Below are 243,793 nucleotides of genomic sequence, written 5' to 3' on the forward strand. Positions count from 1 at the left end.
ATCCTCTCTTCTTTCCTGTTGAATAAATTAAAATCGAAGTTCGCGCAGCTGTTTCTTCTATCCATGAGCGGATTAATTAGGATCACGTAAATAGGATCGACTGATGCTTGGAACGTCATTAGTACGATACTTATTTCGGAGAATCGATCAGTATAAAAATGTTAGACATTAATAGTAAGCACTTTTTTATTTATCTATTTACTGCTTTATATACTTGTTTACTAATTAAAAAAGTAAAATGGATAGCTTAAAAGCTGTTTAATTTGGAACTTTATTAAATTACCTTTTTCATTGTTTAATTATCTAAGGCAAAATTAATTATTTCTGCCAACAAAACTATGATTTTTTTTATTTGAATTAAACTGACATACAAATTGGCAAAAATTTCAAGTTAATTATGCAATTAATTATACAAAGATATTACAAAGATAAAACGAGTACAATTTTTGTATTATTTACACTGGGAAGAGGCAATCAAGGATCGGTATCATTAGTCTTAATTTCCGTTTCACCCTTCTCCTGTCTCGCTCTCGGGCAAACGTACGGAATTAAGCGAATTTATATTCCGAATTATTCATAATTGAGGCCGCCACTTTGTGCGGGTTTCGCGGGCGCAGGCTGACGAGATGGATCAAACGGTTCTTTTGTCAGCTAATTCGATTGCAGTGAAATTTGAATTTGAAATCCGACGAGCATTCGCGGTGCCGATTGGACAGAACAATTTTTCGGTAGATCAATCATCCGACTGATATTTTCGAAATTTGGTAGTAAAATTTGTGCAGGAAAAATATTATTACGTTGCGTCAATGTAAAAGTATAACTCTACGCATCTCACGGGCAGTATCGCAAATGGCGTTACATTAGGTAAATTCGAAAATCAAACGATTATCAATTTAGCCCCTTTAGTTAGTTTTAAAAAGCGGCTGAAATTGGGAACTCTAAAGTTACTGCGCCCGGCCAGTGTTAGTATTGCAAACGATGTTATCATATGAAATATATTTTCAAATTATATATAACATTATAATAACGCTATTGAAAAAAACATCGAAAATATGAAAGTAAAATTAGAACAAAGACAGTACCCTGAGAGAAAAATAGTTGCAATTACCATAATTAAACTATAATTTATAATAATTTTTCGTTGATAATAATTATATATTTTTAATCGAACTATAAATATAATAATTATTATTAACATTCTAGCAGAATATCGAATATAAAAAAAGAAGCTCGTAATCTTACTACCCTACTAATCGCATGACTACTTATAATTATTTTTCCATACAGTCGTAGCCACAAATACCAACCATTTCTTTCTAGTTCTATATTCTTCAATAAATATATAAAAATTAATTTTCTCACTTTATAAGCAAAGTAAAAAAAAAGAGAAAAAAGAAATTTTTATAGCCATAGTGTCGGTCATACTTCCCTTCCATTTCTATTAAGTTTCGCCACTTTTCAACGTCGTCGTTCCTTCATGCCGCTGAAACGGCTTTAGCGCGCGGAGACAGAGCCTAGTTATTCACCTGTATAAATATGCAGAAGTAACTTGCGTCGCGGACGTGAAATACTGCGTAATAAAAAGTGCCGTAAGTATCTCTAGCAAGAGGCACCGTTGTGGGGCGGACGGATCGGCGGGGGGGGGTGTGAGGTGGCTCGGGAATGGAGGTAGTCGGGCGACGCGAGGGTGCGCTTGCTTTTAAAAATGAACTCGGTAACTTTATAACTTTTTAGAGGATTACATCATTAGCCGGGCGGATGGGGAAAGGGAGACCTCCAGGGTTTTAATAAATTAAACAAAATTACCTTTCCGTTCCGGCGCTCGGTTAAATTAAGCTGTGGAGAAACAAGCGCGGACTCGTCCGCTTTTTCGTTTCGGTAAGCTCACAGAAATCTCCGCTTTTACGCTAAAATCACGACGATTTTATTATTGCGGTCTTGTCATAATAGCCCTTATAAATTAAAATTCTATGTATAACTCTGATAGATATTTAATACCGGAAAGTAGTAACTGCTTACATATTTACAACTTAATATTTTAACATTGATTACTTAATTACAACTTTTAATACTTAAAATAAGTAATCGCTATCTTTCAGTATTAAATCAGTATTGAATTGGATTTCTGTAAAGCCGAATGGCCTTTACGAAAAAATACTATTAGATTTGCGAAAACACTATTGGAAATAGTTGTAAACTGTTTGAATTAAATATTGTACACTATTTGTTCCAATGGTTTTTCCACTAATCCAATAGTACTTTTTTTATAAAAAAAATTTTTTCAAAGAATGCGATTCATATTTCCTTTTAACAAGAAATTAATTAGATTGTAAAAGTTAGGCTAATGCTAGTTTAAGTTCAGCTGTAATTGTACAGAAAACAAAGTCTATATACATTTTAATAAATATGACGTGGGATGTAGGTAAATAAGCTGAAACACCTTGGCATTCTTCCATTCGCCTTGCAGCGGATTGAAATATAAATTTTCAAAATCCGGAGCTATAAATCAACGACAAACGAAGCCGTGAAATTGACAGGGCGGTTCTATGAAAATAAAAGTACGATGCGTCGTTGTCGGGACGATCCACTCTGTAAACTTCGGTTTGTTCGCGAAAATCCGTTTTCACTGAGCGTCCCTGAGGAGTTGCCTAGCTCCGGGCTTAGATCAGAAATTAATCTCACCCGGAGTTTCGTGAAACACGTATATTTACAGGAACGGAGACAAGTGAACGCGCGGGAGGTTTACGGGAAGGGTAAAGATCGAGGGTGTTCGAAATATGAAATATGAAGGCCGCGACGACGGCCGGAGCAAGTTTGTTCGGCTCCTTTCGTTTTGTAGCGGACGATGGAAAGGGCGAACGTCAACAGGGTCGTTCGTCAACTGCCCTGTAGAACCCTGTCGGCTTGACAAGGGAGAAACGGATTATGCCGGTTATTAGAAAAAAAAAAATAAGACGACTGCGGATAAGATGTGACACATTATCAAATGGGTTTGATTATAGAAAAAAAAACCTTTATTATTATTTACCTTCGTTATTATATTTAGTAGTGATCTTTTTATATACTTTTATATGCTACTTTTTCAAAAATTCTTTATTTTGCAGAGGTAACTTTTATTTATTTTCTTTTTTCATTTTGTCTTATTATTTATTTTATTTTTCATAAGCCATTGTTTTATTATATAAAATCACTTATACACTTCGATCATTTTTGTTAAAAATTAACAAACAACAATTCTTTGAGTATCTTTAATTTTGAAATCAAATTTAATCATGATTAATGCAGCAATTTGCAAGTGGACTGACATACATTATTACATTATCTTTATTAATAAAATTGCGAAGAAAAACGATGAAGGATGGAGATGCAGTAATCATATTACTAGTCAATCGTCGTGCGTAATGAAATTCATCTAACTTATTACATGTCGCGCCACGCTTGACTTTTTCGAAATTACTAGCACCGCGGGGACACTCGCGCCACAACAGTACCTCGTCAATACACATTCGTCTCGTGGGATTGGATTTAATTAAGGATAAAATTAAAGCTGGGTAGAGTAATTGCGTGATTAGCCGTTGCGCTCGGCAATCCAATCTACGGACTTGCCGAGTGGCCAATCGAGCCCTCTCGAAGGCGCATTCGAGCAATTTGCATCGAATCTACATCCCGATTTGTCCATGACAAAGGAGACGGCAGAACCGAGACATCGACAGGGACACAGTGGCAAATTTTCAACTCCGAACTATTTTTCGCGTGAAATTTAGTTGCCTGTTCAGAAAGCCTTAGTGAACTGCGCGAGAGAAATAAATGTAACATGTGAATAGTAACTCGTAAACAATAAATCAATTAGCATATGGAAAGAATGTTGCATGGAATTTTGTTAAAATATTTTAAAATTTATGAAATTAAAAATATATTTTTAAATTTGCATATATACAAATATTATTAAACGCTAAAAAAAAAGGATTTTTTTTTACTTGATTTATTCTTATTAATCTAATTTTTATCTATAATTGTTTAAAAAATTTATCTAGGTACAGATCTGTAAAGAATTTTTTTGATCACCAAAATAATTTTTTAATCAATACGTAGAAATCTCAAGCATGATGAGCAACGCTGCAAAAAGTTTTGACAGTTTAGCAAACAGTTTGGACATTCCACATAATTATTTTGATGAACCAACAATTTAATTCAAATATTTTAAATCAATATCTAGCTAAATATTTAGATACTTTAACAAAATTATTCTTTCTGTGTAACATGCTCAAATTGGTTACTAGAATTTCAAAACATTTTCCATTGTTTACGCTTGAGCGTCCTAGGTAATTACATTGATAATCTAACAAAATTATTTTCGGATCCGATCTAAATTCCTGAATGTTTCAGCAAAACTTTTTTTTCATACAGAATTAGTACAAAACTATTAAATATAGATCGATATTATTTATCATCGTACATATAATCTGTATTTATAATCGTTGTTCCCCTTGGGATGCTTTTAGTTGAAACGCGACTTATCATCAAATTCTGCTCGTGAAATAACGGGAAACTAATGTCTTTTGCTATATACGGACGCAATTACATGGTAATTGGTCCGCAACGAACGGAGCAGTTTCTAGATAGCAAGCGCGCTATCAGGGAATGACAATTCGCGGCAGCGTAATGAGACGCGGCCATTCGCTGATTTTGCTGAATCCCCGAGCAAAAACTTCCCTTGCGGACGCTTCCCTTAATTGGGTTTATAATTGTTCCGCGCGGCCCGCCCATTGGAAGTACGCGGAACGTCTCCGCCGTCCACTCACGCTTTTCACGGAGACGCCGAGAGCGGACGGAGCCAACCCTCGTCGCGCGATACCTCCAATCGGGCTGTTCTCTGCGTTCTCTGCTCTTCTAATTAACATTCCTCCCCCCTCGCGAGAAGAGAAAGAGACCGCGGCTCCCCGAAAGCGGCGTGATATCATTTGTTGGTGGGCGTCTTAATTAATCCCGTGGTATCCGCCTTTAGTGGCGCGAAAGGGGCAGGGCGTGGCTGCTCGCCGGCAGAAACAACTGAGCGAATGTGCAGTGTTGCTCCCTTTACCCCACCGATCCCGAGCCCAAACCCCAGCCCGAGCCCGATCCGCCGCCGCCGCCGCCGCCGCCGCCGCTGCTGCCGCTGCCGCTGTCTGTCCCTCTTCGCCCCCGACCGACCGACCGACAACCCCCTTCTCCGGCTCGACCCCCAGTCGTCCACTCCGGAGAACGTACCGCCGTCGTGGATGTCACGTGACCGGCCAGCAGCCAATCGACGCCCGCTAATGAGCGGCCGTGCGCCGTGCCGACGTTTAATTAATCGCCTGGAGCTGCATCGACAGCGGCCGGTGCAGCTGCGCGAACCGCATCCGGGACAGACTCGTGGTAATGGTGCGTTTTTCCAACCATCAAAGTCGTGCCGAGATTATTTTGAATTTTCGTAATTATGTCTATCAATTGTTTCGCAAAACTCAATCAACTTCATTAACTCTGTTCAATAAACGGAAAGGCTGTCTTTCCTTTTTTTAATTATAAATCTGATTTATAATGTATAGGAATGAGAAAATAATATTTGATCTAGCTTGCATTAATTTACGCTTTTATTTTCCTAAATTTCTATTAGTATGTATTTATAACTAAGGCTTTCAAAGAAACTTTTACGAAATCTAACTCTGGCGACCACTGTAAGTGATGTACACTCTAATTATATTAATTAGTGTTAATTATATTTAATATATATAATTACAAATAATTTTAATATTTTGTAAATTGTCCGTTGTAATTATTATTAATTGACATAATTAGGATATAATTACTAATAATTATTTATAATAGTTATTCTCCCAGAATTATCTTGAATAGGATTCTTCCTTTAGAGAGAGCTTTATAATTGTAAATAAATATTAGTAGAGATTTAACAAAATACAAAGTAAATTAATGCAAACTAACATCAAACAAGTGTCATTTTTCTGTTGACATTATGTAAATTTTTAATATTTTAATTAATTAATAACGATGTATACCGTATGTTAATTAAGGAAATAAGTATTTAAAGGTGTTGATAAACGAGTTTCAAACAAGAAATATTTCTCCTTTTATCTGCAAGGGCAATAAACATCACATCGAGAAACATGATCGATATCTTATAAGTCGAATATAACCGCGCTCTCGCGATTCTATCCTGTCTTAGCTTGTCAATGATCGGAACACCCACGTTGGTGACATCGATGCGATGATGACCGGCATCGATTACAATGTATCGCAGCGGCGCGAATAAATCGTTCGCGTTCCCATTTCGTTTCGGGAAATACATCCCGGAGGATTCAGACGGGCGCCGATATATACGATCAGCCGCATAACCACGTTTTGATGAATCACATTGTGTATGTATAATGCGCCTGCACAACGTGACGCCCAGGACGTCGCGTATATCGTCGCGAGCCGGGCGTCTCGTGATTCTCGCGAAAGAATTCTATCCGCAGCGAGAAATTCCAATTCGCCGGGTAAAGAGGAACGGCTGTAGGGTACCGCGCGTCGCTCCTCCACGAGTACACACGTATCTACATCCTTCCATCCCCTGTTGAAATGCGAGCAAACGAACAAGCGTACGCGCGCGCTCGTGTATTCCTCCAGACGTATTTCTAAGTGCGCGCTGGTGTGCGTTTCAGGTCGACGTGTATAAAGACGCACAGGACCGGTAAGAGCTACTTTCTCGCATTGGGCCGACTGAAAATTGATCCACTACACGTCTGGGACCGTTGATGGCGGTAAAGGTAACATTCCAAGTTATCGTTTATGACGAGATGCTGCATTTCCAGCATCATATCTTTCGATGAAAGCATGAATATTTATAATTATAAGATATTTTATAGTTCGTAATAATGTGAATGGTATTCGACAAATAAAATTTGAATGCCGTAATAATAAATGAATAAATAATTATATGATAGAAGGTTTTCCAACGGAAAGACTAATTTTGTTGACGTATCTGAAAATGTAGGTTGATACAGAAATTTGAAAATAATTTTGCTGTATCATCAAAATAATTACGTACTCAAGCATAATAAGAGATATTGCAAAATGTTTCGACATACCAGTAATTATTGCAGCGTTCTACGTAATTATCTTAATAGCCCAAGAAAATTATTTACAGATGTATATCTATAGCTATTTTTAAATACTTCAGCAATCATTGAATTTTAGATAGTTTCGCCAAAATGAAAATATGAGGGCATAATGAAACTCGAACAAAGACGGAAATGAAAAGCTTCGTATGCAATTATTTAATAAATTTTGAGGAATACTCTAAGAAAGATTCCAAAATCGGATAATATAAAATTACATAAAGTTTCCATGTTGGTTCGCGCGATTGAATTATATACGATTATTATTTCGCTATAATTAAATCACTTATACGTGATGTAATTTGGTCGAGCTGTGCACGCGAAGTCAATGTACTTTCGGGGTTGTTATCCGCATTGAATCTCGTCGCCTCGAGATATTTCGCTTTCGGTCGCTGTCGCCGGCCCTGTAACGCCCACATACGCGACCACCAACACCGATGCATTACTATACAGCGACGGTATGCATCGAGTGTCCTTCTATTTCCTTAAAATTCCGATGGATCGTATGCCCCTGCCCCCAAGCGTCCTACGTACACACACGCACACACTGACGTTCATGCGCGTATATATACGTCTTCGAAAGCGTGCTTGTAACACACATAACACCGAGAAGAAGAGAAGGCTCGTGCGAGAGGAGGAGAAGGTGGAGGAAGCGGAGAGAAGACGACGGTGAAACGAGAGTGAAAGAGAGAGAAAGAGAGAAAGAGAAGTCGCGGGGAGGGCGGCGGTGGAGAAGCAGGAGAGTCGTCGGAGGTGGAGAAGAAGACGAAGAAGTAGTAGAGGGTTGCGAGAAGACGGGGGATGGCGGAGGGCGACGCCGCCGCCGGCGGTGGTAATGGTGATGGCGAATGGCGATGGTGGTGGCAGGACGCTTTGGCGTGCCGTCGTCTACGTGCGTGTACATGCACGGGCACGCATACGTGCGCGTGAGTATAGGGATTCCAGTTTAAAAATACAAATGGAGTATCGAGCTTTCGAAGAACGCGAGGTTCCCGCGAGGGGTCCGGGGAGGTGGCCTTCGGGATCCAAGGGGTGAAGAGGATGACGGTAGGCGACGGACGCGGGGAGGATAGCACCGGCACAGGAGGATGAGGGAGATATTTCAAAAATCGAATATTGATCAGAGCTGCCAATCCTACCCTCTGTAATCCGTACGTGTGCGCTGGTTGGCTCTTACGTATCCCTTAGGTGCAGTGTCTGCGTCCGCTCGTCCTCGAACCTTCGGCTCATACGTCTCCGTCGTTCCTATGCACTTATGCACAGGAACGCGAGAAAGATCTCCTGAACGTTCAATGAGATGCCAAGAAGAATGGCTCAAGTATTTTCGAGAATAATTACAATATAATAATCGAAATAGCAATTAGAGAATGTGACGAATATATAAATCTAAAAAATTGTACAAAATATTAATTATTATACGTCACAATTTATGATTACGAGCAGCACTGTGTAAATTATTAATTGTATTCGCATTCGATGCGTTGTTTAGGTTCTATTCTAATCGTATGTCCAACTACTTTCTTTATAAAGACATCAAAGTATACACTAAGGAGCTAATACAAATTGTGCACACATACTCATTCTTACGTCCCATTTTTTTTCACAGCCACTAGTTCTCTTTCACGCGAGAACGAATGCAAACGCGCGAAAAGCGAGAAAAGGGAAGACGTAAAATAAGAAAGGAGGGATGGCTCTCAGATTACTCACCCTTATATATGGGTGCCGCGGGCGAGCCGGATGGGGCAGGGTGGATGAAGCGGGGGCAGAGAGGGATGGATGAAATCTTTTAATGGCAGCCATCCAACCGTCGTCTCTCCTGCTTCCTTCGCCGCGCGACCTTCCTTTGCCATCCACGTATTAGCTATTCTTATGTCCATCGACACACAGGCACCGCTCTTACATAGGACATCCCTCCCAGTAATCGCATTTTAAATTACTCACGTAGGTACATAACGTACGTACATACAGGTATAGGTGTAGTTGGATAGGATGGAAACGGTCGACGGAAGATCGAATGTCAGTACTCGCGGATCGATAGATAGGAATGGGGCGGTGTTGGGAGAATGATGATACTTCATGTGGAAATGAAAATGAGAGGTCGAAATAAACGAAACGACTGCATCTTCGTCTCCTTGCATCCTCACGATAAGGCCTCACGTATTTCCTGCATTTTACGTGAGACTATGATTTACGTACCGAGATAAACATCTGTAATTAATCTTTTTAATTGTCATTTTAAAAATAAGGAATATTTCAATTTGTGAATATTGAATTGAGAGAGAAACGTGAGATTTTCAATTACCATCTTTCAAATTAGATGTAATTGATCAACACTTTTTAATGTAAGTAAACAGATTTTTAGATAATAATTGTCAGATATGTTTCGAAAATAATCGAATGTATTATAAATAATTCAACAAAATTATTTATAAGTAACCTGCTCTCACGCATTATTAGCTAATGGCAATGATGTATTAAAAGGATTATGAAGTTGAATTACAATATAATAATAATAATCCAAATAACGGATCAACCGTTTATAAATATTCATCGAATGAACAAGGAAACATTATTTTGATGTTTAATTTTGAATAGTTATAACGTTGTATTTCTGCTAATCATCATCTTCCCAAAATTCAAGAATATGCCGAATGCGAAAATAGATGTATGTAAAAAGAAAAAAATACGCACCAACGATCCACCTTGCAGCAACGATTTATTCTCAGCGAAATGTCGCAAGAACCAAATTGACGGAATCGTTTAAAGGTGCAAGAAAGCCCACCATTCCGGCTCTTCGCGCTTAACCGAAGCATTTCCCGTTTTCTATCTTCGCCTTATTCCTCTCGCGCACCCTGCCCTCTCCGCCCTCCCCCTTCTCCCCCATCTTCGTCGCCTCTTTCCTCGCACGGAGACAAAACACTGTCGTCTCGTGTGACGGTGCAAAGAAAACACTAACAAAACACCCCCTGGTTCTCCGAGTCCCGTCTAACAAACGAGCCATGACACCCCATCCCCCCGCGCAGCCTCTCTTCACCTACCATCCCATAATGGTGTTGGTAGGGCCGCATATGACGTCACACGCGCCCAGAGATACACGTACATGGAGATAGAGCCCGAAGGAAAAGCCGCGGCCCTGGAGGAGAAGTAAATCCATATTTTACACCACCACCGCCGCCGCCACCACCACCATCGCCGTCGTTCTCATCTCGACCCCACCACTATCACCACCACCATCATCACTACCACCACCACGGCAGACACTGTTAGGACGCCTTCGCTTGTTTCGCCTTCGCTTTTCGCTCCTACCTCGTCCCTTCGCGACGCCTCCACCGACCACTGCTTACATACATCCCCTTAAAGATCACGCATCGGCCGGTGAGGGGTAAATCCGACAGCGTAAGAGGGGTGTCTTCGACGGACACTCGTCACCGAATCGCTCCTCTTTTTCTCTCTCGCTAAAAATAATAGACACGCATGATGGAGAGCGAAGGGACATGTAATTTATGGAATTTCATATATGAGGATTTATCCGAGAAGTTTTGTAAACGCGGCCTGGAGGACAGTCGACAGCATTGCGTGCCAAAATTTACGAATAATTGACAATGGAGCGTTCTAATAGTTGCAACATGCTATACATTTCATATATTATACATTTCAATATTAAATTGCTTGTCAATTTAATTTGTGATATTACTATTTCAGTTTCAGTTTAGGACCGTGTTTCAAGATCGACAAATAATTGGCGCACAGTTAGCTTGAACTGAATATTGTATAAGTTCACATTCAAAGCACGAAGAACCGCCTTCATTGAAAATAATGTTTTTCACTCATGTGCTCATACATTTTAGTATTTTACATTATACAACACTGAACATTTTGCATGAGTCTTGATTTTAATGTGCTTGCGATGCTTCGTCATTTGAGATATTGCTTTAAATTACGATAAATTAAAAATTAATATTTGCATAACTAGTTAGTCATGAATTAATTTTATTCAGTAGACTGATGATATGAATAAATATTCCATCTTTTAATCGAAGTTTCCAACGCAGGAGAATGATATAAATTACATATGATTAATCAGCAATGAAAGTCATTTCTTCGAAACGTCAACGGTATCGTCGAGATGACATCATTCCTTAATCCTTTACATCAACACACCTATTATAGCTGCCGACAGTTAGTTCGCTTTAATCCGCAGTTAAAACAGAACTGGACATTGACCGATCGTTGTCGGACAGGTCAGACATCTGGTTAGCTAGATCTCACGATTCGCGCGGAGCTAGATTAATTATTTGCTTACCGTGTCTCTTGACCACTCGCGATAAATCGCGAACTAAGCCTTTTCGTGATTCTCTGACAAAGCAAACTATAGTCAACAATATATATTCAACAATTAAATATTTCTTATAAAATATATGTATAGGTTTGTATAAGCTATATACACAGGGTAATTCATAAATGCCTGTCAATATTTTAAAGATGAATGTACGCATTAAAATAAATAAAAAAGCGTTACATGAACATATATGTTCCTGCTTTAGTTTTCGAGTTATAGATAATTAAAAAATGTGTACTTTTTGAAATTTATATTATGTATAAGATCATTTTATATGTCAATTTGAAACATGAAGGAATACTAGCAATACAGTTTTTGGCTTTTTTTTTTTTAAATAAATATCTCTAAATTTCTTTATCAATATAAAAAAGAATAACGAAAAAATTGAATGTAAAATTTGTTAGAGATTTAACAAAATTTCTTGATAGATTTTTTTCATTTTTTTCTAGAAAATGTATTAAATATTTACATTTGTATAGACATTGTATTATAAATAGAGTAATGAGAATTCTGTCTCACGAAAATAGAATTTTCTCAGGACATAAGATACATGCCGCACAATAAAATTCTTATGTTGATCTTGCATATTTTAACACTGTATTTATAAATATATCTTTGATGTGTGCTGTTTTTGAAATAGTTTTGGCCGCATGCCAGTAACACCGACTCCGCTTCAGCCCGAAGGAAATAGAGGCGATACATTTTGGAGTTTGCAGTTCGTTAAAACCGTAAAATTGACACGTGGGGTCGAAGCAATCGGTTGCTGGCAAGGATCAATAATTCGATCTCGATATAAATTCGGTGGGGACAGGGGGATCGTTTCTCATCCGCTGGGGTCGCAAACATACCTCGTGGATGGGGTTGAAACCGATCGCCCTTTTTTTTTCATCGATCACTTCCCCTCCCTGTCCCGATGCATCGCTTGCTACTCGCGTCTCCGGAATCTAATTTCATCGGTACGCCGGCACGTTGAAAGTATTATACCGAGGAAATGTGACGTAACGTCGATATTTCGCGTTTAGCCGTTTCTCGTTTCTGGGGAAACTCGACAGCTTGCGCGATTTTTAGATGGTTCTTAAGAAAGTTGACAAATTACATTTTTCTTAATAATTTATTTTATAAAGATAGAAAATATTGAGGAAGAGCAAGGCACAAACACGATATTTATGGGTTTTATTAAATAAAAATTCGAAACTTATATAGAATATCGTGTACTCGTAGTTACCATTTCGATACTATTTCTCGTGCCGATTACTGCGCGGGATCCCGTTGATTCAGCGATTCCGACAAACCAGTAACAGTTTGGCACTAAAACCGATACTTTTTTCCACGCACGTCCACGGTTCGTGGCGTTTCGAAAGTTTTCATCGAGCTGTCGCGCGGCATCGCGACGGGAATACCGGGAAAATCGGGGGGTGGAAACGACGTGAATCCGCCGATTCCCGTGCGGCACAATGGCAGCTCGATAAAAATTGGCACGGCTTTATTATGCAACCCGGGTGTTAAGGCTAGGGTCGTCTGATGAGTCGACTCCAAGTTCCTCCTCTGGGAAATACTCATCGCCGCCAACCTCGTCGCGCAACCCCGTGATCTTATGGCGGGAATCTTTCGCAGGAAATAGCTTGTCGTTTTTTTCTTACGCTTACTTGCCTTTTTCCTCGAATAAGTATTGAATGTGCTTATTATTCCACGTGTATTATACTGTTACACGGAAAGAAAAAAAAAACGATTTTACCAAAGTATTAAATAATTTAGTTAGATATCTAAAAATTATTTTGTTTGACTATTAAAATAATTATGTCAGACGCCCAAAATAGTTGCTAAAATATTAAAATTTTTGCAGCATTACTCATTATACTTGAACATCCGACATAATTATTTTAATCGTTCAAAAGTTGAACGTACAAATGTATTACACATTCAAAAAAAAAGTTGAAATATATTGGTAAGAAAATGTTATATGTAATGTTTTCTTTGATATTTGTTGATTATAAAAAATTTGAATGTGATAATGAAATATATATTTCTGTGAAATATATCTTATTAATCGTAAAAATAATTAAATAGATGGTTTATTTGCTAGGAGTACAATTCAACTTGCTGTATTTAAGTTATTTCAGTAAAATGAATGTTACTCTATAAATAAATTTTTTTTTAATTATTTTTTTTCTCAATGCGAATCTGTAACTAAATTTTTAGATACTTCTGACAAAATCGTTCTAGAAAAATAATTGATGCGGATTTTAAACTTACATTCATTGGTTCAAAAATGATGTTCAACTTAAATCAAATATTTATAAGCTGTATATCTATCGTTGCAGTTGAACATTTTATATATATATATATATTTATTTATTTACAATAATCACAATAGTAACTATAACAAAGTAAAAGAGCAAATAATTAATGAAACAAGATCAGAACTTACCTAATTTTAATTATTAGGCATTGTCTACATATATGCGAAATTATACTTGAAATTAATATTTAATTTCTCAAATTTGCACATCTGCAAGTGCAGTTCTGTATAGTTAATCATTGCGAGACAGGTAGATTATCTCTTATAAGAGTTGGTAGGAGAAAAAGAAGAGAAATTTTGTGAGAGAGATGAAGAAGACGGGAGAGAAGCAGCAAAACATAGGTGAAGCGTGCATCGCTTACGTTATTTCTCAGTATAATTCTGTTAGCCTTATACTCGATTGTGATGTTCCATCTTATGCAATCCTTTCCTGCGAAGAGAATATATAAATATTGCAATACGTAGTTTTGTTTCTTCAATGCTTTTTTATCTGTACAGTTTCCTCCCATATTGTGCTTTATTATTATTTTATTAAGTTTATTTTAGTTACATAACAATATATTAAAGAATAGCGCGTGATAACAAAAGTTTGTAACTGAGGTATACAATTGCTCGACACGTTTCGCGAATTAGACACAACGGCATTATAGAGATCGTTCCACGGAAAGTGTCGTCGTGTCGAGACACGTAAGGGGACCATGGTCATCCATAAAATCCGAAGGGTACGAACGACTACCACCCCTTTTCCCGTTTCCCCGCGTTATCCCCGAATAAACTCGGCACGAAGCTAATCATATTTTCTAATCCGAAGCTGGAGGGAAAAGAACAGAACAGAGTCTAGGGAGAAAAAACTCGCGCGTTCCTGGCTATCATATAATTTTTCCGACAAGAAGCACTTACGCCTCCTCGTCCCCTGCTAGCCTATCCACCCTCTCACACGGAAACATGTTTTGCGCTGCACGAAGAAGGCGGAGGGCACGGAAGTGGATTTATATCGAGTTTCGTAGGAAATTTCGTAAGTTTCATATAGGAGAATTAATTTCACTCTTGCACGACAGAAATAAAATAATATCTACGATCAATCAAGTTACGTGCATATTAATCAGCGTAACGATTAGCGTATATTTTGTGTTTTGATCAGTTTGCGAGATGCTATTTCTCTTTCAATTATTATATAGTTTCAGCCAACTTAATGCGACTAAATCTTAATTATACATTTGTCAGTTTGTGATTAATTTATGATGATAAAATAATTTTTGAATAATAAGATAAAATATTAATCAACTTAATGATTAACATATTTTTCGTACTTACTTGTTTTACTCATATTTCCTTTTCAATTATTAGATTTGATCAAATTTATGCTGAGTTTTAATTATATATTTGGTCTGTTTATAATTAATTAACATAAGATTTGACAAACTTACGCGACTGACTCTTAATTATCTATATATTTTGTTGATCTGTGATTAATTAATATGATTATATTGATAGAATATTTTTAGCAGTAAAGAAAGAACCATATATAAAATAATACAAAGAAAAATGTATTGCAAAGAAAGCAAGTATTTTCTCTTAAGTTGATATCCGTGTAAAATGTCTAAAATTGGAATTAAATTTGTAACAGTTGAGAACTAACGAACAATGATTAATAGATGTAAATTCAATTTTGGCTTGTAAAAATGAAATAAAAATTTTTAATAAAAATAGTACGAATAGATGACCAGACTCAAGTATAGAAAAACTGCAGAGATTCTGTCTTTGATATACATATATATTTAAATAAATTAATAAGAAAATATAAATTTATGAAAATTTATTAATTTATATATATGAATACAATATTTTATAATGAATTATTAAGTACACAATGCGAATGGTGTATGGGTGTCGCCATCTGTGATCAAGAACGTCGCGTATAGTTGAGAATTCTCATTCTATATAACGATTCTCTCTTCTGGATATCTTCTGCAATTTCTGCGTTTGCCTTTATTTATTGATTTATTAGATTGATATCTATAAATATGTCTAATAATTATTATGTTATCATTTTGTTATACATGTAGCTACAATAATTACATTTGTGATAAATATTAAATCCAAAAATAAATACAGTAATAAAGGAAAAACTATTATTTAAGAAAATTTTGTAATCTAGAGAAATCGGATATTAAAAGCATTTTGAATTTGTTTTTCTTTCTTTATCAACTTGAACATTACAGAATATATTTATTTTATTATATTTATTCCGTTTAACGCGAAAAGTAGTCAAATTGAACTAATCTAAATTAAAATTGCAGAAACTTAATAGGAAATATAGTCGTCTGTGCCGTGAGAATGCGAGCGAATGTTTATATAAGATCCCGTTAAAGCAGGTTGTGCGTTATCTTCCCTCCGGATCGTGTCGCGGCGAAAAAGTTGGAAGGTCTCTTGCCGGAGACTCTCGCGATAAGGATTATATCGAGCAAAAACTTGCCTTCGAGGAGTCTTCGAAAAATCGGCACCGACGTTCCAACGAGAAAAGTTACACCGTGGTTCGAGGCGTGTAACGAGTGAACTCTCCGCGGGGCACGGCGGGGCGAGGGGGCGCACAAGGAGGCGAAACATGTCGGAAAGGGGGTTGGTAGAAATTAAGTCGCTTCCCCAGTCCCGACGTTCCTCGAAACGACACCTCTTCTTTCACCGTCTTCCTCTCGCTGCACGCTGGATTCCGGAATAAGCTCGACCATCCCTTCCTCATGCCAACCCTCCTCCGCGCAATCCCTCTGCTCTCCTCGCTTTTACCTTCCCCTCTGCTGTGACTTCGAGCACCTTTCCGCGCGACGGCGCGTGTATGCTTGTGTGTGCACACGCGCATATGTATACGTGGAACCCCACCAGAAGGGTAGAGGACCTGCGCGTGAGGGGTAGGTGGTACCAAAATGGCCGAAGCCGCACCCACGACTGATGAAAGTGGGAGCGAATGAGGGGAATGAGAGAGCGGGTGGGAGGATTACACACGGCGATGCATTTGTGTAGGAAACACGCATGAGTGTAACTGTATGCGTGCGATACATACGTCTGGAGTTCTCTGTAACTCTCGCCGGAGGGATGGTAGAATACACGGTCCTGGCCATACCTATGCACTATTCGGAAGGTGTGGCTCGATACTTGAAGTAATTAAATCCGGTAATTAGAATAATTAATTAATTAATTTACCTGCTAATTAAAATTGTGAAAATTGAGAAATACTTAGACCAAGTTTTTTCCACTTGCTGAGTAAATTTCTTATTATCTTAAACTGTTATACATTACAATTTAAAAAGATTATTGTCTTTTATTAGGGGATTTTTTAATTAACAGCATAATAATTAATATTATAACATTATGAAATATTGTATTTGATAATTGTGACAAAATTAATATTGTTCGTGTTACAGAATTATTAATAGTTTTAGTGCTATTACAAACAGACATTTAATTAATTAAAATACAACTCCGTAATGTAATCATTATCAAATCTGATGTTCTCACTAAAGAAATATCTATATAATTTAATAATTTACGTGCCTCTCTCACAAAATTTCTCTGTAAAAATTCGAAATTAGGATATTAATAGAAATCTATTATTCAACGTAAATTTTATTGCTTTTTTGTCATTTTCATTGCTAATTTGTACAGTTAGGCTTCTCAAATATCTAGAAAGTCTATTTCTTTCTTTTCTTCTTTCTAATAATCTAACAACAATTATTAAATTTTTCTAGTGATAGCAATTATACAGAAAAGTATATTTACTTTATTGTTAGTTATTTATAATTAACAATTTCATGAATAAGGTTCAGTAGGTAATGTTTTATCAACTTTAAATTGTATAGAATCAATCATAAAGTAATTAAAAGAATTAACAAAGACTATTAAAAAATGCGCACAGTAATCGCTTCAGCGATTGCGCAAAGAACAATATCGCTTTTTTCAAGGTAGAAAAACATGCAGATTCGATCAATGGCGAGGACGAAATTCCAGCGTGTTCTTGGGGGCTTCCTGCGGGAGACAGAGTGTCCTTTTTTGTCGCCCTAAATGTCCACCCTCCTGCTAGCAAAAAAAAGAACACGGGAAACACGCATGGATCTTGATGCGTGTGGGAATACTTGCGCACTTGTGTGTGTGTGTGTGTGTGTGTGTGTGTGTGTGTGTGTGTGTGTGTATGTGTATGCGTGTGTGCGCGTGTTATTTTTTCCGAGGCATTAAGCTTGCTTTCCTGAGGGTAGGGATTCGTCGATAGGGATGAGGTATAGTTTAGTTTAGGGATTCCACGCGAAACACAGTCAAGGATTTTCGCTCGTTCAGTAATCTTTGAAAATTCTCATATAATTCAATAGTATAACTCTGCAGACATTAAATTTTTACCAATGAGCTAAATTAAATTTAGCAATATACGGAGTATTGACACACAGCATATTTCTTGATGCTGCATATGTAATTTGATTATTCTAACCCCTGAAGTCTATATTTATTCTTAAAGACGACGTAATTTAATACATTTTACGAAGCGAATTTTTATTCGTGGTGTCAAACATTTTAGCCGCTTCTTAAATTTCTCATTTATTTTTTTATTCAATCGTTAAACATCTATATCGAAAATTCGTGATTATCACTAGTCCGCGTTTTAATGTCCGCTATGTGAAAAGCCGCTACCTGAATTTCGAAAATGACTATAAACCCAAGGATATCTACATAACGATTATAAATCTCCTGATCGCCGCTTCATATCAGTGACTTCGCTATCATTCCTTCCAAGGCGTGTCCACAATAATGCAACAGAATCGTCCAGGAAAACAGCAGAGGCTTTTTACAATCACAAATGTAACTCGAGTTAACTCAGCAATCCGTTCTTATTGCTCGTGCAAACGACGTAGGACGATTCATCGACTGCACCGAGCCGCCATTCGCCAAGGCTCGTTCACCAGCTCGGCCGACTGTACCCGGGGCATCTCACCATGGCATGGAAGACAGACTCGATTTCCATTCATTTATTTTCACTGCCATTTCACTGATTGCCAAGCCTCCTCCATCCTTCCTCCCACCCCCTCTCCTCGCGCTCGGCCACTTTGGAGGACGCTTTCGCGATTCCGCCTGGCTCTAAAAATTCCGGCTTCACTTTAATCACCAGAAGTGCAACCTGTTCCTCACCCGGTTTCTCCTGAGAGTCAAGCACCCTATAACCTGTCCCTGAACGGCCTCGAACTTCAACCTTTCTGTTTCTTGTGTCGCTTGCGAAGCACTCCGTTTGCGAGGTGCTTCATTCAGAATCTGCGTCGTATCGCGAACGCGTCTCGTCTTCAAACTTTACTCTTTCGTTTCATTTGTAATATTAAATTTATTTTATTAAATAAATGAACGCGCTCGACGTTATCGCTTTGTGCCTTGAGACACCAATATCGTAATGACCAATCCATCGATCCCCGCTGATGTCGATTGCCAATATTTCTGAAACAGAAAAAAAGGTCTCGAAAGAGGAACAAGAAAGATCGAATCTCGCGGGTATGGTCGTTCATTAATAACTAGCCGGGATAAAATGTGTTTTTGGCAACGAAAGTCACGTATCCTAAATAAATGGTCGTGGAATGAGAGGGGAAAGAAGGGGAAGTGTAAGGGGAGTGGAATCGGGCTCGTGACATTAATGGCAGAAGTGGGACGCATAAAGCACGGGAAATCCACGGAAAAAAGGGCAATTTATGAATGCCGGCAAAAAATAATGGTATGATAATGAAACGAATCGTAGCGAGCGCCGACCAAGCGTGCACTAACATACTTTCTCGAAACTAGCGACGAAGGGAAAATAGGAAAAGATGAAGAAGGGATAGGGAGAAATAGACAGAGCGAGAAAAAGATAGAGAAAAATGCAATAAACAGAGAGAGAGAGAGAGAGAGAGAGAGAGAGAGAGAGAGAGAGAGAGAGAGAGAGAAGTGGAGGAAAAAGGAAAGAGAGAGGAGACACACAACCTTTCTCGCTTCGAGCGAAGAACGTGGGGAGTTGACTTCGGGGGTGGTCGAGCGTGGACTGGAGAATGACGTGTGCGGGAGCGAGAGGGTAGATAAGGAAGAAAGAGAGATAGAGAGAGAGAGAGGGAAGAGAGGAGAGGAGAAGAAGCTACGGTAAGGATAAGGGCAAATCCACGCTTATGAGGCGCGCCAAGACAAAAGCCTCCATTCCGAGAGAGCCAATATACGACCGAGCTGCAATTCGATATAAATGCATCTGCGCTACTCCTAACCCCTATGAGCTTCGCGGATTCGGGGAGGCGGAAGGGAGCCAGGATAAGAGAGATAGGGCGAGATGGCCGACCGAGGATTAGGGAGCAGGTCGATGGATGTCTCTGCTTGAGCGGAAAGCCGTCTTATCCGTCCGTTGCGTGGATTAATTAGGAGATCGAGGGTTATTCAGGATCCCATATAAACAATGGCGCCTTTTGGATGGAAACACGAGTCGTTTCGATAGAAATTGGGATAGATAGGATCGTCCTTTGACGATGGAGATTAAAATCTGGGAGTTCCAGGTATATAGAACATGAAAGAGGGATGAAAGCAACAGCGTTTCATTGGATATGTCTATAAGAACTGCTACATTTAAAAACCCGCGAATTCGTAGATTCTTTTTTATATATTAATAAATAAAAAATGGATCGATAGATACATAACATAAATAAGAAAAAGAATTCTATATTTGATCAAAGCGGATTTTGATGCTTAATAATATTCATACGTGTAAACTTTTAGATATATTTTCAGGTCTATAAAAATTTCCCGCTTATTTTTCTTTCATAAATTTTTTACACAATGTTTATATAAACGCATTTTATATAATAGAAAAATATTAATTATTAAAACTTAACTAGTATTAAATTTTATATATAATAAACGTAATAAAATGTAAGATGTGAGATAAAAGAATCATTTCAGAAGTAAATTCTTGAATTTACAATCTTTTTAGCGAAAATATGTGACATCGAACTTTTGAGTTACAAATGAAGAAATTTTTTAGCAATTAAATTTTATTGTTAAATAATAACTTTAGAATACCTCTTAACATTTTTTTCTCTAAAATTTCTCTAAAAATTTGTGCACAAAAAGCATATTAAATCATTGTTAAATGAAATTAACCAAAGATATATCTTGTGTTTATGAGATTGAATTATAGATATTTATTATCACAATAACAATCATCTCTTTAATTTTGAGTTAAAATAATATTATTATTAAGCAATCACGAAAGTGTGAAATTATTTAGAAAACAATGTAGTGTTGGTGAATCAAATCTAGATGGTGATCAGTCGCGACATAAATAATCGACGTAAATATCCCCGGAAATTGCAGCTACATCCCGCCATAAATCCGCGACGTTCGCTGCGAGGGCGTTCGCGCTGGTGAAAAATTCCGGGCGATCTCGCGGCGCTTTTCGGTAGAAGAGCCATTTTTGTTTGCCGCTCATTCGACCCGCGGATATAAGCCTTTGAGACGAAGCCACTGGAAGCTAATCTAATCCTCGAGTGTATAGCTGGCTCAGCGGTGGACACATGCGCGCAGCATGCATACACATACACGCGCACACGTGACGTACATATACAGAAGGATGAGAGAAAGACAGAGATGTTTGTGTAATACCTGAAAGTAGCATTCGTATATACGCGTATGTGTGTCACCGGCGTGTGTGCGCGATGAGAGAGGGCGGCAGAAAGAGAAGGCACAAGGGGTCGGGCGAGGGGGTGGCGGAGCCAGCAATGGCGCTCCGCGTGCGGGCGTTTATTATTATGATTATACTTGATATCCCCTGCCCGAAGCAGGGCCAGCCAGCCAGCCAGCCAGCCAGCCAGCCATCCAGCCAGCCAGCCAGCCTGCGAAACTTTCCCTCCTTTCCTTTCCGATATTAATATTATTTTTGCCCGGGCGTAGCGGCCGCCATATATCTCGCTCTGGGCATAAAATCCATTCCCCGTTCCAGTCCCCCCTTCTACCCCCTAGACCGCCCCACCCCCTTCCTGTTCAAGGGAAGAGAGACGGAAATCGCGGAGAGAACTACCCTTGTTCGCGCGTCTCTCTTCATCGTCTCTAGTCCTTCTATTTTATATCTCGTTCTCTCTTTCCCTTTCTCCCTACTCCCCCTCGCTACAAGTCGAGAGCAACTCCGCTGGGTTCTATTATTAATTAATGGCGGACCGGCCATTTTCCTTCTCTGTGCTCAGAGTCCTTTGCCTCCGCCGAGGATACAGCGAGTACCTTCGGCTGATTAACGTGTCTGCCGCACGCCTTCCCCGTAATGGCGAGTCACCGAGATCAGGTGCGCCGGGTAATGAAAAGAGGACGTTGATGAACACTGATTCGCGGGATGAACATTCGTAAACAAGCTTTTCGTCGTAGCTCGACGAACATTACGAAGGACCGTAGTTGAAAATTGAACGCGCGTAGTCTTGAAAATTGGATCGAAAATAAAAATTAAAATAGGAGCCACCTTTTCGACGATTAATACGATATGCGAATATGAACTTGTACGTTTGATGACTCATCATGACTTGATGAGGAAAGTTGACGTTATTTGTCACCATTTTGTAATCATTTTGATGTTTTTCATATTATTTTGACATCAAAATAACGATAAATAACGTCAGCTTACTTGAAGACTTCTTGAAATGGTCGAATCAAACTGCTTTCTTAAAAAATTCCTCACGGATGATGACATCACTTTAATATAGCAAGAGAGTGTATAATATTAAGAATCAAATCTCTTTTGCAACATTGAGATTTTATTTCTGACTTGACATTTTCTAGCAAAGCTCGCGAGCATCGCCCATGTATTCATTGTGCTATAAAACACTTGAGAGGGATGCGATGCGTTTCTTTTCGTTGCGTTTATCCCGATTTTTGAAAGAACATCCCAAGCTAGAAGCTGCACAGCTCTCACCGATGCATCAGTCATGCTTGTATAATCGATGAGTTATAGCACGATGCGCCAGTGGGTGTTGCAACGTCAATCTAATGCAACGCATCCACCGGCGAGATTGCGAGGCCGGAACTTGCGAAAAATAATTCGTCAGCATTCGTGGCAGCTGAGAGTCACGAGTGCTCGGCGGGACGTATGGGTAGATGGGTGATTGTCGTCGACGTAGGACTGGAAGGGGCTGAATGGAGGCAGGATGGAGGAGGAGGAGAAAGAGGCGAAGGAAGCGCGGGTGGTTTCCGAGCTCCGTGTGAGAAATTTTAAACTACGATCACCTCGGGGGTAGCCCCGACGTTAGTACATAGAAGGCGGAAGAAGATCGAAGACGGCGCGCGGCGGGGAGGAAGAGTGCCGGGGGAAAGGGGGACCTATATGGCTCGAGATCGACCCAGAAGACGCCCATCGCCAGGTCCTACGTGCAGGACATCATAGGACACGGGGGTTGAGAGAATTGCTCATTTGTTCGCCGTAGTGACGGGGCCGGAGGATGCCCTGTAATGTCCTACAGCCTCCTTCTACTCTCCCCCTTCCTCCCGTCCTCCCATCTTCATCTCTCCCTTTCCCTCCGCGCTGCCACTCTCCTGGTCCCCCTCCTCCTGTGCTACCGCCACCCCGCTTTAGCCACCCCTCCGACTCTCTCCCGTCGTGGCGGTGTTCGATCGAAATTCAATTTCCACCGACCCACCCCTCTCACCTACCTACCTTAGACCCCCTTTCTCTCCACCTCCTTCTCTACATCTCCTACAAAATCCCCTCCTCACCGGTCGGGAGACCCTCAGCACCCGGGAAAGGAAGCCACCGGCTGCATTCCGCGCGATAAATTACGTGGCTCAATTATTCACAGGAATCTCCAGGCGCCACTGTTTAAGCGACTACCAGCACCGCCTGTCCGCCGCCGGTATCCCGCCAGGCGTGATGTAAACACGAAAACAGGTGATTTTAAGTGGCCGGCATGACGCAGCAGCTACGACCGACGATGGAATCGCGGTCTCGATGCCGGAAAGCATGAATTTTAAAATAGCTCGGGTGAATTTGGTTCAATAATCGCGTACTATCTATAATTAGCTAAAATGTGATTGATATCATCAAATCGAAACGTATTAGATTGATAATCGAAATGAAATTAAACTTTTCCATTCTAAAAAGAGATATATTAAGACATAAATAAGAGTTATTGCTTCTTGGTGAACAGCTGAATAAAATATATCAGTATGAATGAGGACAGAAATTAAATACTATACGTATTTTATACTTAAATATTGTATATTTATTCCGTATTCTTACATCCTTCGTCTGCAATATTCGCATAACAGTTTTATAAAATTTATTGTAACTCTTAACACACACAGAGAATTATTATATTTTTTTTTTTACTATCGTCTAAATTTGTATCTTTCTCTTTATAGAAAATTTAACAATCCGAGTGTGATTTAAAGATGATATTCTTTTGTTTATACAATAAAATTTATCGAATATTGATGATTATTTTGTAAACTCGAGGATACATAATGAAGAGTACTTTTAGTACTTTGCAGTAAAATCGATACTAAAGAATCGGAATAAGTTGCATTTGTTATGTAAATTTGCGATTTGTTTATGACATCTCTTCTTCCTAGAATTTTCTGATATCGTAGCCATGTTATGTATTCCTATGGCCGGTTGCCTCCCGTCAGAATGAAGCAATGGAGAACCAACCCACCATCAAACCAACCCCACCCACGGATCGTACCTATTTAAATAGCTTTTTTCCAAGGGGAACTCGAAACCAACCCCACCCCTTCGTTTCTCAGTACCGCGCTAGTTACTGCGAATTCCGAGATCCTTTTCAGGGCCTGAATAATTCAAAGCGAGAATATCGCTATTTTCGTTCTATATTCCATCGTAACATTACTAATATTCTTAGAACAAATTAAAAAATTCTTTTAATAATTGAATCTACATAAACATAAAATACATATCATTCCTAATTTGATAAACTCAGATTAAATTTTATGAAAGTTTTATTAAAGAAATATTAACAATTTGTGAGAGAGAGTTATAAATTAGTTGTGAAAACAAAAGCTAACGTTAAATTAATGTTTAATAATACAAATAAACAATGAAACTTTATTTTAATTATTTACAAATAAATTTTAATACTTTAATATATTATCTCAGTTTGTGTTTAATAAAAATACATATTTAGTAATAAAAGCTTTAAAATTATAGTAATTGTAATAATTATAATAATTACGATAAAGTCCAAGAGAATATTTCTTAAGAAAAGATTGACGATAAAATGACCAAAGCATGTCTCTTTCACTAAGCGTTTCTAAGTGTATCTCGTTACGCAGAATTTCACAACGTTATGTCGCTAACGTGCGCCATGAATTTCACATCAGATTCATAAATCCGCAATTTTACCGACTCTATAAAATGGCAAACAGCTACAACGTTAGATATCATTAAAAAAAATTAGATATTCCATGTGTCTCGTCAAGTCGACTGATTCAGTTATCTTTTTTGTTTTAAAATGGCGAGTTTAATTTGCGACCTAAGTTGAATCGCAGCGACACATAGAAGGGCGCGATATAGGCGCACATACGGGCCTCGAAGAAACGACTAGCGCAAAGGAACGGCAGGGTGGAAGCGGGTGGCGATGGAAGAGAAGGAGGAGGTGGAGGAGGAAGGGGATGGAAACAGACGTCCTTTGCACACAAAAGCAATAACGCTGGGCTGATATTCTACGTGGAGCCAGGCCACGTCGTCTCGGTCATCCGCCTCGCCGTGAGACCTTCTCGCGAGAGCGGCGAGCCTTCTCTCGCCCAGGAGCATATGAGGGTGGCCGCAGAACAAATACATTAATTTCACCCTCTCCCTACCCTCTCCGCCACTCACCGTCTCTCCGTATAAACACACGCCTGGTCTCCGACACGCGCACGAATTCGCCCTCATCTTTCCGTTCTTTTCGTCTCATCCCCTCACCCTCTCTCGTCGTTTCTCTTTCTTACTCTCTCTTCGCTGGAGATACACGTGCGCTCACGCTCGGAGACACGGCGCGCGAATACACACACACACACACACACACACACACACGCGCACACACACACACGCTGACACGCATATGCACACGCACAGAGACACAAGAGCTACCATCACTAGCTATTCGCGCGCGCGTAGCCATGCACATACGCGACGTGTGTGAATATGTGTGCGTGTGTGCCGAAGCGCGTCCTCCGGCATATAAGTAAACGGGGTGCAGAGTGTATGAGGGGGTGTATATGGGTTGGGGAAAGGGGAAGAGGCCGGCGGGGGAGGGGGGGTGAGAAGAGGGTGGTGTGTAGTTGCCATGGAAACGCCCAGTCCCTCTCTTATAATTATATGGGGAAAAATGGCTCGCGGACTTTTACCCCGCGTTACACCCTCACCGCCCTTTCTCCTGACTCCGCTTTCCCTCTCCCTCCCCTACCCTTGCCATCGCGGTGGCAGCTCCGCTTCTTCTTCTGCTTCCACCTCGCCTTCTTTCTACGTACTCCACTACGTTTTCTTCTCTTCCGCCACCATCTCCTCTCCTCCTCCTCTCGTCCACCTCTTGCCTCACCTCCTCTACAGCGACTGCTTCTTCTATGCCTTCTACTTCTCATCCGGCTTCACCTCGCCGTCTCATCGCACCGCGGCACCTACTTTGCCCGCCTCGGGAATATTATGCTTGCACCTTACCGGGGCGACTGTGTAACCATCCTTAACTCGCTTTAAGGCTGACTGCTCGACGCGTCTTGGATTTCACGTTACTTTCCTGACACCGTCGTTCCTACAGTTAAATTCAAAATTGCCCCTTGTAGACTTGACTAAAGTAGTATTGTCATCTAAAATATTATAATCCCTTTGACATTATTATATATCCGTCATTCAGGATGTTCAATTTCCGGCGAACGTCACACATCTTTCTGTCTCCATGATTGTTTTGCACACAATGTATGATTGTATATTTCATATATTTTTCAAAAATTCTTGAATTTCGTGCAAAATATCAGTAGTTTACATGCATCTTACGTTCGGATCTTCTTTATTTGTATACATGTAATACATATATGTATCTTTTGGTAGTTGGCCTGCAAATGAGAAATGTAACGCTACTTCCTCCGTATTTCGAAATGATTGATAACGTAACCGAATTTTTCAATCTTCTTAGCAAAATGAGGAATTTCTTCTCTTTGTTATTCTTATAATATGCACCGAGCAAACATCACGCTCGTGACTTGCCAAGTCGACTAGGTTCTTAAAACTTCCCTTAACATCGTTCGGTGTCTCATAAACGCACTATGTAGCTTGCTCTATTTTCGGTGTTTCTGCTTCAGCGTTTCAATATGTATTCATTGATCCAGTCAGCAATATTTTTTCAATTTCAATTTAATCTTTAATTTATATTATAATACAAATGAGAAAAAGAATTTTATAGTCGGTCGAAGCGAATCTTGGTACTTAATGATATCCGTATGTAAATTTTTCGAATATATTTTTAGTTCTATAAACTGTTCTCCGATTTGGTTTGTTGGACGTGAAACGCAAGAAAATTGAAGCTGAAATGATATCACAAATTAAATTCAGATTCAAACTCTAGCTGATGATTTTACGTAATAAATTCTTCGCAGTAATTAAATGCTTATTGACATCATTATTAAAAATTGAAGTTTAATTTATGAAATTATTGTTTCGACTTCAGTTTGATTGCACTTCAAGTCTGACAAACTAAATCGGCGCACAGTTTATAGAACTATAACATTTAAAAGATTTACATATGAATACTATTAAATTAAGATCCACTTCGACCGAATATAGGTTTCTTTTTCTCATTTGTATTATTCACTTATTTTGTTTATTTTCTACTAATTACTGTTTAATGCTCTTAATATAATGTATCAAATTATTCAAGGGATGGTTTAGTTTAAAAAATTTAGGAATGGCTATTATAACGAAATTTTGATCAAGAAAGATAATCGAGAATCAAGAATGCTCTTGAAGCACCGTGATGGGATTGAAAGGGAAAGAAAGAGAGAGAGAGAGAGAGTGACGGAAGTGCGAGGGAAGGACGGGGTAAAACGAAGATTCGTCGGCAGATAGCTAATAGTCTTTGGTCAGCATTTAATGGCATGCTGTAACGTTCAACCTCTGCAGCAGCAAAACATCCGGCAAATTCTCATTTCAGGTCGCTTAGTAACGGCGATTGCGCGCAAGATACAAAACCTACATATATATTTGTGTGTTGTCTATACAGATGCACATTGTGCTCGCGAACGTATTAGGATCTTTTGTACATATATATAAAAGAAGTTTCATAATGTTTGCATAAAAATTTATGGAAAAAATTTAGAGTCTGCTTAGCAAAATACATAACAAGTGACATAATTATGAAAGTTTTTAATATTAAAAGTAAAAGTATTAGTAATTAATTCGTGTCTTTTGGGGAAATAGATTTTTAGCTATATTAAATTATGAATTTCTGTCAATGTAGGATAACTGTCCTTATTATTTATTCGTCTTAGAATGCCTTTGTATTTAAATAAGTCATAAAGAAAACAAGATAGCACAAATAAGAAAAAGTATTATTTTTATTAAGTTAATTATGTATACACACAATACTACTATATTGTGTATACAATATACAAAGATAATATTTTATTTCTTTAACTATTAAAGTATAGTAAACACTTCTCGAAAGTTATGAGGAATTTATGTAAATTCAGGAATATCGCAAAGTTTTAATTCATACTAATAGAGACAGTTACTTTATACATATGTACATATTTTTTACATTAAAACGCACTTGCGTAAATAAGCGGGTGAAGAGGCACTCCAAAGAAGATGGAAAAATTTAACGAAAGTATAACGGCGATTCCTTTCCTCGGCATTTAGCGGCAAATCTAAGCGACCAGTTGGCGATTTCAGCGCACACACACGGCGGATTCTTATTTCAGGCTGCTTCCCCAGATAACGGCCATTGCCCGCGAGATAGGGTAGCACGTGTGTATATATTTCGCGTACGGTGGTGTCTTCGGTGAGATGTGCGGGGCAGCGGGCAGATCAAGAGTGGTGGAGAAAAAGAGGCGGCCGAAAGAGAGAGGGAGCATATTGCTCCGAAGTAATCCTACTTGATCGCGGTTTTCGGTTTCCCCGTTGTGTGCGTGCGCGTTACGCCGACGCAAGTGTGGGCGTATAAGATGAACGTGTATGTGTTCATCTTATACGCGAGACTAATACTCGTACGTGAGAGCTCGAAGGATTACTGCCTTAGGAGCCGCCCCGACTTTCCCGCTTCTTTTCCCACCCTTTCCACCCTTCCCTCCGCGGCTTTCGTCCCGTCGAACGACGGAGAGTCTTTAAATACCCTCGGGATGCGAGTGTCCTGGACACTGAGAACGTGTTCGGACGACAAAAAATATAATTTCGAATCGAACCTGCCGCCCCATCGTCTGCGGCCTTTACCCTCGTTCGATGATGGTCTTATGGATTAACGCATTTCAAGAAATTTAATACGGAAAAATTGTAATTAAATTGAAACTGACAATGAAACTGAAAAAGCATGTTTCTGTATAATAAGTATTACTAATTAGTGATATCTTTTATACATATTTATTCTCCCCAGTCATAGTTGTATGAGACACATCTGAGCATTCGTTCATTAAAACTTTTCCTTTTTAAAAAATTGTATTGACTCAAATTCTCTTAATTTTTAATTAATAATTTAACATTTATCTTTAAATTTTTTTTAGGTTACAATTAGATTCATGTTCAGTGTATTGATATACATGATCAGTTATATATTTATATCTTCCAATTTTTATTTGTATTATTCTTTGAGAATAAATAACATTATTTAATTTCTTCGCGTTTATTACATGTGTAATGTTTTTAATTTCTAATTAATGACTTTTCATATTTATTATTAGTTCAAAATTGTTCTTCTTGAAATATAATTGAGTTCAAGTTGATTGATATTTACATCTCTCAATTTTTATTTGTATTATTCTTTGAGAAATATATAATATTATTAAATTCATTTGCGCTTATTTTGATATGATTAACAAGTGTACGACAATTAGTCGCATATTAACGTGTATTTAATCAAATGCTTGTTAATGCTACAAATGAAGTCACAAGTCGTTTTCTCGTTACAATTTATCAGAGACCGAACAAAGCGGATGCATGATTAGTCGATTTAATGAAATAATCCCCTTTGATCGGCCTTCTTCCCCGGCCTCGTCCGCTCCTCCCTGACCTTCCTTCGGGATTCCCTGGCATCCTCAAAGGGAAACACTTGAACCAGAACGTTTTAATTGCGAGGCCCGTAGCGATCTCATTGTTTCCGCTCGGTCTGCAAGTGCTGCCGCCGCGATAGCGATCATAGAAAAAGCAAGAAAATGCTTCTTAAAAAGTCGCAGAAAAATCTGAGGGGACATGCCCTTTGATTCTAAAAAAAGGATCGCATACTCCTCGAAACTCTCCCTTTACCTTTCTTTTTATCCCGTTGACGTTTCTTTAAATCTTCGTCCCTTTTCATTTCTCAGTATTCTACGGTGGTTAAATTTATTATAATCGATATGTTTAATGCAGGCGCCTTTCAAACGTAGATTATCACAAAAGATTGACGCGTCAAAAATTAAATTTTACAAGTTTACTTATTTGAACATTTCCGATCTTTAGAATAATTCGAGTGTTTTTATACTTCTTTTATTTGATTCAAGTGTCATCTTTTTATAAGATGGTTACATAGAATATCTACATAAGAAATTTATGCACCGCAGTGACGTAATCACGGGCGATCGTAAATGCGCGAGAGGACTTAGTGCTGAAGGAAGATCGATAATGTCGGAGCTTCAGCTTCCTCTCTTTCTCTCTCTCTCTCTCTCTCTCTCTCTCTCTCTCTCTCACATCACTCACTCTTTTACTCTCTCCCTCAAGAAATCTTGGGAAACGCAAGGAAATCTTCGTGCACAATGACAGGGGAACAACGGATCATTGGCTAAGCCGCGGATCGTTAGGATTAATGAAACGTTTCAGCCGCACTGCGGCGACAGAGCGGAGCTCACAGGGTGAGTGGTAAGAAATGAGGAAAAATGGATAAAAACAGCGGCACAGATCGGTCAGCGAGGACACGAGCAGAAATTCAAGGTAGAAACAAGTGGATATGGACAGCTAGAGAAAAAGCAAATGATGCAAACAGACAGATTGAAAATCTGAATGAAGCGAAACTCTGGTAAATTAATTTTATATTAATTAGCCTTTATCTCATCCGCGAGGGAACAAATGGGGGATGTAAAATGAGATTAAAATGAGTGAAAGATATTATAGCTGGGGTTAAGAAATTAGACATTATGGGATAATAATTATGTAATAATGTCTTTAGTTTAAATATAGGACAAATTTTTATTTTTTATCTGTATGAAGAAATAACATTCACGGCCAGGGAATATTTCTTTTATGTAAGCCTTCAAAGAAAATAATTTCGCAAATATTTTTACAAGAAGCAATTCTAAGTGGAAAAATTAAACAAAATAGAAATGATATAATTTTACATTTCATGAATAGCAGGCAATGTGCGAATAATGGCGGTAATACTGTGCCACTCGACGACAAAGGAAACTGAAAGAAAGAGGGACGAGAACCACGAAAATATTAATAATTATGTTAATGTCGTAATATAAGACTCAGTAGAGGGACATGAACAGGGATGGTCGGAGAGAAAGAGAGACAGAGAGAGAGAGAGAGAGAGAGAGAGAGAGAGAACGCAGAGGTGGCTCTCTCAACGTCAGAATATCTCCTTAGTTCCCTACGATGGGGCTGGCTCGTCGGGGGTGTGGGTGGGGGTGGACCTTATTTTTATCAATATCTCGCGAGTTGCGCACGCGCAGCGCGCAGCATCCCTTCCGACGAACCTTCGAGGTCCACACGTAGAAACAGACAGAGGGAGCGAAAAAAGAAACGAGTGGAAGGAAGAAAGAGTGAGACGATAGGGGGTGGAGAGGTGAGAAGAAGGAGGGCGAAAGGCGCACACTCGTGTGTGTATGCGCGTACGGTTCTAATGAGTGTGTGCATCGAATACAGGTGGTGGTAAGAGAGTAAGGAAAGAGAAAGAGAGAAAGCGATGGAAGGGGGCCGCCTAAGGACCCCCCTAGGACAAAATGGAGCCCGCTTATACTCCGCTGCTACTGCAAAGTGCATCCTTCTCCTGAATCCTCCCCTCCTCTTTTCTTACCATTTCTTTCACATTCTATCTCTCTTACATTCATCTTTTTCCCTTCTCTCTCTTCCTCTCTTCCTCTCTCTCCTTTACCTTGTCTCCTTCCACCGGTCCAGGTATTCCCTCATGCGAATGCAAAATCGACGGAGCTTCTCGGGATAATTGCTGCTCCGGGACTCGATTCCAGACGCGAGTACATCTCGAGTACACTTGGAGGAAAGCTTTACCCATAGTCGGGGGAGGAAAAAGACGGAGAGAGGAAAAGAGGGCGCATAGCGATTTCTCGTTTGTGAAACGTTTCTTTGGACACGATACGGTTTGTTATCGTTCGCCAATATATAGCTTCGCGCGCTCGCGGATACGGCGAGTCCTTCAGGAAATCTCGCGAATATGTCAGGAATGTTTCTCCCGATGGACTATAGATAGATGTTGGCCTGCTTGAAATACGTTATAGCTTGCGCAGGTTCTCGAAACGCGATTTTACTATGAATCTTTTAATGACACTAGAAAGCCGAATTTTTAATTCCTCAGCAATTGAATTTATAATTTGTGTATACAGCGATTTAAAAAATATATACATATATATGATATGTGTATAACCGAAACGAGCGATTTAAAGCTTGTACGGTTTTGTAAATTAATGCTGTATATTTAATAGAATAAGTGACAAATGTACAAAAAGAAATACAATTGTATTGTTATAAATTTAAATTAAAAAATCAGAACACACACACACACACACACAAAGTATAATTATATGTACAGAATTATTATATAGTTGCATTTTACACACAAAAGGAATCAAGATTGCACATTAAATTATGAGTAGGATTTAAAAAATAAATGAAGTATTTTCATTTATTTTACGTACATTAAGTGATTTTGTTACGTCAATTATTTGCTCACCCGAGATATAAAAAAATCATCCATAATTTATTTAATATATTTATTTGGTATGTTAATTTTTATGTATTTGACAGATGTAATATAAAATCACAGAAATCTTATAAGTCTTATAAATCAGAATGTAAAATTAAAAAGCTCGCTTGAAATATAAAGTAATCTATAATTTTTGAAATATATTTATTGGGTGTATTTTTTTTATGACAGATATTAATATGATTAAAATCATAAATATTATAAATATTATGAGTCAGATTGTAAAATTAGAGTTATGATCAAAGTTTTAACTTTCGTGCACAACTATTTAAGCGTTAGCTTAAGGGATATATCGCGATATATTGCTTTCTGGCGTGCAAAAGGGTCTTTCTGCCTCTTCCTTTGTCACAATTTCTCCAACACATGCTAGCTCTTCTTTTTTCACTACCGGACAGTCGCGGTCGCCTTGTCGCGACTCCGATCCCCGGCTCCTTAATTATGAATCACCACCGTCATTTACCTTTATTTATCGTTGTGCGACTCCACTTGATTTACCGCCACGATTCTCGCGCCTATTATTCCCGTTTTTTGTTCCACCGCCTTCGAATTTATTATTCCGCCGCGAGATTCCGTTTCGTCTTTTATCGGCTGGCGTTCGTTTCGTTCCGTAAGCCGATCGATAAAATCCACATTGTTACATTATAGTGAATCAAATCGCGTTCCTGCAAAGCGCATATTGACCATTTTGATGATAAACGAACCGTAATCGTATATATACATCAATATCAATTTCTTCACAATATTAATATCGTTAGTATTAATTATCATTAAGCAAGTGAAATGATCTCGATTTCAAACGTAAGGATTCTCTGGAAATTGCGTCTCCTCCTGGATGACACAACGCGGATATCAGCGACGACTGTCTCTGTCTCTCTTTCCTCAACTCGTTCCCCGTTCTCATCCTTTTTCCTCACGCTGGCGAGAGATAGATATTATTTTCAGGCGGCGTGGCGGGGATTACTAAAGGCGCGAGGGCGGGTGGAGACGTTGGCACAGGGGTGGATCGGGTGTTTTGCAGCGCGAAATACCCTCCATTACACCGTAGGCGTCGTATATATAAGAGATTATTTTTCTTTTCTCTCACCTTCTTTTTTTCTCTCTGTCTCTCACTTTATCTCACTTTTTTCGCCCTCATCGCCCTTTTCTGGCGCGCTTCTCGCTTTCCGGCGACGTCGGGAGTGAGTTTTAAGAGGTGATGTGGGAGAGGTTTCGCCTCTCAGCGTTCCTTCCTTCTTTTTTTTTTTTTTTTTTGAGAAATTGCGGAAAATTAGCTGCACGACGCTCGACGCTTCATTACGTGACTCGTCGCGAGAAATGAGGAGAGAAAAGGATCGTTTGTCGGCGTGGATAGAGAACGAAGGGATGGAGGCGCACATAAACGACAAACGAGTTCACGAGTCGCTCGCGAATGTTTTAATCTCGGGGGATCGTAGGGCGCGGGAGAAAGCGTTTTCTTTTTAATGGAAGGCCACGAAGGCGAAGGATAAAAAGCAACCTGCCCGAATCTGTGTCCCTCGTGTCTCGAATTTTTCATACCGCTTTTGTCCTTTCTTTATACATCGAGAACATTCAATCGTCAATGTGAATTGTGGACGTTCTTTAAAACTTTTTTTAGGAATTTATATACGTGCGTCTTGTGCGGTTTAGCCACTATTACAGTACGCACAACGTGTATAATTTAAAAGTATTAGAATTGTTAAATACATCTTTCTAAATCATTAGAGAACAAAATTATTTATCATTACTTAAATTTATTATTTTTAATTTTTGCTCGTCCTTGGCCATTATTCTTTTTATATTTGCAACTAATGAACTTTACATTTAATTTATTTATTAAATACTTCTTTTACAATGCTAAATTCCGCTTTTTTATTTTCGTAATATATATACTTCACCTCGATAATTTTGTATTTGTACGTTCACGCTTGAGGCTAAGAATTCTTCTCGATACGGCGTATAAGGTGCATGCATGTGTTTATGTATGACACATTCTCACTATTTATGTGTATACAAATCACTAAATTCACTCCGTAATCTTGGAATATATTTTCATTATTTATTTATGTATATAAATAGCTAAATCAACTGAACTTTATAACCTTCACGAATTATCAACTAGATGTTCTTATTACATTTGTAATACACGTAATTTTCCGTTGTGCAATTTGATGGAGTCGAAACGTTCACAGGTTGCACTCGGAATATACGAAACTTGTGATGCTAGACGAGACACGAAATTTTCCGGGTTCACCGTCCCGAAGTAGGCCAGGTGAGTGACTGGCTGACTGAAAAATTTTTCTCTTCTAGCCGCGAGGGTACAGATGCTGGTCTATAAAAAAAAGGACTCCACCCCACAGGCACGGGTGCCCCTTAGAGTAAAAAAAAAGTCTCCCCTCAGGAAAACCCTTCACAAAAACCGAAGGGGGTCACTCACCTACCTACCGGTAGCGAGGGATAGAAAATGATTGCGAAGCGTTCACACGTGGAACATTCATGAAATTTATAATACACCATTATCTCAGAGAAATATATTTTTTATAAAACTTGTTTTTCTCTCGGTTTAAAGCCATAATTATTCATTTTTATTATCCAACATTTAATCATTTGAAAGACTTGCATTTTTCACATATTTAACACAAAAGTATTAAGATTATTAATGTAGGAAGAATGTAATCGGATGATTATTTAATGTTTACTTCAGATTTATTAGCATAATAAATACTATAAAATGGGCGGGGGGGGGGGGGACAATGATGAATAAATTAGTTACGATAAAAGTTATGATAATATGAAATAATAAGTTACAGCGTAATGGTACTTTTTAAACATCCGTACAACACTGATACAAAACACTATATCTCGAGGAGCTCGTGCCCCAACTTTTTTTTATTCTCACGTTACCACCCTTATCCTCCCTCTCCCCCTGAACATTACTACCCACTGGGTGGTTTTGAAGCCCCACAGTGCCTGTAATCAAACACTCGTTATTCCTGTCCATCCAGGATTACGGGGTTTCTAGGATTTTTTTTCCAGGAAAAATCCCGAATCCACGTGTATCACAACGGGATTACACGGCTATCGCCCCGGGAGATGACCAACCGTTATAATCTCCATGAAAAAAAGTAAACGGCCACCTAAGTTGCGTTCTGTACCTCTGCGAGATGTAGTTTTGAAAATAGAATTTCGTTACGAAATCGCTGATGTTAATGCTAAGTCAAAAATTTTGTATTTATTTTATTACAACAAATATATGCGTAAAGAAAAATTTAAAGTTCTATAAGGTGAGAATAGAAAAACTTAATATCTTATTTATTCTATGTGACATCTATTTTTATTTCTTTTTCTATTTATTTTAAAATAGAACATAGTTGTTGCTCATTTATACACGATATACAATACACGCAACGCGATGACTTATAACTGAACTGAGAAGAAGAAAACGATAAGCGATACGAGATCGATGCTTACGAGCTGTTCGACGAAACGTTTTCCGAACCCCTCGAAAGGGAACGATCGGTCGGCGAAACATCCGTTCGTAAAATGGGACATGATCACGTGTGCGCGGAAGCGGCCGATCGGTTTCGGGGTACTTTTTTGCGAAAATAACGGCGTTCCGTCGAAGAGAGGGAGTGTGAAAAAATGGGAAACATCTGTCGGTCCTCGGTGTCTATCGAACGGATCGACTAGTTCTACGCGCACCAAGACAAAATGTTCTCAAAGCGCGACCCTTATAATGATTGGCAAACAATAATCGCACAATTGGATCAAGAAAAAAATATTTTAAGAATAAAAATTGTATGTCACATGCAGAGATGAAATATGTCAATTTCAAAATTTTTTGAAAATAAAATTTTATTATATAAATGAAGCTGAATCATGTTTAGTAATATTTCTAATAGAAATGATTTTCTAATAGATAGATAAAACATAATCTTTTAAATGTGATATTTATATTTTATTAACAGCAAATCAATTTACCATGCTTTTATAATATCATAGTATAATTATAAAAAATATTTTTAAATGTAAATATGTATACTTACGCGAATATGTAGAGCATACATTTGTACTTGGCCAAATTCGCAATAATATTAATAAATTTTTTTAAATGATTAGAAAATATTATATTTTAAGAGCAGAATCATAAATAAAAGAATTTTATTAGAATATATTATTATTTTGAACTATTATTATTTTATAGGATATACGTAAAAAATATTTGAAATATTCTATATACATAAAAAGAATTAGGTATATTACGACAATGAAATTATATCATCCAATGGATATAATGATAAGTTTTATGAGAAAGTCAGCACGAAAATTGCTGACGATCAGAAAGATACGATTTGGGCACCGCGGGGCATCGTGTGAAAAAAATAGAGAAAAAACTATTAGTTCCGGTCCAGAAGGGGAGAGGGAGTGCGAAAGGTTCGCGAGGGTGAGGAAGGTACTTGTAGATGGAGAACGGCAGCAGGGAGAGACTGGACTTCCCTCGCGAGAGAGCTCACCCTCGAAGGACTCGCGCACGGCCTTTCACGTTCATTTCATAAATTCTAATTTATCGCCCGCGGAAAATTGGATCCGGCTAATCCCCGTGATCGATGCCGGTCTATGTTCACGTATCTTGTAACACATTGATGCACGTGATGCATTATCGCCGACAGCACTTAGAAGAAAAATACTCCCGCGGTTCTAATCGATTTCGCGGCTTGATTAAAAGGTAGATCTTTAAACAAATGGTGAATGTAATTTCATAACGAAAAAACTAGGAATTATCGTTTTTGATATGCTAAAATTATTTTGTTAATTATTCATTTAACATTGTTAATTATTTATTAGTAGAATAATATAGTCTTTCTGATATCTTTGCTGTAGAAATAAATCGCGGAAAACATTATATTCAGCATAATAAATGATCGTTAATAAATTATTCATTTTTGTATTTATAATCGTTCAGGAATAAGAATTATGTGATTGCAGGTACTTATAGTTTTTATAATTTAGATTAATTACAAAAAATATTACTACGTTGATAGAAAAATGACACAACTCAAAATTAGCAACTTTTCAACAAAGCATTTTTCTTTCTGATTTTTGAAACGATTTAATTATTTATTAATTAGGATAGTGGATATGCAACTTTACTTTCTTTACATACATTATACTTTCAATTATAATGTATTCTTTGAAACTGTCATGATTTTAATTTCAAACACTACAATTTTATAAGGTTATGTGAGTTTGATCTCTTATCAGAGTTATAACATTATTTTATAAGCAATATGTTAATAAATGTGTCATTTTTCTACAACAATGTTATTAATCAATTTTCTTTTATTATTTCAAAAATGCTAATTTTTTACTTATTTCATATTTCTATTAACATGTCAATATATTCAACGCAAAATTTCGATAATTATTCTGTATAGTCGCAGTTATAAACCAAGCAAGGTGGTGCTCGAAATGTTTTATAAAAAAGTTTTTTATCTGGATCTCAAAATTAATTATTTAGTGCTTTATCTGAATACTATCATAAAGTTCCTTAATACCGCTGCGATATATTTCTTAATTGCGAACTTGAAAGTAAACTACCCTTTCGAGTAAGCGCCACCGTGACGAGGGTAGTTAGCGCATGTCTTTCGATTAGACGATTTCCCTTTGACTATTTTTTTTTCTCTTGCCAAGTAGTTTTTGTCTCATACCCAGATAGTCGCCGCTTTTTTTTGCGTCGGCCAATTTTCGGGTGTGCAAACACGACCCATTGTCGTGGCGCACGCGCCCTCGCCGTTCTCTGTCTCGTTCCGATGTCGCAGGGGTAGCTTGGCTCAGAACGCACCCTTTTTTTCGCCCTATCCATCCGTCTCGTTCACTCTCTATGTTTCGTCCTTTCCTTTGCCTCTCCCCGTTGATTTTACCAACGGGATTTAAATATGCAAAGCGACTTTTTTTCAACGCCGCGTTCGTTTCTTCCCTTGTTTGGTCCGCCGCGCCCACATAATTACCGGGTGGCGGGAAAATAACGGACAAAAAACCGCGCTCGCCAGGAGCAAGCAAGCGGGACGCGGTGATGAGTTGAAAAAAAGATAAGAAAAAAGTCGATATCACAATTAGACCGGCCGCACTGGGGAAGCTGCGTAATGTTCCGCACAGCGGACAGAAAGGGGTGGCACGATTTAACCGCGTGAGGGGTGCTTGCCGGAACTGTAAACTCTGACATTATGCTCGCCCGCTGAGTAGATTTTTTTTTGTAGCGAATCACAAATCGACACACTTGCATTTTGTTATGGAAAGCTTGTCAAACTCAAAGATGTGCGAAGATATTCCTTTTCCTATTTTTTTTTCCGTGCAGAGTAAAACGAATTTTGCTAAATTTGTTTTGCAAAATAAATAAACATTCGATATATAACTTTTAAATAAATGGCATATCTTTTTTACAACAAGAGGCAATTTACTAATAATTGTTAAATAAATAATATGTGATAAGATGGAACTAAAGGAAATATCAAATAATACGTAATAAAATATGACAAAAAATTAAAGAGAATATAATCTCTACATATATTTATTTTGTAAAATAAATAGATATTTAATTGCGAAATGTGGTATATATTTTTAGATGAATGGTATGATTTTTTGTAACAAAAGACAATTGGCCAAAAACAAAAGTAATTGCCAATAATTTTTAATAATTGTTATGTGAATAATATGCCAAGAAATATGAGACAGAATCAAAAGTAATATTAAATAAACCATATTTGTTAACATTATTTTATATAAAGATATATAAATTTAATCATATAATTATAATATTATACTGCAAGAATTTTAATAGAAATTTGTGGGATATTGGGATTAGACATTCATATTTGCGTATAAAAATAGTCGTCTTTCATACCAATATTCGACTTCCATTTGTTCCTTAGAACGATTTTCTTCCTTTAAATTGTCGTTTTTAAAAATAAATCGCGATATGTATCTCTGGGATTTTCAAGTGGCCGGTCTGAGAGGAATGCTGCGTGCGAGGAATTAATGTACAAGGTGTGTCGCGCGGATTAGTCTCATTATTATTCCCCCGAGCGAGGCGACGTCGCGCCTCAGGGTGGTAAAAAAGAAAAGAAAAAACGTCTCGGAAGATTAACGAGCGAGCAGCCCTTATGAACCATCTCGACGCCTCGAAAACCGCGAGCGAGAGGAATAAGAGACAGAGACAGGGTAATGAAGGAAAGTAGTAAGAGAAAGAAAAGATGGATTACGAGGAGGAATTGGATATTGCAATTAAACAGTCCGCCAACCTTACAAATTGAAGGTTGAATCTTTTTTCTACCTTAGGATCGCCATCAGGCGTTGCTGCAGCCCTTAAAACATCGCGAACGTAGAGGGGTGCAGAGAGAGCGGGTGCTCTCGTAGTCTCGTGGTACGGAAAAAAAATCCATAGGGGCTCTGCGTTCATCTCTTTTGCACCACAGCATCCAGCCTGAAAAAAAGAGGGTGAAACCAAAGAGAGTTGTGCGTGGCGTCAGGGGATGAGCGGAGGGGAAACTTACAAGGGTGGTGCTGATGGTGGTGGCGGTCGTGCTAAAGGCAAAACAAAAGCTGGGCGACATTCTCGGACGCCTTCGGAAACATGGCCGCTCGAGAAAGAGAGAGAGAGAACGCAGGAAGAAATCGCGATTGTCAAATTATCGCTGACTGAGATTGATGATTTTTTAAAACAAATATGTCAAACGATAAAAATTATTTGTGGAAATGAAACAGACCACTTAGTGTTTATAATTATACCACTTTTGTTTATAATCGATAGAATGAAATCAATGAATCCAAAAGACATTGTAGAATATCATATATAACATACAAATAATTGAAAGAATAATAAAATATACAACATTACAATAATGTTTTAATTTTTCATCGTAGAGAAATATGTATAATTAAAATTATATATGAAAAAATTCACGTGTCTTCGAAATCAAATCTATTTACTGCAAAAAAAATGTATGCTTCAAAGATAAAAATATGCTATTTATGAGTCAGTCATAACATATATTATTAAATTTTGTGGTAGTGAACATCAGAATACAAACACTATCCGTGAATAATCTGTAGTCTAAAAATATCATTCGTCAAGAATGTTTACTACTACGCGAACCTACAAGATTAGAAACTGTTTTAATCAAACTTTTTGTTACCGATAATTAAAAATTTATCTTCGCAACGGCCTGCATTTATAATGGCAAAAAAATCTATAGAGAGCGACCGCGCCCATCATATATAATAGATGGTCTCCCCTTCTCGGTCAACCTTCTCATCTCATTTCGCTGGTTCGACCAACCTCCACCTTCCGCTTTCATCCCTCCAGGCTCCCCCGAGCACCACCCATAGACTCCAACCCGCTTTCAATCAATATTTAAAGAATTGCGCCTTAATAACCATCGTGGCGTCATGTAATGGCGGGCTTCAGCTCTGATGCGTCACCTTTTATAAGGGTCACGAATTTATCTGCCTGCTTCTTCCTAAATCTTTGGTCTCTTAAATTATCGACTGATGGTGCATCAATATATGATATTATTAATTGTTGATAACATTTCCGTTGTTATTATTAATTGTTGATATATCTTATTAGTTATTGATAAGGATAGTTTTTACAAAAATATTTTTTTCTCATCGCTATTAAATTATAGACAATGAATGTTCTATATGAAATCTGTTTATCAATTGTCCCTACCTATACAGTGTCCTTACCTAATTGTCCTTACCTATCCACTACAGTTCCTATTTATCCCATATTTTCATTTCATTCTTGCCTATTCGCTTATACCTATCATTACCTACCTATATTATTTAGTATTCCTACCTATATTACTTAATAAATATGCAATCACGAATATAATACGTTAATGGTAGCAGCAGAGGCAGCAGCTTTGTAAATGTTGTAAAAATCTTCGATGCGATTGACTCTTACTTTAAGTTTCTCATGGATTTATAAATGTTTAAACCAGTCGTATTGAAGAATTTTACAACAGTTGTAATTAAGAACAGATTTTTCATCTTCAAAATACAAAAAAAATTAATAAATAACAAAGCTAATGAAAGTCAGCGTGAATAATCAAGCGCAAGCTTTATAGATTTAAAAATCTATTAGGTGTTGGAATTAATTCGTAGCGTTTTACAAGTGATGGGAAGTACTTTCATTAATGTATTTTTTAATGCTCATGTGAAATAAATAACATTCTTTCATTAAAAACGCTACGAATTAATTCCAACACCTAATATAAAACTTGCACTTGATTATCGGCTCTCATTAGACTTGCTGTTTGTTGGTTAGTTTTGTATTTTATATAAGAAGTAATTAAAAAAAAATTTAAGAATTCGCAATTTGCGAGCAAGTTACCCTCCCGAATATGCAATTTATCTTTACACATATATCTTTTAAAAACTTAGATTAGTGTCACACACCAACCTATTTTTCATATAATATCCTCTTCTTTTTTCTGGCCAGATGGAACTCACCTTTCGTTGATCCTGGCTAATATTCTGGCTTCATATGCCACCAAACAACATTGCAAAAGAAATATTTCTTTTTACTGCCGACTAACATCGCTGGCAATAAGCGTAAGATTTTACGCTTTTGTATAATACGATGCGCGAAACACGAACGCGTCGTGAAGGGACTATCATAAACGAAATTGATTAACTATTAAAATAGATAATTGTAAAATAATAATCGAATGTTCCATTGAAATACGAACAAATTTCGCGTTTATTAAAAATATACATATATCATAATATTAAATACATATCTCCCCGACGAGAATTAAATCTACATTAAAAAAAAATTGTTATGTCAACAACATTCGAATTTGAAAAGACACGAATATTATAAAATTTAGATTAAACTTTATAAAATAAACTTTATCATATAAACAAAACTTTAATTAATTAAAAAAATAAATTAAAAATGGCTGAATCGATTACCATCCGATAGAATCTAAGGCCTATATACGCATTTTTATCGATTCGAACGATTCATTGCTGAATCTCATCTCAAAAGCATGCGAAGATGAGAAATTCAGATGAATGAGGTAAGATCCGAAAGAGATAATAAATTTCCCTTGTATTAATAAAATTATCTTTTTGTATCTTGTAAATTAAAAAAATCATTTTTTGTATAATGTATAAATTGTTTCAAAATTAAGTACTTTAAGAGACATAAAACTGAACGAGATTACAAAAATAATTATAACTAAATAAAATTCTTCTGTTTCATAATAAAATGTATATTGGATCTCACATCATATTAATTTGCACAAAATTCAATCATTTTGTATGGATAAGTTATAAAAGTTTAAGTTAAAAGTTGATGCATTAGAGATAAATAATAATTATTAATCATAAAATATTTTTTATAAAAGCGAGACTAATAATATTGTATGAAATATATTAGTATATATATATATGCTACACAAAAATATTACTTTAATAATATCTAAAAAAAACAAATTGTAAAAATTTTTTAGAAAGCAATATGTGTATGGAAATATTGCTTTTCTGCACCAACATGTATAAAATTTAATGCTAGATGAATATTTGAGTATAGGATAAATTGAAAGAATATTGAAATAATATTTGTTACACTGTAACAAACATTTTTCTATATTACATTATCTGCAGATAATAATTTCATTTATTGTAATTATTTTTCTCTATATATTTTTTGTCAATAAATGAATTTTTTTTCTCTAATGATTAACATCAATAAAATTAGTAGTAGAAGAACCTGTAAGAAGAACATTCGATTCTGATAAACTTTAGCATATGACCATATTAACTTTAATTCTTGGCGTAATTTATATTCATATAAAAATTAGCGAACACCTTAAATTTAAGGTTTACTAAGGTATACTATTATTATGAAGAGAATCCAAAACAGCATTGAAACGTATGTTTGCATTGATTTAATATACAATAATAAAGAATATTTATAAATACACATACAACTTGTGTTGGCTTTTATAGGCTTTTATTAATTTTACTAATATTTTTTTATTGTAATGTTTCATTTTATGTATCAAATAAAACAAAAATTAATATCTTAATCTCTCTCTGTATTAATTATAAAATATAAATATCAGTAAATTTAAATAATAACAGTAATTAAAAAAGTCAGTATTTCACGTTTTCTACTTTTATTCGATCTCTTATATTTTCTTTACTTTTCTTTATCTCCTTTATCTTTATATATTCAAGAAATTATATTATATACATTTCTAAATAATAAACAAAGTTCAACTTTGATGTATTCAATTTATTATCACAGATAATTTTATTAATTAATATAATTATTAATAACAAATATTTTATTATTTAACTATCTATTTAACAGTATTTCCAATTCTTTAAAAAATTCTATTTTTGTATACAACATATGCATACGAGTACATTTCGTACATCAAACTCGTATGAACAATAAATTCAATAATAAGAGGGATCCAGGATTAAGTTTAGCCTAATCTGTTCTAACTTATCCATTTTAAGGCAACGGATGTATGGAATGCTATACATATACTTATCCGTATATAGTTATCAAATTTATACGTACATGCATCTAGATACATGGTATACTAATGAAATTACCACACATTCATTACCTTAATAAAAACGTAATTAATTCATCACTCACCGACTCGATGCGCAACAGTGGAGTTACATTTGTAACGTCGCTACGATGATTCTGTAGCAACCAAATTAAAATTCAAATTAAAACAGGGTAAAGAACTAATCATTACTTAAAAAAATAATTACTATGTGACACACATTTTTATAAAAAATAAACACGCAATTTTGAAAATATAATATTTATAAGCATTCATTTCTTTCTTTATTATTTAATTAGACATTTATGAAAATATGTACATAAATATGTACTTGGAAGGAAACTTAAACAAAAATAAATTTGTAAAATGTTTTAAATTTTTAAATAATTTCCCTTTTTTCTAATTATTATTTTAAATTGATTGTAAAATAAAATAATTTGAGAACGAGCAATAAAAGATAAATTTTACACAAGTAAAAAATAATATTTACCCCAAGGTTGCTCCACTGGTGCAGGATGTCTCTCCCAGACCTCCTCCTCCTCTCAGAATTGGATTGACATCCTCTCGCACAGGACACTCGCGTCAAACACTCGTGAATAACACATAATCGCGCGTGGACTAATGATTTAAAAAAGTCTTTCGCGTTAGAACTTTAAATTAGAACTTTATCGAATAGGTAAAAAGTCCATTAGTCCGATAACTTCAATGGCAATTTCCAAAGTGTGTGTACGCTCAGTTTTTTATTATATTAGGAAAACGAAAAATTAATTAAATTATTAATTATACAAACTATGGTAATTATGAAAGTATAAATCGCATGAATTGCGTTATTTGTATGAGTACTTATTAATATTGCTTTTTTATGAATCGTGTGATATTGTTCGAAGTATAATCAAGTGTTATATATTTCTCAAACGAGAAAAAATTTTCGTTAAACGAAAATAATTCCTTTATGTCATTCGTAATTATTGCGAAATGGTAACAAATTCTGTTTTCCATCGCATTTTGTTTCCAAATGAATGAACCGTACGAAATATCTGTTAATCCGTGATACATGATCGTCATTTCGATCCTTTTATAAATAATTAATCATGCGAGTTAGTAGTCGTATGCTGCGAATATATTTATAAAGTACAATAGTTCATATTATATCTAACATTTTTCACGATTACGTTTCAAAAGGAAATGTAAAGAAGATCAGCACGCGACACGGCTACCTGCCTGTACGAATGTCGATAAAGCAATAACTACGCGATAACTACACGTAAACGCGGCGTGACGTGCCACCCCGTGCCGCCCGACCGCCCTTCCGCGCCAAAACAAACCCCAAGGCCGTACGTCGATCATCTAACCGTCGAAATGTTAACGTATATGACAAAATAAGTAAAATAATTTATTCGTTACATTTTTAATATTCTCTGCTGAATAAGCTTTATTGCACGGTTTTTGCTTTACTTTTTACATTCGTAACGCACATAACTCATCTATATTGTAAATATTTCAAATTTTGTTACAAAATAAGCAATTATTAGTTTGTAATAATTCTTTATTATACGAAATCAGCTCAATGTACGCAATATTTTTAACGAAAGATTGACATTATCTTTTGTTGCTTTTGAATTGTTTAATTCTCATTTATTAACAGAACTTTTGTTTTATTTCGCATACTTAATTCGAGAAAAATAATACGTGAATTATATATCTCTACAATGTTGGAATATTAGAAATACTTCATGTTAGCAATTATTTAAAAAAAAACACGCCAATAAAAATCACTTTTTATTTGTTACTTTTTGTCAGCACATTAGTTATTGAAAATATTCTTCGGTGTATCACGATATAATTATGGTATTACATTGAACGATTCAAGCCATTAAAACTAAACCGCTAAGTTCTGGAAACTTAGCTGCAGTTTAGATTTAGTGACGTGTATCATTCAATGTAATTATATCGTAGTACATTGAAGAACATATATTTGACATTTATTTTATAATTTCAAACATTTTATATCAACTAATACGCAAAAGGCAAGAAATAAAAAGTGATTTTTATTTATAGTGTGGTTCTATTTTTTATAAAATTGCTCACATAAAGTGTTTCTGACATTCCAACATTATATTTTAATTTTTATTGCTCACTCTTTAATGATTTACAATTAAGTAAAAATTAATAATATTCAAAAGTAACAAAAAAACTACAATGCATCAATACTTCTTTTGTTAAAAATGTTGTGTAAACTTCGCGGATTTTGTGTAACATAGAGTTATTACAAACTAACAATCACTAATTGTAACACAATTAAAATACGTAAGATATTCGTGAGCTGTGTATGTGTGTAAATTTAAGAAATAAAGCAAAAACCGTGTAACAAAGCCAATTAATCGGAGAACATTAAAAATGTAAAGAATTTAAGAATATATTATTTAATATATATAATATTATAATAATTAGAAAAAAGGGAAATTATTTAAAAATTTAAAACATTTTACAAATTTATTTTTGTTTAAGTTTCCTTCCAAGAATGTACATATTTTCATAAATGTCTAATTAAATAATAAAGAAAGAAATGAATGCTTATAAATATTATATTTTCAAAATTGCGTGTTTATTTTTTATAAAAAAATGTGTGTCACATAGTAATTATTTTTTTAAATAATGATTAGTTCTTTACCTTGTTTTAATTTGAATTTTAATTTGCTACAGAATCATCGTAGCGACGTTACAGATATAACTCCAACTGTTGCGCATCGAGTCGGTGAGTAATGAATTAATTATGTTTTTATTGAGTTAATGAATGTAAATTTGAGTTAATGAATGTTTTAATGAATGTAAATAACTTGTTTTTGTATAGCATACTAATATATTTTATATAATTTATTAATCTCGTTTTTTTTAAAACAATACGATTATTAATTATTATTTATCTCTAATGCATGACTTTTAACTTAAACTTTTATAACTTATCCATACAAAGTGATTGATAACTGATAATTTTATTTAGTTATAATTATTTTGTAATCTCGTTCAGTTTTATGTCTCTTAAAATACTTAATTTTGAAATAATTTATACATTATACAAAAAATGGTTCTTTTAATTTACAAGATACAAAGAGATATTTTTATTAATACAAAGGAAATTTATTATATTTCTTTCGGATCTTATCTCATTCATCTGAATTTTTCATCTTTGCTTTTGATTCAGCAATGAATCGTTCGAATCGATGAAAATACGTGTATGGGCTTTAGATTCTATCAGAAGGTAATCGATTCAGCCATTTTCAATTAATTTTTTTAAATTAAAATTTTGTTTATATGATAAAATTTATTTTATGAAATTTAATCTGAATTTTAATATTCGTGATCGTCTCTTTTCAAATCGGAATGTTGTTGACATAACAATTTTTTTTAAATTCTAATAAATTTAATTCTCATGGGGGAGATATGTATTTAATATTATGATATATATTTTTAATAAATGCGAAATTTGTTCGGATATTCAATGGGATATTCGATTATTATTATTTTACAATTGTCTATTTAATCAATTTTGTTAATATGATGGCCCCTTCGCGACACGTTCATGTTTTGCGAATTGTACAAAAGCGTAAAATCTTACGCTTATTGTTGGCATGCCGGCGATGAATAGTCGACAACAAAGAAGAGTATTTCTTCTTGTTGTCGCTTTCTGGCATATAAAGCCAGAATATTGACCAGGAGCAATTAATGTTCAATCATTAATCTTCTGGCCAGAAGAAAGAAGACGAAGAGGATCTATAAAGTATATAAGGTTGAAGGTAGATTAGTGTGTAATCGAAGTATGTATATGAGAGATATATGAAGGTAAATTTACAAGATTTTCTTGAATGCGGGTGGGTGTACATATGGATGGATGTCAGAGACGGAAAGATGTCTCGAATTAAATTAAACTTTAAATAAAATTCGTAAATTAAACTTTTAATAAAATTCTTAAACGGTCGCTATTTAAACATAAATTTGCATATACTTTTCTTAATTCTGGTTACAATCCCCGTCGAAACTATAAATGTATGTAAAAAGAATATGGGTAGGAGGATAAAAATATGAGTAGCTATATATAGATAAAAATCGAATAGATCGGAAATAAATAGAATATGAGTAGGTAGGATGGGATTGTTGTTTTCAACAATAAAATAAAATAATTTTATATAATTTTAAGAAATTTTCTTTAGGCAAAAATGTTTATGTATGTGTACTTTCAAACTAATTGTAAGTAAGCTTTAAAATTTAATGAAATTTTCTATAAAGTTGACCTTTTAAAATTTTTTCGAGATTTTTTTCTTTTAAATAAGGCATTGCATGTAAAATAAAAAAAAATAAATATTCAATCGTGGTATTTTAAGATGAAAATATATATATTAAAAAGATATCAGTCATTTATCTTCATATATAGAGAAAAGTATATAGTATTTATAAAACATTTATCAAATATTTGTAAGACATAAAATAGATCAAAATTAAAATTATCTGACTGATCGAATTCTAATATCTAATTTGCAATTCCAGTTTCCAATGTATAATATGTACGTGTGATGCGAGCTTTAGCAGATTATTATAAATCAGTAATAAGAGAAGAGGAAATGTTTTGTAAAAACAGTACATGATACTTATCAATAGAAGCATTTCCTGGAAGGAACTGATTCATCAAAATAATAATTACTGAAATAATTGCAGACTTTATGAGTGTTTCAGGGGATTTTAATTTAATTCAAGTACAATTTGCGCACGTGCGTGCGTGTAATGCGTGCGATAATAATATTCCTCGTGTTAATTGACATTGAATAACGTTACAAAATGAAGCATACAACGAACGGTAAAAATAACTAAATACTGTTTCTTGTTTTTGTTTTTTTCCTTAAAAATTACCAAGGCAATAAGTCAGGGCACTTGTTGCTGAAGTGCCAATATAACAGTAATATCTGCGGATGTCGATAATATGTTATAACAATCTGTATATACAGTACTTTGAGTATCTGAGGTTCGCGCTACTAATAAACATTTCACGATAAATTCTTACGTAAACGTGTGATCTCCGGTTACGTGTACTTTCACACAAGATTCCACATTATGGTCGGCAAGCAGTCTTCAAGGTATTAATCTCTAAAACGCGCAAGAAGATGTTTTGTGCTAAAGTCAGTTCGAAAATTCCTCAAATTCATTTCCGATATTTACGTCACATATACATACAAAAACGGTCTTAAATGTGTGTTTATCACAAATTTTTTTAATACGACAGTAAAAATTTGAAATATTTGATTGTTTCATTAGTCCGGTATTTATTCGCAAAATTTTCAATAGTCATTTAGAAAACAAATTGAAATTTGTTTCAGTAAATGAAACATAATATTTCCAAATTTTACAAGAAATTACTTGAAGATTATAATTAATTAAGAACATTAAGAAATGGTAACATAATTCTTGACGCAATAAAATCTACAACTTATAAAATGATTGATAAAAAAAAATCAAAAAAATATATCGATGTTGGAAGGACAAAATATTACAATGTTATGCGATGACTATTTGCACATAGTCGGAAATATTTTTGTATCAATATATAAATAATGACGTAATACCGCTGAAATATATCGCGGTTACATGTGAGTTTGTTAATTATTATAAATAGAACTTTTGTAGCATCGCTCGTTATGAGAATATCAATAATAATAATGATACAATAATAATACAATAATAATAAATCACATCTCTGATGTTCTCGTAGCTTTACTATGCACTAAAAGCATCTTTGGTTTTCTTATTACCTTCAATCGCGTGTATACGAAAAAATTACAAAATGTGTGACTTCAGATTTTAATTAATCCAGATCGCGTACAAATATAATATTTAATACTCTTCAAATAGTTCACCGATAAAATTATCGATTATACTCGGTGATTCGGCAATATTCGACTCTGCAATTCACAGTTTCACAATCCACCCTCTCGCCCGCCATTCAACAAAGAAAACAAGAGCTAAAAATCTCCATAATATCCATAACGTGATTAAAGCTCTCTTCGTAACACTTCCGTAATCCACGTTACCTTAAATACACTATGATATGCTCTAATTAACTTTTCATCCCGTCCGGCCGGAAATTATGTCAATAGACGATTTTGGTTGGAACACTGTACCAAGGGAAACATTACTACAGGGAACAATCTGTTATCATAAAAATCTATTGTAGCTTTATTCTATCTAACTTTCTTTGTCGTTGGAAAATTTCGCAAACCGAGGTCCTGCGGGATTCTCTATTGGGAAATATTAATGGAATAATAATAATGAATGTTTAATCAAAATGATGAATGAAGCGTGGAAGATTCGACAGTGCCTCGGCAATAGTTCGCAACGTTTAATAGTAATATCAGCAACAATAATTTCTTTTAGAATAGTAATAATCGCACATATGTATTCCCCAGAAGAACAGTAAGAAAATAAAAAAAAACGCGCAATGATCGTTTCGCCAAAATCGATCGTTACGTTATCGTGTCACTTAATGATTGTTGTTCGAAGACTTCAACTGTCTCGGCAGTTTTCGGGCAGCTTTCGACATAGAGCTTTATCGAGGACACGCGTGTGGTCCACCATTCGCTATACGAATGCAAGAAGGAAGCCTGACGCGGATTGCACTTTAAACGCGGAACTAACAAAGATGGTCGTTCGAAACGATACCGCGAAAAAGTATCTGCAAGGAAGTGCGGTCAGCAGTCTCAGCTTCTGATGCAACAACCGCGTTGCTTCGGTAATCATGCGGCGAGCAAATTCTTTATATTCTTTGGCGTGTTCTCCTCGTTCAAGTGTTTTGTGGTGTAGCGAAGGGCGTTCAGAAGGCCCTCACTTTTACAAGGCGGCTGGTCCTTTAATAGTTTCACACAGCCTTTGACCTGTTAGATTTGAACCATACATAAGATCGAAGGAATATATAGGCGATTCTTATTTGTAGCTTTCTATAATAAATATTTATAAAGCTATCAATAATATATTCTTTAGTAAAGAAATTCCTTTAACATCTCATTATATTCTTAAAAATTTGTCATATTTTAAATTTGTGACGACGAAAAATTTTTTATTTTTTCAGATTTTATAAGTTTCTTTTAGAAATTATGTAACGAGAAATCTTTATTTTTTGAATTAAAAAAAAATGAAATATTTTTCAGAAGTGCTAAGAAAGAATATATTTTTCTGGTATTCTTCATATGTGAATTCTGAAATAGAAGACTTCTCTAAGATTTTCAAAATTTTTCATTATGTAATTTCTAAAGGAAATTTATAAGATCTAACAAAGTTTAAGATATTTTTGTTAATTTTCATAAATTTAAAATATGACAAATTCTTACAAATACGAGATGTTATGAGAATTATTTTCACTAAAGTGATATTATCGACAGTTTTGTATACTAGGAGCATTATATTATTTATACAAATATATATTATATTATATACATATATTATATTACAAAAAACGAAATCAGGATTATTAACGTTGGTTAAAAAATCTTTTTTCTAAAATATTACTACAAAATTTTTTACATACTTACATCCACGTTTGAACCCTTTACAAAGGCACCTTGGGGATGTACATGATCATAGAGAATCACCAAACCTACCATAACTCTCAAGACGAAGAGCTGAGTTTCCTCTCGTTGGAATTGCGCCAACAAATTCCTAGTAGAAGATATTTCCCAAATTAGCTTCGCGAAGAAATTCCTGCTTTTTAAGACAATTCTCTTCTCTTTGCATACTGATGGAACTCGTAGATAGATATACTTACGGGTTTTCCAACATTCGAAGACATACTTTTGCCATTGTACCAAGCGTTTCTGTAATGTTTTCCCTGGCTATGTCTTCGTTCTAAAAATAAAAAAAATATATAGTTTTACAAGTATAATAAACGTAATATCGTGGCAATTTTGCACGTGCGTGCGCGAATTTACAAATATTCTCAATATAAATTTTTTTATATTTATTGAAAAGCTCGCTTTTAAAAGGCATTATGTTATCATGAAATGCATATTTGCACATTGAAGGTAGTACTCAATTAAAGTATTGTTTCGTTATCGATTTTGATTAAAAACTTGCATGTTATATCAGGCTCGTATATACATCCGTACCACGTTTACTTGTCTGTAGTCTATATAGAGCTCGGGTAATTTAAATCGCAGGCTAGAATACCTGTCAATTTTCCAGTTCAGCAGAGCCATTATTATTGCCGACAGTTTTTTTTCTCTGTCCGTCTTGCCATTACATCGCATGTCGATCACGTAACGCGGTTATTTGTCATTGCAATCAATATGAATGAAAGTTCACGATTCATTGCAACAGTGTTGAAAAAAAAATGTGTCAGAATAATTAATAAGAGTCTTGAAATTTCAAATAAAATAAATAGGATTTACAATGTTGACGCTATTTTTCATATTTACTCTTCTATTTCATAACATAGAAGAAAAAATTGAATTGTTTATCAGAATCAATTTTATACATATATTTATATAAATAAATATATTTTTTTATACAATTATTAATATAAATCCAAAAATTATTAACAAATAATAAATTTACGATTTTTTAAGATACACTGATCGATCAAATTATTATATTTGAGTTTAATTGCGATGAAATAAATAATGTTACGGAAACAGAATTATAGAAACTAAATTTATTTCTTCAATTAATCGGAATGATTAAGGGATAAACCGAGAAACTGCCTGGATAACCGCAGAATTTCGTCTAATTGCCATCAGTTAGCATCTGGTCGGATCAATAATTGTCCGGATAACAATAGGAGATCGTGCGGACGGGAACAATGTAGAGAGGCGATACCACTTACGTCTATCAAGAAAGTAATGGTCGCGTGACTCAGAACTCGAAGCATGGGTGTTGCGTGGGCGTAAAACAAGGACATTCGGTTAGCGAGTTCGTTCCCAACAACTAGGTCCTTTTCGGCGTTGTCCTGACACGTCAACGATGCCCTCGTCAATGTTCTACGATAGTAGCTGAAGTCATTCTGAATCGCCGGCGTTTTCATTTTATACTCGTCGAACTTCAGTACAAATTCCAATATCTCCGCCAATTGTTTCACTAGTGCCTGTTGCGTCTCCAGATGTTGCGTCGGTGAAAGATTTCCCGAGCATAATTGTCCCAGAATTTTCGGTACGATCCTTTCTACATAAATAAAAATTATTGTCGAACTTAATATCCAAATTTATTTATGTGAAATGGAAACGTTGTTTATAATTTTAGACAAGCTACGTGTAATTAATCAATATTAATGCACAGTAATACATATATTATTACATAGCTAATTATACGTAATATTATGTAGCCTAAAAGTAAGCAGTACAAAAATTAACATATAATGTAATAATGTCGAGACTTGATAGAGAACTAAATGGCTAATTTATAATTTTTTTTACACATTCTCTCTCTTTCTTTTTCTCATATTAACTTTAGGATAATTAATAAACACCAAAATATAAAATTAGAAATTCAAATATTGTATTTTTTGTATTAATCTACTTTACATGTTTTTATTTAAAAAATATTCATTAAAAATAAGAATATCGAATGTAAAGATCAGTTCTGTTCTAAAATGCTGTTTTCCACATTTTGTATTTTCGATAACCATCAGTATCTAGTATATATAATTAACTTATACCACAAATATGGCTAATAGCATTCCGCGGGTACAGGAAGAAGTTTTTCCAATATTCGATATCGGACTTTTAAGAAGTAAAGTGTAACATCGCTATTTATAAAAAAACTTATCGTTAATATGATTAATCAAGCGTACCGAGTTCCAAGGAAAACTCGTAGAATCGTTTGAGTTTCGCTACAAGAGGTGCCACAGTTAGGTACGCTTTTCGTTGACATTCTTCCGTGGGTGCCGAGATCGCCTCTCTGATTTCTTTCCCAGCTCCTTTGTAACACTGTATCTCCTCTAAAATGGACTCTGAATTTTTCAACACTCTTTGCACCGCCTCGAATGTTTCACGTTCGATGTCCGACGGTTGTGCATCTGTGGAACAGACAAATAGGACAGATCGATAATTATCGAGTAACATATGTATGTCTCTTTGCTATGCAAAAGCTTTTGTTACATCTCGATATTATGGAAGATACATTTATTTCTTTATAATGTGGAGTTATTACATTGTATAGTACAGCTTTAACCAAAAGTATAAAGCATTCTCACAAAAAGATGTAAATATTCTATGTTTAACAAAAAATAAATTAAAACAATTTTTTATTAAAAGAATACTATTTGTATTTTAACAATTTCAATTTTTTGTTTTTCTTTCGATTTTATTACAATCTTTTCTAAGGAAATGCAATAAATTATGGATGCTTTATACTTGTGCCAAGACTTTATTAGTACATAGCAAGTAACACAAAAAATAGCACTTAGAATTAAGATTGAAATTTTTCACGAAATATCATTTTTACATACGACTCACTTTCGAAATCCAAGAAGACATCATACTTCTGAGGGGTGCAACAAGTAGACTCATCTCGAGCCAAAAGACTCAAAAGCTTGCCCATCGTAAGTGTATAGCTTCTTTCGATGAGAGTCACTTTACAACGTGAAAGGCATCTGCAAGTCAAAGCAATTTTACATGTTGCGAATTTTCTTGCGATTCGACACAAATCATCATTTGATCGAACAAACTGTGACACTACAACATTATTCAAAAATATAAAAAAAATTATTATTAGTTATTAATTATTTTGATCAATTTAGAAACAATTTATGCCTACAAATCATAGACTTCTCTAATTTTAGCATCAGTGCTCCTTTAAAAATAATTGAACATATCAGTATTTCTCTTCAATTCTATCCACATCTTTCTTCAATTCGATATTTGAGAGAAAGAGAGATAAAAAAACAAAAAAAGAGAGAGAGATTATAATTCAAGTTCCTTTTAAACCAATAATATAGTGACAACTTCATAAGAATGAGCAGTCTATTCTTATTATGTCTCAGTGATATAAATAAATGAAAACAAATGCTTATTGTATAAAGTAAACTTATGAAATATATGTATGTACAGGGTATTGCAGTAATATATTAGACAGTTGCGCGAGACTTTGCAGAGGTAGGCACGGTTCAGTACGTAATGACAACGTAGGTATACGTATACCATTAAACTTACTGATCAAGTGGCTCACGCACCTTTATATTAATAAAGTTTGCAACGTTCCAATTATGATAGACTTCAGGAAATCTGCCCAGCAATCCGTAATGCCTAATATATATACATATTAATACAACACTCCGTACATATATAATAAGATCCATATTATATGAAGCAATAGACGTACAGAATCCTCGATATCGTTTCAATAAATTGAACCCTTTCAGAATTTTGAATTGAAACTTAAATTATTAATAAAGCGGATTATGAAAAATGCATTAATAATTTATGTATTATAGTTATTTATTAGAATCCCGTTTAAAGAAACTCGATTGGAAAGATATTAGAAACACTGAAGTTAAAGCCCAGAAATTCTTTAGAACATTCCACATATCAAAACAAACAATTATAATACAATTTATATTATAATTTCTTTTCTTGCAAAAAGAACGAATCACAGAATTATATCTCGTAGATACTTGCAGAATACTTGAAAGATAATGTGATTGAGTTTCTGCTTGAGGTTGAAACCGACGCGATGAGTAGTAACTTGTCACGAGTCCGAGACTACAATGAAATTGAAATTTCAGGCCGTAGTTTGAGCGTATATATTCACTCAGAATGTATGCATATATATACATATATGTATATATATATATCGAACCGTTAATTCCGGATAGGCGACATACGTGCACGCCTAGACAACTCGGATTAACGCGTATCCGCATCGATAACCGCGGAACAAATGGATTCTGCGAACTCGTCGGCTGGGAGATGAATCTCGCTGATCATTTTCAGCGAAGGGATCTACCCTCCCTCACCTGAAGCGTTCGCGAAGGGGTTCCATTTAGCCGTTCGCGCCGAGGACACCGAGATCTAACGATGACTCACGTGGGAACGTCGCGATCACGTTTTACGCCGCGCGAACGAGAGAGCAACCACGTCTGGGAGGACCGAGTTCGCTCTTGTCACTTGCAGCGTGCAAGAGAACTTGTGATCGGCTTTACAGCTTCTAAAATTGCGAACGGCGAGATTCCATCCCGTTCCGTCGTGCCGGCGACGTTATTTTCAGCCCGAAAGTACGTTTTGCGCTCGTCATCTTCGGTCGTCGAGCCTCTCGGTTTCTCTCGGAGAAAATAATCGTATATTGTGCAAAGACTGGAATGCTGAAGTTTCCGATTCGTATGGATATGTCACAGTAAAAGCCTAATTACATACATTTACTAGTCTAGATATGCATTTATATAAAATTTAGGAAAAATGTCAACTACAAATAAGAATATCTGTTATTCCTAATAAATACGTTCATTTATTGAAATTTTTACATTTGCTACAACACATTAGTCAAAGCATAATACCGCGAATCATCTGTCACAATAATAATATATATTTCAGTAAATTTGGAGTCATCTTCTTTTATAATGTTTGTTCAATTTTTATGAAATTTGACCTATAAAGTAATTTGATAATGCTTTATTCGAATCTGAGATAAAAAAATAAAAGAGCCAAAGATTCAATATGACGGACAAAATTATAAAAAATTATTTTAATTATCATGAAACTTGGTTTTAAAAAGTTTTTAATCGTGAAGTATTATAATAAAGTTTAACATTGATAAAGTTTCTAGTGTCCTTTTATTTACTCATCTGTTGCTTATCTATTATTTACTCATCTTACTTAAATAGTTTATTGATTTTCAAATGAACTTTTTCAAACTTTGAATTATGAATCTTATGACACTCCTCTTTCATGGAAGTCACGTAAATTGCATTTATTAATTTTAGTCAATGCGCATACGTATTTTTACTTCATATCAACCTTTTTTGACTATTTATTGATTATCAAGGAAGATAAGGATAGTCTTGGCCCATTTTACAAGCATTTTAAAGTAAAGCGATTTTATTATTTCAGTTCATTCAAATTCTTTATTCACAAATGGTATCCAAAAAGAAATTAATGTGCCATTTATCGCTTATGACGTCACGATTCGATATGGCTGAGGTGATTACTCAGGAGCCTTAACTTTAAATTAAACACGAACAGGCATGGCATATTATTAATTTAACGAGAAAAATTTCTGATTGAAAATGAACAAAGCACAAGATTTTGATTATATCAATCAGAATTCTAGTTATCTCAACTAAATGAATTTAACTAGAAAATTCTGATTTGTCTATTTTCAATCAGAATTTCAATTAATGCAACCAGGCCCTTTTCCAGTGTAAGTTATGTGATTGGCATGTACATCTGCTAATAATTGATGATTTATTTAAATTTAGTGTATTTTGTTTTCGTACTTTTACTAAATCAGGTGTGAAAATGTATACTTCTATTTATAAAAGTTTAATTTTCATTGCTTATGAATACATTTATATTACTTATCAAATTAGTATATATGCATACATTTTAACTAGTAAATATATACATTTATATTAACATTTTTATTGTGACAAATACATAGATAATTTTCACGATGAAAATGCGATTCAAATTTGATCGACGCGATCTTAGTAGTAAACTTGTTTGGAAGAACAGTTATGAAAAAAAAGAAAGAATTTGTTTTTCCAGTCAAACTTGATATCTTTTTCATTAAAATTTGTATCTGCTGTTGATATTAAAGGTTGATATTAAAAAAGTTTATAAATACAACTTTACAACTGAAATTCCTTTCCCTTAAAATAATCGATCGCTGAAGTTTGAATGCGATTGGAAAATTGAATTTTTGAATATATAAACTTTTCATGTATCTATACATATATCTCTTACTTTAAAAGTGATACAACTGAAAAAACTAAATTCTATAGAAAGAAAAACTTGTTTTTACAAAAAACCATTGCCTAATCAAATAATATCATCAAAAAGAACATATTCTTTATCAAATATCATTTTTTTTTTTCTTATAAAATCTTGGAAAATCATCTTTTTGAATTGTAATAATTTGATGATTTTTTTTTTAAATCGCCCTTTTTGAGTTGTGACAATTTTGACGATTTTTTAAGTTTTGATAAAAATGGGTAATATTTATTTGGCTTATTCATGGTAAACTCAAAAATTATATTTGTTTGTGTCACTTTTGAAAGCAGCAATATGTACTTTTAAAAGAATCGATGAATAATATATTATTATTTAAATATATTCAGTGTATAGTTTTATAAAAAATAGCATATTGCTATATAATAATATCCGAATTGCCATTAAACTGTAATAAGGCATTTCATCAATAACTCCGAGCTAAATACCGATGTACAACGTAAATAGCCGAATTGAGCTGCAATGTAAAATAAATATTTGCGTTTGACATTCCTCGAGTGCTCTCCAATGCGGAACGTTTGAAACAAGGACTATCTGTTGCAATATTCGTTTATATGCAATTATTCGTGATCTTTTCATCTACATATTTCCTTCTTATATGTTTTTGATAAATATAAAAAAAAACGTGCGTTTTGAAATTTTAAAAATATATCTGTAATAAATCAATATATAGTATTTTTCAATAACAATTGCTAAAAAACAATTTAATTGCCAATGTATAGAAAGAGTTGTAGTACTTTCAGAAGTTTCAGGAATATAACTTTAGCCATAATATAAAACATTCCAAAAAATTGACATAAACGTTCTATATCTAAAAAAAATAAGTTAAAAGCAATTTTAATGAAAAATAATATTTATTTTTGTAACAATTTTATAATTTTGTTACTTTTTCTTTGACTCTTATTACCATCAGTAACTCTTTTGAGGGAATAAATTGAAGATGTTTTATAATTAAAGGCGGTATTAAGCTTTTCTGTAACAAAAAACACGATAGAATAAGCGGGAAAGAAATTATTTACGTTAAAAGTCACTTTGCTACTGAAAGAAAACTTACATTGCTGTAAAATTTCACCGCCTTGACGCACTGTAATTAAAAATAAATACACTTGCGTCGTTCACATGAATTGTTGACGAGTTCCACATCTCTATCTACGCTAATATCCATAATAAGTGCTACGCGCTTGCGAATCCCAACCTAACGCGACATTCTTATACTATTGCACTAAAACAATAAACCGACAATTCGTCTAAAACGATTTTCCCATTTCGATGCCGAAACTACCGTGCATTTGCAAATGAAGAGTAGAGTTCAAAGAACTTGCACATCAAAAATCTCAAGCGTCTCCCTGATTGATTGACGATGAATAAAGTTATTGCGCAAACACACACACACATACACATAATTTTTAGACTACAATTACAGTATTATGAAAATTTCAATCTCCGAAATATTACTTTAATTTTTGTTTATAATTAATAAAAAACTGACGAATTAAATTTCTAATAAACAAATGTTTTCGAACAAATCCGATTTAAATATATCAATTTCTACCAATTTAGATTAACTTTAATCTCGGTTTAACTTACTTTCTTATCTTTGAATTTTAAGAATTTGAAAAAAATAAAGAGTAAATTAAATTGAGATTAAAGTCAATATCTACATTCAACAAGATAGAAATGGACATTAGAAGCCAGTTCCTCTAACGTCTACATTTAACAATCGTATTTAAATACTTCCGTGTTTTCTGAGATTAGAAATGAACAGAAATGAAGGTCCAGTCCAGCTGTGCTTAAAGTTAATGTAAACAAAAACAGTAACAATGTTAAGGAATAACGTCGCTGAATCAAATGCATAGAATATTTACAGTGTCACAGATTGACGAGATCGTTGTGATGTTTGCCATCTACTTTCGCACGAGCGGCTGGCTCGCCTCAAGAACTCGACTCGTGGAATCCTGGCAGCAGGCTATTTACGAGGACACGCCGCAAATCCCGAGTGGCGTTAATCGCGTGACGTTTGACGGGCTCACCGTCGCGGAATCGCGGTGTAATCGGCGCCGACGGCGCGAACACATGACGGCGACAGGTGCACGCTGAACGGGACGCCGGTGGGAGCGTCACGGGGTCAACGGGCACGCGAGATGGGTGCAACAACTGTCATCCGGTGGCCGGCCATGTTGTAGGTCGGGGGGGTTGTTCGTTCTAGGAGTGCGAGTCCTTCCCTTATTTGGTAAAACGGTGGCGGCAACGGCGGCGGCGGCACGCTCGCGCGCGCGGAAAATCGATGGGGGTTGCTTCGCAGCGAGGGTAGCGAGATGGCGCTTGAACGAGAGGGGGTTGCCAAACGAGTATATCGAAATATTGGTCGTGTAAATTTAGAAGCGGCAAAACAAAAGGTAGCTCGAGGCAACGATTTATCGAACGTAGAGGAGGACAATTTGGTAGATGCACGAGAAGATCGAATCGATAATAAGAAGACTACGAAGAAATCACGATTCGAAAAAAAAGTTACGGATGGGACTGTAAGCCATTCCGATACCGATATCAAGATATATTTCTGAGGCTTCTTCCTGCGAATCTGTCACGATAAATTACAGAACTTATATGGCCACTTTACTTTAACTGCTGAGCGAAAGGTCGCGCTTAGAATTTTCGTTTAAACTTCCATAGAGGGATAATCTTTCAAATTAGAAACGAATATGTAATTCGAGTATATTAAAGTAGAAATTTGATTAGAATTATATATAGAGCGTTAAAAAGAAAAAAGTTTCTTTTAAAAATGATGGTTTATTCATATCAAAAAATTATACAATTTTTATTTGATGTTAACTTTTTAATAAATCATGAATATTTTCCTCTTCTTCTGAAAACACCGAGGATGACGCACACAACTCCTGCGGCACTTTTGTGCCGCTAGTCCTCAAACTAATATCTTAGTTTCAATATTTATTCAAAAGCTATATATTGAACTCATTTAACATCGCAAACAAAAAAACTCGCACGCATTTAGACACGCCTAAATATCTATTTATCGAAGATACTCTACAGATCGATGTACTTTCACGTAATGAAGTCTTTGATACGAGAGGAATGGTAACGCGCACAATCAACTGCGAATAATAGAATGCACAATGGAACGTTATGAAAGCTGTGCACGAAACGAAGTTTCGTGTACATTATCGATTCCACGATGTGTTCGATAGATTGATTCGCCATCCGAAAGAATTGATATCCCTCGCAAGACCGTTATCCCAGATAATAATAAGATTGGTACACGTGCGGGAGATGGATATAAATGCAGAGTGGTCGATACCACGTGCCTTGCACTGTTACTATCGGCACCAATACTACTACTTACTCATTTCACGGACCAACGGGGTGACGTCGACGTCGCGTAAGGGTGACCGACGTCGCTCGGGATGGATCGAATCACCCGGGGGAAAGCTAATCGAATTAGCATTCGCATCGCTCGGCATCGCTCTAGCTCGCACCAATGCCTTTGTGGGTCAACGCTCGTCGTATAAACAGACGTCTTCAATGTGACCGACTTCGATTTTTCATGCCGCATGGAAATGTCGTAGTAGCGATCTCCCGCAGAGGGCCGGTGCCCTATGACCATTAACTTTTCCGCTATAATTAATTGACGTTCGATTCCATTTCTCACGCAACAAGGATCGAGGATTATAAAGAATGCTTTATTATTAAATAGAATTTTCGAGCGTTTCATCAACGAGAGAGAAATTAATAAAAAGAAGAATTTCTATGGAAAAATAAATGATTTGATAATGACTTGTGATTTGAGATGATTTGTTATATATAAATGTCATCTGCAACGTTATTCCTTTAATAGATTTTTAAAAAAAGGATTGAGCCATACATTTGTATTAAAATTTTTAATAAAGAATTTCAATGGTAAATGATAATATTTAGTGTTATTAGAATAAAAATATAAAATATAAAATTTCGTTATTCAAGTACTGAAAATCTACAGTTTATGTAACATATATTATAAATTTTTAGTACTTGCAATGAATAACGAAACGCAACCATATATATCCTTATAAATATATTTTTGAATTTATAAAGAAGCAAATATAGACTAGTATTTTATTTTTTTGTTCTTTATTTGAGATCTTATGAAAAATTAATAGTATTTAATTATTCTTTTCTCATATATATATATTTTAACATTGATTTTAAAATATTTTTAACTGGAAATAGTTAAAACTAGGTCTTGATCCCTTTTATACAAAAGTAGACCATTCCAAAAAATTTATCTTGGATCTATGAATATTACATTATTCTTGAGTGTTTTATAAGTAAAAAGTTCTATGAACAGGATCATGAAAGAGAAGCTATTCTTTTTTTATTTGACAGTGAGTACACGTCGGCTTTGCTTTTATATTTTTTGTTTGAATATCACCTGCGTGACATTCAACTAATTCATTTTTTTATTTAAAAATATAATAATGCATGCATATTAAAAGATTAACAATCCAAATATATTATATTATTATACTATTAATGCATATACATACATATCTCTTTATGTCTTTTGAATTAAATATTTTGAAATACATATTTGGTAAGCTTCTCCAATTGATTAAAATAAAGTGTATCAAACCCTCTTATTATGCATAGCCAGTCATACATATTTACGGTGACGTGTGTTCGCAATTGCAATGGTCGACTTAAATGCTGTTGCGGGGAGATTTTTGCACCTCTTTCAATACCACGATTGGATAATCGTCGGAAATTGTGGGCGAGGATAATTGACGCCTATTAAAGGCCTTTTTGTGCATCAATTCTAGCAAATCAATTGAGATCTCCCCATCGTTACACACAACTCTCCGGCTTGACATCACTTCTTGCGCATCTATATAATGCGACGCAATAATTTCACGAACTCGTAAACCTCTTATTTTTAACAAGAACCGTTCCGCAATAATTTGATTTCTTTAATAACTTTTAATAATATTAAGTACAATTTTTATTATAAACAAATGAAATTCATAATTGTTGAAATGAGACTTTTTGTCAGTGCAAAAATTGTTATTTTATATTAAAATAGAACGTTTTTTTATTAGAAAAATAATGTCCTGAAAAATATCTAATTTTAAAATTATTAATGCATGCAAAGAATATAACAAATTCGTTTTTACAAGAAGAAAATAAATTTCTGTCAAAATAAATATAAAAGAGAAGTAAGTCTTTTTTTTACCTAAATACGTCAAAGCGTCGCGTCGTGTACGATATAAATGTCATCAGGCGTAGCTTCACAAAAACTATCGTAACTTGTGTCTTCAATATGTAGTACAGAGAAAAAAATGTCTGGCCGTATTTCTTTAAAGAAGATATATACCAAGATTATTTTTTCACTGAAGATATCCACATATTCCATCTTTACCATATTAATGAACATCGCAATAATTAAAAATATATTAATTACGGTATGCTAAGAAGGAAGAAAGTTGCACTTCATCAGTGTTGGTTGACTTCATTTATAAATATAAGGTATAATTTACCTTTTAATATTCAGTAGTTCTACGCAAAGTTCGAAACAATTTCAATAATTAGTTACTCTTCATCCTCGGAAAAACTACTCCTTCGGCAAAACTTTTTACATAGTATTAGTAAAAACATTTTTGTTAAAATTTTTGTTGAATTTTTAACATATCCGAATGTTAATTTAACATAATATGATTGTGTTATTTCAATATTTCAATATTAAATGGATATTCTAGCATTTCTTAGACCCAGTTGCACAACACGGTTAATTCTTAATCTAGGTTCAACTTATTTCCAACTGCATAATGTAAATACAAACAAAAAAGATCTTCTATTGCTTCAATTATAAAGAATAAAATTTGTTGAAACAAATGGCTTAGCATGGCAGCAAATCGATGCTTTTATATGATATACTCATTTCATCTTCAAAATGTAGAACTCAGTGAATTTATATCCTTTTATTATAAATAATCACGAATTAAAATATCTTTAAATAATTTCCATTTCTCTCTGACTAGGCGTAATTGTCCTCGCATCATTCCAGTCACGATGTCGCCAGACAAGGATTGATGCGATCCTGACAAGCCGAACACCGGCACGCATTAGTGCGCGTACTTAATATGGTAAACGTGCACGCGGCTAAAATTTCATCGAGGCACGCAAGAGACAGTGCGTGTCCCTAGTCCCCATGAGGACACAATGTGCTCTTTAAATCATATATATATATATATATATATATATATATATATGCGCGTGCACGATACGTAGAAGACATCTTCGTAGCCTAAGCATGACTCCCAGCAGTTCCAGCCTCCCTCATGGTGACCCTGCCCCGTTTATCGATGAAGCGGAGTAATTATCGGGGTTGACGAGCGGAAACAAGAACTCGATACATCCGATAAACAAGGAGGACAGAGGGGATGCATTGCCGTGTAGTATAACCGGCTTTTCGCAAGAAAGTTCGTAAAAGCAGTTTCAAGAAGAGAGAGTACCGGCGTGCTTTCGACTTACTGAAAAAGTAAATTACATGATTCTTGTGGATTCAAGATAGTTATTTGAATCCCGCGAGATATCGTAACCCACTTGCGGTAGCGATTTTAAAGACTACTAACACAGGAATTACAGAAGTGTATGAGTGAAGAGTCTCTTTAAGAATGTCCTCAAAAGAAATTTATTATATTCCGTTGATAAATAAATATGATAAAAATGTAAAAGTAGGAGTGCAAGGGAAAATGATGGTTCCTTTTTTTCAGAGATCTGATGATCAAGAGATTATGTTATTTATTAATTTATAATTAGAACATTTGTATTAAATTTAATGTATTTCACAAGGGATTTAAACAATCCGTCCAAATTTGTTATTTTATTAATTATTTATTATTTGTTGTTTTATTAATTTAACATAAGATAAACATGTTAGAAAGTAATATAAAAATATTTAAAAAACACGTAAATACTGATATAATTTGGAAGCAAATTATTGAACACATTTTTAAAATAAAATTAATACTTATAATACGTTAAATTAAGATTTTATTCATTTTTCTTAAAATTTACGTTTTAAAATACATATTTATGTATATATCTTTAAATTGTATTATTTTAACACTAAGAAATGTTGAACATCAATTTAACACAAAATATTTTTTTTTAATAACAAAATTATTTTATATTAAATTAACATTCGGACATGGTGAAAATTCAACGCCAATATTTTAACAATTTGGTCGTAACACAAATATAAAAAATATTTTTAACTATATAACGTCTTCAAACATGAATTTAATAAAATCTGTTGGTCAATTTGATTGGCAACTTAATATTACGGAATTACATCTTCCTAAGCGATGAGAAATTCTCTCACGTTCATTATATGACAATCGTACAGCGATGACAATTATGCACCGTTTCTTTTCTGTGACAGTTCAAAATAAACAATAGTGGGAATAAAAATAGTCGTTGTTCAAAATGTAATCTCGTACCGGATACTGCTAATTAATTAGGAGGCTATGAGAGTTCAAACAGCACATGAATTTATTTATATTTGCGAAATTAAATGAGAGAAGAATGCACATTGTAAAGTTAGTGACATAATATGCTATTATCATTCTCAACAAATATTAGAGAATAATTTATTTCTTACAATTTATGTGCAATGCAATCTTAAAAATTTAAATAATCCGAGAGATGAAGGGGGTGAACAAAGACTCAATAAATATTAATAACACATTTATCCTTTGTATATAAATTTAAATGCAAATAAATTTAATTGCATATAAATTTAAGTGCAGCATTATTATTATTACACAGTATTTTTAAACTACAGAAATGATCTCTTTGTTTCCGAAGAAAAAAAATATGTGATTGCTAGAAGTCTAGAGTTTAGATTGGAGCATTTTTCTGAATGCTTACGCCATTGGCAGAGCAGGGGGGATATCGTCATATCCCGGACGAAGACAGGAAACCTCCAAGTAAAATCCCCCTCCGGTCGTACGCACGTATGCGTCAACGAGCATCGGCGTACGTTTGATTGTAAATGAAAGCGGGAAAGAAGCGATGCAAGCGAAAGCGGAGCGATGAATAGCGAAAAACGTACGATTATTGCGAGTATTTCTTATTGATGATGCGGAGAAAGCGATTGCTCGATTCAGAATGAAAGCTTGAAATATTTAATTTAAATATTCGATTTCGCTCAAAATATCAATTTAGTTATATTAATTTAAAAAAAAAACAATCGTTTCTAAAAGGATATTAAAGCGTACGCTTTTATTCAGTAGAAACGTTGTTAGAATCCAGAAATTATAGTCATAGATGTATACGGAATGTTAACTGTCATTTCAGTATTATCTAAAATCATATAAATGTCTTAAACATGAAAGCAATAAATTACGGACGTGCCGAGATTGACCCAGAAAATCGAAAATTGCGGCAAAGTGGATTCATAATTGGAGAGAACGGCCCGCGTGGCACTATAGAACATTAAAGCTCTAACTGCACGCACGGTTGCTGTGGTCTAATTTCACACACACACACATATATTTTATATATATATATATATATATATGTGTGTGTGTGTGTGTGTACACTAAGCCTGCATTTGTGATTCCATGGACACGGTATCCGTTTCAATACCCTTAACATTTAGCCCATGACGTAACGCTGATAGTTGCCTTATCTTACAGCTGTCAAGTAGATAAAATATCACCCATTCTATATTTCACGCAGAGCACATCAATGAAAGATATTATTTTTTATTATACTCATAAATGAAAGATACAGTAGCTGTCAAAAGTTTCCGGCCAACATAATTTTACTATAATTTTTGTCAATTTGTTCTTTAGTTTGTTATAAATTAATGAAATTCTTATTATACTTACAATCTATTTAAAAATGCGATTTTAAATACTAGTATATATTAAGTATTTGTATCTAGATCTTTATTTATAAAGATTCTTTATTTGAGCAATATAATAAAATTATAATACTCTTTGATCGAAAACTTCTGGCAGCTACTATAATACAAATCATTGTTGTTCAAGCTTCGATTTTCAATCCTAATATTAAAATATCAATCATTTTGATTATTATTGGAGTATAATTTGCTGAGAACAGCTTCTTTAGACAAATTTGACAAGCATTACTTTATACGATGAATTGGTAAGAATGACTTTGTTAAAATAAAAATTTAATTAAATACAAATCTGAGAATATTTTATTGCATGCAAGAAACTCAAGTAATGTTGTAAAAAGTTTTGAAATCCTAGTAATCTAAGTATCCTACATAATTATTTATCGATAGCTCAATTATAGCTCTTATAAAATTATTTTCTTTATAGCTATAGCTGAATTTTTGAAGAAGATACTTCAACCGTTCTTTCCATTCTTTGTGGTTATCTCAATATGTAAAACGAATAGTTTGTGTATAGTTTGGCTTTCGAAGTTCACTCGCGTTACAAGTGTTTTGATACTTTTCGTATCGTTCTCGTATCTGTGGCAAATGTAGATAATGGGACAAACATTTGAAATTCTTTGATATCCATAATGTATTTTTCAAAATCAATAAGTTCGTCAATTATATATGTATATCTGTTTCTATAGCTGAACTAGTATAAACTTTCGGAACTTAAAGTGAAATAAGTATATGTTTGATGTTTGACGGAAGCGAAAAAGAAAGTTATGGTACAGTTTAGTAAATAATTATAAATAAAAAACAGATCTATATATTTCGTCGAGGCAATATAATTTATGGCAATATAATAATTTCGCAATGTTTTATTTTTCGAGCATTTTCGAAATTGCCAGGTATTCCGCTTTTTTCTCTCGCTCGTCGATTATTGCGTAATATTGTAATGTCGTAACATCGATATTTAATCCCTTATATTCTCCGGTGCTGAAATTAAAATAATGAAACGCATTGCAAACATTTTTTTAATTTTCTGTTTGCGACTAAAATATATTTTTAAAGTTTTTATCTCTTCTAGTTTATTAAATAGATTATTTAAGTTTATTACCTAGATTATTTATAGTTTATTTAAATAGATATATATCTTGTTTAAAAGAATCCAGAAAATTGAAAGAATAAACATTTCGAATTAAATATATTGTATTAATTAATTAATTAATTTAATTTCATACTTTTATTACATCTCATAGATATAATTTTAAATCAAATTATATTCATATTATATTAAAATATTAGTTCCTTTTATTATAAGATATTTTTCGTTATAAGATAAATGACCTTAATCAATGAACTTTTCTGGCAGAAAATTAACAAGCTGAACGGCACATTCAGAAGATCGATTTTCGCCTGGTTTATATTCATACGATGCGGAATTTTCGATGATACCATCCGATCGATGAAACATGCCGACAGCAGTTGATGAATCCGCGCTTATGCTTTCCCCTTTACGTACCTAGCGAACGATCGAATGACCTACTTGCTAATTGTCGGTAGGTACGCCCACGCTCTAATTAACAGAAAAGATCGATGTGGCAATTAAATAATTCGCGATTGACGTACAACCGACAACAAATGTGTAAAGTTATAATTGAGTATCAGTTTGTAATTAATGAAATGATTCGATGAAACGCGACGTTTGATGGAAGAAAATCTTAATCAAGAAATAAAATAGATTATTTGCACGTTAATGTTTTAATCGAGAGAAATGGAGCGAATCGTAAAGACAACAGGATATTCGCAGAAAACAAATGTTATCACGTTGTCTAAGAGAGTGACGAGTATAACATCCGCCGTTGTTGCATCATGATTACATTTGCGATAGACTTATGAGCGATTATGCGTCAAATGCAGTTTCCAAGTTCAAACCCACCGGCACAGGAAAGCTAACAGGAAAATCATCAGGCTGTTCCACGTTGCCGGTGATATTAATCGCTTTAGCAGATGCGACCGTGTCACGAATGATATGCGACCTCACTCAAATCAACCCGTTCGTTTCAAGTTTCACAGTTTCCTTCGCAGTAAAATAAAAATTCTTGTTTATAGAAGCAGTCGTTTGACGTAAATTCACTCTTGTTTTTGCGCGTTAATAACAGATTCTCATATTTAGCCGGCGATTGTACTCGTAAACACTAATAATATTTTGAAAAAATATAAGAACTGCCGACATATAGCTTTGAATATTTCTGGAATTATGCGAAATGTATTGTGTTTAGAAAATATTTTTATTTTATTGATATTCCAAGCACGAAAAATATTTTAACATTTAATATTACTAATAAAATAAAAATTTATTGTATAATACTATCAGTATTATCAATTCAAAATATTTACTCTTTTAATTCTTGAAAACTCTTTAAAAACAAGTTATACTCATCTATTTAAAATAAACTAGAAAAAATAAAAGTTTACAAAGAACATATTTTAATTGTAATTGGAAGTTTAAAAAAATTTGCGACGCGTATAAAATGAAATAATTTTGATCCAAGTTTTCAAAAATATAATTACTTAGACAACACATATATTCAAAATTAAGACACAATACATTTCAGAACGTCTTTAAGATGTTTTATGTTCAGATTTAGAACATATATGCTGTTATTGTCAAAATTTGAGCTAAAGCTATCCCGATTTTAGGCCAAAATTATCAAAATTATTATTAATTAATTATTTTATAACAATGAGTTTCATGTTTGGAAATAACTAATTACGTTGTTAATCAGTTTATGCATCGTATTAAAAATGTATTTCTAGATTTCTTATTCAAATATATTGTAAAAACAAAAGTTACCTTAAGTACTTATACATCCATTATGTTTCTATTATATATTCAAATGATAAATATGAAAACATTTTATTATTTTAGTATTTTATCGTATACCAAAAAACTTTCAGACTATTTAATAATTTAAAGAGTTTTCTTCAAAGATAAAATGTTACTTCGGTCTAAGAGGTACTTGGTACTTATTAATAATATTAATTATGTAATATTAATATTAATATTAATATTATTAATAATATTTATATATAAATTTTCAAATATATTTTTCAGTTGTATAAACTGTGCGTCGATTCGGTTTGTTAATTAGACTTAAAATGCAGTTATAAATTAAAGTTCAAAATAATACAAATCACATTGTTTATTAATCCAATAATAATAATAATAAGAATCTTGAAATATTGCAAAATTTTCTATAAATTGAATCGGCACGTAAATTTATAAAACTGAAAAATGTATTTCTAAATTTACATAAAAATATTCTAAGCATCTGCTTCAATTGAATATAAAATTCTTTCTTTTATTTGTGTTCTTACGTGTTGTGTTATTCACTTATCGTTTTCCATTTAATATTGTTTCTTCGGAAAGCTTTCATATTGTCATCAAAACAAATCGTCTCATTCCTAAGATAACAGTTTTATTTATTGTTTCTCGACATAGGCTTCATCAAATTATAAAAACACCTTCATATACTTTAAATTTTCAATAGTCTTGAAAAGTCTTGCACGGTGTGTTTCGCGATTGAAAGATTGAAAAGATGGTTAAGACTGTTACTTCTTCATCAAACAAGAAATTTTACTATTATACACATTTTCCAGTTTGGTTGTGATGTTACTCCTAGCAGTAGTATTCTATACATTTATGAATAAACGTTTAACGAAGACGTCAGTAATTCCTGTTTCGATAATGCAAGAAGTTTTATCTAATGACCTTTATTTGTAATCGACTTTTCCACCGAAGATCATTGAACAAGAAGAAGATAAGTTAATTCAAAATAAATAGCACAAAAAGATCAAAGCTCGGTGATAGAAATACAAAGGAAACCGTACTTGGAAGTTCTTCCCAAAGTGAAAATACCTTTGCTCAACGAGGAAAATTATTCATCGAAAGTAATCGATCAGTCCATTTCTTATACGGATCATAAATCCAAAATCAATATTATTGTATCACCTGAAGCTCCTAAATCTGAGATTAATATTACTAAACTAACCGAAAATAAAATATCCAATCTCATGACTAAATTCGATAAAGTTCACAAATTTAAGATTGAAAAGACTGCCAAAGATGTATTCAAAGATCGCAACAAATCTTCACTACCTTCGGATGACACCATGACATTTTTCAATTTATTGGATCATTTAAAAAGTATCCGCGGTTTTTTCATTCAAAAATTGAACAAAAAACCGCGGATACTTTTTACTTTTATGACCTAATATTATCTTTCATATTTTAGACACTATTACGTTTCTTAGTATACTAATATTTTATAGATTACTTCACAATCCTGACTATACTCTTAATAGATCTCTTATCAGAAGGATTTAATATGTCTGACAAATTTTGGAAGAAAGAAGAATATTTAAAAGATTTGAAGAATCCCTGCGATAAAGCAAAAGAGACGAGCGTTCTTCGATTCCAACATTATAGAAAATATTAACTATTCGAAAGTAATTGATGAAGTAAATGCATGCTTGAAAGATCTGGAGTTTCGTATTAACAATCAACGATAAACAAACCCAAAGACCTTGGCACTTGATATAAATGCTCCAAAGAACTTTTTAATTAGTATCCATTAATAAAATTCTTTCTTTCGATTAGTCAATTAATTGCTTCGAAACATCTGTAGTACCAAGTAGACGCATCCACGCTGAGAATTAACCGAAGACTACTCGAGAGTTATATTATAACCAATTGAAAATCACAAACAATCTTCTCCATTTTTCGATTTGAAGCCCAAAAGTGCACGAAAAGTAAAAATGTTAAATAAATTTTGTAAACCTTTAGATGTGGATACACAATATATTATCAGTATATTATTAATAAATAAATGTACTAATTTTAAGAAAAATTTTTTTCCTCCAAAAACCTTTGGTAGATCTTTCGTTGCCAGAAGAATTTCATAACTTTGAAAAATTCTGAAAGAAAGAAGAGTATTGGGAAAATAGGAGGTTTGGAAGATTTGAAGGATAAAATTCTTTGCGACAAAGTAAGAAGGACGAGCGTTTCCAAGTTTAAAAAAAAAAGCTTACGTTATATTAAATTGAAATTATTCGAGAATAATTGATGAAGTAGAAGAAAGATAAGATTTTATTAAACAATCAACATACAAAAATTAAACAAAAACTACGTGTATATAATCAGTTCAATCCAATGTCAAACGTGAAATCGACCACGGCATCCACGTTAAAAAATAAAAGATAAAGAATAATAAAAAAAAAACATTTTAGTAATTGCACACACTAAATCTAAAAATGAGATTACGTGAGAATCGTAGAATAAGATCGCGTGCATTTCACGCATTGCATTCGTGCAAAAATTAATTTGTCAAGGTATTATGGTAGAACTGACCGCAGGAATTAGCTCGATGTAGATAAATTTTGATTTACTTGTCTTAATTAATTGTTTCCCGCAATGGCATTTATCTTATTCGGTAGAAGTAATTAAGTTCTAGATTATTTGTTCTTTTTTTATCGAAATAAATATTTTTCATTCATTACTTTACAGAATTGGTCAATTTTCTATTAATAAGTTTTTGTTTCTGTAATTATTATATTAACTTTCTAATATCTTTAAGGATGTATTAAATGTAAAATTTTTCTGCAAAAAGTGACTGGAAATGGAAATCTATACTTTCTGTATAAAATAAATATTATACATACGAAATAATTTAATAAAATTAATATTTCTCTATTTAACTATTTAATTATTATTGTATAATTTAAATGAAAATTTTCTCATTTTAATTTTTAATTTTTAAAAACAATGTTTATTGCAAATTGTAATAATTTTTTATTTGTGTTCTAAATCGAGGCCAAACTTTTTTATATTACTTTGAAATACATATAGAAAAATTTATAATGTTTTCGTAATTTTTTAAAGAGAAATATATTCTTAAAAAGAGCAAGTATGCGTGCGCGCGCATGTATGTGTGTGTGTGTGTGTGTGTGTGTGTGTGTGTGTGTGTGTGTGTGTGTGTGTGTGTGTGTATTGTGAAGAAAGTTTTTTAAATAAAGTCGAGAATAAAATGACAATGAGAAATTTTTCTCTTCAAAATTTAAATTTTCCGCAGAACGAGTAGAAGAAACTTGAAGATATCAGATCTCTATCATTTATCACTATGTTATTTTAAGACTAAAATTTACAATTTCGCATGTATCAAGTATATATCATAATAGTTTCTTTTACTTTCGTGTTTCTTATCCTTCGCGTGCTCGAGGTGATGTATTAGGATTTATTTATCTCTATGTGAAAATTAATTCCACGAAGGTCTATTATACATATAAATCCTGCAAATCGTTGAATATGCAGAGATTGTGGAACTGAGAAACGATACGTCATCGAGTAAATCGTATGCGAATCATTCAAGCGAAAATTATATGATCGACTTGTCGATTACTATTCAGGGGTACAATTTCAAGTTCGTGAATCACTCGCACTTATTATTACTTTATAACATTGAAAGATTTTTATCGTGATATACATACACGATAGCGGCTTTTTTATTATATAAAAATACAACAATGATAATGTAATCGCTAATCCAACGTTTAGCTTACAATTTGTATATTACTTTTCTAAAAATATTTATCACGAAATAAAAAGGTATTATTTTTTGGTTTCCTTAAGAGTGAAATCAAAAGTTGGCTCAGGGATTAAGCGATAAAAACATAATCTATTTTTTAATCGAACACACAACAGCAGAATCCATGAGATTCCAAAAACAATAAAATTTCCAAAATAATTATTTAATCGCATTTCAAGATTTACATTATCAAGATTTATAGTTAATCAAAATTTTATAATCTTAAAACGAATATGACTTTTTGTTATTTTTGAGAGTAAATAAAAAAACTGATAAAATAAAGAAAATAGATAGACGTATAAAACAATTAAGTAATAATTAATTATTTCATAAATGATTTAATTATTTATGAAAAAACTGATTAATTAATCAGTTTTTTCATAAATAATTAAATAATTATCTCATCAGCTTATAAAATTATTTAAATAAAATATTTAAAGCTTATACAGTAATTTTTATCGAGTGTTACATTATCGTCACAAATACAATAATTATATCATACTTCCTCTTGAATCATACAAATCTCATACGTCCCAACCGTAACCTTTACAATTTAAGTATTTGTTCCAAACAGCAAACTCATGATATTTGCGCATGATGTACGAAGAGAAAAAAATTGATTTACCTTCAGACGAAGCGAGACGAACCGTAGCATTGTTACAATTGAGTTATTAAATGAGACACGATTAGACCCGTACACGAGCAGTCAAATGCATTATTCTTCTTTGTTGCTTAATGTGCACTTCCGGTATCCTTGGCCGGACAGGAAACCACCAAGACTTCCCGAAAAGGACGATCTTCGCTTCGTAGCCGCGAAAAAGTTTCGTGTCGCAGCAGATAAAGTTTTATCACGCGCACAGACCACACACAGCGTGCCCGTGGACTATCGCAATAATGGTACCCTTGTGTCTGCCAACGATCAACCTTGTCTCTAAATGTTTACTCAAACGTATGCGAGCGTGTTTAAAATCGTCAGTCCCATCGATCAAACTGATCCACCGCTCGGCTGCGCGCTTCTCTCTCGCGAAGAAATGCTTTAAAATACGTCCGTGATGATTTGTCACGCTTTCGCGATAAATTTGTCAGAGAGAAAAACTTTGAATGATATCTTCTCAATTTCAAGATCAAGACGTCTGTAATTTACCTAATATTTAAAAAAATGAGAAACTGAAAGGTGCGTCGTAAGCTCTTCGCTGAACTTTTGAACTAGCAGTAGAACCGCGAATTTGGTCCAAGTACCGCGATCGATTTTTCGAAAATACCGCGGCGGCCGACTGTATTTTTTTTTTTTATTTATAATTTACAGCACGACACACGACACGACACGGCACGGCACGGCACGACTCTCACGAAGGTTGTTACACCACTGTCAAAGCGACGGCGTGCAAGCAAACGCCGCGCCGAGACAGTTTCGCTCCGCACGGCCAGTCAGCTAGACGCCCCCACTCTCGACACGTCACTACCTCCTGCAGCGTGGATCTACAACAGCATCGCCTGTAACACGCTTTGCTGTGTCAGAAAATTTGCGATCGCATATAAGAATTAAGCGGAACTTAGCACTTAGAGCGAAAAGCAATCATATATGGGACTTTAACTGTATTCAGTCAATCGGCAGCTTCGTATTCCAAAAATTAATCGATTTCTCTAATAATATCCCTCCTAAAATGCCTCATGATTCATCAAAAGTTTGATTCCATGTGTATCGAAGATACAGACGAAAGATATTATTTTGTTGTACTCTGATATTTTTTATTTGCAAGAATATTTGTAGAAGTCACAGCACACATGCTTTACAGAGATTTATTATAAATTTGCTTACATATTGCCTACATATTACTTATATTTTCTGTTCTATATTTAAAATATTTTTTCTTTCAAGAATCGTATTTTGTAAATTTTTACCTGTTTAAATTTTTTTCCAACGACTAAGTTCCTGCATTGTCATGCGCACCTGACGAGAACATGTGCGGGTATTTACGTGCCAGCTGGACAACTAGCTTTGCCCGTCGTTTTATGAGTCATTGCCCTTTTTTTTGCGATTCTTATCATTGGCGATGTTGATTCGCTAATATGTTATATTCCGATAAGTCAAAGTTTCGATAAGGTCAAAGATAAGCTATTAGATAGAAACGGTTGAACCTTTCTCTGCTAGATAATCACATTTTTAGAGAATTTGTCTAGCAAATTTTACAACATTCGTGGCTGCCACAAAAGTTCACGGCCATAATAAGTAAATTTATTGTAATGCTTGGATAAAGAAACAAGATACAAATAAAGATCCAATAGTACTTAATATGTTCCAATATTTAAAGTATTGTGTTTTATGTTGATTATAACAGGAATTTTATTTATTTCTAATATAAACAGATTGACAAAAATTATCATAAAATTATGAGGTAAAGTGAGATAATTTAGATATGTTAACAGAAATTTTGAAATTATATACAAAATTAAGGTCGCATAGCATATTCAATTATGCAATAAGTTCATTAACGTATGCGGAAGATAAAGCAAATTGTTGCCCTTAGGACAATTTAAAGAACGCAGATTATTATAATGAACCATGACCCGAAGCTGTGGCCCAAAGCTACGTGAGCGGCATGCTGATTCATTATCGGTATGATTTATCGGATAATTAACACAAAAGGAAGAACAGGTGATCATTATAACGATCTATTACAGATCGGCGCGGATTCCTTTTGTGCCGTAACTTTGTGACTCACGCATCGTATAAAATTGCAAGCGAATCATTATTCTCAGCAATAATGACCTTACTGTCGTGCGCTTTTATGTAAAATCAAATCTGTCATAGCACTTCAACGACTTTCACACTAGCTTTTTGCTCCAATTTGTGCAACCATCGAACTTTTTTCTCGAGAAACATCAAAGAGTACAAAATAAAGTATCGACAAGCTCTATTCGCGTTAATTTTACATAATTGTTCTCACAGCTGAAAAATTTTATTTAATACATTTCATTTCCCAAACGATCTACTCAATTTTTGTGTTAATTTAATATAGGATGAGTATGTTAAAAAGTAATACAAACATTATAATGTAAAAATTAACACAAAAAACATTTGAAACGAATTTAGAAACGAATTGTTGAAGCATATTTTTTTATAATAATATTAGCATTTACAATATGTAGTAATATTAGCATTTATAATATATTAAATTTATCTCTATCAAATTATAATACAGTTGATAGGTATAGCTTATTGAACAAGCTTTTAACTTTTCTCTATCAAATAATAAAAACAACTTATGAAAAATAATATTTTATTTGAAATTTCAAAAATAAGATAAATTGAATAACAAATTTTAAATCATCATAACAAGTGTAAATGCTAGCGATATTATGGAACACTAAACTTATAACTAAAAATGAATTTACATGTATAATTGTGAAAACAGCGAAAGAATACACAACAATTATTTTTCCTTCACATACATGGGTGTGTTGAAATTCCCATGTAAGTCTCTCTATGGATATCATGCTATCCTTGTTTAACATTCGGACAACAAGGATAAAATGATACATGGACATTTGAATGGAAATCTGAACATAGCCCATGATAAAGATGTACTCGGCAAAGTCTAGTTTTCATGTCGTTCACTTATTAAGAAAATATTTTGTAATGGATGGTAATCTTCGGCGCGGAAATCTGCAATCGGTAGACTTTCGCTGCGAAAGATTCGCTTTCAGAGATTCGCGTTCCGTTTGAAAAAAGAGTCAGTTGCTTCCTACTTGAAAGTACTTCGCCGACGTGCATCAGCGACCTGCCTTAATGCAACGTGCATATGTAATAGCGATTAGTGCGTGCCAGGGTACAATGACTCGGTAAACGGCGTACCGCACGCGACTGTTGCATGCGTCTTCTCGAATACATACATCGCGTGACAGCATATGTTAAAATAAAAATATTATAATGGTGTGTGTCCGTTTATGTGTGTACTTTCATATTTACGGTATGACCGATAGCAGTAAATTCAGCATTAAAAATGTACACATAGTTGGAAAATTTATGTCAAATTTAATACATTTCATGTATCTCAAGCGAGACATCGCACAAATTTTTATGTTAATTTAACACAAGATGAATATATAGAAAATAATTCAAATATTATGTAAAAAAGCTAATATTTTAATATAAAAAAAAATATTTTTTACTATGTAGAAATAGGTATCTAATATTTTAAGATACAGAAGCATGATCGAATCAAGATACTGGTTAATCAAGAGAATTATTTAAAAAAAAAAGAGTTTCTCGAAATTTGATTAATTATTGTAGAGTAATTTTATTTTATTTATACGTTTCCGACATATTTCGTTTTATCTCTAATAACGCTATTTATCATAACATTCGATTGTTATGAAATATTACTTTGAGCTATATGAAATATAATTTATACATCAAGAAGATAAATTTAGCAGTACTTCAGTATAATAATTGTTATTTATACAGCTCTTCGTTTTCCATGATTATTGTTATTAGAAAAGCGGAAGAAATTCATCCGCGTGAATTAATTTCACTCTAATTGTTGAAAGAGCATACTTTCGTATTTCAACATTGTATTACACAATCGGAGCTACGTACATGTGGGCTGCATTGTGTTTTAGTCGCATTATTCGTTTGATGCACGGATAACTAAATACAAGTGACTATTAAATTACATTATGTGCTTCTAATGTTATTCTCCACATGAATTCGAACCAATGCAATATAGGTGACATTAATTTTACAAGATACTTTTCTTACACGATAAGAGACTTGTTTAATTTTCATTCTATTATAAAATAGAATTATCGATTTATAATCCCGATATTTCATAAATATTTACTCGTTTTGACCGACTTCTTCTTATTCTCCAGCAATCTTCGATTATCTTCTATTTAATTTATCCAAAATCAGAAATTTTTAATAATATCTCGATGGCTTTATATTATTGATTGTCGCTCGATGACTTATCTTATGTTAATTAGCATCTCATTAACTCTTGGCAATCTATATCTAGAAAATATTGTGAGGCCATCTAACAAGGAAAACTTTATAGGTTTATCAGAAAATTCTCATTTGAATGAAATTCTGTACACATGTACTTGTATACGAAAGTACATTGAAAAAGTTTCCGACCTGATAATAAAAAGATTTCAGTAAAATTTCAATTTTTGTCCAATAGATGACAATGAAAAAAAAACATAAAAACCTAAGTTTGATGTCATTCTAGCGATCAGTTTTGTTTCTGATAATCTTTTAAAGTGGTAGTTTGCCAATAATGGAGAAATTGAATCGATCAATAAATCAGCAGTTACGATGGCAAAATTATATAAACTAAAATAATGAATTAATTACACATTCATTGCATTCTCTAGATTTGATCTCGTATGTCTTTGACTATTTGGAAAGACATTTTCGGATGCTGAAGTAATAATTGTCGTTAATAATTTTTTTTCGAGTTTAAACTTAAAACGCAAATCCGAGAATAATAATAATCAAAATATTGTAAAATCTCCAACAAATCAAATCAACGCGCAGTTTATAAAACTGAAAAATATATTTGAAAATGTACATATGAATATTATAAACATCAAGAGCCGCTTTGACCAAATATAAAATTCTTTCTTTTATTTATGTTTTTTTTATGTTTTTTATCATGTTATTCATTTATCGGTCCATTTTTCATGTAACGTTGACAACTTTTAGAAGACAATAGATACAAATGTCGTTCTTTGTTATTCATTAAATATCAAGAAGAATAGACCAATGTTTATTTCGATTGTGTCTCCTAAAAGGAAAGCAGCCATTGTTTCTTCATTGTTTCATATCATTAAGAAAAATCATCATTTCATTCCTGAATTAAAAATTTTAATTACTTTTTGTCAGAGGCTTCTACAAACTATAAAAGTACCTTTGTATACTCTAAAGATATTTAGATATTCTTGAAAAGTCTTGCACGGTGCATCTCGCGATAGAAAGATGTTTGAAAAGAGAGTTAACACTGTTACTTCTTCTTCATCAAACAAGAAATTTTACAGGAATTTATACATATTTTCCAGTTTGATTGTGATGTTATTTCTGGCAGTACTATTCTATACATATGTGAATAATTGTGTAACGAAGACGTCAGTAATTCCTGTTCCGACAATGCCAGGAGTTTTATCTAATAACATTTATTTGTACACGAATCAATCGACTTTTCCACCGAAGATCATTGAACAAGAAGAAGATAAGTTAATTCAAAATAAATCGCACAAAGATCAAAACTCGACGATAGAAATGCAAAAGAAACCGTACTTGACAGTTCCCAAAGTGAAAATACTTTTGCTCAAGGCGGGAAATCATTCACCGAAAGTAATCGATCAGCCCATTTCTTATGGATCTTATGGATTCCTTCCTATGGATCACAAACCCAAAATCAATCGGATCAGACCTATACTCACGATTAAAGTAACACGAAAAAATGATATCATTCAACCAACTGAAGAGCACCAACCTGAGAATAGTACTACTGAATCAATCAAAAATACAAGAAAAAGCGTATTCAATTACAATAAAATAATTGACGATCTCAAACACTCAGAGATGAACTTCCCAAGCATGGAATATTTTAATAGTATATTCTAATAGTGCCTTTTGAATCGTTATATGATATCTACTAATAGATCCGATGATCACTCTTTGATCTTTAGTGGATTAGTTACCACTGAAAATCACAAACAATTTTTTGCCTTTCAATATTTTTTGTCGTTCACATTTGAGAAGTTGAATAAATTTGTGATTTAAAAGTCAATAAGTTATATTTAGATAAGATGGTTATTATTTTTTAATATGCAAATACATTTTATATTTTTTAATAGTATATTTGATATATCACTTCCTAAAGCTTAAAGTAATAATAATAATAATAATAATAATAATACAATAATATATTATCAAAATAAGAAAGAAAAATAAATGTGCATACATGTTTCATAGATACATATTTATATACGTTTTGACTCTGTCTTCTTATTCTTAAATAGTCTCCGATTGTCTTCTATTTATAAGCCATCCGAAATCAGCAATTTTTAATAATATCTGTATGGCTTACTTTATGTTATTGACTGTTACTCGATGACTGATCTTATGTTATTTCGCCGACTCTTGACAATCTGTATCTAGAAAATATTGTAATGTAGTTGTTTAAGAAGATAGTTGTCTATGAAAACCTTGTAGGTCGGAAAATTATTTGAATGAAATTTTACATGTTTACTTGTATATAGATATAGTAAATAATAAATTTATAAATTTTTAATTAATAAAATATTGCAATTGGTAAAATAAATATGTTGCTATATCATTATATGTCCTGAAAATATTCTATAAAAGAAAACTTTCAGACATCTTAAAGATACCTTTAAGATATAGAAAAATATTAAAGACGTTTTAAACGAAAATATATTTGAAACCTTTTTAGATATACGCATTTTGTGTCAAATAATTAGGTACTTTCGATTTGCTAATATCATCAAAAAGTAAACTATTAGCTAGACACGTGATAAAAACCTGTTTTATCGATAGCTAATAAACGAATAAGTTACTATTAATAATGTTAATTCCTATTTGCTTACAGATGGTAATAAGACTTCAACATATTAAGAGAAAATTTTATTTTTTAAAAATTCTACATAATAATTATTAATAAAATATAATGTGGACAATATATTACAGTTTTAATGGCGTAGTATAAACGCAGAAACGAATGTTCGTGCAATGTCATAGCAAAACTGATATTTGTCATGTGCAAGTCAATTGACATTCCTGGAATGTATATCCTCAGCGATTTTTTTCTTCTTTTTTAAGACTTTCATATATTTTCCGCCTTCCAAATGGGCTTGCCATTGATGTTCTTCAACGAACACTCTTTCACATACCTAATATAACAAAAAAAAAAATCTTATTTTGAGATTGAAAGGCATTGACAGAAATTTGTTGAAAAAATTTTAATAAAACTTGATTTTCACAATTTCCGCTTATCTAAAAATTAATAAGTAAATTTAAATAAACGATAATCTCGGTTGCTTGCAGCTTGCCGACTCGTATAAAGATACGACCAGTCTCGTGCTGTTCGCGATGCGTTGTGCTTAGCGCCGAGAAATTGCTGTGTTTCTTCACAATTAAATTTTTATATCGTTTGCACAATGTAATCGTTTGAGAGTCAAGCACTAAAAAAGCTCTTCAAACTAATATTACGAAAATATAATATTTACAAAATTATATATCTACAGTGTATTAGATTTTATTACAGAGAGTAATCAGTTATGATCAAATCTTGCAATAGTTATATATATTTTTATTACTATCACTAATCTTTTGATTCTCGAAATTCTCATTTAGTGGTTGTTCTTCAGGTTTTGCGTCGTGCATTATTGCGGAAATGATTACTGCCGCAGGTTCTAAAACGCGACTATCCCATTTTTCACATCGGTGCAATCTAAAGAATAAATAGGAGGAACCTCGAAAAAAGCAGAGCAGTCGTATAATTTACTTAATACTTTATTCAATTTGATACTTTATTCAATTTAATTACTTTAATACTTTACTCAATTTACTTACTTATTCATTTCGTGGGAAGAAAATGATTTGCAGCGAAGATGAATAGAGTTATTTCAATTAAATTGCTATTACAGTATGAACATATACATTGCTAATGATGAGGCGAGGTAAATAAATGAATTACCTGTTAATCAGCAAGCCGAATCAGTCTGTTCATCACCCATCTTTATCTTGTCTCTTTGCGTACCTCCTAGTGACGAGTTTTAAATCATCGATTCCTTTTTGCAATAATTTTTTCCCCTGCATAAATTTAATCAGATATCGATCCTTCGCTTAATAATTAATTCTTAGTTTTCTCTCAAAGGTAAAGCAGAGACTATTGCATAGCAATATAATTCTTTTTTGTGTTCGTCGATTTTATAGATGTAATAATTTTATTATGTATGTGTGCGCAAAATAATAAAAAAATTATGTGTACGGAAATTTAAATACGAAAATTAAAATGTCAATATAAAATACCATATGTAATGTGTATTCAAAATTTAAAATAAATTGTCTGTTATTAAATATACGTAGATTATTAAATAGTACATTTAATAACAGATAATTTAATTTAATAATAGACAAATTTATTTTAATTAAATAATTCTGCTAAATAGACTCTATTATAAAACAGTAATAGTAGTCTAGTATTCAACTTTCATTAAAATGCGACAATCTTTTGTACCTGCGCCTTATACCTTATTCTTCTTTCTTTATACAAGAGATGAAATCTCGAGTCGTCGGGATCGATAGCTTTTAATAGTTAAAGTTTTGATAGTTCACGATATTAAAATCGGAAAAGCTTGTAAAAATCCGCGGTGTAAGTATTCTGTGCAATAGAGAGAAATAAAAACAACATAGTCAAAGATATCGCGATTTAACCGCGAGATAGATTACATTGCAAATCGCACGGTGCATTTTAACAGCAGAAAAATAAACTGAGAATCTCAGCTGAAACAGCTGCTAAGGCGAATGATAATCTAGCGTATAGCTTGTATCGACAAATCATTTCATGCTCGTTGTTTACCTTTTCGCTTACGCGTTCCTTTTCGGGTAATATGAGGTAAGTGTGAAACTCCTTGAAGCCGATGCTCTGGAAGATGCCTTTCGTGTAATCAGGTGACCTGGAATGTAAATATTCTCTTTTGGATCACGCATCTTTTCTTCCCCGTCCTTTCAATAGGGAGTTGTCCACCCATCCTCTCCCCCTCTCTCTCGCTCTCTCTCACGCTCGTCCATTCGTCTTGCTGGACGTGTTACTGACGATCGATTAACCGCGATTGCTCGGACCCACAACTAGGATGCCTGGTGTATTGAATACGATTGTACAATCAGAGAAATTGAGTGCGTTTTTGTTGATCTTTAAACGGCCTTTTAAATTTTGGTTATTTCTTAAGTCCGTTCAAAGGAAACATTTGCAGTTAATTTCGCATGGCGACGAAATACGTAAAGTGCTTTGAGTGCTATGAGAGAGAGAGAGAGAGAGAGAGAGAGAGAGAGAGAAAATTTTGCACCTTATAAAAATCATTTGAAGTGAAAAAGACATATAAGTTATCCAACATCGATGAAATCAATCAGGGAATTTGTCCAAATATTAAACTATCAGTGTCAATTTTCTTGGAAATGATCCATAATATAGAATTTTTGGCAGTATAAAATAGTACAAATTTAATCGTATTAATTCCTGATATTATTTTTCATTTTTTTTTGTTATTTGGAATTGGATGGCTTTAGCGGTAAGTGGTGGTCGAAATAAATAGATCGTAGACGTCATATAATAAACTTGGGCATCTATCAACATAATCCAATAGAAACATTAGTCGATTTGTGTCTGCATCATAAAGTTTTTCTCGATTGAAAATGTCTGTTTACGAGTCAAATTCTCGTCATTTGTGGGAGGTTTTAATTTTCTGCTTCAATAGAAATCTGAAGAAATCTGCGGCTGAGATTCATCGAATGCTCTCAAATACTTATAGTGAAGCCGATATTAGTGAAAGAACGTGTCATGAGTGGTTTCAACGCTTCAAGAACGGTGATTTTGATGTCGAAGACCAGCATAGCGGTGGAAGAGAGAAGGTTTTCGAAGATGCAGAATTGGAGGCATTACTTATCAAGACTCGTGTCAAAATCAAGAAGGATTGGCACGATCATTGGGAGTGACTCAACAAGCCATTTCAAAACGCCTCAAAGTCATGGGAATGATTCAGAAGCAAGGCAATTGGGTACCATACGAGTTGAAAAGTTTCCGACCTGATCATAAAAAGATTTCAGTAAAATTTCAATTTTTGTCCAATAGATGACAATGAAAAAAAAACATAAAGACCTAAGTTTGATGTCAGTTCTAGCGATCAGTTTGTTTCTGACAGTCTTTTAAAGTGATAGTTTGCCAATAATGAAGAAATTGGATCGGACAATAAATCAGCAGTTACGGTGGCGAAATTATATAAACTGAAATAATGAATTAATTACACATTCATCATATTCTCTAGATTTGATCCCGTATGTCTTTGACTATTTGGAAAGACATTTTCGGATGCTGAAGTAATAATTGTCGTTAATAACTATTTTTCGAGTTTAGTTAAAAGTTACTAATTGGTTTATTAAACTTAAAACGCGATCATAAATTGAAGCTAGAAATAATATCATAAAATTACATTACTGATCGTAAATCTGAGAATAATAATAATAAAAATATTGTAAAATCTCCAACAAATCAAATCAACGCGCAGTTTATAAAACTGAAAAATATATTTGAAAATGTACATATGAATATTGTAAACATCAAAAGTCGCTTTGACCAAATATAAGATTCTTTCTTTTATTGATGTTTTTTTACTTATCATATTATTCATTTATCGGTCCATTTTTCATGTAATGTTGAGTACTTTTAGAAGACAATAGATACAAATATCGTTCTATCTTTTTATTCATTAAATATCAAGAAGAATAGACCAATGTTTATTTCGATTGTGTCTCCTAAAAGGAAAGCAACCATTGTTTCTTCATTGTTTCATATCATTAAGACAAATCATCATTTCATTCCTGAATTAAAAGTTTTAATTACTGTTTGTCAGAGGCTTCTATAAACTATAAAAGTACCTTCGTATACTCTAAAGATATTTAGATGTTCTTGAAAAGTCTTGCACGGTGCGTCTCGCGATTGAAAGATGTTTGAAAAGAGAGTTAACACTGTTACTTCTTCTTCATCAAACAAGAAATTTTACAGGAATTTATACATATTTTCCAGTTTGATTGTGATGTTATTTCTGGCAGTACTATTCTATATATATGTGAATAATTGTGTAACGAAGACGTCAGTAATTCCTGTTTCGACAATGCCAGGAGTTTTATCTAATAACATTTATTTGTATACGAATCAATCGACTTTTCCACCGAAGATCATTGAACAAGAAGAAGATAAGTTAATTCAAAATAAATCGCACAAAGATCAAAACTCGACGATAGAAATGCAAAAGAAACCATACTTGACAGTTCCCAAAGTGAAAATACTTTTGCTCAAGGCGGGAAATCATTCACCGAAAGTAATCGATCAGCCCATTTCTTATGGATCTTATGGATTCCTTCCTATGGATCACAAACCCAAAATCAATCGGATCAGACCTATACTCACGATTAAAGTAACACGAAAAAATGATATCATTCAACCAACTGAAGAGCACCAACCTGAGAATACTACTGAATCAATCAAAAATACAAGAAAAAGCGTATTCAATTACAATAAAATAATTGACGATCTCAAACACTCAGAGATGAACTTCCCAAGCATGAAATATTTCAAGTATAGTATATTCTAATAGTGCCTTTTGGATCGCTATATGATATCTACTAATAGATCCGATGATCACTCTTTGATCTTTAGTGGATTAGTTACCACTGAAAATCACAAACAATTTTTTGCCTTTCAATATTTTTTGTCGTTCACATTTGAGAAGTTGAATAAATTTGTGATTTAAAAGTCAATAAGTTAAATTTAGATAAGATGGTTATTATTTTTTAATATGCAAATACTTTTTATATTTTTTAATAGTATATTTGATATATCACTTCCTAAAGCTTAAAGTAATAATAATAATAATAATAATAATAATAATAATAATAATAATAATACAATAATATATTATCAAAATATTAAGAAAAATAAATGTTGCATACATGTTTCATAGATACATATTATGTTTATGTACGTTTTGACTCTGTCTTCTTATTCTTAAATAGTCTCCGATTGTCTTCTATTTATAAGCCATCCGAAATCAGCAATTTTTAATAATATCTCTATGGCTTACTTTATATTATTGACTGTTATTATTGACTGACCTTGTGTTAGTATTTTGCCGACTCTTGGCAATCTGTATCTAGAAAATATTGTAATGTAGTTGTTTAAGAAGGGAGTTGTCTACGAAAACTTGTAGGTCGAAAAATTCTCATTTGAATGAAATTTTACATGTATATTTGTATATAGATATAGTAAATAATAAATTTAGAAATTTTTAATTAATAAAATATTGCAATTGGTGAAATAAATATGTAGCTATATCGTTAGATGCCCTGAAAATATTCTATAAAAGAAAACTTTCAGATATCTTAAAGATATCTGTAAGATATAGAAAAATATTAAAGATGTTTTAAACGAAAATATATTTGAAATCTTTTTAGATATACGCATTTTGTGTCAAATAATTAGGTACTATCGATCTGCAAATATCATCAAAAAGTAAACTATTAGCTAGAGACGTGGTAAAAACCTGTTTTATCGATAGCTAATAAACGAATAAGTTACTGTTAATAATGTTAATTCCTATTTGCTTACAGATGGTAATAAGACTTCAACATATTAAGAGAAAATTTTATTTTTTAAAAATTCTACATAATAATTATTAATAAAATATAATGTGGACAATCACAGTTTTAATGGCTTAGTATAAACGCAGAAACGAATGTTCGTGCAATGTCATAGCGAAACTGATTTGTCATGTGCAAGTCAGTTGACATTCCTGGCATGTGTATCCTCAGCGATTTTTTTCTTCTTTTTTAAGGCTTTCATATGTTTTCCGCCTTCCAAATGGGCTTGCCATTGATGTTCTTCAACGAACACTCTTTCACATACCTGATATAACAAAAAAAAAAATCTTATTTTGAGATTGAAAGGCATTGACAGAATTTTGTTGAAAAAATTTTAATAAAAAATTAATTAATTTTCACAATTTCCGCTTTTCTAAAAATTAATAAATAAATTTAAATAAACGATAATCTCGGGTGCTTGCAACTTGCCGACTCGTATAAAGATACGACCAGTCTCGTGCTGTTCGAGATGCGTTGTGCTTATCGCCGAGAAATTGCTGTTCTCTTCACAATTAAATTTTTATATCGTTTGCACAATGTAATTTTTTGAGAATCAAGCACTAAATGAGCTTTTCAAACTAATATTACGATAATATAATATTTAAAAAATTATATATCTACAGTGTATTAGATTTTATTGCAGAGAGTAATCAGTTATGATCAAATCTTTGTTATTACCTTGCAATAGTTATATATATTTGTACTACTATCAGTAGTCTTTTGATTCTCGAAATTCTCGTTTAGTGGTTGTTGTTCAGGTTTTGCGTCGTGCATTATTGCGGAAATGATTGCTGCCGCAGGTTCTAAAACGCGACTATCCCATTTTGTCACATCGGTGCAATCTAAAGAATAAACAGGAGGAACCTCGAAAAAAGCAGAACAATCGTATAATTAACTTAATACTTTAATCAATTTGAAACTTTACTCAATTTAATTACTTTAATACTTTACTCAATTTAGTTACTTATGCATTTCGTGGAAAGAAAATGATTTGCAGCGAAGATGAATTAAGTTATTTCAATTAAATTGCTATTACAGTATGAACATATATATTGCTAATGATGAGGCGAGGTAAATAAATAAATTACCTGTCGATCACCACGCCGAATCAGTCTGTTCATCACCCATTTATCTTGTCTCTTTGCGTACCTCCTAGTGACGAGTTTTAAATCATCGATTCCTTGTTGCAATAATTTTTTCCCCTGCATAAATTTAATCAGATATCGATCCTTCGCTTAATAATTAATTCTTAATTTTCTCTCAAAAGTAAAACAGAGACTATTGCATAATTCTACTATTGTATAATTCTTTTGTACTATTGTAATTCTTTTTGTACTATTATAATTCTTATATAATTCTTTTGACTATTGTATAATTCTTTTTTGTGTTCGTCGATTTTATAGATGTAATAATTTTATTATGTATGTGTGCGCAAAATAATAAAAAAATTATGTGTACGGAAATTTAAATACGAAAATTAAAATGTCAATATAAGGTACCATATATAATGTGTATTCAAAATTTAAAATAAGTTGTCTGTTATTAAATATACGTAGATTATTAAATAGTACATTTAATAACAGATAATTTAATTTAATAATAGACAAATTTATTTTAATTAAATAATTCTGCTAAATAGACTCTATTATAAAACAGTAATAGTAGTCTAGTATTCAACTTTCATTAAAATGCGACAATCTTTTGTACCTGCGCCTTATACCTTATTCTTCTTTCTTTATACAAGAGATGAAATCTCGAGTCGTCGGAATCGATAGCTTTTGATAGTTCTCGCGATATTAAAATCGGAAAAGCTCGTAAAAATCCGCGATGTAAATATTCCTTGCAATAGAAAGAAATAAAAACAACATAGTCAAAGATATCGCGATTTAACCGCGAGATAGATTACATTGCAAATCGCGCGGTGCATTTTAACAGCAGAAAAATAAACTGAGAATCTCAGCTGAAACAGCTGCTAAGGCGAATGATAATCTAGCGTATAGCTTGTATCGACAAATCATTTCATGCTCGTTGTTTACCTTTTCGCTTACGCGTTCCTTTTCGGGTAATATGAGGTAAATGTGAAACTCCTTGAAGCCGATGCTCTGGAAGATGCCTTTCGTGTAATCAGGTGACCTGGAATGTAAATATTCTCTTTTGGATCACGCATCTTTTCTTCCCCGTCCTTTCAATAGGGAGTTCTCCACCCATCCCCCCCCCTCTCTCTCTCTCTCTCTCTCTCACGCTTGCCCATCCGTCTTGCTGGACGTGTTGCTGACGATCGATTAACCGCGATTGCTCGGACCCACAACCAGGATGCCTACACCTAGTGTATTGAATACGATCGTACAATCAGAGAAATTGAGCGCGTTTTTGTTGATCTTTAAACGGCCTTTTAAATTTTTTTTGGTCACGCCTTAAGTCCGTTCAAAGGAAACATTTGCAGTTAATTTCGAATGGCGGCGAAATACGTAAAGTGCTCTGAGTGCTATGAGAAAGAGAGAGAGAGACAGAGAATTTTGCACCATATAAAAATCATTTCAAGTGAAAAAGACGTATAAGTTATCCAACATCGATGAAATCAATCAGGAAATTTGTCCAAATATGAAATTATATTTGTCTAAATATTATGATCAGTGTGACTGTTTTCTTGGAAATGACACATAATATAGAATTTTTGGCGGTATAAAATAGTACAAATTTAATCGTATTAATTCCTGATATTATTTTTCATTTTTCTTTTTTTCTTTACTTTTCTTTTTTTTTTTCTTTTTTTTGGAATTGGTCCTGTTAGCTTAATATTAAGCCAATAGCGCTATGATTTTTTTCGAAATGACATACGGTATAAAATTATCATTAATGGTACAATTTAGTATAAAGTAAGTACTAAAAATTCCGATAAGTCCGATTTGATTCTGCTGATTTGACTGAATCGCTGCTAGCTTTATAGAGCTGCTGGTATAGTAGTATCACAAATTACATTGATCAAATTACATTTAATTGAATAATAATATAATAATGTTATAGTATCTTAAGTAAAGAATGTATTTAAAAAATGTAACTTCAGTCACAGAATGATATTTTTCGCAATAAATAATCATGCAATTATTTTCGTGCATATGTAATTACATTGAATGATACCATCATATTTCTTTTCCTTAAGATATATAACATTAGAAATTTTAATGAAACATATCTGAAAGTTATATTTGGGAATTAAAGAAATGAAAAATACATAACGTCTAGGAGTGCGTTCCATTGGCACTTATAATGCTCGCGAGCATTATTTATCTTTATTTGATAAACAAGGATTAAATGATTTTATAGCGTTGTGAGCATCAAATGGAATGCACCCTAGATCTACAATTATTTGCAGAATTAAACGATTTACAGCGAAATAAAATATATATCGCTCAGATAACGTTACGCGGAGAATTTTAAGCTTCTTAGGATAGCGTAATGAATTGCGTAATGCCACTCAACATATATAGCAGAGGAAGTGCAAAGATAACACTGATAATGATTTTTTTATTTGCAGACATGGTCATCATTTATTTCAATAATATATGTATAATTTGAAATATGATATCATTCGACGTTCGCATACAAATCTATATGCGTTGGCGTTAAGTTTGATTTAAAAAATTTGATGACAATAACACTAAGAGAATATGTCGCTAATATAATAAAAGTGCTGGTGTTGTACTCAATCGCAGCCAATACAGCAAAATTCTAATCCAGTTAACAATCCAACAGAGAAAAAAGCAACGTGTCGTCGGCTTCATTCGTTAATTTTTATCCGATGACACTTAAATCAAATTTCAATATATATATATGTATATATATGTATATATATCTTCTCTTTAAAATATTACATATATTTTTATATAAATTTATATAAATTTATATAATTTTTATATACATTTTTAAAAACTTCTTACAATTTTTCTCTTCATCGAAATATTTAACTTTTCGTAAGAAAATTATGTTTTCCAAATTTACGAACGACAGTATAAGTAAACATTGATTAAAAAACCGTCCATTTGAATGCATCTCAATTGAAGATTGGTAATACGGGTGCTCGAATTCGTGCGAATCTTATCAGGCGCGTCCGATTAGTAATCACGGGACGGCCTCGCTCGACGTAACACCGACTTACGGCGGGAAAAAGCCAGCGCTATCGCAGACACGACTCACTGATTTCATACACGTGTCAATGCCAAATGCATATTGGTGTGAAGAAATCGGATCTACGGCGCCGGCAGAGCGTGAGCTTTGTTCACGCAAATTTTCACGCGTCGAGATGTCAATGTCACAAAACGGACAAAAAGTCTAAAGTCAAACTGGAGATTTATTCCTTTCGAATATTAAACATCGATATTTCTTTTGACTGTCTCCCGTTGACATAGCGTATTCGCATCTTCCGTTACTTTTTTTCTTTGTATTTTCTCATATACTTTGAGTAGTTAGCAACTTGAATACGAACTTGCTTCGTGATAATGAATGTTAAACATTTTGTGGTTTTTCAATAATCTCATTCATTTTCATGACTATGTAAATAATAAATTTGCTGAAAATATCAAAATATTTCTACAACAATAAAGCATTTCTATAACGAATGTATTAAGTAAACGTTACTTTATAAATACATTACATTACGTTACATTAAAAGCAAACTAATTTTTAACTTCATCAAAAAGCATGATCTTTTTATAAAATAAAATCGTTACAATTCAAAAAGGAATTTTTAAGGATTGTTAAATAAAAATGACAAAAATGATGATTTGAACTATGTTAAAAATATATTTTTTTTGCCGATATAATTTGTTAATTTTCTGCCAAGTTGAAAAATAATTTTTCTCTTTTTTTTTTGAAAAACTTAAATTTTTTTAAATAATATCACTTTTGAAGTAAGGGAGAAGTATTAATCGATTCGTTAGTATTAAATGCTCTCATTCTTGTCACATACAAGAGAGATATATTGATATATACAAATATGTTATCGGAGAAAGTAACGCTATTCATTTCAACATATTATATTTATATCTCGGTCCAAACGAGAAAAATAATGAAACTCTCTTTCCTATTCATAAGTAATCTCAATTACTCGAGTAATGATAATAATAAAGCACCGATAATAACCGTGATGATATTTAACGCGACGAAGATCACAGTTCGTAACTGGTAGCAGCAATGATAGCACTTGTGCGCCAGTAATAGTATTAGAGCTTGTGATTAAGATAACGACAGAGTGTCAGCAATCAGCGTCAAGCGAATACGTAACCGCTCTAAAATATTTTTACAACCTGTTGCCAGGCGCCTGTACACGCCGCGCGTCGCGCGAGTATTACATTTTCTCCAATGTGAAATATAGAGTTATCGCAGGTTACTGCGAGAAAGAAAGAGATAATCGATCGTTATTTACCACGATTTATAGCCTTCGCGAAACACAGTAGTATGCCACCTTTTCTCCTGTGCGCACCTTTTTGCATATTCAACATTTATCGCAACTAAAGCGATTGAAAGTAAATGATAATGTGTCGTGAATAAAAATGAACCATATAATAAGTAAAAAAAATAAGCTGAAAACCTTTTGCAAAAATCATTTAATGTATAGGCATAAATGAATAGATGAAAGTCGATGATACTATAAAAATCTGTTAATATACTTTCACCGATAAACTTTTAATTGGGGAATTCAATCGAGAAGAAATTAAAAATATCGATTACGCAAACGGTCAATCGAACATTGGTTTAGTCGAAAATTTCCATCATGCACATTATTTTCCGAAGAATTATTTATTTTTTGTAATATATTTTTTTATATTTCATAATGTATCGCTTCTTTACTTCAAAAGTGACATTAAACAATTAAAAAAATTAAGTTTTCCAAAAAAAAAAGGAGAAAAATCATTTTTCAATTTGACAAAAAATTGAATAATATCTGCAAAAAGAATATATTCATTTTTATTATTTTCATTTCATAATCCTTAAAAAAAAATCATCCTTTTTAAAGAAATTAATAATGTTAACATACATTTTACGTATCTCGCAACACTTTTAATTTTGTATTTATCAATTGACTATAATATTTAGCTAATATTTTTATGATGCTAATGTGATAATTATTTTCAGATCTATATTATTTTCTATCTAAATTTTTAGGTAAATATAGATTTTTTCAACAAAATTGTTCCTTCCGTGTATAGTAAATTTAAATACGATCAAATTGCAGTAAAATCAAAGTACTTTACTTTGTAGAATATCATAGAAAATAGTTTTTTGATATAAAGATATTAAGATAAAAAAAATACATAACATTTTTTTATGTAAATCTTTAAAAGTTTACACCGAGAGAAAAGATTTTATTAATTTAACAAGCCACCAGTATTTTTAACTGATGATCAGTAAATATGTGATAATAAATTTTATTGTTGTGATTGCTAGTCTGCTATACCAACCAATTATTAGTAACAGAAGCAAATTGTATAGAATCTAACTTATCTTTTGAATAGACTTTACGCTGGTTTACATAGAAATCCTAGATAATAGAGTCTTAAGTCGTAGGAAACTGACCAAGCACAGTCAAATATAGGGAGAATACTTGACTCAATTTCTTACGATTTGAGACCCTGCAACCGTATACGATTGATTTATATATATATGAGTCTCTTATTGCTAGATGATACTGTTTATTATTTGTTATATTGACGAATTAATTTGCAATCGTAACAAATCAATCGTTTTTTTTTAACAAATATCACATTTGTTTTCCCTTGATTTGTTCCTATAACAAAATCATTTTTCTCAATGCATACAACATATGAATGCACACAACGTATGAATTACCAGAGAATAATATAGTCATGCAATATATATATATGTATACACACAGAGAATAACAAGAAATCATTTTTATCGAAGTGTTATCTATGCTGTCAAGAATTGTAATTGACAGACGAATCTATAATACGCGTGAGAAACATTTAATTTCCATTTATGTAGATGACAAACTCAACTGTAATTATTATCTGCCATTTATTGGAATATCTAACAGAGATAGACACTTCTCTCTGAATAATCTAATAATTACAAATAGCTTTTTAAAAAATATTAGTTTTGCATCGATAAAGTATCAAGAAATGGAATAAACAGAATAAATATTTCCCAGAACGAGAAAACTACGAGTAACTAATATATAATACAACTTTAGCTTATATTTTTATGTTAATGATGCTAATATGATAATTATTTTCAGATCTATATTATTTTCTATCTAAATTTTTAGGTTAACTAATTATGATTAATATAACGAGAAAGCTTGCTGTTGAGAATATAGAATACCTACAATTTCATGATAAATTGTGTTTTATCAGTGACTCTTTGATGATTGACCGGACAACTAAAATATACCTGAGTTTCTATTAATTGCATACAGTATCAATATATTGTCACATTTGAATTACGGTTTTTATGTTTTTTTATGATTTAAACGACGCCAATCAATAATCGATTATCCCAAAAGGTAAGATTAAATTAATATTAAAAGTTAAAAAAGGAATTAGAAATCAATTAATTATACATCTCGTTACAAATTGGAGGATTTATCTATTTCCTATGGTAATCTTACTTTGCTTATCATTAATGATATTTCTAAATAAATATATACATGTAACTTGAATGATAAGGCGCGATAAGATTCTTGTCTCGAATACTTAACGAAATTGTGCCACTAGCTCGTGAAGATGTTTCTGTTATTGCGTTACAATATATCGATATTCTATATATATAAATATTGCGTAATTAAATGATAAAAAGTAAAGCTACCGCAATATTCTTCCGGCGTGTAATCTTATTATATATTGTTTATGTGCGAAAAAAAAAAGAGAATTAATGGGCGTGTAACGTATGTGAATGTAAAATCGGAAATTAATTAATTTTTCCTGCACAATATAAAATGAGCCATTAGCTGTTTCTCATACATAATGACATGTGTCATATTTTAAAGACCAACGTGTATTCGTTACTTCTTATTAACCTTAGGACATCATGGATGTACCGATAAGAATTTATCCGCCAGTTGAGAAAATTGAGCGATATCGAATCACAAAGCGGGCGGACGCGGAGAGACATCGTGCGAGACGACGAGATCGTACAGGTGTGACGAGGTGGACAAGGAAATAAGCTCGCAGCTGTGACTGATAAGTGACTGAATCTACCTATGCTATCCTATCCTTCAGTTCCGTATCTACATCGACCAATAAGAGGACCTGATAAGAGAAACGTCGCACGCGATGCGGCAAACGCGATCGACCGCGCCTTCCAGCAGGAAAGGAATCGCGAAGCGATTCGTTCCGATGCTCGTCTCGCACGATTCCTCCCGGTCATACCGGTTAGGATAGCCAACTTTATTAACGGTCAAAACAAAAAGGAAAATGACACGTCTCGCGTGATAGGCTTTGAAATAAATAGCCAAACGTAAACGCAAAATAAATGACTGAAGCAAAGGTCTTATTTCTAACTCGACCGCAGGTGGCATACAAAGTATGTTTTGTTTCACAGTATAATCCACATTCGCGATTAGGTGTTTTACGATTTATATACTGCGGCTTACCGAGTAGTGATAAAGGCATTTGCTGTCAAACACACGTGACGATATCAATTAATCGTTTAATTAATTCTACCACACCAAGAAGGGCTGCGTTGCGGTGATGATTTTAACATGATTATCCATTTACTTCGGTATATATTAGGTGTTGGAATTAATTCGTAGCGTTTTACAAGTGATGGGAAGTACTTTCATTAATGTATTTTTTAATGCTCATGTGAAATAAATAACATTCTTTCATTAAAAAACGCTACGAATTAATTCCAACACCTAATAGAAAAAAATGATGTGTTATATTGACAGCATTAATCGATAGTCTAATTGAATAGTCTAATTGAAAATAATCTTGTTAATTCAATGACACACGGAAAGAACGATTTTACTAAAATATCTAAAAGTTCTAGATACGGATCTGAAAATAATTTTGTTGGACTATCAAAATAATTATGTAGGATTTTCAAGTTAAAATGTCAAAATTTTTGCAGCATTGTTCATTATGCATGAAGTTTCTTACATATAATAAATGTTATTTTTTCATGTTGTCAATAACAAAATTATTTTCAATTACACTACTTGATTGACTCTTAATACAACCAAGACTCGGTAAAATAACTGATACAATTTATTAAAAATATAAAATATAAAATAAATTCCAGAAACTTATTTAAAATATAAAATCGTAGGAACCGATAAAAACCTGATATTTTAAAATTATTTAAAATAAAAAATATAAATATATATTAGGTGTTGGAATTAATTCGTAGCGTTTTTTTAATGAAAGAATGTTATTTATTTCACATGAGCATTAAAAAATACATTAATGAAAGTACTTCCCATCACTTTCTACTACTTTTGACCATCTTTCGGGCAGTGAATGAATACCGCGTCGGAAGAACTGTTCATCTTTAGATGAAATCCAGGAATCGAACCATTTTGTACAATCTTCGTAAGATGTGAACTTCTGCTCGCACAAGCTATGAGCTAATGATCGAAACAAGTGGTAGTCGCTAGGTGCAATATCAGGAGAATACGGCGGGTGCGGTAGCACTTCCCATTTAAGTGTTTCTAGGTATGTTTTTACCGGTTTTGCAACGTGTGGGCGAGCATTGTCGTGCAGCAAGATGACTTTATCGTGTCTTTCGAAGTATTCCGACCGTTTTTGCTTCAATGCACGGCTCAAGCGCATCAGTTGCCGTCGGTAGAGATCTCCAGTAACGGTTTCATGCGGTTTTAGCAGTTCGTAGTATATGACATCCTTCTGATCCCACCAAATACAGAGCAGGAGCTTTGAGCCATGGATATTGGGCTTTGCCACTGATGTTGATGGTTCGCCGGGCTTAACCCATGACTTTCTGCGCTTTGGATTGTCATAATGGATCCACTTTTCGTCACCGGTAACAATCCGATGCAAAAAACCTTTTCTTTTCTGCCGTTGAAGCAGCAGTTCGCACGTGAGAAAACGTCTCTCAATATCCCTTGGTTTCAATTCATATGGGACCCAATGTCCTTCCTTCTGGATCATGCCCAAACTTTTAAGACGTTTTCCTATTGTTGAGAAGTCAACTTCCAATGACGTAGATAATTCTTTAAGTGTTTGACATGAGTTTTCATTGAGCAGTGCCTGCAAATCGTTATCTTCAAATTTTTTCGGCTGACCAGGTCGCTCCTTGTCATCCAAGTCGAAATCACCAGCTTTAAAACGTGCAAACCACTTCCTACACGTTTGCTCAGCCAGAGCATGTTCACTATACACATCCACTAAAATACGATGAGCTTCAGCTGCACTTTTGTTCATATTAAAGTAATGAAGCAAAACTCCCCGCAAAAACACTTTATCTGGCACAAATTTTGACATATTCAATGAATTATACAGTATTGTTATTTATGATTTCAAGAAAGGTTATGTACGGCAAATGACGTCCTATGATAGATGTTTACAATGTATACAGAACTATAGGTAACAACGAAATAGTGTACTGCTTGTGCCATCTCTTGTAAAACGCTACGAATTAATTCCAACACCTAATATATGTAAAAACTTTATAAATATTAAATATTTAAAATATCAAATAAGAAATAGATCAGAAGAAATTATTTAAAATATATATAACAAATAACTCTTTTATTATTTCACTTAAAATATATATTTTAAATAACTTTTAAATACAACCAAGCCCTGAATACAACATATTTTTTCTGTTAACAACGTACTTTTTGTTCATTACAATTCTACTTGTGCAGATCACAGTGCTATTTCACAATTTGCAAATTGAAGGCAGCTCGAGGCTCGTCCGCGTGTATGCGGAATGAGATACAAGGGAACGTGGTCCAGCAATAAACGCGAACGTGACCGATGCCTCTCTATTTACATTGCACTACTTTCCCTGCTATCACAATAGCAAAGATCTCGAACGAAGAGAGCACCGAATCGTCATAAAACTGTCGCCTCTTCGGTAGAAATGACCGACAATAAAGTCACGATTCATCGATTGTTGGTTTATTTCCAAAGTAGTGTAAACATTTGGAAAGGAGTACCATAACAGAGAATTATGCAAAAGAAGGAATAATTTGGCGTGAGAATAAAAAAAATTGTGCAAACATCTCCTGGCCTCTGTAGTATTACATTACTGCGAATGTTTTTCTAGGAAGATGTATAAATTAAACTTTGTATAAATTAAAACCGAGATTAAAATTTGATTCTCGTCTTTAATTACAAACTAATTTTCATCTTACTAAAATATAGGTATAAATAGGTCGCAAATACATTTTCCATCTATTCTACCTAAATTCACATTTCAAACACAGAACTAGGCCACTTACAAATTAACCTCGTCTGTTACATTTTCTGAGGTGAGAAACGAATTAAGAACGATCAATCAACATCACACGATCGAAACTTCTCGCGGATATTATCGCGTGCTAATAATAATGGATTTCTTTTGATTCTCCTTGCGAGAACGATAAGTAAAATATTTCGCGATAGCCATCGGATTTTTGAGGAATGTGATGACACGTAAATGGCGCTGGTCAGATCTCTCTCTCTCTCTCTCTCTCTCTCTCTCTCTCTCTCTCTCTCTCTCTCTCTCTCTCTCTCTCTCTCTCTCTCTCACTCTCACTCTCTCTCGGCGTGAGATATGGCAAATAAACCGAAGATCGCGGCCTGCGACCGACCACAGAGTTCCGTGATTTAATGTATTGCTTTGCTTGCGTGCGAGTAACTTTAAATTATTCCTTTAAATAATAAAACTTAACGAGTATGTATATATACGTAAAATGTACAACGTTCCGTAGTATTAATACTTTTCTGTAATATTAATTAACGTTGTTGCATGGATAAAACATGAACAAGAAGCTTTCCGATATTGTTGAGTAACAATCATATTGCTATAATTAAATTGGCAATCGATAGCAATCTAACTGAATTATCACTTTGAACGAACTTTCTCTTTTATTACTTCAATGTCATTATATCTTCTCGATAAAAAGCGCTATAAAGAGAACAGGATGTGAAAGATTTAACTTCTATATAGATATATAGGTATGTATTATAAGCATCAAATAAATGCGTGATATACGTCGGGCAAAAATGTGCACTATGTGTATAATGTGACACGAGGCGCAAAGTGGTAACGTTATACTATCGCGCAATATACGCCTTACTTCCAATTCCTTTCTGGGAAAAGACAACGTCAGGTTCCGTTATGCATCAAGTATATGCAAGAGCAAGATTAAATAATTATATTAAAAATCACAAATCTCTTTCTCTCTGAAAATTTATGTCTTTCGGTTGGTCCAGGTACAATCAGAGAAATATCTCGTTTCTAGTCTGTATTCTGTATCCTATTCTACCATTCTACATGTATCGTATTACACTGTTAGGTATCCAGAGAGAGAGAGAGAGAGAGAGAGAGAGAGAGAGAGAGGGAGGGAGGGAGGGAGGAAGGGAAGGAAAGAGAGAAAGAGAGAGAGAAATGGTAATTCAATCCCTTGAGTTAAATGACATTTTGTTATTTTTAACTTCCATGTGTATCAAATGTAAATCCATTTCTGTGGTTGAATCATTTAGTTTCAAAGCAAATGTTCACAATAACGTATGAATTTATTATAGTAAATTAAATTTGAAAGAGACAGAGAGAAAGGACCCAGCAATCCAATTTTCCATATAATTAGTGCGGAGCCCTTTAATACATTTCTTGAATTAAATTGTTTAATCCTATTGTTTTGATTAAGTTAACAGTATACTCGTATTGAATAAAAGCAGTGACGTTCTATAGAAATAATTAAAAAAATCGCTTAAATTGGATTTAATTTGATATTATGAACACGTAATAGTTAACAGCGTTTATTTATTTGTAACGCCTGTGTGCAAACAATTTTGTCTCGAAACCGCTGGACCATAAAAATACCGCGCAACTATTCGCGCGTTCCGAGGAATAGTTACACGTAAATTCAAAGTTAACTAATGTCTTTTCCGATCGCGATTTCTTACCAACTTCTGACTTGCGGTCAAGGAAGTTTGTCGCTTTTCTTCCGTGACTGAACTTCTGCCACGCTATTATTTATCACCCGTGGCGCACATTGCTACGAAAGATCACGATAAAATAATTAGCTTCCAGACCGCACTTTCTTCGCAGCACCTCTCAGAGCTGTCCATAATCGAGGCGCGCGATATTTCCTCTGCGCTCCCTATCATCCGTTATACTTTCCTTTTGATTTACTACCTATCACATCTGATCAATACTTCATTTGTAATAAAATAATTTATAATCGCCGCTTCTATTACACAATTCAACAACAAATCACTTTTTCTCTCCAAAGTACCATAGTTATACATATTTCAAATATTTTTTTCACGTTAAACACGATACTTTTGACATAATTTGCATAGTAGATAGAATTTTAAATAAATTGAAAGGTGAAACGGATAAAAATAACGAAAAATTGTTCTTAATGAATTATTATTTTTGTATTTATTTACATCCATAAATTCTCTCCTTCTCCCTTTCGTTTAATAAAGTTGTCTTGTTTTGGGTCCAAAAATATCCATTGAATCATGTCGTCTACGCTTTATCTCTCACGTCGCCTATTTCTGCAATCGATATTCCAAATATATCCGTCACCTTGTGATTAATTTGAATCAAGTTGCATGAACTGCCCATTTCAGAAACGCGAATGTTTAATTTTGATATTCTCGAATCTCTTTTGCTCGTCGTCCCACGTGGACCGAACTTAATTTTTCCACCAAACACATTAGCCCGACTCGAGTTCGATCGAGCGTGTATTTACCTTTGAGTTAGTCACGCATTTATACATGAAAGGTATGCGCGTCCTAACATCAGTCACGTCGCTAATTGCGCCTTTCAATTACCACGATTCGTCGAGTAATTAGCGTTCTATGTTATTCTATGTTATCGAGTTTCCGAGACGCTGAAAACCCGGGAGTCGAGTCCGGCTCACGGGAAACCGCGTTTAACTCCGTCACTCATTTAACCACCGTCTTTCTTTCCTATGAGGCAGAAGGGACTAGGGGAAAGGAAGGCGGCAGCTCATTAGATGATGATTAATTTTCGACCCGACGCTGCGCACACATAATCGCGCGCCCGTGCTTTTCCTCGCGGTTGGCTACTTCCTTTATTTTCGCACCGACATCCGGTCGCATTACGCCCGCGACTTCCGCAAGCGAGGAAGGCTAGGAGAAAAGGGTAGACCCATTCATTAAGCGTATCTATTAATAACAGTAGTACGAGTCACCGGGTCACATGTCTTGATAGCACGCATCTACACGACCTGTAAATTTGACGATACACGGAAAGAATAATTTTGTTGAAGTATCTAAAAATTTAGCTACGTACAAATATGAAAATAATTTTGTTAGTCTATCGAAATAATCTTTTAAGAATCTCAAGCACGATGAACAATGTTTTAACAGTTACAAAGTTTTAACAGTCTATCAATTAATTCTTTCCGTGCACGCATATGCATCAAGATGCGTTCACGATGGAAATGAAAAAGAATAAACTTTCTCGATCTTCAAGCATGACAAAAATAGCGGCCGATGTCTCCGAAGAAGGTAGCGTCGATTTTCAAAACAAATTATAAGATATATCAAAATCCTTTCTAATTTTTTCATGCTGTTAGCGATTTCCTCATTCGATATTTTTATTGATGAGTATACTTACATTTACATCGCGATGTATTTCAATAAATCTTCTTTAAGACGTATACTGAATGAATTATTAGTAATAGAAAATTTATTTTACTAATTTATAATCTTCGCATATTGGCGTAGAATAATGTGATTTTTCCTACAATTTAAATTTTTTTCGTATTTTTAATAAATATGACATTTTTAATAAATATAAATAAAAAAAATATATTTTAATAATTTTCTTACAATATATTAACTTTTCATATACGCACACATATTTTTATTTACTCTGTAGACATTCTAGGTCTTTTCTATCCAGCCCAAATTTTTTTAGTGTGTGTTCTAAGCTTCCAAAAAATTTAGAAAAGTTCAGAACTACTTACTTTTCAACATTAAATGTTAAAATATAATATTTATTCAACGAAAATTAATATGTGCCAAGAAATTTGAGAGTAAAATTTCTAAGTAAAAAAAAAACTCAGTGTACCATGCTTATTTAGGATTAATAATATTTTTCTTATTCATGCTTTATTGATGCAAACTGATTATGGATGTTTTTTGTTATTTAGCATTACGAAGAAGTAACGCATTGCTGATTTCTAATGATTTGACTCATGCACATTCCATATGTATAAGAAAAATACAGGATATTCCAGACTTCCTAATCTTTTATATAAATCTTTTATATAACTTTAGACTTCTTACTCAATTCAGAAATAATATTCATCTAATAATAAAATTCTGTTATTGTTTCTTATTTATATTTAAGTACTAACTTATATTATATATAATCAATTCGTTCAGATAAATAATGAAATCTTTATTTAATAATTAATATAAATTCTAGAAATAATTTTTATATAAATCCTACTTTAATAAAAATTTCATTGCTAAGATTTGTAGGGTAAAATAATAAAATTTGCGTACATGAGCAAAGATTCTCTGTACATAAATCACGACAGAAAATTACATTTAAAACGTTAATGAATTTTATCGATATCTCCAAGACCTTAGAAACGTTTGAAATTATCTCAAAGATAAACGGCACCTTTAGACGAACAGAATCGTGAGTATCGAGATTCATCGAGAGATTTTATGTATTGCGAGGGATCACGATAAGCACTACAACTTTGTATATTGATCCACTCGTTATCCTTGACGTATTCCCATTTACATTCTCCGCTTGCAATAAGGAAACTTTTATTCGCAAAGTTCCTTCAGAAGAAGCATGCTAATTAGGACACTGATTGGAATCAGTGAAATCCCGCATCAACTCATGTACTTCGTGCACAGTATTAGTAATAATCGTTACTTAATTGTCGATCGTAGGATTTTCCATTACAAAGATACCTACTGTAATTTATAATTCTCACTACAGTTCTATATACAGGATTATCACAGAAAATGAATTTTGAAATTCCTTTTTCCCAAGTTTTCTAAATGAACATTGTTTAAAAAATGTTTATAAGGCGAAACCTTTGATAATAATTTATTTGTATAAAACTTGAGCAGAACATGTCAGAATTATTATCAAAAATGACCAAAATTATCGGCACGGAGTTTCCATGGAGTTCGAATATTCTAAAAATGTGTAAAAATTATTAATTGTTGGAATTTTGTTCTGAAACATCATATAATAATCAATTTAGCATACTATGTCTACATTATAGCAGGACGCAATGGTGGAGGGAAAGATGCTATTGAAGAATATGACTTCACATGTAAGTATTCGTACTGTAGGCTGTGCCCATGTCATGTCGAGCATTTGATATCTAAGATATGCTACATACCTTTTTAATAATATACGAACACTTTCTAAGCATAGCAATGACATTTGTCGTATTGGACAGCTCTGATGATGATCGAATAAAATGACATCATTAGGTCAGAACTACTGTCAGCGGGGATTTGAGGATTCAAACTTACTTTTTCTCTTGTAGTATATCGATTTAATTTTACTCATTATTGTTTTAATCTTAATTTGAGTATTATCTATATACGACACGAAAACTGAGATGATGACCTAAGTGGAAAAGAAAAAAGAAAAACGACAAGGACAGCAGTTCTTTGAACTTGTATTGAATTCCATGTGACGAAACACTATGCTAAGAGGTATACTCACGTATTAGATTTAATCCGTTGCTCGTTGTATCTGCGATGAAACTCAAGTAGTTCCTGCACCAAACCAACCTCCATCATGCCATCGACTCTGTCGTTTAGTCTGTTATCGAGGATCTTCTGCAAAATTTCGAGAAAAGGGGAGCTCCCTTAGCAATTAAGCATGACGAATATGATGACGTTGATAGAGATCGTCCGTTAAGAAATTATTCGATTCAATCGCGTAATATTTCAACGTAACTGTTTTACCCGGAGATTCCAGGCAATATTCCATCTAACGACAGCGCGAGATTCCTTTTCACGATTCATCCAAACTAAGTTTATAATAAATAAACGTTTTAACGATCGACTTTACTCGCCGAGAACGTAACGAGAAGCGAACCGCGAAGAACAGCTAATAACCTGCCACGGTACATATCCAGTATAAATATGATCATTCTTTTAATGTTATGAATTAAGTGTCGTGACATGAATGAATAGGAAAGAGTGGAGAAACTGCGAATATCCAAGGGAAAAGTCAAATAAAGTTGATTATTTATCAATTGTAGAAATCTTTACTCAAGAGATGCTTCATACAGGAAAGAACGGTGTTTTGCTGAAGTATTTAACAATTTAGTCAGATAAAGATCAGAAAATAATTTTGAAGTATCAAAATAATTATACAAGACATTCAAGCTGGTTGATAGAATATAAAAATTGTTTACAGCATTGCTCGTCGTACTTGAGTTTTCTAGATAATTATTTTGATACTTCAACAAAATTATTTTCAGATCTAGTTAAATTTTAGATTTTAATAAAATCGTTCTTTACGTACAGTTATTTGGCTTTAATCTATTATACAATAATAAATATTATCTTAAATGGCATATGCGTTCTGGCATAGTCGTGTATTGTAATGCAGCACTAAGCTTCGATTGTACCAACGTTATTTTGACTTTAAGTAAAGCTTAAAACTCACTTTTTCTCTTTAATGCTGAGAGAGAGAGAGAGAGAGAGAGAGAGAGAGAGAGATATCATAAAGAAACATTAATGCAATCAGGTCCAAAGGTTGCATCCACATTGGATGCAAGAAGTGAATCATCAGTAACAGTACGGTTTGCGTTTACCTCATGTTTGCAATTCCTCCACTTTGCTCTATAAAAATTTAGAGTTTAAAACAAATTAGCAGAAATACATTCGTAAGTAGAACGTCGAAACGCCCTGGTAATTCGTAGGACACCTACCGTTCTATGATCAGATAAGATACGAATCGGAATCATATCGATGACTATACATATCTCTCGTTAAGATCACGATCCTAAGAAAAAAAGAAGAAAAAAGAGAGCAATCGATATGTAGGCTCAATATCGAGGACGGTCAATATCCTTGCTATTGATTAACGGTTCAACGATATTGAGAATAATCGACCATTCTGTTAGATAAGAAAAATCCGCAGGCCTTGGTAACTATCCAAGTTTTGCAATTGTTCTTCTTCCACATGACCTTGCTAATAGCGAAAGCGCGTTAGAAGGTGATGTGTCCTCGAGCCGGCTAACGTATGAGATTATACTGACAGGCCGGCCATGCATGTGGCCGGTTTTCGAGTAGTTTTAAGCGCGAGCGATACATCAATCTGACATATACGATTCACGAAGTAGACTTTGTACTTTTGTTTATCAGCGGTTTAAACATATCGATGATGCGGAGAATATCGTTGAAAGCGATCGTGGGTAACGACACCTGTGCCATGCCTCGAGGATAACAAGAAAAGCATTAATATACAAGGTGTTTGAGGACCTTACGAACAAATTTTAGGGAATGGTAGATCTTATCAAAAAATACTTTTTGTTGAATTGTGTCTTCCGACGCATTTTTAGTCCCGCCCTTCTCCCCTCTTTTATTTGTTTTATCTTTTCGCAAAAAACAAAATCAAACATAACTTGATTCTTTTGAGTGCTATGCTTTTAATGAATTTACTATTCCTTGAAGTTTATCCCTAAAGTCGTGAAACATTCTGTATAATCGCGTAATTTATTTTGTATATAATCGAGTAAATAAATATCTTTCAGATTTATGACATGCCCGTTATTCCGAGAGATGCACGAAAATATAGTTAAACACACACACGCGATTGTACATAAAATTCAATGTCAAATATTGTTGTCCGGTTCTGCGGTTTAATAATCTAATATACCGTAAAAGATTGACAAAATGAAAGCGTGTAATATGAATCAGAGAGTTGCATTAATCGCACAAACACGGAGTTTTTGTTACGAGCACAGTAATCACGGAGGCACGAGAGATTTTATAATAATAAAAATTTTGCTTCCAATTTTAGCTTCCTGTTCCTATACATTTTCGCGATGTTCGACCTTGGTCAATGTCCGAGACAAGGCCGAACTAATATTCTACAGAGCGTAAAGTATAAATTAATTAAATTCCGCTTTTAATAATCCTTACTAATGATCAAATAATGCTGATAAATGATATATAATAAATTATATCAATAACAGATAATATTTATGTTATTAGTTGAGCATAATTAAATAAGCGAATGTAGAATGCTTGCTACAGTCGCATCGTGGAAATACAGAAGAATCGAAATTGGCTTGCCGTGATTGCTGACGTAATTGTAGACACTCTTAATTAAATAAGTATTTAACGCTTATACCGAACAGTTTCAGTATCACGGTATTGCGCGAACCGCGAGTTCAAGATATAATCGATCTTCCAAAATTAGAACGGATGAGAAAATTAGAAATTGGATGGCGAACATTTAATTATAAAAATGTATTACAGATGTTTCCAAAATAATGAAAAAAAATTATAAACAAATTACGAACTATTCTAAATCACACTTAAAAATAATATAAAAAATTTAACGGCGATTTAGAACATAAATTAAAAATTAAGTCAAAAAATGTTTTTATTTCTTTTATAATGGAAATATAATGAGAAATATAATGAGAAATAATAAAAAAAAATTTTAATTTTTTTATATAAGTACTTTAAGAATTTAATATAATTTATGTAAAATTTTATTGCAATGCGCAGATTACTTGTTCTATAAATAAACAAAATTTATTTATTTATAGAACAAATAATCTCTGCATCATCTTCGTAATAAAACTTTGCATAAATTATCTTAAACATTTAAAATATTTATATAAATAACTGAAATTTTTATTATTATTTTTTAAAACAATTTAATTTTAAATAACAAAAGTAAATGAACTATAAAAATGTGTTGCGTTAAATAAAAATATAATATTCTTTACACAATTTTATATATAGTTTATTTATAGTATAAATATTAACACATTTCTAATTTCAATTTACTTTGCAGGGACTGTACGGATGATATATCCTTAAAAATATCACCAACGGCAAACATAGAATAGAGAGTATAAGCATGTCTAAGACTTTGCTTTGCGCCATTGTGTCTAAGACAAACAGTTACGATATTTGGAAGCGTTTCTTGCCTGATCAGAGCACTGAAATGTCGAAAATGTTCAAAGTTTCGATGCCCGTGGGACTATGTCTTGAGAAATATAATGTTCTGTTAAATATTAAAAATCGCCTTATTAATTCAGACATTAGAGTAACATATGATAAAATAATTTCTAATAATTTCCAATAATAATTTTTAATAATAATTTCTAATAATTTTTAATTTCGAATAATTTCTAATTTTTAATGATTTTTAAACATTTCACTATTATTTATTAAACAGATTTTATTAGATTATATATATTTATTAGATATATATATATATTTATTAGATATTTTCATAAAAAAATATTTTTATAGATAAAAATCGAAGTATATAAGAGTTTGCAAAAATCTACAAAGACTCGCATTAATCTTTATGTCAATATACGCATGGATATTAGGATATCTCAATTTCCTACTAAAAAAATTTGATGGTTTCCGATTAAATATCGACAAGCATTTCTGGATATATTTGGATAATTTCATATAAACTCATTAATTTAAATATTTGTGAAAAAATTTTGACTTTATGGCAACATACAGAATATTTACCATTCTCAAAAACTTTTTTATATTTAATTTTTGAAAAAAATTTTAAACAAAAGTGGAACGCGATTTCAAGAGGGACGTATTTGTGATCCACTTTTATTTAAAACATTTTTTCTAAAAATAAAAATTTTGGGGATGATAAATTAAAATGGATTACGCCTTAAAGAGTCAGGTATAATAATACGGAAAGTTGGATATCGACATATATTAAAACAACCTTGAATTTGAAAAACAGGAGAGATTTAGTTAGTATATTTATATACACAAACATATATCTACACATATATATATATATATACATATGTATATACATGTGTAAATCAAACCGGAGCATCTCTATGCGAAACACTTTGGATAATGCTAATGCCGGTAGTATTTGAATTTTATCAATCTAAATCTCGAAAAGTATTTAACCGAAAGAAGTCTTATTAAAATCTTGATGCCACAAGAATATTAAATAAAAATAGAAGTTCCCATTAAAAATTTCAAAGTTGACTTTGAGAGTTCCTTTATACCTGTGCTCAAGATTAAATAAATATCGTCATCTAATGTAGTTGTTAAAACCCTACAATTTTGTATGTAACATTTTTTTTCTCAAATGTCTTGTTTTCGAGATATTTTACTGATTCGACTTTTAGCTCAATCTGTAGAAAGAGGAAGAGTTATTCAGAATATCGATCATTAGACAAGGTTATATATTATTAGAATAAGTCTAGAAACTGTCTTGAAGGATAAGAAATAATAAGGACTTATAATCTGTAGCGAAATTTTCCATAATATGTATCCGGATATCCTGAATATATTGTAGCATGAAACTTCCGGATATTGATATAATGATTAATTATCATTATGAATAATGAAACTATTATTATAATTACACATTTTTAGCAATATATTTCTATAGAAATCTAATACTGGTCAATTTATTACTGAAAGACAAAAATTAAGTAGATACTTATTTGGAATAAAAGTAATAGTAATTAAAAGTAATAATAATAGTGAACTTTTAATACTTAAAATAAGTATAATTAATTATTCTTTTACGTCAAATCTAAATTTTGACTTATTTTGAATAAATTTAAACACTTTTATTTTCATATATCATCTGTAAAGTTAACATATGACAAAAAATAATTTCTAGACATTTATTAAATAGATTTATTAGATAAGTATATTTTCTTAGAGATAAAGGTTGCAATGTAAAAATCATAGTAATAAGAGTTTATAAAAGTTTACATCGGTAGAGAATCAATTTATTATGGATAATAAAAATAATAACACGTCTTTAGCATTTCTCATAAACTTGAAATTTTAATTCTTTTTCGTCGACACTTCTTTGTTTTTTCGTTAATAGTTTGGATACACATACGAATCGTCGTGCGAGAAGTTCGGGGGAGAGTCTTTGTTAACCTTAGAGCTCGGTGAGGAAGGCGCGCGCCGCGGCGCCGTTGATGTTAGAGCCGTAGAACCGAATTGTAGTTCTCACGGCCGTTCACGGTTAAAACGCGACCTCCGCAACCCGTTTCGGCTATGCGTTTCACTTTAAATCCCATTTAAATGCCGGAGCCTCGCGCCCTATACACACACGCCCACACACGTACGCACGCGAGTACGCGTGTGAATATGCATACACACGACTCTCTTCTTTTCATTTCATTCATGCGCGCCGCGGCGCTTGGAACACAGCCGTTGGTGACGCAAGTCGATGGTCGATGGTCAAAGTCAGCTATTTGATGACCACACGGTACATAAGTCACTATGTCGCTAAACTACATTCCACATGTATCCACGTGCGTGTTCCGTGTGTGCACGCTATGACAGAATTTACAATATCGGGTGGCATTGAGATGGGTGTAGATGTGTGTATGTGTGTCGAATTCTAACAGCTATCTTTTTCACGTCAAATGTGAGATACGATATGATTATCCGGCATTTTTATAATCGTTGACAGCGCGCGTAACTTTGGTAACGCAAACAAAGTGGAGAAAATTGACATTTAAAAATATTTCTTTCTTACAAAAAAATGTTTTCTTTTAAATAATAACGCATTATCTTAGCTTGAGAGAGAAATGTTTTGTATTTGGAATATGTAATAATTACATATTACTATAATTATTACTGCTATAATAATAATAACAGTAACTATAATCATTTATAATCATTTTATAATCATTTTAGGTTGCCAACTATATACATTTGCTAGAACTATCTAGTTACTGTTATTATAGCAATAATAATTATAATTATAGTAATATGTAATTATAGTTACAAATACAAAACATTTTTCTCTCAGTGTACTTTTCATAGTTATTAGACAGAGTTAATATAATGGTCTAAATAATTACTCAAAAAATACATGAAATTTCTATCTGGATAGTGCATAAATATATATTAATATAGAAACTTTGAAACAAAAATTGGCTTGATTTACTATTTGACACATATATGGAAATTAAAAATGTTATTTAACTCAAGGGACTGAGTTTACCACACATATACACACATACACACCGCTCCTTTGACACCTAACAATATAACGTTTACACAAACTGATACGATCTTCCAACGAATATTCCAGCCAAAGTCTTTATCTGAATTTCGAGGATCCGTGAGAGCTAATGATGCAAATAAAAAAAAATTACTCAACAGTCTACAGAGGTGCGGGACGTTCCGCAAATATCAGCGGTATCCCATTTGCGCGGATCGTTTCGCGCTTTTACGCCGCGGCCTTCGCCGAAATCAATGATCCCGTCTAGAGGTGAAAAAGTCAAAGGCCCGGGCTACGCGCCGCGCCGGCCGGATTCGGTAACCGCGTGCATACGAACGCGATCCCGGGCCGTGGCCGTGTAGGCGGTGCTACCGGGAATACGCGATTAGATCATGCGGATAAGACACGATTCGCCGTTCGCGGTCGGAAAACGAAACGGTGAAGCGGCGGGTGCGAATTCCGCGACGTTGATGCAATGCCGAAACACCAGAGGCCGGCCGACATCAATCCTTCGGGCAATCTCCTTCAGTTGCCCTAGACAAGGCGAAGGATAACGATGTGCATTGTCATATCGTTGAGATGCGCATAAGGCATCGATCATCTCAGTCTCATGTTTATTACAGCATCTTTGTGTTTATCCACTGTCAACGTTACAATGTATGTTTATTCATTTTCAGCAGCTTTTTTTTTTGTGTAATCTGATCATTTCTTATGATGCAAACAATATTAATTTCGTGCATTTTTTATACCGCGACTTTTTGTCCTACCGTGATTTACATATCACAGGAAAATATTAAAAAAATGAAAAATGCGAGTTTGTGAAAAGATATATATATATATATAATACATATATTCTGATCGGTTACATTCTTTGATATTTCAAGAGAATAAGTGTATTCTATTTTACTCTAAAATAGAATAGAAGTAATTCATCTCTCTGTCATTAGCTCTTCGTAAGTGTGGATCCGCGAAGAATTTGAAATAGTTTCCGGCAAAAGCCATTGACCAAGCTCGTCTCCTCCGACTTTTTTCTGCGACGGATAATATATTTTCAGCGAAATCGTATAATGTGGCACGCAAATGCGGCGGGTTTCGTTCCTTTTTTCATAATATGAATCAACGAAAGAAAGAGAAAAGAGGAGAAAAACTCGTCGTATAATTTGGACAAATGATTTTCGTGGAAAATCAAACATGCCCACGGCCACACTTTCGTGCGAATCTGGTTTGTTTGAATCGATTTTTCGAATTCACAGGAAAGAATTGTTACGAAGGGAAACAAAATAAAAGGCCGTTGGTACAAAAAAAAACAGCGTAGGTCGAGAACACGAGATCTGTTCGTATATAATTCATTCATTTCTCTTGAAATTTAACAAACAGAAGTGAGCTTTTACGCCAGACAGAAACAATATAATGTAGATTATTAATATATAAATATATTAGGTGTTGGAATTAATTCGTAGCGTTTTACAAGTGATGGGAAGTACTTTCATTAATGTATTTTTTAATGCTCATGTGAAATAAATAACATTCTTTCATTAAAAACGCTACGAATTAATTCCAAGACCTAATATAAATGTTAAATATTCTCATAAAAAGTGTTTAAAGCATATTTAGATTGTAATTAAAAATGAAACATCTATCACAATTTTGTTGTTCTTTTCAAAATATTTTATAATCTATGAGTATATGTAGAATCACTCCTTAATTTTTTTCCACCTGTTGCCAAATATCCTATGTACGTAAACTGACAAATAACAATAAAAAAAAATGTAATGCCTCCAGTTTATTTGTAATAATTGTCAATAATGATTTATGTCTTGTAAACTTCCCAATAACGGTAAAATTAAAATGAATAATGAATATATTAGGTGTTGGAATTAATTCGTAGCGTTTTTAATGAAAGAATGTTATTTATTTCACATGAGCATTAAAAAATACATTAATGAAAGTACTTCCCATCACTTGTAAAACGCTACGAATTAATTCCAACACCTAATAGCTTAGTCTTAAATGTCTCATAAGATTTGAAAAAGTAGATCTGCAAAGGAGCATAAAAAAATAGATATCATGTAAATCTTCAATCGAATGACAAATGTCTCCGTTAGTTAATGAGACGGGAATGGATCTTTAATAATATCGAGATGAAGGAAAACGACTATAAGAAACTTGACACATGTTTTTATCAGTTTTGCTGTGTGACATATAAAAAGAAGATTGTAAAAAGAAACCAGTTCGCTATCGCGATTATAAAACAGAGAATATCGAGTAAAATTTTCAAAAGAAAATAATTTCTGTCTCATATCCTTACTGATGTCTCAAAAAAAAATCTTACTGCCTGAATAGTTACAGAAATATCAAAAGTAAGCAAAGCACGTCGAATAAATAAAAATCGTTCTATGCTAAGTTTTAAATTTTTCCAAAGTCTTGTACGGGCATCAGTCTTTCTTGTTTTAAAATATTCATCTCATTCATCTCTAGTTCTCTCTCTTCGAAGTTTGTGCACATTTGTCCCTTTTTTTATTTTCAACGGCGACTCTCAATGCAGGCCCGTTGGGCATAATTTCTCGATCGAAGGAGCGGCACGATAGAGAAAGAACAAGAGGGCCGAGGGAAGCCGCCATATGCATATATGTGTACCTAATATATTTATAATGTGTATGTGTGAGTGTGATCCAAGGCATTAACAAGACAAGGACACGAACACGAAGGGATTTTAACCCATATTGTCAAACTATGGTTCTAAGAACGCGAAAATTACTCCGTTATCAAGGTATATTGTGATTCTCTCTTAGACTATCTTTCTTTAATGTATTGTTATTAGTTTTATATCAAGTGTGTATTAAGATCTGTAGACTCGTAAGTAACATCGTTGCTGATGTCTTACATTTTTCCTCTCTATTATTTTATCTGCATATAATTTCTCATCAACATTTCTCTTTTACGCTTCAATAAAATTATTATTATTGTTATTATTATTGCTGTTATAATTATTGTAAGTAGTTCTAATACCGTATTGGAACCGTGAACAAAAATTATTTTCATTTGAAATTATTAAAAATTTTAAATTGAATTCGCTATAATCAACATATTTATTCGTTATTTCCTATCATTGTCCTTTTTAATATTGTGTCTTCTATGTAACTGAGGACAGCAAGTTAATTATCCATGAGTACCAGTGGCAATTAACCGATCGATTGATGGACTAATCGATAATTAATTAAAGATAAAATTGTTATAAGACAATTTATTAAAGATTCATGTGTTGTCGCTAAGAACAGTTGAATATATAAGAACTTATGGGAGGTGGTGGGTGAAGTATTTCTGTTAGATCTTAGTATAAGATATGTGCCAATTCGTGATAAGGCCAGATTAGGTCTCCGACATTCAAGTTCGTCTCCTTAATTAACATTAATATTGCGGCCTTCTTAGATCATTTCCATCGAGAGGACAAGAGGTAATACGCAGCGGGTGCACGTGCGAAGGCGTTACCGTGCACACTCAATTACGGGGGAATCCTATCTTTATGTGATCCTCTCTTCCGATAAATGGTAAAATCCATTACGTGGCTTGCACGCGTGTAAATCCGCACGGCGTGTCTCGCGTAAATCGCACATAAATTCTCGACGTGATGTACGAGTTAATGACGCGATGTTAGTGACTTCATTCGTCCGTGGCATTCAGACGAGACCCCACGTTTTATGAGATCCGCACTACGAGAGCCATTTAAATCTACCACGTTTTGCCATACCGGACGGTATGGCGGAGGAACGTGGTTCACGTTCGTCTTCCACTCGGCAAGTCGAAACGCTTTTATTTGTCAAATGCTTTCAACGAAACCATCCGGCATCGCACCTCCTGGATCGTAGTTTATCCACTTTTTTAGTGACGAATTCCGGATAAAATGAAATTTTTGATATGAGTAATCGAATTTTTACAATGTTCGTAAAAATTCGATTACTATTACATAAATGTAAAAATAATATAAAAGACACATTATTCAAATAGAAGAATATTGTGAAATATTAGTTTATGTTTATATATTAGGTGTTGGAATTAATTCGTAGCGTTTTTTAATGAAAGAATGTTATTTATTTCACATGAGCATTAAAAAATACATTAATGAAAGTACTTCCCATCACTTGTAAAACGCTACGAATTAATTCCAACACCTAATATATATATATATATATATATACTTTATTATTTTTGTAATAAAATTTATGAGTAAACTTATCACTTTTCGCAAATTTAAAAAAGGAAGATTTATATATAATTTAAGTAATTGTTTCTTTTGTTTTTCAACTTTAAATTTTTCCATATTAATTTGACATTTGCGAAAACGTTTAATATGGAAAAGAATGTAATCTATCTGTAATTCGTGCGATAGAGCCGAAAAAAATAGCTATAATAAATAGAGCTGAAAAGAAATTTTAGGAAATTATAAACTTGAATTCATTAAACGAATCTACATTTGTCAAAATACCAGAGAAAAAGTTTTATATCCAATTAACATTTTTTAAGCTCAGAAAACTGGCATTCACGCTGCGTTTATTCCAATATAATACTATCGTGTGAAAAGTCATAGATTATAAAAGATCATTATTTTAATGCCGTCCGGAACTTCCGGGGATTTCAACGAGTGAGAAACGGAAATAGTCAAGGGGTGAGTTTTTCGGTGAGATTCTTAATGAATGTCTGGAAAGTAGTATTCCTGTCACTGGCCGATAATCCTTCTCGTGGTTTCCGCTGGCTGTATCACCACGAGTGTCTACGAACGGTCGTAACAGCGCGTCGCGCGTCATCATTCGTTCGCCTCATCCTTACAGCGAATTCAGCCGAACAAAAGGAACAACGGCTTCTCGATATTTTCGTTCTTCTTCGCTCTCTGCCTTCGCGGCTGCATTCGACGCTGCGCCTCGGGTCGAGTTGCCGGAAATGCCGTGCGTGCCGCGGCGTCTAAAACCACCGTAGTCAGATCCGCATGCGAGACGCGCGCTGATAAAAAACGAGATGGGGAACGAAAGATCAACGACAGAAAAAGCTGACGCCGGTCGCGAATCGCGCTCATATCCTCGGGGAAAGCTTGGTTCGATTATTCTCTCCCACGGAGAATTTCTGACTCCGTGTGATTAAAAAATAGTTGATTCGCTGATATTAAAACACTGAGAAAAAAATTTCTCATTGAAAATGAACAAACCAGAAGATTCTGATCATATCAATCAGAATTTTGGTTATCTCAATCAGAATTACAATAGAATGAAGAAAATTCTGCTTTGCAATTTCTGCTATTTTCAATCATAATTCCAATTAATGCAATCAGACTCTTCTTTGTCCAATGAACGATTGATTATATATATATGGTTAGTTGATATACAATATATAGATTCACATTGAATTATTTAAGCATTAAAGATCCAATGGTTTTCGATCATTATGGCTTTATTTCTTATTGGTTGTGTACGGTATTCACATGTACGGTCTAATGAGATTCTTATTATTTACTAGTCTTCGTTTAAAAAAAATATTTTATTATATTATTAAAAAATGACATGACAATATTCGCGACAAAATACAATTATGTAGACAAACATTTAATCAATTTCTGATGGCGCACAAAGTTTGGCAGTGCCACTTAAATTCTCTGTGACGCGTCTAAATTTTATGAGCAAACGGACGTAACTGGGTAACGACGATAGCGGTCATAGCCCTTATAATTGCTTTATTAATAGCGTAGACTCGTGATGAGCACATTCACATCGTGGTACCGACTTCGTGGGAGGCTTGTCTAATTTTAAAAGGCGCTCCGCGAGTCGAAAATTTTAGACATCGTCGCCCCGACGCATTGTGGCAAATTTTCGATCATCGCAAGTATGTTCAAAAGTTTTTCTTATATTATTATCTTATATCTTATAATATATCATTAAAACGTTTTGAGCTAATCATAATTTCTTGAAAATTTCTTAAAACATTTAGTATTTTTCTTTAAAATTTTGACAAAATTTATAGTTGCTCGTAAGAGAGTTTGAGTTTAGCCTCCGTTCATATTGGACGCATCCTGGCGTTTTCCTCGTGTATTTCCGTTGCGAAGTGAATAAAGAACTTTTCACAATCTATACACGTGTGGTCTCGTACTGAATCGACCTGTCGCTTTATGCCTTTTCATAAGATCTTGGATATATCCTGACATTACTCCAAAATATTCTTCCGTTACCTTTCTGGCTTTTCTCTCTCCGTGTACGGGTTCGGTTTGCTATTTTGATTCTTTTTGGCTTTTTAGACAGTTCTCTTCAAATTTACAGTCAACAATATTACGATGATATAATGTTTATTATTTTTATTTTTCTCCATAATCAATTTGGAAACAAAATTGAGTATGAAAAGTAAACTACTATTAAGGGAAAAATAACGATAGACATTGGCGAGTATTTAAAGTTTACATTTAAGATTGTCTTAAGTACAGTTTTAATGTCGTGAATCAGAGAGCCATATGGCATTTTAAGATATTTGTAAACATCTGAACTATAACATTTATATAATGTCTTTATATACATATCTCTGTATAAAATATATATCTTTTTAACACTTTTACGAACAACTACAAATTTCGTTTAAACTTCAATTTCCAAAAATTACGACTAACTGAAATCATTTTAATAATAAATATATTGGAAATAATATAAGTAAATTGACTAAATATTTGAAATATATTATTAGACAACAATTATATCAATTTCACATCTACTTGCTTTAAAACGAAAAGAAAAGAAGACAGTATATAATAAGTATAATAATAAATAACATGAAAGTTCTCCAAGGCAAAAGAAATATAATGAATCGGAAAATACTTGGAGCTTGGAACAAGAGAAGAGCGCTTTTCCTCTGTCGAACGTATTCGTTTTGCAGAAGACTTTGATTTCGCGGCCGACTGACTTAATGGGTTTCCCTATCGACAGCTTCCCGGATTCTGAGGTATAGATTGGAGGCACGAGCGCGGCTTCCGGGATGATTTTCATAAAACCGAGATAAGAGAAACAGCCTCAATCCATCTGGTCCAAAGGCCAAGAATGACCGAGGAGGCATCCTGCAAGTTTTCTTTGAGAGATGACTCAAGAAAACTCGACCGTAAGAAAGCGATAAACATAGTCTACAAGAGCACTTCACGTGAAATCCAAATGGTAAAAAGAGATTGTGAGTTCTTGATACATTAATCGCTCACTTAAATCGTTTCACTGTTAAATTTATGTCAAATTACATCTAATTTGAATTATTTTTAATTATTTCTATAGATTACCACTGCTTCTACTTATTGTTAATATGTTAATTTAACTAAAACACAATGAAGTTAAATAATTTAATTCAAAAAATGTGTTCAATTTGACTTAAATTTAATTTATTATTTATTAACAAGGAATCAGTCACAACTGCCCGGAACTGGTACGATTCTCCTTGAAATATGTTGTTAAACATAAAAATTTAATTTTTAGATATGTGTTTCTTTATACCGGTTCAATTTGAGATTTAAAGAGTGAAACAACCAATTAAAATTTAATGGGGATAGGAATATTTTTTTTCAACATATTTTTTTTAATTTTTAAAGAATCTAAATCATAGTACTATATAAAAACCATTAAAAATTTTGTCTAAAATATTTTCTTATATAGCTCTCTATTCCATTGATAATTATTAGAATTAAACATAAGCATTAATTTTGAAGAATTATTTCACCCTTTAAATTTTTAATTCAGTTGATAAAAAAATCTAGATATATTTCAAGAGGAGAATTGAATCGATTCTCAACAGTTGTAATAGATCCTTTGTAAGTGCATAAGTAATATGGATGTTATTTACTCCGAAACTGTCTACACAAATGGATTAATTTATGTTTTGACATAAAAGTTAAAAATAATAAAATATTATTTTGACTCAAGAGAATTGGGTTACTACTGTTACTTTAGAGATCAACGTTCAATGAAATTTCTAAGTTTTTCCTTCCATAGCGTAATAAAAAATAACGTTTATAATTTTTTAAATTAAAAATTATTTATTTATTATACAGCTTCTTTGAATTTCCAAAACAAAACAAATAGCATTTTTAATGAAAATGAACATTTTGCATCCAACGTTACTTCTAAGTTCATTATTCCGTCGATGGCAACCAAATCCTCTTTTTAAAAGAGTCCTTCAACTTTGCCTAAAAAGATTAAAAACGACCATACTCTGACTCAACGCGTTCCCTAACGTAAGCGCCACGAAGGTCAGAAGTTACGACCGGAGTCTGCGAAATGGCGCGCGGATGCGAGAAATAAATTCCTAAGGACTGTCCCGCTGAGAGGAGCTGTTCAACATTATGGCCGGCCATTGTGATTGCCATTTATATTATTTTTTTCCGATTTTATTGTCGAAGGCTGAAAGCTGAAAAATTACGGTGCCAGGCGCGTTTACGCATCTGTCAAATCGAAAACGAAAACTTTTGAAGGAGATACGATTTAGAAGACTTATAGATACGATTAGATGATCGGTTACCTAAATCGTACTTTATGCAGCATGTTACAAAAAACTTATAACAAATTAATTTGTTATTGTAGAAAGTTAAACATGTAATAATTAATAAGCATCCGAAATACTAAGCTATAATTTCGAATGTTCATTAAAATATAATAATAAAAAATATAATAGTATAAAAATAACTTAAAAATTACCATTCGGTAACTTTCCCTTATATATAGATTTTTTCAATTATTTCATTTGGAGTGAAAAAAAAATAGTAAGTTTATCATCATATTATTTCTTCAGTTTTTTGTTTGTCATAATAAAATTGTTTACTAAGAACAAAAATGCCAGAATGACAAATAATCACGCGCAATACGTGGAAAGAAAAAAGCTACTTGGACAAAATGCAAGAAATAACGTTTTACTGAATGGCCTTCGCCTTTATTTGCTATTGTACCAGGAATAAAGTCCCTCATTTTGCCTACACTTTATTATCGGCAATAAAGGATGACACTAAGCCAACTTGCGTGACCGATCATTTTATTTCCGCTCTTGAAAATAATGAGCTCTTATTTATGTATAATATATATAATAATGTTACAATCCATTTATTCAGTATAAAACTTGTCAAATATAGTAACTTTCCTTTTATGAACCGATACACTAATAACGTACTTGATAACGCTCGTTACATATTTATCATTATTTTTTCATCTATAATTTCTACATTTCATCTCAATAAACTCATAAAATCGTTCAATCATTCATGTCAAGGTCGATCGATCGTCTCTCTTTTCACAATGTTTGAAGGTACGGCATGTCGATGAAACCGTCTCCATTTTTGCGCGCAGTACAGTGTGACTATCGGATGTCACATACAGAATGGTGCAAACTATGTATTCACCGTCGTGCTCCGAACACCGAAGCCGATCGACGAGTCGGTGGTGGTCGGTTGGTGGTCGTTCAGTCGGTGGCAGGAAATGACGACACATCCTCGGGTCGCGTAGACTCCTCGCACATAGATAACCCAACCAGCTGCCGTCCAAGTGACACTCTTCGGGCGCTTTAAAAGTCGCACGCATACATCGCGCAAGAAGAAATTGCAGGGCGAAGGATAAGACTGGAGAGGAAGACGGAAAGGGTGAAGAGAGAGGAACAAGGGGAACGGGAGGGGGGAAGGGCAAGGAATGGAAGAAAGAAACGGCACTCGGCCAGATGCGCGGCACATTTTAATTAACGTCCAGACATCCTCTGAGACGGATGACCCCGAACTCAGGGCCATTCGATGACCCTTTTCCCATCACGTCGTCCTCTGGATAACAGGAAAAGCGCGTCTTCCTCCTCATTCTCCTCGTCTGGACACGCGAAATGATCTTTCTCATACAGATATGGATAAGCACGTATGGCGTTTCTCGAGAAGATATCATTTGATACAATTAATGGGTTCTACAATACGTATAGAGCTCCCGAGTTCTTTTTATTGTACAATGTATCACATTGTGCGAAATGGAGCACGTTCAGAAAACATTTTTCAACGATTGTTCTTTATAATAATAACAATAATAATAATAATAGTAAAAATAACTTTATTTATTTATAAAGCTATCCCAACACAGTAGACCGTATTTAAAAACAAATTTGTATTTTGCTATAAAAAATGTTAAAAATAGCCGAAAATGTTATTTTTAATTCATTTTAATCCAATTTACGCAAATCAACAGTATCGTGTTCATTGAAAAAAATCTTCGGGACGATGGCACTTCAAAGAAAATTTCATATTGAATCGTATAATAATTTCTTCGGATATCGAAACGTAATTAAAGCAAATTTCAAGAAAAAAAATTGGTGCAAAAAACTCACTAATCATTCTAAGTTCTTTAAATTATATGAGAATACGTATATTAAATTCGAGTGAAATAGATATTGCGACAAGCTTGTGAACGAAATCGCTCTTTTCATAGTAGAATATAGAATATCCCAAGTCATCGATATGTATATCTCTCGCTTATCGGTATTTCCGTCCCTTGGAAACCAGAGCGAAATTCCGGAAGCGTTTCAGAGAGATATTACATTACATAACGTGATATAACGTAAACGGATTTTATCGTGTCGGTCTGTATAATCTGGGACAACAAACATCATGAATGACTGAGCTAGTCTTGTCAATCGATAGAGAATCGATCGTCCATCTCTTCTTGGAATAGCGTCTCATTGAAATAAAAATATGTTCGATAAATTTCATCTAATTTTCATATACAACATTAAATATGTCTATTTGTACGTATCATATATATCATGAGTATTTTATTGTAATAGAGAAAAAAGTTTTAGATTTGTTTGATTCAGTAAAAATCCTTTAATTGTATATTAAATTAATTGCTTCTTAAAAAGAAACAAATATTATTGTAATAGAGAAAAAAGTTTTAGATTTGTTTGGTTCAGTAAAAATCCTTTAATTGTATATTAAATTAATTGCTTCTTAAAAAGAAACAAATATTATTGTAATAGAGAAAAAAGTTTTAGATTTGTTTGGTTCAGTAAAAATCCTTTAATTGTATATTAAATTAATTGTTTCTTAAAAAGAAACAGATAGGTTTTTGGAATACTAAAATTTGTTAGAAAATTAGAATATTAAAGAAGAAGAGTTACAGATCGATATTTTACAAAACTTTATTTCCAGACGATCTCTCTCTAGTTCTAGTAGCACCAAGAGCGGAATCGCTGAACGCGGTTGAGACCGCGCGATTCATTCAACTTTCTATCGAGCGCCGGGCGACGCGGATGCGTCGGTGAGGCTGCACGCCGTCGTAGTTGCATGCGCGGGATTACGTTGCCGGCGAGTCATTCATAAAAATAACACAGCCGGTGCACGCTACTACGGCGACCGCCCTCGGCGTACGAGCGCACCACACAGCGTAACGCGAAACCGGAGAATGCATGTGCACATATTATACGCACACGCGAGGCATACCGTAGCGGATAACTCGTTACGAAGGCGAGCGATAGTATAAGGGGCCGTGTAGAAAGTAGCGAGGTATTACGGACTGACTTGGAGTCGAACGAATTTTACGCTCGTCGCGTACGACGCCTTCGGCCGTCTCGGATATCATTTTTTCAATTGTACACTCACCTCATGTCGGTCTACCGATAAGGCAATTTTATTCATAAAAAGCTGACTTTTTTTCAAAGTTTGATGATTTAATTTTTATCCCTGATGTTCATTTCTACTAATATAGCTTAATTTTAATCTCAGTTTATTTCAGTCTTTATCCTCTTATAATTCTTAGATATAAAAAAACGTAACAAGTAAATCAAAGAATCAAACCAAGAATCAAGTTAATTTACATTGAAACGAGGATTAATGCAATAAATCAAAATATTGTTTCTATTAACAATGATAATGAAGATCTGTTGCCGCGTGTAGACAGTTTGCAATGTGTTTGGTATAATATAAATTCATTTTGATACTCTTTTAACTTGTATAAATATTATAATTTACTGAGAGAGAGAGAGAGAGAGAGAGAGAGAGAGAAAGATGCTAAATTGAAATGCAAAACTTTTTTTACCGAAAAATCCTAATTTAATTTTAAATTATCGTTATTTTGTTAAAAATTATTAACGGCACATTAAAGACAATTATATTTTTGATATTTCGTCATCGTGACGTCCTTTCTTAATATCTCAATAATGTTTGTTATGTATCTTCTTTCTAAATGAAATATATAATAAACTTGTTAGTTTTCCTAAAAAAAAAGACTGTTTAAAAAAAGGAAATAACAATCTATAAAACAATACTAAAGTCAAACGACATTCGATCCATACGTAACGGTGTTACAATTGCGGTGCTATTTTATGACGACCCTGTAAGGTACAGTTTAATTTTCCAACAATTTGCATAATTTACTCGCGTCTGCAGGACGCGATAAGTCATAAAATACGGCTCAGATCTAGAACATAACTTGGGAATAAAATTATATTCCTACAATATTTCATGTAACATACAGGAGAATTTTCTAAAATTTTAAATGCAATTTATATTTTGCGGAAAAAAAAATTTTCAGTTTATTACAATGTGAAATTATTTAATTCAGTGTTATTAATATTAGTATGCTAAATATAAATGAGATTTTAAACTAATTAGCTTTTATAGATTTTAAAAAATTAGTTTTAAACTAATTTTATAAAATATAAAAATATAATAAATTTTTATGCTACTATTTATGAATTATTTTAATAAATCTGATAAATTTTTGCAGTAGCTTCATGCATTATGCGAATAACAAAATACTGTTCTGAAATTCTTATAATATTATTATGCAAGAGCAAATTAATTATTTTCATGCATTCTCACTGAAATAATAACTACAATATAAAAAAAAGATAAGTATTAATAAATAGCAATCTAATAAATGCAAATATAATCTTGTTAATTTAATAACAATTAATAAAATATTTTAATTAATAAATTTTTTAACAAATTAATCAATTTAATACTATTAAAACAGTATTAATATTTTATTAAAATAAGAACATGTATTTATTTCATTAATATTATTGAATTATTAAAATTATTTGTAACTAGACTGCTGTTAGCTACTCTGTTAATGTAACATTTTTTTTCCGTCTATTTATATAATTACAATTTAAATTAAAAATCATGTTGAAAAGAATTACATTGGAAAAACAATTTACACGAAGTAGTTTACATTTTCATTTTTTTTATCTCAGAAAAAAAATTACGTAAAATCGTGCGGATTGAATATAAAACCTTGTATTGATTTGAAAAAAAAAAATTAGAGGATGTTTTTCCTCAATGTAAATGATTCAGTATTGATGAATGCAAAAACATGTGATATTCATAATGCTCCTGTAATTTTTCGTTTTGTTTACGCTTTGGTTACACATTTCTAAGCAAGGGCGTTAAATTATTGAATAAAGATCAGGCATAACGCTGTCTAGACGGGTGGAAAAGACTAAATTGCAAATCTAGCCTTGAACTTCCTAGACAGGAAGAAGCAAATGAATTACTAGATGAGAACTCGATATGAAAACATCAATGCGCATATATAATTTCATAAATAGCTAGGTTGCGTAAATAAATAGAGTAAACAACATGTCGCAAACAATGTAATATGAAAATGATTTAATTATTTCTTGGAAACTAATAATATACGTTATATGCATTTAGAAAATCGCGGCTTGCTTTGAATTTTCTCATTTTTTATATTTTTGTTCCTTGTAATAAACATATTTTTTTGTCGTTAGAATAATTGTGAATCATGTAGAAATAAACACAGAATTAATTAAAATGTTGAAGTATAAATTAATCATGGAGATGCATTGCGCCCTTATTATAAATGCCCTTATTTGTGCATGTTTAAATTGAATTATGCTAAAACTGTGATATTTAAAAAAAACATTTAACGATTTAAAGATAAACACGATGTAAAAAGAAATATAAACTTATTCAGACAAAGTTTTCGACTGAATCTACTTCATGAAGCATTTTGCGGATACTTGTTTGCATATATTTAATTCGGGAGTAGTCAGTTATGTTTATTGGAATTTCTAAAAAATAAAGATTTTTATTAATATAACGCTTTTTTATTGCGGATTCGCGATTACATATTTAAAACAAAAAAATTTGTGAAGATTACTAAAGAAAAAAGAAATAGATTGAAGATATATCCATGCAAAATAATACTTTACAATTCATATTTTTTCGCCGCTGTGGAGTATAAAAAACACTTCAGGTGATTACTTACAGATTATAAACATGTTTATGCGCTGCATAATAACACTAGTCTGTGAATTGACATCTTGAAATCATTGTCTGATCAAAAGTCATTTTCTGTAGCTTTTTTTAAACGTTGAATATGATTTCATTTAGTTATTTCATCATGGCACAATTTTGAGAAAAATGAAATAAAAAAAAAATAAAATCAAAATAGAATCGAAGATTGTTATGTTGTATAATACTGGTAGCAATTTTTTTTTTCTAAATTTCGTTAATGTTACGCGAAAACATCAACTTTTAGCTTTCAAATGCATTTCGTTTTGTTTCATATATGATTTTTTGTTTTTAAGACATAGCAATTTGAAAATAACCTTATTTTAGCAATTTTATATCATTCTTTTATTTCTTATAACATGATCCGGTTATATTATATAAATACAAAAGCATTTACTTTCCACAGAATCATTTTCTGCAGTATTAAGATGAAATAAAATGCTTTTCCATGTATTACATAAAAAAAGAGTTACTTTCGAATTGTTTTATCTCAAAAACAAATATTATACAAAACAAAATGTATTTTGAAGTTAGAAGTTTAATAATTTCGCGTGACATTAACGAAATTTATAAAAAAATTTGTTGTTAGTGTTCAAAATTACCGATTTGGTCTCATTGACACTTCTTTAACATTTCTTTAAAAATTGTGACGTGATAGATAATAAATTTAAACAAGGGATTCACGCTCATCACACAAAATAATACATTAAAACAGTCAAAATTGTTTGAAAAATGTTATTATCACAAATTAGTGTATAAACAGTATCAACAGTATCAACAGTTATAATCAGTTGCAAATGCGAAGCTTCACGAGTTTTCTCAAGCGAAGCTCTCGTTGCCAACCGACTTATCTGCGCACTTAGAAAAACATCGTCTAGTATAAATTCCGCTCACGGTGATACATTAAGCGCGTCGAACCCGGGGCAATTTTCGCGATAGCTCCCGCTCTTGGCAATCGGCAGAATCTAACACAAGAGCGATCGTAAAGCACGCTTGTATGTCGTCACCGGGATTTTTCATGAACTCGCGCTTTCGCATCCGCAATGCGGACAAAATGCGGCATCTCGCCGAGCATCGTAGACATCGCTCTTGACGAAATTGCCGCGCAATCTCATTAGCCTTAATGACTTCTGAAACAAAATTACGTTAACAATTGCGCGCCAGGTCTATATCTAATCTAAATTAATGTCTCAGTCAGAATGACAATACCAATCGAGATGGATGACAGAAAATTCGATCTATGTAGCCAATGTAAATATCTGATTCTATTTATGCTACTATTATAAATCTTTTTTCATCTTTAACGAACTGCCAAGATGCACTGCGTGCATCCGGCACCTCAGGAACGATGTCGTGTAATAAATGCACAGTGGGCTGAGCACCCAACCGCGAATGCGTGTGATTACGCGCACTTAACCTTTCATTACTCCCGTGAAGTATTCAAGACATTCTCGCCTTACAAATTCGTTGGATGCTATTTATATACATTGTTATATTTAGCATAAATTGTTTCACAATTAAAAAAAAATTGTGTATTTATCTTTATCTAAAAAACATTATCTTTATTTAATTGTAAATCATCAAACAGAATAAAATTAAGATATAATGTTAGAGTGCTAGAATTGCTAGAAATATCTCACGCAAGTAATTACGTTAAAAAAGCAGGTAATGCAGAATTAAATGCGCGTATGCCACGTCGTAATAATTAGTATTCGTTCCGCAGATTAGCGTCACCGCTTCTCTCATCCACTTCCGTTTCTATCTTTCGCAATTCGTTCCAAACTTGAGTTTTAGTGCCTTCGTGAAATTTGGTTCTCCTCGCTTTTCTTCTTCCTCTTCACGAACAGGAAATTCTCGTTTCCAGGACGGAAACGCGGTCGGATATTTCGACGGAAAAAGAAATAATATAACAAAATGCTTGTAGCACAGAATATGAACGTTCAGAAATGTAATGAAATTTTTTAGAATATTGCGCGATGCTGCATCTGACGATGAATTTATTAGTATTAGGTGTTGGAATTAATTCGTAGCGTTTTACAAGTGATGGGAAGTACTTTCATTAATGTATTTTTTAATGCTCATGTGAAATAAATAACATTCTTTCATTAAAAAACGCTACGAATTAATTCCAACACCTAATAAAATATAATATTTAAAGAGTGAAATTTGTAAAAATATATGGATATTACAGAAAATGTATAATAGGCTAAAAAATATAAGAATATTTTAAAGCGCTAGCTCGACGGCGTTCATACTTTTGAAGTAAATTCATTCTTAAATTCATTCTTATTTCGCATTTGTTCATGCTTATTTCTTTCGCGGAAATATTTTGCTGAAATATCTGAAATTTAACTAAATAAAAAAATAATTCTATTGGAAGCTCAAAATAATTATGTACGACATTCAAACTACTAAGAATTAGAAACGTCAAAATTTTTTGCAGCATTTTTCATGCTTGAGTCCTACATAATCAGTTTGATGGTTCAACAAAAAATTATTTTCAGATTATCTGTATCTATCTAAATTTTTAGATATTTCATCAAAGCCATATCTTCCATATTGATCTGGATCTGATTTAATGTAGAGTGATAGAATTGCAAAAATTTAAGAATATACTACATAAATGTAAAAGAAATCAATTTAGAAAATTATAAATATCAGAATTGTGAATATTACCTGATATAACAGTTTTATGATGTATATTATAATAATACATAAATTAATAGCATTATGCAAAGTGATAATGCCGCAAGTAAATCATTAATACTGAAAAATGTAATGCCATAACTCAAATTATTCTTTATCTAGATAGTTGATTATTAATTTTAGGATAATTAATCGGTATTTCTTAACACAACTATTTATTAATAAAATAAAAAATAATTACTTTATTATAAAGCTAAGCTTTACTATATCATTTATATTTAATTTATTTCACTCGATTTCTTAATCCAGAACCAAGTAATTTTTTATCGTAATCCACATACACACACACAGATGTGGACACGTAAATGCCATGATTATATCATTGGCGTAGTCGTATTGACGGATGAGAAGTTTTATTGATCAACGATTTATATACAAATGTAAAGAGAGAGAGACACGTGACAATATCTTTGTCGGCGTTCATAAATTTCGCACGACACTTAACGACGTACATCGTGTGGGCGGAATAGTTCCTATTTTTATTTGAAATCGACCCTTTCGCCGTAATTCGACAATATGGATGATTGTCTATCAAGATTGTTCCTGTAAACGGACGAGGGATTTATCGCGGAAGTAAAATAGGACACGCGAAGCACGAGAGATGCTTATTAATAAAACCGGAGATGACCGCAATGTCGGAAATCGAGACGTAACGACCGAGTGACACGACAACCGTCGTGGTTCCCAAATTAAAACCGGTGATTCAAAGCGTAGATAATTTTGGCACAGGGCTATTTATATGTCGAAGATATGCGGCACGGAAATGATAAGGAAATCATGAATGGCCTGTAGGATGTTCCAACAAAGTTGGCGACAATGTGCGGTTTTAATTGCATCGTCGATAAATTTTGGCGCATGGAAACATGCCAAAAAACAATATCGTTTGCTTTATTTCAATATAATTTATTTTATTTATATAATTTATTTATGTAATGTTATCTTTTGCTTCTTATTTATACCTTATCTTCTTATTTATATCTTATCTATTTTTTATTCGCTCCTACTCTTTAAATTTCTTGGAGTGAACTTTTACTCCAAAAGAGTGAAAAATGACTGCCATTATTGAAAAAAAAAAAAATATTTGCACTCTTGAATAAGAGTGGCAGATTTTCTTTTTTGGAGTGAGATTCATGTACACACTGTAAAGAAAAGAAATCTTACTTGTTCTTTGGAGTGAATCTCACTCCAAAAATATGAAATCTCACTCCAAAAAAAGAGGAAATGTACCAAAAAATGTACCACTCTTATTCAAGAGTGCGAATGTTTTCATTCTTTTTCAATAGTGGCAATATTTTAACTCTTTCGGAGTAAAATTTCAAGAGAAACTCAGAGAGTATTCATATCTTTACGTTAATTTAAGGTAAATGTTTTAAAATCTCAAAATGATGGTTATCGTCCGGAATCGCTCATTCTTTCGCAACTTCGTAACTAGTTCAAGCACCGAGATCCTCGAGAGAACTTAATCGATCCACTCTATCAAAGGTGGCGGTTGCAGCCGATAACGGGAAAAGCAAATCGTATCGCCTCTCACTCTCCAGCGTCCAATGGAGAAGGGGCGGAAGTTCGTCCGCACGATGCTGTATGCGTTCATGCATTCACGTTCATACATCCATACGTTCATACGTTCACGTGTGTGTAAATGGTTGGCAAAGGATCGATGGAAAGGTAGTAGGGAGGGAGGTATTTGCAACACACGGCAGAAAAATCTGGCATTCCAGTACGGCTGCTCGCGAAACGCAGGCAGTGATCCATGCACAAAACGATGACGTACGAGCTATATTAAGCCTCTCTCACACTGTCAACTCTATCACTGTCTCCCTCTTTTCTTTCCATGATTTCATAGAAGGTATGCTTTGTAGGCGTGACGTCATAAGCAACAATTTAATGCATATGATAGTAATATTGTTTAGACTTTGCTATACATTGCTATTATGAATAGATTTTTTTGAATTAATAAAATTAATAATTTGTAATTATTAGAATAGATTAATAGAATTCTCTACTAGGGATTTAATTATATTTTTTAATCCTACCGGTCTAAAATTTACTATATATAATTATATTGTTTAGATCTCAATGTAATTAAAATGCTCCAAAAAATAAAATATTTTCATAGAAAAAAGATCTTACATTAACAGATGGAGTCAACAATACCAAAGAAAAAAAGTTTTTAAATAAAGTATTAATAAGAAGATAAATTACAGATTGAGTCAAATAAATCAGAATTAATAAATATAATTTGAATCATATATCAATAAAAATAATTGTTGAATTATCATTATTACGTAAACTCAAACAATTGATGAAGAATGCCGCAAGAAATTTTGACATTCTAGCAACCAGCTTGAGCGTCCTACATAATTATTTTGATAATAAAATTATTTTCAGATCTGTATTTAATTATAATTGTTTACTTCACAGTAAAATATCCATTTATTCTAGTTAAACTTAAATTTAATAATAAATTCAAATAAATAAATAATTTGTGCCAATTATGAACAAAAATATTTAATATTAGATTTTCTTTAAAAAAAACTTCAAATTCATCAAAAATTACATCAAAGTCGAAGACAACAATCAGAAAATTATTACATAAAACCGATTCTAAATTATATATTTTATTAAAGTAGATATCTATCATTGCCGTAAACGATCATGATGAAATCGCGAGGTGGATTTGAGTGATCAGAGTATACTGCGAAATATAATATAATTTCATTCATTCCCGAACACGATCCATCTGATTGAGAAATATAGTGTGAACGGGACCTTACTCGAGAACATGCCGTTACTTAACTCCGTCGCTCTCGGGGAAAGTCTTTAAACCACAAATCTATGGTAAGGCTAAAGAAATTCTCAAACGGCTGTTAGCGTGCAGGCACCGGTACAGACAAGGTTGCTGAGGGATCGACTTCCGATTTCGAAATCGCATTCGGTATCGATCGTTTCGCGGTATCTAGGATACGGTGGTCTCGAGCGCAAATAACGTGGTATTTGTGTCAGACGGCTTCGCGATTTTTGACATCGCATTGAAACGGCCGTGTATTAGTATACACCGGCTTAGCTGTGCTTTTACTTTTACGACGGCGAGTCCCGCTCGAACGATCAGACCAAGGTTAATCGATTCGTGGATGAATTAAGGTCCAAACGCTCATCGTAAATCTCCGTAAATTCGATAGTTTAACTGCGGAATGATGTCGTATGCATCCGAGAATTTCTCATGCCTTTTAAATTACGTAAAAATAGTTGAATTTGACCGTGAAAGGATAAATGTGCAGTTACATCGATCTTTGTTGCATAAATTAAAGAGAATATTTTTGAGAATACATTTCATCAATCAGATCAATCAGAAAAAATGCTAATTCATAAAATTCTCGCTATATGTTGCAATCTTAAATTTATATTATGTTTTTGGAGAATGATTTTCAAAGTAACCGGCCTTGTAATTGTCAAAATAAGATATCTCGCATAGTTGCAATCAATTCTGAAGCCGGTATTTATTATCAGAAAGTGTCTCCTAATTTGTTTTCGTGTTTATCAGCGAGTCGGTGTAGTAGAACCATGGATAAATTAATAATGTGGAAAGTGCTATTGAAATTATAGTTCTCGTTGTAGCTGTCAATCGACACTTCCGGTCTGCCACTTTTAAAGCCATACTTGAATAAACATTTCCGATGAGGTAATACCGTACTAAAATCGAAGTTTCTATTCGTTTTTATTCGAATTCACCGCTGATTACACATTAGATAAATTTGCACATAGTGCAACCAACTGAACCAACTTTGTTGTCTCATGATTAACCTGTATTTTCTCGAAATGTCATTTATTCAGAGCACACATAATTTAATATCTCGTTTAAATACCTCGACAAGACTGTAATTCTGAGAGGCAATCAGAACAGATAAGTAGATACAACGTGGCAAAAAGATGTGTTGCACGAAATTACAATTAATAGGAACGTTCGCGTATAATCTAATATCTACTTTCTACATATAATTTTTACACGAAAAGAATGATTTTGCTGAAGTATCTAAAAACTAACTATAGTTATACACAGATCTGAAAATAATTTTTTGTTGGATTATTAAAATAATTACGTAAAGGAATCTTATAAGCAATACTGTCAAAATTTTTGACATTACAGCTTGAGAGTTCTAATTATTTTGATATCAACTAAATTCTTTTTAACTCTATTTTTAGCTAAAATTTTTGATATTTTAATAAAACTCTTTTTTAGGTGCTTTCTATGCTTTTTTAATTACATGAAAAAAATCGGTTTTACTGAAGTATCCAAAAATATGGCTACACGAAAAGAACGACTTTGTTAAAATATCTAAAAATTTAGATAAACACAGATCTGAAAATAATTTGTTGAGCCATCAAAATAATTATGTAGGAAGCTCAAGCATGATAAAAAATACTGATGTAAAAAGTTTTGACATTCTAATTGAAACCAGCTTGAAAATCTTAACTTAATGATTTTGATGATTCTAACAAAATTAGATTTGTATCTAGCTAAATTTTTAAACACTTTAGTAAAATTTCTTTCCATGTATGTTTGCTACAGCCATATTGTAAATAATCCTCGTTATCGAAGTTATAAGGATATTCGAGATTTTCTTATTTTACTTTTGACTTAACATATCTTTGCTCCCTTAGAGAGCTTGGATCAGCTTAGCCGAGTGATATTTTCTGTGATCTCATGAGAAGCCTTGGATAGCGATTTCTTTTGAGAGAGTAGGCGGTATGAAGTATCTGCGGTGCTGAAAGCGGCACCATCGATTATGCCTATCGGAGGCGACGATAAACCAGACCGGACCGCATTGGAAGGCGATAAACTTTATCGTTTATCAAAGAAAACGAGCACGCTGCTGAGAGCGTGACAGTTCTTTCTCAGTCAAGATCGAGAGTTGAAAACGAAAGGGCGATACCGTGTCGATCCTCGTCCTTAACCCGAAATAGCTTTGCGAGCAAGTTGCAGATGGCGACAAATCAGATAAGAAAGAGCGGTGTCAAATGTAATCTCCAACAATTAACACGCTGACGCTCCCGCGCATTTCCGCCGTGTAAAACGGCGATAATTTTTGTCCTTCGGATTTTTCTATCGCGCCCGTAAAATAAAACATTTGTCATGACGCCCTGAATATGGGCACCGTCGATTAGAGCGACGCTTCTGGAACATCGATAAAACGAACCTTGCACAATAAACTTTAACTATACACGTCGTGAGTGTTTTATGATCAACAATGATTAAGCGAATGTTCCTTTTTTTTTTCTTAAAATCAGTAATCGAGCAGAGGATTATTTATTCGGTTACATAAATTCTTGTCAGACATTTCACATTTTTAGCAAATGATAAATTCTTTATTGCAAAGATAAAATATTAATTCAAAGACAAAAAAAAGACTTAATTCAGGGACAAACAAGAACCTACGCAGAATAAAATAAATCATTATTATGAATAAAAATATCTACTTTTATTAAGTTGATAATATGACTTTATAGTTTTATAATAAAAATCAATGTGTCTAATAAAAATGTTTTACGTAAGAGATCCTCATAAAAAGAATAAGATATTTTATATAAGATATACTAAAAATCATTAAAAGATACTAGTTAAGTCAGAAACGATTATGGCTTTCGAATGACATTCAATAGGAAAAGGATTCAATGGAAATTTACAAAAGAAGTTTAGGGAAAAATCTAATATGCATTTCATTTGTTTTAACCTTTATTTCATAGATCCTATAAATAAAATAGTACCTAAAAGTTTTTTTAGTCACCCTAAATAAAATTATGCACAAAACTCAACACACGCTAATTTCTCCTTTTTTATTTATTAGCTGCTACGACTATTTTATTTAAACGTTGATATTTATATTCAAAGGGAGAATGAATCGAGAAGCAATAAAATATACTGACAGAGACAAATTGCGAGAAGTAATGATCTGAGAAACACTATGGTAAGCTCAAACAGAGGGCATAGTTCCATCGTTATTTTGGTAATACATCATACGATCTGTCTATGACAGTAGTAGGGTGATATCGATCGTCGACACGTTTATTATATCGAAGTTTAATCTATCGAAAGAATGTATCATGTATGTTAAGCATACCTTATTGCAGCGCAGCCATAGGATAATAATGTTCGGGTATCTAAGTGGTCCCCCTAATCCACAGCCGCCAGCAATGCGCTGGGCTTTCAGAAGCTCAGAATGTGTTTTTCCGTGTTGGTAGAAAATCTCCAAAGATCTGCAACAATTTCAAAAAAGATCTTCACAAATCTGCAATTTTTTGCGAATCTTTTATGCGTTCCGATTTATCTTTTCCATAATAATATTAAGAGAGAGAGATATCGTGCAAAAACTCATTAGTTAAATCTGAATCTTTATACAAAAAGAAGAGTTTTGCTGAAGTAAAGTCTAAAAAGTCTAAAAATTTAGTTCTTCTAGATACAGATAAAAAATAATAAATAAAAATAATTTCATTGGAAACTCAGGCATAATGAGAGCTACAAAAAAATTTTGATATTCTAATAATCATTTCCTATAGTAATTTCTATAGTAACCATTGAGTGTCCTATATAATTTTTTTGATAATCCAACAAAATTATTTTCAAATCTGTATCTACGTAGCTAAATTTTTAGATATTTCAGCAAAACTATTCTTTCAATATTCTTATTATTGACTTATATCACTACTTAAGGACTTATTATTATCGCTATAATAGAATAATGATGTGCGATATTTGTTCTAGTTATAAGTATTATGTTTAAACAATTTAATTAAAGCAAAAAAATCTCTGTTAGATTAAATTAAATTAAAAATATATTCATTAAAACACAAGAATATGATTAAAAGATGGAAATTATTAACATTATTGGTTTCCATCACCGGCCGGTCGCTTTAGAAAAATAATAAAAATGTATCAAAACCAAAAAATAATTAAGAAACTGAGATCCTAAGCGAAAAACTATATCCTGAATTGATCGTCAGATCGTACGTGTTTCAGAAATAGATCCATTCAAGTTATCGAATGAAATTAAAAATAAACTATGAGTTTATGTACAATTCAACGAAGGCGAAGAATGTACTCTAAGAATGTAATTTACGACGAGTGACTGCACAAAAACCTTCGGCAATTTGAAGAGAAAGATCAAGTTGCCTCCCTTGTGAAAGTGCGAGCCGGATTATTAAAGGCTCGTTCGTCAAGTGATCGGAGACCGCAATGGCGCTTGATAATTGGCGGGCGTCGTCTCGTGCTCGTTAATTACACGGCGTATTACGCGCTACAATACTATATGATTCTTATCTCGACTTTAAAATAAAATCCAGCATTAAATTAGCAGCAAATACCAGTCTAGTACGTACTAAATAGTCTTCAGGAATCTCGTATCTTGATAAATGCCAAGTACGTGCGACACAAACTAATTATGAGTTCCAATCTTGACTCACGTTATCGCGTGTATGTGATTGTACTTAATGTTGCCACGTCTGAAAGACGATTGTTTGCGCAACCATAATATTAATTAATTGCGCTGCGCTATTGATTCTTCGCTCAAACTAAAGATTCTAAAACAAAGTCTAGCCACGAGCGATTTTGTCAAAATTCTACGAAAGATCTGTTTCTCTATATATAATTATTTCACTCTTTAGAACCTTAATTAAATTATAGATAGACGGAAAAAAATTAAGATAACATATACTCGAATTCTAATACAATTGTATAAAGTTTGCAGGTACATATACAGAATATATAGAATGAAACAGTTAAGTGAAACAGTGAATTAGAATAAAAATTAAATAGTTGTAATTTTGTTAAGAATAAACAAAATTTAAATTAAAAGTTTTAAAGCTTAAAATCTCTATTTTTGAAAGGTCACTATCTCTTTTCAGTTTTTACACATAGAAAACTACGAGTTGGATAAAATGGAAAAGGAACATTTTGACTTCGATTACTTATAACTCCGTTAAAAATTACCAAAATTAAAAAAACAGATTTTTAAGACTAAAACTTTATTCTATCGCTGCATCGAGATAATCAAATTTTTTTAAAAACATTTACACATAATACAAATGAAATAGCGCTATGAACTTTTGTTCAAACCCAACATATGTACAGGAAGTGTGAAAAAAAAAAAATATATATATATATATCTTAGAATTTTGATAAAATCAGACTCTATTACAGGATCTTTAGCTGCATCTATCTGTGGAAAGAGTGAGAAAGACTGAATGGGAACGTGCATGCGGTAGGGCATGACAAATATATGTCGAGTGTCGCCGCGCGCGTATAAATACACACGTTGACACGAGCCGGCCGGTGATGGAAACAAAAGTCTCTATAAGCCTGGCCAAAGCTGTCTCCGAAATTAACGATCATCCCCCGGCTTCCCCGATAGACGACCGAGGGTCGCCTAATTCCGTGACTGGGTCGTCGCCATCGTCGCCGAGTAAACGGATCTCACGACGACACGCGAGAGTCCCGGGAGAGGAGTATAAAAGCTGTAGCTTCAACATGGACGAACTTGTCGACGACGTCTGAACGTCGCTTTCTATTTCCGTGACAGTCGTCAGCGCCTCCTTCTAAGCGAGTCCGACGAGAGGCGGGACAAAGGGAGGAAAAAAGGATGAAAATTGGACGCATGGCGGTACACATCGTTCTCCTCGGAGGCGCCGCGGATGAGGTAAACGACCGAACGTCTGTGGCAATCGGGCGAAATTTATTGGCCTAGGTTAGGCTATAGGACGAAGACGGTGGCTGATAGAACATCTGTGAGATGTTAAAATTTTTACATCTTTTTTTATATAACACTTTATCTCGGATTATATTGCGATATTACACGGAAAGGACGATTTTGCTGAATCATATAAAAACTTATATCAGATACAGGTCTGAAAATAATTATGTTGGACCATTAAAATAATGATGTAATAATTTAAAATAAAATCATAAAAAAAACAAATGAATAAAAAGATAAAGTTAGCAACAAGATATCAAATTGATTAAAATCAATAGTAGTATAATTGTTCACACCTCCAAAGGCGAGCAATAAATTATATTATATTATTTTAATCACTTTCTGTTTTAGCCTTTTATTAATGTTGACCGAAGTCGAACTAATATTGACCATACTAAATTTTTACTTGTTATGACATGCTTTTTTTACATAGCTTTTTATGTATTTTTTTTTATCGTTCAACTGTATATATTAATTAAAAAAGTTTTAACCGAACTTGTAATTTTAATTCTATTTTTTTTCATTTAAACAATTTCATTATTGGGGTTGAAGACGATTGTAAATTAAATCATACTATACTATTGATTTTAATGAATCTGTCTTATTGTTGGTAACTTTATTATTTTGTTCACGCGTGTTTATTGTCTTTAATTTCATTTTAATAGAGACTAACAAATTTCAACAAATTTCTATCGTATATTCTAGTAAATACAATTTCTCAATTGTGTTTTTTAATTGTGCCTCAGGCTTTGTTCGAGTTTTATTTTGTTGCTTCAATAATGTAGAAGCAACAATGTATCAAGCATGATGATGATAATACTGCAAAAATTTTTTAATGGTTCTATTTCTCTCCATGATGAAAAATAAGGCAATTAATTGTCAGATAGATGTAAATTTACAATAAATATTCATGATTTTATGATTTGATCATTATATTGAAAGTGATAACATATTTCATAATTATTAGAAAATTACTTAAAACATTATTATTGTAAATTTTTGATCTTGGAAAAAATATTTATATTATATCTAATAATTTAATCAATTCATGCTCAATCACACCAAATACAATTTTATTAAAAATGTAGATCATTGATCTGTGAAAAGATAATTTAAATTAAATGAATAATTCTTAGTTTAATATTACTTAAAATATTATTTAGAGAACAATCGTCGATGATAAAAATTTTTATCAAAAACTTTTAAAAGCTACTCTCGTTTCTATGCAATTTCCATTTTGTGCAGAATTATATTGTGAATCTTCTGCCAGAGAAAAATAACTTTTCAATAAACAGTTCTTTAAAGAATTTCTATGAAACATACAGTATATAAGGAACTTTATATTTATGTAAAGGGTTATAGTCACAACCCTATAAAAATCTTCTCGCTGCGTGAAGTTCCTTCACGCAAAACAATTTAAAAGTTTTCCAGCCACTCCGTCGCTTCCATCTCACTGTTTGCATACCATACACATACCCGGCATTAGTACGCAGATCTGCTAAGGAATTTCAATGGACAGAGTTGAAGCGACATGTTAAGAAGCCATGCGTGAATTGCAGCTGTTTTCAAATCGCGTCGCCTTCCCTCACAACGTGGTGTGAAAATGCGGAACGAACAGATCGAAGTTATGCAAGTGCAATGTCGCACTTCGTATTACGCATATCTGATAGCCTGGTAAGCGAAATCCGATCATCCACGGGAATCTGCCATCGTTGAGGAAACTGAGATCCCCGTTGGAGTCGGAATTTTTTTTTTTTTTTGAATGTTCAAAACGCTGATGAAATCAAGAATAATAAACTTCTTACTCGCGAAACAAAAAATGAAGTTATTTGAGAGAGTTATTTGAGGAAGCATCAAGATTATCAAGAAACGCAGTAAATAATACATTTAAAAAACGGTTTTGCTAAAGTATTTAAAAATCTATTTACAAATTTAACTTATAGATTTGAAAATAATTTTGTTAAAGAATTAAAATAATTATATAGGACGCTCAAGTTCATTGTTAAATATGTAGTATCAAATTTAAGTCGTCACTCCTATTCAATATATCATTATTTTATACTAAAACAATGGTTACATTTAAAATTATAGATTTAACAGTGTCGGTTACTAGAATGTCAAACTTTTTGCATTATTGCTCTTTATGAGCGTTCCACATAATAATTTTAATAGTTTAAGAAAATTATTTTCAAATCTATATCTAATTAAATTTTTTAATACTTCAGCAAGATCGTTTTTTCTTCCGTGTTTGACGATGAAAATGTCGTTTTCCTAGTTAGGAGTCTTAAACGCGAATTGATTCGAAGCTCACTGGTGCGAATCTTAAATGCTTGCTAACGCTATTCTCGGAATTTACATGAGAGCGAGCACGCCGCTTGCAATCGAAGCCCTAAACGTCTAAACATCCGGCACAGTATCCCAGCGATAATTAATCCAACGCTTTCATCGGGCCGTTGCGATTATTGGGTCAAGCCCACCCAACTACTTATCAGTCACGGGCCATGTCACGTTTAATGGCGTAGCTTATAAAATAAAATGTCGCAGCTTCATTAAAAAGCACGAATGCGTGCGATTCTCTGCCAATATGACATTACGACACGGTACAGTGACTTTTTATATCGAGGTTCGAAAGAGTCGTAAATATTTTCTGACATGCAGCGGATGTACTTTATGATAATTAACGAGATAATGTCATCGAATGCTCTTTCGTTACATAATAAAATGATACGTCATGACATACGGTGCACGATGATATCTTAAAACCATTGAATAACCGTTGATACGCTTTTTCACGCTCAATGAAAATAAAACCGCTCTTTATGCGAAAGTAGTACGAGTATTGTATAAAATTATTGTAATATACACAATTAACGAGCTTGGAGCAGAGACAGTTTTATCCTCGTTAATATTCATACATCCTTTCTGGGTCATGAAAGTCAAGTTATAATATTATTTTATTATATTCGAAATATTATATGGATTGTCAAGTATTCTAGTTTTAACTAGGATATTAATTATTTTAAACTATTCGCGACAGAACAGCATATATAACCTAAATGGAAGTTTTTATTTAGAAATCAGATTTCGAAATAAAAGACTGTATTTAATTCTAGAATGCTATATTTCTCGATATTGAGTGATATATTGATATGTAAATTTCACATATGAGAAAATAGGCCATTCTTAATTTAACACAAAATTTTCATATATTTCACATTTGACAAAATGTGTATAATCTGGACTTCATAAATGTATATAATACAATTATTAACTTAAATGTGAATAAACTCACTATCTAATTCAATCTTGTAATGATATGGAGTATACAGTCCAATATCACCTCGTAACACTTATTAATAAAATATGTACTAATAAAAATATGTACTATTAAAAATTGAAATTACTTATCACGCTTTTTGTTATAATATTGCCCTCATTCAAACTAACATATAATGGAAAAAGCTTCGAGAGCTTGTCCTAGTTTTTAATATGACAGATTGTGAACCTCCTGATAATCATTGAAGGCATAACTCAACGTTTAATTATTTCGCTCACTCGTATGAAAGTTTAGGTATCGATAACGTTTTAGAGTTAAGGGCAATAAGAAAAAAGCCTAATAATCAAATACAGTTATCAAATACATTTTGTTTAAAGTATTGGAGCAATATTTAGTAAGTATTACTAAACATAATACAATAATAATAATCAACTATTTCATAATAATTACTAAATATTTAGAAAAGTAAAATTAACGTTTATAGTCCACGTATATATCCAATTAAAATGCTAAGATTTTTAATTATTAATCAAACATTTAATTAAAATTATGATAGTTCACGAAATTATTTAATAACTATCTAATAGTTTCACTATTATTATACAATTTTTTTAGACTGTAAAAATTTTTTGGGCTATGTATAAGAGATAATAATAAATTTCATTATAAAAATTCATTATCTTTTTCGACTTTTAAAAATCTATTCTACTCAATGTGTATTGTCATAAACACAACACAAACACTTTAATTATATAACCGATTCTCACAACTGACGTTGTAATTCTCAATTCAATTATTCAGCACAACTGTATATTCTCGGCAGTCGCTGAAGCGAAAAGCTACAGAGCAGATCGCAGGAATCGTCCTGTCAATCGTGCGGAACATCTCGATGATTATCGAAGATGTAGCCAAATACGAAATTCTGAATACAACATTGAATGGAATGTAGAAGTTTCATCGGCACATTATTGAGGCGAATTCAGGCTCAATCTGCTAAAAATGTGAAGTCGTTCGGATAAAGATAGACATTCGACGAGCTCGAATCTTCATTAAACAATCTCCGTTTTAATTAAGCTGATTCGTTACGAAACATCTTGCAGCACAGATATTGGTATCGCGACACATTCGTGACTTTATCATCAAGATTCAGCCCGATCTGTAGTCCGGATTTCTCTGTAGAAATTATACGTCGAAGAGAACGTAGCAAAATATCTTGTTTACAACATTCAAGAAGTATTCAACGCTTTTTTTTTAAATACCAAGCCGGAGCTCCAAATTGATATGCTTTAAACAAACATAAAATTCTCTGAAAAATATAAATCAAAGAATTACAAGTATCTGTAAGAGTCAACATTGGATATTCATGTATATATAAATTTTTTATTGAACATAAATTAAAAAACAATTAAACCTATCGATTCTTTTGAGTCAACTTCAATACAATTAATTCTAATATTTCAACACTTACATTAGATGTAAATAAATTACTGCAATCAAATAACACATAAAACTGAGAACGTCATCATGACATTAAGCGAAGTAAGTACATGATCAACTTCGATAAATTCATATTGAACTGGTAACGGAATCTTGTAAAAAATTACTTCTTGCAATGAATCAGCGTTATATAGAGTTCGGTATGTCAAATTTTTAACATGTAGACAGATCGACGATTAAAAAACTTTTTAATGGAAGATATTAACATAGATAACCCATTTAATTTCGGATTAAACCTGTTGAGCCTGCATATCTAATCTGCCAAGATGCAATATCTTGACGTTAAGATACAAAGATGATCGTCTGGCTGAAAGATATCGACGGGAAGAATTCAGGAGGAAAAAAAACGGGTATCTACTGAACGGGTATTCCGATCCGCATCGTAGCTTCGATTCGCTATTTCTTATATGTTTCTTTTCTCTGGAGGGCCGCAAATCGTCCGATACCGATTGTGCAATTCCCAGCGACGCGTAATTGACGCGGGAATTGGAAAAGACAGCGGCGAATAGAAAAGGCTAGACTTTCTCCCGGGACAAGTCAATTTTAAAGACACCTCGTGGCGCGTCATTCCTACGACACGTGATTCCACACCTCGACGGTTATTTTGTTACTTCAAGTGGAAACTGCCAATCTGAAACGCGATGCAAACTCAACGAAATCAACTCTTGTATCGGTATAGAGCCTGGCATCATGTAAAGTGCTTCTTCCTATGAAATTATTTTAAGAACGGTGATAATCATCTTATTTAAAAATCTATGAGGGAGAAGATCGCGATTCAAATTTCACTCGAGTTAGTTTGCCCGAGCGTATCTGAGTAACAGAATGAAACCGGTTGATCCAATTTCGTTGTCGCTCGATTTATCGAGGATAAAGTCAATCGTTCGCGTTTAACCAATATCCGCGTGCCATCGAGCTGCACGCGTGCAGCTTGATTGATTATCTGTTCTTTATTTTATTCATATATCATCCGCAACGATATTGCAAGTCGATCTGGCTACACTTCGGCTTCCTGCGGCTTACGATTAATGGATTTCTTTCTAAGGAATCGCGACTATTTTTTTATATATAGTACATAGAAAGAATAATTTTGTCGAAAGATTTAAAATTTTACTGGATACAGAAAATAATTTTTTTGAACCATTAAAGTAATAAATAAAGAGCATCAAGGTGGGTCCTTGATGCTTAATAATAATTTTTGCATAAATGTTTACAATTTCTAGTTCAAGCAAACTAATTATGATGGAAATTAAAACTTGCTGGATAGAGATCTGAAAATAATTCTGTTGAACCATCAAAATAATTATATTAGAAACTAAAAAAATGATGAGAGTAATTACGCTGCACAAAATTTGGATATATTCTAGTAACCAGTTTGAGGTTTCCAACAAAATTATTTTCAGATCTGTGTCCAGCAAAATTTAGACCTTTCAGCAAAATCATTTTTTTTTTCCGTGTACAAATATTTAGTTATTATTGGCCAAGATCGACTCATACTCGAAGACGCGACTAATGAAGAGAAGAACATCAACCAAACTCCATCCACGGTTCGCTTGTGCTCATCACTCGTCGCTCCGATTCCCGATTCGCGTGTCTAGCATGTCTAGAGCGGTCTATTGCGGTCTAGTACTTTGCGGTGTTATTTTGCATAACGTATTTAGGACGGTGGAATGGGGTCAGCGTAAATCTTAGCGATACTGAACGTCGACAAACACGCGCGCGTTGCAAACGACTCTGCAACAGTTCACCCGGCGCGCGATTCGTTATGTCGTACTTTCCCCTACGTTAGATTTCTCGACCCGCCACCATCGTGCTCGCCGCTGCGCGAGGTATAATGCGGTTAACGCGAAATATGCAAGGAGAACGTACGCTGCTAAGAGATAATGCGAGATTAAAATTTTACGAGTCGTTCCGCGCGGCAAAAGGCCACTTTCCACTCGCATTTTCGTTCGCAAGCGAGTCGAGACGTTGCCATAAATCCTGCTGTGCGCCATGCCGACTATGAGATATATATACACGATGGTGTACACACGCATGGCAGAGATAGTAATACTTTTACTACTATTTGCGATTTCTCTTTGCGTTTCGATAATTAAAGAATCGAAGGTCTAAACATTTGGCGAAGGCATCAAAAGAGAGGGAGATCGCTAGAAAGATTTGGTACCAATTGTGACAGTAGATTTGACTGTACTTTGATTTTACTTGTCATAATCTTTTAATTGAAATAAAATAAAATAGTTAAAAATAGTTTGAAATAAAATAAAATATAATGTTAGTGGAGGTTCCACGAATAAATATAATATCAGTGTGAATGAGATTTAACTCTTAAATCCTCAAAATTTAATACAAATAATTTCTATGTGAGTTTCCGCGAATGTTGATACTTAATTAAATGTTCATAACACGAAAAACACAATTTGCAATCAATTAGAATATATTTACCAAACAAAATTGAAGTAAATGTAAACTCCACTCTGGATTTGCCAGTTTGCAGAAGTCAAGTACAAACCACTAACTACCAGTACTAAGTAGTTTGCAATGTTGCAGCTTGTAGATGCAACTTCCGCACTGAAGAGAACTTAGATTCAGACGAAACATTTGCGTTTACTTTAACTTCATTTGATAAGTAAGTACATTTCAATTGGTTGCAAATTATGTCTATTGCGTTGTGAATATTTAATGTTCTTAGACATTTATATACCGTGTCTCCTGATTTACATAGAGGTTCACACATAGGCATTTTACTTTATTAAATAATCCTTATTAGATAATCCTTAAATGCCTTTACGATATGGCATATCCATCTTTTCTTTTATTGCTTTTCCAATTTTTTAATTGTTTATAAGATTATATTAACAAAAATACATGTATTTGCTTCCTTGTCTGACGTTTTTGATTGAAAAAAAAATTGTTTACAATTGAAAAATGTCAGACATATATTGAAATGCCTATACTAAATGTTTTGCTTCAACTAAATTATTTTATTGCCTCAAAATCAAGGATTTGTTTGTCCAAACAACTGATTCATTGATTCAAGTTGAAATGGGATTTTCAATGTATAATAACAAATCAATATTATAATGGCATTTGCCACTTTTTACCGTATAACTTGCTCAAGAATTTTTAACTTAGTTTAAATAATTTTAAATTTATTTAATACTTTATTGTAATTGTACATGAAAGCTTTTGAGGAAAAATTATACTATAATTTTTTAAAAAGTTAATTTATTCATGTCATCGAAAATGTTTTTAAAATTTTATTTCATATCTAAATTCGTTTTCATTTTCTTCCTTCGAAATACTTGTATAATGTCTATATTGGTTAAAACAGGTTGAACAGATGTTCATATATAGCTTTGATTTGTAATTTTTAACAAAAAAACTGAGAATCAATGCTTTGGAAAAACTTGTGCATGAAAATTATAGTGATACACAATAAAATTAACATCCTTCTTTCTATCGACAATTTCCAACGGTTATCATTTGCAACGCTACGAAGGAAACATAGTTCTCGAGTATCTTGCATTTTATTGCAGCCAACGTTCTAGTTATCGATAATTACATGATGCAGAGATATCCTAGTGGCTAAGAAAAGATCTCGTATAATCTACACTTAAAACTTGGAACGATCAAGACCTCCGCTACAGCGAATGCACCTATTAACTATTTCCGAAAGTTTCCGATAAACTAAAGAAACATATTTTTAATATAGATATATTACGTACAGAGAGAGAGAGAGAGAGAGAGAGAGAGACGCAAAGCTTTAATTTCTCAAAAATGCAAGTAGAAGTCAATATATGAATCGAATATAATCGAATATCTTTTGTAGAATCAAATTCCATTAATTTCAAGCACTGTGTCAAGAACTGTGTCAAGAAGACCATCTTTATACTATGAGGAAAGTTCAAAAGCAAACGGAATCAGATATTTCGTCTCTCTTGTGAAGTATTTCGCCGAAAAAGATCTTTGTCGAGATAATTCACTCCAAGTGGCAATGACAGCAGTACCTGCTTGGCCAAGGTTGTGCCAAGACTGGAGAGAAAGACCGAGAGAAGTAGAAGTAGAGGCACGGAGAGACAGAGAGATAGAGAAAGATAGAAAGAGAAAGAAAGAGACAGAGAGAGAAAGGGAGAACATGGGTAAAATCTATCTCTCAGCGGAGAGTAGTCCTGGACTGATGCCAAAGAAGAGAGCAGGCAGACCTTAGTCATCCCACAGGAGTTTCGCCTCGCGACGGACTGAAGTAGGAAGAAGCGGCAAAGGCGAGGCTGTGTCGGCTAATAAAAGACAAGCGTAACGTAATTCCACCCGCGCTCCAATAATAGTGCCGTCATTTAACAGTGCTTCCGTCGTCGTCGGCGTTTTCATGCCGACAACCAGGACTATTCTCAACGCACACGATTATTCGGGAATCCGGCGAACTCGCAAGCATCTCATCCGCGCAAGAAAACGAAGAAAAAAAAAAGAATTTGAGTTAAAATCAATCAGAATTGCGAGATGAAAGTTAGAAGACGAGTTATGCCCTTCAATTTAATAAAATCAACTATTTTTTCTAAGAGATTCATTTTGACATAACAAGTTGTACTAAAAATTCTAAAAATAACTAACAATAAAATAACACGTTAAATAAAATAATTCATTATATTTTTAAATCACCTGGATAAAAATAAAAGCTCTTGAGAAATTGTACAATAAATGTATTCGGAAATATCGTTATTTGTTGCTAATGTTATTATAAACAGAATCGTTCACAAAAAAAAAAATGATTTCGCAAAGATCTAAAATTTTGCTAGATACAGATCTGAAAATAATTTTGTTCAACCATCAAAATAACTATGTTGAAAACTAGTTGCTAGAATATTAAAATTTTTTGCAACTTATTTTTTAGATTCTAATATAATTAAATATTTTGATGGTCCAACAAGATTATCCTTTCATATTTATAACAAAATTTTATATCTTTCAGCAAAATCGTTCTTTCCATGTTTAAAAAATTTAATTTCTTTGCCTCTATTATTGTGTCTTGTAACATTAATTTTGGACGATAAATCCTCGAAATCTTTTGGAGGATACATTTTGCTGAATTTCAGAAAATATCACGATAACGCTCGGAAACGCCATAAATTCTTTAATTGACGCATATGCGTGCGCGATCCGAGTGCGCGCTACTTCCAATCATTATCATCGACAACCGGCAATTCGTAGTCAAACAAGGTACAGGCCACCTGTTCATATTTAGGCTCCGGCGCTAATAAACGCTCGGGTTAGTGTTCGAGGGATCTGTAGAGACCCCGGTCTCTCGCTCTTTTCTCGAGATAGGTCGATACATCCACTTAGGAGGCACCGTCGGTGTGAACACAGGTGTTTAGCGCTCTTCTGCCTGCACCACGGCGCGAAGAAGTGATGTGGGAATAGTGGGAAGAGTTATCGGGCACGAAATGAGTAACACACGTAAAACTCGGCACTATGGCCGATATAGCGGGTAAGAAATATAGTTGCGGCCACGCGATAGTGAAATAATTGTTTTTCTTCATGAAACATGAAAGTCAGCGCGCGAGATGATAAAATATGTCTAATAAGCTGTATGCTGCGACCGGCAACCTGAATTATCGTGGTGTGTGGCGATCAAATCGATCCGCTTGGCAATAAACTCGTTATCCCATTATGGTTAAAGATAAATGTAAAGATAGAGTACACAATGTAATAGAGAACGATGTAAGTGTACGACGAAAAGCGTGTAATCGATAGAATTTCATGAATAGTTAGAAGCAAGTCGTCATTCGATTCGTTGTTCACTTTTTTCAGATTGAGCAAGATACAGAAATTACGTGTTTTGATTTAAAAAAATAACGTAAATTTAATTTCGATAATTTTATTAAAATTGCTTTACTTTTACGTTTCATTTATATTTGCATTTATGTATGATATTTAAGAAACATTTATATTATGTGTTTTTGCAATTCGCTTTTGCAATTCGATTAATTTTTTCAATTTTAACCAATTTAATTTGTGCAAACGATACCAGCATTCGAAACTATTCTTTATTCGTTTAATTTGTTTCCATGTTTATTGTTGGAAAGGGCCAAAACCTGATCGAAACGTTGCGTTTTTAATGTAACATTTTACTAATAAATATCTTATATTACGCACTAACACGCGGACTCTTATTAGCTAATTTATATTTCTTTTTATTGATTTATTCTCAGAGTCCTTCATATTTTACCACATTATATTATTTATAAAATACTCGGCTTGTGGAACAAATGTGGTGATTTAAGATACCTTTTTGATGTCGTGGAGTAACATTTAATTCTTTTACTTTTCCTACATTTTTGATTTTTGTAGCTATAATTACATGTTATTATATGATTATTATTATGCTACAATGTTAGTAACCTACAATTATTTTTGATTGCTAACTATATATACTTGTTAATAGAACTATTTATATAATTATTATTACCAACACTGTAATAAGTAATAATCATAACAATATATAATTATAGTTACAAATACCAAAAATTTTTTCTCTGAAAGAACGATTTTTCTGAAATATATAAAAATTTAAATAGATACAGATCTGAATATAATTTTGTTGGACAAAATAATTATGTAAAGAATTCAAACAATGTTGCAAAAAAATTTTGACATTTCAGCAACCAGTTTGAGCGTCTTACATAATTATTTTGATCAGAATGATCTTCAGGTCTTATCTGAAGATACAATCTTCGTATCCAGTTAAATTTTTAAATACTTCAGCAAAACTATTCTTTTTTCGTGTGTTTGAAAAGAAAGGTTTAAGTTATCGAAAACAATTCAAAGGAGACAAAAAAAAATAAATCAAAACGCGCGGTTAAATTAAGCGGACAATTTGTCATCGTAAGATTAAATGGGATACAAAATGGGATATAAAATGGGCGTATAGAGATAAATTTACTGGTTATGTCTATTCAACAAGCAAATTTGCTTGGTTGCTTTATAAATCGCGTTGAATGGTGTGTAGACAGCGATTACCGTCATATAAAGCGACTGGTAGAAAGACATGTGTATTGTATATTTCACTGGGAATATCTTTGAAATAATATATCTCGCTACGTATGATAGTATTTTATAAGAATGTACATACAGTCGGAGATTATATTTTTTTGTAAGATAGCATTCTCTCATACCGTCATACTTTTACACAATTTTTCGCTCATGTATTTCAGTATGTATATTAATCTTATATAAAATTTTCTACCTGGAATATTTCCTATACACGATAAATAAAAAAGATTTGCGATGATCAATGAAATATTTAAATCTCCAAACTTCGCAGTAAATATTCAAGTAACAGCTACTGATGATTTAAAACGAATGAATTCTTCAAAATATGGAAGGTTCTCTATTTTATAATCATATTTCTTCAAAATACTTTATTTGCAGCGAGATTAACGTGTGCCAGCTGTACGGCATAATTACATAATTGATAGAGAGATCAATACTAGAGATCAGCAATACAAGTATAACCAGATTGTCGCGGTGAATTTAAATGAATCAGAAATAGGACGTACGTGTTGACCAACTAGAATTATTGAAATTATTTTACTGGAGATACTTGAAAGTATCCGGTTTTGTGGGTCAACCGCGGAGTACACAGCTGTTACGCGTGCTTACTCACGTTAAACGGCTACCGAAAACTTTGATTTCGTTTAATGAATTGACGCAACTCGTAATGAGCCAGCGTGTACAGAATCTTTAGATTTATGACGAAAGCCGCTCTTAGAGAATATTTTTTAAATACTATTTTTTAAATACTTTACACTTGCCAAGTCGATAATTACGCTCAATGATCAAAGACTTAGATAAAGTCTCGAATACTTAAAAATTGTATATCTCAATAATATCTTAATTTTTCAATTATCCTTCGATGTATAGATACCTATTTCTTGTTGTATAAACGTTCTGGTAATTGAAAATTTAATTATTCATTGACATGTACGTCAACTTGTTCGAGTTCTCCACAAAAAATTGACCAACATACAGGATTTATACTGGATATGTTGTACCACATTTCATCATCTTTTAACCGCAATCGTAACGTAATATTCGGCAGATCGAAGTTCCTTGATGTTAAAATAGGTCATGAGAAAATCAACTTTCTTTCGATTTGACGATACGGGGGGATAAAATCCAATTTAGGGAGAGTGTGATAAATATTTTGTATAGTTAAAAATCGACAAACCTTTCAACATTTCATACACGATGATTAATGTTTAAAAGTGCATATAGTTTTGACAAATCGCTGCAAACAATTTCAAATCGGAAAAAAAAACAGAAATAAGATATAATTCTCTTCAATTTCTTTTTTTGACTTGGATTGAGCTTACAAAATATATGTAAAATTGAAAATAAATTGTAATGCAATACACGTCAAATAATATCAAAATAATAGAATATAGTATAGGTATATCAATATAAGGTATATCTTACATTAACATCAGGAGGCAGTATCTCTGGTATCATAAAAGTTACATGAGGCAACAAAGGAATGAAATATAAATACAATTTAATATATGATATCTGAAAAAGATTTTGGGGATTTACAAACTTGAATATGTATATAAATTCACATAAAAATATTTAAGCACTAAGATTCTTGGTTGAAAATAGAATTTATCTTTCTTAATTTGATTTATTCTCATCGGTCTAATCTCCAATTATAATTGTCTCCTTGAAATACTCTTTAGTTATTGATTATTACGAAAAATATTACTGTATATCTCACACAGTAAAAGTCTTCGTAATCGAATTAGGTGGATGCTTAAGTCTTGTTAACATCAAATTATAAAAATATTAATTAAAATTTAGTTAAAATAATAGTACCTTAATTAGAAAAATCAAATTTTAGTTAAAACAAAATTTTTTAAATTAAAAAGTAAGAAAGTTTTTGTAAGTTACAGATCAACAAAATAAATTATTCGTATCAAACATTTCTCTCAGTAATAAATACAATATTCGCAGTTTCTCCAAACTTTCAGAAATTTAATTACAAGATGCGATCGTATTTCGTTACGTTCGAAACTGGTGTGTATGAATGTCGCGCGAGGATTTCGTTAAAAAGTTGATACAAAATTATCGATTCAGTATGCCTTAAATTAATGTAACTCGGTAACACAACTTTTTCTGCCGAATTCCATTTTCTTTTTTCGTCGATCGCTTGTGCTTAATCGACGAGTCGTTCCCCGCAATTGATCTTTCGATCACGAATCGTAATTATCGCATACTCGGATCGTTATGGAATTTAGTGAGAACACGCCCTACCAGAACGTTACGTAACGGTGGAGTACTGGGAGACCCCTAGGGTGTATATTTCTTACGGAACAGACGCTTTAAGTCCGTTCGTTGTACGTCATACGTGTACGCACGTGTCGCTCTATTGTGCCACCCACCTTTCCTAATATTACATTTTCCTGGTACCTTGTTACGATGGCTACCGATGACCGACAATAATTTATGTGGTACTTTTTCACGAAATACAACAAATGACGCGCATAATACCTCTGCATGTGATGTCCATATTTAATAATAGTTTATACACACGGAAAGAAAAATATATTGCTAAAATATTTAAAAATGTAAGTAGATATACAGATCTAAAAATAATTTTGTTGATCCAAATTTATATTAGTATAAGCTCAATTTTAAGATCCATCTGCAAAATTATTCTTTTTGTATATGTATATTTCTTTTATTTTACGACCACGTGAATTCTTCATTTAATCTCCGAAAATTTAGAAGAATGAAGTTTTAACAAGTATTCGGCATCGCTGATAAGATAACAAAGCATTATTGTAATGTTATATCGTTAAGACAGATGAAATTCATATTGTAAGATTATTATAGCTATCACATTGTCGATAGAACAGATATCGATATACTGCGGCAATATGAATGGTGTTCCCAATAATCTCGCGATTTCATAATATTACGTATTATTATTACGCCATGTAATTCTAGATATCTTGACTACTATTCAATGGAAAGTGCAGATTGTGCAAGGAAAAAGAAGGATAAAACAATTTTCTTGAAAGTACTCTTTGTCTCTTCCTTATAAAATATTTATTAAACATTCCTTACATTTCTAAACCAATTTATCGAAACAGAAAAGAAGATCATTTGTATATTCATAACTCAAACCGAATTTATAGAACCTGGCGTCTTTGTATATTGTATTTCTATTTTTTTGCGTTCAGAAAAAAAACAAACCATCGCAATTTTGGTGATCTTTCATGTAAAAATGTATACGTTTCATCTTTAAAACTCTTTAAAAATATCATTACAGAATTCCTGTATTCATTTTAGAACTTTTATACTCTTCAAAAAGAAGCTAAAACTATCTAATCAAAACTCTCGAAAATTAAAAAATTGGGGTAACTTCATACATCTCTTTCATCTTTTTATTCGTATGATAAGATTTTGCTGAAGTTTTTAAAAATTCTGGTACATATGTATATATATATATTATATATAGACAGTATACAAATCTAAAAATAATTGTGTTATTATCAAAATAATTGTATCGATAATTCATGCACGATGAAACGAACAAAGCTATAAAAAATTTTGTCATTCTAGCAACCAGCTTGAACATCTATATAATTATTATATATATATATATATATATATATATATATATATATACAAATTATGTTATTCGCATACTTGATAGGAGAGATTAACGATGAAATCTTATATAAGATCATAATATCAGTTGCCGTTGTTGTGCCGAGGTTATGTCGAGATTATGTGTGTAACGGTGGAGAAGCAGACAGCTGTAACAACATATACCCTGTCACAACCAGTCCCAGCTTGCCACATTTACATATTTTAATTGTTGCTCAAGCAAAAAATTTATTTCAAGACATCAATATAACTGTAAGTTATTACTTATAAAGTAAAGATTCTAGAGAAATAAATAATATAATGAGCAGATTGATAAATATAACATTTAATATATCACTGAAAATATTTTCTACTTCTGAAAATACATTTCTGAAAATACAATTCAATCTAAAATAAACTTATTACAGATGATCGCAATGTTTGTTGCGGAAATACTATTCTATATTATTTATTTTACAGCAATATTAAGTGTACTTATCCAATGTACCAATCTCAGCCCCGGTCTTCCTCTACTCCAGTACAATAGTTTTGCTCATGCAAGGAAAAGATGCGGAATCATTCACGTGAATAAGATACATGCTTTGTTATTTCTTTCATCTTTCCATCGATCAAAGCCACGTAAGCGATAGTTCGTGATGCAGATCGACGTATGTGTAAGCGATTACGCTCGATGAAGAATGCTGTTTGACCCGAAAACATCACGAGCGTATTTCTGGATGTTTAACTAACTTCCCGTAACAACGTACGACTCATTAAGGCATGCGATTATTAACGACAGTCTCAAAGAAGGAAGAAGCTGTCGGGGTGGTTGGATCGTGAAGAGCCGTCATGGAGTTAGAGTGGCGGCAACACTTGGCAAAGAGTCAAACAGTGATTGCAGGTCCCTGTCTCAGCGGAGCGCGCCCGGAATATTTCGTCCTCGCTTTCCTCAAACGGTTCGGACCTTCTATTTTTCCTTCAGAGCGAGTCCAGTTTCCTCCCTTTTTTTACTTATCGCAACGACGTAATCGTGGCTCTGAGTGCATCGACAGAACGGAAATATTGGATGGCGGTTTGTATCGCGAAAAAATGCAGAGAAACGCCGGAAAAACTTGCACATTTGGGTATTGCTTGTAAGAACAGCAAGGGATTCACAGGTGTTCGAAAAGGTTCAAGAATTCAACTCGCTAAAATTTCCTATAAGAAAAGTTCCGTAGTGGATGATGTAAGGAAAAGATAAATATGAGAAAAAAGACAGTTAATTGAGAATATTTTATTTTAATATTGTTGTTCTGTCTCAAACATTTCGCGTGTTACTTAACTTTTTTATAAAAATGTTCTTAAAATAGACTAATTATAAAATAGATAAATAGAACATTTATTATTTTGCCATTCTAAGGCAAGCTCTCTGAGAACATACAAATAAAAATAAAAAAATAATAATAAAGAAAAAAATAAAAAAAAAAAATATAGAAAGATAAAAATAAAAGTAGGACAATAACAAAAATAAATAAAAATAAAGTAAAATAAGAGAAAAAAAGAGAGAAAATGAAGTAATGATAGGCTCAACTGCAGTATTTTAAGGAAATAATTAAACCAAATTATTAAAATATCTTTAATGATGATTTTTAAATAATAAGAATTGAATTATGTGTATGTATGTTTATTTAATAATTATTTGCACTCAATATCGTATTAGTTTGTATGAGTTATATTTTTTATTGGAATTGTATGTTTTAATGATGCGAGGGATTCTCTACCCATGGCACGAAATTTCTCGGCCGACGAGTTTAAGGCGAACTGTATAATCTTTTTTTTCGCGAAGTCGACCTAAACTATACCTGTTTAATTACTTCGGAACTTCGTGCGTTCCGAAGATCCCCGGCGGCTTCGTGGCGGCGGTATCTTCTCCTGAACGAAGTAGAAGTATGATCGAAATTTGTTTCGCGCGCGCCGACCGAAGATCGAGGGAGAATGAAAAGGAGAAAGAGAAAGAAGGATATAGGCTGGCGGGGAGCGACGGGGAGATGGAAAAGGAGCGTGAAAGGATCACTGGGCGTGTCCAGACAGATCGAGTCGAAAACCCGCTGCTTTATTAAAGCGGCGGGGTCAATGGTGGTACACCAGCCACGATAAAGACACGACATTCCCTTTACTACTCGCCTCTTAAACAACTATCGCGCAACGAAAAACTATGTCCATTAAAATGGTAAGTGGACTTTGAAATGTTTTCGTGAAGTACAATTTATAAAATACAATTTATTACTTTGATTCTTCCTCTTATCGTAAAATAATAAATTTTCATTAAATAGAGATCTTTTGCAATTGAATTCTAATATACTTCCTAGAAGCATTAAATTTCGCTTTAATAAATACAGCAGTTTTCGATTAAGAGATTCTGAGAAATGAATATGTATATACTGAATGTAGAAGGAACATTAATATTTGCTATTAAAATCATTTGCTATCATAAAATATTTTACGATAATTGACAATAACAGCCATTCTCAAATACTCTAATTGCTGCAACTATGTACGATAAATTAAGAATGTGAAACTAATGGCATCGTAATGGCAATAATAAGATAATATCGACCGCAATATCATTTATATAAGAACACCAGGCGAATTCAAAAGAAGAGGATAATTGTAAAGGAATTTCGCAAAACAAAAGCTGATTCAAATAAATTTCAGATATTAAAGGGGTGAGGCATTGCTTCATCAGCGCCATGGAACCTGTATGGAGTCGCACTCGCGTTCGCCACTAATCAAATACCGCGATCTACATAATTTGTTTAGAAGCGATTATAAATCGTTGCTCGCGCAAGTAGTTTATCTCGAGTGCTGATTCAGTGAAATTAGTATTACCACGAACCGATCGCGTGCATGCTTTTTCTCTCTGCCATTTTGCACACTTCGTGTGCGCATTGAACGAAAAAGAAATTTTTGAATCCCGGTCACCACTGTCGTGAAATAACTCGGGAACGCGAATTGCAAAATTGCTCGCGTACGACTGAAGGCCATCCCCGAGACATTTTCTTAAATGCCAATTATCGGAACGAGATATCATACATTTGCATTACGTCAAGTAGGAAAAAGTGGAAAAACCGCGAAAATCTAAGATTAAATAAAGAAAAGTTAAATAAAGCCGACGATTATTTATCAATTAATAGAAATCTTTATTTAAAAGATACCTTATTTGACATGAAACTACTAATAATTGACATTGACATATTATGAATATAAATCGTCGATTTTATTTAAATTTATCTTCTCGCTTAGGTATTCAATATTCTTCCACCTTCTCTCTCCTCTACATCAAAATTATCGAAAATATATAATGATATTTATATTAATCGCGTGCGTGCATTCCATGCTCACATGTATAGTGTGGTATACATATATCCGACTATTACTAGATATGCGAAGTCGAAGGTTTATATATATCATTACTTTAATACACTACATAATTTTATTTCGTGTTCACATGCAATTCTTTCATTTTTCCTTTAGAATATCTAGTAATTTTTAGTGTGCAAGAGTTAGAAAATTTGTGTTTTAAATTTATGTTTTAAAAATATTTCACATATCCCAAACCGTCCATTCAAATTATGTTATATTTAATCCAAGATAAATATGTTAGAAATTATATTATAATTTAGAAATTATAGTCATAATTATATATTTAATACAATATTATATAAAAAAAATTAATACAAAAAATAGTGTATTGAAATTTAAGCAAATTCTAGAGCATATTTTTTCAATAGAATTAAAATTTATAATATGTTAAATCATGTATTTTATTCATTTATCTTAGAATTTACGTTTTAAAATAGTATATTATTTAAATATTATTTATTCATTTACCCATAAATCATTATTGTAATGTTTAAAAGTGTTAAATATTCATTTTATACAAAATATTTAAATATAACCCAATCACATTATGTTAAATTAACATGAGAATATTTTATCTTTCTAAAAAGTATAAAAATTCAACACAAAAATTTTAACAAGAACCGGTTTTGACACAAATACAAAATGTTTTCTACTGTATAAGATTCCTTAAAATGTTAATAAATAAGAAGCATTCAAGCATTTCAAATTTATAACATAAAATCATAGACGTTTCGACCTTCATTAGATCATCAAGTCATCCTCAATATTTCGAAACAAACATTTACAATTATAAAGTAGCGTCAATTTTGGATCCATGGCAATTACATTCAAACTTCTGAGGCATGTTAAATTGCATGTAGGTGCATATTCCTTCAAGTTGTTCTACATGTTGTAACAAAATCCATCATTATTCTAAACAGCTAACACGTACAAGCGGCATATATCATTATTTAATCGTATTCGTTCTCAATCCTTCCGCGAAGAAATTCAACAAAAAATGAAATAAAATTATCCAGAGCAGCTTGGCGTATTAAGTCTTGAATTTGATAAGAAGTCGACGCACAGATAAGAAGTTGGTGAATTTGTTACGCGGTATTATAATTACTCGAGGGAGAAAGATGTATGCGATAGGTCTTGTCTTTTTTGCACTTTATCTTTCAGAGTAAATCAGCTTAACATCTTAATAGAAGATGTTAATAGAAGACTACCGCAACACATGCGAGGATGCAACAAAATATTATCCGATTAATCTCGCTTCTATAAATACCATTCGGCATACTTCTGTAATTATTATAATATATATAATTATACATATAATATAGGAAGAGACATTTATAACGAGAAAATATACGCTGCAAGACACTAAATTACATCAGCAAGCTTATGAAAAGTCTTTGGCGGCGGTTTTCGTGGTTTTTGGTACGCGGATCAGAGAAACCATATGCCTGCTAAATTAAGCCTGATTTACAGCTTTTACTTCGTGAAAATTCTCTCTTCCTATCCGTATTCGGTTTATAACCGCAACTTCGCTCGGCTATCCTGTGATTTATAAGGAAAGCCGTCTGTGTCCCCGAAGTGCGTAACATTGAAACGCTTTCTACGGTGTTATAAACAGAAGGATACAGTTGTTATCGACACTTTGTGGAAGGTAATATATTTACGGAGAAGTCGGGAGAATAGCTAACCGAATACAATGTTGGAAATGTATTGTATCTAAGAATTGCCCTGTTAATTAATCCTTTACTCACTTATATCTGTAATAAAAAATCTTACTGCAATTGTAATTAATATAAGAAAAAAAGGGGGGAGAAAAATACAAGATTTGCATTTTTCTCCTCTTTTTAAAAAGTTGAGTTTCTTTAAAAATATAATTAAAATATTATTTTAGAAATCTTTCTATCAATGCCTGTTCTATTAATTTTCAAATAATAATTTAGCAATTTTCCTGTCGGTTACAAATATATAGAGACCCCGTTTTCAACTTTATAATTTCGACATTGTTTTGACATCTATGATAAAAGAAAACCCCAATTGCGAGTGCCAAAAAACCGGGAAAAAACCGCAATCAAAAGGAGATTCGCACATTCTGGCACAAGCGAAACACACGTCCATAGTCCAGGTCGCAATTTTTACGCTCGGCAAAACAGGTAATCGCAAATCAAGTCGTTTCACGTGGTTCACGTGTATGTTTGCGCGCATATATGCGCAACACGGCGGAAAAGACAATATCATTGGCGTGTCATAAAAGTCGGAGAGAAAGAGAAACGATAACAGTACGCTTCGGTGTTTCTCATCGTGTTAAGGGCACGACGTTTTATCGACATCAGTATTGCGTGCCAAGCACGAGGCGTACGGTGACACGCGCATATGCGTGCTATCTCAGCCCGACACGGTTTCAAATCATCATCACGCGCAAGCGCGAATGAGATTCTCTTGAAACTTTATACCTTGAAGAATTCTGGGGAGGTATATCGAGTGCATTGTGTCAAGATTAAAAGCCTTGAAACGTAATAGAAAATATTTGCAGATTGAAAAACACCTGTTGAAACGCTGCGGTATTGAATCGACACGAAGAAGTCTTTAGGAAGAGCGGAATGTCATTAATAAATTAATGGTAGACTCTCTCTGCATGAATCACAGGGTATCAATTGTAAGAAGAAATGGAAACGTTCCTCGGGGAACAATAAAATTTTTTAATCTAATGCAATCTGTATGAAAATCATATTATTTAACCTGTAACAGGAACACATATTTTTTGTAACTCTAAAGAAAAAAATATAGAAATTAAAAAGTGTAGAAATCGGCTTCGTTTTTGCAAAACCATATTTAAAAGACAAAAAGATGGTCAAAAAGGAGCAAATAATAAATGCAATATAAACAATAATTTTGAATAATTCATATTATATTACTTGATTAACATATGGAAAAACGTTTTCGATCTTTACTTGATCTTTATCAGTTCTTGCAAGTGTAACAAATTGAAGTTTAAAATCTTGACATAAATAATATTCCAATATATTAATCACACACGTGAAAGTTTAATAGAACTTTTTATTATTAGGGTTTTAGAAGAATTTAAAATTCTCAAACTAAAGCACTATAATAAAACACAGAATAACTCGCAAACCATGCAACTTTAAAAAAAAAAAATCCATGGAAACCTCAAAAAAAAGTATTTTCAACTAAAAATTACAACTTAGCATAAATATAGCATAAATATATATACGCTAATTAGTCTACATAAATAGAAACAAAACTATGAAAATAAGATTGCAAAACATAAAATTATTCTAAATAACTACACTATTTAAAAAAGAAAAAAATGTTCCGAAATGAATATATTCCAGTAACAAGTTAATAATAAAATCCAACAATTAAACGACGATAAAATAATGACAGCTGGAAAGTTAATTAAACACTTGTTACTCGATGTGTTCGCGCAAGTATTAAGTAAATACAATTTCAAACCCCTACATTTCGTGCAAAGTGACTGGATAAAGAAAGAAAAATACGACAGCTGGTCCTTGCCTCAACCTAGCCCAACCCGATCTAAAGTATTCTATAGAGTACGATGTCTTTTCACATAGGAGACGAAAGTGCGTGGGATAGCAACCGCGGAGGAAAAGGTGCTTCCGAAGAGCAGCTGCCGTATTGGTAGCCATATTGTGAAAGCGTAACAGTTGTCCAAAAGATGTGCCTGTTCTGCTCTGCTTTGCGCTGCCCTGACCCTACCTTGCCCTAATTGGCCATTGTCGATCATCTTGCACGGCGATGTTGCATTCATGCCGAGGAAACTCGACGATTGTGAACAATCTCTGCGCGGGAGCTGGACACGCGAATCTTACGGAAGCTAAGTCAGATCAAAAGGACTGCAGGAAAATGCATCACTCTACCGCCGTGACATTCATTGATGATGTTAGTCACAGTATGGTACGCGATAAACTGTTTATCATAATTAATCACTAACGGTGGATATATGAAGTAATTTCAATTATCGTGACATGTTTATACGGGAAAAGAATTTCTCGCTTGATTAATGACAACTGCGTAGAGACATGTAGGTTCGTGAAGACTCCAGGATTCAGACCGCGTTGCGTCGCAATGTGTGTAACCGCAAATCGCTGTAATTGTGAACGTAGCTTTATATGCCGTCCACGATTCTGCGAAAAACTCCGACAAAGTAACAGGTGGACCTACGGCGAATTCCGGCGAGAACCGGGACTCTTTCCTTCGCGCATCGAATTCATACGTTTCGAATGAGAAATGTGATCGAACATAAAGTAAATTCTACGTATTGAACTACATTTATAATGAATGATTGCAATATATTCTATTCATATCCAAATTAAATATTTGCTGAATATATATAAAGTTATAATTTCGTAATAATTTCACAATAACTTTAATTTTAATAAAAAAAGTAAACTATAAATAAAGAAATAATAATTAAAAAATAAAATAATTTAAATAAAGCAAAAAAAGGAAATTTAGTTTCCCCTTTTCAATATCTCTTTAGGTATTGTATGTTTAATTCTTCTGTTTTTTTTTTTTTATCGCGGAGAATAGTTATCAAAGAATACGTAAACCTTATTAATAGATAATGTTAATAAAAAGTTCGCTATTTGTACATCCTAGATATTTTCTTTCCTCCGCACACGTGCATCGATCCTTATCTATAGATATTATATTGCGTACGATGAGCGTGATCGAAGAGATTTTACAAATGACTTACACTGACCTATACTATGATTACAGCTAAGACACGTTTACATTTTACCGATGTGCTATCAGCTGATTGCTTGAACAAGATAATGTCCAAAGTTCTCAGCGATGGATAAAGTCGAGATAATTTGATTCATTTATCAGTTCATTTCTACAATTGACGTTATCTGATAATGGCATACATAAATAGAAATAAATAAAAATTTTAAGAGAAAAAGAGAAAGAGAGAGCGAAATATGAATCATAAAAATTATTCTATCAAAGTTGATAATCAATTAATCAAGATTTATTAAAATATTGATAATTAAAGATGTGAATTTAGAAAATATCTCTAGATAAAATTTTAATTTTTATAATTTAATGTTGTATAATTTTTTTCACGATTGAATATCGCTGTATCGGTTTTTTTCAAATTTTTTAGAAAAATAAAATAATTTCAGGAAATATTCGAATTATCACGATACAAAAATTTAATTCGAACGATCTATTTTTTTAGTGTGTCTGAAATGTCCAGGATATTCTTATAAATTTTACGAAATCGTTTTTACACACGAAAAGATACATACGATGAAATGAGAATCCTTTAAATACTACAATTCTCAAACGTCATCAACGTATTAACATAAGTCCGCACGTGTTCATGAATGGTAAAACTCAGGTTACCTGCAACATCATTGCACGTGTCAGCTATCTAATTAATTATTCAATTACAAGAACAATAGCGCGCGGCATTAGCCGGTTCACAGGCTCTGCTTATAATATATTAAGGCCATTTTTCCAATCCGGTCTACTCCAAGACAATTCAACACAGGAATATTGCCGAAAGTAAAACGGAATTTTATTTAATGTTCCTCGAATATATATATATATATATATATATATATATATATATATATATATATATTCCTCTATTTCATTCGAATAACGTTGAACAAACTACAAATGCCATTAAAAATTCGAGTAGAAAGTGCTTACTAATTAGTAAGGGAAAACTTAAATATTAGCCGTCGATGAGGCACCATAAACGTTGATTCGGCTGTTAACTTTCGGCTGTTATCTCTCGAATCTTTAAGCAATTCATTTTTATAGCATTGCTCAAACAGAATTTTATAATATCACAGATTACAGCACCTGAGTGTCTCTCGTAAAATTTCGTAATATTCAAAGAGAGAATTAGTTTTGAAAATTCATTATATTCGCTTTAGTTCAAAGAGAGAATTAGTTTTGAAAATTTATTATATTCGCAACTAAAATTTAATGGAGTTTTACGCAAAAAATTAACAATTAATTAGTAATAACTTTAGTGAATCGATAGATACACAACAGGTTTTGCTAAAAGATTTGAAATTTGCTTTGAAATTTTGATTTGATTCGATACAGATCTGAAAATAATTTTGTTACATTAAACTTTGTTATACAAAACAATTATGTTGAATACAAAAAATGATGAACAATACTATCAAAGTTTTAATATTCTTGCAACTAGTTTGGATTTCTAGCAAAATTATTTTCGGATTTGTATTCAGCAAAATCTTTCAGCAAAATCATTCCGTGTACACTGAAAGAAAAAATTGGCTGCTGCAACAAATTAAAAATGCTATGCCATATTTAGCCAATTGTTTCTTTCAGTGTAACATTTGTAAAAGTTTTTGCTTATTCCCGAGCAATTTTTCCAATAATTCTTTCATTGCAATAACTGATTCAATTATATTATATCGCAGTGAGACAAAATTATATGTATCTATATACACTACCGCTCATGGAAGCTAAGAGTCGCATAAATTTCATGTAAAAAATTAGGATATTATAAAACTATAATTATGTTATTTTTTAAATATATTTTAGGATATTTGCATATATACTGACATCAATTGCAACAGCTTCATGAATTATTTTTAATATTAATTATATGTGTGTTGTGTGTGTATTAAAATATATTGTCTTCATTTCATAGAACATTAATATAATATAGTTATCTCTATTTCGTAGAACATCGACATAATATAATAAGAAATTTCGAAAGTTCACTTTGGCATATAAAATTGAAAATAATTTATAGTTTTTGAAACTGTTAGTACAAATATCCTACGATATATAAAAGAATAACAATTGTTATTTTATAACAATTTTTTACATAAACATTTGATAAAATCCGAATGCCAAAATTTCTACGAGCAGCATGCATATGTTTGTAGATATATATATTAATATACAGCGTATATAAGTATATACGTGTGGTATGTAAGTATAGGTATATGTATTACAATAAACAAAATAATATATAACAGACAATGTGAACTGTACCTTAATTCTATCATTGAAAGTAGATCATAACTTTATCAGTCGCAGTGAGGAAGCAGAATTTCATAAGTTCGGAACGTTTTCAAGACTTTACGATCGCCTTGAGACTTATTTGCACGACAACCGAGTGGAAAATGCTAATGAATTCAACGAATTAAATTAGCAATTATTACATGCCAGGGATACCGACCACTTGATTAATGCCTGTTTTGATATAAAATATAATGTGACAAGTGGCATTACGACGATTGCCAGATATTAAATAACATAAAGTTGATCGCATGATGCATTTCAATAAAACAATAACCGTAATTAATTGTTCTAAATCGCAAATACGAAAGAAATTGCATTTATACACGATAGCTAGGCTAAACAATGTTTATCGTTTAAAAAATTTCAGTTTTAGATATATTAATTCCGTTTTAAATATTTATTAGTTTTAAACACAAGGTTGAATATATTCTTTTAAATTAATAAGAATTTCAAATTATATACCTATATGTTTAGAACGCTATGTAAAACGTATGACTTTTCGGATTAGACTTGTCGCGTGATTATAATTAATTTAATATATATGTAATGTTATTAAGGATATATCTGAGTCATTTTTACAAATAATAACGTTAAGTGTTAATGTTTATACTTTAAACAAATTATATAAGTTTGAATGAATATAGTTGAAAGTTATTTGGTAAATCATCAATGACTTAATTTTTTTAAGACATTATGTTTAATTACTTTAACTATATAATATGTTATTAACCGCCAATATTAAAAAACCTTTTGAAAACTAAAAGTCTTATCAACATATTTAATTTTGATTGCAATAAAAGCAATTATTAATAATATTCTATTCTTCAATAGATCATATTATATATTGTAATTATAATATAACCAAATGCATAAATAGCCCTTTTTGCAAATTACATTACAAATTTTTCAAAATTTTGACGTGATGGAGCAATTAAATAGGAATGTGAATGGAAAACGCATTCACATTCCTATTTAACTATTCTTATTAAACAAAAAACTAGTCTTATTCGAAAAAAGTCATTTTTTGTCAAACAGTATTATGTAGGACGCTCAAATCAATTGCTAGAATAGCAAAACTGTTTTGAAGCATTGCTCGTCATGCTCGAGTTTCCTACATAATTATTTTGATGACTTAACAAAATATTATTTTCAGGTTTGTATCTACCTAAAGATGCTTCAACAAAATCGTTCTTTCCATGTATTAGTCTAAACAAAAGCAATCAACATTCCAATAATCACAAATTTGCATCTTACCTTATAATTTTCCGTCTGTTATTAGGATGCAATTTGAACGCCATCTCCGGATCGATCTTCATCAGTCTTTCGTGTAGCTCCTCGTTGCTGCCATCGTATACTCTCGCGTCGAATTTCAACTTCTTCGGCGCCGTCTCATCATCATCATCATCGCTGTCATTCAGTCGATCTTGTACATTGTATCGATCGTCCGATCTGTTTTCGATCGACGTGCTTGAATTGGTCGCGCTTGAATTGACTTGCACCGACGGTTCTTTCGGATCAGTTATAAGAATCTCCCATAGTAGTGATTCTATGTAATAGTTCGTACCACCGACGACGATTGGTAGTTTCCTTCTGGCCAGCAGGTTGTCTATCTATATTGATAGAAAAGGAAACAGTTGGAGTAGAGTGTAGATAAAAGTAGGACCGAGCGATCTGCGCGGGAGACCGTGGCTAATGATCGTATCAAGGTCTTCGCGAGGATCAGGGGCGTTCCAATTGGCTTCGTTCAAGATCTTTATTTTACGAAGTCGATTTCGCGAACCGAGCTGTGAACTCGTCGCTTATAGTTTCACCGAGAGAGTCGATGTAATTATAACTCTTAACACATAACAATAAGCCGTTTCGTACTGGCCAGAAAGAGAAACGGAAGAAAAAAGATATCACTTCCGACATCTGTGATTCATTAAACATTCTTTATATGTTTTTTCGTTAATGTTCTGAGGAGAATGACTTGCTTACCTAATTATATTTTATCTACATGATAGCTTCACGGATTCTTTCAACATTCTCTTAATTTTCAGAGATATTATAATTAACTTATTATAAATCAATCCTTACTTGATTAGATCCAAGACGCAATACAAAAATAAATTATTAAGTATCGCATTATTCATGCATGTAACTTGTAATCATTATTATCGCAAATTATGAAGTTTTCTGCTAGTTTGTAAGAAAATAATAATTGAACGCTCTTCATTGAACATCATCCTTATTGCCACGTAATTATAGCTGTCGCGTTAAATCGTCGGGCATCCGTTAACGCGGAAAAAGAGAACGAGATGTGACGATTACGATCGGCAGGGCCATGTTCCTGAAGTCGATTACGGAGAAGTTGGTCAGCGGGTCCACGATGTCCAGCATGTGATGCGGCGCTGCCTTTCTTTCCACTGGGGTCACCTTCGCGGTAACGATGTCCAGGCCTTTGTACACCTGCGGGCCGAGAGAGAATCGTCGTAATTAAAAGTGAAATAACGAGGGACTGGCGAGACACAACTATGAAAGAAATAAGTAACGGTTGATAAATAATGAATGAATAGAAATAATGCGATATCGAATGATTCCGTTAATTGCACCGCTTGTGTAATTTTGCGACCAAGAATAAATGCAACGAATAACGCAAATGGCAGTTAGTAAAATCGTGCTCGACTCAAAATTATAAAAGTTGAAAAGAGATATCGAGTCAATTATCTACGAAAAATTATTGCCATCGATACGAAAAATTTCGTAACGAAAATTAACAAATTTACGCAATTTCTTATCAGCGCAATTTATAATCTTATCGAATTTTACTTGAATATCTCGTGATAAAAATGACGCTCGAGAATTCTTAAAGAGTTGCCAAGAATTTTGTGAAAATCATTACTTTTCTGTATAATCACGTATTTATAGCTCTTTTTCAATGTATATTAAATTCAAATCTTTGTACATATATAATGAATGATAATATTGGACGCAGTTATTTAAAAGCTATTAGCAATAAAGACAAAAAGAATAAATAAATAGATTTTTTTACATAAAACATCTGTTACATCATTTCAGTGAACTAATATATTAAGATGCACAGTATTATAAAGATAATAAAATTATATCAGCAATTATCTCAATAATTCGAATTCAAAAACTGTTAATATTTCTTCATTCCTTTTTCAAATTTGCATTTACAAGATGAGTCAGTTAAATAAAGAGCAGGTACATGTAAGTTCGAGGTCAACGGGAGTGAATGAGAACAATGGTCCCACATAAAGGAAAACATTATATAGTGGCTTCCTGGCAATACTGTGAAAGAAATATAAAGCGTTAAAACTATGTTTTTAACGAGATCTGCTTGAAATAACGCTGATTATAAACACGATTTGGTGGCGTGCAAAAACAGAAGATCTAAACAGTAAATCCTTGTATACTCCGATAACGATAATAATTTTTTTATAATGCTTGCGGCAACTCTAGTATTATACGCAATAAATAATTCTCATATTACACAACATGTTTTTAAAGGAGGATACTTAAAAACGACTTTTAAATGATACAGCAAAATTTGGCATTTTTTTTCCCATAACTTGAAATGTATTCCTAAATATGATTTTTGACATAATAAATTTCGTAGATATAATTTGAAACCTGTTTTTCATTATCTAATGATTTATTGTAGTACCTTTCTATTAGTTCTCTTTGTCCAATATGATTCTTAAGATTTGTTAAGTTTTTTCTGCTCGTCAATGATTTTTAATTAACACATTATGTTTTAGGTGGTTCCTTAATGACATATTTCAGTACCTTTCGAGTCAAAACTTTCCATTTATAATTACATCGAAAATTTTATAACGAATTTATTATATCAAACAGATGATATTTCCTTCTTGAACGTGCTAAATAAAATTTATATCGCGTCACGCAGTTGAAACACACTTGAACCGTGTAACCAACAAAGATTGAGAAGTGTTTAACCTTCGTTCCACTTCGCTCGCCAGTATGAATGAGCTTCGATCAAAAACCTCATACATCGTTTCTACAGTGATAAAACGAAGAGAAGTATAACGAAGTATCGGCAACGTTCTCAGTAATGGTGACCGACTATCGACTGAACAGCTGCGACTCGAAATCCATTAATCCATTCCTACTAATAAAGATTAACTTTAATCTCAGTTTAATTCACTTTTCATCTTCTTTTCATTCTTAGAATTGAAGAAAGATAAAACCAAGATTAAAGTTAATCTCCATTAAGATAGAAACGGATATAAGTCTCATCGAAAGTGTCAAACGCAAAATTAGAAGATTTTAGAGATACTAGTGTGTACCATCGATTATTATCAATTAACGATGAGTCAACGATTCAATCATGCATAACTAAAATAATAGTCCACAGGAGCAAATAATAATTGCGCTTTGCTCTGTGTAAGTAAAGGCAAAAATAAAAATAAATAGCAAAAACAGAGAAAATGAAAATTAAAGAGAAAAAATAAAAGTAAAATTATAGAATGGAAGAAAAAATAGAAATATATCTCCGATGTTCTAATATTTACGGTTAAGTTATGATTATCATTGTTAATAAAATTGCAGAGAAATCTTTGTAACATAACATTTTTGACACAGCAAAAACAAAAGTAAATTAGTAATATTCCAAAGGCGTCCACATCGGTTTCATCATTTGTCAATATAATTAATAAGCAGTTAGTAAGATTTCTTTTACCGACATTCTCCCATTTTTCTGCGAAAATGTACTCATGCTTTGGCACTGATATATATCCGCTTTCTATAATTCGAGAAGAATCTAGTACGTATAAAGTACGTGCTTAGAGGCTCAATAGTGCCTTCAATCACTTTTCTACTTCGTTAATCGCAAGATTAGCAAACGAAGTTCTACCGCTACTTCGTGATTCGCTTACACAATGGAGAAGATATAGAAATAAAGCGAAGAAACAATTGTAGAATTTGTGTAACGTTCGAAGTAGAAACGAAGTCAAACACGTGTTAACAAGTGTATCTCACAACCAAGCCTGACAACCAAGATTCCATTGGATCCTTCCTTTAACTATTTAACGCGCTAAACGGTGTTTTTCCATCCATTGAAACTATTGACTGGATCAATTACATCGGCTCTTAGCGTTTGAAAATCTGTACAATTATCGTCCAATTCCATCAGTCGTTTGGCGATTTGAGAAAGATAGCTTTATATGCGTATCAACATTATCTTGTCAATGACGCAAGTTATTTGAAATTTAAAGCCGCAAGTGGCAATCTTATTAAAGCATTTAAATCACTCAGACACCAATAACTATCATTATCACGAGCGTAAGAAGATTCACAACTTTTATGATTAAATTAACGTGTTGCTTGCCGTGTAGAATATCAATTAATTTGATAAAATATTAATTAAATTTCTTAAAGACACGAAATTAAAAAAATCGAATCGACATCGATAGACTTGTCAAGAATAGTAACTTGGTAATCCGTTAGATGTATGATGCATCCGATGGAACAGGTTTCTAAGATATCTAGTATACGTTCAATATCTTGAATGACTACGTTCACATCCTTCATTAACTTTCATTCATCAGACACTTATCGGACGAACTGTTTTATGTCCAGTCCGTCCGAAGAAATTTAGAGCAATATACAATATCAGTAAACGATCAAAGAATCATTCGAACCGAACATCTTCGATTGATGAACTATTTGCATAGACTAAATTTACTTATCAATTAATTTATCAATAATAATGAGTTCAAACAAACTCTGATTTTTACTTAACAAATTTTTAAAAAAGAGATAATTTACGTAAATATAAGAGAAAATAAAATCATGATATGCAGACATAAATATAATTCTAATCAACTACAGTAGATTTTTTAAGATTATTCTTCCTTTCCTATTTTAAATAAAAATTTCTATTAATCTATATAATAATATCCCATTAATTCAGGATAATAATTTTTGACTTCTCAAATAAAGATATCGAAATAGTTCGTTCATGCACGAAAAATGTTCGCTTGCCGAGTGGTATTCATTATGTAATCAAGAACATGTCGCAAGCAAAAATGTTAATCGCTTACTCCACATTTCGTCGCACTATAATTCGCACACCGTTTCGAAAATGATCCCAAACAAATCTATTCGCGCAATCTGCACACAATTAGCGTCGTCCATCGTTTTTGTCGAACTTTCAGTTTAACAGGTTCGAAAGCGACGTTCTCCTGCATAAGTTATGTTGAAAAATCTTAAGTGATTAGCGAAAAGAAGAAAGTATCAAATCATAAACATAAGAACAAGATTAGTAAAAATTGGCAAAATTCAATGACAGAAACCGGACGATAACCGCTGTTTCCTATTATCAAAGTTAGCGGTCGCTAAGTAAGATCTCTCCCATGTTTCATATGTTCATTTTATATTCTAAAACAATATATTTTTAAATCGTACTTTAAAGATGTAAAAAATTTGAGATAGATTGCGGGGAGCGCTATTGTATTATTCTATCCTTGTTTTATGTCCACTGAACAATAAAGATAGAACGATACAATAGCGTTAATAGTGAGCTATCACACAACTCAGGAACGATTAAATTAGATTTTCTCATAAAAATTTTTTCTATGATATCATCTTTGTTTTTTAACAGTTTGAAAATGTATACAGACGAAAGATGACATGATGAAAAATTACACGAAATGCAAAAGATTATAAGGTCTGTCCTTTTCAGTTAAGCATGGTTAATTCTTCCTCTCCACGTTGGAGAAAAAAAAAAGAGAAAAGGGAGAGATGAATAATATAAGAAGTTCTGCTAATAAGAACAGACCGATTTCCAATGAAAAATCGACACTGAAGCTTGCTAGGATTGATCAAACAGTCACATCTAATTTCGTATAAGTCTAACGTATTACATAATTAAGAACACTGTCGAAGTGATAGGTAGGATTAATCGATGGCTTGAGTAAAGTAGGCGTTGAAATCTAAAGGAGATATCATTTGTCTTTCTCGTCTTGTTCATCACCTCGCAAAGTCGTAACCAGCTTGTCAGCAAGTAAGTGGCATTCCACGACGTGGCGTTGGCGGAAGTCACAGCCGTTCTAGACGGATCTAATTCGAGACTTCAGAAATAGACGAGAGAAGGAGCGAAGAGGAATCCGAAGGGGACGATGTGCGAACATTTCTAGACTCAAGGTCGCGAAGCTAAGGAGCCTGGAGAAGAGAAATCCACATTGTGTCGACCAATTGGAATAAACAGAGCGTTTTTAACGGTGCTTCGATACGAGAAGAAATTTGTGGATTGGATATATCTCTTTACGCCGTGATTTGTCGATAATGCTGAAGGAATCTCTCGCTCACCCTGTAACAGCAATTATCGAAGTAGCCAGCAAATCATAAGACAATTATGCGAGATTTACTGATCGAGCGTAAGTTAGATCGAATCTCGAAATTTCCAGAAAAATCTTAAGTCATAGCAATCGCACTCTATATATTAAACTTTCCGAGGGAAAATCGAAGTTGTGAAAAAATAAGCTGAGTTTTTTATGATCGCCTGATTATATAAATATGTCACAATCAGTGCTTAAAATCCACTTTTACATATCGTTATTATAATATTGAATTCATAATGTCAAATTATATTTAATTTAAGCGATTTTTCATCATTCCAAATATACTTCACTGTTTCTACTCAATACATCGTAAAGGAGGATGTGTTGTAACCCCCTATTTATATTGGACAATTTTTTTGTTCTCCATCGGTCATTTCTGATCACCGTATAAATCTCAATCACAATTTCAGATGGAATGAAGTTAAGATATTAGACAGTGAATCTTCATATAATAAGAGATTAATATCTAAAATGGTACACATAAAAAGACAAAAACAAGGTTTAAATAGACAAAACGGTACAAAATCTTCGCCTGAATCCTACATATTATTCAATCTCTTTCTCCTTCTTAATTCCTTCTTTATTCCTTCCATATTTTCATCTACATTTCTATCCCCTCTTACTTTCCTCTTCCCACCACTTTCCCACTATCGTTTTCCTTTCTTCTCTGAATGTCAATTTTGTGATTCCATTATGTCTCAGAACACTGAGGAGACAAGATTTTCTTCCATTTCTTTTCGCATTGTCTCTAATTTTAACGTACTATTTGCACCCGAAACTCTTTCAATTTTTGACTCAAGGTATGTTATATTAAAGATATCATATTATTTTTAGCTGTTACTATTTTATAAAGTTCAATTAATATATTGATATACTTTTTGCAATCTTAACGTTATTAATTTTGCTATGTATCATCTTATATATTACATTGTTTTATACGCTAGTCTTTAATAGTTGATATGTTTTTTTTTTGCTTTTTTTCTCTTCTTTCTTCTTTTTTTATTATTATTATCTAGCCCTATAAATCCGTTATATTATAATTTATATTCATGTCATATTATTTCAGTCTTGCGCTATAGTTTCACTTATATTATATTTTTCTACAGACTTATATTTGCGTTCTCCGTTCACTTTTAATCAAAGGACTCATTTGATTTACTAAAATTGATATTATAAGCATTTTAATGATTGACTTCAAATAGCTTTTATTATGCATATGTTCTTTTTCCGTTATATATTATAAACATTATGATATTCGTTTTCTTGTTATCAGAGTCAGGTGAAATAAATAATTTATTATGTTTTTGTTTTCTTTTCCTATTCTAACTATTATGTATGTTTTTAACATTGAAAATGATCTGGTCGCGATCGAAACGTCTGTTAGCTTTCTATATTAAATCTTTAACTTAAAATATTTCTGTTTTTTTTATTTTTTTTACATTCTGTGTTATCATGTTTATTTTATATAATAATTTTTGGCTCTCTTTTTTTGTTTTATAATTTTTTTGTATTGTATGATCATTAGAAATATCAAAAATAATCACTATATGAGAAAAAACTCACAATCCATAAAGCTCTAATTTGATATTAAAGCTTTAATAGGAGGCTTTATTCGTATAATATTTTCTGAAATTTATGTACATTGTTAATAAAAAGAGAAAAGAAAATGGGGTTCTATTGTTTTGCAAGTTATTAATTCGCTATTATTTAGCAAATGAACTCTAAATCAGTTTGTAGACTTTCGTACTGAGGAAGATTCAAATCTTGAGTCGAAATGTTTGTAATTAATTTCGTTAAGTGTATTTCAGCATTGTTTGGAAACTCAGACATTTTATACTTGATTTATTCTTGGAGCCACAAGCAGTTTTGTTTTTATTGAGTTCTAAATTACTTTTTAGTTTTTATTAAACACACAAGCATTATTCTTTACCAAATATTAAAAACTTAAGTTTGGAAAGGTATTTCTTAAAGCAGCTTTCTTTAAAAAAAAAAAAGAAAAAAGAAGAAAAGAAAAGCATCCACATTATGATCTGCCGAATTTTAACGCGACTTGAAAAATTCTAGGCACAGACTAAATCGAGAAAGAGGTTATCAAGTGGATTTTTCCATGCTGAATATTTAATCAGTAGGAGGGGCAGGTAGGTCGCGTAGCGGCACATTACCTGTTGTCATGACATTAGAATTGCTTAGACGAATCCATCCGAAATCGCATAAGCATGTGCGACACGACGTGCTAACTTCCCAGGATGTCCGACCGGACAATACTACGACACAGTGACTTCCTGAAGCGGGTACAAGGACAAACGAAAATTTCTCCTCAGGCAACTTGTATTAGGTATGTCAATTGATATACGCCTTTTTAATATTCATCAATGATTATACGGATCTGACTTCGTAACTTTGAGAGACGTTTTTTTGCAGCTTAATAACTTCAACGGTACTAAAGTACGTATCACCTTCGATTTTTTGTACGTGATCGTAGCAATACAATTTGCAATCGTTCTATAACGAATCTACTTAAATTATTAACAAGATAAAATTTTTTCTTATCATCATTTCTTCGATTAATGATATAAAAAATTGCCGCGTTTCTTGAAGTGAATAAAGATATTGGAAGATATCTGTTTTTAATAATGAAAATCTACGGCAATTCGATATATCGTCTGAAGTACACAGAGTATAAATCCAAATTTAAATCTTCCAAATTTAAATTGCTAAATCTCGGGAGCTTGTAGGAAATCGACAAACTAAGAAAACAAGAATTTACATTTTGACACATATTAAAAGTCAAAAAACAAAAAACAAAATATTGTTTAATTTAAGACCGGTTATTTCACCTTTCGATAAATTTTACGCGTTAGATAAGTCTGATAATGTGATTGAGTAATCTTAATTGCTACTTATCTAACTGTAAAATTTACCGAAAGATAGAACAACAGGCCCTTAAGGAATTTTTCCCAATCCCTTATCTTGATATTTAACAGACATAAAAGTGAAACATGTAGACATAAAAAAAACTTTGATATCTAAGGTTTTTAAAATACGGATAAGAAGTGTAATAATCTGCGTATTATAATTTGCAATTATTATAATATATAAATATGCGCGAGTGAGATGTTAACATTTAAAGCATATAACATTAACGTCAAAGAATATTGATTATATAGTAACAAAAAATTGATATTAAAAGAGCATTAATTTTTTTCATACATTAAAATCAAATTGGCACAAAATCATTGATTAAGCTACAAATGTCATAAGGTGAATGATTTAAATAAAGTATGATTTGAATAAAATTCGAGAAATATATAGGCCATAAATGATTTATTCGCACGATTATCTATAATTATTCGAAAATGTCTCGCGTGAAGCACGAAAGAAAGAAGGAGAACGGGTTCTTCTTCTTCCTTCTAGAGTGTACCCAGGGAATCTTAAGCAGCGTTCATATGCAAATGACCGCGTGCACTTAAGAGTCCCCGGGTTCGTTCGAGTCGTGTCGTAAAAAATTCTCGGAGATGCGGAATCTCTCTTTGTCGGCTCAGTTTTCATGACAGTTACTGCCTATTGGGCCGCTGACTTTGAGTCGAACTCAATAAAAATCAAAGTTGAGCGAATGCCAACAATAATGAATCGTAAGTCCGCGACTATATGAACACCTATGACTCTAAGCCCAGTTGCATCAATGTCACTTTGACTTTAAGCGAGACTTAAAACTCTATCTGTCTCGTTTTAAAGTCAAAAAGAGACAGAGGCAGAATGAGTTTTAAGTCTCACTTGAAATCAAAGTAAGTTGGTGCAATGGAGCCTAAGAGAAATTAAGTAATGCCAACGATTAGTAAACGCAGCGTACGCCCGTGCAATTATTCATGTTACGCAGAAATTTATCGTGAATAGTATATAATCTTTGGTTGAAACTCGATAGAGAAAGACGGAACTATATAAAAACGTAAATAAATCAAATTCAAACTTACAATAATTGCTCAAGAATTGTAAAATAAGATAAGATGCACGGATAATCTGCACAATTCGAAAATCTCGTAAAAATAATTTCTTTCTTATTATTTAAAAAATATTATATATGTGTAAATATATATATATATATATATATATATATATATATATATATGCATATATATAATATATAAAAATAATATTTTTCTCAAAATACAATAAATATTTTGATGAGGTATACGCAAAATACAGTAATAAACAATTAATCTTTTTTAAATAAATTCTTCAATTAATTTGAGCTCAATTCTTCCCTAACATAATAATGGAAAAATAATGTTTAAACATAAACAATTTAAAAGCTTATATACATATATTTTAAATTAATATCACAAATTGATATAACAGAATTTTATTTTTAATTCGCCAAAGTAAAATGTTTTAGTAAAATAACAATTAACTATAAATAATTAATTCAAGAAGATATTAAACATTAAAAACAAAAAAAATATTAATTTACTAATAAACTTTTGCTAAGAAAATATTGAACATAAGTTAAAAAAAACTTTTATGAATACTTTAACGGTATTATTATAAAAATGTTCTTATTAAAGCAAACTACATCAAAGAAAAAATAAAACAAATATAATTATATTTAATTATTCAGCCATAGCGATATCAGATATACGATTCGCATTGGGTTATGGAATAACCGTTGGGTTCCGAAGTATGAAAGTATGCAATTTGACGGTCATAAGGATAAGTATCATTCAAGTAGATTAATCTGGAGGTACGACAACGAGAATGAGCTCGAACTTGTAGGAAGCAGATACCGGACCTTGAAGTATTCCGCGAGGACCGTATCGCTTTGGGGTACCTGTACGAAAACTGGTCCGGTGGAGCGAAATGGCGCATACAAACGATCTCGTCTCCGCTCTCTCCCGAAGAGATGGACCCTCTCCTTTTTTTCTCTTCTTCCGCCTCTCTTTCACTCTCTCTGTCTCTCCTTGCCGCGCTCTCATCTCTCGATCGGATCGTCCGTCTTCGTTCGACCGCCGTCACAAAATAGCGTCCCCCATGTGTTCTCGACTCAAGAGTTTCTCACGTCATCCTCTTATCAAGTTCAGAAACCGGTCCTCCCTCTTTCCCTCCACGTTGTTCGCGATCACGCGCAAATCATCGACCGCGTAGGCGAAAGATGCCGATCTACCTCCGGTCTTTCCGCCCTCCCTGTCTTTAAACATTTATTAGGCCACATTTTTTTAACTCTCAACGATAGAGATAATGGGGAGATAAGTAATTTTCGGAATGTGTTTCTTCGGGATGTGTTTCTTTCGTCATGACCGCTCTTTACTCTTTACATAATTTTTCAGCTGAAATATCTTAAAAGATACAAGAAGATACAGCTGGAGCAAAACGCTTCAGCTGTATCTTCTTATAAAATGTATGTATCTTTTTATAAAATATTAAATTTTCTATAAAATATTAATTTTCCATTTAAATATTAAACTTAAAAAAAATCTTCTTAAATCTGGAATGTATCTTTTAAGAAGATTCTTTTTAAGTTTAATATTTAAATGGAAAATTAATATTTCATAAAAAATTTTAAAGATTTAATATTTTATATATATATATATATATATGTAGGGGAGACTGGGGAGTTGTAACGGAGTTAGTTGTAACAATATACCTATATCTTTTAAATGATAAGAGATTATATGGAGAACAAAAATAGTTGGTATCGAAGCCTGCGTTTGTCTCATGACATCAATCGCGTGTGCACTGCATGTAAAAGAAGTTATATGAGCGAAATTATGTATAGGGCATAGATAAGCCATGTAAGTGTAAATTTACGATGTTATACTTTTTTGCTCTAAACTTTCAAATAAGATATTTTTTATCATGTTTTCATTTTATTAATTCTAAATAAAATACGTTTTCTCAAGCTATGTGCATGTCTTTTTTTGATATTTTTAAGTAGTTTCAAATATATTTATATAAATTTTTACAACATCAGTTTGAGGTTAAAAGTACCACATCGCCAGGGTACATTGTAACACTATTACAATTAACGGTAAATGTTAAGAAGAGCCCGCTCACCTCAAATTTTGTGTAAATTCAGTGTATTTTTAAAAATACACTGCAAATACACGCTGAGATCACATTTTCATGCCCCATGGCCGCGAATGCGTTGTAAGTATTTCTTATTGTAATAGATATTATTCACTGCTTTACAAACGCAAATTCACTGCTTTAAAAACAAATTATTTATTCTGAAACATAAATTTACTGTTAAAACACAAATTCACTGCTTTGAAACAAATTCTTTGCTCTAAAACACAAATTCACCGCTTTTTAATAGTAAATTTACTGATTTAAAAACAAAAGTAATATAAGAAAATAATTTCTGTTTTAGAACAGATAATTTGTTTTTAAAACATTGAATTTCTGTTTTAAAACAGATAATTTGTTTTTAGAATGTTACAATTTTCCCTAGCTCTGTTTCATTTTGCCTCAAATTGGAACAAGGTATACTAATTCGAATTTTGATATTTTACTCATAAACAGCCTAAAATTACACCTTTTTACAAATAGTACCAGAAAGTTATGTGCATTAAAAGATAAACATATATGTCATAAATAAATATATACAATATATTTCTAAAAATTGTTAGAACTGTCTCCAATCTCCCCTATATAGACAGTAGAGGGTTAAGAAAAAGTTTAGAAATTTAAGGAAAAATAGGACATAAAATCAGATATACGAAAAGAATAATTTTCCTGAAATAATCTAAAGTTAAACACGGATTTGAAAATAATTTTGTTAAACTATCAAAATAATTTTGTAAAAAAAAATTGCTCAAGCTAAAATGTCGAAATTTTTTTAGCATTGCTCAACATGCTTGATTAAAATAAAATTATTTTCAGATCTATATTGAATGAAATTTTTAAATATTTCAGCAAAATCGTTCTTTCTGTATACTATAACTAAGAACAAAATTTTTATTTTTCATACTTCGTAAAATTAAGTCTTGCACCAATCTGCGATAAGTAGATACTTTCAGTGAAACTATTACGTGGCGATTGACAGATAATTCTGAAAGCAATTCAATGAAAGATCGTACAATAGCAATAAACTGTCGGTCTTAGTTGACGCGACTTAAAAGCATGCCACTTCCCTTGAGTCTCTTACTTATCTCTATCCAGAGTATGCAGGACGTGTTGTAGCCACGGGTGTGCAATAAATAGCGGTAAACTGTATTTAAGAGTGTCACTTTCATGAGCGAGATGGATTAAGAAGACAGAACACTCCAGATCGGCTCGAAGTGTCATTGCTGTACCACAATTTCACGCAAAAGCAAGCTTAATAGACTTAGAATTATGAGGCGACACGTGAATAGACGACACTATCGCATGAGTGTACACGTCATCCAAGAAACCGCGAAACTGATCGCATTAATGCCCCGACGTGTTGGATTCGCGCAAATTCCCAGTCGCTACCAAGCTCGTGTATTCACGTCTATACTTGGTATTTATGATAATTAGTAGGAACCCACGATGCTAATGGACTCACTCGTGTACATGTACTGTGCATCCACAAGAACGCAGTGCCTGAGCTTGTTCTTTTCTGCCTTTATTCGCACAACTACTTAACTGGTCAGTTGGCACTCGTAATTACTCGTAATACGTAGAATAATGATTTTTATGTCTCTTAAATGCGCTATATTTTGTCGCATGTTTGTACAATCTCGTTCATTTTATGAAATATTCAAATTTAAATCTCATATATGTAAGCAGAAATAGTAAACGTTAATAACTAAACCTTACAAAAATTGGAGAATTTTCTTTTCAGATACAATTTAGCAATTTAGGAACAAATTAATTAGGAAAGACTTAATCGGTCAATTCTTTTCTAAATATTGCTAAATTGTATCTAAAAAAGAATTAATCAAACCAATACGCTTTTCATTTCACCTTGATCGACAGTTTTTAATTATTATACTAATCAATAAAAAAAAATTTTCTTACAACATAAATCAAATAAGATAGTTCTTAATCATTTTTACTCATTGAACACAAAAATATTGATAAAAATTCTGTGGCATATCTAAACAACAATCCATGAATCCAATTTTTATTTTGACTTCCAATTTGTGACAATTAAAATCTAAGTTATAATTAACTTTCTTCAAAGTTTTACAAGCGACCTACTTTGTGATTTCATGAAGAAATAATAAAATTTATTTATTTATGTATTTATATAAAATCTACAGAAAGAAATCATTTAGGTTTTCAAAATTTTTCTGATTATATTATACAAAACTGATGTGCTGCGACATTTTGAATAATAGAAAAACAGAATCAACAGAGAACACACATAGGTTTTACCAATGTTATCGAAACGTTGTTGTATTATTATCCAATCATATCATACCAGTGTTATCATTATCAAATTATAGTATAATTAATATCTGTTAATTATCGCAATGGCAAACAGCAGTATCACTTCTCAATGAAATATTAGGTGTTGGAATTAATTCGTAGCGTTTTACAAGTGATGGGAAGTACTTTCATTAATGTATTTTTTAATGCTCATGTGAAATAAATAACATTCTTTCATTAAAAACGCTACGAATTAATTCCAACACCTAATAATAAGGGAAAAATAAAAATAACAGAGCATTTAATTCCCTTACCAAACTGGATATGCTCTTTATAATAATTCTCTATTTCTCACCCCTCCCTCCCCCCCCTTCTCTTTTCTATATTTAAGGATATAATAATCAATCGTGTCGCTCGTGGCACGTTAATTAGTGAAAAGAAAATTGATTGCTACGTATATGTGGATTGATAAAAAGAAATTGATAAAAGAATACTAATTACTCCTTCGTTTTTTCGATCTAGAAATGCGTGTGGCGAAAATTGATCGGATTAATTAAGTTTTATGTTGTATAACAATTTATCGATGGGATTATTCATGGGGCAAATTCTTTGACTTTTTTCCGATAGAACCGGTAATACGGCGATTCTTGTTATCGGAAAAGTTACGCTCAATAGACAAAATATGAATCCCCTCTCTCGTATCATCTTTAAGAAACAAAATACTTTTTCAGAAACCCGTTCCTGTGTGAGGAAGTAAATATAACTGTGATATTTTCCAATTCAATTTAATTAATGGTCAATTAATCTAAAAAAAACATCGTAATTTTATCGCTGGTGAAAGTTACATGATTATCATTTTTCTATATATGTGTAAATGTAAGATTAATAATGTTTTGAGATATTCATGTCTTCTCCATTGATTAAATAAACATGATATATATGCATGTATAGGTACTTTATGTTATAAAATTATACACTACCATTCAAAAGTTTCGACTTTCCATTTTTTATAGAAATTTCGCAATATAAAAAAAAATGTGAACACATTTTGCATGCATTAATTTTTAATTTATTATATATTTTTCTCTAAAATTAAAAAAAGAACTTATTTTTTCTTAGATTTTTTACTTCTTCAAGCATAATCTCTTTGATTTTGATTGATAAAAGTCACACTTTTATCATTCTGTAGATAAGTTCTTCAAACATCTTAATCAAACACTTGTGTTTAATTTGGCAATTAATTTCTACGAGAATATTGATTTTCCATATCATTCTTTTATTACTATTAGTCGTCATGTATCTAAATGTTTATCGGTGTTTAGTGCAAAAATTTAAATTCGATATTTCTTTCAATCACTATATACTTGTGTATTTAAAAAATTTACTTTTGATTTCTGTTTAAATTCTGTTATAATTATTTTTCAACAATTCGTGACTCTTCTGTAATCAAAAATAAGAGAGAATATCATATCATAATTTCATACTTTACATAAAAAAATAGAATTATTAGCAAAACATAAGGCACGCTAAAACTTCTGAATGGTAGTGTATATACGTATACAAACATCTCAATGTTAATTAAATTTTAATAGATATGACATCAAATTTTAAATTAATAATTTTAAATTTAAATTAAACTTGTTCTCTACTTTTTCTCAATTAATTCACTAATAATTTATTCTTTATTGATTCCTTTAATTATTAGCAATCAATAATTATCTTTGAATTCTTATGTCAAAAGTTACTAATTTTTATTTAATTTATCTTCCGCACGACTTTGAACATTGACATCTTGTTATACTTTTACAAAAAAAATCGTAAAAGTAAATCGTCTGAGAAAAAGGAAAAAAATTTCTCTAAAAAATCTATTAATTTGTCAAAGCATTCAAAAGGCTTCTGCCTTGGAGAAGTTTAACCTTGACAAATTACGCAAGTGCTCCGCAAGAGAGAGGATTGTTGGGTACGTGCTACCGTTTATCATTAGCTATTCTGAATCTCATTCACGAGTAATCAACGACGAGGATTTCCTAGCAGATCAAGGAAATTATCACATCGTGATTCAAGATAATAAGTCGAGTCTGATTTCTGCTTTAGTATCTTATTCTACTAACGGCAAGCATCGTAAATGCTGTCATATTCTGTTACAGCATTTCTACTTGGAAACATTTTTACAATACGAGCTTTGTTTATGTCGAACATTTATAGGAATTGCACGATTTGAAAAATACAGTCCGACAAGTACAATCGCTTAAACAAAATTATAGCAACATTTGCTTCTTATCCTAATTATCGAAAATGAAAATATATTTTCAGAAAAATATCAGAATTAATTAGAGATGCTAATAATATCAAGACGTGTGTATCAACATATAAAAGAAATGAACAAATCGGATAAATTTGCTTCTTTGCCAGTCTTATCATATTTCGTTATCTTTTGAGATCTTGTCGAGTCTGATTACTTAATAAGAGTTCTAAGAGAGGAAAATTTTTTTCTAACATTAATTAAATGATAAGATCAGATTTCTCATAGCAATTTGACGTGCTAATGTTTATGTGGCGCTATAATTTTCACAAATTGCGAATGTAAAATAATGCAATTAAATCGCTTCGTAAAAATCGTAAATTATAAAAAGACATTTGCACAAAATTGTTTTACAAGAGGAAAGAATAATTTTACTACAATTTTAGCTAGATTTACAGATCTATTTAGATTTACAGAGAATAATTTTGTCAGACCATCAACATAAATGTAGGTTATCTAAACTAATTACTATTGTAAAAACTTTTTGCAGCATTGCTCATTATATTCATTATATTTGAGCATCCTATATCATTATTTTCACAGTACGACAAAATTATTTTCATATTTATATAACTAAATTTTTAGATATTTCAGAACAATTGGAGTATTGAAACGAGTTGCTGCATTATCGTTATTGCGGATAAGACCCAATTTCAGTTCGTTTTACGAATTATTCATGAATTCATGATTTAAATCCAAAAACTATATGAACGTTTTGAGGTCAATGATCTGCAAAACCAACGCGTATTTCTGTCATTTTACATTAACCCATTCGTCCGCACATGTACACGACGAGAGAAAATTTCATTAGAATCTGATTGAAATAAACTTGACACTACGTAAATATTGTTTTACTGCTAGACACGTTTGTTATCATTTCATTAAATAATGGCACATGCATGTGACTATACATATTTTCTGCGGACAATCTCTGAATACACATTTACAGTTCTACAAAAAAATAATAGGAATAATAAAAAAATAGTGTTGACAAATTTTTAATTAATTTTTTTCAATGATATCAATATTAATTTTTAAATTTTGAATTATTGGAAACTAATTATAAAAGATCTTAAATATTCAAATTTTTATTTCATTTAAAAAATTTTCGTTTCAACTCAAGATTTAATTTTATCGAGAAAGTATTGAAAATTAAGGTATGAAAAGTGATAGGATTCAATCAAAATGTTATGATTATTTAATTTGTTACGTTATTTGGAGATGTTTTAAAACATAACATTAGTTAACACTTTATGTTATTTGATACAATATTAAAGTGATACTTAATAATAATTGTAAAGAAAATTTCTCTTATAACCTACTAAACTGATTTGTTATTTTTATTCGAGATATAACGTCGTATCACTTAGCGCCAAACAGTACTGACATTCCACATGAATAATCATGCAATTACGACACAGTATACTCCAAGAGGAATTACATAATGCATCGCGAGCGAATGCAGCAACTTAATCACGGAAGTATGACAAATTGTTCTCAGCACTCCTAATCGTAGAAGAGATGACACATCAGTGGTACATGCTTTGAACTTACCACGCCATATTGATGTGATGTACATCGTATTACAAGAAAAATATTAGGTGTTGGAATTAATTCGTAGCGTTTTACAAGTGATGGGAAGTACTTTCATTAATGTATTTTTTAATGCTCATGTGAAATAAATAACATTCTTTCATTAAAAACGCTACGAATTAATTCCAACACCTAATATATACATATATATCTAATAATAGTGCAATTAATAGTATTAATGTTGGATGACGCTTCTCAATATTTTCGTTAAATATAATCAAAGTAAAAAAATAATGCTTAAATTTTTCAATATTAACGGTACTCGATAAAAGTAAAAAAAATTGCAAAAAAGTTTTAATGATTAAAACCGAGACTGATTAAATCATTTTGATATTAATGTACTAAAAGTAAAGTCTCTCTATTTTCTTTTTAAGTAAAAAAGACATATGACGCGACAAATATTCGAGATTATAGATGGAAAAAACCGAACTGACATATTGTCATGTAAATATGGAGTAATTTACATATACGGAATTTTTTGATACAAGAGATAATTCGTAATCAGCTGTGACATAATTTATAAATAATAAGATATTCTTAGATATTTGAATCTTATGATTTCTCGCTTCTCACTCAAAATTTATGATTTTTCACGCTACCAGCGATTTATATAAATGCAATTTTAAATTGTTCCCGATATCTTGAAACATCTAAGAGTATGCCGACAGCAAATGATTACATGCTTGAACGGATCTCGCATAATGTACAATTATTAAGATGAAGAGACACAGCTTCAGCAAAAGAATTAAAAAGCATTTTTGAAAGAAGAATTGCCGAGAACATCCATTTGATCGAGTAACCTAATTTTGATGTACTTACTCAGAAAGAACGATTTTGCTGAAATATTTAAAAAATTTGCTAGATACAGATCAGAAAATAATTTTGTTAGACTACTAAAATAATTATGTGAGATGATGATTCCAATTATAGATCATTTAACGTAATTTTATCAATTCATGTAAATTTAAAGCCGACTTTAGACGATCTATAATTCGCAAATTTGGAATAGAAGTCTATTTACAATTTTACGTGACCTTTAGCATAGAAAACACTTGAAAAAATAAAATTCACATATAATATATATCAGGATATACATTTATACTTCGAATACGTAATACATAAAATTATAAAAATTTTATCTTGAATTTTATCGCTAATGTAGATCGGCTAATTGTAAAACGGTGGTTCGACGATCAAACATTTAAAAAGATTATTAACTGAATTCAAGTATTAATTATTAAGTCTCAATTATTATAGATATATAGAGTGTATTATAAGAATATCACAATTTTGAAAAATAAAACATTGAAGAAGGAAACAGTCTGCTTTTTTTTAAATATTAACAATGATTGAAAAGTTGATTTTACTTTACAATAATTATAAAAAATTAAAGGTAAAAAAATTTTGCAGAATTTTATTAATATATTTAGGAAACAATTAAACATCTTAAACAAGTTTGACCTATAATTGGAACCGCCATCTTAGGACGTTTAAATTGATTGCTAGAATAGAAAAAATTTTGGCAACATTATTTGACTTTTTTTCATAATTATTTTAAATCTAACAAAATTATTTTCAAATCCGCATGAGGATATCTAGTTAAATTTTTTAATATTTTTCAGCAAAATCTTCCGTGTAGTAAACAAGATTCGAATGAAATCGAATAACTACTAAACAAAATTATCAATAATCAACTTTAGTGTGCAATCTCGAACAGCTGCCGCTAATAAATTAACATATTTTTCGATACTATCGAATAAAGTTAAAATCAATACAGTTAAAAGCCTGCATGAGTAATAATAAATAAAAAAAGCTAAGATGATTACGATCCTTTTAATATTATATGTCAAATGATATTAATGTTGATTGGCAATTACATCAATTGAGCGTTCTACAGAGCTAAATACATTCATTAATCGTTCAGTAATTGTTACAAGATTTCACTCGACATCTTGATAAAGGTTTGCACTTGCAATTCAGCGCCGTAATAAAACAACGGCCGCGATCGTCCCGAGGCATCCACGTCGACAAAAGAGCCTCGTAAATCTCGCGTCATCGCGTCGCCGTGGATTTAAAACCGGTTGGAACCTGCTGTATAACCAGCGATAACTCACGAGTTTTACCACGATTTTCGTTCATCATAATGCACACCGTCGCGTGCCATCGAAGTGCATTTTCTTGCGATTACATTTCCGTGAGTACAATCACTATCAAGAATGTTTCTCGCGAAAAAAAAAATGGTGCCTCACGTTTTTCCGAAATTTGCAATTCGTTTCCAATTCGATATCCTTTTAACCTTCCAAAGCTGTCGGTGAGTCTTGAACTCCCTCATTTATAAATAACTTGAATTATCGTTACTAAAATATATTCAGTATTCATTCCATTTTATTAAGTTACATCCTTGAAATTAATTAGCGTCTTTCAGTCTGCAACATAAATGTGACTCACAGATTCAGCGCCAGTTAACAAATTTGTGTTACAAATTTTAACGTCAGCTTCGAAAAGTTCAAAATAATAGATTCGTTTATCATATCGAAGTTTCAATGAACACACAAATTTGATAATATATAATATTATATAATTTTGGTTTTGCATAAGCAATGTCATTACTATTGCATTTTCGTATAATTATTATATATTAGGTGTTGGAATTAATTCGTAGCGTTTTTAATGAAAGAATGTTATTTATTTCACATGAGCATTAAAAAATACATTAATGAAAGTACTTCCCATCACTTGTAAAACGCTACGAATTAATTCCAACACCTAATATATAAAATAAATTATTGTATTAGCGCAAAACAGATGGAAAGATCACGAGATAAAGATAAATCATTATTTCTAATTAATAACTGCGTGAATTACCTTTCGTAATAATCTTTCTCATTTGCGTAATAATGGAAGTAACATCCTAATGGCGAATTCTATTGCTATCGCCAGCACTCTAGTCGAATGGATTAAAACGAAAGTTTCCATGCGTGGCACGCAACCGAGTTTGCCGGAGAATACTATTTTGAATTCAAGGACCAAAGTACGTTGCCTTCGGTGGATCAGTGCCGCAATAAAGTATCAACGAATTTCAGCGTTATATCACACGCTATACACACCTTGAACACTCTATGATTAAACAGCGCATATCCGTGAGAATGCGTTACTTTTAATCTACTATTCCTATCCACGTTGCGATACGAGTCTCTTATTTGAATAACTAAACAAAATTATTTTTAGCTCTATCTAAATTTTTAGATTTTAATTCTTTCCGTGTATTATTTAATCAATAAGTGCCTCTAATATTTCAAAGAAAAAAAATGCGAATGTTCTAATCGTGTATTGTACTATTATAAGAATTAATTATTATCACTCAAGGTTACATTTATAATAATAAAGAAAGCAAGATTGAAGAAACTATCGCAGATTGTTATGACGCTCGTCGCTGGAATTTATGCAATCGAATCGCGCGAAATACAGACGAAGCGCGTCGTGAAACGAATCTTTCCGCGTTAAATTTGTAATTCGTGCACAATTACCCTTTCGACCGCGCAGTTCGTTACACAGAATTATAAACTAATTATACTTTCATACCGCTCTCATGCTGCCCGAACGCTAGTATATACTTCCCCGGTATATTCCTTGATGAAAGGTCTCGCCTAAACGTTCACTTTCTCAAACCGTGTATCAAGTGTACCGGTTGTAACCTACATAACTTACAGTTACATACGTGGTATCAAACGCGTATAATGTATACGTATGTAACAATATATATATTCGATAACAAAACCCGTACAATATCGGTATTGCTAGGAATGAGAGCATTCGTGCGAAATGAAATAAATAATTACGCTTTTCTGTATGTAATTACAGATCGTAATTAATCTCGTATATACTGTAGTGTTAAAATTAATTATGCTGTTGTCATATAATCCTATTATATGTTTTAGAATAGCTATTTTATATTCAAATTAAAATATTTCAGTCATTTTAAGATAGTATAATTCTTAAGAATGTGTCACACCCATTTTTATAAATGTGTTAATTTATATTTTAAATCAATGATGCGTAACCTTGGCCCATCTGTAAATTTTTTGCGGCTCACAGCCGGAAATATAAAATTATATTTTCTATTTTTATGCTAATAAAATAACCATTACGCAGCCTGAAAGATTTTACCTATTTTTAAAAATAAAAAATGACCTTTAAAAAAAATTGCATATCATTGCTTTGAATAAATTATTATATATACATATGGAAGTTACGTTCATATAACATTCTATTTTTATTGAACAACACATTAGTTATTTACTTTATTTGTTATTATTTTTTATTGTTATGATACCAAAATTTAAAAAATAATTACAAACTTTACATAAATCGTAAATCTTAAATACTTAATTTAAATATTTAAATTTAAAAATTGAAATTTTTATTATTTTATAGCACATTCCCATAAATTTCCAACACGGTACAAATAAAAAATACAACTAATTAATGAAATAATTTTTGATCCACGTTCTAAATTGCCGTTAAATTTTTCATATTACTTTTAAATGTGTATCTATAGAAATCTAGACTAATTCGTAATTCTTTCATGATTTTTTTCATCACTTTAAAAATATGTAATACATTCTTTTTACGTAAATTTCTTTTTTTTTCTTGTCTATAATTTTATTGTCACCTACTTCCGTGATTTAGAATAACTAAAAAACGAGCTCCGATAAAATCTCGTAAAATTCTTTCAAACTATCGAGAACTTTGCGGCTCATCATTCGCTCATCAAAAATGCAGCGCAGATCATCTTAATGGATACTCATAAGAGAATCGCTTACAATATTCCGGTAGAATTCTAGCACACCTTTTTAATCGCAATATTAAAATTCAACGCGTTGAATATATCAGAAATTTACCATCGTATGCTGAGTTACTTTCGGTGCATATTATTCTTCCGTCTGACTTTTTAGGTAAATTATGTTTCTAGATTCTTCTCTTTTAATATTCCAGTTAAATAAAATATTTATTTGCCGAACAGGTCTCATCGAAAATAAAATAGTATTTTAGTCAATCAATCGATTTCATTTCGACATAATTTATGCTGCATAATTACTCTGGCTTAATTATAAATAAAAAAAATTGTTTTTAAATAAAAAATTAAAAGCAGATCAGGAAATTCAATTATTCAAGGAATTTGACGCACTTAAGAAAAAGATATTTAATAAAAATAACCAAATCTTTAATTGAAGTTTCATTTTAGATTTTTTTTCATCCATCCTATCTCTCAATTATTTAATTCAATATTTTCGATATTACATCTTCAATAAGAAAAGAAGTAAAAAGTTGAAAGAATTATCGCAGACTATAATAAACCTTTTTGTCAATACGTACTCGAATCCATATCGAATTTCGAACAATTTTTTTATATTTTTGTGCAAATTTCGTGTATCAATAATTTCATTTTTCGAACAAGGTACAATTTTTTTTTTTAGGTAGATTTTAGCCAATTTTTGTTTTCATATTTTTAATAAAAACTTTGAGAAATACAACGATTTTATAGAAATATTAAAAAATTTAATTAAATACAAATCCGAAAATAATTTTGTCGGATTGTCAAAATTATTATATACTACAGAAAGAGTTGCATTAATTAAAATTCTGATTGAAATTGGATAAATCTCAGAATTTTTTGGTTAAATCTATTATAATTCTAGCTAATATAATAAAAAATTTGATTTAATTAAAATTTTCTGTTCATCCATTTTCAAAACAAAAATTTTTCTCAATATGTTTACCATTCAAGCATGATAATATTGGAAAAAATTTTAACATTCTAATAGTCATTGAGTATTCTCAATAATATAATTAATTCGATAGCCCCCAAACAAAATTATTTTTAAATCTGCATCTAGCTAAATTTAATATTTTAGCAAAATCGTCCTTTTGTGTAATAAAAAGCTGAAAAATTATGCAGAGTTATTAGAAAAAAATTAAATCACAGGATGATATAAGGTATAATATTTGTATATTATTATAATTAATTAATATATTAATTAATATATTTATAATATTTATATATTAACATACCAGGCTTTTAAGAGGCGGATCTTTCAATCAGTTTAGAACAGATAAACTTTCCTGAGCAAAAACTTAACGAATGAATATCTCTAGTTCGGCGTCTGGCGTGCAAAGTCAAGCTTAAGCGAAGACAAAGAGAGAGAGGGGGGGAGAAGAGAGAGAAAGAGAGAGAGAGAGAGAGAGAGAGAGAGAGAGAGAGAGAGCACCTCCGTGGGATGTCTGGTCGTGCGAGATACGTCCCTAGAGGATTTGCTGATCGAGAGGAAGAACAATCCCGACACTGATTACGATTCCCCGAGCGAGACCGTGCCGTTTGATGTTCGGCGCGGATTGAGGGTCAACGAGGGCGGAAATTCGCGAATATCTTTTTTTTTCGGCATGCGCGCGTGTGGGCGTCACGCCGTGACCGCCAGGGAGCACGTGATTTACGCACGCGAGTGAGGTCACGCGTAGCCGCGAGCGGGAAACGAAATTGGAGCCGATACGCTCCGTGTGAAAAAGCTACTGAAATAAACTGACGCGCGCGCTCGAAGACGAGAAACCGCCAATTAGAACTTCTTCCTTAGGCACGAAACCAGTCCACTACTGGACTGGAAAGACGGCAATGATCTCGAGTATTAAAGTCAAAATTTATCAAATTAATCAATTAATAAAAAATGTAAGTAAAAATGTAAGTAAAAATTGTTTAAATATTATAAAGTAAATTTCATTCATCGTATCTTTTTATATATAAGAAATTATAAAAATAAAAACTTTATTTCTATTTAAAAATGTTATATTTGAATTTTCTTAAAAATTGAAAGTATAGTCAAAAGAGAATGTTAAATTGATCTTTTTTGAAAATTTTCCACAAAGATTCTCTTTCTCCTATTGTTCATTCAGTATAAAGAAATCTACAGAGAACACATCAGTAAAAATTTAGAAAAATGATTAGAAAAATTATAGATATTTATTTTTAAGAACTTTCTCCCATGTTAAAAAATGATTGTTATATGTTAGCTATATGTTCGTGAATAATGAAATAAATCTCAATTTATAAGCATAAGAATGATGTAAGAAGTTAATCTACGATTAACTTCTTACATCATTCAAGGAGAATCTTACAGTGAGAAAAAAAATTATCTTCTTACTTAAAATATTCTTTTTCATTATCTAACTAAATTTTATCGATTTTTCTTCAAAATATCAATATTTAAAAACTGACAAAATATAGAACAGAATAACAATTTGCATGAATAAGCTCTTCGCATATAATTTTTTCAATTTATATAAAGTGTTCAATCTATTATTTTCTACGAAAATTTAATTTTTTAATAATTGTATAATTTAACTTTCTGATAATTTAATAATTTTTATTTTTCATATAACGATTTCCAATAATTAACGTGTGCATTCTTGTATGAATAATTCTATCTGTGATTCCCTCACAGATAGTTTTGTTATAAATGAAAGAAATAACTTCAGTTCTTTATAAATGCTGAGAAGCAAAGGAGGAATGTCCCTCAAGAAGAAAAAAACAACTTCGACAAAAAGAGAAAAGAAAGCCAATTTGTTTAAAACAAGGGGAGTAAAAAAGCTGACCTTTGACTACCCGATACAGAAGCGTTACGATATTAATTCGCCGGAAGTTCGTTCGACCGGAAGTCAACGGGTTTCTCCGGCAGGCCCGTCGGAAAGACGGAATTCAATTTACATCGTGACACGATTGCGTCGCGACTGATCCTCGTGTCAAGGCCGTACGATTAGATTACCGGACGTGCCTCCGACGTGCGCGACAATTAAACCGGTTAATTTATGGGCCACGAAAGTGCGTTCTACGCGTAGCAGACCCGCGATCTAACTCCCAGAAGGGAGAAAGAGAGTGGCATTCAGTCATGGTATCGAAGATGACAGCGGAATTAGCCTGCGATAACGATGATACCGATTATGACAGCAATAACAATAATATATTATCTATTATCTGACATCGTTACGAGGTTGATAGACGCTATAATTAATGTGACCAGATATTCCGCTTTCAGCAAATTCAAGCATGTAATAAGTAACTTTATATGTAATTTTATGTAATTTAATTTTCTATGTAAAAATAACACACTATGCTGCATACAAAAATAGATTTACACATTTAAACGTGTAATATAATATTTTTACACGGAATATTAAATCACGTAAATGAAGGCACTTATTACACACTTGAATTTAGATTTTAGAATGATAGTCTCGCTTTCAACATAATGTTTCATCACAAACATGTCAGAATATAAATAATTATCTTTTAAAAATAAATTACTATTACTGTTTTTATCTTTATCTATACATTCTTCTTCTCAATCACTCCAAAATAAAATTGTCTCGCTTTGAATCCGAAACTGTCTACTTCGAAAAAGTCACATTACTAGAATCTCATTCCAATATAAAGAAAAAATTCTAAATGAACAATTATTAATAAATAATATAAATAAAATAATATTATATTATTAATAAATAATATAAATAATAAATTCTGAAAATGAACATGGACAAGAAGATTCTAATTCTAATTGAAAAATTCTAATTGAAAATGAATGAACAAGAAGATTCTGATTCTTTGATCATATCAACAAAATTTTGATTATCTCATTCGTAATTTAACTAGAAAATTCTGATTTTTAACTAGAATTCCATTTAATAATGCAACAAGATGTTTTCCAGGGAGGAAAAGACAAACTCCGTTTATGCTCATTTCTACTAATGTAGATTAACTTTAATATCGGTTGAACTTCTTATCTTTCTCTAGTTCTGAGAATTAAAGTAAATTAAACCGAGATTAGAATTAATCTACATTGATAGAAATATGAATATTAGGAGTCGTTTTCACATTCGCGCTTTATCGTCGCAATATTATCACTTTATGTAGCACTGACGTCAAACCATTTGTGTTCATAACAGAGAAAAAAAAAAGAGGAAATGAGAGGAACAAGAGCTGCTTTTTCTCGCGTACGAAATCATTTTAACAAAGTGCTTCGTCAAACGGATTTAAACGTCAGCTTTACGAGCAGGCGGATTTAAATGCTGCTATTATAAGCAAATGAATTTTACTTTTGGACGTGTAAATATTTCGTCATAGTTCGACGTTACGATTTCAGTAAATGAGAACGTAACAAAAGAATTAGAGAAAACTAAAATTTATATGTATGTACAAATAGGATTTCAGAGTGAATGTTTTATGTCCATTTCCATCAACGTAGTTTAACTTTAATCACTAAGAGATTTAACTTAATATTTATCTCTTTTTCAAATTTTAATATTTATCTCTTTTTCAAACAACTAGAAGAAAATAAAAAGAGAGTTAAATCAAAATTAAAGTTAATCTATATTGATGAAAATGGAGATATTAATCGATGAAAATAAATTAAATAATCGAGAAATTAAATTAATGTTATAAAAAAATATAAAAACTATAATTTCGCAACATTTTTAATTAAATTAAAATTAATTAATTAATTAAATAAAAGAAATAATTTCATTTTTAGTCAAAGCAGATCTTAATACGTGTTAATATTCATATAAAAATTTGCAAATAATATATTTTTCAATTCTATACTTCACTTTAACCGAAAATAAGATTATTTCTCTCATTTGATTTATTCTTATCAGTCTAAAATTTCACTTGTAACGATATCAATATTTTTAGAAAATTACTCTCTCATTGACGTCACTCGCGAGTGCTTCCTCGTTAGCATCGACACTCGAGAGAACATTGATCTATTCATTTTTATCGCGATCACCGCGCGCTTCCTATATTGGAGCACTTCCGCCACGCGGTCGTCGCACACATGATTACGTTCAATTGGAAACACGCCTTCCTTTCCTCGTTTACCCGCAAATCTATTGCGTACATTTATTCAGATAAATGTTTCCTTGAAAAAACGGCACTTTCCCGATCTGCGCCTACCTCCTCCTCGTTCCTCGCGGACGATAAACAAGTTTGAAAGTCGTGCCGCGGCTCACCTAACCTCGTTGCGGGATTACTGCGTCGTGAATCAGGCATGATGCTGCACTCACCTGCATGCTGTCGGCCGAGATGATCTCCCCGGAGAAGCGGCGCGCTAGCTCGATGGCCAGCCGTGATTTTCCGGACCCGGTGGCGCCCAGAATTACCAAAATTGGCACACGCGACATAGACACCTCGTTACAATCGACCATCGTAAGCGCGATACTGGGCGCATGCGCCGTCTTTCGCCGCGAGCGCCCGCACGATTCGCTCTGCCGCGCAGGCGCGGGGAATTGGTGGAACGCGGACCGCGCGCTAGATTTCAAAACAGTGGGGAAACGAGAACGACGATGACGTAAACGTGATTCTCTTGAGCCTTTCGTACATGCCGCGTGCGTAAGGTCGTATTTTATTCACATTTCTAGCAGCGGAATTTAATTTTAAACTCGGTTTCATTTCCTTTTTATTTTTTTCTCATTTTCCTATGTTTATTATTAGTATAATTTAGATTATTTTTAGTCTCGATTTAACTTACTTTGTATCTTTTTCTAGTTTTAAGAATTAGAAAGAGATAAGAAGTAAAGTAAAGTAAAGTAAAGATTAACAAACTAGGCGACTGGGATATTTCATATAAAGTTATAATTTCGTCCATAATTTTATGTCTTATTTATAATTTCAAACTGTAATTATAATTATACCATATATATTATATATAATTATATCATAAATAATACACACTAGAGATTATTGTAACGCGTGTCTTAAAGTTTAAAAAAGTTATCTAAAAGCTTAAGATAATGAAAATTTCCTGTGAAACGGTTAGAAATATGTCAGGTATCTTTAAATTACTTTATGCTCCAATTTATTTAGCAAAAATTTAAATTCATGATAATCGATGAAATACCAGAAAAACACAACAAACAAAGAGGTATTATCTCTTCGTCAATTATTAACGATAGGCACTATCTAAAATTCCAAGAATTTTCCACAAATTTTCCAAATTTCCGAGAATTTAAAAAAAAATCAAATATAAATTTATATTTATAAACTATATTTATAATCTATAATTATAAACTTATTAACTCTCAACCTCAAGCAAATAAAGTGTAAAATTTCAATTGCAAGAATTATAATTTTATTATTTTTTTCGTTCTATATATATGCGCGTTTTGTGTATTATAATATAATAAGTAACATAAAAATTATACGCAAAGTTATGTAAATACTGAATTATTTGACCCTGATCTATTAAATATTTGCAACTTTTATTTCTTATTAACGCATTTCCACAAATAGTATTTTAATTACGTTGTTACGACAAAATGATAAAAAATGTAAGACTTCGATAATAGATATTTTTATACCTATATTACAAATTGACTCTACCATATGCATTGTAATCAATACACGTTGTAGACAATAATATTAATAGTATATGCTCCAAAAAATGTTTTATTATATATGTTTAACCTTTACTTTTTTTCCAGAAAGCCTTGAAGATATCTTTAAAGCATTTTTTAAGAACTTTTAATGTGTTATAAAAGACGTCTTTAGAATATCTTTTAGGATCTTCTGTAAGTAATTGTCAGCATTCGTTAATTAACTTATAATTAGAAAGATAGAAACGCAATATATAGAGAATAAGATACTTATATAGAGAATAAATGAAATTTATTTATCTGTTGAAGAAAATTTTATGTGTGGAAGACATTTTAATAATTAAAATAAAATCTCGATATATATTTGCGAAAAAAACATATTAAAATTTTATATCCAGTTGTGTTCTCTAACTGCAGCCTTACAGAAATTTAACTGGCCAATTTAATACTAAAAACAGTAATTACATATTTTAAGTATTGAAAGCTGTTGTTCAATGCTTTTAATATTCTAAATAAGTAATTGATTATTATCTTTCAATAATCAATTGTAAAGGTAATTAAAAGTGAGTTCAAAGCTTACGTAAACTTTTCGCATATATCTATTACTCAAATTATTCGTATAGTACAACTCTTCGTGGCAGACATATTACGATGATGACGCAACTATTTCTGCAAATAGCATCTGTTCGTGACACAATGAACAGTTATATCTTAGAGGCGTTTCGTGATATTATTCGAGTTATATTGATAAAATAAAATGGAGATTTGCGTGAGAAATACTTATTAGTATTAAAATATTGAATAATATATACGACAATGAACAAACTCTGCCGTGAACCGACATACAAATTACGTACATTACTTGATTCAAAAACTGATACAATTTAATATACATTGACGTATTTGAAACACTTCTATATGTATACATGTATATATGCGCAGTGAAGTAGTAAGTACAATTTCGGATAAACTGCCTCTCTATTACTTTAATCTGAAGCTTTCGAATATATGAATTCGTCGGACATGACCTAAGTTAATAAAATTCTAAATATAACTGGCATCGACTCTTCACTTTGGCTTTTGACATATACTATTTCAAGCCAATATCGCTATAAATATCTACGAGACACTAAGTTATTTCACTAATCAAGTAGCTACTATTATATTTTTGTAAACATTTATATACAAGACATGCGCGCTGTACAGTATCGCTTTTTAAAATCTGTTCTTAATTGCTCTTTTTATTCTTTTTCTCAATTTTTGAATTCTTTTTAAAGAAAAATTTCATCAGTCGTCTAATCTTTTCAATTGAAAGTTTGTATCTAAATATTTTGAATAATAAAAAAATGATTAAAGAAAGATTTGATTAAAAAATGTATTTCAACTTAAGTAAAACAGAGAGATGAGAATTTTATCATCTATTTATATATTAACATTTAAAATATTAAAGTTTCAGAAGCTGTTGTTTGTTCGAACATTTTTGAAAAAATCGATATGTTGTAGAAATATATCATTCATGTTGTGATAGGGAAGTTGCCATTCTGCTCATATAGACGTGAGAATTCTTCTCATTATTCGTAATAAATCCGCTAAACAAAGCGATGTTTATCGTTCTATATCTGTTCGTATGATTACATTTGGAAGCCAGCATAGGCGAAATCACGTGCGAAATGATGCAAACAAACTGGATATATCCGTGTGTGGTGCAATATATGTGTGCGCATCCCGACACGTGTGTCGAATGCAATGAACGTCATTCCCGAGTTAAATGATTGCACCATTTAAGTGCACGAAAGTCTACATTTCGCGAAAATATCAATGGCGCCAATGATATTCATTTCCATCAACCGTTGAAGTGCAAGTGTGTGAGAAGCTCTTAATACCAGTAAATAATGTTACTATGTTATCAATATACATTTTTCATGTTACGCTGCTCGAATGATCATTCATGCTTTGAAATGATAGCGGTAGATAAATTACTGATAGTGCAAGAATATTTTTAGCGAATAATTTAGCAAATTAACTTCATTTGAATCTTTTTATTGTTTTAAATTAGCAGAAATTAACGCATTTTTTAAATATTCTCTTCGTTTAATCTTTTAACTTTTTAATATATTATCTTTTAAATTTTATGTCTCTCTCATAAATGACCATTTGCATATAACCTGAAGCATAATAATGTAATTTTAGCCGCTTTATTAAATTTCACGTCAACATGTGATGTCATAATGTAGAATTAATGCATAAAATGTAATGAATACCCATTATATGTGTATATAATATAACACACTACATCATTGTATGTATGTGTATGAGAGATAGAATATTCAAATGTAAGGCAGCATTTGTTCTATATGACACAACGTTTTCAATCCATTAAACGGTTGCGTTAATTAAGCACCGGTAAATCATGTGCGAAGCCTATCGATAAAAAGTATCTATATTGGGACAGCATTTTTCTATTAATTCTTATTACTAATTGCAAATAATAAAAAATTGAAATATTCTTAAAAGGCTATGTTATGTATATGTCAAAATTATTAATGTATCAAATAATTCTTTTTCCAAAAAATTTTATATACATATGTACAAGATTGTCTTCTATTATGAAAGTATTAACAATTATATAGGGTTAAGCATTTATGCAAATCGTATTTCTATATCGATTTGCTATGGTACTTGCTAAATTAAATGATCACTTTTAATAAAAGCAAATATTAAATCCCCGCTGGCATTTAATTCTTCTAATGGCACATTCAATATTTCTTGGCGCAAAATCGAGAGTTTCATAAAGTTTAGATTTTAGAGGGCGTACATTTCTATTTAGATAGTAAAACATATTCGCAAACAGTGCGTCATAATTACAATGCAGTGAAATATTCAAGCGGAAGTATTCACGATCGGCGACAGATAATTAAACATCTCGATGAACTAAACATTTTCTGTGCCATGTTATTGTATTCTCTACGACAATAACAACAATTGAATTATCATACTGATTATAGCATAATTTTTGCTTCATTCGCTATACAACAGATATAACGTATAATCACACAACATAAACAAATTTGACGGCAGTTTGCAGTCGGTAAAAGAAAAGTGGAACATATACGAAATGTGATACTCGCAAATAAATAGATTAATAGTCCTTGCAGAAGTCTTTAAAAATTTTGTTAGATACAGATTTGAAAATAATTTTGTTAGGCCATCAAAATAATTATATAAACCGATCAAACTGATTAAACAAGTTAAAATTTTTCAACATTACTTTTTACGTTTAAGATTATTAATATTTTGATAGTAAATATTTCTCTTTATGTTTGAGACTAATATTTTGATAGTAAATATTTTGATAGTTCAAACATTCAAAATTATTTCCGGATATGTGCCTAGCTAAATTTTTAGAAATCGCTTTAACAAATCGTTCTTTCTGTGTAATAAGTATAAAATGGAGTGCTCTTAACCATAATTATTTTATCATGCAATTATAGTCACAAATACCAAACTTTTTTCGCTTGTATACGATGTTGCACAAATGTCTACGCAAGAAGCTTACAACCTCGTGCTCGCATTAAATTGGTGATTAATAAGAACGCGAATTAACGGCAGTGTAACGTGAATATGACCACTGGCACGTAATGTAGCCCCAACGTAATCCAATGCGCGGCATAAGCTGTGAAGCGGAATGCCGACGTAATGCCGACGTAACGGAAAACGTGATGCGAATGCAACTCGCGTGTACTTATCTAATGCAACGCGGATGCGATGGCGAACGAGGTGAGGTGAACATTCGCGTTTCGATTTTTGTTGTTTAACGTAATGCGTCAATATAAACGCGTGTACCATGCAAATTCGATATAATGAAGCACAGTGCGATCTGTAGAGGATGCAGCGCGAATGTCACATAATGGAACTTACAATGCCACGAATAAGTTGTCTCATTTTAGTAATTGTCGCTTTAAATTAAGAGTCCAGTGTACATTGAAAGTTTAGTTAATGCTGTGTGTGCTATATATTCCATTTTGGTGCTTTATAGATTACGAACTATCGCTCTCTTACTTTAAAAGTGACACAACTATTTTTTTAATTATTATAAACGAGTTATTACAAAGTTGATATAAATAATATACATAAACATTATCTCATAAGTCAAAAGCAAACTGTCAATTAACTTTTAAAAAAATGATCAAAATCACAGCTCAGAGAATAATTTTTTAAAGATTATAAAATGAAAACGATAAAAAATGATATTTAATAATAATGATAAGAATATATTTTCTGTAGATATTATTTGATTAGCCAATAATTTTTTGTCAAGTTAAAAAATATTTTTGCTCTTTTTCTAGAAATCTAATGTTTTGAGTTGTATCACTTTCAAAAATGTTTCGAGATATTGATTTTAATTTAGTTATTAACTTGAAATCTTTAAAGTTACGTTTTAAGTCTGACAATGTAGGTTTTTGAACCGGAAAATATGTATTTAAAATTTACACAGAAATATATTATTAAGCATCAAGTTTTAATTTCGACTATCTATTAATATATATATATATATATATATATATATATATATATTGAAAATTTCCACTTACTTTATTTATTCATATTTTGGAGGGAAAAAGATCTTCCTAGACTCGATGGGCCAAATCTGGAGAATGCGAGTCGATCTATGTACATCATAAATAATAGCACAATGAATCGTTTACCCATTGAAAGCAGTAAAATTCTCCTCTATTATTTGTACGGCTCAAGAGGAAGGTTTTGATACATGAGTCATCTCTTCGAAAGTTCTTCCTTCTCAAAAATTTTATTCATATATCGATCTAGTCTTATTTATTATTATCTCTTTTAAACATGCATATCGCTTCTCTAAATTATATTGATTTGGCAATACAGTGAGATCATTCTTTTCGCAATGTTCCTTTTTAGGAATTGTAAGTTATAATTTAGATAAAATATATTATATTTTATTACTTTACAAAATGAAATTTTATTTTTAGCAAATCTCAATTTTGATTAACTCGAGGTTTATCTTATATATTTTCTTTTGAAATAGTTTTTCGTAACGTTTCGGTGGTTGATACTGATTGAATAAATGGATTTATAGGATGAAGGATAGGTACGATGAAAAGGGGAAAAGAAAAACACGATAAAATTAAATGTTATATTGTATTCATAAAGTAATTCAAAATATAAATGTCAAGGAACTTGTCTGACCCTTTTCTTAAGAATGAAAAATAAACATTATCGTTACTCACTACATTTCTAGTAACAAAATCTGCATATCCAGCGCAAATATTGCTCTCATTGCAATTTGCCATTTAACTAACAACTTAGCTGTCATACAATGTCAAAGGATTTAATCGATGAGTTCATCCAATCATCGGCAGTCTACTTTTGTTAGTCAATTGGAACTTTTCAATCTTTACTCAATCATGCTTATAATCATCCTTCCTGATTTGCCGGATGATGGAAGGACGAGCCTCCTTTTGGATATTTTAAGTACAACACAAAAAGAATTACATTTCGTTCCAGATACTTTTCGAAATTAACAAAAAAGAAGATTATTCAGACAGAAATATACAGACAAGTTCTTTTTTACATACGATTCTCGTATAAAAAAGAGATGCGCGAAGGCAATTGTAAATTACCCGGCTTTTAAGGCTATTTTATGTGTATATATACATATATGTGTTTATGCATATATATTATATACACATATATGAAAATAGTAAATATATAGTATAAATATTATTCCTAAAGTAATTCTTTTCATGCTATTAACCTCTGGTATAAATATTACTCTGTTTCATTTCATCTATTGTACAATATATATATATATATATATATATATATTTATTATATAATATATATATATATAATCTTATAATTTTTAAATGTACCTTGACTTCGCTTCATTATAGTATATAAATATCTATACATGTAGGTATTATAATTGTACGAGGTTTATTTTTAGGCTGCCCGTAGCAACTCGGTGACGGTCCCATTAGAAATGGAAAGGAATTCGAAATAGGAAATCGTCATTGAGAAGCTCGTCTCTGTCGTTTTTTCTTTATTTGTATATAATTCAACAATCTTCGAGGTACAATGAACTCGGAGTGCATCGTTGCTTCGTCTCTTTCCGCATGACATTCTAAACACACACGCAATCGTGAAACAATATTCGCAAATAATATCGTTAATAATACAGGGTCGACAGTTCCAACATAATATATATATATACATATATATATATATATATATATATATATATATGCAATATAGTCGAACTTAAAACCGATACAAAAGAAACACTTTGAAAATTTCCTACTTTTCTTTCTCGCATTTTCAAATTTCTCGTTCTACAAGTAATAATTCATAATCAATTAGCTAACAAAATCACAAAAAGATCACTATATAAAAATGTAATTCTAAAATTATAAAAAGTGTGCGCAATAATATTGAATATTTTCGTTACAATCCTGTCTCGCTCAAAAACCCGAAGCACCAATTTTTTGGAAGTATTGAGAGCGAAGCTCGGACGAAGCGATCTCCCTGTTAAAGTAGCTAAGTTTCTGTAATGCTCGTTCATCGTCGCGACGAAGAAACACGCTGTCACGAAAAAATACAAAAGCGTGAACAATAAGCGAAATGACAGTGCGTCCTTTTTCGTTATGATGATCAACGAACACTTCTTGTCATCATTTTTTTCCTTTTCTGAAACTGATTTTCTTGCAAAAATAAGAGATTCTATCTGTATATTATATATATATATATATATATATATATATATATATATACACACACATATACATATATATATATATCGCAGTTTAATGTTAATATGAATTTCTGTATGTGATTTTATATATATATATATAATTTTATACACATATAATTATGTACACACATATATAATTATTACATATACATAATTATATATGTACAATTAACGTCTATTATGATTTTTTCTATTTTCTTTTATGTAAACTTAGCTATATAATCTGATAAATTTCTTATTCATCTCTTTGCTATTGCGCCAGAAGTACTTTATAACTCGCATAACAGTATCTACTTCGATCGCCATTACAAATCTCTCGTCCGATTAATTATTATTTGTTATTATATAGGACGAGAGATTATTTTCGGTATAACAGCGACGTTGTATATAAAAATAAAGAGGATAAATAAAAAATATCTTTCCTTGCTCTCTGGATAAAAAATCTAAGTTACATAAAATATACTTCATTGACATTTTAATTCTCACTCTCTATCCTACTCCTGTCAAGACCCTCATTTTCATTACTACTTTCTTTGTCATTTCCGCAGTTTCGTTTAAACTTCAAGGATATATAAATATAATATGTTGTATAAACTATGTTACATCAAGCTTTTTTTCATACATATATAAAACTCTGTGTAAACAATCATTAGGTACACGTGGGGGGTACCTAGGTACGTATTATTCAACTATAGTTGGCAAATTTAAATCTCGCTCACATCTTAGGAATCTGCGCCTTCAAGCTACTATTTTATTTTTTAAACATCATCGATTGAAGCAAAAACTCGGGATACGAACCGTACAACGGTTTGTAACAAATAATAACTATGGAGAGCCCGACGAAGAGTAGGCAATATATATACATGTACAAAATATTTCATTTCGGATCTATATCTATTTCGAAGTGTATAATTTTGAAAATCTTAAAAAATTAGAGAAACAAATCATATTAAGTAATATATTAATATAAAAAATTCTATTATGTTTTTGAAATTAAACTCCTCTTCTTGCGATCTACGTCAAGAGGAATCCTTTAAATATGAAATGAAATATCTTGTATAACACATAGCTCGTGAAATATAGACATACCAAACCTCACTCCTCACTCTAGTATAAAAAAAACAAGGATGTGATGAAAGTGAAGAAAGAAAACATAAATTTCTGACCTCACAAAGTATCGTATGTTGACAAAAAGAAATTTTTCGAAAGTTTATGTGGCAAGGAGAGAGGCTCGTGTGTCAAGTTTATCGTTTTTAATATTAATGCGTGCCCCCTTGTTTTGTTTAATTATAAGTTAAAGCTAGACCGACACAAGTCGATTACAAAAACTATTCTTTAGAGCTTTATTGTAATTATTATTATTAATTTTAAATTTCTACAGTGTAACTAGCAGGTACGTGTGTACTCAGGATTGAGATATAGGTTTCGAAAAATCTGACTGCGAGCAATTTGTACGATTATGAATTTATAGAGTAGCAGAAACAATGCTGTCCTTAATAATTCCTTATTCATGTACAAACAAAAAACAATGTGTAGTAACAAAACTTAGCTAGATATAAATTCGAGGCTTTGCAAAAGAAAAAGATATTACTGTAATTTATTTTGTTGGTGAAAGTTACGATATTTCTTCCTTTCGCCCAATTTTTAATGGCCAATATAAAATTAATTAGTTTGCAAAGCGTACCGACAGCTTACATTTTCTGCTACATCATTTGCTACGTCATTTATGACATTAACGGAACATAATTTGCTCGAAATTTATAAACATGCCATATTTTTATGTGAAAAAGAATCGTGAGTTCGAGACGACAATTAAAAGAGATCTCCCATTTATTTTATAGCATGTTTATACAACTTAATCACTTATCTAGATATATCTATGTTTAGTTAATTTTAATTAACTATTTCTACTTCTAAAAATTATTTCATAATTCCTATATACATTTTCATCACTTCACTTTACGTATAAAAATGAAAAAAGAATATGATCTCTTCACTTTTTGCGAAATTTCTATAGTTAGATTTAATTTCTGAATTGTCGTCTCGAACACATCAAAGAAAATGATAAATGATTCGAGAAAAATTCTTTGAGACAAGAGAAAGATAAAAAGATCACAGAGGAGAGAAAAAAACAGAACATCGCGCGATTCATTAATTGCGCGACTTTTTCCTTTCTTTTTAAGCAATTTTCAATAGAGATCTTTGCCGAGAAAAGACCTAGAAAGCTGTAGTTAATTAAAAAAAAAAACAATAAGGAAAATTTGAAGTTATTCTTTTAATTTAAGGCCATCGATTTCCGATGTAATGTCAACCCAATTAATTATTTGCACTAAATATAACTATGGCTGAACAGCCGACTTCAGTCTATTAAACACTAAATTGATATTATTTGGCACGTTTCAGAGAACTCACAGGTCGGATACACGTGCAAGCAAAAAATACGACAAAGCAAGGATTCACGAGAGAATGCTTCCGTCTCTGTCGAGAACGGAATTTGCTGCGAGGTACATCATCGAGTTTCCTTTCGTTAATCTTATAATCTATAGTGCTGTCAGCGAAGAATTATTCTTGAATCGCGAGAAGTCGGGTTGAAAAAAAATATTCGCGCCTGGAGTCATTCATTAAAAAGAGAATTCAAAGAGACTTTAGAGAATTCACTTTCCATTTATAGTTCGTTATATTAACGACACAAGGAAATTGTCTTTGCACTATTTTCCTTTGCAGGAAAGTCTCATCATTAATCTCATTATTCTTTGAGTTTTTCGCGAGATAAGCGACATGAAGCGACGTTCGAAATATAAAAAGTAGAGAAATGTATATATTTTAAATCAAAATTTAATGTAGACAGATGCATTTGGATACCCTGATTGAAAAATATGCATACACATATGCAGTGTTTCGGAAATCGTATAACTGAAAAGGAGATAATTTCTTATATGTAAATAGTCGAAACTATAAAATGAAGTTTTTTCAGAGTTCTGTTCCTGAAAATTTAAATATTTAAACATGTGCGCACTTGATTAGCCACAATCTGATTTATTCACCTCTTCTTTTATATAAGGAATTATTTCTTTCTGTATTTTCCTTGATTTCCGAAATAATTTATATGTATATATACAGTATATATACAAATATATTTTTTTTTTTTAAGAATCTCTCGCGGTCTTTAATAATGTATGTGTTTTTTCCGCCCGTGCCGTCGGGAAAACTGTTATGGTCGCCCGTGTTCCGAACTGCATTACTACGTTGCAAACTGTATTACTATGTTTCATGTGTACTTATAAATATATTAAACGTGCAATTAAAAATATTCCGTGTCGTCAAGTAATAGTTTCTATTTAACTGTATCCGTTTGCGTGTCGTGTATGTCCGTTGTGTACAATAACTATTGTACAGTGTGTTAAGTGTGTAAAGAGTTATGTGTGTATATTTTTCTCGAAAGGCTCTCACTTTCGCGTTCATCTTCCGTTTTTCTATCGTAAAAAATATCCATACAAACGAATACTGTTATCTATAAATGTAATGAACACATTATGTTTCTTTTTGTTGCTTCGTGTTTCTTTTTCTCGCTTTCTTATATCTGTATAGCAATATAAAAAATCTTTATTCGAAAACACTACGGTCGCATCTTCGATTCAAATCTATCGTTTATATAACATACATAATTATGCGTATTATTATTTGCATGTTATTATTTATATTTATATGAAATTATATTAAAAAATTTAAGTATAACTTTATATATACACATATATAAATATATGTTACGGGCAAAGTCCGCAAATGGGCAATGTCGAACATTGCCTAACGCGATTGGGTTGGACAATGTTCTATTTTTCTCTTGTGGACTTTGCCCGTAACATATACATATATGTATGTATACATATATTGTTATATTTTTGTATTTCATGTTCATAACTATGTATGATATACAACGTTGTGTGTGTATGTATAATAATATGCATTGTAATCGTTGCTCTATATCGCATATCATCTCTTTTATATAAATCGTGCAAAGGCTATTCATCGTACGATCGTGTAATATAGCCATCTTGATGTAAAAAATGCCGATGAAGCGCGATGCTACAGTGAACTAAAGCCGACAACAATAATATTACAATATTACTGTAATATTTACATAATATGATTAATAATTGATATTATTTGCTGTTAAAGCATTCAATATTTTGTTGTGAATAGATTTGCAATATGCATATGTATATAAATATATTCAATTAGTGATGCCTAAATCTATTATGTTGGTATATAGAAAACTTATGTGTTAAAAACGTATTCATTATACGAGATACGGAAAATAGCTATAATGAAAATGTTCTATTTAAATCTACAAGAACAAAATGATTGACTAATTAAAAATATAAAAAATATGTAACTGTAATATTACTTAAAGGCGTCACTAAAATGAAATTTCTGTGCGGGATCGAGCCGTGTTATAAAAAAAATCGATCGATCCTACGATTACGCCTGTTTCCTACTTCGCCAATCGAAAAAAAATGAATAATCCGTGGGATTTAGTTCATTTTATTATATCCAATAAAAAACGCGACGTGAATCCTAAGCCATAGTCGATCTAGAGATATCGAAAAAGAGAAAAAAAACTAAATTTCGAGTGCAAAAGTAAAAAATAGGCACGAGGCAGTCTAATCATATGAACGAGGAGTTTATTCAAGATGATATGATTAATTGAAATTTGAGAAATAAAAAAGATATATAGAAAATATAATTCCACGCGTGGCTTATATCTTGTTGCTTAGAATCTGTACAACAAAACTGTATATACATCTGAACACTGAATGAACAGCGATTATTCGGATATTCGCGTTCGTGTTAGCAAATGATTCATTTTTTTTCTAGGTAACATCAAACAAACATCGAACACCAGGATTCAATAAGAAAGTAATGCAATTGTTCGCACGTAATAATTTGAGATTTGTATTTATGTGTAAATTTATATGTAAAAAAAATCATTAGATAGAGAATGATTGTTCTCTCTTAATATTTTATATTAAAAGAAAAGCTAATGACTTTTTTTACAAATGTATAAACACATAAATATACAACCTCAAATTATTACGTGCTAATATATTATATATATTATATATTCTCCTAATAGATGTTCTCAATACCTTTCAACAGAATTCAATTAAGGATAGGTTAAGTGTTTTAGAAAGAATTATCAGTTCAAGAAGCGACCAGAGAACACACATCACTTACGTTCTTTTCTTCTCACACTCGCGCACAAATCGTGCGTTGTCTTTGATGACCGCCTCATGAAAGAATCGAACTCGATTCGCATTTGCTTTGACGTATACATTTGCAGAACAACAAATGTCCCAATTTACTGTTCATTTGGTGTTCATAGATGTATATCCGTATAAAGAAATCATTTTTCCCTTTATTGTTATCTTATTATTCGATATTTATCTATGTATGTAGTATTTTAATTATATCAAGAGAATGATAACAAAGCAAAGTGTGCCACGCGTAGAGTTAGTGTGTCTAATGTGCATACGAGCTATTTCTATCTACGTAGCTTGGCTGACTCATCATCTCGCTCTCCTACTTATTAGAACCAAAATGAACATAAGAAGAGCGGTAACCAGAAGCCGCCATGTTGCTGCGGTTATTTGAAGTTGGCGCTATGTCATTATGTCATAATGACATTATATAACGTTCTTTTTTTTCGGAAATCGAAAAAAATGTAAATTTCTGCATTCATTTTTCGGAAAGTATTTATACAAGTACTATTGAAATTATTTTTACTCGACACATATTCGCTATTAATTTCGAATTGAAAATCGAATTGATTTCAGCAAATTGAGCGAATGTTATCTCATGAGTTGTATAATAATTAACGGAGATAATTACACAATTGTAATGTCCCACGAATGAAGTATGCCCGAGCTCTCGCGTGTCGATATCAACCGATTCATGAGAACGTGAAGGACGACTCTCTCTTTCTGACAACGCGAGAACTCGCATGATTCTTTAAGTTAAAATCGAGACAACCCGAATCCGAAACGTGCCCTAAGATGAACCGGTTGGGAACCGGTAGTCAGGTTGTTGGACAATAACGTGATAAGGTTTCCTCCGACTACAAGAACGATTCGCTTTATCTGCGCGATGGAAATTAAAATGCATTCCCCGATGACTCGTCGATCGCATCAACTCGTGCGAAAGTGCGACAGCAAGAGGCGGAAAGCGAATTCTTGGAAAGACGTGTGACGTCTAACACGTGGTGTTAGAAACGAGATACCAAAAAAGGTATCTTCGATCGAGCTAGTCGGAGAGAATTTAAATACCGATCATATTATTGGTCGTAACCATGAAAAATTCTCTATTAATTCATGAAAATAATAATTAGAATAACGATGGCTATTAGATTGGCTATTAGAATTTTTTATCAATTTTTGTGATCAAATTTTCATCAATTTTTAAAATAATTTGCGAAATTGTGATAGAATTAATTCCAAACGGATAAAATGAAAAATTCATTAATGCAAAAATTGATATAACTATATAAAAATTGATAAAAATTTGACAAAAAATTGATTAAAATTATAACTTGATAGCATTAATAAGAAACAGCGACGCACGAAAGCGTCGACAAAGAACGAAAAGCAAATCGCTGAATAGTAATCACAACCATGGTGGAAGTATATTAGGTGTGCTCGTTTTCGAGAATTTCGTACCATTTTGCGCACAACCAGATGCGGCCATTTTAAACATTTACATCGTGGCAACTTTGAAGTGACATATTGCGGAAATGAGTATTGATATTGACACGTGATACAATCGTTATTCTAATTATTATTTTTATGAATCATTATCATCATTATTTTTATAAATTAATAAAGAATTTTTCATGATTGCGACTAATGAAAAGAATGTAATGTATATGATCGGTGTTCAGATTCTCTCGGACTAGCTCAATCGAAGATACCTTTTTCGGTCTCTTCATCGATTCGCTTTCCATCTCTTGCTGTCGCACTTTCACACGACTCGTTAACGCCGACGAGTCATCAGGGAATACATTTTAATTTCCATCGCGCAGATAAAACGAATCGTTCATACAGTCAGAGGAAACCTTATCACGTTATTATATTCAACAATCTGCCGGTTCCCAACTCGTCTTGGTTTTAATTAGTCTTTGCACATATTTTATAAATAGGGGAGTAGAAAAAAGGGAAAACAACATGCGTGCTATGATTGTCAACAATTACCAGTTCTTATCGTAAACTTGAATAAAAAATAGTCATGCGAGTTCTCGCGTTGTCAAAAAAAGAGTCTTTCACACTCTCATGAATCGGTTGATATCGACATGCAAGAGCTCGAGTATATTTCATTCGCGAGACATTACAATTATCTAATTATCCCCGTTAATTATTATACAATGAGTTCGCTCAATTTGCTGAAATTCAATTCGAAATTCAATTAGAAATATGCGGGTAAAGTCATTTTCAAATAACGAATATGTGTCGAGTAAAAACTTGTACAAATAGTTTCCGAAAAAAAGAATGCAGAAATTTATATTTTTTCCGATTTCCGAAGAAAAGAATATAATGTCACAATGACATAGCGTCAACTTCAAATAATCATAGCAACATGGCGGCTTTTGGATACCGCTCTTCTATTCAAGATGTGCAAAAGTACACTTAATATATTTCCAACATGATTGCAATGTTAGACTTAAAAATTTGTTTAATCATATCATATTGTAATGAACCCATATAAATCACAAAGAATTTCAATTTTTATATGAATTATATTCAGTAAAGCATTCAAATAACTAATCTAATCTATTCAAATAACTTGTAACTATTGTAAATATCTTAAAATCATAAAATCATTGTATGTAAGGCGAATTCTCTTTGATAAATATCTGTTTTGTTACAATGATAAAATTTTTCTGTAAACAGTCGACAATCTTAAATTTTAAAAATTAATATAAAGTCGCCATTATTCGTGTATCGAACTTTTTTATGTCTTGAAAAAGTCTAGACAATACAGAAGTCTAAAGAAAAGACAGCTTTATATTGATTTTTTAAATTTTAAGATCAGATAACGATTTTCGTTATAAACGGGAAAAAATTAATTAGTATTGATATTAGGTCCAGCAAATTGATATCAGTGTTTATTTCATGAGGAAGATCGGATTAAATTTTCGACTTTGTAATTGTGAATTATGTTGTTATCCAAACTGTTCTTCATTTTATTGTATCCAAAATGAAGTCATATGTATTGATACGTGATTAGTTATTTGAATAGATTAGATTAGTTGTTTAAATAATTTGCTAAAGGATTTGCTAACAGATTTTGGATCTCGTGCATGTATGCATGGAGAGCTATTTATAGTTTTTTTCTTACACTAACACTACTCTAGGTGAAAGTTCACCCATATAAATCAAAATTTTTTTTATATTTTTTTATGTTTTTACAAATTACAAAATATAAAATAACTGAACTATCACTATATTTTTATGTACAAAAAATAAATAAATTTTAACGTTAAACAATCTTATTAAATTATTTTATGCCACTAAAATTTTAGTAACAATAATTATATTAAATTTGAATTAATACTTGAGTGAAATTTCACCCACAATAGTATTTTAATATATTTTATATTATATAATTATATTTAATTAATATTAATTTACGCGTCAATGTCATGTACGCGTGAAGAATCGGATAGACGCGTGGTGTCGATATAATTTATATTTTTTTTTAAAAAAAGATGAAAAAAGATGCCTATTTATTGTAGAAAATTTGTTTATGTTGCAAATGTTGCAACTTTCTTTTCAGCACCTGGTTATGTTCTTTTAACTGTTTAATATTAGTCTTTAAACTATTGCCTGTTTCTGTTAAAAATTTAATGCAGGCTGCTCCCTGCTTCAGAATCGACACTTTCGACGCTCTATCATTTTCGGCAACGGCTGGCACTTGCTTTCTTAACTGTTCGTACGATTCCTTCATGTTTATTCGCCGTTGTCGCTCCATGTTATTATGTAGGCGCCTTCTCTCCGTATCCTCAAATGAATCTCTTAAGGCGCACTGTCGCACTGAATTCTGACACTGGTATGATGTGAATGATTCAGGCTGCTGAGATGCATGTACGTTGTGCTGGATACGGGCACGTTTTGGAGCGGGACCAGATCGATTGGTCCTTCGTTTTGAGGAACCCGGTGGTCTACCACGGGGCCGGCGAGAAACAGGAGGCTCATCTTCATCCGAGTCTTCGTGTTTTTCCTTGCGTTGAGACTCGAGATCAAAGCGTGCTATCTGCTTTGCGAACGACAGTTGTTTTTTGCCAGTTTTGATTGACACGACGTCAATGATTGCCTCTTCATCTTCTGTAACAGAATTGACGAATTCGTTTGTTAAATATACTAATATGAGCGCAAAGATATTATGCTACATGTTAAACAATATATCATGTAAATAGCTTAAACACATAAATGTCACACTGCCGTGGTGTAGTAAATAATTTAATAGCATTATGTATGTTATTAGTAACGTAATTCGTATAATGAACTGAATATATTCCTCCATTACAAAAATATAACATTTTTTAAAATTAGCTTGAAACTTATAATTCGTGGAATGTTCAATACAAAAATGAAAAGTGTCTACAAAAAACGTTTAGCAATTGGTGTTAGTAGGATTTTCAAACTGCGTCATGAAAATGGTTTTGGCAATCGAACCATTTTAAAGGATAAAGAAATTTATATAATTATCAATTGTTACATATGATATATAAAATAAATAGAAAATTATATAAGCGATATATGACGCAATCCAACTTTCTTCCGAATCGATATGTGCGATAATATTTCCCGTAGTCGAGTAAGTCGCGAAATTGTGAGGGAATAAATATCTCAGCTCGAAATGTACATACAAAAATTACAACAATTATGTAAATAATGAATTAATAATTGGTAAATATAAATAAAAGTAACCCAAATAATAATTAGAAATAAATATATATTTTGTACTTTATTTGCAATATATTGTGATATGTGTGTCTTAGTTTTATAAATTATATTCTAGAAAAAAAATTATGTAAAATTAACCGAGAATTTAACTATAGACATTAATAATACATACAAATTTAAAAAATATTCAGACAAACTCTTAATTATTGTAACCTTCTGTTACGTAAATAATTTTAAATTACCATAATAAGGCATATCTTTGTAAGAAAAAAAATTATAAAGCGTTGAAAAAAATCCCTTTGAGGAAGAAATCAGAATTACTAACACACTGCAATAATTCAGGTCGTAAAAGCGAAGGATAATCGACAGCCTTTGACAGCGAGTTTTTTTGAGACCATGTGGCCAAGGAGGCGTTCTGAATGACATACGAAACCGTGGGCGTTTCTGCAAACTATGCCATTCTCGGCGCCTGGATGAACAATTGATGGAAATCCGGTTGGTCCGGATTCCTCGTATGGATGCAACCACGAATACTCTCGACAAGGGCACTTCCGTAATATGGTTCGATGTCATATTCACGAGCATGTATTCAAGAGAGAGAGATTAACTTCACCTCTCTATTTCTCCCAGCTCTAACCCGTTCGCGTGAATTGTAGTATAATTCTATCGCAACGATTATTTCGCATCCACCAAGCGGTTTATCTTATCTTTATTGAGTCAATTCTCTCGTTGGGTATTCGAGATGATTCATATATAATAAAGCGCAATAAGTCGTTATTAACTTATTATGTACTCAATGTTTCTGTGTGCTTCCCGAGTCGCGATTACCACACGTTGAAAATTTTTTCAATCCGTTTCTTCGGTAATAAAATCCGCGAGATCCGCGAAAGAATTTACGAGGAAAAATCTCGCCAACACGTGCTTCGTATTATAATTTTCGTTCGCTAATGAACTTATTGAGAAGCCCCTCCTTCCGTGCCAAGTTTTATCGGTAATTTTATGCTACAATCTTGCGTCCTTCGTTAGCCGCAAGACTGCCGTATGCACGCAAGAACGTCACGCAGCTTCGTGCACCTCTCCCATTTATGGAGTAATAATGAGAGTTTGACAAATAACAATGTTTACCGGCCTTCAGAGAAAAAAATACACTAATAGTAAGTATACTGAAATATACGTTTAATCATATTAAATTTTCTGTCATTTTCTTTAACTTAATAAATTCACTCGCATTACATTGAAGCATTAAACATACTGTTAAATTACGTGACGACATCATTATTGCACTGAGAAAAAAATACTGTTGATTCAATTAAAGTCTATATTACGGGCTGTTTATTACTAACATAAGTGATTAATTCATGTATATATTTTTATTGACATAAAGGCAAATTATTATTTCAATAATCAAGGCCTCTAATTGAATCAATATCATTTGTTTCTCAGTGTGGGTATTTAATTGTTTAAAAATATTTATATGTGTGTGCTTACATATTTTTATGTGCTTATATTTTAACTTTGCTAATTCCATATACAGCAACTTCTAGTACGCACTAATCTCGTGTTACAGAGTTCGTTATTAAGAATCAATTTTTCATTGTTATATCGGAACTGAGTCACGAGAGATTGAATTCGCGTGGCTATGCCGCTAGAGGGAAATGCACGTTAAACTGTGCCATTTAAAGACGAATCCAATTAGCGCTATTCATTTAGACCTTCCAGCGTGCATACCCTTTTTGGCACCGCTCCATAGGTGCCGTAACATTTTAGCCCGGGCTCATAAACGAGGACAAGCGGAAGGAGACACTCGTCGAGGCACGAGGAAGAAAAGCGAGACGTCTGTCGGCCTCGCACGTGCACGAAAGCGGCCTCGCGTCAAGGCGCTTCCACGTGCTTGATGCATTCGGATATATGAATCCCCAGCCGAATCTGGCCCGGGTCCAGCACGTCTCGTCTCGCCCGCGAAAAGGCGCGAAACGTCTAAAAATAATGCAACTGTCCAAGTTAGTAGGCGAGGCTCTGATTTACTCTCATGCGCCGGCGTTATTATTCGCGATCCGTAATGAGACATCAAATAATAAACACTTGGTAATCAACAAACACTCGGTATATAGCCACTTAATGGGAATTACTTAAAAGATAAATGCTTGATAAGTTAAAGTCGATAGTTGAAGGAAAGGAATTGTTATATTGTAAATATTATTTTTAAACGTACCGTTATTTTTTTAAGTATTATTTAATTACGCAATTAAATTACTAAGTGCTTCTTTCCGCGTATCATAATGTAATGTGTCTATTATCTGTTTAGAATTCCTACAAAAAACTAAGTCAAATTAAAAAGCTCTTTTTCCCTTTCGCTTTCCTTTTTTACTGTCACTGACATTATAATGCGAATAACTCGGTCGAGGGAGTGCCTCAATTTTTCGTCACGTTCCACGATGTTCACGATATTTAATTAGCACAGTCATATATGTTTAAGTGTATATGTTATTGTATGTGTGTGAGATAAGCGAGGAGAGCGAAGCTCGAGCAAGAGCGTGACTCGCGTGTGACGGGAACGCGGAAGTCGCGCGTGCAATTGAACGTCAGAATATATGTTAATAATCGCACGACTGTAGGCGCAGCGGAATTTGTTTGTATTGGTATCTGTGTCGTTGATGTACGCGGGATAGAACATCGCGAATGCGCGATCATGCTGCACGGAATGACGTTCTAACGCCAGTTACGTTATACCATACGTAACTAATTCATTAATCGGTAATCGTCGACCGACTTGTCTCCATAATAAATGTTGTTACTAACTACGGATCTCTCGAGGACGCGTGATAAATAACTGAGAACGTTAGCTCGCTGCAAAGTCAATTCCTCCCGGCGATCTGCATAAAGATAACTAATAAATGGAAAGAACGGTTTTATGGAAATAGTTGTGCTATGAAATATTTATAAAAAATTAATTTTAAAAAATTAATAAATTTTTGATATCTCAGCAGAACTTTCCATGTAAAGATTTAGTTAGCTACAGACAAAATAATTATCTAGAACGCTCAAGCATGATGCAATGTTGTAAAAAATTGTAGCGTCCTAATAAACATCTCGAGTGTCTTATATATTATTAGTCGTTTTCATGGTTCAACAAAATTATTTTCAGATCTGTATCTAGCTAAATGTTTACAGACTTCAGTGAAACTGTTCTTTTCGTGATAACATATATACATGTATTATGATAATAATTCTTTCCAAATTACGGACGTATAATCACTCTTATTTATCGATCAGATATTACTCACTCACTTGCACGCGCAGCACAATATATACATTTACTAGTAATGAATTACAATTAACGTTACAAAACGTTATAAAACATTAGCATCATTATACAATAAAAGAAACACATCGCAAGGCACTGCGTGCTCGAGTAATCCACCTGACTTCGCTAAAAGTTTCTCAACCTATCTACCCTTGTTGATACGTCCCGTATTAGATTCCATTCTCTCTCTCTTTCTCCTCCCCCCTCTCTCTCTCTCTCTCGCCCAACTCACTTCGTCTCGTTTTACGTCTCGTTTTCGTCTCGTTTTCGTCTCGTTTTACAAATATCAGTCTTATGAATGCATGTGTCACACGCGCCGTCGCGAGGAGGCTGTAGAAGTGGTCGGCGGTCCATCGCGATGCAAGCACGTCGGTGCAGCGTCTCGATGGAAGAAGGAGTGACGGGGGATCAAGTATTCCGCGAGGCCAGAAGGGGGGAAGAGGACGATAGATGGTAGAGAGAAGGGTAACGTCAATTCGCGGCAGCACGTGCACGGTACAGTCGCGTAAGAACGACCTTGGAGGTCAGTGCTCTCCGCGTAAGCAGGCCATAGTAGTACGTCGACGCGATCGATCATCTCTCCTCCTCCTCCTCCTCCTCCTCCTCCTCCTCTCTCTCTCTCTCTCTCTATCTCTCTCTCTCTCTCTCTCTCTCTCTTTCTCTCGTTGAAGTAGGCGACGCGGCGTCGATAGAGGAAACCAGAGGAATAGAATGAGGAACAGACAGACAGGGGTAGGTGGTAGCAGAAGGAAGCGAGAGACACGACGAGGAGGAGAGGACTCCTCCTCCGCCGTATCGAACGCGACGAAAGTCCCTGCTTAGATGTTTGGGCGTGGATTTGGGGTGAGAGTCTATACTCCCGCGCTTCGGTTTTCAGGTGTAACCCCTTTTCGCCCCTTGTATTCCCCTTGGCTCTGTCTCTCGGATACTGGAATGCGGTTCCCCGTGAAAGTAGCGAGCGAGCGCGAAATTCGTGGACGGATAAATCCGAGATATTGTCTGATTATTGGGAAGATATCTTGAATTATTTAAAGTAATTTATATGAATTACTTTATATGATGGTTAGACAGTTGGAAAATTTATTCTAATAATAGTCAAATATTATGTAAATTAATATAAAAAATGTAATATTAATACAATTTTTATGCAATATTTTTGTCTTTAGTAAAATTAATATTTACAACATGTTAAATTTACATATTTTATTTATTTATATTAGAATATATAATTGTACAAACGTGATTTATAAATCAAAACTTAATAAAAAGAAGAGCATAAAATCATAGTATAAGATATTCTTTGTGATATTTAATATATAATTACATTAATAAATAATTTAGACGTTTCGGCCACAATCTTGTCATCTTCAATAAAAATTACAAATATCCATAAAATACAAAATTTATATAAATCTGATATTAAATTCATTGTTCACAAATATAAATCTATATAAACGCATTCTTTTCTCTTGTAAGAGTACATCATAAAACGTGATTGCAGTGCCACTTATTATATTGCAAATTGTGTAGAACAAGAATTTCCAGATTCTAATATATAATTTGAAAAAATTATATATTAGTTCAACACACATCTCAACATTCAAATCGTAGTAGCGCTTCGTATTTAAAGTAATGTTATTTAACATAAACGGTCTTGTTTCCAATCTTATTGTTAAAAAATTATATTATCGTTAATATTTTCTAGACAATTTGATAAGGATTAACAATTCGTTACCTGTTTTACAGACAAAATGATGAATCTTAAGCACTTTCCTCACGCGGATGAAATTCGTCGTGACATTGTGTATTATTATTTGTTCATATCTTCATATGTGCCCGCTATTTATATGTGCGGCAAAAGTTTAGATTATTCTAGAATTATATTTAAGTGTGAGAGAGATCTTTCTTTAGAAAAGGAAAATAAACATCAGGTAAACTTTCAGTGTCACTTTGCTTATTGATATTACTTATTTGGCTTTTTATATATATATATATATATATATATATATATATATATATATATAATCTCAGAAATTCTTCTTTTGACTAATAATTGTTCTGTATTTAAAATTTTAATTATCCCAATCCAATTCATGCATCTCATTCACTTGGTGACGTGAAGCTACTGACATATCGGAGGTGGATCTTCTTATGTCAACTTTATGTCCTTTAATTCGAGTTTTTAATTTTCTTTTTGTTTGGCCAACGTAAGAAGACTCATAATCTAGACAATTTATTTTATAAACCACTCCACATTCTCTTTACATAAGCGATCTTTTCCCTTTTTATAAATTTATTAAGTTTATTTATAGATTTATAAGCAATATTAAAGCCATGACTATGTGATAATTTATTAAATTTTTCCGATATTTTGCTTAAATATGGTATTACAAAAAACTTTTTTCTTAAATTAGAATTAGAATCGTTTTCATTATTATTCCAATTACTATTTTTATCTAAATTGATTCTATTTTCTAAAGTTTTTATGCTATTTTTGATTGTCTATTTTTGAAAAAATGAGTTCAAGAGAATAATCATTAATTAACAGAATGTGAACTAAAAAATGAAAAATTTTTCATGAAATTTTTTTCATGAAATTTCGGATGGGATAAAAACAATATTCTGTCTAATTGCCCGTTTTATGATGTACTCTTACAAGAGGAAAGAATGCATTTATACTATAGATTTATATTTTTGGAAGGATTAATTTTCACATTCTATTCAATTTTGTTTACAAATAATTTTAAATCCTCAATTCTATTCGAGTTGTTGAGAAAAATTTATGTTTACATTAAAAATTAACTAGACTCATAAGGAAAATTGTAAACGTATGTTTTAAAAAATTGTAGATAGTGTAGATAGTACATACGTAATAAAACTAGTTCAAGGGAATACATACATTATTTTCTCAATTATGATAAGATTAACCCATCAACCTAATTTAAAGTGCCATATCTTTAACAAATTAAAAACCGATCAGTTATAGGATAGAAAAAAGTTAAATGTAGGTGCTTTGATAAGAGAAGGAGCTAATCTAATCAGAATGACACATAGCAATTAAGGGTTGAGTAGCACGATGTTGAATAACATCAATAGAACCCTCGAACACGATAGACGATACTCGAGTTTCGTGTTTCGTGCGATAAATATGTAAGTCTCACGATACGTTACGACCCGCGTGGTCCGTTTAGTGATAACCAACCGATAAGCGAGAAAATATGAATCTTCGTGACCTGTGTGAACTTTCCTTTAAGTGACTTCGATACACATGAAACTTCGCCGTCATTCACGGATTATGTGAATATTATCACTTTCTCGGCGCCACATACAACACTTCGAGATCTAGGAAAGATTTAGAAGAAAAGTTCGTCTAGCGATGATCTACTTCTGTCGACCAGAGTGAACTGCCATTCTTGTTGTGCTCATAGAATTGCTGTTTTTTTTGCGTCATCAAATCTCTCGCATTTCCGTATTTTACGGATTAATACAGTTTATTCTCCACCTGATTTCCTAATTTTGATGGTATTTTACGATTCGAAAACTGATATATCAATTATAAAATAAAAAATAATCAATTATGAAAAAAAAAATAATAAAAATTAAAAAATCAAGCAAAAGTGAAAATGACTTTTTTGAAGTGAGGAGAACTACGAAGTTTTCCAAGAGTTAATTAAAACTTTCCTGCTTCTTAACTTTATAGCGAAGGAAAGATCTGCAAAGTGTTTTTCGCAAAATCGCGATTATATTTGGAATTCAAGCAAAGCATCTACGTCAAGAGCTGTTTATACTTTAAAGTAGTCTCGAATGACGATCCTATTCCTCGTGCCACATATGCGAACGTGACGGCACGTTTCTCTTCCTGGTCAGCCGTATATAAGACGAAGCCATAAATCTTTTCATACCCGAGCCTTGTGATGTCTCGTAACCAACAAGCTTCCAATCCAGTTACGAAAGTAAGCACCGTCGCACAAAACAAATTGAATGCCTGAATCCGTAGATTCGCGGCGTGCCGAAATAAAGAATAACAATAAGGAATACATGCCAATAACGAATAACAACAAGGAATATATATAAAAATATAAAGAACATATCGAATTGAGAACATGAATCGAGTTGAGATTGTGCGGGCGAAAAAGTAAACATTCTAATGATTGAACTAATGAGAATGCTCAATTTTATATTACAATTGATTAGTAACGTTATGTGCAAAGGGAATTAATATAATATATGAAACTTTGTTTTGTCAATGAATCGAAACAAATATTATCATATAAATCTAAAAAAGAACACTCGAGTAAATTTTCATTGATGAATAATGAATACATCACATCAATTGTATCAGTAATTGAATTTCTAGTAAAATAATTTTTTAAATTCAATTTTCAGTTTTTACAATCATAAAAATATATTTTTTTCCTCAATAACTTGCAATCGAAATTACATATTTTTATCACTTACTTTGATACAAGATATTTAACGCTTTCTTTTTTTCTTGTTACATTCTTGCTTGTTATGACAAATATCTTAATAATTACAAAAAAAATTGTTGATTTTTCAATCAACATCAAATCTGGGCACACTCAGTTATTGGAACATTTATCTTATGTCGAAAAGAAAAAAGGAAGTCACATTCCACGGCCGGTTTCCATTCTGCTGTTCCATTCGCTCGCACGCGGATACAGTCGCCGACGGAGGAGGGGAGAAGTATACGGTATACCTTTACGGCAATACGAGATACGTGGTGTCTGGGGAGGTAATAGTAGCGCAGTCGACGTCCGTCCTGGTGACCAGGCGTAATCAGAGCACTCCCACACGGCAATAGCCGGCTGTAAATCAACGATGCATTAACGCTGGAGCATCGGGATGATTCCTTCCCGTTCGCCCGCGAGAAAGTGCGGATGAATCACTCCGTGCCTTCCACATGCGAAAGTGTAGGCGTCACGAGTATCACGTAGGGACATAGGAACGCGAATTGCTTTAAAATGCGACTCCAATCACGTAATCGTCGATACGATCATTCGTGCCTTCGTAAAATAACAATGTACGGCATAAAAATTTTCGCAAAATTCTTGCGAAGTGTGTATGGTTGACGAGAATCGCGACGAGTGATTCGCCAATAAATTTAGATGATCCCGCAGAATGTTCAGCATGCTAACGCATCCAGGTAGATGCATTAGAAAATGACGGAGGAGTGCATCTCACCGCATCAGGGACGGAGACTTTTGACTTTCTGGGTGTGGAATCATCCAAAGTGGAAGTAATTTCAAAATAATACAAATATTTTATTTTTTATTGTACGTGAGAAATGTATTTCTGTGTATATACCCCAGTCAAAACTGTTTTTTGTAAAATCAAAATTTTTTAAGGTTTGTATTTTCCGGGGTATTTTTTTTTTTAATATTCCGAATTCTGGGTGTGGAAAATTCCATAAGAAAATTCGTCTATGCATCGCGTAAATCACTAACGGAAAATGTCAATTTACTCACTACAGTTTCATTTCTCTTTTTCTCCCTCTTTCTCTTTTTTTCTTCACTATCTGTCTTTCTCATTCTCTCTCTCTCTCTCTCTCTCTCTCTCTCTCTCTTTCTCTCTATCGGCATTCCTTCCCCATATATCTTTCCTACCGCGCTAACGTTTCGAGAATAGACGAGCGACTGGCATGCCGCCTCGAACGAGAAATGCAATAAGAATGAAAGGACAATGAGACGGCGAGCGAAAAGAGAAGAAGGAAGGATCCTCAATGAGGGACAAAATGATCGCGAAATGCGAGCATTGCTATTAAGTGAGTATCATAATAATAATAATAATCAATGATAATTGCGCTTATCTTCAGAATCCATCTACTTATTTTTCAAGTAAAATATGTATTTAAAAATTGCATGCATATTTCACTTCATTACTATTTTCAATTTACACACGAATATTTTCCACTTAATATTTTCTTCATTTTCAGAAAATAGAGCGTACAAAGAATAAAGATTTTATTCGAATTACTAAAATAATTTTTATAAGCTAAATTTAAATGCTAAATTTTCGTTATATATCTGATTCTGTTAATACGAAATTTTCTACATGTCTTAATATTTCATACTTAATATTTTCAGAAAAAAAAGTACAAAAAATGAAAATTTCATACGAGTTACACTAAAATATACTTTATAAGTTAAACGCAATTTTCTTTAATAATTTATTAAATTAAATAAAATTAAATCGAATTATATGTAAAAATGAATCTCCATCGTTTCGTCGTTTATCGCAGACTTGTCTGTTGCAAAATAGTCATTAATTATAAAGACAGAATATAAATAAAGACAGAAAGAAACGGGAGATGAAGAATCATCGATTGCTTAAACAAGAAAGGAGCTTTGTCGACAACACTGAGCCAGCATTCTTAAATCAGATTTTGCCGGTCTGACATTTTGGGCGTTCGACTCGGTCTCTTAATTGCCGGTGCAAGAGTCAAGGCGTCCTGGTTAGTCGACCAGACGATTCCTTTTTTATCTTCCTTTCCCCTCACTCCCCCTCTCTCTCTCTATCTCCTTCTTCATTTGCACGACGATAACCGGAAACGATTGTGCAAAACCCAAATGCGTCGCGTCTATGCGGGAATAACCGATAAATCTGTTCGACTGAAAATGATAATTACCGTATTATCTAAGCCTTCGGAATAACATTTAAATAACTTACGCGGATGGATTTAAAATTATAATGACGCCCGTTGTGCGTAGGGGTATTACTTTAAGTAATGCAAAACAGGTATTAGCTCGTATCATGACTCTAAACTTAGCTCGTACAGACGTGATATTCTCGCATGTAACGGTGAAGAGGTTAACACTTTCCTCAATTATCTACACAAAAATTGGCGATTCAAAAGAAATCAGCCACGCAATCCCATATTGAATTTTTCATAAAACACTTTCGGTATGAAAATTAATTGAGTTCAACGGTCACCTTTAGAGGGAGGAATCAAATGTATGTACGTTTTATCGTTCTGAAAAAATTCCACTCCCATTTAGAAAGTCTTAAGAACAACTTCAGTGGGCGCTCTTGCTACGGCACTTATCTGCAGTCTCTCCCACGCGACCGCAGTTAATGAATGAATGAATTGCGTCATCTTACGGAGATGCGCTTTTACGTACAGTCCCGGCACAAAAATAGGCACCCACTTGTTCTCCCGAAGGAAAGACATATAATGGAGTGGTGGGAGGAGGAAATGGAGGAAAGGAGGAAGAGGAAGACGGTGAAAGTGAGAAAGCGATGTACTTTATTATATCTTATGAATCAAAAAAAGGAATAATAAGTGATAATGTTATTTAAACTTTAGGATAAATTCCTTAGGAATAATTAATAAGAAATTGCGGAAATAGGTAAAAAGGTGCACAAATGAAAAGGAGAAAAGTTCTTAGAGCAAATATTGTGGCAATGAAAAAAATTATAAAATAAAATGTTTAATAAAATCTTTAAATAAAATTTCAAGAATAAGGATAGTAGGTAATTAAGATGATAATTACGTGAAAACTTGGAGATAGACAGAAAGGGAGAACCAGAGAGCAATTTCTAGATTTCCGTTTAGATAGAACGTTGACTAATACCTTCGCAAGATGCCGCCGAACCCGTATGCGTGCAGAATCGATACTGCAAAGCAAAATTGTTTTGCAATAACCAGAAGGCGCGTTACATTCGCGGTGAAACTGCATTTCAATGATATTAGAATACAACCCACGTCAACCGCCCGTATTATGTACGTATTTTAATAATGGACTGCCTGACATTTTCCTTACTTTCGTGCGATGGTGCTTTCGTAACGCGACGTTAGCCAGAATAAATTCAGCACGCTGTGTAATTATTCTGCCTATTAACGTTTCTGATTTTTTATTTCTCGATCTACTGGAGACTTTACGAAGTCTGCCTTTTTTCACGACAGAAGTATGCGAGAATATATAAATTCTAAGCGCTGTGTATTCGGAATAAAGATAAAATCAAGAATGTCACAAGATATGAAAATGCTGATCAGTGACATTTATCATTATTTCTATGAGATAAAATACGAAATCTAGTTGCACGGATTTAACTCTCTTCGCCATGTAAAATGTTGCACCTTCCTGCAGCAACCCGAGCCTTTTAACTTCTGTGTAGATTTTGATGTTGTTTCGGATCGTATAAAAAAAAAATTTTCGATGATAGATACAGTGGTCGCATTTTACAATAAAAAATGCGGAAAAACTGAGCGTTTCACCTATTTCCCCGAAATCGAAATGGACTTTCAGACGCGCATAGCAGCACGTGCGTGATCGTTTGTTTGCGCGAATCCTGATTCCGATACGACGCGCGCAAGTTAGCGACGTTCCAACGCGCGACTTTCCTGGAAGCTGTAAGGAATTTGCATGAGGAACGGAACCCGCGATGCACAGCCTATACCATCGATGAGAAAAGAACCTGGGCGGAGTACGGATACCTCGAAAGGTAGCTTTAAGCAGAAGACAAACCGACGGTTCTTCCTTGAAATGCTACAGCGTGCAAATTGACACGGAGGTGGAGAGAGGAATTACCATCAACACATACAAGTTAATTAAAAGTGTCGCGAGCACTCTATGAATTCTTTAGTAAAATAATTACTGTATGATATGAATAAATCAAGTAAAAGTAATAATAGCCATGCTAGATTTTAATAATAAATATAACAAATATTTATAATAAATATAACAAATATTTTTAATATATAAAACAAATAAGTGAAGTGATATTTTGATAACACAATTTATGTAACATTTATATTCTAAATAAATTATGTGAGTAGTTTGCTTATATAAAATAACTTTTCTCATTTATCATTGATAGAATAATAATTTTAATATTAAATTATTTCAAATTCGTTAATTAATTTGTAGATATATTTGTAAATACAATTACTGCAGAATTCATTATTTCTTTATTGTATTTTTATTTCTAGCGATATTTTTTATATGATTTTTAAATCGCTCACGTTATTTATCCCTAAAAGCAACTCCCTAAATGTTAAAAGCGAAAAGTCTGACCCGCTGTTGAAAACTGATCCACCAGCCAACGTTAATCACGAGATTCCGAGATACAATCTCGATACGGCAAGCAAAATGCACTCGTTTTTTGCCGGTCGTTCAGCCATCCTGATCCTCACCTAGTGATTAATCTTTCAAGATGCGAGATCGAGTGGTCGGCTCGAGTTCGAGGAATTTCACGATCGTCCACCCAACCGGGAATTTCCTGGCTCCCTACCACGCTCCATCGGCTATATCGCGGATCGCTGTCAATGTTGATTACATATATCGTTGCATTCGCAAGGTCTCGAGTGATTAGCGGCGCTAAGCGCTTAGCGCCATGAACGTAGGTATTACTCATTTGCTACAATGACATATGTAATTCAAAAGTTGTGATCTTTCAGTTACTTGCAAAAGATAATGAAAACACAAAGAAAAAAAATATTTTAAAAAAGAACGAAGGTAAGAAATATAAATGAAAATGAGCTTCAATATTTTCAATTATTAAGATTTTGTAATTTATTAATTTTAAAATGCAATTATTACATCAAAATTGCATTTCAAAATTAATATTAAAAAATTTTAATGATTCAAAACATTCAAACTCATTTTTTAGAAGATCATTTTTTTTTATATTTTGTTTTTTTAATCGCGTTATTGTAGTAAACAACTTTTCGTTTTTTTTTATTTTTTTTTTGTTTTTTTAGTCGTGTCGTTAGTACAGTAAATGAGCAATGTGTTATTGCAGCTTCGTGCAATTTATGCAAGAGGGAGATTTACAGAAAAATGACTATTCACGCGGGAAATCGAGTTGCTAAAAGTCGAGTTCTAAAATATTTATACTCGAATATGTCAATTTATCTTTCGTTGAATGAATATTTAAACGATTCTGTTATTTAAAGATGCGAATTCGTAATTGTTAAATCAATATAAAAAAATATTTAGTAAATAAATGCGAGAGGTCACAAGAAATGGAAAAGAATGTCATGTCCTTCTAGGATCGAGACTCGGTGCATCCGTGCGTTAATTACTAACAATTGGCCGATTGTGAATGAAACACGCGCGTCTTCCTGACGTACGTCAGGATACAATTCTCGACGATGAATCATCCCGTCACGGGTCAGTGCAATGAATCATATGACAGATCTGCTTTTCCGAGGAAAATCCGATTGTCAATTTTCAGTTAACTGTTCTACTCGCATCCACTTGGACTATTTCCAACTTCGTAATGTATATGTGCTCACCGATGTTTCTTCAAAGAAATACGATTGAAAGATCAACGAGACGTAGATGAACTAAATCCCAATAAATATTTCTGCGACAATTATTCTCTAAATTTGAATCAGTGGATAATCACTGATATCAATGCCAAGTACGCCACTGGTAATCAGTGAATAAAATGTGAGATCCCTAATCTAGAGCTGATCTTTTATTATATGATCTAACTAACCTTGTCTTCATGCATAAATTCAATGAATATAGTATTGGAAAATTGAAATTAACATGCAAATATCAGTATTTTAGTTATATAATGTTCAAACATTTTTCCTTTTTTCGTTAAATTTCACTGATTATCAGTGCCAAGTATACCACTGAGTAATTAATGACTATCGACTGATTCAGATTTAGAGAGTATGATTACAAACGTTATATATTTTTTTATTAATAGTCGCCTTTCGTTATTGACACAAATAGCACTGGCAAGCAACAAAAACTGCAGCAAAAACGAAGCCACGCGTAAGAAAATTAATATACTCCGATTTCCTCAATCATATCATATTTATTTGTAAAAAAAATGTTGATATTTATACATTCAGCAAAATGATTACTAAGGTATTTATTCGATAAAATAATTTAAACGAGTATCAAACAAGTACAAAAGGCAGATGCCGCAGGGGCTACCTGCCGGCGTGGCACGCCGTTGAATAGCCCCCGTCGCACGATTGCGGCGCGAATGGCAAAAAGGCTTAACTGCATTCCGGCGACCATTTAAACCACCGCGGCGGGATCCCACGCCTAACCGCAAACGGCGATCGGCCGAGTGGACCGGCGGCCGGCAGACCGACCGGCCGGCTATCGGTTGACGTCACTCGGTATACCGCGCGACCTTCGAGTTCCCGCGCGATCGAACGCGCATGCTCCATCGATCCTCTCTCGGTTGCGCGAAAGGAACATCACGCTCGAAGAAGCTCTCGGCTCACGAACAAACGCTATTCGGAGCAGTTAGATTTATGATTTACAGATGTATATACGTGGAAACGCGATTTTATTGAAGTAGCTATCTTAAAATTTAGTTGGATACAGACCTAAAAATAATTTTGTTGGACCATCAAATTACAATATTACGTAAAAATGTCAAGCATAGGGTAAAAAGTTTTCTAGAAATTAGTTTGAGTAATATGTATGTAATTATTTTGATGATTCGACAAAGTTATTTTCAGATCTGTATCTAAATTTTTTTTTACGTTTTTAGTAAAACTATTTTTAATGCAAATATTGATAAAAATTAACGAATTATTGAGTTACTTTATTTTCCTTTTAAGTACATTAAAATAGTAAGAATAGAATTACATAATAAGGGGAGGGGGAAGGAGAATTTATTTAGCTAGAAATACTTTGAAGCATTCGATTCTGATCAGTCAGGAGAGTTTTACTAATTGACCTATGAAAGAATGTTTCAAAGCATTTGTAGGATCAAGTGGACTAAAGCCAAATTTGTTTAAATTCGACTCAACGTTTATACATATACTGCTTTGAGCGACCATTTATTTTGAACTTTCTGCAAGTGGAACAAGCAGGCATAGTCAGAAAAGATAGCTATTTATCCTTTCATCGAGATAAGTGCACATATTGCACATATATTCTTTTTAAAAATCTGTCGTAAGTCTTCGTAAATTGCTCACTTAATATACGTTGCGGTTGCGCAGAAATGTTCATCAGATTTTAGATGAAGAAATGCACATTAATTATGCACACTCTCAATTAAGATACTTGGAAATAAAGGCAGAAATCCGTACAAAGCTATGCTGGTGATTTAATATCTTAACGGCAAAATGCATCGCGTGAAGATGAAATCAAAAATAGTATTCGCCTTGAAATTCAGATAATGAATCCGTTAGTTTTTAGTTGCGATGGAAAGAATTAACGCACAAACACGTGATGCGATCATGAAGACCGTCCGTGAATGTAAAAAGAAGCGAATAAAAAAGACCACACCATACGGGCTTAGTTTATCTGCGCCGGATGTCGGACGCTTCATATCTTCTCCGTAACAGAGTAACTTATTACGAGGAAAAAAAAAGTAATCAATGTGACCCTCTCCCGGATGGATAGGAGACAAGAAGGCCGCCAGTGCAGAGGTCTGCGAAGATATGAAAAAATACCAGTGCGTTCGATCTTCCAAAAAAAGAAAGGCAAGGTCAGTTAGTGGTAATCGCGAGTTACGTAAAAATCGAGAGGAAACTGTTTGCGCGCACGGCAAATCTCGTATCTCATTGGATTTTTCGTGTCCGAACGATTATTAATCGTTCATTAAATAAAGGACCCACCCTGTTTTAAATTTATCATGTCGAGAATTAAGTGTCCAGTTTAAATAATTTTTTTCTACAGGGGTTGCCACTGTGCTTACTCAATGTCGTTAATTTAATATATATATTTCCGTCAGCAATGTGAAATTTTCACCTTTCCGCAACCTGTACCTTCAAATTTGAATGCAGATGTTTTTTTTTTATTCCGGATGCATAAAAATCTGAAAACAATTCTTATATACTTGTAAAAACTTTAACAATGAGTGTGAAGTCTAAAAAAACTCTTACGCGTACTTGTGACATACTTTTAACAATGAGTTTTCATTTCATAAAAGTTGAATTGTATTTTACTTATTTGTTTATATATCAGAATTCACAATCAAAAAGTCGACTGTGCCTTTAAATTGTCGGTGCAGCAATTGCCGGTGGAAAGTTAATTAAAACAATGGACGGTTAATTAAAATAATTTAACTCAAGAAATACATAAAATTTGACTAAATTTATTTATTATTTATTAAGTGTATACGTTATGGACGTTTATTTGAAAATTAAAACCACAGTAATTTAAAACCACAGAAATGGATTCATTTATATTTTAACGTCACGGGAAGCTAAAAATAAACGTTATTTAATTCAAAGGATTGCCATGGCTTCTTCGACATCTAACAACAGTACGGAGAAGAGAATTGGTCCGTTCCTCGCGAAAGTTATCCGACGTGGCTCGCAGTGACGATTACGAGCGCGGGATGAAAGAACGATTCTCACGATGCTCGCGCGCACCCAAGCCGAGTAATTTACGAGCGCGATTACGCGTTCATGAATCGGCACGAGTATCCGCGCGATGTACATCTCGCTAAGTACAGCCATGATTCTTGGCCCGTGATAACGGCAAACGCGATTTCATCATGGAGGTTGATAAAAAAAAAAAAAAAAGAAAGGAAGACTCTAACGAACTAAACTGCGTAGAGTAGTGAAAGGGACGCGAGTATAGAGCAAAGTAATCCGAGAAATATTGGGAAGTGTAATTTGTAATTTTTTGCCGGATCGTTAATCCACCTGTGCGTCTTCATCGAGCCGGCTAACCGATCAAAACCGGCGACTTGCGCATCAGTGAATCGGCCAATTACCAATTATGATCGGGCAACATCAAGGTCGAATCTGCGACGTGTCCGGTCACATGCCACCGTCATCGCCTTGGTCTGGCAGATTGGGATCCACGCTATGGGTCCATTTAAAGAGCTGCGGGCAGAGAGAGCGAGAGAGGAAACGCGGCACTTTTGAAGGAACCCGCGCGGTTCGAATGTCCCATTGTCTTGCCATTTGTGAAGCGCCATTTGGCGCTTCATACTTCTCGAGTTCTCCACAATGACTGCTACTTAAGTCATTCGTGACAATGTTGCGAGATTGCGACATCCGACGCTATCGGCATCATTACTCATTCAGATCTACCGCGTCTGAAGGTTTTCAACTGTATGTTTCCGTCGTCAAGATATATTCAACGTCTGTGAAGATAAGTTCGTTTCACATAAATTAGCAAATTAAATGAATGCCGAGTTAAATTAACTTGACAAGTAATATCAATGATATACATATCGATATCTATGCTTTTTTTGCACTTTAAAGACTAAACCTAAATCAGATTATACATTAGAGATTTACTATTAAATTTGTAATGTCAAATTTACTCAATTTTAATTATTTCTATAGGTCGTCACTGCTCAATATGTTAATTTAACTAAAACAATAGAGATAAATAATTTAACTCAAGAATTGAAGAACGTAAAAACAATATTTTAATAGAAACACAACTCAGCTTGCAGTAATTACAGACACAGAAGGAATACGACATATGATTTTATAATAATTAGAATTTTTAATAAGGAGAAAATATTGAACGATTGATTTCAAAGATGGTTTATGTTTATAAAAAAAAAATTAGAAAAGGAAACTAAACTTACAAAGAAAACAAACTCGAAACAAAATTACTCGTATACTAATTTGTTTACGAAGTAATGCTTTCATTTTATAACATTAAATATACTAATTTAATCTCAAAGTTTTTATCTTCAGATTAAACAACATCAACATCGTTACTACATGTAAGTTACATCTAATTTAAGTTTTATTGATTTACCAGTGAGTTGCATCTGACATTATTATAATCTCATAACATTGATCATCTCATAATATTGACACACTAAAAATTCTACATAATTAATAATTCATCATTGATTTTACTATTCGATTATAAATTTTCTGAATTTTATGAATAAAGAGAATTTGACCAATCAGACAATTTCAATTCACAAAACTCGTTTCGTTCTGATCGATTAAATTTTAAAGCCTGTTCTAAACTTCTTGCATCATACATCTAGTCTTTTTTTTCTTGAATATAGATAAAAAAGAAAAGATGGACCTTCAGCTAAAAAAAAAAAGAAGGAAAAAACCAGACCTCTAATCTCCAATTTTCAATCTTCAATGCGCAATATAAAGATTACTTAAGCAGAGAGAAAAAAAGGCAAGACAGTGGAAAATTTTAGACAAAAAACAACAGACCTACGTCGGTCGATCAAAGGTCGAGCTGGTTATTAACGTTCGTCGGCGTTTTTGACCCTTGTCTTGTATTCTCGCCAAAATCAATCGCGTCGGCGGCTTTTCATATTGCAAATTTGCAATATGTCTCGCAAACGAGACGCGAGAGACAGAGGACGATCATTCTAATCGGTAAAGTATCGCCGCGAGCGAGAGGCGCGCTCGTAGCACGTAATCATCTTTGTACGTTACATGGCTGGGTCACGAGCGCGTATATATACAGTCGCGTGAGCGCACGCGTACTCGCGTATCATACATATACATGCGCTCGATAGAGGAACGATGGAACGATGGAACGATGGAACGATGTCGCCATGTGGTGCAACACACTCCTCAGGTGTACAAACGGGCGCGATTTTGCCGCCGAGCAACACGACGTCGCCGTTGGATTCCACAGCGTTAGCGGTGATTACGCGCGCGGAATATTCTCCTCTCTCGCGGTATGGTTTAGGCATGTTTTGATCCCCCCGAGAGATTGGATACTTATTTGAAGACGTAATCGCGCGGGATACTGCATTATTCTTTAACGACACGATCGCGACATTCAAGCGGCTTGTAACGTTTGAAGATGATTTTTATTACTGTTTAGGAACATTTGCAATTTTCTCGCATCTCATGAAAAATTAAGTACCTCGAAAAAAATCAAGAAGCTGTTAAAAATGCATGTTAAAGAGGAGAGATAGAGCTGTAAAAATTTACTTCTTTTTTAATTTCATTTCTACGATTTATATTTTGTATTAATTATGTGAAATCGGAAATTGATACTTTTTTAATATTTTCCTTTTTATTTTTTTTTTTTAACTTAGTGCAATTATTTTTCACAATGATATCGAATTTTTTGTATTGAAAACTCATTTTTATAAAATGTTTTGTAACTGTGAAATTAAAGAATTTTTTTTACAGAAAAAAAAATGTTTTTCTTATAATATATTCTCGATTCGCATAAATCTCTTCAAAATTATTTAAACTTTTATTAATTTAACTCTTCATGAGACACAAGAAAATTGCAAGTGTTTCTCAATTATTTATGAACGGTAGCATATAAATTGTCGTGAAATAACAATTATAAGAAGTTAGATAACAATATTAGATAAGACAAGTCGTTATTTGTTTTAATGATTGTTTCGTAACGATAAAAATAAGTGACTTGCGGATAAATTATTTGTATATCTATGCGAAGCGAAACGTTCGTTTCAAGACTACAAGGACAAACCAATATTTTCCGAACTTGTTTGTTTTCATCCCGCGTGTTTTATGCTTTCGGGGTTTAGGACGCAAAATCGTACGGTTTGGCAAAAGTTCGAAGGCTATCGGAGATTAGCTGAAAACCTTTTCCGTAAATAGAACACCTTGATTTTTGCAAACACGTGTATTTCGCTGCCCTCGTTCACGCGCGTGCGAGGCTACTCGAAGACAAAAAAGAACATTTATCATAGCTCGTGGCTTATTGCAAAGTGTTATGCAAGTCGCGTCTACCTCCTCGGTAGAAATTACACTATAGTTAGATACGGCAATGCGACACGTGAAGGAATGGCGCCTGTTACGAGTTCTACGAGCCATTTCGTGCGCGAATAGTCGTGGAAACGAAAATTGTCACGTGACGTGCAATAACAATAATAACATTATCGGCTGACCAACATTATCGGAAAATAAGTGCAATCATTTCAAAAACCGTTCCATGTCGTCCACACTAATGTTACTTTTATCAGCAGTCTTTTAATCGATCGCTTTCAATTCCCGAGTTGCGCCTTATTGTGCAACTAGCGACAATTTTCTACATCTAATCCTACATAATTATTTTGATGGTTCAACAAAATTATTTTCAGATCTGTATCTAGCTAAAATTTTAGATATTTCAGCAAAACCGTCCTTTCCATATAGATCTCTTTTTTTTTCAGTCGTATGAATTTTTAAAAGTGAAAAATCAGAATAAGCTCTTTTTATCGGGTGATTTAAATTACATTATATTTTTATTATTAATATATCCCTCGTTATTTGTCAGTTCGAGTTTCGAGAAGCTAAACAATAATGATAGTTCGCAGAAACCTGGCGTCTTCGCGATCTTAATTCGATGTACAAACGAACAGATAACTTTTCCCGACCTCGACACTATTTTGCCGATGCGCGCCGAAGACATGACACGAGAAGCGGGTTTTCAACAGCCGGGTCGTCGAGATCGCTACGACGATCTATCAACTCCTTTGCCGATGGTAATCAGTAATCATTGGTGTCATTGAAGAAGAGAAACAGTGCCGAGAGAGGCCAGCAATTAAGTACAACATTTACGGTGCTGCGCGCGTTCGCAGCATCTTCTGTCAATATTGACGTAGGAACGAGCGATGCAGCGCGAATGAGACTTATTGTCCATGGTGTATTGAGAAAATTGTACGAGTACGCTCGATATTTTATGTTTCTATACACATCTGCTGTATACAAGAAAGAGATCTACCTCCGCCAAGGAGGTATCGCGAGCGTTGTGCGCGGAAACGCAATTTACGTTGTGCATTTAATGGCTGTTTAGCGAGACGATAACTGTTTCGCTGAAATACACCTCAAGAGGATGCACTGCAAATATCCCGCGAGTTCTAGAAATACCATCAAACGCCTCCAGCATGAAAATTCATAGGAGGATCTATACGGTGGTTAGCATAGCATTTACAAGTTAAACAGATTTTAAGATCGTGTGGAAGGACAAGAATAAACTTCGGGGGATTCACGCGCCTAAGTAAACTGCATTTATACAAAACAATGTTTCACGGGAATTTACATAATACTCCTGGGGAGTTGAATAAAGGAAAAATTACGTAATACATATTGTTCGCGTAATCACTGCGAGTCGTTTGGTAATCGCGATTATATGACTATGACACATTACAGATATTGCTGGATGGTTTTAATTCAGGAATAATCACCTAATTTTTTTACATAAACAATTACGTGAAGTATTTTTTTTTTACACTTCAATTAAAAATCACTATTATTATTATTATTATATAATTCGTTATAAAAATAAATAAATTCGCTAAATATAATTGCTATTTATACACATTTATTATTATATTTAGTAAATTATTTAACAATTAAAAAGTTTTGCATTTAATTTTTTTGAAGAACGTATAGAATATTATCAGTTTTACTTGTTAGTTGTAAATCACTAAAGAGAAGTATGAAAATTGGCTCAACATATAAAATATGAGAAACACTCCACGCGAATATTACGTTAAAAAAAAAGAGTAATGTAAGGTTAAATTACATATTATATGTTATCTACATTTTATCCGTATTCGAGAATTTTATGTATAAATAGATTTAATACTTTCTAAAAAAAATGAAGGGAAATGAAACATGGGATGGATTCCTGATCAATAAAGAAAACTACTATTAGACTGAGTTCTACTTTCTTACTGCTGGATGTAAAAATCAAGTGATTGTTTTCAGATTAATGTGAGATACTCGAGCGTTAACCGCGAAAATCCATGTCGCCCAGGTCGTTACTTCGAGGACACGCGTGTTTCTCGCTTTATCGGACCTGTCTCGCCCGAAACCCCGGCCCGTTTTCTCTTCTCGCTCTTTTCCTTCTTATCTCTCTTCTTCTGTTTTTTTTTTCTTTTGTCGCCTTTCCTTTCCTTCCGACGTACTGACGAATCAATTCCGCGGCGGCACGAAATTCTCACGGGATCTCTCTCGCAATAAATTACTGCCTGAGGACGTTAGTTTGCCGACCTCCGCGCTCGCGCACGAAAACGAGTTTCTCAGTCGTCGTCGCGCGAGCAAACAGGCGCGATGACGAGTAACCGAGTCCCCGCGATTAGCATACTCATGCGGGTAGCCGAATTCGGCTGAGTGCACTCCAGGGCACCGTGCCGCCGATTGCGCGATCCCCCGCGTTCGAGATATCATATCGAACTCAAAATGTTTCGACAATACTCTATTTCGCTTTACCATACTTGTTTTATTTCGTACGGTATTTTTTTTTGCAACTTCATCAGGTATTTCATTCTGAACAACTTTAGTGTGAAATGCAGAAAAACGGAATTGAATAAAATAGCGCAAAAAAATTGTAAGATAAATCTATTAAAGTAATAACTTATCTGTTTGCATACGTTACGTATTGAGCAGGTAATAGATTTTTGTGATCTACCGAGGAACGATTCGCGCACTACTATCGTCAAATTATTTTCAAATAGCTAGATATCTATATATATGTACACATATATATACATAGAGTCTTCTTAATATTAAACTTGATAAAAATTTGTATTTACTATTTCTTTATTGTTAATATTGAACATATTATTTGTGATATTATAAGTGAGAATTATCTAGGAGTCGATGGAAAACAATATCTAATCAAAATTAGCGCATTAGCTATTGAGATGTTAAATATACTCAATGGCTGTTTTTAAATCCGAACTATATAAAAAAAGCCAAAAATCGTTCATCGTTAAATCGCAAAAAGATTTTATCGAAAAGTTCGAGATTCAAAATGTATATTTCACTTACCGGATTCTTCTGTCTCTAACTCTTCTTTAAATACTTGAAGGTTTTCAGACACGTTCGTTTGGTGATAGCAATGGTCGATAAGGGTGCTCTTTTTAATATTGTATGCCATCTGCTGTTGTATCTCTTCGTGCTTCCTTCGAGTAATTCGTTGATTGTCCTCGTTGTTCAATGGATTCTTGATCGGTGATGGTAAGATTTCTAATGATGTTGAAGCTTCTGATGGTATATGTGAAGCTCCTGATGATGTACATGGTATATGTGAAGCTCTTGATGATAATGGTTTCAGTAGTGATGGTGACCGGACTGAAAACTGTTCCATCATCTGGGACATGTTGAACTGATGTTGAAAGCTCACCTCCTGCTCTTCCTTTACAGCAATCCTTGAATCAGTCGCCCCGTCTTCATCGGAATCAGTCTGGAAGGAATCAGTATGCTTCCACGAGTGCCACTCTTTCAAGTACTTCTCCTCGGCCATTTTAAATACTTTCGCTGTTTTACTTTTGCAGCGCGTTAAATAGTCTTCTTCTTCGTCCGACATATAGTGAAGGTAGTTATCTATCTTTGAAGATTTTGAGAGAACTGGACTATCTGTCTCTGAACAATTTGAGAGAATTGACCTATCTGCCTCTAAAGAATTTGAGGACATTAGACTATCTACCCCTGAAGATTTTGAGGGAACTGGACTACATTGAAGATTTTGAGAATTTTTAATTTTAGTCCGAATGGTACTGAATGATGCGTGGTACACTTCAAAGAAATCACGGAAGCGCTTTACGGGTTTCAGCATTGCGTAGGGAGATCTTTTATTCATAAAGACTTGGCGCTTTAAGAGTTTGATTTTACGTGCCGTGGAATAATTTTTAAACTGTTGCTCTTCAAAGTCAATGGTTTTTCGGCGAAGAGGAAGACTTTCACTTTCTGAATCAGAGTCTTCCAAATTGAGCAGTTCATTTTTTTGTGAACAGTTTTCTTCATACTGCGAGTATATCGATTTCGAAATCGGCAGCGAATCGAAGTCTATCGACTTCAGATTCTGGTGCAACTGTGAGAGCTTTGGCTCACTCAATTCGAACTTGGATTCCAGCTTTTCAATTAAATTTTTCAATAGGTCCAGCTTTGCATCATCCAGCTTTACATTCTTCAGTACATCAAACAAAGATACCGGTTTTGAATCATCTTCCTCCACCAAAGGCAGGTCAGCTGGATCCGGATGCAGCGTTGGTTGTGGATTCAACTGGGGCTCCAGATTTGGTTCCGGTTCGAACTTCGGCTCCGGCTTCGGCTGTACCTGCGGCTGCAGTTGGTTTTTTGTACGTTTTTCCTCAATTGTGTTTGTAGTACTCCGTTGTAATCGTTGCTGATGTTGTGAAACATTGTTGCGATAGTTGTTGCGATTATCTGAAACATAAGAAATTAATTTATAAAACAAGTTTATAAAACAAACTTTTAATTAAATTATACAATATCATAATAAAGTATTTAAAAATTATTATAAAATTATGACTGAAAATGAAAAAATATGAAATTCCACATAAGTATCAAAAATAAAAAATTTAATTTCAAATTCCATGTAAGTATCAAAAATTAATTTTTTATTTTTAATAACATAGAATTTTAACATTTTTATCTTAAATTTAGTTGTTTAATGTAATTGTGAAGTTTTTACTTTTTATTATTCTTCATTGTTGATTGCAATATGTTGCGATAGAGTAAAGTACAGAATTACATCACGTATCGTAATGCTAGCATCGTGTGCATCAATAACGTACAACATGTAATTAATGATTTCGAAAATAGGAATAAAGATTGCGATAATGTGCACAATACTATGAAAATAGATGACCTTTTCATTATATTTGCTTTCTGTCATTTCTTTATTCGTTTTTAATTTTTTATAAAATTGATCAATATTATGTACAAAATATATTAATAAATAAAATATGTATTATACAAAATATTAAACTAAGAATCTGTCTAAAATATGAATATTATTGTTATATTTATCTTCAAACAAATTATAACTACATATTACAGTGTTTAAATTTAATTAGGAAATAAACTCGCGAATGAAGTTTAAGTTGACTTGCGTGAATATTTGAATGATGTAAGTAGAAAAATTGAAGAAGGAGAAAAACAAAAGAAGAAAATTTTGCAAACATATATATATATATATATATATATATATATATATATATATTTGTAGGTAAACAACGTAAAACGGAGCGAAAATAAAATGGATAACATAAAAAACAAAACATAAAAACATAAACATAGTGCCACGAAGTGACAAATTATTATTTACAAAATTATTCTGACCATTGATAAACCGATGTCTAGCTGTCACCCAGGATAACTTCTTATCTGCATGGAAAACTAGGTATGTTCGGCATTATTTATATCCCTTCGGAAATTTCGCAGCTAATATACGATTTTTAATATTACTTTCTAATACGTGCAGTCAGTCAATATCCAACATTTCTTTCTGATCTAATTCAATCACAGCATTTAACTGAAATGTATGTATCTCGTGTCTTGTCGATACAATTTTATCTACATTGTAATATACAATAATATATTATCGTTCCCTTACTTCAAAATAGCACGTGTGTTGTTCCTTCAAGATTTTCAAAGAGATTGTAATATCTTCTACAAAGTGATACATTTTGAATTGTATCGTTTTTGTAACTAAAAAAGAAAACTATAGAGATCATTTAGGGATAAGTATATTCTTTTAAAATAAAAGAATGATATGTAATCTACCCCGAGTATACTTTCTTTACAACAATGAAAATGATCGAGGAAACATAAAGAAGAAAATACATGACATTAATCTGTATATCAAACTTCCGTTATATTAATTATTTGAAATAAGCCGAAAACAAATAATACAAAAATAATTGCGTAATATTACAGTCTATGTTCTTCTCGTAACAATTAATTCATTTGTGGCGCAGAATTAAATGACTAATAAATAATAAATTCGGGAGAGATCAGTTGGAGGAGTCAACCCAATGACAGGTCTTTTGCAATTTAGTTTAAGATAGTACTGGAGCAATCGCGGCGATTGAAAATACGCGGAAATGCCAGTTATATAGCATGATTCATCACTTGAATGTTCCAGTGAGATGCATTGCGATTTAAGATCACAGTTTCGCCTAAAGCAGATGGGAAGCTGTGTACGGATGACGCCTGCGGGTGATCCATATGAATAATGATTGGAAAGATCAATTCTACTGATATTTACGTGCCACCATACTTTCCCTTTCTCCCATATTTGCAAGTTTATCAAACATTCAGTCAAATTCGTTTAATGATTACCTATTATAGCATTGTAGTTTGTTACATATTCGACTCAATTATTTTTTAAACGGTGCAAAATGATCTTTTTGCGTTAAAGTATTAATAATTAGTTAATTCGTTTATATTCTACAATAGACAGATTTTTAACACGTGGGACAAGATACAAACAATGCTCGAACACTGCTTGAAATGAATACTCTCAAAAACTTTTAGAGTGAATCTCACTGTGAAGAGTGAAATCTCGTTCAAGATAGAAAACTGAGGCTCTCTTTTTTAAGATTGATTAAATTTTCACTCTTTAGAGTGAGATTCTACTCGAAAGAATTTAAAGAGTTACGAGAGAAGAGAGAGATTATATTAATTTATTTACTCTTGGGAGTAGAAAAAGAAAATAGAGACAGATTATATAATAACATTAAAAAAATGAATAAAAAAAATTTCAGTTTTAAAAAATCAAAAACCTTGGAAAAATAGAATTTAATAAAAAAAAATGTCAGAAAAATTAAATTTAATGTATCTGATTTAATATATCCTAACAATATCAAAAGTCATTACATTAGCATATTACGATGTGCGATAAAAATTGTGTATCTAATGAATTAGTTTTCACGTTTAAATATATCTCGTGTAACTTACAATGATCTCTACATCCCAATTTCATATGTTTCCAACAATATTGACAGTTTGTCAGAAAAAAAGTTTAAAAGTAACCGATGTGGGAGACAAAGCTTTGAGGACCAAAGAAAGACCATTTCGACCCGGCGAAGAAAAAAACGCTCTCGTTCATGGCTCCGAGCACGCGGACAACAAATGATCGCGCACGCAAACAGACATATGTTGACAAACGGAACGACTTAATTATCCATTGTCACTTGGCGTGAGAAAATTACAAAATTCGATTCTTCACTTTTTTTTTAATTGCTTGGAAAGAAAAATGTATGGATTAAATAAGATCTGTCCGAAAAGTCGTATAAAAAAATTATTTTATTAATACATACTTGATCGCATTAAAAAAAATAACTATTGTGCAAAAATGATGCTGAAATTGTTAATCTAAACGAAAACAAATTATTTACAGAATTGTAATTTATAGAATTACAAAGGCACTAACATATTTCTTTAAAAGAAGGAAAAAAAAACCGGTAATAAAAAATATTAATTCTTACGTTTTTTGAAGATAAATTTTACGAACACCCTGTATACTGTGGTACTGACCTGCCTCTGTAACGCTATCGTCCTGACCTATGTCTATGGCGCTATGATGCTGAACTTGTCTTTAAATTACTGACCTATCTCATCTATTTAATCAAGTATATTTAACAGGCTTAAACCAAGAGTCAACGAGATAACGAATATATGTGTAAAAGCTTCATTTCTTTTTGGACGCTCAATGCACAGTTAGGTAGTTGTATAAAATTGAAGTACGACAAATCGAAATCAATCCGACAGTAAAGATTAAAATGTATATTCTACGTGTTTCTAATGAATCAACCCCTTCGTTAACCTCGTTATCACGAAAAATATAAAATCCAAAAGGAATATCCGCAATATGTCGCATCGCATATGATATCTGAGCCGAACGGATTCGATCGCAATGGGTCTCTATTATGTAAGAAAAATATCGTTATCTTTGCCCTTGCGTGCCCCATCAGCGGAGATATAATAGTGCAAAGTCCGAAATCGCGCGGCGTGTTTAATAATTAGTTATTATCTGCCACACTCTCGCGACACTAAGATTTATAGAGTTAGACGCGATCTTAGCGACTCTTATGATTAATTTCGATTATTGACACTACTGACAGATGCGTGACAATACAGGCATAACTGAAACATCCGAGCGTCCGAATAATGACAGTAACATTTACAATCACGTCATATAAAATCTAAAGAATTTGCTACATTAATCACGGATTGCAATCTAAGTAATTTGTCAAGTATAATTTTTTGATACAATAGAAATATTAATAAAAATTAATACAAAAAAATAAATAAATAAAAAACGTATTTTTTAATTTAATTTCTTTATTGAATTTAAAGTGAGGCGTTTCGTGAAAAAAACGCATCGCGGTCTCTCTCTCCTTTAGGAAAAGATAATTTCATCGGCGGCGTAAAATCGCCGCGGCCGAATCGTACCACGTCACGCGGGAGAGAAATTATTCGAGTAGAGCAGATCTGATAAAGTGCCGGAGAACCGCTTTCATTCGGACTTTCGAAAACGTGCGACGCGCGACACGATACGCGGCGTCGCGATTGAACCCCTTTAATTGCTGCCTATACAAGTCGCGAGGAACGGAAAACCGGTCCAGGTGCAGATAGCTAAGTACGCTCGGCTTCCGCTGAACATTATCGCTCGAGCGAGTGTAACGAGTCGACTTTTCTATCGGATGCTAATTAAGGGTGAGTCGGCAAACTGAAACGAAAAACTGGAACAGCGAAAACGGCAAACTGGCTCGGCGATTAAGTCGAAACAGCGCGTGCTTTCCGTCGATGATCGATGAAAGCTTCCACGTGCAAGTACTCGAGTTTTTTTATCACGTCAAATGGCCTTAGTCGATGTATCGAACGAGGAATCAACGTGACGTGCTCATCAGAAAAATCACGACGGTAGTTAGTTGCAAAAATAAATTAGCAATTCTCGGAAAATAAATCGGAAAGCATCAAAAATACTTTATACAGAGATAGATGAGCTGAAAGGTTTTTTTTTTGGCAAAGTATTTAAAAAATTCGCAATCGTGATTTTCGAAGAAAAAAGATAAGTAAAAGTACATATAAGTATAAAAAAAATGTATAAATAAAATAACAAAAGAAATAAAAAAATATAAGTAAAATATTCTTTTCTCTGTAAAATATATGAATAGAAAACACGAATGTATTTGACGCGAATTGAAAAAAAGAAGGTACTGCTCATTTCTGATGGATCGGCAATTTTTTGCTCCGGTAAAAATGACGCGTTAACGTTTTTTTTTTCGGAGTACAAATTCGTAAATGCTTTTTCCGATGAAGATGTAAATAGACACGAAAAACGTACATGTCGCACATATTCGAGATGAGTTTAAAATCGACAGAAGGCACCGTACGTGTTTTTGATAAAATCACTGAAAACTTGCACGCGAATCTTTCTCATGGAAAAATAAATAGGAGCAAAAATATCTGAGAATAAATAACGAATAGACGAAAATAGACAATATGAAGTATCCCCGAATATTCGTATCCTTCATTCATTCTAGAAAAAAACAGAATTTGCCGACTATTTATAAATCAAATAAAATTTCCGAGCGATTAATTGACATAATCGTTTCAATACAAGATATAATATATTATATTCTTATAATATAATATATACATAACATAACCTTGGCCATAAATATAAAAATACCTTCAAAAATTGACATATCTATCGAAAATTACATTTCAATAAAACGTTTTATTAAAAAAATATTTATTTTTATAACAGTTTATTTTGTTAATACTTTTTACTACAGCCAATAAGCCTTTTAAGAGAATAAATTGAAAGTGCCTTATACTTAACAGCTAAGGCTGTATATCGTCTACGTAGCTACAGTAATATTATTAAAATGTAATGTTTACGCGAGAGAAAATTCACGCGACTGGAAAGAAAAAAAACAGATTAGGAGAGACGATTCGTGCGTCGTATTTTGCGCTTGCCAGAAAGATTCCAGAAAGATTCGCGCGCGCGCGCGTAAGTATAGAATCCGCGTCGTAAAGTGCGTCAGATCGAGTCTGTTTCGTGCGTATATGTTTCCGCTCGCGTGCGGAGCAACGCGATCGTCTTGCCGGCAGTCCCGTCACGGTTCGTAAAGAGCCTTTTAAAAAGCGCAACACGGGCAAATCGGATTCCTATGAGCAAGCGCACGCGTCATACTCATTCCCATCGATTCCCGATAAACTCGAGGCAGGTAGGTAGGTAAGGTTCGATGAACCGACCGTGCGCGTGAAACCGCGCACAAGTACACGGTCCCGCTAATTATAGAAGTTACATGTTAATCTTGTTACTCGTATTTATATTCTACGTTTTAGTCGCTCGTGAATTCTCTCGCTACAGTTTCCCTAAGTTATCCATTAAGTTTCATGCAAACTTATGGTCATCGAGTCGAGAGAGAAGTCGAGATGAGAGAGAGAGAGAGAGAGAAAGGGAACACAAGTAACTCAACGTACGTTGTACACATACCGATTGTTGTCTTTGTCTTTGTATATTTTCCTGTTTGGTTTTCCGATCCCATTATTGGGTCACAGTATACCATACGTATCAATTCTTTAGAGCCTCCTCGGGGAGTAAAGGCTCGCTTATGTTTTTGCATTTGATAGTAGTTTGCATTCTTACTACTCTTTAGAGTTTGTCAACATTCGAGGGGTAAACAGTCTACAGTTTAACGCGGAACGCGAAAAAATCGCGTTTACGAGGCGCAGGTGGGATCGAACCCGGATCCACAGATCACGAATCAATCGCACTGAACGACAAGCCATATCGATTGTTCGTATGCATTGTAGCAGTATTAGTGTAGTACATTCTCAGTATACATTATCAGTAGTTCGCAATGCCGTATATTCAATACGGCGTTCGAGCTTTACGCCGAGAATTAAGATTCACGTGGACAATAATTGATAGAATCAAATCCACGTAATTCAAGTTTGCGCGAACAATCATTGAGTCTTTTTAATCTACTAGTACGATTAAAAACAGAACCTTATTCAGTAAACTAAACAATAACACAACATCGTATTGGAAAAAGAGCTTGGTTATATTAATTGAAATTCTGATGAGAAATGTATATATTAAAATGTTCTGAGAATTGTATCTATTATAATTTTAGTCAAGGTAAAGGCAAAATTCTAATTGATATAATGATCTTCTGATTCGTTCAATTTTTCTCAATGCAATTTCATACTCTCTCTCTCAATATAAATCTACTCTCTAAAGTCTTTGAAATGGAAGAATCTCAATTTCAAAGAGTGAAAATTGAGCTAGCCTTCAAAAAAAGTGGCTTCAATTCTTTTTCAATTCTTAAGAGTAAGATTCATTCTAAAAGTTTTAGAAAGTAATACAAAACACATGTTGTACATAATAGTTACACTGTGAAATTATAGCATCGGCGTTATGTTATTGTCATGTTACTGGATATAAATTCTGCAATGGACAAAGCGTCGTGTCGGGACCGACACGACTGCCGGCCGGCCGGCTCAACGTAAACGGTTTCTTTTAATGTGAACCTAACAGATCATCTGGGATATTTGAGAAAACGTGAGTTATTGCAAAATATTATATATGTTACTTTTTTCCTTTTTTATTCATACTTTCTAAATTCTTTTTGGAATGATCTTATTCTATTATTCTATTGTGAAGAAAAATCTCTCTTATTCTAAAGAATAAAAATTGAAGGTCTCGTTACTTATTTCCTTTGTAATATTTGTTTGATTTCTACTTTTTTTCCAGAAAAATTACGAGTAAATTCATATTCTTAATGTTCTCAAAAATACTGATAAGCCAGAAAACAGTCAATATTCAATACCATTGTTTAACTTCAAAGTGATACAATTAAAAAAATTAAGTTCTTCAGAAAAAGGAAAAATTATTTTTCAACTTAATAGAAAATTATTGACCAATCAAATAATATCAGTAAAAATAACATTAGAAATATGATCAAATGGCTGGAGGCGAGCAAATAACAGGTGACTATTTTCCAAATTAAGATCGAACCTTCACATGCATTGTTTTAGTTTACGAAGCAACGTATAATCAATAAGTCCGAGATTCAATTAATTCTCATTCGACTTGATAAGATTTAGATCTCGATTAAAAGTTAAGAAATTGAAAGCTTCGAAAATATCGCAATAAAAATTCTCCGCAATGAATATTCGGCATTAAAAAAGAAAAACTTACAATCATTTGGTGACAACAATAGTTGCAACTGCTGGTAAAGTTGCTGCTGGTGCTGCTGGTGTTGTTTCTGCTTCCTCGTGCACTCCAACAACGTTTGCAATCGTTCTTCCAACTCTTGCTGATCGTGCAATCGATCCCGCAGCTGTTTACGAAAGAGGTGGTAATAATTCACATCTGCAAAATCTTTGTCGTCGTGGACCTTCGTGACTACTGTAGGTACGATTGGCAACAACATCGTTGTTTCCATTTATATACTTGTTAAAGGCTTTAATCTCGATCGATCGATCAACACACCGCACTTCACCGAGGACAAGTTTCTCTCTAGCGATATCACACTGCGATGCACTTCACTTTCAAAGCGAACCCACTCACGGGTCGAGAGGAAAAACTCAGAAAAACACTCTATTTACATATGTGTGTATCTCTCTTTGTTTATTACTCCCCCATTTGTTACTCTTCGCGCGCGACTCAAGAACGTGACACTATCGCGAACAGCGAAGCTGCTCGGCACGCGTACGCGTGTGCGTGTGCGTGTGCGCGAATTCGCGAGAGTCGCCGTACGTTACGTACGTACAATCGTGCGTGCGTATGTATGTGTATATACGTGAGTGTGTTCGGGGTGGGGGGGAACGAAAAAAAAAAGCGTTTATTATAATATTCGGTGATCTTGTCGTTTATACATCCTGCTCGTTTTACTATCACTGACAGTGTCGCACCGAAACGATATATTATTACCGCGATCACTACTACTAGTACTAGTGTTGTAAGTGATGTCACTGTCGCTACCTCTGCTGCCACTGTCGTACTGTGTCAGACGAGGGATGAATTTCATTATCGGCGCGCGCGCAACACTCCGGCGACACTCTTAGGCACCTACCGGCTTTACCTCGATCTCTTGGCACTGTCACGCGTACTGTCAGACCCGGCGAGCGTATAGCGTACCTCACCTTGCGGCAGGTCAGACGAGACTGAAGTGACTGAACTCACTGAACGTTCGCATGCAGCGATCTTCCATCTTACGAAGATGTCCCCACCCGTTGGCACTGTCGCCACCGCTGCCTCGACAGGGGCGGCGTCCACTCTCAGGGCGCCTGCGTCCACTAGCGTTTCGCTAGGACGATATTTTTCCAAAACATCCACCAATACGATATTTTTTCAAAATAGTGGAGGAAAAATCCTTTATGCTATTGGTAGAGATAAGTCGAAGAAATGAATAACAATACATGGTCTCCTACCCGATCTCCCGAGCTGTCCTTTATCTTTTCTCTAAGCTATGAACTCAGGTACTATTTTTTGATTAATGATCAGTGTACAAAAAAGAGAGAGAGATGCTATACATATGTTCGGAATTTAGTTAAGGTCCGAGCACAGACTTTTGCAATTAAATAATTAGAGTTGTTTATTTTACAGTTTTTCTATATTTTTTCTCAATTTCTCTTTATAATTTTTTAATATTTGTTAATTATTT

General features: G+C 32.8%; 3 protein-coding genes and 1 long non-coding RNA gene across 8 annotated transcripts; 1 reads left to right on the forward strand and 3 right to left on the reverse strand.

Annotated features, from left to right (window-relative positions):
- Window positions 1-49,207: 49,207 nt before the first annotated feature.
- On the reverse strand, window positions 49,208-75,435 carry LOC105152879 (CYFIP-related Rac1 interactor B). Of its 2 annotated transcripts, none has more exons than XM_011067408.2 (7): window positions 74,646-75,435; window positions 54,983-55,119; window positions 54,319-54,543; window positions 53,356-53,690; window positions 52,300-52,379; window positions 52,067-52,193; window positions 49,208-51,412 (listed from the first exon to the last, which is right to left on the reverse strand). In XM_011067408.2, exons 2-7 carry the CDS (start codon window positions 55,065-55,067, stop codon window positions 51,275-51,277), a joined length of 990 nt encoding a protein of 329 aa, XP_011065710.1. In that variant the 5' UTR covers window positions 55,068-55,119; window positions 74,646-75,435; the 3' UTR covers window positions 49,208-51,274. The 2 variants fall into 2 exon arrangements, with proteins under 2 accessions (XP_011065710.1, XP_011065711.1); XM_011067409.2 differs by lacking the exon at window positions 74,646-75,435 and adding an exon at window positions 60,337-60,674.
- Window positions 75,436-87,453: 12,018 nt separating this feature from the next.
- Window positions 87,454-192,327, reverse strand: LOC105152881 (tRNA dimethylallyltransferase). 3 transcript variants are annotated; one of them, XM_011067412.2, is made up of 9 exons: window positions 192,142-192,327; window positions 164,752-164,889; window positions 163,696-164,051; window positions 133,944-134,079; window positions 104,337-104,452; window positions 89,498-89,594; window positions 88,550-88,663; window positions 88,140-88,325; window positions 87,454-87,726 (listed from the first exon to the last, which is right to left on the reverse strand). In XM_011067412.2, the coding sequence occupies exons 1-9, from the start codon at window positions 192,280-192,282 to the stop codon at window positions 87,601-87,603; spliced, it is 1,410 nt and encodes a 469-aa protein (XP_011065714.2). In that variant the 5' UTR covers window positions 192,283-192,327; the 3' UTR covers window positions 87,454-87,600. The 3 variants fall into 3 exon arrangements, 2 of the variants coding, with proteins under 2 accessions (XP_011065714.2, XP_087266665.1); XR_015546441.1 differs by having other exon boundaries at window positions 87,658-87,726; window positions 87,891-88,325; XM_087410539.1 differs by lacking the exon at window positions 87,454-87,726 and having other exon boundaries at window positions 88,201-88,303.
- Window positions 164,910-209,438, forward strand: LOC147908205 (uncharacterized). Of its 2 annotated transcripts, XR_015546443.1 has the most exons (4): window positions 164,910-170,608; window positions 171,873-172,143; window positions 202,634-202,734; window positions 209,350-209,438. It is a non-coding gene; the product is annotated as an uncharacterized LOC147908205 (long non-coding RNA). The 2 variants fall into 2 exon arrangements; XR_015546442.1 differs by lacking the exon at window positions 209,350-209,438 and having other exon boundaries at window positions 168,743-170,608; window positions 202,634-202,769.
- Myc (bHLH transcription factor Myc) lies at window positions 203,367-243,331 on the reverse strand. The gene is made up of 3 exons (XM_011067411.2): window positions 242,326-243,331; window positions 233,127-234,524; window positions 203,367-209,604 (listed from the first exon to the last, which is right to left on the reverse strand). The coding sequence occupies exons 1-3, from the start codon at window positions 242,570-242,572 to the stop codon at window positions 209,003-209,005; spliced, it is 2,247 nt and encodes a 748-aa protein (XP_011065713.1). The 5' UTR covers window positions 242,573-243,331; the 3' UTR covers window positions 203,367-209,002.
- Between the last annotated feature and the right edge of the window lie 462 nt (window positions 243,332-243,793).

Source organism: Acromyrmex echinatior, chromosome 10 (genome assembly GCF_024713525.1).
Source record: "Acromyrmex echinatior isolate Ae372 chromosome 10, ASM2471352v2, whole genome shotgun sequence".
Taxonomy (NCBI): domain Eukaryota; kingdom Metazoa; phylum Arthropoda; class Insecta; order Hymenoptera; family Formicidae; genus Acromyrmex; species Acromyrmex echinatior.

Excerpts from the sequence above, each read along its gene's own strand:
- LOC105152881 (XM_011067412.2), bottom strand. The coding sequence starts at position 192,282 with ATGGTCGATTGTAACGAGGTGTCTATGTCGCGTGTGCCAATTTTGGTA. Across the intron at positions 134,080-163,695 it reads AACAGACGGAAAATTATAAG|ATCTTTGGAGATTTTCTACC; the intron begins GTAAGATGCAAA and ends AAATTGTTGCAG. Across the intron at positions 88,664-89,497 it reads AGGAACGCGTAAGCGAAAAG|GGGAAAAAATTATTGCAACA; the intron begins GTAAACAACGAG and ends AAATTTATGCAG.
- LOC105152879 (XM_011067408.2), bottom strand. The coding sequence starts at position 55,067 with ATGGGCAAGCTTTTGAGTCTTTTGGCTCGAGATGAGTCTACTTGTTGC. Across the intron at positions 53,691-54,318 it reads CGAGTTTTCCTTGGAACTCG|AAAGGATCGTACCGAAAATT; the intron begins GTACGCTTGATT and ends TTATTTATGTAG. Across the intron at positions 51,413-52,066 it reads TAAAGGGTTCAAACGTGGAT|GTCAAAGGCTGTGTGAAACT; the intron begins GTAAGTATGTAA and ends CAAATCTAACAG.
- Myc (XM_011067411.2), bottom strand. The coding sequence starts at position 242,572 with ATGGAAACAACGATGTTGTTGCCAATCGTACCTACAGTAGTCACGAAG. Across the intron at positions 234,525-242,325 it reads ATTGTTGTCACCAAATGATT|ATAATCGCAACAACTATCGC; the intron begins GTAAGTTTTTCT and ends CTTATGTTTCAG. Across the intron at positions 209,605-233,126 it reads GTTAGAGACAGAAGAATCCG|AAGATGAAGAGGCAATCATT; the intron begins GTAAGTGAAATA and ends ATTCTGTTACAG.